This window comes from Bombina bombina, chromosome 2, assembly GCF_027579735.1.
Source record: "Bombina bombina isolate aBomBom1 chromosome 2, aBomBom1.pri, whole genome shotgun sequence".
In the NCBI taxonomy this organism is placed as follows: Eukaryota; Metazoa; Chordata; class Amphibia; order Anura; family Bombinatoridae; genus Bombina; species Bombina bombina.
Genome location: NC_069500.1, coordinates 308,359,893 through 308,648,250, shown reverse-complemented (window position 1 = coordinate 308,648,250; position 288,358 = coordinate 308,359,893). Strand labels below are relative to the sequence as shown.

Sequence of the window (288,358 nt, the reverse complement as noted above, 5' to 3'; positions counted from 1 at the left end):
TGAAAGGGATACAGCATATCTGTAAAATCTTACTAAAAAATATCAAATGACATCTCTTTCTAAAAAAGATACATATTTTTCCACATTAGCCTCACCCTATTGTAAAGTAAATTTAAGCAACCAATCGGGATGCTTGTCCTTTGACTTGCAAGGGAGCGTGGAAGTGGCATGTGCAGGCCCAATCTCATTATAAATCTCCTTCATTTTCAATAAATTATTGTGATATAGTGACAAGATCACAGTAAAACAAAGTGTAAGCTCAGCACTGATGATGCCGATTGTTTATTTTTCACCATGCAGATGACAGTAGCTGAAAAGTAACTGCTCACATGCACTGTCTCTGGTGATCTCAATACATTCTGAAGTCAACATTATATGTTCTGGTTAGTACTGTCACATCACATGTGATTTAGCATAAGCATTACATGTCCCTTTAGTACCAAATTTAAAGCAATTTTGTCTGTGACGGATACCCCAACTACCCCAGCTGGGTAGCTCCGCCAAATGGGTCCTGCTTCTTCTCTGCCGACTGCTGCTATGTAGCTGGCAAGTGACCACAGCCTGTAGCCACCCTTGATGCCCAACAGCACCAGTATTCAGGGTCCCACCCTGTGGCAGACTCCAGCTACCCAGACTTAGGTAGCTCTGCCAGAGGCTCCTTCCTCTGCCTGGAACAGGCTGCTATGTAGCCCAGGAAAGTGCTTTTAGCAGGAGCCCACCCAAATAACTAGACATACAAGCATTCAGTTGAAACAGGAACTGATTTTATTGGAAAACACACACTCCTTTAATACACAAAGCTCATCTTGATAAGACACTGGACAATCCCACAATTTCCCCGCCATTCCCGCCCCTCCAGACAGGCTGGCGCCTCCATAGCAGCCAAAGTCCCACAGAATCCCAGTATCTAGGGGTGGCGGATTCGGGATGATCCCAGTGGAGCGGCATAGTTTTTGGCTTTTGTGCGAATGTTAGAAGTATAATTTGGCTCACTAATTGGTAAAAACATATAGAAAGACTAAATTATAAACAAACACACACATTTAAGAAATTGGTAATTGTAAACAAATGCCCATTTGAGAAATTATGATAAGAATGAGAAACATATCATATGTACTAATGCTGGAAATGGTGTTGATTCAAAATGGTTGCATGAGTCACCCACTACTGCACTGCTTGACAAATCCCAGTAACCAGACAGCCATGGCTACTAAAATGTTACAACTGTCTACTATTTTTTTTTCAACATTTCTAAGCATAAATTGCATTCTTGGCTTCTAATAATTTATAGTTGTATCAGTAAAATTCTGCTGGCTGCTAATTTTATTTAAATTATTCACCATCTGCAGTACCGGACTTTACAACATCCTATCCCTTGCATTATATATATATATATTTTTTTTTGTAAATATTCTTTATTAAGGTTATCAACGGGTACAATAACATGTTCATGTACATCAAAGTAGGAATGACAATGTGCCAGACATTCTAGCACAAAGACGATAACAGTACTTAACATTAAAGAATATGGAGCAGCAAAGGTATAGTAGCACAATATAAAGGTAAAACCTCTTTTTATAACAGATATGATTTCCTCCAACAGCAGGTAAGGTCACTTATGAACCCTGTAGGATTTAAAATATTGTTAAGGAGGAGTTCTATGCATGTGCATAAATGGTATGGAAGAAAATATATAAGTACATTGCGATAGGTTCAGAATCTACAGGAAAGCTGGTAACAATGTAGGAGGTAAATGTTAAACAATCACGCTAGTCAGCTAAACTAGGTAGGGGTAATAAACACAATATTCAATTATGTAGGAGAGTGTACTTATATAGAGAAAAATTTGGGTGCGGTATAGGCTAGACAAACCGCTTATTTAACTCTCCTAAAGTAGGAGGTATATTAGGCAAGGGGGGGGGGGAGGTGGTAAATCTAGTATGTTAGCCCGTGTGTAAAGACTCATGAGGACATGAATTGCCAGTTGTTATATAAGAGGGTCAGCTAATTGTAATCTGGGCTGTAGTTGCACCCACTCTAGCGGGGGCCAGGGTCCAAACTCTAATAGTTGATATGGTTACTAAGACTCACGGGAGATATCATGGGCTGAGAGATAATAGAACTCTAGCAGGTCCAGCCTGCGATAGGAACCTGTCGGACATTTTGGAGGGAAGCTGTACATCGCCTCCTAGCATCAGCATGTCTAGAATAAAACAGACTTTGGTGTCGGTTTTCAATTGAATACATATATATTTATAAATGGCCCAGTACAGCCATTATATTGTAACCCTCAAGACCAGCCTCTTATACTAAAATGTAACTGAGTATATTGTGCATGAAACACCACTTTGGCCGCTGGCAGTGTGGCCACACAGGATCAGTAATCAGGAGCTATAGGGTTGTCTTGGTTTTAAGGGTGAGTTCTGAGCATAGCTAACTGAAATCAAGTAGAAAAATAGCTGCGTGGAAGTATAGAAAAACTACACAGATAGAGCTAGTCTCTGTCTTGACCCCTGATGCTGAATATCATGTTGATCTAGGTTACACCAACACATTCCATAGCTAACTAGTGTCCACAATGTATTAATGTATCAGGCGTTTATCTCTATCATGGCCATCTACTATGTTGAGCATGTCTCAGATCAAACCTAATAGCAGCCCTAAGTCAGTGCGATTTAAAAAACAAAAACAAAAAAAACCTGACGATTCTATTACCCTCAATAAGCAACGGTATGGTTATGAAATGTAAATGGGTGACACGATACAGGGGATGAAGATAAAATTGAAAATGTATTATTCCCTAACAAGTGAACCTTAGGGTATATGCTCTCTAACCCTCAAACATAACAAGAAAGCTATACTAGAAGAGAAGAACCATTGGGGTTAGAGGAGAAGAGTGATAGAAGCTTTTACTGTAAAACACACTGTTGCATATACACAATCACATAATACAGTAGACAACAAATAGCCATCTTTATAGCACATTAGGCAACACCTGAGTAATATATTCAGCTTGTAGTGGGCTGCAACCATGTAATGAGTTAATTCAACTCTGAAGGACATAACTGGATTAGAAGCCTATAAATGGACTAGTTTAACAGTAAGCTCAACTTCTGCTATGGGTAGTTTATCTCTCTGTAGTATATGATAGCTAATAAGTAACTAGAATGGCACATAGCATGTAAGGTGCAGCTTTAGATGAAATGGCATCAATGTAAAAATAATTATCACACCTCAGTAGTAAGGTAGTCCCAGAAATAACATATGGGGGATTACAGAACATATTGTAGGGTAAGGGTTAACAAATTGCATATAGGCATAAAAACATAAACACTTAAAGTAGCGAAGAGAAGATGAGTGGTATACAGTTCCAGAGTAATGTTCTTTAAGTTTACCCCACACCAGTAGCTAGTGCTATATAACAGTCTCTCAGCCTGTGAACCATATCTCCAAACTGCAAGGGCCCTCCAGAACTTTCTGTGGGAGTAGGGATTTTTAACTGTAGAGCCCCAGGGGCAGCATAATAGCGGTCTACGGAGCAAAAAGAAATGGGCCTTGAACATTCTGAAGAGATATCTCTCGAGTCATGTCCGGTATTGAAAACATAAGGCATTTGTTCAATCACCCCAATAACTGCTTTACTAGGCAAAGGGTGAGCGCTTCAAACATGGCCGTATTCTGCAGATTCTATGCGCCCTGTAGCTGAAGGTAGGTGTAGAAGTGAGGCACGATATATTCCGGGGTCTAGTGTGACATCGGTCAGCCCTAATTCTGTTTGTATGCTAGGACAGTCACCCTCCTCCACCTCTGTAGTTGTACATGTCTCACCACCAGTCCGTTCACTGCAGCGGTGATTAGATAGATCCCCACATTGTAGGAGGCCAGATAAACAGCACAAGGTCCTGGGAGATGGTATTCCAGTGTTGGTATCCTGAATCAAGGTAGTGTCAGCCGTAATCTTGCTAAGGGCAACATGTGTAGACTTGGTTGTTGCAGCACAGCTCTCATAAAGTGTGGTCTCCAATCTGACAAAATGCTGGGGGTTGGCGCCACAGCCAACCCCCAGCTGTTCAGGGCCTCCATTCTAGCCATGGTTTTAAAAGGGATACTCAAAATCATAGGTATCTAATCGAGCGCTCCCCGTGTCTTTGGTGTTATTGTAGAGTAAAGGCTCCTCTTGCGGTATAAGAAAAAATATTACTCTAAGGATAAATAAACATGGTCTTTAAGTCTTTTGGAAGCCAGGAGCTCCACACACGCACGTCTGATATCCTTGGTAGCTGGCTCCGCCCCCCTCTTGCATTATATTCTGCTTATCAGATTGTGTTATTGGACAGCTAGAAGCCATAGGTAAAACATGATACATACAGGAGATTTAATTTGAAAGCTCAGTAAGGGACAGTAAAGCAAAATTTTAATCATCTTTCTAATTTACTTCTATTGCTTTTTTCTTGGAATCTTTTGTTGCAGTAACACACTATTGTGAGCTATCTGATTATTGGTGTCTACCCATATATACCTCTTGTCATTGGATCTGTTCTGCTAACTCCCAGCAGTGCATTGCGGCTCCGGAGTTGACTTTTCAATAAAGGATACCAAGATAACAAAATAAATTTGATAATAGAATTAAATTGTAAAGTTGAATAAAATTGCATGCTCTCTGAACAGTTTAATTTTATTTAACATGAAACAAAACCTTTTTCTTTCATCATTTAGATAGAGAATAAACATTTTAAAAAGTTTTAAATTTGCTATCTATTAAATATCCAATGTGCTTTGTTCTTTTGTTGTTCTTTGTTGAAGAGATATCTAGTGTGCACTTGTCTGGAACACTACATGACAAGAAATAGTGCTGCCGTCTTGTACTCTTGCTAATGAATAACATTGTTACGAAATTGCTGCAATATAATGCTGCAGACACGTGCACACTCCTGAGCATACCTTCCTGCTTTTAAACAAAGGATAACAAGAAAACAGAAACAATTTGATCATCAAAGTACATTAGAAAGTTGTTTAAAATTGTATATTTCTCTTGTTAAGTGTGTTCAGTCCACGGGTCATCCATTACTTATGGGATATATTCTCCTTCCCAACAGGAAGTTGCAAGAGGATCACCCAAGCATAGCTGCTATATAGCTCCTCCCCTCACATGTCATATCCAGTCATTCTCTTGCAACCCTCAACAAAGAAGGAGGTCGCGAGAGGAGCTGGAGTTTTTACTTATCTATTCTTCAATCAAAAGTTTGTTATTTTAAATGGCACCAGAGTGTGCTGTTTTTCTATCTCAGGCAGTATTTGGAAGAAGAAACTGCCTGCGTTTTTTTTCTATGATCTTAGCAGGCGTAACTAAGATCCACTGGCTGTTCTCGACATTCTGAGGAGTGGGGTAACTTCAGAAACTGGGAATGGCATGCGGGGTCCTCCGCAAATGAGGTATGTGCAGTGCTTTATTTTCTGGGAATGGAATTGACTAAGAAAATACTGCTGTTACTGTATGATGTAAGTACAGCCTTAAATGCAGTAGTGGCAACTGGTATCAGGCTGATAAATGTATGCGCAGTCGAGTTATTTTCTAGGGATTAGAATTTGACTGAGAAAATACTGTTAAAACTGAAATAATACTTAAGCCTTATCTGCAGTGGTAGCGACTGGTAGCAGGCTTAGTGATAACTTTGCATGACATTGGAAAATGTTGTTTTTTAATAAAACGTTTTCTGGCATGTTATTCGTTTTTGTGAGGTACTTTGGTTATAAATCACTTTGGGCATGATTTTTTTCCACATGGCTAACATATTTTTCTGCATGGAAACCGTTATATCAGGGCTCCCACTGTTGTGATAGGAGTGGGAGGGACCTTGTTTTAGCGCCTTGTTGCGCAGTTAAAATTCTAGCACAGTCTTCCTGCTTCTTCCTCCTTGATCCAGGACGTCTCTAGAGAGCTCAGGGGTCTGCAAAATTAATTTTTGAGGGAGGTAATCAGTCACAGCAGATCTGTGACAGTGTGTTTGACTGTGATTAAAAGCGTTAAGAAAGTCAATCTGTACCGATAAAGAAACTATCACCAGACAACGAGGGGGAAGTTATGCCGCCTAACTCTCCTCACGTGTCAGTACCTGCGTCTCCCACTCGGGAGATGCGTAGGATTGAGACGCCAAGTACATCTAGGCCCTTACAAATCACTTTACATGATATGGCTAATGTTATGAAAGAAGTATTATATAATATGCCCGAATTAAGGGGCAAGCGCGACAGCTCTGGGTTAAGGACAGAGCGCGCTGATGACACGAGAGCCATGTCTGATACTGCGTCACAATTTGCAGAACATGAGGACGGTGAGCTTCATTCTGTCGGTGACAGTTCTGATCCGGGGAGACCGGATTCAGAAATTTCAAATTTTAAATTTAAGCTTGAGAACCTCCGTGTGTTACTAGGGGAGGTATTAGCGGCTCTGAATGATTGCGACACGGTGGCAATTCCAGAGAAATTGTGTAGGTTGGATAAATACTATGCGGTACCGGTGTGTACTGACGTTTTTCCTATACCAAAAAGACTTACAGAAATTATTAGTAAGGAGTGGGATAGACCCGGTGTGCCTTTTTCCCCTCCCCCGATATTTAGAAAAATGTTCCCTATAGACGCCACCACACGAGACTTATGGCAGACGGTCCCTAAGGTGGAGGGAGCAGTTTCTACGTTAGCCAAGCGTACCACTATCCCGGTGGAGGATAGCTGTGCTTTCTCAGATCCAATGGATAAAAAATTAGAGGGTTATCTTAAGAAAATGTTTGTTCAACAGGGTTTTATCTTGCAGCCTCTTGCATGCATTGCGCCTGTCACGGCTGCAGCGGCATTCTGGTTTGAGTCTCTGGAAGAGGCGATTCGCACAGAGCCATTGGATGAGGCTTTGAGCAAGGTTAGAACCCTTAAGCAAGCTAATGCGTTTGTTTCAGATGCCGTAGTACATCTAACCAAACTTACGGCTAAAAATTCCGGATTCGCCATACAGGCGCGCAGAGCGCTCTGGCTTAAATCCTGGTCAGCGGATGTAACTTCCAAGTCTAAGCTACTTAACATTCCTTTCAATGGGCAGACCTTATTCGGGCCCGGCTTGAAGGAAATTATTGCTGACATTACGGGAGGTAAGGGCCACGCCCTTCCTCAGGACAGGGCCAAACCAAAGGCCAAACAGTCTAATTTTCGTGCCTTTCGTAACTTCAAGGCAGGAGCAGCATCGACTTCCTCCGCTCCAAAACAGGAAGGAACTACTGCTCGTTACAGACAGGGTTGGAAAGGCAACCAGTCATGGAACAAGGGCAAGCAGGCCAGAAAGCCTACTCCCGCCCCTAAGACAGCATGAAGACAGGGCCCCCTATCCGGAGATGGATTTAGTGGGGGGCAGACTTTCTCTCTTCGCCCAGGCTTGGGCAAGAGATGTGCAGGATCCCTGGACGTTAAAGATTATATCTCAGGGATACCTTCTGGATTTCAAAACCTCTCCTCCACAAGGGAGGTTCCATCTTTCGAGGTTATCGACAAACCTAGTAAAGAGAGAGGCATTTCTACAATGTGTACAAGACCTCTTAATCATGGGAGTGATTCACTCAGTTCCGCGATCGGAACAGGGACAAGGATTTTACTCAAATCTATTTGTGGTTCCCAAAAAAGAGGGAACCTTCAGACCAATCTTGGACTTAAAGATCTTAAACAAATTCCTAAGGGTACCATCGTTCAAGATGGAAACCATTCGAACCATCCTACCCATGATCCAAGAGGGTCAATATATGACCACGGTGGACTTAAAGGATGCTTACCTTCATATACCGATTCACAAAGATCATTATCGGTACCTAAGGTTTGCCTTTCTAGACAGGCATTACCAGTTTGTGGCTCTTCCCTTCGGGTTAGCCACGGCCCCGAGAATTTTTACGAAGGTTCTGGGTTCACTTCTGGCGGTACCACGAGGCATAGCGGTGGCTCCGTACCTAGACGACATTCTGATACAAGCGTCAAGTTTTCAGAATGCAAAGTCTCATACAGAGATAGTTCTAGCATTTCTGAGGTCGCATGGGTGGAAAGTGAACGTGGAAAAGAGTTCTCTGTTACCACTCACAAGGGTTCCTTTTCTAGGGACTCTTATAGATTCTGTAGAGATGAAGATTTACCTGACGGAGTCCAGGTTATCAAAGATTCTCAATGCTTGCCGTGTCCTTCATTCCGTTCCAAGCCCATCAGTAGCTCAGTGCATGGAGGTAATCGGCTTAATGGTCGCGGCAATGGACATAGTGCCATTTGCGCGCCTGCATCTCAGACCGCTGCAACTATGCATGCTCAGTCAATGGAACGGGGATTACTCAGATCTGTCCCCTTTACTAAATCTGGACCAGGAGACCAGAGATTCTCTTCTCTGGTGGTTGTCACCGGTTCATCTGTCCAAAGGAATGACCTTTCACAGACCGGATTGGACGATTGTGACAACGGATGCCAGCCTTCTAGGCTGGGGAGCAGTCTGGAATTCCCTGAAGGCTCAGGGATCGTGGACTCAGGAGGAGAAACTCCTTCCAATAAACATTCTAGAATTAAGAGCAATATTCAATGCTCTTCTAGCTTGGCCTCAGTTAGCAAAACTGAGGTTCATCAGATTTCAGTCGGACAATATCACGACTGTGGCTTACATCAATCATCAAGGGGGAACCAGGAGTTCCCTAGCGATGTTGGAAGTCTCGAAGATAATTCGCTGGGCAGAGTCTCATTCTTGCCACCTGTCAGCGATTTACATCCCGGGCGTAGAGAACTGGGAGGCGGATTTCCTAAGTCGCCAGACTTTTCATCCGGGAGAGTGGGAACTTCACCCGGAGGTATTTGCTCAACTGATTCGTCGTTGGGGCAAACCGGATCTGGATCTCATGGCATCTCGCCAGAACGCGAAGCTTCCTTGTTACGGATCCAGGTCCAGGGACCCGAGAGGGGTGCTGGTAGATGCATTAGCAGCCCCTTGGGTTTTCAACATAGCTTATGTGTTTCCACCATTTCCGTTGCTACCTCGACTGATTGCCAGGATCAAACAGGAGAGGGCATCGGTAATTCTGATAGCGCCTGCGTGGCCACGCAGGACCTGGTATGCAGACCTAGTGGACATGTCGTCTTGTCCACCTTCCTCTGAGGCAGGACCTTCTAATTCAGGGTCCTTTCAACCATCCAAACCTAATTTCTCTGAGGCTGACTGCCTGGAAATTGAACGCTTGATTCTATCAAAGCGTGGGTTTTCGGATTCGGTTATTGATACATTAATACAGGCTCGGAAACCTGTGACCAGAAAAATTTACCATAAGATATGGCGTAAATATTTATATTGGTGCGAATCCAAGAGTTACTCATGGAGTAAGGCTAGGATTCCTAGGATATTGGCTTTTCTACAAGAGGGTTTAGAAAAGGGTTTATCCGCTAGTTCGCTAAAGGGACAGATTTCAGCTCTGTCTATTCTTTTACACAAACGTCTGGCAGAGAATCCAGACGTCCAGGCCTTTTGTCAGGCTTTGGCTAGAATTAAGCCTGTGTTTAAAGCTGTTGCTCCTCCGTGGAGCTTAAACTTGGTTCTTAAAGTTCTTCAGGGTGTTCCGTTTGAACCCCTTCATTCTATTGATATTAAGCTTTTATCTTGGAAAGTTTTGTTTTTGATGGCTATTTCCTCGGCTCGAAGAGTCTCTGAGTTATCTGCCTTACATTGTGATTCTCCTTATCTGATCTTTCATTCAGACAAGGTAGTACTGCGTACTAAACCTGGGTTTTTGCCTAAGGTTGTTTCTAACAGGAATATCAATCAAGAGATTGTTGTTCCATCATTATGTCCTAATCCTTCTTCAAAGAAGGAACGTCTTTTGCATAATCTAGACGTGGTCCGTGCTCTGAAGTTCTACTTACAGGCAACTAAAGATTTTAGACAAACTTCTTCTCTGTTTGTCGTTTACTCTGGACAGAGGAGAGGTCAAAAGGCTTCGGCTACCTCTCTCTCTTTTTGGCTTCGTAGCATAATACGTTTAGCCTATGAGACTGCTGGACAGCAGCCTCCTGAAAGAATTACAGCTCATTCCACTAGAGCTGTGGCTTCCACCTGGGCCTTTAAGAATGAGGCCTCTGTTGAACAGATTTGCAAGGCTGCAACTTGGTCTTCACTTCATACTTTTTCCAAATTTTACAAATTTGACACTTTCGCTTCTTCGGAGGCTGGTTTTGGGAGAAAGGTTCTACAGGCAGTGGTTCCTTCTGTTTAATGTTCCTGCCTTGTCCCTCCCATCATCCGTGTACTTAGCTTTGGTATGGGTATCCCATAAGTAATGGATGACCCGTGGACTGAACACACTTAACAAGAGAAAACATAATTTATGCTTATCTGATAAATTTATTTCTCTTGTAGTGTGTTCAGTCCACGGCCCGCCCTGTCTTTTTAAGGCAGGTTCTAAATTTTAAAATTATAACTCCAGTCACCACTGCACCTTATAGTTTCTCCTTTCTCGTCATGTTTCGGTCGAATGACTGGATATGACATGTGAGGGGAGGAGCTATATAGCAGCTCTGCTTGGGTGATCCTCTTGCAACTTCCTGTTGGGAAGGAGAATATATCCCATAAGTAATGGATGACCCGTGGACTGAACACACTACAAGAGAAATAAATTTATCAGGTAAGCATAAATTATGTTTCTATCTGAATAATGCAAAATGTGAGTTTTATGTTTCTTTAAAGATGCGGACAGCTGGCATTTCTTGAAGCACTAGCTAATTTCTCTTCCTTTTTTCTGGTAATATTTTTCTTGCGACTATATTTACCGTCAGTATTTTAAGAAGCTGGTGTTCTTCCTTTGTTCTTGATGTTGAAACAATTTTTTAGCAGTTACAAAAGTAAAATGTGTTTTTTGAACTTACTGAATTCCTGTGTCATTAGGGGCACTCTAGCTCCTAAAATTCTATTTTATGCTCAGTTTCATTCAAATTGTTAAATTGTTTTGTAGCCTCTAAAGGCCCAGTAAAAGATTACATCCATGAAGTATGTATTTCTGAGATGTTTTTAAAGAAGCCAATCAAACGCATACTGCCCACCTCAAAGACTGTAAAGGGACGGTGCTACTGGTTGAAACGTCTTGCAGAAATCACCTGCATCTTACAGTGGCACGAGGCTTCCCTCTTTTAAATGATGGATTTCTTGCCCTTGTAAGTGGGCTGAGGGCTGAGAAATTGGCTTTTAAATCACCTCTCAGGTAAATCTAATGTAACAGGGAAGTCCCTGCTGCTGCACTCAGGCTCATGGTAACTCGGGCACATGCAAAATCATTTCACATCAGAGGACCCCAGGGGGATGACCATTATTGTTCTCTACGATCTGAGTTTAGTGCAGAGGAAGGTAACTTGCTATCCTTTGCACTTGAATAGTTAAAAGCATTATATACTGTTTACTGTACCTTCTGTTATTTATTTATTATTTTTATTGATGAGAATTAGATCTGGAAGCATAATAGAGCCAGGTAGAAACTAAGCACTGCTGAGGAACTGTAGAAATCTACTCCTATGTGACAGGGTAAACATATTTTGTTTAATATTTAATTCTTTATATTTTTCTAAAATCAGCTAAAAAATTCTATAGCTTGAAGCAAATACAAAGTATTTTTAAGGGAACAGTCTACTCCAGAATTCTTATTGTTAAAAAAGATAGATAATCCCTTTATAACCCATTCCCCAGTTTTGCATGACCAACACAGTTATATTATTATATTTTTTACCTTTGTGATTACCTTGTATCTAAGTCTCTGCAGACTGCCTTCTTATTTCAGTTCTTTTGACAGACTTGCATTTAAGCCAATCAGTGCTGACTCATAAGTAACTCCACGGGAGTTAGCACAATGCTATCTATGTGGAAGACATGAACTAGCTCTGTCTGGCTGTGAAAAACTCAAATGCACTAAGTTAAGAGGTGGCTATCAAGGGCTTAGAAATTTGCATATGAGCATACCTAGGTTTAGCTTTCAACAAAGAATACCAAATTAAAATGTGCATAAAGTAAATTGGAAAGTTAAAATTGTATGCCCTACCTGAATCATGAAAGTTTAATGTTGACTAGACTGTTCCTTTAACACAACCAGTGTAACTATCTAGGAGAAAATAACACAGATGTGTGTTATTAAATATTGTCAATATAACTAAATAAATTAATGAAATTATTGTTATTGTCATTATCATTGTTATAATTATCATGGATTTTATTAATCACACCTTCAGTATTGATGTATTTATTGGCATCATATACATTAATCCCAGAGGTTGCCAAACTTGCATTAAACTTAAAGGGACATTGTAGTCACCTTTTTGTCTTTGTTGCTTTTATCTGGGTATTTAAAACTTATTTCAGTTATTTGCTTTTGGTTTGTTTGAATAACTCCTTTTCTTGTTCTTAAAAAACAAAACAAATGTCTTCTCATACTTGCAGAGGTGCCCCCTTTCCATCAGTACAGCAGAGACAGTTGTGCTGATCAGCCAGTGAGGATTAGTAGGAAGTACAAACCAATACTGCACTAGTAGTTTCAGTTTACATTTATACACCTTTAGTTTCAATCAAAACAATATTTTAGCTTTTCCATATGCATGATTGAAAATTATTGAATACCATGTCCCTTTAAGATCCAGTCATAATATTGAGAAGCCAGACACACATTATTTTTATCTTTGCAAACGGAGTGTGATAATATGATTTTGATTTTTTAAACCAGATTGGCTCATAATGGTACTTTTTGTTTTGTTTGCTTGCTGTACTGCTGTGAAATTTTTAATAATATTTCCAGCCTGACTCGGAGTTCTAACTTGCAGGAAAAGCTGATTGTCTGATATATCCCATCTATTGCCAGTAGAAGAAGATACATTTCTTTCTAAGGTGGGGATAGTCCACGAAAATCCTTACTTTTGAGAATTTATTTCCTGGCCACCAGGAGGAGACAAAGACAACCATCAGAAAGCTTTAAATGTCCCGCTTTAAATTTCTGATTCCAGTTTAACGTTTTTAAATTACTCACTGTGAGCAACTTGTTCATAATATGATGTCTATGACACTAGGGGGCACGAAACGCATCAGACGTCTTGTCTGTCTGTCTTTTGTCCCATGTCTGTGCACCATATCTATGGACTTTTAATTTTTGTGCAATAAATTTTGAAGTTTTTTTTTTTTTTTTTTTAAATATTTTTTTATTATATAAATAGGTTATCACAACTCTTTCAAACGTTACAAGTATCGAGTAAACACAAAAATCACAAAAATGGTATCTCGTATTACATTGAAATGACATAGATATTGTATAATATAACCAGGTTTTTACCTCCATTCCTAGAGGATCCAGAGATCAAACTATACCTGAGTGGGAGGTGAAATAAGGAGTGAGTAGGAGCGTTTACAGGTTAGGAGAGTCGTTGTCAGTTGGTAGGTTTAAGGTTTTGGTGTCTTTATTTTTTTATTCCGCCTTTTGATCTGCTTTACAAAAGCGGAATTACGCTAGTAGTCGGTTGCTATGTGGATATTGCCTGTATAGGCAGCTGAGCGGATACAAGGGGCCGACAAGGGCCACCGCTCCAAGGGGGTGAAATCAAGATTCAGTCATCTTTGCGCTGTTGCGGGCTGAAGTACCCCCTTTGAGGGGGGAGAGGATATTAGATAAGGAGGGGGGGGGGCTTAGCTCATTGAGTGGAGGGGGGGGTGGGGGGGGGGGAGAAGGGTGGACAGACAGTCCTGGACCCGTATCGGGGGCCAGTAACACTAGGGGGCAGGGAGTCCTAAGATTTAGCTCTGAGGCTCTGCAGGTAAGCTTCCCAGGGTTCCCATACAAGACAAAAAGTTTCCGACTTGCGCCGGATTCTGTAGTCAAAGTCTTCCATGGACTTGACATAGTTCAGATATTCCATTACACTCTGCCATTTTGGGGGGTGCACTTTCTTCCAGTTCCTGGCAATTGCCATTTTAACTGAGGTGAGTATATATATAAGAAGGGTTCTCTGGTGCGGAGGCACTTTCTCTAAGCCCAAGTGGGCTTAGAGGGCTATTCCGGGGTCCTTTATCTCTGGAAGACCCATCAAGCAACAAATCTTACTGGTCTTACCCCAGAGCGCCTTTAGGTTGGGACAAGTCCACCAGGTGTGTAGTGGGGTGCCAATGCCACCACAGTTCCTCCAACAGGAAGGGGAGTGATTAGGATAGAGGGTCTGCAGTCTGGTTGGGACCAGATGCCACCTGGTGAGCATTTTAAAGTAGAGCTCGTACATCGTGGTGCAATGTAAGGCCGCCTTGGTCTTGGCGATGGCCAATGTCCATTTCTTAGGGGAGTATACCGTTTGTAATTCTGTCTCCCAGGAGAGCATGTGTCTCGTCTTAGGAATTGTGGGGGGAACCAGTAGGCATCGATAGTGTGCCGTGAGGGGTTTATAGGTCTGGAGACCCGTTTTCCATCGAGCTTCCCAAGCCGTAAGAGGCCGTGGGGCATCTCTCAGGAACCCCCAGGCTTTTAGTAGGGATCTTAATCTTAGAAGTTCAAATGCCAATTGCCTCGGGACCTCAAAGTTTGCCACCATCTCGTCTTGTGTTAATAGCCGATCTTCTGCATAGAAGTCGCCTACTGTCAAAATTCCGATCTGCCGCCACCAGTTCAGTCTCATATTGGGGAGGGTCTGAAGTATGGGGAGTACAGGCTGAATAGGAGAGGGATGGGGGGCGATCTGAGTGTGGTGTCGTAATTTATACCATAGCATTTGGCATCCTCTAACGATTGAGTTAGAGATGGTGTGTACGGTAGCAAGATGCGGGGGGAACCACAGCAAATCAGATAGATCTATATAGGCAGGTAATGATGCCTGTTCCAGGTCCCTCCATCTCGTGGGGGGGAGGTCTCGTCCCCAAGCTGAGACATGAGAGATCATTGCTGCCTCATAGTACATCTTCACGCTTGGCAATCCCAGCCCTCCCAGATCTAGGGGGGACTGTAAGATTGAGGCCGCGACTCTGGGTTTCTTGTTGTTCCAGACATATCTGTTAAAAAGGGTCTGAAAATTTTTCAGAAGTTTATCTGGGACTGGGAGGGGAATACATCGCATAATGTACGTTAGCTTGGGTAGTAGCATCATTTTCAGAGCTGCAATTCTTCCCATCCAGGAGAGTTCGTCATATTTCTTTGCTCTCAGGTGTTTATCAACTGCCTTCAACAAGGTGTGGTAGTTCTCATGGAGGACCGTCTCCTTGTCATGAGACAAGAAGACCCCAAAGTGCCGGATACCTCTAGTAGACCATTTGAAGGAGTATTGCTGTCGCAAAGTTCTCTGTTCTTGAAAATCTAAATGAATCGAGAACGCCTCCGTCTTGGCTACATTTATTTTGTAGTTAGAGAGTACACCGAATCTTTCAATAAGAGCCATCAGCGGTGGGAGTGATGAGGTCGGCTCGGCAATGAAAAGTGTAAGATCATCAGCGAATAATGCCACTTTTTGTACTGAATCATGCAGTAACAGACCCTGGATTTGGGTGTCCTGCCTAATGGCTTCCGCTAATGGCTCCATAACCATCGCAAAGAGGAGCGGCGACAGGGGGCATCCCTGCCTCGTTCCATTACGTATGTGTATCTTAGGGGAGCAAAAACCTAGCCCCTTAACCACCGCTGTGGGAAGGGTATATAGGGCCTCAACTGCCTTACAGAATGAGAGCGGGATCCCAAATGTTCTCAGAGTCTCAAACATATATTCCCATCTCACCCTGTCGAAGGCCTTTTCGGCATCCAATGACAGGGTGAGAAGGGGCAGGCCCATGTCGTGTGATTCAGCGAAGATGTTCAGCAGTCTACGGGTATTGTCAGAGCCCTGTCTGCCTTGGACAAATCCGACTTGGTCTAGATGGATTATGGAAGGGAGGTGTTTCCCTAGTCTTGTCGCAAGAACTTTAGAATATATCTTGATGTCCACATTTATAAGGGAGATAGGCCTGTAACTCCCGCATTCCTTGGGGTCCTTCCCTTCTTTAGGGATGGTCATAATAGTAGCCTCCAAGAATTCCCCTAACATCTTGCCTCCTTTAGCCACATCGTTAAACAGTCGGAGTAGAAGAGGAGAAAGAAGAGACACAAAGGTTCTGTAGAAGAGGGTAGAGAAGCCATCCGGACCAGGGGCCTTGTGGGGTTTAAGGGACAGGACGGCCGCCTTCACTTCCTCCAAGGTGAATGGTCTGTCAAGGTCCGCTGCAGACTCTTCACTTAGCTGTGGTAGACGCAACTTGGTTAAGAATTGCCCCAAATTCCCCACCACTCACCGGTGGATCATTAGAACCACTGTCTAGATCATAAAGGGTAGCATAGTAGTCTGAGAAGGCTTGACCAATCTCCTTAGGAGAGCAGACCATGCCACGGCCAGAGTTGATGGCCGGGATCCTACTGGCAACCGCCCTATTACGAAGTTTGCGCGCCAAAAGCCTATCGGCCTTGTTCCCTTTACTATAGTATATTTGTTTTAGTTTGAATAGGTTGGTTTGCACTTTTAAAAGCTCTCGTTTATTGATCTCAGACCTTATTGCCCCCACCTGGGTGGCAAGAGCGGGGTCCGGGGCTTTTTTGTTGGCCTTCTCTAGGAGCCTTAGTTCGGCATACAGCTTTGATAAGGGAGTCTTATGAGCCGCTTTCCATTGGGCCTTTTTCTTTATGAAATGACCTCTCAAGTACGCTTTGAGGGTGGCCCAGACTATTTCAAGACTCGTATCTCCAGTGTCATTGTGTGCTAAGAAATCTAGGATGATTTCATTTAGAAGTGGAATCTCTGTTTCCGCGAGACACTGGTCCGGAAGCTTCCAGGACGGCCTACCGTCAGGGGACTGTAAGTCTAAGAGTTGGGCACTAACCATATCGTGGTCTGACCACGGACAGGGCCTGATCCTTGATCCAGCAAATTTGTCAAGTGTCCATGAGTCGCAGAGCAGGTAATCCAACCGAGAGTATGAATTATGGGGCACCGAGTGGTGTGTGTAGTCTAGTTCGGTCGGAGCTAAACATCTCCAGACATCAAACAGTCCAAATTGATACATTAGCCTACGAAAGGCCATTGAGAGTGAAAGTAGGTTACGGTCGGTTGGGTGGTTTGTGTTTTTTTTCTTGTCTAGCACTGGGTTCCAGACCAAATTCAGATCGCCCCCCACCAAGAGATGTCCTCTCTTGATTGGATCTAGCTTGTTCAAGAATTTTCGGAGAAAGGGGATCTGTCCCGAATTCGGGGCATAGATGGATGCCAACGTGTAGGGGGCTCCATTCAGGACACAAACTAGAATGAGGAACCTACCCTCAGGGTCTCGTTCAATATGATCTATCTTACAACTGACATCACGATGGATCATTATGGCAACCCCTCTTTTTTTTTTCGTATAGGAGGCAGTTTCACAGATCGGATATAAAGGGGAACTCCTGGGCTGTTTAGAGCCCCTTTCCCAGTGGGTCTCCTGCAAAAACATTAAGTGTATTTTGTGGGCGAATAGGTAGCGATGCAGGAGACTCCTTTTAGTAGGCGAGTTAAGTCCCTGGGCATTCAGGGTGGCAGCCAAAACGGGAGCCATGTTATGAGCGGGCTCCTCCTGGGTAACAAATGAGGACCTCAATTGCGGGTAAGGGGAAAGGTTTTAGAGGGGGTGGCGCAGGTAAGTGGGGACGGGGGGATATGGGTGGGAAAAGGAGGGAGGCGGGTGTTGGAGCACTTCAGGCCACGAACAGGATGTCTTGAGGTTAAAGCGCTACTAGCGTATGTCGATGTGTATATAAACACTATCACAATGAGTGATCTCACAACTAACAGTTGGAGAGCACAACTATAGATATGTGGGGGGGGAGAGGCCAGCAGAGATAGCCGAGCCCCAGTCAGTCAATTTGAAACGTGCAAGAATAGGGAGAGAGAGAGGGAACAGAGAGAAAGAGAAAACCCTTCCCCCCCCTCTCTCCCGCCCCCAGTCACTATTGTAATTTTCTCGCTGTAAGCGAGGGTCTGACACTATATTACTGTAATGGGTGCACATAGTTATCTCTGGTATAAGGTTAAGAGAAAAATTGGGGTACGGGAAGTCTAATCTCAGGTCTGCAAGAATGAGGGTTGGGGGGGAGAATGGAAGACTCGTGTGTTAGTCTGTATTTATGGGTCTCTGTCCATAATGTCTCCTCAAGGGTGGTTATATGCATACACGGTGCTCCTGTGGGGGAAGGTATTCCAGGCCCCAAATTTCTGCTATTATGGACAGAGGTATTAGGATGAACAGCCCAAATCAATAACAGGAAAAACAACAATAAACAACATCAACATCCTTATAAACAGACAATATATATGATGGCCATCGTCAGTTCGCAGGGGGTATGCTTGGGAGGGGTGTCGATCTTGTACCTTGGAGCTAATATCTCATGTGAGTCTGACGGCCACCAAGTTGAGAACTAATCTACTTCCTGGTTGATCAAGCACAGGTGGAGGGACTGTTAGTATAAATGGTATGAGATCAACACAGTCAATGGGGCATATGTTAAGGGTGTGTGTGGATAGCTATAAGTAATGTACTTAACATTAGGGATATTGGTCGCTAGTGGGGATTAAAAAGTGTGCAACTCCTGACGATAGCCATCTGACCTTTGTGAGGTATATACATAAATATCAGTCAGAACAGCAACAACGTGAGGACCTGGTGGTCGCCAGGCTGAGGATTCTGAGCAAATATTGGTTTTTAGACATCTTATATAACTTGAGGTACATACATAAATACCAGTAAAAACATCAACAGAGTAAACAGTAACAACATGGATACAAATAACATCACATAATGATGACCATCAGCCCAAAAGAACCAATTTAAGGATTATGTAGTTCAGGGAACTCAGGCTGTTATTTAATGGGAGATGAATGCCAAATAGGTGTTCAAGGGGCCCCAACTCCTGCCTATCCCAGTAAGGAGAGAGACAGCTACTTCAGTAGTGGTAGTTTAGAGGGGCGAGGGTATTTAGACATGTGTAGTCTTTTTTATTCTAGGTGCTGTGTTACCCAAGGAGGGGGTGTAGAGCTATTTACTGTACACGTTACCTCTTAGTTATTCCTCTTAACTGAAGATTAAGGCAAGCGCAACTCTAGTTAGAGCGCACCTAAGCAATGGGGTGAAAAAAAAAAGGGGGGGGTGGGGAATCACTTCTCTTACATAGCACTCATTTATCTAGAGGGAGTAGGCAATCTAGAGTGGGAGTGTAGAGCTGTTGTTAATGTACTCTACTACCGTGGGATATCCCTTTAGTATAGTTAGGGAAGGTGACTCACTAGGCAGTGGTCATCTAAAAAAAGTGCTGGAACATAGTGAGCCACAGGTTACAGCTTCGCTTGACTGGCCTTAATGAGTTAGATAAGTACAATTTACAGATAATTACAGGCACAAGGAGGTAGAGTAAGAAAGGGAGGGGAAAAGAAGGAAGAGAAGAAGAGTAGTTAGAAAAAGAAAAAAAGAAAAGAAAACAAGAAGGAAGTGGAGGGGAGGTGAGGAGAGGAGATAGCCAAAGAACATTAATGTACAAAAGAGAAAACATCCATTATGTCTTAGCAGTCTCACCAATCTTCGTGTACCCTCGGTACACACGAGTCAGTCTCTGTAGTAATAAAGAGTCCCTCAATTGTAAGCCCCCAATTGGGGAGATAACTATATGCACATCAGAGCAATGACCAGGATGGAGTATCTCACGAGGGAGTGTCTCTAGTCTTAGAAATTGAGGTATTCCTCTGGTCACTGCTGGGTCTCTGTGGAAGGGAGCCCCACTCAGGGGCTGATGCTCTCAGGCCTCTACCAGGTACAATTGCTTGGGATGGTATCAGTGGGTCTTGTGGCAGCAGGCTCCATCTTTGAAGTAATTCCCTTGCCTGTTGAGGTGAGGATGCCGCATATTGTTAACCATCTTTATTGATGTATAGCTTGACAGGGAAGCCCCACCTGTATTTAATGCCCTTATCTCTCAAGATTTTAGTGTAGGGTTGGTAATGTCTTCTTATCTGGAGAGTGTGAGGAGAGAGATCTTGGAAAACCTGAATGTCAGCATACTGCTCCGGGAGTGACTTGTCCCCTGCCAGGGCTCTCAGAAGTTTCTCTCGAAAAGTGTAATAATGTAGCCGGGCGACAACATCTCTTGGCTTATCGCCCTCGGCCGTCCTCGGCCTCAGGGCTCTATGGGCTCTATCAAGGAGCATCTCTTTCTCAATCTCCGGACCTAGGACTGCAACAAAAAAGTCTTGGAGGAATTTTTCGAGCTCCTGCGGGGGCACAGATTCAGGGATACCTTTCACCCTAATATTGTTGCGGCGAGTCCTATCCTCAAGGTCTGCAAGTTTGAGCTCGAGGTCAGTGATCTGCTCTGCCAGACTCTGCGAGTAATCTAAGAGATTGCCGTGGTCTACTCTGAGATCTTCCTGCTTGCGTTCCAGCGCATCTGTTCTTTCTCCTATAAGGGCTATGTCCCTTTTCAGATCAGCATGTCCCTTATCAAACTTCTTGGAGAGGGAGTCGTGATGCGAGGCCAGGAGCGACCTGATAGAGTCCATTAGGTTGTTGTCCGTGTCAGCATCTTGGTGTTGTAGGCGGCCTGTGGCCTGGGAAAGTGTTGTTCTGATGCGAGCATCATTAAGGCTGCTTGTGTCTGAGGCATCCTCTTCCGAGCCAGATTGTTGCCTGGATGTGTGTTGGCTAAAGTGGTCCGCCACTGTTCTTTTCGGAGTTTTGTGGGAATTTTGTTTTCTTTTAAAGGATTGTGGCATCTTGTGCTTTTGTAGTTGTAGTGGCATGAGATATAAAAGGTAAATAGTGGGAAAAGTGAAAGACTGGTTTGCACTATAAAGAAATCAGCTTCAGGGCTGACTGGGGCTATGGCATCAATGCATAGAGCTAGCACATTGTTTGCACAGTTCCTGGCATCACATACAAATTGAGGCTGAGCTAGTTGATAGTTGTGCCGTGAGGCCTGGGAGCTGAGGTGGTTTTCACTATGGTGTGTATTCTGGTCTAGTCTCTCCCCTGGGGAATTGTCCCCTTAGGACGATGTGGGAGAAGGTATAGGGATATGACCCGCAGGCAATCAGGGCCGGCGGGAAATGGAGGGGAGAGACCTGTGAGAGAGCTGTAGTGAAAAATGAAATCTGCACCTCTGTTATCCTCCTGGGGTGTTAACACAGCGCACTCAAGCTTTAGAGTGCTGAGGCTTCAGTCTGGGATGAGAAGACAGTGGTCTATGGCAGGCCTGGAGGTCACTTGTTGAGTACTGATTAAAATATGTAGGGAAGAATGGAAGTGGAGCTTCCCTAAGTGACTGCACTCTTGACTGCTTTATGAGGATAAATCAGGAATAGTGGCACAGAAATAAAGAAAAATTAATAAGATAAAACTCAGTATATTGGAAGTTCTCTGTTAATTACTGGGGAATAAATACATTTTTTTGCAGTGCGAGAGGGTGGAGGTGATTATGAGGTGTTTTTAAATCCTTATTCCTCTCAGACTGATGGTCGCTGAAGGGGTCTGGAGCCAGCACTTAATGTGTAACCTGGTAGTGCCTCACAGACTTAGGCTGCAGAATCAGTACCCCATATATTATAAGATGGAGGCAGGGACCTCAATATATCCAGAGAGTAGGTATCATATGAGTCTATGGGGAATTGGCACTGTGCAGAGCTTGTAGATGGGCCAAGTGTGCTTGTGTGGTGAAGTTTGCGCACTTACATGTGGGACAAGATGGCGCCAGCCCGCTCCTTGCAATTCAGCTGTCCTTAAGGATAACCCCTGTTCGAACGCAATCCCCTCACTGTAGGACCTACTCTGCGATTTGCCAGGGTCTGTACAGCTGGATCGCCACTTTTAGAGGTCTTTCCGGTCAGTTTGTTGTGATCGCGGGATCCGCTGTAGGCCGAAGCCCCGGCCTTTCCTGAATATGTGCCGGTTAACCCCAAATTATAGGCAGGATTGCCAGAAAATAGTGTAAATTTCACGGAGCTCTGGTGCTTAGCTGGTGCTTAGCTTCTGCTCAGCTTGATGGCTTGCTCCGCCCCCAAATTTTGAAGTTTTTATCTTGCACCAAACGGTAGTTCCTGCGTCTTCCCTTTGCATTGAACTTGTTCATAATACTCTGCCAAAGCGATCACAATATACACTTTTAGGAGAATTGTAACCCAGTAGTGCTGACATTTTCCCAACATAAGAGGATGTTTTTAAAGATTTTATTTCCCATTTTTATTTGTTATTAATTAAAGTTATGTTTTAGTCACACCAAACATACCTCATTCCGTTTTTTTACCACATTTTGAGTTTTTGAATTAAACTCTGAACCAAGAGTGCTAAATATGTATCCTTCATGATGGATATATACACATATTAACATATATATATATATATATATATATATATATATAAAAGCATATACATATATGTTTACAGGGAACACACAGTTCCCCATAGACTGCAATGTAAAGGCACTTTTCAGTGCCGTTTTTTTTCTAACACCCGACAGCCACCAACTTTAATAACCCCATAAAACTGCTTTGTGAAGTTTTTTTTAATCAAAAAATGGAAAAAAAAAATTTGGGGGCAATTGGGTGACATTTTGAAAAACAACCAGAGGTTAATTTGTAGTGCTTTTTGTAGCACTATTCGCTACCACAAGCTCGCGGTAGCAATAACCAGCCACTTGTAATGGCTAGTTATCGCATGCCCGTAAACGAGCGAATTTGCATTTCTTTCATGTAATTAGCAAGAGTCCATGAGCTAGTGACGTATGGGATATACATTCCTACCAGGAGGGGCAAAGTTTCCCAAACCTCAAAATGCCTATAAATACACCCCTCACCACACCCACAATTCAGTTTTACAAACTTTGCCTCCGATGGAGGTGGTGAAGTAAGTTTGTGCTAGATTCTACGTTGATATGCGCTCCGCAGCAAGTTGGAGCCCGGTTTTCCTCTCAGCGTGCAGTGAATGTCAGAGGGATGTGAGGAGAGTATTGCCTATTTGAATGCAGTGATCTCCTTCTACGGGGTCTATTTCATAGGTTCTCTGTTATCGGTCGTAGAGATTCATCTCTTACCTCCCTTTTCAGATCGACGATATACTCATATATACCATTACCTCTGCTGATTCTCGTTTCAGTACTGGTTTGGCTTTCTACAAACATGTAGATGAGTGTCCTGGGGTAAGTAAATCTTATTTTCTGTGACACTCTAAGCTATGGTTGGGCACTTTGTTTATAAAGTTCTAAATATATGTATTCAAACATTTATTTGCCTTGACTCAGAATGTTCAACTTTCCTTATTTTCAGACAGTCAGTTTCATATTTGGGATAATGCATTTGATTTAATCATTTTTTCTTACCTTCAAAAATTTGACTCTTCCCTGTGGGCTGTTAGGCTCGCGGGGGCTGAAAATGCTTCATTTTATTGCGTCATTCTTGGCGCCAAAAATGTCGGCGTTCCGGATGTGGCGTCATTTTGGCGCCAAAAAGCATTTAGGCGCCAAATAATGTGGGCGTCTTATTGGCGCGAAAAATATGGGCGTCGCTTTTGTCTCCACATTATTTAAGTCTCATTTTTCATTGCTTCTGGTTGCTAGAAGCTTGTTCTTTGGCATTTTTTCCCATTCCTGAAACTGTCATTTAAGGAATTTGATCAATTTTGCTTTATATATATATGTTGTTTTTTCTCTTACATATTGCAAGATGTCTCACGTTGCATCTGAGTCAGAAGATACTACAGGAAAATCGCTGTCTAGTGCTGGATCTACCAAAGCTAAGTGTATCTGCTGTAAACTTTTGGTAGCTATTCCTCCAGCTGTTGTTTGTATTGATTGTCATGACAAACTTGTTAAAGCAGATAATATTTCCTTTAGTAAAGTACCATTGCCTGTTGCAGTTCCTTCAACATCTAAGGTGCAGAATGTTCCTGATAATATAAGAGATTTTGTTTCTGAATCCATAAAGAAGGCTATGTCTGTTATTTCTCCTAGTAAACGTAAAAAATCTTTTAAAACTTCTCTCCCTACAGATGAATTTTTAAATGAACATCATCATTCTGATTCTGATGACTCTTCTGGTTCAGAGGATTCTGTCTCAGAGGTTGATGCTGATAAATCTTCATATTTATTTAAAATGGAATTTATTCGTTCTTTACTTAAAGAAGTACTAATTGCTTTAGAAATAGAGGATTCTGGTCCTCTTGATACTAATTCTAAACGTTTGGATAAGGTATTTAAAGCTCCTGTGGTTATTCCAGAAGTTTTTCCTGTTCCTAATGCTATTTCTGCAGTAATTTCCAAAGAATGGGATAAATTGGGTAATTCATTTACTCCTTCTAAACGTTTTAAGCGATTATATCCTGTGCCGTCTGACAGATTAGAATTTTGGGACAAAATCCCTAAAGTTGATGGGGCTATTTCTACCCTTGCTAAACTTACTACTATTCCTACGTCAGATGGTACTTCGTTTAAGGATCCTTTAGATAGGAAAATTGAATCCTTTCTAAGAAAAGCTTATCTGTGTTCAGGTAATCTTCTTAGACCTGCTATATCTTTGGCTGATGTTGCTGCAGCTTCAACTTTCTGGTTGGAAACTTTAGCGCAACAAGTAACACATCATGATTCTCATGATATTATTATTCTTCTACAGCATGCTAATAATTTTATCTGTGATGCCATTTTTGATATTATCAGAGTTGATGTCAGGTTTATGTCTCTAGCTATTTTAGCTAGAAGAGCTTTATGGCTTAAAACTTGGAATGCTGATATGGCTTCTAAATCAACTTTACTTTCCATTTCTTTCCAGGGTAACAAATTATTTGGTTCTCAGTTGGATTCCATTATTTCAACTGTTACTGGTGGGAAAGGAACTTTTTTACCACAGGATAAAAAATCTAAAGGTAAAAGCAGGGCTAATAATCGTTTTCGTTCCTTTCGTTTCAACAAAGAACAAAAGCCTGATCCTTCATCCTCAGGAGCAGTTTCAGTTTGGAAACCATCTCCAGTCTGGAATAAATCCAAGCCAGCTAGAAAGGCAAAGCCTGCTTCTAAGTCCACATGAAGGTGCGGCCCTCATTCCAGCTCAGCTGGTAGGGGGCAGGTTACGTTTTTTCAAGGAAATTTGGATCGATTCTGTTCACAATCTTTGGATTCAGAGCATTGTTTCAGAAGGGTACAGAATTGGTTTCAAGATGAGACTTCCTGCAAAGAGATTTTTTCTTTCCCGTGTCCCAGTAAATCCAGTAAAAGCTCAAGCATTTCTGAAATGTGTTTCAGATCTAGAGTTGACTGGAGTAATTATGCCAGTTCCAGTTCTGGAACAGGGGATGGGGTTTTATTCAAATCTCTTCATTGTACCAAAGAAGGAGAATTCCTTCAGACCAGTTCTGGATCTAAAAATATTGAATCGTTATGTAAGAATACCAACGTTCAAGATGGTAACTGTAAGGACTATCTTGCCTTTTGTTCAGCAAGGGAATTATATGTCCACAATAGATTTACAGGATGCATATCTGCATATTCCGATTCATCCAGATCATTATCAGTTCCTGAGATTCTCTTTTCTGGACAAGCATTACCAGTTTGTGGCTCTGCCGTTTGGCCTAGCTACAGCTCCAAGAATTTTTACAAAGGTTCTCGGTGCCCTTCTGTCTGTAATCAGAGAACAGGGTATTGTGGTATTTCCTTATTTGGACGATATCTTGGTACTTGCTCAGTCTTTACATTTAGCAGAATCTCATACGAATCGACTTGTGTTGTTTCTTCAAGATCATGGTTGGAGGATCAATTTACCAAAAAGTTCTTTGATTCCTCAGACAAGGGTAACCTTTCTGGGTTTCCAGATGGATTCAGTGTCCATGACTCTGTCTTTAACAGACAAGAGACGTCTAAAATTGATTGCAGCTTGTCGAAACCTTCAGTCACAATCATTCCCTTCGGTAGCCTTATGCATGGAAATTCTAGGTCTTATGACTGCTGCATCGGACGCGATCCCCTTTGCTCGTTTTCACATGCGACCTCTTCAGCTCTGTATGCTGAAGCAATGGTGCAAGGATTACACGAAGATATCTCAATTAATATCTTTAAAACCGATTGTTCGACACTCTCTAACATGGTGGACAGATCACCATCGTTTAATTCAGGGGGCTTCTTTTGTGCTTCCGACCTGGACTGTAATTTCAACAGATGCAAGTCTCACAGGTTGGGGAGCTGTGTGGGGATCTCTGACGGCACAAGGAGTTTGGGAATCTCAGGAGGTGAGATTACCGATCAATATTTTGGAACTCCGTGCAATTTTCAGAGCTCTTCAGTTTTGGCCTCTTCTGAAGAGAGAATCGTTCATTTGTTTTCAGACAGACAATGTCACAACTGTGGCATACATCAATCATCAAGGAGGGACTCACAGTCCTCTGGCTATGAAAGAAGTATCTCGAATTTTGGTTTGGGCGGAATCCAGCTCCTGTCTAATCTCTGCGGTTCATATCCCAGGTATAGACAATTGGGAAGCGGATTATCTCAGTCGCCAAACGTTGCATCCGGGCGAATGGTCTCTTCACCCAGAGGTATTTCTTCAGATTGTTCAAATGTGGGAACTTCCAGAAATAGATCTGATGGCGTCCCATCTAAACAAGAAACTTCCCAGGTATCTGTCCAGATCCCGGGATCCTCAGGCGGAGGCAGTGGATGCATTATCACTTCCTTGGAAGTATCATCCTGCCTATATATTTCCGCCTCTAGTTCTTCTTCCAAGAGTAATCTCCAAGATTCTGAAGGAATGCTTGTTTGTTCTGCTGGTAGCTCCGGCATGGCCTCACAGGTTTTGGTATGCGGATCTTGTCCGGATGGCCTCTTGCCAACCGTGGACTCTTCCGTTAAGACCAGACCTTCTGTCACAAGGTCCTTTTTTCCATCAGGATCTGAAATCCTTAAATTTAAAGGTATGGAGATTGAACGCTTGATTCTTGGTCAAAGAGGTTTCTCTGACTCTGTGATTAATACTATGTTACAGGCTCGTAAATCTGTATCTCGTGAGATGTATTATAGAGTCTGGAAGACTTATATTTCTTGGTGTCTTTCTCATAATTTTTCTTGGCATTCTTTTAGAATACCGAGAATTTTACAGTTTCTTCAGGATGGTTTAGATAAGGGTTTGTCCGCAAGTTCTTTGAAAGGACAAATCTCTGCTTTTTCTGTTCTTTTTCACAGAAAGATTGCTATTCTTCCTGATATTCATTGTTTTGTACAAGCTTTGGTTCGTATAAAACCTGTTATTAAGTCAATTTCTCCTCCTTGGAGTTTGAATTTGGTTCTGGGAGCTCTTCAAGCTCCTCCGTTTGAACCTATGCATTCATTGGACATTAAATTACTTTCTTGGAAAGTTTTGTTCCTTTTGGCCATCTCTTCTGCCAGAAGAGTTTCTGAATTATCTGCTCTTTCTTGTGAGTCTCCTTTTCTGATTTTTCATCAGGATAAGGCGGTGTTGCGAACTTCTTTTGAATTTTTACCTAAAATTGTGAATTCCAACAACATTAGTAGAGAAATTGTGGTTCCTTCATTATGTCCTAATCCTAAGAATTCTAAGGAGAAATCGTTGCATTCTTTGGATGTTGTTAGAGCTTTGAAATATTATGTTGAAGCTACGAAATCTTTCCGTAAGACTTCTAGTTTATTTGTTATCTTTTCCGGTTCTAGAAAAGGCCAGAAAGCTTCTGCCATTTCTTTGGCATCTTGGTTGAAATCTTTAATTCATCTTGCCTATGTTGAGTCGGGTAAAACTCCGCCTCAAAGAATTACAGCTCATTCTACTAGGTCAGTTTCTACTTCCTGGGCGTTTAGGAATGAAGCTTCGGTTGACCAGATTTGCAAAGCAGCAACTTGGTCCTCTTTTGCATACTTTTACTAAATTCTACCATTTTGATGTATTTTCTTCTTCTGAAGCAGTTTTTGGTAGAAAAGTACTTCAGGCAGCGGTTTCAGTTTGAATCTTCTGCTTATGTTTTTCATTAAACTTTATTTTTGGGTGTGGATTATTTTCAGCAGGAATTGGCTGTCTTTATTTTATCCCTCCCTCTCTAGTGACTCTTGTGTGGAAAGATCCACATCTTGGGTAGTCATTATCCCATACGTCACTAGCTCATGGACTCTTGCTAATTACATGAAAGAAAACATAATTTATGTAAGAACTTACCTGATAAATTCATTTCTTTCATATTAGCAAGAGTCCATGAGGCCCGCCCTTTTTTTGTGGTGGTTATGATTTTTGTATAAAGCACAATTATTCCAATTCCTTATTTTGTATGCTTTCACAATTTTTTATCACCCCACTTCTTGGCTATTCGTTAAACTGAATTGTGGGTGTGGTGAGGGGTGTATTTATAGGCATTTTGAGGTTTGGGAAACTTTGCCCCTCCTGGTAGGAATGTATATCCCATGTATATGTCACTAGCTCATGGACTCTTGCTAATATGAAAGAAATGAATTTATCAGGTAAGTTCTTACATATATTATGTTATTTATGGGCGCGTGATAATCTAGCCCAATCTGTTTTGATTTGTCTTTTTATTATGCATTTACTGATTATGCAAGTCTACTGTGTTTAGTGGTCCTTTAATATAAGTAACTTGGAAAGTTATTTCAAATGCTTTGCTCTATCTAATCAAGTTTAATTTATACTTTACTGCAAAGATCACTGCAAACAGGAAACTGCCATTTCTTTTATATGCCTTTCATTTTGTTTTATCAGTTAGCTTGTGCCTTGCAGTAGGCATACAAAGCACCCATATATTAAATAGGATTCTATCCCCCAACTGTCCCGATTTTCACGGTCTGTCCTGGGAAGATTGACATCTGTCCCGAATTGCCCCATGCATTCTTTTTTTTAATTTTTATTCTATTGGGCCCATCACGTGACTACATGCTACCAATGCACAGTCAGTGGTTTTTGGGGCATGTGACTGCATGTGCTTTGTTGACTCGTCTTTGAGCTCAGACACGAGAGGGTAGCGACTGTGCCACGGTGTTGTCTCGAGGACTAACTTGGAAGTTCTGACTAGTCACCTCAGGAGCCTCACTGTGTCTTCTTACTAGTGGAGTGTGGCAGTGTGCTGTGAGTCTTTGAAGACAGCGGTCAGGACTACTCTGGCCACAGATAAGATCTGAGAGTTCAGACTCAGAGTTGGATCATCAGCATTGCTAGAGATTTATCTCCCCTTTAATCCCAGGCTGTTTATACACAATTTATTGCTTTACAGTTGTACGATGGGTTTTACAACATACTCCTAGCCCTATCCCTGCAGTGTGAGACGTGACCGCACCCAGTCTCCATTATTATGTCACATAAAGCAGGCATTGCTTCTAATGCTGCATGTTAGAGAAGTGGTCTTACTACCCAGGCAGTAGGATGAGGAGACAAGGGGCAGGCTAATATTAAACCGTTGCCCACTACAACTAAAAGTAGATAAAAGCGGGGAGGGTTGGGGGTGCCGTAGCAGCAGCCAGGGCAATGTGTCTGCTCAGCTGAATAGTTTATTTTTTGCAGAGTGATCTGTAGTGGTCTCTGAACCGTTCGGCAGCGTAAGTAATTTATTTGAAAGTTGGATACAGGGCTAAAGTTTTTGTGGGATTTATATACTTCTCCAAATGCCTTTTTCTTAATTTAAGGAGAGTCCACGGCTTCATTCCTTACTGTTGGGAAATACTGAACCTGGCGACCAGGAGGAGGCAAAGACACCCCAGCCAAAGGCTTAAATACATTTCCCACTATTCCTATCCCCCAGTCATTCTTTGCCTTTCATCCTTTCTAAGGTTGTTTCTAATAGAAATATCAATCTGGAAATTTCTGTTCCCTCTCTGTGTCCTAATCCTTCTTCTTCCAAAGAACATTTGTTACACAATTTAGATGTTGTACGTGCTCTTAAATTCTACTTACAGGCGACTAAGGATTTTCGCCAGTCCTCTGCCCTGTTTGTCTGTTTCTCTGGGAAACATAAAGGTCAGAAAGCTACTGCTACTACTCTTTCTTTTTGGTTACGAAGTATAATTCGTTTGGCTTATGAGACCACTGGACAGCAGCCTCCTGAGAGAAATACGGCTCATTCCACAAGAGCTGTTTCCTCTTCTTGGGCTTTCAAAAATGAAGCTTCTGTGGAACAAAATTGCAAGGCTGCAACTTGGTCTTATCTACATACTTTTTCCTAATTTTCCAAATTTGATTATTTTTTCCTCGGCTGAGGCTTCTTTTGGGAGAAAGGTTCTTCAAGTGGTTGTGCCTTCTGTTTAATACTGCCTATCTTGTCCCTCCCTATTTATCCGTGTCCTCTAGCTTGGGTATTGGTTCCTAACAGTAATTACTCAAGCCGTGTAATCACCATATCTTAGGAAAGAAAAACAAAATTTATGCTTACCTTATAAATGTATTTATTTCCAGATATGGTCCACGGCCCCACCCTTTATTTTAAGACAGTTGTTCTTTTGACTATAACCTCAGGCACCTCTACACCTTGTGTTACTCCTTTTTCTCCATTTCCCTTCGGTCGAATGACTGGGGGTTGTGGGTAAGGGAGTGATACTTAGCAGTTTAACTGTGGTGCTCTTTGCCTCCTCCTGCTGGCCAAGAGTGATATTCCCAACAGTAATTACTCAAGCCGTGGACTCACCATATCCAGAAAGAAATAAATGTATCAGGTAAGCATACATTTTTTTTTCTCTTTGGCTCCACCTATCTGCAGCTGCGGGCTATATGCAATTACCAGCTGACCATATAAACCCAGCACTTCCTGTTCTTATGGCCCAATTATACTGTTAATCTGCCCTAAACTACTGTCTGTAAAGGGGTTAAACATACACTAGAAGTTCCACTTGGGACCCACAGAGCACTGCTGATTCCTAGCGTAAACCACTGCTGATCCAATCAGCAGCGATAGTTCCCAATCTGAGTTGCTCAACTAGCACTGCCGATTGGATACGTGGCGGTTTCTGCTTGTGACCTGCAGACCACTGTGTGATAACCCTTTGCGGGGTTAAACCCAAAGTAGTGCAGGGTCGATAGTCTTAAAATTACATGCTGTAACAAATTAGAGTATGTAATTTTGTGATTATTATGGCCTTTTAAAATGTCCCTTTTTTCATTAAACAAAGAAAAACATCCTTTAACAGAGATGCATGAGGTATAATGAACATTCTGAGAAAAGCTGAGAGTATTTCCTGGAAAAAGTAAATTGTAAGAAAAAAAACAGATTTGTATTTTTGAAATGTATTTCGGTATTTCTGCCATTTGCATTTTTTTTTAAAAAAGGATATGTGTTTCCTGTTAAACTTCTACAACAAAATAATTTTCTTCTGTGGTTCCTCATTTATGTTCCTAAAATGAAATAAAGGCTAAAAGTTTTCTTTAAAGTTTTTGTGAAGTAAAAGCATTATACGTTTCTGTTAAGTTATTATAGTAATTTCTCTTAGAAATCAATTCAAAATCATTAATGTATTAAAGTAGGCGCATTATTCTGAAAGGCTCCTGAAAATAAATACAGTGTTTGTAATTGAAGAAAAACTTATTACTCTGAACTTAGTATTGTAAATTTAGGTTATATCCTGTAGTGAATTTCAATGTTAGCAGGAATAGAAGATGGCCGAAGTTTCAAAGGCTGTTTACAGATCTAGAAAGATCTGCAAGAAGCTATATGATCAGATCATTTGTTATCTTGGTGATGGCAGTTTCAGTGGAATGTTGGACGCAAAAGCCAGACTGCAAAGGGTTAAAGGGACAGTCTACACCAGAATTTTTATTGTTTGAAAAGATAGATAATCCCTTTATTACCCATTCCCTAGTTTTGCACAACCAACACAGTTATATAAATACACTTTTTACCTCTGTGATTACGTTGTATCTAAGCCTCTGCAAACTGCCCCCTTAATTAAGTTCTTTTGACAGACATCCATTTTAGCCAATCAGAGCTGGCTCACCTGAACTCCATGTGCGTGAGCACAGTGTTATCTATATGACACACATGAACTAACACCCTCTAGTGGTGAAAACTGCCAAAATGCCCTGAGAGAAGAGGCTGCCTTCAAGGGCTTAGAAATTAGCATATGAAGTTCCTAGGTTTAGCTTTCAACTAAGAATACCAAGAGAACAAAGCAAAATTGGTGATAAAAGTAAATTGGAAAATTGTTTAAAATTACATTCTCTATCTAAATCATGAAAGTTTATTTTGGACTAGACTGTCCCTTTAAGAAGACAGATAGGGAACAGTTTGGAAGGGGACGCTGGATGAATTATAACAGAAAGCTTTTACTTTGTGCCGGTTTACCGCAGGTACAGTAGGGAAGACCTGTATATGTCATCAATGCACCTTAACTTCAAGGTTAGGACTTTGCCATCAGTTCAATCCATCACAGGTCTTTCAACTCCATGTGACAATCTGCCTTTTTCATCACCATATGAATCAGTTCCTTCATCTTTAATAACCATTATGCTTTTGTAGTCTAACATTCTAGCTTTTCCTAGTTTGTTCTAACAAAGCAGCGGTTTTTAAGTCTTTTAAAGATTTTTCTTTAAACAAACACAAAAAAATAAAACTTTCAATTTGGAATTATTTTAATACTGTTAGAAGTAAAAAAGCCTGTGCTGTAGCTGCTGAGATGTGTTTGCTTTCCATTGTCACTTTCTGTAATAAGGCTAAATGAGCGAGTATGAGGTTGGAATATACATGCAGAATAAATGCAAAACAATTGTAGTTCAGTGGTTTGAAGTCATCATAACATTTCCCTGTGTACATTGTACTATTATTTCATTTTTAATCAATACACAAATATACATTTGATGCATCATGTCATCAGTTGTTAAAGAATTCAGTAGCTTGGCCTATATTCCAAGCACTTTTATTCTAAACAAAGATACATTGTGCAGGAGCTTGGGCGATTTTATCATTTTTAAGCCAATCCAATAAATAAGAAAAGTTGACATTTGAACCTAAAAGAAACTCTAGTTAAAGGGATTATTGTAGTGCAAATTTTAATTTCTTATAACGTGTTATTTTTGCACTACTTACTAGGTTTAACCCCCCATAAGGGACTAAATATGTAGTTAAAGTCCCTTCTCGGGAGCGATAAGCACTGCAGCTCCTGAACTGCATATCACCAGTGATTGGTGGGGGTTGTGCAACTTCCACTGTAGATTTGCTCACTGGCTGTTTCCTGGTCCAGATCTGCTGCACCTGAGCAGAACGTTATATGTTCTGCGGTGAGTAGTGCAAAACTGATGCTCTAACGCAATGCTCTATCCTCAGACCTCCCTTACAGGCCAGATTTTCAGGATATCTGAATTAGTGCACAGACTAAACAATCAGCTGATTAGTAAACATGGTTGCTAACCTGCTCTCACCCAAGGTAATCCTGAAAATTTGGCCTGTTAGGGAGGCCCGAGGATATGTTTGAAAACCAGTCCTCTAACGCATTAGAGCAAAAAATGTATGCAGTCCAATGTCACTTTAAACATGCAACTATAAGAAACAGTGCAAGGATTTTCACAGAAGCAGAAACTATGCAAATAAAGTGAAAATACAATTAATACAGTTTTGATGCTAACTGCCTTGTAGATTTGTATGGAGAGGGAGGTTTAAGTGGTTTCATATTATTTAAAGTAATTTTATAATTAGCGATTGATAAAAAGTTAAATGAGCACTATTATTTCATGAAGCAGATGTGTGTAGATTATGTGAACTATGCACAGATAAAGACATTATCTACAGTGATACAGTGATCTACAGTGATAGTAGTATTTATATTCACTGGCGTAAATTCCAATCTTTTTGTTACACACATTAAATAATGCAGAACTCATTTATTTTTCTTTCAATGTTAAAGCCAATCTTCAGAATCAGTTTGAAAAATACCCAAGGTTAGTTGCAATCATCTGGTATCTGGCTTCGGAGTATTGAAATACAAACCTGTAAAATCTTATGATTTTAAAATTCTTGAAAAGATCTTCAGGGAAGTAAACCTTACAGTTACGTTTTATTATTATTAGTACTTTGTATTTTGATATGTTTTGTGCAACTTTTTAGTTTTGCAAAACAGTTAACCAGAGCTTTAAAGTTGCGGTAATCATTCTAGCGTAAATTGCGATTGCATTTACTTTCAACTCATAATACCAGCGGTAAGCCTCACGAGCACAAACACTCACGATAAACCCCTTATCGTTTGCTCTACACTTGTAATCTGGCTCAATATGAATTGAGGGTAATAAATAATATAATAACATTTTGATTATTTTTTATATATTTTTTATTAGCATGTTTAACCCCTTAGGGACCAGACCATTTTTCAATTTTCTTACCATTTGTGTGTTTGTGTTTAGCTGTAATTTTCCTTGTACTCATTTTCTGTACCCATACTAATTACTAATTATATACCGTTTTTCTCACCATTAAATGGACTTTCTAAAGATACCATTATTTTAATTATATCTTATAATTTACTATAAAAAAAATGATGAAATCTGATGAAAAAGTTGAAATAACACACTTTTTCTAACTTTGACCCCCAACATTTGTTACACATCTACAACCACCAAAAGACACCCATGCTAAATAGTTTCTAAAATTTGTACTGAGTTTAGAAATACCCAATGTTTACATGTTCTTTGCTTTTTTTGCAAGTTATAGGGCAATAAGTACAAGTAGCACTTTGCTGTTTCCAAACCTTTTTTTTTTTTTCTCAAAATTAGTGAAAGTTACATTGTGTCACTGATATCTGTCAGGAATCCCTGAATAACCCTACATGTATATATATTTTTTTTAGTAAACTACCCAAAGTATTGATCTAGGCCCATTTTGGTATATTTCATGCCACCATTTCACCGCCAAATGCGATCAAATAAAAAAAAATCTTTATAATTTTTTCATAAACTTTAGGTTTCTCACTGAAATTATTCACAAACAGCTTGTGCAATTGTAGCACAAATTGTTCTAAATGCTTCTCTGGGATCCCCTTTGTTCAGAAAAAGCAGACATCTATGGCTTTGGCATTGCTTTTTGGTAATTAGAAGGTCTCTAAATGCCGCTGTGCACCACACTTGTATTATGCCCAGCAGTGAAGAGGTTAATTAGGTAGTTTGTAGGGTTAATTTTAACTTTAGTGTAGAGATTAGCCTCCCACCTGACACATCCCACCCCCTGATCCCTCCCTGACCCCTCTCAAACAGCTCTCTTCCCTCCCCACCTCACAATAGTCACCGCCATCTTAAGTACTGACAGAAAGTCTGCCAGTACTAAAATAAAAGGATTCTTTTTTATATATAGTTTTTTTTATATCTATTTTGCAGTGTTGGATCCCCCCTTAGCCCCCAAGCTCCCTGATTCCCCCCCCCCCCAAACAGCTCTCTAACCCTCCCCCCTCTACCTATTTGCTGCCATATTTAAAAAACAAAACAAAAACATTTTTCTGTAGTGTAGCTGCCCCCCACTCAATACCCTACTCCCTCCTCTTTCCAGATCCCTTTCCCAACACTTATTCTCCCTCTCCCTCCTTCCCTTACACTTATAATTTGCTCCAGCAATCGCACAATTGAAACCCCTAAAGACGTGCCAGGCACGTCCTTGGTCGTTAACAACCGGTTTTTGTAGAATGTGCCTGGCACGTCCTTGGTCATTAACAACCGTTTTTTGTAGGATGTGCCTGGCACGTCCTTGGTCATTAAGGGATTAAACCGCCAAATACTTAACTGCAATCATAAATGCACATTTAGATGATCTATTTGATTAGTGTACAATTTTAATAGATTAAAAGTCTGATTTCAACAATGTTTTTTAATCTTTGTTAAATTAAGGAACTATCGGCTAGATTACGAGTTTTGCGTTATTAGCTATGCGGTGCTACCGTGCAGTTTTTTCTCACCGCTCACTTACCTGCAGTGCTGGTATTACGGGTTTTTACAAACCCGGCGTTAAAAGGCAAGAAGTGAGCGTAGAGCAAAATTTTGCTCCATACCGCACTCCAATACCAGCGCTGCTTAAGTCAGTTAACACCTGCCAAAAAGCAGCGTAAATCTCAGTAACGCAGCCCCATTGATTCCTATGGGGAAACACATTTTATGTTTACACCTCACACCCTAACATGAACCCAGAGTCTAAACACCCCTAATCTTACACTTATTAACACCTAATCTGCCGCCTCTGACATCGCTGACACCTACATTATTCTTATTAACCCCTAATCTGCTGCTCCGGACACCACCGCCACCTACATTATACTTATTAACCCCTAATCTGCTGCCCCCAACATCGCAGACACCTACATTATATTTATTAACCCCTAATCTCCCGCGCCCAATGTCGCCGCAACCTACCTACACTTATTAACCCCTAATCTGCCGCCCCCAACGTCGCTGCCACTATATTAAATGTGTTAACCCCAAATCTAAGTCTAACCCTAACACCCCCTAACTTAAATATAATTTAAATAAATCTAAATAAAATTACTATAATTAACCAAATTATTCCTATTTAAAACTAAATACTTACCTATAAAATAGACCCTAAGCTAGCTACAATATAACTAATAATTACATTGTAGCTAGCTTAGGGTTTATTTTTATTTTACAGCCAGCCAAGTTTGTATTTATTTTAACTAGGTAGAATAGTTACTAATAGTTATTAACTATTTAATAACTACCTGGCTAAAATAAATACAAATTGACCTGTAAAATAAAATCTAACCTAACCCTACAATTAAATAAATTACCTACATTAAATACAATTAAATAAATTAAATTAGCTAAATCACACACAAAAATTCCACAAAATTACTGAAAATAAAAAACAAATTACAGATCTTTAAACTAATTACACCTAATCTAATAGCCCTGTCAAAATAAAAAAGCCCCCCCATTTGGATGGGCATTGCCCTTTAAAAGGGCATTTAGCTCTATTGCAGGCCCAAAGTCCTAACCTAAAAAATAAACCCACACAATGCACCCTTAAAAAAATCCTAACACTAACCACCGAAGATTCACTTACCGGGAGAAGTCTTCATCCAAGCGGCAAGATGTCCTCAAGGAAGCCGGCAGAAGTGGTCCTCCAGACGGGCAGAAGTTTTCATCCAGACGGCATCTTCTATCTTCATCCTTCCGACGCGGAGCGGCTCCATCTTCAAGACATCCGGCGCAGAGCATCCTCTTCAAACGACATCTTCTTCGGAATGAATATCACTTTAAGTGACGTCATCCAAGATGGCGTCCCTTAGATTCCGATTGGCTGATAGAATTCTATCAGCCAATCGGAATTGGCTGATAGATTGGAACAGCCAATAGAATGTCAATAGAATGCCAGCTCAATCAGCCAATAGGATTTTTTCTACCTTAATTCCAATTGGCTGATAGAATTCTATCAGCCAATCGGAATCTAAGGGACACCATCTTGGATGACTTCACTTAAAGTGATATTCATTCCGAAGAAGACGTCATTTGAAGAGGATGCTCTGCGCCAGATGTCCCGCTAAGTGAATCTTCGGGGGTTAGTGTTAGGATTTTTTTAAGGGTGTATTGGGTGGGTTTATTTTTTAGGTTAGGGCTTTTGGCCTGCAATAGAGCTAAATGCCCTTTTAAGGGCAATGCCCATCCAAATGCCCTTTTCAGGGCAATGGGGAGCTTAGTTTTTTTTTTTAGCTAGGCTTTTATTTGGGGGGGTTGGTTGTGTGGGTGGTGGGTTTTACTGTTGGGGGTTGTTTGTATTTTTTTTACAGGTAAAAGAGCTGATTTCTTTGGGGCAATGCCCCGCAAAAGGCCCTTTTAAGGGCCATTGATAGTTTAGTTTAGGCTAGGTTTTTATTTTTTATTTTTGGGGGCTTTTTTTATTTTGATAGGTCTGTTAGATTAGGTGTTATTAGTTTAAAGATCTTGTAATTTGTTTTTTATTTTCTGTAATTTAGTGTTTTTTTTTGTGATTTAACTAATTTAATTTATTTAATTGTATTTAATCTAGGTAATTTATTTAATTGTAGTGTAGTGTTAGGTGTTATTGTAACATAGGTTAGGTTTTATTTTACAGGTCAATTTGTATTTATTTTAGCTAGGTAGGTAATAAATAGTTAATAACTATTTAATAACTATTCTACCTAGTTAAAATAAATGCAAACTTGCCTGTAAAATAAAAATAAACCCTAAGCTAGCTACAATGTAACTATTAGTTATATTGTATCTAGCTTAGGGTTTATTTTATAGATACAGTATTTAGTTTTAAATAGGAATAATTTAGTTAATGATAGGAATTTTATTTAGATTTATTTAAATTATATTTAAGTTAGGGGGTGTTAGGGTTAGGGTTATACTTAAGTTTAAAGGGTTAATAAATTTAGAATAGTGGCGGCGACGTTGGGGACAGCAGATTAGGGGTTAAAAAATGTAGGTAGGTGGCGGCAATATTGGGGGCAGCAGATTAGGGGTTAATAAATATAATGTAGGTTGCAGCGATGTCCGGAGTGGAAGATTAGGGGTTAATAAGTATAATGTAGGTGGCGGCGATGTTAGGGGCAGCAGATTAGGGGTTAATAATATTTAACTAGTGTTTGCGAGATGAGAGTGCAACAGTTTAGGGGTTAATATGTTTATTCTAGTGGCGGCGATGTCCGTAGTGGCAGATTAGGGGTTAATAATTTTAGTGTTTGCGATGCGGGAGGGCCTCGGTTTAGGGGTAAATAGGTAGTTTATGGGTGTTAGTGTACTTTTTAGCACTTTAGTTATGAGTTTTATGCTAGGCCTTGTAATGTAAAACTCATAACTACTGACTTTAGAATGCGTTAGGAATCTTGGAGGTAGAGGCTGTACCGCTCACTTTTTGGCCTCCCAGGACAGACTTGTAATACCGGCGCTATGGAAGTCCCATAGAAAAAAGGGTTTGCGTAAGTCGGTTTGCGGTAAGGCCAAAAAAGTGTGCGGTACACCTATACCTGCAAGACTCGTAATAGCAGCGGTAGTGAAAAAGCAGCGCTAGGACCTGTTAACGCTGCTTTTTCAGATTACCGCAAAACTCGTATTCTAGCCGTATGTTAAGTATTCTCCCCAAAACCTATTTAGTGCTAGATTACAAGTGGAGCACTAATTTATTACGCGCCTGTAAACGGGAACATTTTCTCATTTACGGGCACGTGATAAATAACCAGAGGTCCGAAAATTAACAAGTGATCAGATCTCTGGTTAATTTTCAAAATGTGCCCCAATTGCCCCTAAAATACAGTTTAGTGTAGTTATTAAAGGGACAGTAAAGTCATAATTAGACATTCATGATTTAGACAGAACATACAATTTTAAACAACTTTCCAATTTACTATTGTTACTTAATTTGCTTCCTTCTCTTGTTAGCCTTTGCTGAAAAGTTTATCTAGGAAAGCTCAGGAGCAGCAGAGAATCTAGGTTTTGCTGCTGATTGGTGGCTGCATATATATATATATACCGGTTTTCATTGGCTCACCCATGTGTTTAGTTAGAAACCAGTAGTGCATTGCTGCTCCTTCAACAAATGATACCAAGAGAATGAAACACATTTGATAATAGAAGTAAACTGGAAAGTTGTTTAAAATTGTATGTTTAACCTTAAAGGGATTGTAAATACCAAAAATGTTATTGGTTAAAAATATAGATCATCTCTTAATTTACCATTTCCCAGTTTTGCATAACCAACACTGTTATAGAAATATACTTTTTACCTCTATGACTACCTTGTATCTAAGCTTCTGCTGGCTGCCTCTGATCTTTTGACAGACTTGCATTTCAGGCAATTAGTGCTGACTCTTAAATAACTTCACGTACATGAGCACAATGTTATCTATATGAAACATATGAACTAACGCCCTCTACCTGTGAAAAACTGTCAAATGCATTCAGATAAGAGGCGACTTTTAATGGCTTTGAAATTAGCATATGAGCCTACCTAGGTTTAGCTTTCAACTAAGAATACCAATAGAACACAGCAAATTTGATGATAAAAGTAAATTAGAAGGATGTTTATAATCACATGCCCTATCTAAATCATGAAAGTTTAATTTGGACATTACTATCCCTTTAATCATGAAAGAAAAATTTGGGGTTTCATGTTCCTTTAATAAAAAAAGTTTGCATTTATATTTTTGTTAAAAAGTGCTGCAAGAAGCAGTTATGATGGGTTAAAGTGAGTGGGTGAAAAGTGCCTTTACATTGTGGTCTATGGCGACTGTGTTATTACTATAAATATATATGTTTATGCTTATACATATATATTTATGTGTTAATATGTGTATATACACATATAAATACATAAATATATATGTTTATATTCATATACTTATATATTTAAATTTGCTGCCCATCGACTTACCCTGCGCTAGGTTCTCATGCTTATGGAAGTGCGCTCTTGTGAGCGCAATGCAATGCGAATGTGGCCAATAGCACTTGCTCATTGGTGGCTACATTTAGCCACCAATCAGCAAGCACTACCCAGGAGCTGAACAAAAAATGGTCTGACTCCTAAACTTTACATTCCTGAATTTCAAATAAAGATAGCAAGAGAATGAAGAAAAATTGATAGTACGAGTAAAGGAGTAAAGTTGCTTAAAATGGCATGCTCTGAATGTACTATTCCTTAAAAATCACATTCTATGTCTGAATCATGAAATAAATGTTTTGGGTTTCATGTCCCTTTAATGGGCATTCCCCCCCCCCCCCCCAGCAGATTTTGCTATGTGTTTGGCTAAAATTTAAGCCAAAATCAAGCTAAAATTTATTTATATTACATTCAATTTAAATCCAATATCAATCTAAAATTAGCTAATTTTCAGCAAGATTACCAGTTTTGAGCGCTATAGGGAAATTAACGACTACCACAAAAGCGGCGTTATTTCACCTCCCTATAGTGCTGCTATTACAGGTTTACAAAAATCAGGCTTGTGCGGGCGATATGGTGGCGTTGAGCTCCATACCGCACCGAAAACAAGAGCTGCTTTGACGTGCTCGTGCACGATTTCCCCATAGACATCAATGGGGAGAGCCGGCAAAAAAAAAGCTTAACACCTGCGATCGCGGAAACAAAAGCTCCGTAACGCAGCCCCATTGATGTCTATGGGGAAATAAAAAGTTATGTTTAAACCTAACACCCTAACATAAACCCAGAGGCTGAACACCCCTAATCTGCCACCCCCGACATCGCCACCACCTACATACAGTTATTAACCCATAATCTGCCACCCCTGACATCGCCGCCACCTACATAATGTTATTAACCCCTAATCTGCCGCCCTTAACATCGCCGCCACCTACATACAGTTATTAACCCCTAATCTACTGCCCCTAACATCGCCGCCACCTAAATACACGTATTAACCCCTTATATACCGCCATTAACATCGCCCCACCTACATTTATTAACCCCTAATCTGCCGCCCCCAATGTCGCCGCCACTATACTAAAGTTATTAACCCCTAAACCTCTGGCCTCCAACATCACTAACACTAAATAAATATATTAACCCCTAAACCTAACCCTAACGTAACCCTAATCATAACCTTAACCCTAACGTAACCCTAAGTCTAACCCTAACCCTCCCTAACTTAAATAAAATTAAAATAAAGCTAAATAAACCTTACAATTATTACCTGTAAAATAAAACATAAGCTAGCTACAATATTACTAATAGTTATATTGTATCTAACTTAGGTTTTATTTTTATTTCACAGGTAAGTTTGTATTTATTTTAACTATGTAGACTAGTTAGTAAATAGCTATTAACTATTTACTAACTACCTAGTTAAAATAAATACAAACTTACCTGTGAAATAAAACCTAACCTGCCTTAGACTAAAAACTAACATTACAATAAAATAAAATAAATTCAATTATTAAAATACAATTTTCTAAATTACAAAAAACCCCCACTAAATTACAAAAATATAAAAAACAAAATTATCAAAAATAAAAACGAATTATTCCTAATCTAATAGCCCTATCAAAATAAAAAAGCCCCCCCCAAATAAAAATCCCTAGCCTACAATAAACTACCAATGACCCTTAAAAGGGCCTTTTGCAGGGCATTGCCCCAAATATAACAGCTCTTTTACATTGCAATACAAAATACAAACAACCCCCAACAGTAAAACCCACCACCCACCCAACCAAACCCCCAAATAAAAATAAAAATAAATAAACCTAATCTAACCATTGCCCTGAAAAGGGCATGTGGATGGGCATTGCCCTTAAAAGGGCATATAGCTCTTTCGCGATGCCCTGAAAAGGGCAATCAGCTCTTTTTGGAATTGCCCAAACCCTAAGCTAAAAAAACCCCACCCAAAAAACCCTTAAAAAAACCTAACACTAACCTCTGACGATCCACTTTCAGTTATCGAAGTCCAGACATCCATCCTCATCCAGCCGGCAAAGTCCTCATCCAATCGGCAAGAAGTCTTCATCTAGGAGGCCTCTTCGATCTTCATCCATCCGGCGAAGTCCTCATCCAAGCGGAAAAAAGTCTTCATCCAGATGGCATCTTCTATCTTCATCCATACGGAGCGGGTCCATCTTCAAGAAATCCGGCGCGGAGCATCCTCTTCATACGGTCGCCGCCGTAAACTGAAGGTTCCCTTTAAGTGACGTCATCAAAGATTGCGTCCCTTGAATTCCTATTGGATGAAAGATTTCTATCAGCTAATAGGAATTAAAGGTGAAAAAATCCTATTGGCTGTTGCAATCAGTCAATAGGATTGAGCTTTTATCCTATTGGCTGTGGCAATCAGCCAATAGGATTGAGCTCACATTCTATTGGCTGATAAATTATTTAGTAGAGCTTGTAAAAACAAAGAAAACAGAGCGCACAGAGGATCCAAGTGTAGTTTATTAAAATCGTACTACAGATAGTACGTGAATAAAAAGCCTCCAAACACACTGTATCTGCAGAAATCAGCCACACAAGAGAACAGCTGGTTCAGTCTCTCCCACGGGCGTTTACTCAGGGTTTCCGGATCACCACCAGAGATGCGTTCACGTGAGAGGAGGATAGTCCCACAGAGGGGATTGTCAGTCAAATTCCCCCAACGCGTTTCCCCTGGTCAGCGGCCGGGCTTTCTCAAGAGGATTTTAGAAGTCGGATACCATTGCTCTTTGCAGATGCCTCCTATATAGCGGTGTATCAAAGCTTCACCCCTGGGGGAATGTCTACCTCTTACTTCTCATGGGTTCCCCTTAGCCAATTACTGGATATCTTCAGGGGGTGTATGGGAGCCTGATCGTAATCATGGTTTTACATGTATATAAATTTTATACAAAGCTTCAAAAGTTGTAATCAGGTACTGAAGGATTAAAATACAAAATGCACATACAATGTTAAAGGGACATTAAACCCAAATTTTTTTTTTCATGATTCAGATAGAGGATACAATTTTTAAAAAGTTTCCAATTTACTTCTATTAGAATTTTTTTTCATTCTGTTATTCTTTGTTGAAGCAATACCTAGGTAGGTAGCGTGCACATGCCTGAAGCACTAGACAACAGGAAATAGTGCTGCCATCTAGTGCCCCTGCTAATGTATAACATTGTTGCAAAACTGTTGCTATATAGTGCTGCAGGCGCGTGCACACTCTTGAGCTTACATTTCTGCTTTTCCACAAAGGATAACAAGAAAACTAAGAACATTTGATAATAGAAGTAAATTAGAAAGTTTTTTTAAATGTTATGTTCTATCTAAATCATGAAAGAAAAAAATTGGGTTTTATGTCCCTTTAACAAACTTTAGGACCTTCCACTCTAACTTGTGAACCGTATCATGATGTACAATAATAAACATATTTCCAAATCTTTTGCTCCAAGGTAAGAGGAATCGATGTCCCTCTCATAGCTAGTACAATTATAAAGTATATCATGAATCAATCCCCTCTGTGGTACTATCTTCCTCTCTGTGCGAGCGGCATCGGCTGATCACGTGATCGCATCTCTGGTGGTGATCCGGAAACCCTGAGTAAACGCCCGTGGGAGAGACTGAACCAGCTGTTCTCTTGTGTGGCTGATTTCTGCAGATACAGTGTGTTTGGAGGCTTTTTATTCATGTACTATCTGTAAGCACCATTTTATTTGCGTCACTGGTTGTTAATAAACTACAGTTGAATCCTCTGTGTGCTCCGTTTTCTTTGTTTTTACAAGCTCTTCTGGAAATTCAAGTTGCGTCAAGAAAGCACAGCTTAAAGGGAGCAGCACTGGTGGATTTCAATCTACTTACAACTAAAGTGGGAAAATGAACTTTACCTATATTGTTGACAACATTCTGCATTTACTTACAGGGAAGGTACTGTCTCTTTACTTTAACCATTCAAAGAAGGTTGTTTTTTGGTGTATTTGTATGTCAATTTCCATTTTTTATATTAGTCTGTATATTTTATATTAATCTGTTGTTTGCACCTTAATATACTTCAGTTTGTGTGTTTAAAGTGAAAGTAAATTTTACTAGATCTCAATACTACTATAGTTTACTCGACCATCAACAAGTTCAGTCGCTAATTTTTTTTATTTTATGTTTTAATGTTTTCTAAATATTACTGTAAATGCTATCTTATACTTCAGTATCTTCCTCCGCCCCCTTGCTTTCTTCCGGATTCATTGTTATTACTCGTATCAGCGGTCCCACCCGCTGTATATGTAATTAAGCGTGCTAGTACTTATTTATGCGCATGCGCAATCCTACGATCTCATTGCGCTTAGAGAGACTGACAAAGAGACTGACAACATTCTGAGTTAGTGGCATGCGCATTAACAGAAGTAGGCGTATATTGATCCTTGTTAGACGCCAATGGGGGAGCCAATCGGTTAGATATGGATGGAATCGTCACCGGTAATAAAAATATTTTTTTGGTGTGGGTGGAGGATCGGCGAGTGAATTGGGCAAAAAGAATACTAAAAATAAACAATATGGAAAATGAGGCGAAAAAAATCATGAATGAAAGTAATGTTTATTTTTTATATATATTTCAAATCTAAATACCGGATAACCTGACTTTACTTTCACTTTAATAAGCACAAAATTATTTAAAAAAAAAAAAACATATGTGGTTTTAGACAAAGAGCCAAGTTGTAGCTTTTATGGTATTGTGTGGCTAGCATTTATTTAGTGTTTAATGTCCCTTTAAGGAACGGTTTTCGTTGCATAATCTCTATTATAGCTGCAGATTTGTGAGGGGAAAGAATTAGACGCTGCACCAGGGCTTCATGGGTGGTCACATGATTTGCAAGATGATCAGATCTATGCAGCTTGTGTTTAGGGCAGGTAACAAACATCACATTACACAACTCTTCAGTCATTTGCAGGGCTACACTTCTTTTGTCTCTGCTGCTGAAGCTGCTGCCACCGCCTGAGTTATCTGTTTTCAGGAGTTGCTCTGCTATTAACTATCAGATTTAATGTAATTACATTCAAATGTCAAAATCACTGATGATTTGTGATGTAGGTCAATTAACTGTATGCAACGATTTAAAATCTAATTTTAAATTCACTTTATTAATTTCATCTTTTTCTTGAAATTTACTTATATAGTTTATCTAGAAACATTGCTTTAAGCATTACTGCAGTATAGGCTCTTAATAGGGGCATAGTAGGAATTAAGCTTTTCTAGTGACAGAACTTGTTAAATATATGTTGAAAAACTCACATTCTCCTGAGTATAGCCCCCTTTTTTCTTAAGTTTTTCTGGTATGACTTTTTAGTGTGACCCTTAGACTTCATATAAAGATTTGTGGAGAAGTATGGCAACCCTCATGTATATGTTTAAAGTTGCCCCCTTTCTTCTATTAATATAGCTGATAAAAATACTTTAATGGGGGAGCGGCGTTAACTGCCGAGTTGAACAGATGCACTGAATAAGAGCTCTGAGTATCCAACTTTAAAAAGCAACAAAACTCTTGGATTATTGGAAGCATCCACTCCTAAACTATAGTGGAACACTTTCTGCACCTTGTGCACCCTAATCCCTGGGATTTTTGGTCTGTTACACCACCTAGACTCAAGTTAACTTTGGACTGCACCACTGCGACCTAAGGCATCTATCAAAGTCTGTTAAGATCCTGATAGATAGAGCTGACTCAGTTGAGGAGAATATGGGAACCAAGACGTGCAGGTAGACCTACCCACGGTAGCGAGATCAGCCTTAAACCCTGCGGCCACCACTATGCAGAGCGGCTATCGTAAGCAGCCAACCTGGATCCAAGGCATCATCTTGACTGCAGATGCCATCCAAAAAAGAGACACTGAGGTGAGTTGAGTGTCTGCGAAAGAGTTCTGGGAGCGGCCTACTGAGGAGCTGGAGAAGACGGCTACACACAAAGTGGCGTGAAAGGCCGCCATCTTACTTTCACCATCCTGAACTTAGGCTTAGAGAGTTCTGAGCTCCCAGCTGATGAGCCTTTATTGGCCAGGGGGTCTGGTGAACCGGACCTGCTTCTGCAAGATCTTTATGGAGACTTGATCCACTTCTCCATACCTGGAGCCATACAAGCTGGCCCTGAGGACGGAATATTCTAGGAGCATTGCTGTCTGCGAGGCTATTTGGTGAGATCTACACTTAAGGGGACAGTCTACACCAGAATTTTTATTGTTTTTAAAGATAGATAATCCCTTTATTACCCATTTCCCAGTTTTGCATAACCAACACAGTTATAATAATATACTTTTAACCTCTGTGATTATCTTGTATCTAAGCCTCTGCAAACTGCCCCTTTTTTCAGTTCTTTTGACAGACCTGCAGTCTAGCCAATCAGTGCCTGCTCCCAGATAACTTCTCGTGCACAAGCACAGTGTTATCTATATGAAATACGTGAACTAACACCCTCTAGTGGTGAAAAACTGTTAAAATGCAATCTGAAAGAGGTGGGCTTCAACGTCTAAGAAATTAGCATATTTTGGTCCTCTCACCTCCCCCTTTCCCGCCTAGCTTCTCTAGGTGGGTCACTTCCCCTCTCCTTTTTCCCTTCCTCCTGGGTCGTATCCCCTCTCTCCCTGAGGTGGGAGACAGGTTCTAGCTCTGTTTACGGTAATATTTTTCTGTGTCATCTTGATATATTGATGTATTAAATTATTTGCAACTATTGTACTGCTCTTGGTTTCTCCTCCCCTTCTGCTTTTCTGGGACGTGAAAAACCCAACTACACCCTTCTATTGGGTTGGAGGTATTCTTGTCCCTAGGAGGGGTGGATGAACCAACAATTTGAGTGAATACATATATGTCACATTATTGTATAGTTTTGATGTGTTCTCTGATCTCGCTTTGGGGTGTCTCCTTGGTGCCAGCTCCTTCATCAATTTTGGATTTAGCCTATAAGATCTCCCACACTGGTTGACAGTCTCTTTTCCGGCTAACACTCTAATTTATATTTAAAAGTTCTCCGGGTTGACCAAAACTAAACTTTATAATACTCTTAACTAATTCCCTCCCTATGAATCTTGGTCTGCCCGGTTTAGTCCTTGAAGTAGGACCTTAGCCTAATCCCTTAGCAAGTATGGAGGGATGGCGTTGAGGAGACATCACCTAACCCTGCTCCAACTCCCATGATACTCTAAATAGATAGGGGATTTCTCTTCTCCTCTAAGAATGTGTCCCAATTGTACTGATATGTCTATAAATTGCAAACAGCATATTTTGACATAAGGATTTGGCATTAAATGATTTTCAGACAGAAGGAAATCAGGTTTCGCCATCTAGTTCTCCCCAAGTGTCACAACCAGTTACGCCCGCACAAGGGACGCCAAGTACTTCTAGTGCGTCTAATTCTTCACCTTGCAAGATATGGCTTCAGTTATGAATACTACCATCACAGAGGTTTTATCTAAACTGCCAGGGTTGCAAGGGAAACGCAGTAGCTCTGCGTTAAGAACAAATGTTGAGCCTTCTGACGCTTTAGTAGCCTTATCCAATATTCCCTCACAATGTTCTGAGGTAGGGATGAGGGATTTGCTGTCTGAGGGAGAGATTTCTGATTCAGGAAAGATGTTCCCTCAGACAGATTCAGATATGCTCCGTTTATTGCTCAGGGAGGTTTTAGCTACTCTGGATGATTGTGACCCTATTGTCGTTCCAGAGAAATTGTGTAAAATGGACAAATATTTAGAGCTTCCTGTTTACACTGATGTTTTTCCGGTCCCTAAGAGGATTTCGGACATTGTTACTAAGGAGTGGGATAGACAAGGTATTCCATTCGCTCCCCCTCCTGTTTTTAAGAAAATGTTCCCCATTTCTGACACCATAAAGGACTCATGGCAGACGGTCCCTAAGGTGGAGGGAGCTATTTCTACTCTGGCTAAGCGTGCAACTATACCTATTGAAGACAGTTGTGCTTTCATTGATCCTATGGATAAAAAGTTAGAGGGTCTCCTAAAGAAAATTTTTGTTCATCAGGGTTTTCTTCTTCAACCTATAGCGTGCATTGTTCCTTTAACCACTGCAGCTGCTTTTTGGTTTGAGGCTCTAGAAGAGGCTCTTCAGATGGAGACCCCACTAGATGATATTTTGGACAGAATTAAGGCCCTTAAGTTGGCTAATTCTTTTATTACAGACGCCGCTTTTCATCTTGCTAAGTTAGCGGCAAAGAATTCAGGTTTTGCCATTTTAGCGCGAAGACCGTTATGGCTTAAGTCCTGGTCAGCTGATGTGTCCTCTAAATCTAAGCTTTTGACCATCCCTTTCAAAGGTAAGACCCTATTCGGGCCCGCACTGAAAGAGATCATTTCAGACATCACTGGAGGGAAGGGTCATGCCCTCCCTCAAGATAAGTAAAATAAGACAAGGACCAAACAAAATAATTTTCGTTCCTTTCGAAACTTCAAGGGTGGTCCCGCTTCCTCTTCCCCTGCTGCAAAGCAAGAGGGGAACTTTGCTCAATCCAAGCCAACCTGGAGACCTAACCAGGCTTGGAACAAGGGTAAACAGGCCAAAAAGCCTGCTGCTGCCACTAAGACAGCATGAAGGGGTATCCCCCGATCCGGGACCGGATCTAGTAGGGGGCAGACTTTCTCTCTTTGCTCAGGCCTGTGCAAGGGACGTTCAGGACTCCTGGGCCGTAGAAATTGTAACCCAGGGGTATCTCCTAGATTTCAAAGATTCTCCTCCAAGGGGGAGGTTCCTCTTTCTCAATTGTCTGTAAACCAGACAAAAAGAGAGGCGTTCTTACGCTGTGTAGAAGCCTTTTTACCATGGGAGTGATCTGCCCAGTTCCGAAAACAGAACAGGGGCAAGGTTTCTACTCCAATCTGTTTGTGGTTCCCATAAAAGAGGGAACCTTCAGACTAATTCTAGATCTCAAGATCCTAAACCAATTCCTAAGAGTTCTATCCTTCAAGATGGAGACCATTCGGACTATTTTATCAATGATCCAGGAGGGTCAATATATGACTACCGTGGATCCAAAGGATGCGTATCTACACATTCCTATCCACATAGATCATCACCAGTTCCTCAGGTTTGCCTTTCTGGACAGGCATTACCAGTTTGTGGCTCTTCCTTTTGGGGTGGCCACGGCGCCAATAATCTTCACAAAGGTGCTAGGGTCCCTTCTGGCAGTCCTAAGGTCGAGGGGCATAGCAGTGGCGCCTTATCTAGACGACATCTTAATTCAAGCGTCGACTTTCCAACTTGCCAAGTCTCAAACGGACTTAGTGTTGGCCTTTCTAAGATCTCATGGGTGGAAGGTGAATGTGAAAAAGAGTTCTCTTATTCCTCTCACAAGAGTTCCATTCCTGGGAACTCTGATAGATTTGGTAGACATGAAAATATTTCTGACGGTGGTCAGGAAATCAAAGATTTTAACCACCTGCCGAGCTCTTCATTCCATTCCTCGGCGGTCAGTGGCTCAGTGTATGGAGGTAATCGGACTTATGGTAGCGGCAATGGACATAGTTCCGTTTGCTCGCTTGCATCTCAGACCACTGCAACTATGCATGCTCAAACAGTGGAATGGGGATTATGCAGATTTATCTCCTCAGATAAATCTGGATCAAGAGACCAGAGACTCTCTTCTTTGTTGGTTGTCACAGGATCACCTGTCCAGGGGAATGTGTTTCCGCAGGCCAGCGTGGGTTATTGTGAAGACGGACGCCAGCCTACTGGGCTGGGGTGCAGTCTGGAATTCCCTGAAAGCACAGGGTTTGGGGACTCAGGAGGAGGCCCTCCTACCGATAAATATTCTGGAATTAAGAGCGATATTCAATGCTCTTCAGGCGTGGCCTCAGCTGGCTTCGGCCAAATTCATCAGGTTTCAGTCGGACAACATCACGACTGTAGCTTATATCAATCATCATGGGGGAACAAGGAGTTCTTTGGCGATGATAGAAGTTTCCAGAATAATCCGATGGGCAGAGACTCACTCTTGCCATCCATCAGCGATCTATATGCCAGGGGTGGAGAACTGGGAGGCAGATTTTCTAAGTCGTCAGACTTTTCATCCGGGGGAGTGGGAGCTCCATCCGGAGGTGTTTGCTCAACTGTTTCAGCTATCTGATAGATGCTCTAGCAGTACCCTGGTCGTTCAACCTGGCTTATGTGTTTCCACCATTCCCTCTCCTTCCGCATCTGATTGCCAGAATCAAACAGGAGAGAGCTTCTGTGATTTTGATAGCGCCTGCGTGGCCACACAGGACTTGGTATGCAGACCTGGTGGACATGTCATCTCTGCCACCATGGACTCTGCCACTGAGACGGGACCTTTTGATTCAAGGTCCATTCAAGCATCCAAATCTAATTTCTCTGCAACTGACTGATTGTATTGAACCGCTGAAGCGGGGTTTCTCTGAGTTGGTCATAGATACCTTGATTCAGGCTCGAAAGCCTGTCACCAGGAAGATCTATCATAAGATATGGCGTAAATATCTTTTTTGGTGTGAATCCAAAGGTTACTCATGGAGTAAGATCAGGATTCCTAGGATTTTGTCTTTTCTCCAAGAAGGATTGGAGAAAGGATTGTCCGCTAGTTCCTTAAAGGGACAGATATCTGCTTTGTCTATTCTGTTGCACAAGCGTCTGGCAGATGTCCCAGACGTTCGGGCTTTTTTTTCTCAGGCTTTAGTTAGAATTAAGCCTGTGTTTAAACCTGTTGCTCTGCCATGGAGTCTCAATTTAGTTCTTAAAGTTCTTCAGGGGGTTCCGTTAGAACCCATGCATTCCATAGATATTAAGCTTCTATCTTGGAAAATTCTGTTTCTAGTTGCTATCTCTTCAGCTCGAAGAGTTTCTGAACAATCTGCATTACAATGTGACTCTTGTTTTCCATGCTGATAAGGTGGTTTTGCGTGCCAAACCTGGGTTCCTCCCTAAGGTTGTTTCTAACAGGAATATCAATCAGGAAATTGTTGTTCCTTCTCTGTGTCCTAATCCTTCTTCTAACAAGGACCGTCTGTTGCACAACTTGGACGTGGTTCATGCCTTGAAGTTTTCTTTGCAGGCAACCAAAGATTTTCGCCAATCATCTTCTTTGTTTGTTGTCTATGCTGGAAAGTGTAGAGGTCAAAAGGCTACGGCTATCTCTCTTTCCTTTTGGCTGAAAAGCATCATCTGTTTGGCTTATGAGACTGCTGGACAGCAGCCTCCTGAAAGAATTACAGCTCACTCCACTAGAGCGGTGGCTTCCACATGGGCTTTTAAAAATGATGCTTCTGTTGAACAGATTTGTAAGGCTGCGACTTGGTCTTCGCTTCATTCCTTTTCCAAATTTTCCAAATTTGATACTTTTGCTTCTTCGGAGGCTATTTTTGGGACAAAGGTTTTGCAAGCAGTGGTGCCTTCCGTTTAGGTTCCTGTCTTGTCCCTCCCTTCATCCGTGTTCTAAAGCTTTGGTATTGGTATCCCACAAGTTAGGATGAATCTGTGCACTCGGTACATCTTGCAAAAGAAAATTTATGCTTACCTGATAAATTTCTTTCTTTTGCGATGTACCGAGTCCACGGCCCACCCTGTCTATTCAAGACAGATAGCATTTTTTATGTAAACTTCAGTCACCTCTGCACCTTATAGTTTCTCCTTTTCTTCCTTGGCCTTCAGTCGAATGACTGGGGGGTGGAATTAAGGGGGGAGCTATATAGACAGCTCTGCTGTGGTGCTCTCTTTGCTACTTCCTGTCAGGAAGGACAATATCCCACAAGTTAGGATGAATCCGTGGACTCGGTACATCGTAAAAGAAAGAAATTTTATCAGGTAAGCATAAATTCTGTTTTTCCAGGTTTATTTGGCAGGGCAAACCCCCTTGAATTGCCCACAAAACCTTATAATACCCCATCCAATTAGGAGGCCTAGCCCCCCCCCATTAGTTGTGAAATATTATGAAGGAGCAATGCTTACGCACATTTCCCAATGGGGTGTAATGCAATGCAATCCTCTGATAGGTGGAGGGACATTGAACAAGCCTCACTCCAATTTAAGATCCATCTCAGGGACCTAATTTTGAACCCAACCCACTGTAGAAGAACTCTTGGAATCGAATGCCTATTCGTCTGGGATAAGATTTGCCACCTTTATCTATTAGCCCTGCACCCATCACCTCTATAGCTGGCCTGCTCACAGACTTAACAGAAATGGGCCAGTTAAGGTATCAAATGAGTCTCTGGCTTTTGGTCAACTACCTCTCAGGATAACTTTGTCACACTAGACCAGTTAGAAAACCCTACTAATATTGCCCCCTTTCTCCACTTTGAATTTACCAGGATTAAGAGCTTTCTCACAAGCTGGGGATTTGTCCCTTAGTCTTCTCATCCCCTTACACCCTGGGAGTCCATCTGGCAAAGGGGCTACAGGCTACATAAACCACTGTCCACACACTATAGCCTGTTAGAAGGTACCATTCCCCCTACATTAGCACCTTATCTCTATAGATGGGACTCTCTTTTAAATATCACTATTCCATATGGCAACGAACACTTGGGCTAGCTAAGAAAACTTTACACTGTGTAACTATGTACGAGACATACTATAAAGTCATATCGCACTGGTACTATGTTCCTACAAGGCTAGCCAGAATGTTCCCGGGATCTTCCCCTCTCTGTTGGCAAAAGTGCAGCCACCCAGGCGACTTGCTCCATATATGGTGGGAATGCCCAAAAGTCAAACCCATTTGGAATTCGTGTTTTTTAGCCCTCTCTATAAATGAAGATCCTAGTATCAAGAAAACCCACTATGGCTCTCTTGCATATATGCTTAGACAACCTTCCTATGCACCACAGATTACTATGTATATTCCTTTTTTCATCTATTAAAACTAATATTGCTAGATCATGGAAAAAGGAATCTCCCTTGAAATGGCCTGACGTTTTAAACACAATACCATACCTATATACCATGGAAAAAGACATTCGACTCGCTTAATAAATCTGATTTGTTTGAACTTATATGAACAGACTGGAAAGATAAATATAACACACCAATTATAGGACCCTCCTACCTCCCAGTACCTAACATTGTTAGCCTGCTCAATGTTTATAATGCACCTTATCTGAATTTCGTGGTATACCTAGAATACGACTCCAAGCTGCACCCCCCCCCAGGCCTCCTTCCCCCCACTATGACTGTAACTTGAACGTAATGTATCAACCCTTTTCGGTTAAATCTTACTGTTTTTGATCTAACTTCCGATAAGATGGAAGGATTATGCAGAGACTGTTACTTTTCTATAAAGACCGCTTTGGACCAGCGTGTCCATTCCTTTCCTTTTTGTGCCTTTTGGAATAGGGGGCCTGCGTGCCCCAACTCATTTACTTACTTGTTTACTGAAAAATTTGAGACTTTGTTTGATTTTTGATTCTCAATAAAATGTAAAGTATTGAGTGTACAGCCTGTATAACAGTGTAAATTTGCTGTCCCCTCAAAATAACTCAACACACAGCCATTAATGTCTAAACCGTTGACAACAAAAGTGAGTACATCCCTAAATGGAAATGTCCAAATAGCCATTTTCCCTCCCCGGTGTCATGTGACTCAGTGTTACAAGGTCTCAGGTGTGAATGGGGAGCAGGTGTGTTAAATTTGGTGTTATCACTGCCGGAACTGGGGAGCTACAGTTCATTGAGGTAACCATGAATGCCAACATGTACTGTGACATACTGAAGCAGAGCATGATTCCCTCCCTTCAGAGACTGGGCCGCAGGGCAGTATTCCAACATGATAATGACCGCAAACACACCTTCAAGATGACCACTGCCTTGCTAAAGAAGCTGAGGGTAAAGGTGATGGACTGGCCAAGCATGTCTCCAGACCTAAACCCTATTGAGCATTTGTAGGGCATCCTCAAACGGAAGGTGGGGGAACGCAAGGTCTCTAACATCAACAAGCTCCGTGATGTCGTCATGGAGGAGTGGAAGAGGACTCCAGTGGCAACCTGTGAAGCTCTGGTAAACTCCATGCCCAAAAGGGTTAAGGCAGTGCTGGAAAATAATGGTGGCCCCACAAAATATTGACACTTTGGGCCCAATTTGGACATTTCCACTCAGGGGTGTACTCACTTTTGTTGCCAACGGTTTAGACATTAATGGTTGTGTGTTGAGATATTTTGAGGGACCAGCAAATTTACAGTTATACAGGCTGTGCACTCACTACTTTACATTGTAGCAAAGTGTCATTTCTTCAGTGTTGTCACATGAAAAGATATAATGAAATATTTACAAAAATGTGGGGGTTGTACAGTACTCACTTTTTTTTAGATACTGTGTGTATGTATATATATATATATATATATATATATATATATATATATATATATATATATATATATATATATACTCTTCAAAGTTATTTTGCCCCTAAAAACTTTCTTTTTATTGATAAAAATGTAAATGTTTATATACATATAAATCGTGTGTGTATGGATTTATTTGTGTTTATAAAACACTATTTATGAGGGGGTGAAAATCTTGGTGTCTTAATGAGTTCCCACACTTTATTTTGTAGGACTTGAGCCCTGCTCTGCATTAAAACTGGCTCTCTAAACCATAATTAAGAGCTAGGCTAGCCTACTGCAGCAGTGTTGACCATGACATTACTGCAGCAAAAATAAAATTAACTGTGGTATCTTCTGAATAAATTGGTAACAGAGAAAATACACAATACTACAAGATACTTAAATAGTTCCATAGATTCCTTCACAAATTTTCATGAAAAAATAACAACTTCTGAATTGTTTGTCATGTTCTTTTAAATGTACAAAACAATGTGAATTTTGCAAATATAAGTTGTTTATATTCCTGCTTTTTTAATGCGTAAAGTGCAAGTGGAAAAAGTAGACATGAAGACATACACAGTTATGCTGTTCACATCTGCAATGAAATTAATTTCCTGTTTGTGAGTTGAAATATATAAACTAAACAGATCTGTATCTAAAGTTTATCTAGTTTCAGGGCAGACGAGCAGTGTCAAGTCATGTAGTCAGTTTATAAATGTGTGCCACTGAACAGCTGTCAACCAATTGATCTGATATGAAATATCTTACTATCTACTTGTCTTTCCCTCTCACTTGTCGGCATTTGTTCCCTCTTTATTCACTTTACGATGATTGAGTGTGTTAATGAAGTACTATGGACAGGGTTAGAGAGTGGACGACATAGGGGGAAAAATGGATGTGAGTTATAGTAGAGGAGAGAAAACATTTACGTGGCAGAGAGTTGATCAAGAACTCACGTTTAGAATGGGTTAGAAATCATAGAATGTAGGGTGTGGTTTGTATTGCTTGTGTTGCTATCAAACTAGCAGCTAATAAAGCTAGCTAATACAAACTAGCTGATACATTAGTTTCCTGTGATACTGCACAAAAAGGTCATACATTTCAAGGATTCCTTAAAGGGACACTAAACCCAAAATTTTTCTTTCATAATTCATATAGAGAATACAATTTTAAGCAACATTCCAATTTACTTCTATTATATAATTTGCTTCATTCTTTAGATATACTTATTGAAGAAATAGCAATGCACATGGATGAGCCAATCACACGCGGCATCTATGTGCAGCCACCAATCAGAAGCTACTGAGCCTATCTAGATATGGTTTTCAGCAAAGGATATCAAGAAAATGAAGCAAATTAGATAATAGAAGTAAATTAGAAAGTTGTTTAAAATTGCACGCTCTTTCTAAAGCATGAAAGAAAAAAATTGGGTTTCATGTCCCTTTAATCATGGAATAGAAAACAGATTAGCCTAATTTTTTACTGGTTTGAGAGATAGACTGGCAACAAATAGTATTCTAGCCTCTGGAATACAATTTGTTCTTTTTTTTTTTCAAAAATAATTTTTATTATAGAGTAGGCTTGTTAATGACAATTATAGGTTAATCAATTTCTTTTACAAACATAGATCTTTCTGAAGTCATAGTGAGAAAGTTTCCATAAGCAATATATATTATATACATGCAGAGGTTTTCCAGTTTACAAGATCATACAGAATGGACATTATGCATTAACTCAACCTAAATGTAGTGATTGGTATAATACAATAATCCTAGATATTAACACAGCATTGTGATGATTTCGACAAGTCAGCCTAAGGAAAACATTTACCATGTTTCTTCCAGTAACCCAACGGGCCATTCGTAGTGCGCATCTCCAGGCGGGGCAGGCAACCCCAGAAAATGTAAAGTAAGAGGAGAGTAAGGGATAGGGTAGGGATATTAGGTCGCATATTATGGGAAGGGAGGGTGGGGGGAGAGGAGGAACAGAAAAGGAGGGGAAGAGGGTGTGAGCCAGTGATTGCAGGCACAAAAAAGCGGCTGAGGAATTCTCATCAGGAATCAGGTTACCACCGTATTTTAGGACTAAGTTACACTAGTGAGGGTGTCTGGGGGCTGCATCTTGTCTGCCTCTCTGCCTACAGTCTTCTTGATAGTGAAACCAGGGTTCCCAGATCTGCCAGTAGAGATCCTCTTTGTCCATACTAAAGTAGTAACCCTGTTCCATCTTGGCATATATCTGTATCATGGAAGTGATAGCTGTAGTGTCTGGGGGCTGCGTCTGTTTCCAAGCTCTCGCTATCGCCAACTTTGTGGCCGCGAGTATAAAGATTAACAGCTTAGATAAAGGAGTCGGGACACTTCGCGGGAATATGTGCAATAGAGCAATCTCAGGGGTAAGTGGTATTCTCAGCCCGAGACTAGAACAGAGGGTAGATATTTGAGTCCATGTAGGTTTTAATTTAGGGCAATCCCACCATATATGTATATTTGAACCTCTTAACTCACATTCTCTCCAACAGAGAGGGTATGTTGTAGGAAACATCTGTGATAGTCTGGAGGGGGTGTAGTACCATTTCAAGAATAATTTCATGTATGATTCTAGGGTGTTTGCACAGTGTACAGTCTTATTGGTTAGTGTCATAGCTATATGCAGATCTTTGTCAGTGATTGGTCTGGATAGGTCTCCTTCCCAGGCCCTAAGTTGCCAAGGTCTGTCCCTGTTTGAAGACAACTGTAGTAAATTATAGTGGAATGATATAAGTCTAGGGGTCTTGACATGGAGCTGCCACAATTTTTCCCAATTGGTCAGGGGTCTATTGGTGACTTTAGGGAGTCCCCAAGACATCAGGAAGGCATATAGTCTAGAGTATTCAAGAGTAGCCCACACGGGGGGGTCCTGAATGACAGATCCTATATTGCTCGGAGTGAGCAGAGTGCCCGAGGGGTATAGCTGGGAGACCAGTCTCAAATCCCAATCACCCCATCGCTGTACATGCGTATCAGGCAGGGCTGCAAACAAGGCGGGCAAAGAGTGTATAGGAGATGGGTGTGGAGCAACTTCAGGTAGATTCCTAAGATTATGCCACATTTTCAAATTATCTCTAACAATGGCATTCTTAATTCCCAGAGTATCTAATCGGTAGGCAGGAATCCAGGGCAAGTCGGCCAAGCCCATAGGAAGATCAAAAGCCTCTATGCTCTTCCATCCCTGCGGTTCTCCCTTGTCTGCCCATGCCGAAATGTGCGAGAGCCTGGCAGCCTCGTAATACCCGCGTATGCTACTCCTCCCTGCTCATATTTTTTCTGGAGTATTTTCGCTGCAATACGAGGTTTAGACTTACCCCAGATATACTTTTGTCCAAGAGATTGGAGCTTATCTATAAGGGCACTAGGAACATTGAGAGGAATACACCGAAAATAATAGAGAATTTTGGGTAGAATCGTCATTTTAAAAGATGCTATGCGGCCTAGCCATGATAACTCTTTAAGGCTCCAGGAGGTGGTGAGCTCAGCCACTTCTTTAATAATGTCTGAATAGTTTATGGCAAGCACGGATTTCGGATCAGGGCCTAGCTGTATTCCCAGGTGCCGGATGGTGGTATGTGACCACTGAAAAGAATACGATGTTCGTAGAACATCTAGTTCAAATGCAGGGATACCAACAGGCAAAGCCTCAGTCTTAGAGACATTGACCTTGTAATAGCTATGAGCACCAAATTTGGAAATAAGGTCAAGTAGTGCAGGCAAGGAGCCCAGTGGGTTTGTGAGAAATAATGTCACGTCATCCGCGAACAATGCTACCTTTGCAGTTTCTCTACCAAACTGTGCCCCACGTATCGCACATGAATTCCTAATGGCTTGGGCCAAAGGCTCGATAGCCAATGTAAAAATTAGGGGCGATAGGGGACACCCCTGTCTGGTACCATTAGTAATGCGTATTTCCGGAGAAGCAAATCCCAGACCTTTAACCACCGCAGATGGACAGGAGTATAGGGCTCGAATTGCTGTAATCACTTCGCCTGGTATGCCGAACTGAGCAAGCGTGCACCATAGGTGTTCCCATCTGACCCTGTCAAACGCTTTTTCTGCGTCTAAGGACAAGGCCAGCATGGGTAGTTTTAATCGGGATGCCTCTGTGAGGATGCCAAGCGTTTTTCGAGAGTTATCTGGCCCCTCCCTGCCAAAGGTGAACCCGACCTGGTCAGAGTGTACTACCTTCGGGAGTAGGGTATTAAGGCGGTTGGCCCAAAGTTTTGCATATAACTTTACATCTCCATTAATCAATGAGATTGGTCTATAGCTGGTACATTGTGAAGGATCCTTGTTTGGTTTGGGGATAGGTAGAATTATTGCCTGTAAATATTCCTTATTAAACAACCCCGAGTCTCGGGCTTCTGAAAAAACCTTGAGGAGGATTTTGCTCAACTCTGCCTTAAAGAGTTTGTAGAAGGACACCGGATACCCATCCGGACCCGGAGCTTTGTTGTTTTGGGTGTGCTTAATGGCTAAGTGAATTTCAGCTAGAGAAAATGGAGTCTTGAGTGCTTCTTTATCATCTTCTGACAAAGTAGGCAAGTTGAGGTTTTGTAGGAAGTCAACCACTTTTTGTACAGAGGATTCCTTACCAGCCATTGAAGGTTGAAGATGATATAGATCTGAATAGTAGGCCGCAAAGGTTTGACCGACTTCTTTAGGCGAAGTGACCGATGCAGTCCCCCGTTGGAGTGCCAATATTCTAGCTGCCGCGGTTCTACCTTTCAATTTATGTGCTAGTAGTGTTGAGGCTTTGTTGCCCTGACAATATAGTAACTTCCTAAATCGAGTATAGGATTCCTTTACTCTCTCTAGCTCTCTGTCCGCCAATTGTGCTCTGAGCTTTTGAATTTTATCCGCTAGGGGAACAGATGGGGAATTTTTGTTTTCTTGTTCTACCAATCGTAATTCAGTCATAAGAAGGCCTAAGGGGGCGCCTGTTTGACGTCTAAGCATCGCCTGCCTCCTAATACAAATCCCTCTCACATATGCCTTTAAAGTGGCCCATACTGTTTGGGATGGCATATCTGGGGTTTCGTTTATTCTCAAGAACTCAACAATAGAGTTCTGGAGGGATGCCCTAAAGGTTTTATCATGGAGTGCTTGCTTCGGGAATTTCCAACCAGGTCTAGACATTTTGGTTAGGTCAGTGGAGAGGGTGAATGTGAGAATATCATGATCCGACCATGCACAAACCTTAATATGTGACATTAGCACTCTGTCAAGTGTCCATGAGTCGGTGAATAAATGGTCTAGTCTCGAGTAAGAGTGATGGCGTCTAGAAAAATAAGTGTAGTCTCTGTCATTGTGGTGTTGTGCCCTCCAAATATCGTATAGGTTATGTTGGATTATATACTGACAAAATCTGTTGGCAGTATTTATGGTGTATGCGTCGATTTTTTTTCCCCCTCTGAACCTTCTTGTCTACTAGGGGGTCCCATACCATATTAAAGCCCCCCCTAACTAGAGTTCCAACCTTATATTTCTCAATTTTGGACAGTACCCCTTTAAGGAACTTGGGTTGTGTTTGGTTAGGGGCATATATGTTTACCAATGTGAATAAAATACCGTTGAGTTTACAGGTAAGCAGTAAATACCTCCCTTGATTGTCTTTCTCTACATAGATTTGTTCATAATGTACGGTTTTGTACGGTTTTATGTATGGCAATCGCCACACCTCTAGACTTCTCCGTGTGGGAGGCCAAAATCACTGTGGGGTAATCTGGGGTTCTGTATGGATTTTGGGATGATGCTAGCCAGTGGGTCTCTTGTATAAAAATAATTAGTATTTTTAGAGCCTTCATGGTGTTTGTAAGCATACTTCTTTTTTCTTGTGAATTGAGTCCCTTAGCATTTAATGTTGCAAAGGAGATGTTATTGGGAATGGTCGTCATTATAGGCCTAGGAAGATGGGAAGGTGGGAGGAGGAAAGGTAATGGAAAAAAGAATAAGATTTTGGTAGGAAACTCACCCCGCCTGGATCTGCGCACCTAAATGTGGCTCCTGGTAGTTTCAAATCAATATGTTCAGATCAATGCTCAGAGAAGCCCCAGGGGACCAAATTCCAAGGGATCTGTACCTATCACCTAGAAGAGTAAGATTAGTTTGAAATATCAGTGTGCAATATAGAAAAAAAAAAAAAAGGAAAACACTACATATATCATTAAGCTTGAACCAGACGTACTCAGATTTAACTACTTAGAGCGTAAGTGCCTTAACAAGTATGATGACCCGCTGGATCACCAAAAGGAGAAGCGTATCTAAAAGATAGCCTGACTTCTCCAGTCCCCTTAAAAGGGGATACCACAAATATAATTTGCGTATATGAGGGGGGGGGGGCGGTACAAGTATACAAACTTATATAAGTGGATTGACTATTTTCGGGGGAGTGTTAACTATAGGACATCAATATTAACTCAAACTAACTAACATAGTAACATAGTTGTACATTCAGTGCAATTGGTCTAATTTATATTATAACAACATATTCAAATTTTAGTTGTAACTGGATTTAACTTTGAACAAGTTTTACCATATGTTTGTTAAACAGCAGACAGCTTAAACTACTTAGGGGAGGGGAGATGCTCGCGACCCCCAACTTTTGAGAAAAAAACAAAAAACAAAAGTGTTTAAAAGGTAGAGGTAAAATGCCTCAGGACAGATTTACTGCCTCTTGCGAGAAATCCCGAGTCTCCCCACCCCTTGCATTAAATAGGCAGCTAAACATAATATAGGTAAATACAACGGAACACATTAGTACTTGTACATTATTTAAAGAAGTGCTATCATATTACTTTCAGTCCTGCAGAAGAGCAGCAGCAGGGGAGATTAGTTTTCATGTAGTGAGCCTTTGTGGCCTAGGGGTGAAGTCTGGGGCTCCAGCCCGAATTTTAGGTTGCGAGGCCAGGGTAAGCGTATCAGAGCTGATCGTAGTGGGTATAGAGTCCCTTCTTGATCGGGGTTCTGGTGCCATCAGACCCCACTCTTTTAGTAGATCGAATCCCTCCTGAAGGGCGATAATGGTATGGGTTTCCCCACCCTTGGAGACTATTAATTTTGTCGGGTAGCCCCATCTATATCTGATGTTCTCTGCTCTCAGGATTTGGGTGATGTTTCTAAAGGTTCTTCTTCTTTGCAGAGTGTAGCTTGAGATGTCTGGAAAGACAGAGATTTGTTGGAATTTAGCCGGTAATTGAGGTTTATTGGCCAATTCCCTCATTATCTTCTCTTTATGGGTGAAAAAATGTATCCTAGCGAGGACATCTCTCGGCTTATCTTGAGATACCGATCTTGGCCTTGCCACTCTGTGGACTCTGTCTAATAGGAAACTTAGCGGGTCTGTAGAAGGTAGTATGGTTTTACAGAACTCTAGGATATAAGACTCTAGATCTTGTGAGCCAATGTCCTCAGATATCCCCCGGAACCTCAGATTATTCCGTCTGGACCTGTCTTCCATATCATCCAATTTTAGCTCTAGGTCAGATATCTGGGTTGCCAAACTCTGAGAATATGCTAGCAGATGAGCTTGATCAACCGTTAGATCTTCTTGCTTGCGTTCTAGGGTTTCCGTCCGCTCCCCCAGTGATGCAATCTCTCGGCGTAGTTCCGCTGTAGAACCTTTAATTTCTTTAGTTAACGTGTCTTGGAGGAGGTTCATCCGTTTGGATTGGGAATCCATGCTGTTGTCAGATTCACTCTCATCCATCACAGGAGTAGATTCTCGGTATGCCTGAGTTTTACCAGGTGGATGGCCTTTAAAGTGGTCTGCCACTGTCTTCTTGGGTGGTTGAGATAGCTTTGGTCTTCTTTTAGTGTTTTGGAACATGCTCCGTATCTTATCTTCAGTCAGATGAGTATGGACTGGAAGAGTTCAATAAGAGATCGCACTCAGATGCAAAACAACAACAAGAGAGAGTAAATTGCAAAAAGTTGTGACATAGTCCCCCTGATGTCAATCCTGATTTAGGCAGCCATGTTCAGCATACTGCCTACAGATAGGAAGAAGTGCATCAATGTGGAATGTAGCAGCAAAGTGCCCTGCTCAAAGTCACACAAAAACAGGTGCTACAGTAGCTTTGATGTACACTCTCTACAGGGAGCTTTGCCCTCACTGGCCACGTCGGAAAAGGGAATTGGATATGACCTGCTGCAATTACATACAGCAGGAAAGGGGTGGAGAGAGTGTATAGGAGGTGAGGTTTACCCCTCAATTATAGCCACCCTGTGAGTAAAGAAGTAAACAGGTCAAATTCCCTGTGGAGAAAGAAGTATGTTATGTAATAAACACTACACTCTGTATTGAGGAATGACAGAGATACCTGAGCTGACGCAGCAGCTTAGAGCACGTATTAGGTGGCAGTTGCTTTGGACCAGTAGCTCCCTGTAAAGTAGGATTACAACGGTGACTTTCACTAGGGACTTGCTTGCAAATAATATATCAGGCCCTCTTTGTTCCCAGTGCTTATGAGGGATATGAGCAGTTGGCACCAGTACCCTTGTGAGTAAAGAGGCAAACAGGTCAAATACCCTGTGGAGAAAAAGGCATGTTATGAAATAGACACTACACTCTGTATTGAGGAATTACAGAGACACCTGAGCTGGCACAGCAGCCTAGAGTATATATCAGATAGCAGTTACATTGAACAATGATGACTTTCACTAGGAGTGAGCTTGCAAACAATTTGTCAGTCCCTCTTTGTCCCCAGTGTTCCTGTGGGACTTGAACAGTTGACACTAGTATGATAGGGGCTGAGCCCACAAGCCAAACAAGTTAAGCAGAGTTACCCTATATCTGCATTCAAGTTAGGTGTTGGAGGCCCGTTACAGGGGGATACAGTTATGCAGTAGCTTATGTCACATATAGGTCACAGTTTCCTGGGTTTTAGGTCAGGGGTCTCTGTTTTGTTTTAGCTATAATGTGAGACTGGACTCCAAGCTAGTTCCTGTTATGGGTTACTTATTACAAATGCTGGTAGAGGGAGATGGCTCTTTTTTATTTCCCAAGTGAAACTGTGGATCTCTGGTGCTCAGGTGATCTCTCTTATTAGTGACAAGTGCAGGGCTCAAGGATCAGCATTAAGGGTCAGATAAGTCAATCTTAGTGTGTAGTTCTTGTAACCCGGTGTCTGACACAAGTTAAAGTGGTAAGAGCAACGGGGGCTGATGGAGAACTGTAGTATTTAAACTCAATGGTATCCGTATCAAAATATTAGGGGGCCCAGGGGTAGTACACACCGTATATAGTTCTTACCAGGCCGAGTAAATTCTTCTGTTGCCCCAAATGCCGTCCTCAGTAGTGCTGGGTATCTCCTGTCTCTCTTCGGAAGGCCTGTTGGGGAGGCAAAGATGGCGGAATTTCGCGCTCTTTTTTACACTGAGCAAGCCGCACTTAGGCCTAGATTTAGAGTTCGGCGGTAGCCGTCAAAACCAGCGTTAGAGGCTCCTAACGCTGGTTTTGGCCGCCCGCTGGTATTTGGAGTCAGTGATTAAAGGGTCTAACGCTCACTTTTCAGCCGCGACTTTTCCATACCGCAGATCCCCCTACGCCATTTGCGTAGCCTATCTTTTCAATGGGATCTTCCTAACGCCGGTATTTAGAGTCGTTTCTGCAGTGAGCGTTAGAGCTCTAACGACAAAACTCCTGAATAGAATGCGAGCTCAATCTGATTGGCTGATGGGATCGGCCAATCGGATTGAACTTGATTCTGATTGGCTGATTCCATCAGCCAATCAGAAAATTCCTACCTTAATTCCGATTGGCTGATAGAATCCTATCAGCCAATCGGAATTCGAGGGACGCCATCTTGGATGACGTCCCTTAAAGGAACCGTCATTAGTCGGGAGACATCGGAAGAAGAGGATGGATCCGCGTCGCCTGCTTCAAGATGGACCCGCTCCGCACCGGATGGAAGAAGATCGAAGATGCCGCTTGGAGAAGATGTTTGCCGGTCCGGATGTCCTCTTCTTGCCGGATAGGAGGAAGACTTTGGAGCACCGGATTATGGATCGCCAACCCCCGCTTGGGTTGGATGAAGATCTTGGAGCCAGGACGGATCGGTGATACCTGGATGGTGAAGACAAGGTAGGAAGATCTTCAGGGGCTTAGTGTTAGGTTTATTTAAGGGGGGTTTGGGTTAGATTAGGGGTATGTGGGTGGTGGGTTGTAATGTTGGGGGGGGGGGTATTGTATTTATTCTTTTACAGGCAAAAGAGCTGAAATTCTTGGGGCATGCCCCGCAAAGGGCCCTGTTCAGGGCTGGTAAGGTAAAAGAGCTTGTAACCTTTTTAATTTAGAATAGGGTAGGGAATTTTTTATTTTGGGGGGCTTTGTTATTTTATTAGGGGGCTTAGAGTAGGTGTAATTAGTTTAAAATTGTTGTAATATTTTTCTTATGTTTGTAAATATTTTTTTATTTTCTGTAACTTAGTTCTTTTTTATTTTTTGTACTTTAGCTAGTTTATTTAATTGTATTTATTTGTAGCAATTGTGTTTAATTAATTTATTGATAGTGTAGTGTTAGGTTAATTGTAGGTAATTGTAGGTAGTTTATTTAATTATTTTATTGATAGGGTAGTGTTAGGTTTAATTATAACTTAGGTTAGGATTTATTTTACAGGTAAATTTGTTATTATTTTAACTAGGTAACTATTAAATAGTTCTTAACTATTTAATAGCTATTGTACCTGGTTAAAATAATTACAAAGTTGCCTGTAAAATAAATATTAATCCTAAAATAGCTATAATATAATTATAATTTATATTGTAGCTATATTAGGATTTATTTTACAGGTAAGTATTTAGCTTTAAATAGGAATAAGTTATTTAATAAGAGTTAATTTATTTCGTTAGATAAAAATTATATTTAACTTAGGGGGGTGTTAGTGTTAGGGTTAGACTTAGCTTTAGGGGTTAATCCATTTATTAGAATAGCGGTGAGCTCCGATCGGAAGTTTAGGGGTTAATAATTGAAGGTAGGTGTCGGCGATGTTAGGGAGGGCAGATTAGGGGTTAATACTATTTATGATAGGGTTAGTGAGGCGGATTAGGGGTTAATAACTTTATTATAGTAGCGCTCAGGTCCGCTCGGCAGATTAGGGGTTAATAAGTGTAGGTAGGTGTCGGCGACGTTGTGGGGGGCAGATTAGGGGTTAATAAATATAACATAGGGGTCGGCGATGTTAGGGCAGCAGATTAGGGGTACATAGGGATAACGTAGGTGGCGGCGTTTTACGGAGCGGCAGATTAGGGGTTAAAAGTGTAATGCAGGGGTCAGCGATAGCGTGGGCGGCAGATTAGGGGTTAATAAGTGTAAGGTTAGGGGTGTTTAGACTCGGGGTACATGTTAGAGTGTTAGGTGCAGACGTAGGAAGTGTTTCCCCATAGCAAACAATGGGGCTGCGTTAGGAGCTGAACGCTGCTTTTTTGCAGGTGTTAGGTTTTTTTTCAGCTCAAACAGCCCCATTGTTTCCTATGGGAGAATCGTGCACGAGCACGTTTTTGATGCCGGCCGCGTCCGTAAGCAGCTCTGGTATCGAGAGTTGCATTTGCGGTAAAAATGCTCTACGCTCCTTTTTTGGAGCCTAACGCAGCATTTGTTTGAACTCTCGATACCAGAGTTAAATTTATGGTGCGGCCAGAAAAAAACCCGCGGAGCGTTAACAGCCCTTTTACCGCCGAACTCTAAATCTAGGCCTTGGGATGGTTACTGCAAATATCTGCAGCGGGTCAGGCATCAGCGTCTTGGCGTACCTGCTGTTTCTTGCCTTCGCTCCCACACTCAGGCCCTTCGGTCGTAGTTCCGTTGCGGGACTCAGAATCCCTGGTTGCTGCGTGGGACCCAGAGGAGAGTGCCCCGATCTCACCACAAGAGTCTCGCTGATGGATGCGCTCGCCGCCTGAGTTGAGAAGCCGGTTAGTGCAGGGGAGCCACTTCTCGCCTATATTTAAACAGCCGGCACTTGTAGACTACCTCCGGAGCGGAGCCCCGACCCTCCGGAAGGTAGATGTTCACCTGCGTCTCAGGCAGCGTAGGGTCTCAGGCCTGGTTGGCTTTCTGCCTCTAAAAGTCTGGCGTATATAATTTCTCACTTTATCAGTGTAGGTATTACAGCTGAGGTCAGTTCACTTCTTATTATGCGCTTTATAAGCGTTTAAGGCAGCTATATAGATATAAAAACTTTTATTTTATGCTAGTTCAGCAGAGAGCTCCAGGGAAAGACGTCTGCTCTGCTAGACGGTTAGCTCCGCCCCATACAATTTGTTCTTAATGGTGGATTAAGAACCCATTCGATAAGGCACACTGGTGGCATCATATTGGCTTTTTGATGATTTTAACTTTCTTATCTAGAGTCATATAGACCAAATGAATCACTGTGGATCAATAGTCAGGAAAAAAAAACTTGAAACTTAGGATGGAAAAGAGAATTTGTATAATATTGTAAAGACAAATCTAATTTCTTATTTGTGTGAAAAACTGTCTGGCTGCACCGTTGTAAGCAAGTACTATTTTAAAAGCAAAGCAGGAATATAAGCTTAGGAGCCGGTCCATTTTAGGTTTTAGTTGGCTAAATAAACCCACCAATCACCAAGCGCTGTCCAGTGTCCTGAACCAAAAATGGGCCGGCTCCTAAGCTTTCATTCCTGCTTTTTCAAAGAAAGAGAACAAAGAAAAAATGATAATTGGAGTAAATTAGAAAGTTGCTTAAAATTGCATGCTCTATCTGAATCATAAAAGAAAAAATGTGGGTTTAGTGTCCCTTTAAGGATGTTATATCAACATGAGTTTATGTGGACGATCAAGAGCAAATTTTTTGTGTGAATTGTATTATGCTACTGTTGCATGGTCAGGGAGCTTTTTTTCTTTAAAGGCTTTCTATCATATACAAGAAAATATGTTCTGAAGTGTTAACGGTCCAGATATCAGAAGTGGCAGTGTGACTCCTTTATTTTTTTATATTCGTGGGAAATTATTTAACTGACTATAGTGAAGCAAGGTATATGGTATAAAATGATTTCCCATTCTTCACACTTATTTCAGACATACTAAATTGCCACAATCTCTTTTTACGTGTGACCAAGTAATAAATTGCATGTTTCCCAAAAGAGGAAATTACTTTTTTGTAGTATAGAATGAAGAATCACTTGTGTTTTAAAGGGACAGTAAACACCATTTCTGTTGTCTTGCTAAAGAATAACATCAGCCAAGTATAAACATTTGTAAAATATACTAATATTGATTGATTCAATTGTTTTTCAATAGCCAGGGGGGAAATAAATAATAAAATTATATTTCAAAGTTGTTTTACTATGCATAACTATATTTTTTATATAAAAAGCTCAAGGAGCGAGATTACATATACGGTGCAGGCTTCAGCGCAAGCGCTGCAACCTGCGCCGCCTGTAATTTCACCTCGCACATCGGGCTATTACATATACGGCGCCGGCAGTTCATAAAGTGCCGTAAGTCGGATAAACTAGTGATGTCCAGAAATGAGCGTAAATACAAATTTCTGGAGTCGCCAGTGACTTACGGCACTTTAGAAACTGCCAGCTCCTAAGAAAAAATTAAAAAAAAAAGTAAAATCTCCCGTAAACGTCTAACACGCCTCCCATAAATAAGCCCAACACGTAAAACCCCTAAATCCGCCATCAAACCCACATCGGAACTAATAAAAGTATTAACCCCTAAACCAACAACCCCCCTCAATGCAATAATCCTAATTAAAGTATTAACCCCTACATCCGCCATCAAACCCACACCGCAAACTACCTATTAAAGTATTAACCTCTAAACCGCCAAAGCCCTAATGCAATAAACCTATCAAAGTATTAACCCCTAAACCGTCAAAGCCCGTCAGTTTCAGGGCAGACGAGCAGTGTCAAGTCATGTTGTCAGTTTATAAATGTGTGCCACTGAACAGCTGTCAACCAATTGATCTGATATGAAATATCTTACTATCTACTTGTCTTTCCCTCTCACTTGTTGGCATTTGTTCCCTCTTTATTCACTTTACGATGATTGAGTGTGTTAATGAAGTACTATGGACAGGGTTAGAGAGTGGACGACATAGGGGGAAAAATGGATGTGAGTTATAGTAGAGGAGAGAAAACATTTACGTGGCAGAGAGTTGATCAAGAACTCACGTTTAGAATGGGTTAGAAATCATAGAATGTAGGGTGTGGTTTGTATTGCTTGTGTTGCTATCAAACTAGCAGCTAATAAAGCTAGCTAATACAAACTAGCTGATACATTAGTTTCCTGTGATACTGCACAAAAAGTTCATAAATTTCAAAGATTCCTTAAAGGGACAATAAACCCCAAAATGTTCTTTCATAATTCAGATAGAGAATACAATTTTAAGCAACATTCCAATTTACTTCTATTATATAATTTGCTTCATTCTTTAGCTATACTTATTGAAGAAATAGCAATGCACATGGGTGAGCCAATCACACGCGGCATCTATGTGCAGCCACCAATCAGAAGCTACTCAGCCTATCTAGATATGGTTTTCAGCAAAGGATTGCAAGAGAATGAAGCAAATTAGATAATAGAAGTAAATTAGAAAGTTGTTTAAAATTGCACGCTCTTTCTAAAGCATGAAAGAAAAAAAAAATGGGTTTCATGTCCCTTTAATCATGGAATAGAAAACAGATTAGCCTAAATTTGTACTGGTTTTAGAGATAGACTGGCAACAAATAGTATTCTAGCCTCTGGAATACAATTTGTTCTTATTGGTGGATTAAGAACCCATTCGATAAGGCACACTGGTGGCAGCATATTGACTTTTTGATGATTTTAGCTTTCTTATCTAGAGTCATATAGACCAAATGAATCACTGTGGATCAATAGTCAGGAAAAAAACTTGAAACTTAGGATGGAAAAGAGAATTTGTATAATATTGTAAAGACAAGTCTAATTTCTTATTTGTGTGAAAAAACTGTCTGGCAGCACCGTTGTAAGCAAGTACTATTTTAAAAGCAAAGCAGGAATATAAGCTTAGGAGCCGGTCCATTTTAGGTTTTAGTTGGCTAAATAAACCCACCAATCAGCAAGCGCTGTCCAGTGTACTGAACCAAAAATGGGCCGGCTCCTAAGCTTTCATTCCTGCTTTTTCAAATAAAGAGAACAAAGAAATATTGATAATTGGAGTAAATTAGAAAGTTGCTTAAAATTGCATGCTCTATCTGAATCATAAAAGAAAAATTGTGGGTTTAGTATCCCTTTAAGGATGTTATATCAACATGAGTTTATGTGGACGATCAAGAGCAAATTTTTTGTGTGAATTGTATTATGCTACTGTTGCATGGTCAGGGAGTTTTTTTGCTTTCTATCATATACAAGAAAATATGTTCTGAAGTGTTAACGGTCCAGATATCAGAAGTGGCAGTGTGACTTCTTTATTTTTTTATATTCGTGGGAAATTATTTAACTGACTATAGTGAAGCAAGGTATATTGTATAAAATGATTTTCCATTCTTCACACTCTTATTTCAGACATACTAAATTGCTACAATCTCTTTTTACGTGTGACCAAGTAATAAATTGCATGTTTCCCAAGAAGATAAGAGGAAATTACTTTTTTGTAGTATAGAATGAAGAATCACTTCTGTTTTAAAGGGACAGTAAACACCTTGTAATTACAAGATATTTCTGTTGTCTTGCTAAAGAATAACATCAGCCAAGTATAAACATTTGTAAAATATACTGATATTGATTGATTCAATTGTTTTTCAATAGCCAGGGGGGAAATAAATAATAAAATTATATTTCAAAGTTGTTTTACTATGCATAACTATATTTTTTATATAAAAAGCTCAAGGAGCGAGATTACATATACGGCGCAGGCATCAGCACAAGCGCTGCAACCCACGCTGCCTGTAATTTCACCTCGCACATCGAGCTATTACATATACGGCGCCGGCAGTTCATAAAGTGCCGTAAGTCAGATAAACTAGTGATGTCCAGAAATGAGCGTAAATACAAATTTCTGGAGTCGCCAGTGACTTACAGCACTTTAGAAACTGCCAGCGCCTAAGAAAAGTAAAAAAAAAAAATCAAATCTCCCGTAAACGTCTAACACGCCTCCCAAAAATAAGCCCAACACGTAAAACCCCTAAATCCGCCATCAAACCCACATCGGAACTAATAAAAGTATTAACCCCTAAACCGTCAAAGTCCACAACGCAAATAATTAAATTACTAAGCTCCCTATAAGCTTACAAAATACTAAAGTTACTAACTATTAAAATAAAAAAAATCTAACACTACTTTAAAAATAAAAAAATAAACTAAGCATAAATTAAAGATCAGTCTAGTCAAAATTAAAATTCTGGTGTAGACTGTCCCTTTAAACTGCAATTACATAAAATAAAAAAACAAAATGATCAAATTTTTAAAAATGATACCTAATTTATATGAAAATAAAAAGCCCCCCCCCCAAATAAAAACACCCCCTACTCTAAGAATAAACTACCAGTAGCCCTTAAAAGGGTTTTTTTGCAGGGCATTGCCCCAAGATAATCAGCTCTTTTACATTAAAAATACACAAAGTCCCCCCTAACAGTAAAACCCATCCACCCACCAAACCCCCCCAAATAAAAAAACCTAACACTAAAAAACCTAAACTACCCATTGCCCTGAAAAGGGGCATTTGTTGGGCATTGCCCTTAAAAGGGCATTTAGCTCTTTTACAAAATGCCCACCCTAATCTAAATATTTTTTTTTTTAAAAAAAACCTAAGTCTTACTCCCAGGTTGGTACTCACCGTTCCTGAAGTCCGGCGGAGAAGGTCCTGTCCCATGCGGTGAAGTCTTCTACCAAGTGGCAACCTCTTCTTTCTTCTTCCAGGAACAATCCGGTGCAGAGCGGAAGGCGGAGCTGAAGACCTATGACCGCGGAGCTGAAGACCGGCGACCCTGGAACTGAAGACCGGCGATCCAGGAACTGAAGACCGGTGACCCTGGAACTGAAGACCAGCAACCGCTGAGCCATGGAGCGTGGAGGATCCTCTTCGTACGATCGCCTCAGTACACTGGATAGTTAATTCAAGGGACGCGATTAAAAATGACGCCCCTTGAATTCCTATTTGCTGATTTGATTCTTCTGTTCAAATCAGCCAGTAGGACGAGAGCTACTCAAATCCTATTGGCTATTCAAATCAGCCAATAGAATTTCAGTAGCTCTCATCCTATTGGCTGATTTGAACAGCCAATAGGATTTTAGTAGCTCTCATCCTATTGGCTGATTTGAATTTGAAAAATCAAATCAGCCAATAGGAATTCAAGGGAAGCAATTTTTAATCGCGTCCCTTGAATTCACTATCCAGTGTACGGCGGCGACCGTACAAAGAGGATCCTCCACACTCCATGGTTTCGTGGTCGCCGGTCTTCAGTTCCAGGGTCGCCCGTCTTCAGTTCCAGGATCGCCGGTCTTCAGTTCCAGGTTCGCCGGTCTTCAGCTCCGCGGTCATTGGTCTTCAGCTCCGCCCTCCGCTTAGCGACGGATTGTTCCAGGAAGAAGAAAGAAGAGGTTGCCGCTTGGAAGAAGACTTCACCGCATGGGACAGGACTTTCTCCGCTGGACTTCAGGAATGGTGAGTACCAACCTGGGGGTTAGACGTAGGTTTGTTTTTTATTATTTTGTTTATTATTTATTTAGATAAGGGAGGGCATTTTGTCAAAAAAGCTAAAAGCCCCTTTAAGGACAATGCCCAACAAATGCCCTTTTCAGGACAATGGATAGTTTGGGTTCTTTAGTGTTAGGTTTTTTATTTGGGGGAGTTTGGTGGGTGGGGGAATTTTACTGTTACGGGGGACTTTGTGTATTATTTTTCTTTTACAAGATATGACGAGTCCACGGATTTCATCCTTACTTGTGGGATTACACCTCCTGGTCAACAGGAGGAGGCAAAGAGCTCCACAGCAGAGCTGTATATATAGCTCCTCCCTTCCCTCCCACCCCAGTCATTCTCAAATGGTACAGATGGTGCTGTTTTTTTCTTACAGAGCAGCTTCTGAGTAGTCTTCTATGGGAACTGGGGGAGTTTTGTATCAGCTGCGCTTCCCATATTTCTGCTGCATTATCTGTATATGGTCTTGTGAAAATGTAACCAAGACCCTACCTTTTCACAGGGCCTCAGGAGGAAGACAGGGCCTCTTGATACTGTGGAATAATTATGCTGTATCCTCAGCACAGAGGTAAGTGCAGTTTTTATTCTGGGTGTCTCAGATTAACTGTACTGTCCTGGTTTATATATGGGGTTTCCCTTTATATTTCCCTCAGACATTAGGGTATTCTCCTAAGAGCACTGGGGTATGTGTAAGTAGCCGGTTTGGGGTAACAGACCGGATCTATTGTAGAATATGGCCAGACATTCTAGCATGGAAGGAGCTAGAGGCACTGGGAAATGTGTGTGTGCAGGGAGTAACTGTACATTGGGCTGACGCTTGGGAGGTTTGTTTGTAAGGCTCCGGTGTGAGGGACTAATCTGTAACAGGAGGTTTTCACTGTTATTAGCCCTGTATGAGGTGGTTGTATTTTTACTATGGCGGTTTTGCGGTGAAACTTTTCTTGAATCACACCCACGAGGGGCGGGGCTTAACTTTGCACGCTCTGATAGCGCATCTGTCCTTCTCTGATGGCCGCATCATCTCTATTGCTAAGCGCACTTGTGGGAGTAATACAAGTGTTTTAGACTACAGCATGATGCTTTTGGTGGTCCAGGAAGGTAGGAGCCGCAGCAGAGCTGCGGCAGGGTGACTGATTTTTTCCAAAATAATAAAGACAGTTTTTAAAGTGAAGCGGTTCTATTTTTCACTGATTTAGTGCACAGGACTCACGGGACTAAGGACTCACGGGTGGAAGGTGAATCTAGAGAAGAGTTCACTAATCCCTCAGACAAGGGTTCCTTTCTTGGGAACTCTAATAGACTCTGTATCCATGAAAAACATTTTTTTTCCGGTAGTCAGAAAATTAAAGATTCTGAATACATGCCGTGCCCTTTAGTCCAATCCTTGGCCATCAGTGGATCCAAGATAATTTGGTGGGTGGAGGCTCACTCTTGTTATCTGTCAGCAATCTACATCCCAGGAGTAGACAACTGGGAGGCGGATTTTTTGAGCAGACAGACGTTTCATCCGGGGGAATGGGAACTCCATTCCGGAGGTCTTTGCCACCCTGAATCTCAGGTGGGGCAGGCCAGAATTGGATCTGATGGCGTCTTGTCAAAATGCCAAGCTTCCAAGATACGGATCCAGGGATCCTCAGGCTGAACTGATAGATGCCTTGGCAGTGCCTTGGTCGTTCAACCTAGCTTATGTGTTTCCACCGTTTGCTCTCCTTCCCCGGGTGATTGCACGGATGAAACAGGAGAGGGCTTCGGTAATTCTAATTGCTCCTGCGTGGCCTCGCAGGACTTGGTATGCCGATCTGGTGGACATGTCCTCTCTGCCGCCGTGGAAGCTTCCATTGAGGCAGGACCTTCTTATTCAGGGACCCTTCCATCATCCGAATCTACTTTCTCTGCAGCTGACTGCTTGGAGATTGAACGCTTGATTTTATCTAAGCGAGGGTTCTCTGATTCAGTCATTGATACCTTGATTCAGGCACGTAAGCCTTTTACTAGAAAGATTTACCATAAGATATGGCGTAAATATCTTTTTTGGTGCAAATCCAAGGGCTACTCATGGAGTAGGGTTAGGATTCCTAGGATTTTAGCTTTTCTCCAAGAAGGTTTAGAGAAAGGGTTATCAGCAAGTTCCTTAAAGGGGCAGATCTCTGCTTTAACTATTTTGCTACGTAAACGCCTGGCAGATGTTCCAGATGTTCAATCCTTTTGTCAGGCTCTGGCTAGAATCAAGCCTGTGTTTAGATCAGTTGCTCCTCCTTGGAGTTTGAATTTAGTTCTTAATGTTCTTCAGGGGGTTCCGTTTGAACCTATGCACTCCATAGATATTAAATTATTATCTTGGAAGGTTTTATTTTTGGTTGCTATTTCTTCTGCTCGCAGAGTTTCTGAGCTTTTGGCTTTACAATGTGATTATCCTTATCTTATTTTCCATGCTGATAAGGTGGTGTTACGTACCAAACCTGGTTTTCTGTCTAAGGTTGTTTCTAACAAAAATATATTAATCAGGAAATTGTTGTTCCTTCCTTGTGTCCTAATCCTTCTTCTAAGAAGGAGCGTCTGTTACATAACTTGGACGTGGTCCGTGCCCTGAAATGTTACTTGCAGGCGACTAAAGATTTTCGTCAATCATCTTCATTATTTGTTGTTTTTTCTGGAAAACGTAGGGGCCAGAAGGCTACGGCTACCTCTCTTTCTTTTTGGCTGAAGAGTATCATCCATTTGGCATATGAGACTGCTGGACAGCAGCTTCCTGAAAGAATTACGGCTCATTCTACTTGAGCTGTGGCTTCCTCATGGGCATTTAAAAATGATGCATCTGTTGAACAGATTTGCAAGGCTGCAACTTGGTCGTCTCTTCACACTTTTTCCAAATTTTCCAAATTTGATACTTTTGCCTCATCTAAGGCTGTTTTTGGGAGAAAGGTTCTTCAAGCAGTGGTGCCTTCCATTTAGGTTCCTGTCTTGTCCCTCCCTTTCATTCGTGTCCTATAGCTTTGGTATTGTATCCCACAAGTAAGGACGAAATCTGTGGACTCGTCATATCTTGTAAAAGAAAAGGAAATTTATGCTTACCTGATACATTTATTTCTTATACGATATGACGAGTCCACGGCCCGCCCTGTTATTTTCTAAGACAGGTCTTTGTTTTTGTTAAACATCAGTCACCTCTGCTCCTTGGCTTTTCCTTTCTCTTCCTAACTTCAGTTGAATGACTGGAGTGTGAGTGAAGGGAGGAGCTATATAAACAGCTCTGCTGTGGAGCTCTTTGCCTCCCCCTGCTGACCAGGAGGCGTAATCCCACAAGTAAGGATGAAATCTGTGGACTAGTGCAGAAATATAAGCTCATGACAATAACATATACATAGTGTTGCGTACGTATAAAATTACATATGAGAACTATCTAAAGATAACATTGCTAACTAACAATATGTGACAATGATACAGAATGTAAATGATTTTCCTGGTAAGGCCCGAAGAGCAAGCTCGAGGCTCTTCAGACTGGGCAGATACTGCGTAACTCTTAACTCTGCCAAATGTTTAATACCAGTAGGTCCTGGTATGGGCTATTCCAATGGGCACTATATAATGACTTGATTTCACAGATTGAGGGCCTATACTAACTATATTGCTTGAAGTGGGCCTATATAAAATATACTCAAATAGCGAAAAAAGGCACCTTCACGGTTATGCGATTAAAAAGTTCTTTTGTTTATTACTTGAACAGCAGACAAATTATTCTTAAATTCAGCTCAGGATGGAAAGTTTGGGTTATTCCCAGTGACCCACTGACGCGTTTCAGCTCGCTGGCCGTAATCGTAGTGTGGTCTGTATAGCCTCTTCCGGCTCTTTTTAAATCTGTAGGCTTTTGCCTATTGGTTAAAACCAAAAGCCTGGGAATTAACCCGTTACTTTCCAATTCATTTAGATACTCATATGAAAATACTATTACATAAACTTTCTTTGGACAATCAATTCATGTATATTCTTAACATCCTCATATATGACATGATTTCATAAAATTAACTACATTGGCACATTTCAGAAAATAATTATTTACACTTTTAGATTCATATCTAAATTAATACTCTTGTATTAATATAATGATAGACGGAGGAAAAAAAGACTAAGAATGATTATTTGTTTAATTTAAATATGGTGTTAACTCCTTTCTTATTTACATATATTAATGGTACCCCTATAATGTAATGTAACCTTTACCAGATAATCTTAGACTTTAGTATCAATTTATATAACCCCTTATTTTAGGTAAATTCATTCATTGATATCTATTGTCCTCAACTCCATAATTTAGCTAATGGTTTATGGTTTATGATCAGGGAACGTTTTCTATTATCCCTCAGACAGTCAGAATCAAATATTAAATATTCTTTGTTTTTGGACACACAGACTATTGCCAGAAGTTAATCAGATCATATTCTGAATTTAGTCCTTGTGGCAACTTTGTTTTTAGTCTGTGTATCCAGAATATTTCTTTTTTAGCCAAGATTGACTCCCTATCATCTCCTCTTGAGCCCATTTTTGCATCATCTATTATTGTCCATCTAAGTGTTTTACTACTTTTATTGTGATAATTTTTAAAATGAAGCACTAGGGGTGTAGTCAATTTGCCTAATTTTATGTTCGAAAGGTGCTCTCTAATCCTATACCTTACTTCTCTTGTAGTGAGTCCAGTGTACTGCACTTCGCATTCTGTATAAGTAAGAAGGTAAATGGAATAAGTTGCTCTACAATTTGTGCATCCTTTAAATTCAAAGACTTCTCCTGTTACACTACTTTTGAAATCCTGTCTAGGGTCTAACTTCTCGCAGGCTTTGCAATGTAAATTGCCGCATCTAAATACCCCTCTATGTTCTAACCATGAGCTTCTTCTTGGAATCTCAGATTTCAATTGTGTAGGAGCAATTCTATTTCCAATAGACAGTCCTTTTCTGAATGCGAACCTGCACATTCTTGGATTAATCTCCTCCAACCCATCATCAGCTTTTATCATAAACAGATTTTTTTCTGATGATTTGACAAATTTCCTCATACTGATTACTGTATTGGGTGACAAAAGTCACCACTTTCTCCTCCTTAGTATCACGCTTTTTAGATAGATCCCTGTAATTTAGGTAAATTGACCTGTCTTGACCATCAATATCCTTTCTTACTGAGTCAATATCTTTTTGTTGATATCCTCTTTCTCTCAATCTTTTATTAAGATCGTCTGCTTGTATATTATACGTGCCCATATTAGTACAGTTTCTCTTGAGTCGTATATATTGACCCCTTATAACTGATTTAAAGACCCTTTGGGGATGATTGCTACGGGCATGCAATATAGTATTGCCCGATATGGGTTTTCTGTATAGTTCCACCTCAATTTTTCTTTGATTCCCTCCTTTAAGGGTAACATCTAAGTAGTTAATACTACTCTTACCTACTTCAAAGGTGAAGTTAATCCCTACATCATTTGTGTTCAATCTTTCCACAAACCTCCTCGCCTCCTCAGGGCTACCACACCATACGAATATCAAATCATCTATATATCGTTTGTAATAAACAATGTGGTCCCTATCAGTGTTTTCACCTCCAAAGATGTGGGACAGCTCCCACCATCCCATAAATAAATTTGCATAGGATGGTGCAAATTTTGCTCCCATGGCTGTCCCACACCTTTGGAGGTAAAATTCCCCCTCGAAGGCGAAGAAGTTGTGGCTCAGTAAAAATTCTGTTACTCGTAAGATGTATTTACATAGGTCTTCATCAAAAGATTTATTCCTATGAAGAAAATAATTTAATGCCTCCAAACCTTTCTCATGTCTAATAGAGGAATATAACGAGACTACATCTATAGTCAGCCATATGTAGTTTTCTTTCCAGTCCATAGATTCCATTTCTAGTAATAACTGTTTAGTGTCTCTTAAAAAACTTGGTAACTGTTTCACCAATGGTTGGAGAATTTCATCCAACCATTCTGAAAGATGTTCAAAAATGGAATTGATGCCACTTATTATAGGCTTTCCTACCACATTTTCTAAGGATTTGTGGACTTTAGGCAAAAAGTTGAAGATCGGAATAACGGGGTGTTCTACCAACAAAAATTCTTTGGTTTTAGCATCCACAAAACCACCTTCAATTCCATCATCAACTAAATGCCCAAGTTCCTTTTGGAAACGTTGTGTAGGGTTAAAAGTCAACTTAGTGTATTGATTCGGATTATTCAACTGTCTGTGGGCTTCTTTGACAAGGAAGGTTCGGTCCATAACCACGACCGAACCCCCCTTGTCTGCTGCCCTGATCACTAAATCATTTCTGTTTCCCAATTTCTTTAGCGCTAAATGCTAAACCCTATTGGGTTTAGGTTTGAATTTTGTCCCAAGTGAGGATTTTAATCTCTTTCAGACCTTAATTGACACTAATAAACTGATTCGAAATTTAACATTGAGAAAACATTTTAAAAATGATGAAAGCGGAGAGGTTTCTAGTCACTTGCAGTCTGAAAGAGATAGATATCCTATGAGTAGGAACCTTAGCTACCAGGAGGAATGTGATCTGGAAACTCTAGAATCATTATATGATGAAAGTAACAGTGAATTTGTGACTAGACAGATAATAAAAGGACCATCTATAAAAAAAGTTTCCTCTTTTTATCCTATTCAATCTAGGGGAGAAATTTTGGAAAAATTCCAAAAACGAGTTGAAAGGGATCTAAACAAATTATCTTATCGTGTAAATAAATATAAAGGAAAAAATTTGACCAAAGAAGAGCATTTAGCGCTAAAGAAATTGGGAAACAGAAATGATTTAGTGATCAGGGCAGCAGACAAGGGGGGTTCGGTCGTGGTTATGGACCGAACCTTCTTTGTCAAAGAAGCCCACATACAGTTGAATAATCCGAATCAATACACTAAGTTGACTTTTAACCCTACACAACGTTTCCAAAAGGAACTTGGGCATTTATTTGATGATGGAATTGAAGGTGGTTTTGTGGATGCTAAAACCAAAGAATTTTTGTTGGTAGAACACCCCGTTATTCCGATCTTCAACTTTTTGCCTAAAGTCCACAAATCCTTAGAAAATGTGGTAGGAAGGCCTATAATAAGATGCATCAATTCCATTTTTGAACATCTTTCAGAATGGTTGGATGAAATTCTCCAACCATTGGTGAAACAGTTACCAAGTTTTTTAAGAGACACTAAACAGTTATTACTAGAAATGGAATCTATGGACTGGAAAGAAAACTACATATGGCTGACTATAGATGTAGTCTCGTTATATTCCTCTATTAGACATGAGAAAGGTTTGGAGGCATTAAATTATTTTCTTCATAGGAATAAATCTTTTGATGAAGACCTATGTAAATACATCTTACGAGTAACAGAATTTTTACTGAGCCACAACTTCTTCGCCTTCGAGGGGGAATTTTACCTCCAAAGGTGTGGGACAGCCATGGGAGCAAAATTTGCACCATCCTATGCGAATTTATTTATGGGATGGTGGGAGCTGTCCCACATCTTTGGAGGTGAAAACACTGATAGGGACCACATTGTTTATTACAAACGATATATAGATGATTTGATATTCGTATGGTGTGGTAGCCCTGAGGAGGCGAGGAGGTTTGTGGAAAGATTGAACACAAATGATGTGGGGATTAACTTCACCTTTGAAGTAGGTAAGAGTAGTATTAACTACTTAGATGTTACCCTTAAAGGAGGGAATCAAAGAAAAATTGAGGTGGAACTATACAGAAAACCCATATCGGGCAATACTATATTGCATGCCCGTAGCAATCATCCCCAAAGGGTCTTTAAATCAGTTATAAGGGGTCAATATATACGACTCAAGAGAAACTGTACTAATATGGGCACGTATAATATACAAGCAGACGATCTTAATAAAAGATTGAGAGAAAGAGGATATCAACAAAAAGATATTTACTCAGTAAGAAAGGATATTGATGGTCAAGACAGGTCAATTTACCTAAATTACAGGGATCTATCTAAAAAGCGTGATACTAAGGAGGAGAAAGTGGTGACTTTTGTCACCCAATACAGTAATCAGTATGAGGAAATTTGTCAAATCATCAGAAAAAAATCTGTTTATGATAAAAGCTGATGATGGGTTGGAGGAGATTAATCCAAGAATGTGCAGGTTCGCATTCAGAAAAGGACTGTCTATTGGAAATAGAATTGCTCCTACACAATTGAAATCTGAGATTCCAAGAAGAAGCTCATGGTTAGAACATAGAGGGGTATTTAGATGCGGCAATTTACATTGCAAAGCCTGCGAGAAGTTAGACCCTAGACAGGATTTCAAAAGTAGTGTAACAGGAGAAGTCTTTGAATTTAAAGGATGCACAAATTGTAGAGCAACTTATTCCATTTACCTTCTTACTTGTACAGAATGCAAAGTGCAGTACACTGGACTCACTACAAGAGAAGTAAGGTATAGGATTAGAGAGCACCTTTCGAACATAAAATTAGGCAAATTGACTACACCCCTAGTGCTTCATTTTAAAAATTATCACAATAAAAGTAGTAAAACACTTAGATGGACAATAATAGATGATGCAAAAATGGGCTCAAGAGGAGATGATAGGGAGTCAATCTTGGCTAAAAAATAAATATTCTGGATACACAGACTAAAAACAAAGTTGCCACAAGGACTAAATTCAGAATATGATCTGATTAACTTCTGGCAATAGTCTGTGTGTCCAAAAACAAAGAATATTTGATTCTGACTGTCTGAGGGATAATAGAAAACGTTCCCTGATCATAAACCATAAACCATTAGCTAAATTATGGAGTTGAGGACAATAGATATCAATGAATGAATTTACCTAAAATAAGGGGTTATATAAATTGATACTAAAGTCTAAGATTATCTGGTAAAGGTTACATTACATTATAGGGGTACCATTAATATATGTAAATAAGAAAGGAGTTAACACCATATTTACATTAAACAAATAATCATTCTTAGTCTTTTTTCCTCCGTCTATCATTATATTAATACAAGAGTATTAATTTAGATATGAATCTAAAAGTGTACATAATTATTTTCTGAAATGTGCCAATGTAGTTAATTTTATGAAATCATGTCATATATGAAGATGTTAAGAATATACATGAATTGATTGTCCAAAGAAAGTTTATGTAATAGTATTTTCATATGAGTATCTAAATGAATTGGAAAGTAACGGGTTAATTCCCAGGCTTTTGGTTTTAACCAATAGGCAAAAGCCTACAGATTTAAAAAGAGCCGAAAGAGGCTATACAGACCACACTACGATTACGGCCAGCGAGCCGAAACGCGTCAGTGGGTCACTGGGAATAACCCAAACTTTCCATCCTGAGCTGAATTTAAGAATAATTTGTCTGCTGTTCAAGTAATAAACAAAAGAACTTTTCTTCTGTTAAGTGTGATCAGTCCACGGGTCATCATTACTTCTGGGATATTAACTCCTCCCCAACAGGAAGTGCAAGAGGATTCACCCAGCAGAGCTGCATATAGCTCCTCCCCTCTACGTCACTCCCAGTCATTCTCTTGCACCCAACGACTAGATAGGAGGTGTGAGAGGGCTATGGTGATTATACTTAGTTTTATATCTTCAATCAAAAGTTTGTTATTTTAAAATAGCACCGGAGTGTGTTATTACCTCTCTGGCAGAGTTTGAAGAAGAATCTACCAGAGTTTTTGCTATGATTTTAGCCGGAGTAGTTAAGATCATATTGCTGTTTCTCGGCCATCTGAGGAGAGGTAATCTTCAGATCAGGGGACAGCGGGCAGATGAATCTGCATAGAGGTATGTAGCAGCTTTTATTTTCTGACAATGGAATTGATGAGAAAATCCTGCCATACCGATATAATGTCATGTATGTATACTTTACACTTCAGAGAATTACACTGTAAGAAGTACATAAAGCTGTTTAATAACTAGAAATTATGTTTAACGTTTTTGCTGGAATGTAAAATCGTTTTCATTTGCTGAGGTACTGAGTGAATAAATGTTTGGGCACCATTTTTCCACTTGGCAGTTGCTTAAATCTGTTTTTTTCTGTCAGTTTCTGTTCTCCCTCACTGCTGTGTGTGAGGGGGAGGGGCGGTTTTGGCGCCTTTTCTATGCATCAGTTTTTTCAGTCAGCAGCTCATTGTATTTCCTGCATGATCCGGTTCATCTCTACAGAACTCAGGGGTCTTCAAACTTATTTTGAGGGAGGTAATTTCTCTCAGCAGAGCTGTGAGAATTATAGTTGACTGTGATAAAAAAAAACGTTTATTCTGTAATTGTTTCCTGCTTTCAGAATTTGTTATCTTTGCTATTGGGATAAACCTTTGCTAAAGTTGTGTTGTTTACAAGGATTGAGGCTATAACTGTTTCAATTTATTAATTTTCAACTGTCATAGATTTTCTGTGCTTCTTAAAGGCACAGTACGTTTTTAATTGAATTGTATTCCAAGTTGCAAGTTTATTTGCTAGTGTGTTAAACATGTCTGATTCAGAGGATGATACCTGTGTCATTTGTTGCAATGCCAAAGTGGAGCCCAATAGAAATTTATGTACTAACTGTATTGATGCTACTTTAAATAAAAGTCAATCTGTACAAATTGAACAAATTTCACCAAACAACGAGGGGAGAGTTATGCCGACTAACTCGCCTCACGTGCCAGTACCTGCATCTCCCGCTCGGGAGGTGCGTGATATTATAGCGCCGAGTACATCTGGCCGGCCATTACAAATCACATTACAGGATATGGCTTCTGTTATGACTGAAGTTTTGGCTAAATTACCAGAACTAAGGGGTAAGCGTGATCACTCTGGGGTGAGAACAGAGTGCGCTGATAATATTAGGGCCATGTCAGATACTGCGTCACAGGTTGCAGAACATGAGGACGGAGAACTTCATTCTGTGGGTGACGGTTCTGATCCAAACAGACTGGATTCAGATATTTCAAATTTTAAATTTAAACTGGAAAACCTCCGTGTATTACTAGGGGAGGTGTTAGCGGCTCTGAATGATTGTAACACAGTTGCAATACCAGAGAAAATGTGTAGGTTGGATAAATATTTTGCGGTACCGACGAGTACTGAGGTTTTTCCTATACCTAAGAGAATTACTGAAATTGTTTCTAAGGAGTGGGATAGACCCGGTGTGCCGTTCTCACCCCCTCCGATATTTAGAAAAATGTTTCCAATAGACGCCACCACACGGGACTTATGGCAAACGGTCCCTAAGGTAGAGGGAGCAGTTTCTACTTTAGCTAAGCGTACCACTATCCCGGTGGAGGATAGCTGTGCCTTTTCAGATCCAATGGATAAAAAATTAGAGGGTTACCTTAAGAAGATGTTTGTTCAACAAGGTTTTATATTGCAACCCCTTGCATGCATTGCGCCGATCACGGCTGCAGCGGCGTTCTGGATTGAGTCTCTGGAAGAGAACATTAGTTCAGCTACTCTGGACGACATTACGGACAGGCTTAGAGTCCTTAAACTAGCTAATTCATTCATTTCGGAGGCCGTAGTACATCTAACTAAACTTACGGCGAAGAATTCAGGATTCGCCATTCAGGCACGCAGGGCGCTGTGGCTAAAATCCTGGTCAGCTGATGTTACTTCTAAGTCTAAATTGCTTAATATACCTTTCAAAGGGCAGACCTTATTCGGGCCCGGGTTGAAAGAGATTATCGCTGACATTACAGGAGGTAAAGGCCATGCCCTGCCTCAGGACAAAGCCAAAACTAAGACTAGACAGTCTAATTTTCGTTCCTTTCGTAATTTCAAAGCAGGAGCAGCATCAACTTCCTCTGCACCAAAACAGGAAGGAGCTGTTGCTCGCTACAGACAAGGCTGGAAACCTAACCAGTCCTGGAACAAGGGCAAGCAGACCAGGAAACCTACTGCTGCCCCTAAAACGTCATGAATTGAGGGCCCCCGATCCGGGATCGGATCTAGTGGGGGGCAGGCTTTCTCTCTTCGCCCAGGCTTGGGCAAGAGATGTCCAGGATCCCTGGGCGCTAGAAATAATATCTCAGGGATACCTTCTGGACTTCAAATCCTCTCCTCCAAGAGAGAGATTTCATCTGTCAAGGTTGTCAACAATCCAGACAAAGAAAGAGGCGTTTCTACGCTGCGTACAAGAGCTCTTGTTAATGGGAGTAATCCACCCAGTTCCACGATCGGAACAGGGACAGGGGTTTTACTCAAATCTGTTTGTGGTTCCCAAAAAAGAGGGAACTTTCAGACCAATCCTGGACTTAAAGATCCTAAACAAATTTCTAAGAGTTCCATCGTTCAAGATGGAAACTATTCGAACAATTTTGCCCATGATCCAAGAGGGTCAGTACATGACCACAGTGGATTTAAAGGATGCTTACCTTCACATACCGATTCACAGAAATCATTACCGGTATCTAAGGTTTGCCTTTCTAGACAGGCATTACCAATTTGTAGCTCTTCCATTCGGATTGGCTACGGCTCCAAGAATCTTCACAAAGGTTCTGGGCACTCTTCTGGCGGTACTAAGACCGCGAGGAATTTCAGTAGCTCCGTACCCAGACGACATACTGATACAAGCTTCAAGCTTTCAAACTGCCAAATCTCATACAGAGTTAGTACTGGCATTTCTAAGGTCACATGGATGGAAGGTGAACGAAAAGAAAAGTTCACTCGTTCCACTCACAAGAGTTCCCTTCCTGGGGACTCTTATAGATTCTGTAAAAATGAAGATTTACCTGACAGAGGACAGGTTAACAAGACTTCAAAGTGCTTGCCGCACCCTTCATTCCATTCAACACCCGTCAGTGGCTCAATGCATGGAGGTAATTGGCTTAATGGTAGCGGCAATGGACATAGTACCCTTTGCTCGCCTACACCTCAGACCACTGCAACTGTGCATGCTAAGTCAGTGGAATGGGGATTACTCAGACTTATCCCCTTCTCTGAATCTGGATCAAGAGACCAGAAATTCTCTTCTTTGGTGGCTTTCTCGGCCACATCTGTCCAGGGGGATGCCATTCAGCAGACCAGACTGGACAATTGTAACAACAGACGCCAGCCTTCTAGGTTGGGGTGCCGTCTGGAATTCTCTGAAAGCTCAGGGACAATGGAGTCAGGAGGAGAGTCTCCTGCCAATAAACATTCTGGAATTGAGAGCAGTTCTCAATGCCCTCCTGGCTTGGCCCCAGTTGACAACGCGGGGTTTCATCAGGTTTCAGTCGGACAACATCACGACTGTAGCTTACATCAACCATCAGGGAGGGACACGAAGCTCCCTAGCTATGATGGAAGTATCAAAGATAATTCGCTGGGCAGAGTCTCACTCTTGCCACCTGTCAGCAATCCACATCCCGGGAGTGGAGAACTGGGAGGCGGATTTCTTAAGTCGTCAGACTTTTCATCCAGGGGAGTGGGAACTTCATCCGGAGGTCTTTGCCCAAATACTTCGACGTTGGGGCAAACCGGAGATAGATCTCATGGCGTCTCGACAGAACGCCAAGCTTCCTCGTTACGGGTCCAGACCCAGGGATCCAGAAGCAGTCCTGATAGATGCCCTGACAGCACCTTGGGACTTCAGGATGGCTTACGTGTTTCCACCCTTCCCGATGCTTCCTCGATTGATTGCCAGAATCAAACAAGAGAGAGCATCAGTGATTCTAATAGCACCTGCGTGGCCACGCAGGACTTGGTATGCAGATCTGGTGGACATGTCATCCTGTCCACCTTGGTCTCTACCTCTGAAACAGGACCTTCTGATTCAGGGTCCCTTCAAACATCAAAGTCTAACTTCTCTGAAGCTGACTGCTTGGAAATTGAACGCTTGATTTTATCAAGACGTGGGTTTTCTGAGTCAGTTATTGATACCTTAATACAGGCTAGGAAACCTGTTACCAGAAAGATTTACCATAAGATATGGCGTAAATACCTATATTGGTGTGAATCCAAAGGTTACTCTTGGAGTAAGGTTAGGATTCCTAAGATATTGTCTTTTCTACAAGAAGGTTTAGAAAAGGGTTTATCCGCTAGTTCATTAAAGGGACAGATCTCAGCTCTGTCCATTCTGTTACACAAACGTCTGTCAGAAATTCCTGACGTCCAGGCTTTTTGTCAGGCTTTGGCCAGGATTAAGCCTGTGTTTAAAACGGTTGCTCCACCATGGAGTTTAAACCTTGTTCTTAATGTTTTACAGGGCGTTCCATTTGAACCCCTTCATTCCATTGATATAAAGTTGTTATCTTGGAAAGTTCTATTTTTAATGGCTATTTCCTCGGCTCGAAGAGTCTCTGAGTTATCAGCCTTACATTGTGATTCTCCTTATTTGATTTTTCATTCGGATAAGGTAGTTCTGCGTACTAAACCTGGGTTCTTACCTAAGGTAGTTACTAACAGGAATATCAATCAAGAGATTGTTGTTCCTTCTTTATGCCCAAATCCTTCTTCGAAGAAGGAACGTCTACTGCACAACCTGGATGTAGTCCGTGCTCTAAAATTTTACTTACAGGCAACTAAGGAATTTCGACTAACGTCTTCTCTGTTTGTCGTTTACTCTGGGCAGAGGAGAGGTCAAAAAGCTTCTGCTACCTCTCTTTCTTTTTGGCTTCGTAGCATAATTCGTTTAGCTTATGAGACTGCTGGACAGCAGCCTCCTGAAAGGATTACAGCTCATTCCACTAGAGCTGTGGCTTCTACTTGGGCCTTTAAGAATGAGGCCTCTGTTGAACAGATTTGCAAGGCTGCAACTTGGTCTTCGCTTCATACTTTTTCCAAATTTTACAAATTTGACACTTTTGCTTCATCGGAGGCTATTTTTGGGAGAAAGGTTCTTCAGGCAGTGGTTCCTTCTGTATAAAGAGCCTGCCTATCCCTCCCGTCATCCGTGTACTTTTGCTTTGGTATAGGTATCCCAGAAGTAATGATGACCCGTGGACTGATCACACTTAACAGAAGAAAACATAATTTATGCTTACCTGATAAATTCCTTTCTTCTGTAGTGTGATCAGTCCACGGCCCGCCCTGTTTTAAGGCAGGTAATATTTTTTAATTTATACTCCAGTCACCACTTCACCCTTGGCTTTTCCTTTCTCGTTGGTCCTTGGTCGAATGACTGGGAGTGACGTAGAGGGGAGGAGCTATATGCAGCTCTGCTGGGTGAATCCTCTTGCACTTCCTGTTGGGGAGGAGTTAATATCCCAGAAGTAATGATGACCCGTGGACTGATCACACTACAGAAGAAAGGAATTTATCAGGTAAGCATAAATTATGTTTTTAATCGCATAACCGTGAAGGTGCCTTTTTTCGCTATTTGAGAATTACCTGAGTAATCACTGGAGTGCACACACGGTAGCGATTTCCACCACGCCCCACTGCAGGTATTGTGACGGAAGCACGCCCTGAACGTCAACGAGCACACACACGAAGGGGTAGCAGAGAAGCACAGAACGCTGAGTAAGGACGAGCCGGGCTTCCGCGATAGTGGAGTCTCCAAGGCAGACCACAGGTGAATTCCGGGTTTGTCTATAAGAGGGGGATGAGTCCCGGACAAAGGGCGAATGTGAGTGTTTTAACCCAAAAGTGAAGTTTGAAATGTGTGAACTGAATTTCTTGAAGGGTGTAATTTTCTAATGTCACAAAGCAGTGGGGTTTATGTTTGAAGTTGGCTACATAAGGACATGTGACAGGTGCTAAGCTTTTGGTGTATGTCTATATAAAATATAAACATATGTAGTCAGATGAGCATAAAGCTCTGTTTTATGTGGAAGGTAGGGGATATCTTCTATTCACTAGGTCAAATATAAGGACTCCTATGGTACATTCCAGTTGCAGCTGGCAAAGTATTAACCATGTATAGGAAAATGCAGTAGTAGAAGTACTGAGCTATAATGTTCCTGATAAAGCTGATACCAGATAACCATAGAACACAAACAGTACCCAAGATGAAGCATGAAAACATATATACAATGGTATTTTGCTTTTAAAGTATAGTGAAAGTTCAGCGCTTATACACTGTTACATTATACTAATTATATTCTGAATAAAAGGTGGCCTCAGGCAGGGGATACAAGCAATGGTACACATTAGCAACAGGTCTCTGGAATACTGGATAAGAGTCTTATGGCAGAAAAAAGAAAAAAAAACACAATTCTAACTATTGCTAACAGAGCAAGTAGAAACTATGGCCTCGCTTCCATTGAGTCGTTAAAAATGGAGCCGTAAGCTACCAAAGCGGCCGACAGCTAAATGTAATTTACGGCTGCATTTTAGTACCAGGTTTCCATTGAAAAGATTAGCGTGTTGCGCGCAGTCGCTCTTTTCGTGTAGCTGTAAGTTAACGTTGTGTTAACGCTTCCATCTGACGTCGGATTTCTTGAAAATCAATTAGTTGCTAAGGTAACCCGACCTTACGCTATAGAATTTACGTTTAACGTCCGTGCTTCTTACCTGTGATCGCCTCTCAAGAAAAATAAAAAAACACTTATCCATATTTTTATTAATCAAATACTATTTTCTAATTTAATTATATTTAACACTTCATAAATATAAGTAATATTTCTTGCTGCCCTAGGCATAGGTCTAGTTTGCATTCTGTAGATATGTTCTTGCATATATTATTATATTTAAATATATACTGATATTTCTATTAGAATATAAGTTCAACTATTTCTATACATGAGACAACAATAAATATTACTTATAACAATTTATTTCTACATTAAAACACTTGCATTATTTGCAAGTTTTATAATTTCAATAGAAAATAGGTCTCAAAAAGCACAATTTTCCTCTTTTACACCTAGTTGAGCTGGGGGTAATATATCTCAATGTATCGACAGCCTCCGACAATGTATTAACGGTTAGCGCTTTCATTGGAAACCTGGTATAATTTATCGATTAACGGCTTCTATTACTTTCTATGGGACGCGAAGATCTTTTCGGCAGCCGAAGTCCGGCTGCCGATATCGAGGTATAACGCGCCATTGGAAACAGTCGATAAACGATATTGCTTCCGACAGCATATTTATCGGTTTGCGAGTGCACGCAAACTGAATTACGACTCAATGGAAGCGAGGCCTATATAGGAAAAAAATAAATAAAAAATAAACAGCTTATCTAGTGGTATTGTGATCATCCCACACCTATTGGGTCAAGTAAGAAAAGGCCACAAATGGACTTCCAGATCAAACGATATTCATCCAGAGGGGTCAAAACCACAATGAATTGTGGCAAACTAAGGTAATTGAAGCTTGCTGATGTGTTTAAGTTTATTAGTCCCCTGGACACAGCACGCTGCTTCTCCCTCGAGGGCAGTATTAGGTCTGTCGCCAAGTGAGCACAGGGACCCAAGTCCCACTCCTGAAGGTCAGCCGCACCTCTCCAAAAGGCTCCCGGCCAGTCACTGCAAACCAGGTGTGAGACAGCCATCTTGCGCACATCCATAGGTAGTATAGCAGCACTCCGCTCCGGGGAGTCATCTTGATGCGTCACGGCCCATCCGAACTTGTAGGTTCCAGTCCCATCTCAGTGCACTTAGTTGCAAACTTGATCCTCTCTGGCACATTTCTCCGCCAGGGTATGCACTCATGGCCCTCAATTTGGGCCTCCAATAGTTGTGTAGTTTGCTCCACCGTGTTTATATGTAGGCGAGTGTTGGACGTTGGGGGAGATGTCGGGCCTGCTGCTTCTGTCAAAGGGTCTTCCCGGGGTCTGCCCTGTATACGGAGAGTTAGTTTATCAAATCTATAGCACACCTGTTGCTCAAAAGCTCAGAAGGTGACACAAGGTGAGACCTAGGCCCCCTCTCTCTGGAATATCCATGTTGAACTAGATTACCCCCATTCACAGGGGGGGGAGGGTGCCGGAAAGCGTTGTAGGCCGCACTTTAGTATATCTGCTATCACCCACAGGTCTAGGAAGTCCCGATCGTCAGACTTTGCATATGTATCTACTCTGTCTGCAGTTAGGTATTCATAAACAAGCTTGATCCTGCAAATTTCTGTCGAAATCCAATAGTATTTAGTAGGTTCTCTATAACACTGCAGGAGCTAAGTAAGAAAGCGACTTCCCACTTTGTGTTTTTTTAATGTAAACAAGCTAATTATCTTTGGGCAATGCTCTGCAAAAAGCCCTTTTAAGGCAGTTTATTCTTAGAGTATGTGGTGTTTTTATTTTGGGGGGGCTTTTTTATTTTCATAGGGATTAGGTATAATTTTTTCGAATTTGATAATTTGGTTTTTTATTTTCTGTAATCTTAGATTTTTTTTATGTAATTGTAGTTTAAAGGGACAGTCTACACCAGAATTTTTATTTTGACTAGACTGTCCCTTTAATTTATGTTTAGTTTATTATTTTATTTTTAAAGTACTGTTAGATTTTTTTATTTTAATAGTTAGTAACTTTAGTATTTTGTAATTTGGGTTCATTTAGGTGGTGTTAGGTTAGGGGGTTTAGTAATTTAATTATTTACGTTGTTGGCTTTGGCGGTTTCGGGGTTAATACTTTAATAGGTAGTTTGCGTTGTGGGTTAATGGCAGATTAGGGGTTAATAGTTTTATTAGGTAGTTTGCAATGTTCGGGTTGGCGGTTATAGGGGTTAATACTTTATTTGTAGTTGCGGTGTGGGTTTGATGGCAGATATAGGGGTTAATATATTTTATTAGTTATTGCGGTGGGGGTTGGTGGTTGACAGGTAGCAATATATTGCGCATGCGTTAGGTGTTAGTTTATTTTTGCAGGCAGTTTCGGGAGTTACGGTGCTCCCATACTCAGCGCAAGGCCTGCTGCGGCTTCCTTAGTATGGAGAGGTGAAAATGGAGTAAGATTTCTCCATTTTCGCCATGTAAGTCCTTGCGCTGAACATTGTATACCGATTTGCGATGCGATCCCATGTTAGCTTATGGGAGTAAAAATTGCGGGCGACGGGTGAAATATACGCACGTAACTTGTATGCTACGCCATATATGTAATACCAAAATAGCGTAAAAACCGTCATTGACAGCTTTTGCGGGCGACGCCGCATATGTAATGGGGCCCAAGGTGTTTACTGTCCCCTTCAGTAAAGGCCAACTTCCTAACACAGAGGGCTGCAGAATGAACCCCAGAGTTTGTGAAAAAGTTATACCAAAATACCAATACCTGGGGTTGTCTACTTAAAAAAAATATATACTTTTGATAGGTAAGTAAAAAAAAAAAGGCTATATCTGAAGGGACACTATAAATACTTTTTATACACCTCCCTCTAATTATGGGTGCCACCATTTTGAAACCTAGGTTTCACTGCAGGCACATAAAAAAGAGTGTTCCTGGACATATGCAAACATGTCTGCACTAGAATGCAATGATAGCTAGATATTATCTCAATACTGTCCCTTTAAGTTGACTATTTTGTTGCACATTTTTAGCTGTATTAGGTAAGAGTATATTTAAAAAATGGTCCATTGTTGACAACAACACAAAAAGGTCTTTTTTTCATTCTGTATTTGTGGTTTTATGTTCCCTGATTTCTGCTTTCTCATATTCATGATAAAAAGTGAATTACATTTCCCAATTTTGTTCCCCTATGACAATGGTGTACATTGGAAATTCTGTTTAATATTCTTTGGTTAACCGTGCAGTCTTTTGTTTGAATTGTTTTTCTGAAAATATGTATTCTGTGTTATACATAGTCATTGTACAATACATATCTCTGCACTATATCAAGGAAATAATGTTGCACCTCATATTTATGGTGTCAGTGGGACACTGTTCAGTATTTGTATGTTTTATAGATTGATTCAAGCTGAGCTTTTGATTGTTGGCACAGGGCCTCAATGTATTACTTTCAGTTTGGTTCATTTTATATTCGTTTTACCACAAGGATTATACGTTCAGCTATTGAAATTATATTTATTTTTTCCATTTGAAAAATCCTAACCTGCATTTCCAGTCTAAAAGTATGACGTTACAAAATAGGATTTTATTAAACCTTTTCTTTCTGTCGATAAAAACAGAACATATTGAAAATTGTTTAAAATGCAAATGTTGTGGCTTTTAGAATAATGAAAACAAATGTTTTTTTATTTATTTATTAGATGCTGCAATCAAGGTGTTGGCAACAAGCAAAAACCTCTTCATTCTTATTGATAAAGCGATTTTTCACTTTTCAGAATGAAAAACCTGTGCTAACTCTGTTCACAAAGGTAAAGAACAACAAAGCTTTTGATTGCTTTATTAAAATTGTCTTGTGATTGCAAATTACCGCATGTCAACATAACTGCTTCACATTCAGTATTTGCAATACTACAATCCATTTCAGACTTGACTGCCCAATTCTGTAAAACTGTGAGAATAAAAAAGTACATAGTAGGGCTGCAAATATCGGTTAATTTTATAATCGATTAATCAGACTATTATTTTTTCAATTCATCGGTTTTATCAAATTCAATAAAATGTTTTCATATTTAAAATAAAATCCATAAACTGAGTGTTACTAATATAAACTTCAGACTAAAACTTAACACTGACCAATTTTTAAGCAGCAGAAGACATTTTTATAAATAAGCAAAATAAAACCACAAACTGTTTGAAAAGAGGTAGAACTAGAAAGAGATAGACTATTAACTCTTTATAACATTCTGCTATTCACTCTTCCAGGGACTTTGCATTGAAATACAAAAATGTCAACATGACCACATGCTCCTGGCTGAGGCTGGGTTTTTTTTTTTCTCTTGTTAAGTGTATCCAGTCCACGGATCATCCATTACTTATGGGATATTAACTCCTCCCCAACAGGAAGTGCAAGAGGATTCACCCAGCAGAGCTCCCCTAACTGCCATTACCAGTCATTCTCTTGCACCCAACGAATAGATAGGATGTGTGAGAGGACTGTGGTGATTATACTTAGTTTCATACCTTCAATCAAAAGTTTATTTTATAATAGCACCGGAGTGTGTTATTCCTTCTCTGGTAGAATTTGAAGAAGAATCTACCTGAGTTTTTCTATGATTTTAGCCGGAGTAGTTAAGATCATATTGCTGTTTCTCGGCCATCTGAGGAGAGGTAAACTTCAGATCAGGGGACAGCGGGCAGATTAATCTGCAAAGAGGTATGTAGCAGCTTATTATTTTCTGACAATGGAATTGATGAGAAAATTCTGCCATACCGATATAATGTAAACTCAGCCTTAAATGCAGTAGCAGCAACTGGTATCAGGCTGTCATGTATGTATATTTTACACTTCAGTATTCTGGGGAATGGCACTTCACTGGAATTATACTGTATGCATAAAACTTTAGCCTAATTTGCAGGGACTAGCAACAGGCTTTTTAATAACACTCAATTTATTAATGTTAAACGTTTTTTGCTGGCATGTAAAATCGTTTAATTTTCTGAGGTACTGGGTGAAAAAATGTTTTGGGCACTATTTTTTTCCACTTGGCAGTCGTTTTATTTAATTTATGACAGTTTACTGATCTCTCTCACTGTTATGTGTGAGGGGGAGGGACCTTTTTTGGTGCTTTTGCTACGCATCAAAAAATTCAGTCAGAAGTTTATTGTCTTCCCTGCATGATCCGGTTCATCTCTACAGAACTCAGGGGTCTTCAAAACTTGTTTTGAGGGAGGTAATCACTCACAGCAGAGCTGTGAGATTGTAGTTGACTGTGATAAAAAAAAAACGTTTATTTCTGTATTTTTTTTTTTTTTCTGCTATCAGGGTTAGTTATCCTTTTCTAATGGGAGCAATCCTTTGCTAAAATTGTGTTTTTTACAAAGATTTGATGCTATAACTTTTCAGTTTATTAATTTTCAACTGTCATAACTTTTTCTGTGCTTCTTATAGGCACAGTACGTTTTCATATTATAGTAAATTACTTGAAAAGTATTTCCAAGTTGCTAGTTTATTTGCTAGTGTGTTAAACATGTCTGATTCAGAGGAAGATATCTGTGCTATATGTGCTAAAGCCAAAGTGGAGCCCAATAGAAATTTATGTACTAACTGTATTGATGCTACTTTAAATAAAAGTCAATCTGTACAAATTGAACATATTTCACCAAACAACGAGGGGAGAGTTATGCCGACTAACTCGCCTCACGTGTCAGTACCTGCATCTCCCGCTCGGGAGGTGCGTGATATTGTAGCGCCGAGTACATCAGGGCGGCCATTACAAATCACATTACAGGATATGGCTACTGTTATGACTGAAGTTTTGGCTAAATTACCAGAACTAAAAGGTAAGCGTGATCACTCTGGGGTGAGAACAGAGTGCGCTGATAATATTAGGGCCATGTCAGACACTGCGTCACAATTTGCAGAACATGAGGACGGAGAGCTTCATTCTGCGGGTGACGGTTCTGATCCAAACAAACTGGATTCAGATATTTCAAATTTTAAATTTAAGCTGGAAAACCTCTGTGTATTACTAGGGGAGGTGTTAGCGGCTCTGAATGATTGTAACACAGTTGCAATACCAGAGAAAATGTGTAGGTTGGATAAATATTTTGCGGTACCGGCGAGTACTGACGTTTTTCCTATACCTAAGAGACTTACTGAAATTGTTACTAAGGAGTGGGATAGACCCGGTGTGCCGTTCTCACCCCCTCCGATATTTAGAAAGATGTTTCCAATAGACGCCACCACACGGGACTTATGGCAAACGGTCCCTAAGGTGGAGGGAGCAGTTTCTACTTTAGCTAAGCGTACCACTATCCCGGTGGAGGATAGCTGTGCCTTTTCAGATCCAATGGATAAAAAGTTAGAGGGTTACCTTAAGAAAATGTTTGTTCAACAAGGTTTTATATTGCAACCTCTTGCATGCATTGCGCCTGTCACGGCTGCAGCAGCATTTTGGTTTGAGTCTCTGGAAGAGACACTTGAATCAGCTCCATTAGATGAGATTACACACAAGCTTAAAGCCCTTAAGTTAGCTAACTCATTTATTTCAGATGCCGTAGTACATTTAACTAAACTTACGGCTAAGAATTCCGGATTCGCCATTCAGGCACGCAGAGCACTGTGGCTAAAATCCTGGTCAGCTGACGTTACTTCTAAATCTAAATTGCTTAATATACCTTTCAAAGGGCAGACCTTATTCGGGCCCGGGTTGAAAGAAATTATCGCTGACATTACAGGAGGTAAAGGCCATGCCCTGCCTCAAGACAGAGCCAAACCTAAGGCTAGACAGTCTAATTTTCGTTCCTTTCATAATTTCAAAGCAGGAGCAGCATCAACTTCCTCTGCACCAAAACAGGAAGGAGCTGTTGCTCGCTACAGACAAGGCTGGAGACCTAACCAGTCCTGGAACAAGGGCAAGCAGGCCAGGAAACCTGCTGCTGCCCCTAAGACAGCATGAATCGAGGGCCCCCGATCCGGGAACGGATCTAGTGGGGGGCAGACTTTCTCTCTTCACCCAGGCTTGGGCAAGAGATGTCCAGGATCCCTGGGCGTTAGAGATCATATCTCAGGGATACCTTCTAGACTTCAAATTCTCTCCCTCAAGAGGGAGATTTCATCTGTCAAGGTTGTCAACAAACCAAATAAAGAAAGAGGCGTTTCTACGCTGCGTACAAGATCTTTTATTAATGGGAGTGATCCATCTGGTTCCGCGGTTGGAACAAGGACAAGGGTTTTACTCAAATCTGTTTGTGGTTCCCAAAAAAGAGGGAACTTTCAGTTCCATCGTTCAAAATGGAAACTATTCGGACAATTTTACCCATGATCCAAAAGGGTCAGTACATGACCACAATGGATTTAAAGGATGCTTACCTTCACATACCGATTCACAAAGATCATTACCGGTATCTAAGGTTTGCCTTTCTAGACAGGCATTACCAGTTTGTAGCTCTTCCATTCGGATTGGCTACGGCTCCGAGAATCTTCACAAAGGTTCTGTGTGCTCTTCTGGCGGTACTAAGACCGCGAGGAATTGCGGTAGCTCCGTACCTAGACGACATTCTGATACAAGCTTCAAGCTTTCAAACTGCCAAATCTCATACAGAGTTAGTACTGGCATTTCTAAGGTCGCATGGATGGAAGGTGAACGAAAAGAAGAGTTCTCTCTTTCCACTCACAAGAGTTCCCTTCTTGGGGACTCTTATAGATTCTGTAGAAATGAAGATTTACCTGACAGAAGACAGGTTAACAAAGCTTCAAAATGCATGCCGTGTCCTTCATTCCATTAACACCCGTCAGTAGCTCAATGCATGGAGGTGATCGGCTTAATGGTAGCAGCAATGGACATAGTACCCTTTGCACGTCTACATCTCAGACCGCTGCAATTGTGCATGCTAAGTCAGTGGAATGGGGATTACTCAGACTTGTCCCCTACTCTGAATCTGGATCAAGAGACCAGAAATTCTCTTCTATCGTGGCTTTCTCTGCCACATCTGTCCAGGGGGATGCCATTCAGCAGGCCGGACTGGACAATTGTAACAACAGACGCCAGCCTACTAGGTTGGGGCGCTGTCTGGAATTCTCTGAAGGCTCAGGGACAATGGAATCAGGAGGAGAGTCTCCTACCAATAAACATTCTGGAATTGAGAGCAGTTCTCAATGCCCTTCAGGCTTGGCCCCAGTTAACAACTCGGGGGTTCATCAGGTTTCAGTCGGATAACATCACAACTGTAGCTTACATTAACCATCAGGGAGGGACAAGAAGCTCCCTAGCAATGATGGAAGTATCAAAGATAATTCGCTGGGCAGAGTCTCACTCTTGCCACCTGTCAGCAATCCACATCCCGGGAGTGGAGAACTGGGAGGCGGATTTCTTAAGTTGTCAGACTTTTCATCCGGGGGAGTGGGAACTTCATCCAGAGGTCTTTGCCCAAATACTTTGACGTTGGGGCAAACCAGAGATAGATCTCATGGCGTCTCGACAGAACGCCAAGCTTCCTCGTTACGGGTCCAGATCCAGGGATCCGGGAGCGGTTCTGATAGATGCTTTGACAGCACCTTGGACCTTCGTGATGGCTTATGTGTTTCCACCCTTCCCGATGCTTCCTCGATTGATTGCCAGAATCAAACAGGAGAGAGCATCAGTGATTCTAATAACGCCTGCATGGCCACGCAGGACTTGGTATGCAGATCTAGTGGACATGTCATCCTGTCCACCTTGGTCGCTACCTCTGAAACAGGACCTTCTGATCCAGGGTCCCTTCAAACATCAATTCAAAATCTAATTTCTCTGAAGCTGACTGCTTGGAAATTGAACGCTTGATTTTATCAAAACGTGGTTTTTCTGAGTCAGTTATTGATACCTTAATACAGGCTAGGAAGCCTGTTACCAGAAAGATTTACCATAAGATATGGCGCAAATACTTATATTGGTGCGAATCCAAGAGTTACTCATGGAGTAAGGTTAGGATTCCGAGGATATTGTCTTTTCTACAAGAAGGTTTAGAAAAGGGTTTATCCGCTAGTTCCTTAAAGGGACAGATTTCAGCTCTGTCCATTCTTTTACACAAACGTCTGTCAGAAGTTCCGGACGTTCAAGCTTTTTGTCAGGCTTTAGCTAGGATCAAGCCTGTGTTTAAAACTGTTGCTCCACCATGGAGTTTGAACTTAGTTCTTAATGTTTTACAGGGGGTTCCGTTTGAACCCCTTCATTCCATTGATATCAAGTTGTTATCTTGGAAAGTTCTGTTTTTAATGGCGATTTCCTCGGCTCGAAGAGTCTCTGAGTTATCTGCCTTACATTGTGATTCTCCTTATCTGATTTTTCATTCAGACAAGGTAGTTCTGCGTACTAAACCTGGGTTCCTACCTAAGGTGGTCACTAACAGGAATATCAATCAAGAGATTGTGGTTACATCTTTGTGTCCTAATCCTTCTTCGAAAAAGGAACGTCTGCTACACAATCTAGATGTAGTCCGTGCCCTGAAATTTTATCTACAGGCAACTAAGGATTTTCGACAAACGTCTTCCCTGTTTGTCGTTTATTCTGGTCAGAGGAGAGGTCAAAAAGCTTCGGCTACCTCTCTCTCCTTTTGGCTTCGTAGCATAATACGGTTAGCCTATGAGACTGCTGGACAGCAGCCTCCTGAAAGAATTACAGCACATTCTAATAGAGCTGTGGCTTCCACTTGGGCCTTTAAGAATGAGGCTTCTGTTGAACAGATTTGCAAGGCTGCAACTTGGTCTTCTCTTCATACTTTTTCCAAATTTTACAAATTTGACACTTTTGCTTCTTCGGAGGCTGTTTTTGGGAGAAAGGTTCTTCAGGCAGTGGTTCCTTCCGTATAAAGAGCCTGCCTGTCCCTCCCGTCATCCGTGTACTTTAGCTTTGGTATTGGTATCCCATAAGTAATGGATGATCCGTGGACTGGATACACTTAACAAGAGAAAACATAATTTATGCTTACCTGATAAATTTATTTCTCTTGTAGTGTATCCAGTCCACGGCCCGCCCTGTCACTTTAAGGCAGGTAATTTTTCCATCAAACTACAGTCACCACTGTACCCTATGGTTTTCCTTTCTCTGCATGTTTTCGGTCGAATGACTGGTAATGGCAGTTAGGGGAGGAGCTATATAGCAGCTCTGCTGGGTGAATCCTCTTGCACTTCCTGTTGGGGAGGAGTTAATATCCCATAAGTAATGGATGATCCGTGGACTGGATACACTACAAGAGAAATAAATTTATCAGGTAAGCATAAATTATGTTTTTTTTTTTTTAAAGCTATATTGCCTGCAGCAGAGAAGAGGCGCTCAGATGGTGTTAAGGTGCCTGAGATGCATAAGTAGGGTTTTGCCAATATTGCCAAGGTGGGATATTTATCCTTGTTAGCTCTCCACCAATTCAAAGGGTTTTCCTCCTTGGCAAGGAACCGCTCAACAAAGTAAGCCTGGACTTCATTTCTAACTTAAATATTGTAAAAATCCATACACAGTGGTAAATATCAAGCTATAAAGTTAGGGAAAAAAATATAAAGTCCGCTCTTAAAATAACAGATATATACTGTAGTTATAGAGGTTGATTCTAGTACATATCACAATTTATTAAAAATATTAAAAAGGTCCAAAGTGCTAAGGACTATATATCAAAACATGACAAAGCCTTACACAGTGCCAGATTATGAGTGGAGCGCTATCTTAACGTGCGCACGTGGTTAATGTGACCGCAAGCACTCAGTTTAACTTTTCGCTAGAAATCATTAACCAGGTTAACTGGTTAATTAAAAAAAGTTGCCCCCAAAATAAAATAAAGAGGGCAGTAGAATAACATTAAATAAAAATATGAGTATCTTTATTTTATTAATAAAAAGCTGCACACAGCAGTTATAAGGGTCTAAAGTGAGGGGAAGTGGAATGTTAGACAATAAAACAGGAACTGAAAGCTCCTTTAGATGGATGTCAATGGGGGACTGTGTTTTGGAGACATAGAAACATAGATATTGACGGCAGATAAGAGCCATAGGCCCAGCAAGTCTGCCCGATATTTCCTAAAAGTATAAACATATCTAGTCCGTGGGATAGCCTTATATTTGTCCCAGGCATTCTTAAAGGCCCCCCAAAGTGTTTGTCATTACTACCTCTTGTGGAAGTTTATTCCATCAATCAATTACCATTTCTGTAAAGAAGGGCTTCCTCAAATTACTCCTGAATCTACTACCCTTTAGCTTGATATCATGACCCCTTGTTCTTGAATTTTCCTTTTTATGTAAAATACTCACAGCCTCAGCTTTACTAAGCCCTTTAATATACTTAAAAGTTGCTATCATATCTGGTGTAAAATTAGATGGAAACTCCTCCAATATTGCCTTAACAGCGCCAGACTGCTTATAGCCCGCAAGTGGAAATCCTTAGATGTACCTACTGTGCAGGACTGGTTACACAACACATCTGAACTCCTCTCAGTTGAGGAATATTCATATTACAAAAATGGCTGCCTGCCTCTATATCACAACATTCAGTTTTATTGGCATTCACTCCTCCACTCCTCTCACAAACCACCTTAGATTATTAAGTCAAATACCACGATTGTTCTCAGCCCAGTCGGACCCCCCCCCCCCTCCCTTTCCCCTTTCCTTCCCTTACCTTTTCATTAGCTGGAATGGTTGTTAGTTAATTTTAGTTAATTTTCGAGTTTGTAGTTATAATCTTCTTTTAAACTGTAATGTTAATGGTATGATGTAAATACCTATCTAGATAGAATGTATGCCTTATAAAAGTCAGACACGCATATGGCTTATCCGCCTGTTAAACAACAGACTTTTCCTTTACTTATTTATTACCATTTCTTTTACTGGTATGTGGCATGACATTCTGTACTGTGTTTGTTTTTTCTGAATAAAGCTTTTTTTGAAACTTTAAAAAAAAAAAAAAAGTTGCTATTATATCACCTCTTTCCCTTCTCTCCTCTAAGCTATCCATATTTAGGTAATTGCGCCTCTCCTGGTACGCTTTATTTTTTTAGACCATGTACCATTTTGGTAGCGCTCCTTTGCATAGATTCAAGTTTGTTTATATCCTTCTGAAGATATGGCCTCCAGAACTGCACACAATACTCAAGATGAGGCCTAACTAATGACGTGTAAAGTGGCATAAGATCCTTACTATTTCTGCTGCAAATACATCTACCAATACATCCAAGCATTCTGCTGGCCTTACTCGCTGCAGTACTACATTGTTTACTAAATTTTAAATCATCTGAAATAATAATAATTCCGATGTCCCGTTCCTCATTTGTAACAGTCAGTAAAGTGTCATTGAGTCTGTAATTAACAATTGGATTTTTATTCTCTAAATGCCTACTTTTACACTTTGCTGTGTTAAACATTAGATCCCATTCATTTCACCAATCCTCCAATTGCTGTATATCACTTCTCATAGCCCTTTGCTGATATCTCTTATAAATATGTTAAACAAAACAGGCCCCAGAACTAACCCCTGAGGAACACCACTAGTAACAGCCCCCTCTGATGAATGTACTCCATTTACTAAGACACTTTCACCTAGATTACGAGTTTTGCGTTAGAGACTGTGCGGTGCTAACGAGCAGTTTATGCTCACCGCTCACTTACAGACAGCGCTGGTATTACGGGTTTTGACAAACCAGACAAGAAGTGAGCGTTGAGCAAGATTTTGCTCGTTACCGCACTCCAATACCAGCGCTGCTTATGTTAGCGGTGAGCTGGTGCAAAGTGCTCTTACACGATTTCCCCATAGGAATCAACGGGGAGAGCCGGCTGAAAAAAAGTCTATCACCTGCAAAAAAGCAGTGTAAAGCTCCTTAACGCAGCCCCATTGATTCCTATGGGGAAATACATTTTATGTCTACACCCTAACATGAACCCCGAGTCTAAAAACCCCTAATCTTACACTTATTAACCCCTAATCTGCCGCCCCCGACATCGCCAACACATACATTATAATTATTAACCCCTAATCTGCTGCTCCGGACACCGCCGCCACCTACATTATACTTATGAACCCCTAATCTTCTGCCCCCAACATCGCCGAACCCTACATTATATTTATTAACCCCTAATCTGCTGCCCCCAGCGTCGCCGCCACTATAATAAAGATATTAACCCCTAAACCGCCGCACTCCCGCCTTGCAAACATTAGTTAAATATTATTAACCCCTAATTTGCCGGCCCTAACATCGCCAACACCTACCTACATTTATTAACCCCTAATCTGCTGCCCCCAACGTAGCCGCCACTATACTAAAGTTATTAACCCCTAAATCTAAGTCTAACCCTAACACCCCCTAACTTAAATATAATTAAAATAAATCTAAATAAAAATTCCTATCATTAGCTAAATAATTCCTATTTAAAACTAAATACTTACCTATAAAATAAACCCTAAGTTAGCTACAATATAACTAATAGTTACATTGTAGCTAGTTTAGGATTTATTTTTATTTTACAGGCAAGTTTGTATTTATTTTCACTAGGTAGAATAGCTATTAAATAGTTATTAATAACTACCTAGCTAAAATAAATACAAAGTTACCTGTAAAATAAAACCTAACCTAAGTTACAATTACACCTAACAGTACAGTATAATTAAATGATTTCCCTAAATTAAATACAATTAAATACAATTAAATACAATTATCTAAAGTACAAAAAAACAAACACTAAATTACAGAAAATAATAAACAAATTACAAGATTTTTAAACTAATTACACCTAATCTAATCCCCCTAACAAAATAAAAAAGCCCACCCAAAATAAAAAAAAGCCCTACCCTACACTAAATTGCAAATAGCCCTTAAATGGCCTTTTGCGGGGCATTGCCCTAAAGTAATCAGCTCTTTTACCTGTAAAAAAATTGCAAATCCCCCCCCAGCATTAAAACCCACCACCCACACAACCAACCGTACTCTAAAACCCACCCAATACCCCCTTAAAAAAAACTAACACTAACCCCTTGAAGATCACCTTACCGGGAGAAGTCTTCATCCAAGCCAGGCGAAGTGGTCCTCCAGACGGCATCTTCTATCGTCATCCATCCATCACGGAGCGGGTCCATCTTCAAGACATCCGACGCGGAGCATCCTCTTCATCCAACGGCTCTTCTGGAATGAAGGTTCCTTTAAATGACGTCATCCAATATGGCGTCCCTTCAATTCCGATTGGCTGATAGAATTCTATCAGGCAATCAGGCAATAGGATTGAAGTTCAATCCTATTGGCCGATGCAATCAGCCAATAGGATTAAGCTGGCATTCTATTGGCTGTTCCAATCAGCCAATAGGATTATTTCTACCTTAATTCCGATTGGCTGATAGAATTCTATCAGCCAATCGGAATTGAAGGGACGCCATCTTGAATGACGTCATTTAAAGGAACCTTCTTTCCAGAAGAGCCGTCGGATGAAGAGGATGCTCCGGATAGTGCACATCAATTCAAATACCAACTCCCACCAATCTAGGGTTAAGTGTAAGCTATAAGCTTGGCACTATATCATGCAAAACACAGTGCCAAATCATAATAAACAATTCAAACGTTGAATATTTATGGGTTGCTTGTGTGAACTAATCCACATTAGTCAGTAGTAGTTGTAAGCTTAGAAAAAAAGTATGCTGTCCTGAATAAGTGAAAAGTAAACATCTGTAGACTTCCTTTAGGCTAAGGACATAACCAAGAAACACAAAACCATGTGCAGAAGTACATCAGAGTGAAGCAGCTGGTGCCATGTGCAGACCAACTAATTGATAATGAGATTTGTTGACAACTATTTTCATAATTGATTATTATCGATTACATTGATTAGTTGTTGCAGCTCTAGTAGATAGACTGCAGACTTAGAAAAGAAAATCCAGGTTAACATAGAAGCCACTCAATGTTTAAAATGGGGGGGGGGGATATCTCATTCACTGCAGTTTCTTAGCAGGACTAGTGGAAATTTGCATTCCTTTTTATAACGTTAAAATAACAGTCGGTTAGATTATGAGTTTTGCGGTAAGAGCGGCTCGGTGCTCGGTGCTAACTTGCAAGTTATTTGCACCGTTCAACTCCCTATAGCGCCGCTATTACAGGTTTTCATAAACCCGGCGTTAGCTGGCAATATGTGAGTGTAGAGAAAAATTGAGCTCCATACTGCACTCCAATACCAGCGCTGCTTTGAGCTGGTTTTACGTGCTCGTGCACGCTTTCACCATAGACATCAATGGGGAAAGCCGGCTAAAAAAAAAGCCTAACACTTGCAATGACAGAGCATAAAGCTCCGTAACGCAGCCCCATTGATTCCTATGGGGAAACAAAAGTTATGTTTACACCTAACACCCTAACATAAACCCCGAGTCTAAACACCCCTAATCTGCCGCCCCCGACATCGCCGACACCTACATTACACTTATTAACCCCCAATCTGCCGACACCTACATTACACTAATTATCCCCTAATCTGCCACCCCCAATGTCGCCGCCACCCACCTACACTTATTAACCCCTAATCTGCCGCCCCCAATGTCGCCGCCACCTACCTACACTTATTAACCCCTAATCTGCCACCCCCAACGTCGCCGCCACTATACTAAAGTTATTAACCCCTAAACCTAGCCCTAAATCTAACCCCAACACCCCTAACTTTAATATTATTAATAAATCTAAATAAAAATTACTATCATTAACTAAATAATTCCTATTTAAAACTAAATACTTACCTATAAAATAAACCCTAAGATAGCTACAATATAACTAATAGTTACATTGTAGCTATCTTAGGTTTTATTTTTATTTCACAGGCAAGTTTGTATTTATTTTAACTAGGTAGACTAGTTATTAAATAGTTATTAACTATTTACTAGCTACCTAGCTAAAATAAATACAAATTTACCTGTAAAATAAAACCCAACCTGAGTTACACTAACACCTTACCTTACACTACAATTAAATAAATTACATTAATTAAATGCAATTAACTAAATTACAAAAAAAAACAAAACACTAAATTACACAAATAAAAAAGAAATGATCAAATATTTAAACTAATTACACCTAATCTAATAGCCCTATCAAAATAAAAAAGCCCCCCCCCCCCAAATAAAAAAACCCCTAGCCTACAATAAACTACCAATGGCCCTTAAAAGGGCTTTTTGCGGGGCATTGCCCCAAAGAAATCAGCTCTTTTACCTGTAAAAAATATATACAAACAACCCCCCAACAGTGAAACCCACCACCCGCACAAACAACCCCCCCAAATAAAATGCTATCTAAAAAACTTAAGCTCCCCATTGCCTTGAAAAGAGCATTTGGATAGGCATTGCCCTTAAAAGGGCATTTAGCTCTTTTTCCGCCAAAACCCTAAGCTAAAAATAAAACCCACCCAATAAACCCTTAAAAAAAAACACTAACTCCCGGAAGATCCACTTACAGTTTTTGAAGACCGGACATCCATCCTCATCGAAGTCATCCAATGTGGCGTCCCTTGAATTCCGATTTGCTGATAGAATTCTATCAGCCAATCGGAATTAAAGGGTAAAAAATCCTATTAGCTGATGCAATCAGCCAATAGGATTGAGCTTGCATTCTATTGGAACAGCCAATAGAATGCGAGCTCAATCCTATTGGCTGATTGGATCAGCCAATAGGATTGAAGTTCAATCCTATTGGCTGATTGCATCAGCCAATAGGATTTTTTACCCTTTAATTCCGATTGGCTGATAGAATTCTATCAGCCAATCAGAATTCAAGGGACACCATTTTGGAGGACGTCCCTTAAAGGAACCTTCATTCTGGAAGAGTCGTCGATTGAAGAGGATGCTCCGCGCCGGATGTCTTGAAGATGGAGCCGCTCTGCGCCGGATGGATGAAGTTAAAAGATGCCGTCTGGATGAAGACTTCTGCCCAGTTGGATGAAGACTTCGGCCCAGTTGGATGAAGACTTCGGCCCGGTTGGATGAAGACTTCGGCCCGGTTGGATGAAGACTTCGGCCCGGTTGGATGAAGACTTCGGCTCGCTTGAATGAAGACTTCTGCCGGCTTCAATGAGGACTTCTGCCGGCTTCAATGAGGACTTCTGCCGCTTCATTGAGGATGGATGTCGGGTCTTCAAAAACTGTAAGTGGATCTTCGAGGTTTAGTGTTAGGTTTTTTTAAGGGTTTATTGGGTGGGTTTTATTTATAGCTTAGGGTTTTGGCGGAAAAAGAGCTAAATGCCCTTTTAAGGGCAATGCCCATCCAAATGCCCTTTTCATTTTATTTGGGGGGGTTGGTTGTGTGGGTGGTGGGTTTTACTGTTGGGGGGTTGTTTGTATTTTTTTTTACAGGTAATAGAGCTGGTTTCTTTGGGGCAATGCCCCGCAAAAGGTCTGCCTAGTTAAAATAAATACAAACTTAGCTGTAAAATAAAAATAAAACCTAAGATAGATACAATGTAACTATTAGTTATATTGTAGCTAGCTTACGGCTAGATTTAGAGTTTGGCGGCCAAAGGGGTGCGTTAGCTACGCTTGCTTTTTTTCTCCTGCACCTTTTAAATACCACTGGTATTTAGAGTTCACAGAAGGGCTGGGTTTTCAGTGCGTTAGGCTCCAAAAAGGGAGCGTAGAGCATAATTTAACGCCACTGCAACTCTAGATACCAGCGGTGCTTACGGACGCGGCCAGCTTCAAAAACGTGCTTGTGCACGATATCCCCATAGAAAACAATGGGGCAGTTTGAACTGAAAAAAAAGCCTAACACCTGCAAAAAAGCAGCGTTCAGCTCTAAACGCAGCCCCATTGTTTTCTATGGGGAAACACTTCCTACGTCTGCACCTAACACCCTAACATGTACCCCGAGTCTAAACACCCCTAACCTTACACTTATTAACCCCTAATCTGCCGCCCCCGCTATCGCTGACACCTGCATATTTTTTTTAACCCTTAATCTGCCGCTCCGTATACCGCCGCTACCTACATTATACCTATGTACCCCTAATCTGCTGCCCCTAACACCGCCGACCCCTATATTATATTTATTAACCCCTAATCTACCCCCCACAACGTCGCCGCCAGCTACCTACAATAATTAACCCCTAAACTGCCGATCGGAGCTCACCGCTACTATAATAAATGTATTAACCCCTAAAGCTAAGTCTAACCCTAACACTAACACCCCCCCTAAGTTAAATATAATTTTTATTTAACGAAATAAATTAACTCTTATTAAATAAATTATTCCTATTTAAATCTAAATACTTACCTGTAAAATAAACCCTAATATAGCTACAATATAAATTATAATTATATTGTAGATATTTTAGGATTAATATTTATTTTACAGGCAACTTTGTATTTATTTAACCAGGTACAATAGCTATTAAATAGTTAAGAACTATTTAATAGCTACCTAGTTAAAATAATTACAAAATTACCTGTAAAATAAATCCTAACCTAAGTTACAATTAAACCTAACACTACACTAACAATAAATTAAATAAACTACCTACAATTATCTACAATTAAACCTAACACTACACTATCAATAAATAAATTAAATACAATTCCTACAAATAAATACAATTAAATAAACTAACTAAAGTACAAAAAATAAAAAAGAACTAAGTTACAAAAAATAAAAACATATTTACAAACATAAGAAAAATATTACAACAATTTTAAACTAATTACACCTACTCTAAGCCCCCTAATAAAATAACAAAGACCCCCAAAATAAAAAAAAATGCCCTACCCTATTCTAAATTACAAAAGTTCAAAGCTCTTTTACCTTACCAGCTCTTAAAAGGGCCCTTTGCGGGGCATGCCCCAAAGAATTCAGCTCTTTTGCCTGTAAAAAAAAAACATACAATACCCCCCCCCCAACATTACAACCCACCACCCACATACCCCTAATCTAACCCAAACCCCCCTTAAATAAACCTAACACTAAGCCCCTGAAGATCTTCCTACCTTGTCTTCACCATGCCAGGTATCACCGATCGTTCCAGGCTCCAAAATCTTTAGGGGTTAATCCATTTATTACAGTAGCGGTGAGATTCGGTTGGCAGATTAGGGGTTAATAATTGAAGTTAGGTGTCGGCGATGTTAGGGAGGGCAGATTAGGGGTTAATACTATTTATTATAGGGTTATTGAGGCGGGAGTGAGGCGGATTAGGGGTTAATAACTTTATTATAGTAGCGGTGCAGTCCGCTCGGCAGATTAGGGGTTAATAAGTGTAGGCAGGTGGAGGCGACGTTGAGGGGGGCAGATTAGGGGTTAATAAATATAATATAGGGGTCGGCGGTGTTAGGCGCAGCAGATTAGGGGTACATAGCTATAATGTAGGTGGCAGCGGTGTACGGAGCGGCAGATTAGGGGTTAATAATAATATGCAGGGGTCAGCGATAGCAGGGGCGGCAGATTAGGGGTTAATAAATATAATATAGGGGTCGGCGGTGTTAGGGGCAGCAGATTAGGGGTTCATAGGGATAATGTAGGTGGCAGCGGTGTGCGGTCGGCAGATTAGGGGTTAAAAAATTTTAATAGAGTGGCGGCGATGTGGGGGGGCCTCGGTTTAGGGTTACATTTTTAGTTTATGGGTGTTAGTGTACTTTAGAGCACAGTAGTTAAGAGCTTTATGAACCGGCGTTAGCCCAGAAAGCTCTTAACTACTGACTTTTTTCTGCGGCTGGAGTTTTGTCGTTAAATTTCTAACGCTCACTTCAGCCACGACTCTAAATACCAGCGTTAGAAAGATCCCATTGAAAAGATAGGATACCCAAATGGCGTAGCTGGATCTGCGGTATGGAAAAGTCGCGGCTGGAAAGTGAGCGTTAGACCCTTTAATGACAAATACCAGAGGGCGGTAAAAACCAGCGTTAGGAGCCTCTAACGCTGGTTTTGACGGCTACCGCCCATCTCTAAATCTAGGCCTTAGGGTTTATTTTATAGGTAAGTATTTCGTTTTAAATAGGAATTATTTAGGTATTAATTGTAATTTTTGTAATTTTTATTTAGAATTATTTTAATTATATTAAAGTTAGGGGTGTTAGGGTTAGACTTAGGGTTAGGTTTAGGGGTTAATAACTTTAGTAAAGTGGTGGCAATTTTGGGGGCAGCAGATTAGAGGTTAATAACAGTAATGGAGATTGCGGCGATGTTAGGGACAGCAGATAAGGGGTTTATAATATTTTACTAGTGTTTACGAGTGCCGCGGTTTAGTGGTTAATATGTTTATTATAGTGGCGGCGATGTCCAGAGCGGCAGAGTAAGGGTTAATAATTTTATTCTAGTGTTTGCGATGCGGGAGGGCCTCGGTTTAGGGGTTAATAGGTAGTTTATGGGTTTTAGTGTACTTTTTAGCACTTTAGTTATGAGTTTTATGTTACGGCGTTGTAACATAAAACCCATAACTACTGACATTTAGTTTACGGTATGGATCTTGACGATATTGGCTGTACCACTCACTTTTTGGCCTCCCAGGCAAACTCGTGATACCGGCACAAAGGAAGTCCCATTGAAAAAGGACTTTTGGAAAGCTGCGGTAGTTACGTTGCGTAACGGCCAAAAAGTGTGCGGGACAGCTAAACCTGCAAGACTCGTAATACCAGCGGTACTGAAAAATAGCCTTAACGCTGCTTTTTCACTCATACCGCAAAACTCGTAATCTAGCCGATAGTTATTTTCTCACCTGTAAAGAGACTTCTTTAGATGGCAGCAAGCCGAGACAGGAATATACACATACATACAAATAAGTAGGTATAGAGACAGAGGTAGTTATGGCACGCACACACACAGAGGCAGTGATAGACACACAGAGACAGTAACAGACACATAAAGGCAAGAATACATTTTTCCTGTGGACTGGTAACTTTTCCTACCCTCTCTGACTAGTAACCAGTGTTCTTCTGAGGGCCTTTTTAGTGGGTGCACCACCCGGCTGATTTTACTGACCACCCGGCTAAAATTTGAGCCATTAATAAAGCTAATAAGTAGTTATTAAATATTTTCATTTGTGTTGCTTAAATTATCATTTAATCAATTAATGTTAAATTATGCAATTAATTTGTGCATTGGATAGCTTAAGTAACATTTATAAATGACATATGCTATAATATTTATATATATATATATATATATATATATATATATATATATATATATAGGGGTTGAGAAACACAGTTGTCCAGGATGACTTTGAATTTCCTTGGGACGAGTTAGGAAAATGGTCCACTATTTTCTATATATGTGTTTGATATAACTTTATTTTTTTAAAGCCTTCAGTTCTTGAAGATTTTCCCGTGCTCAGGCTATAACTGTTAACTGCGCACTGGATTCTGTAGAAAAAGGAGGAGGTGGTGGAGAGAGTAGAGCGGCTACACCACAGCTGCGCTTCCTTCTAGCCACCACTGCTGCCCTTGGTGGATAAATTAATCGGAAGCAGCGTGTCAACAGTCACAACTGCTTTTCTGAATTTACTCATGGAGAAAACAGGTATCGCAACAGTGAAGTAAAAATCTGGCAGAGAGATGTGCAGGTAAAATCGTAATTTATTACATATCACTTAGCGTACAAACAATATACAGGCACAGCAAACAGACCCCGCTGACGCGTTTCCCGCTTCACAAGCGGTTCATCAGAGCTGGGAAAAAAGTGTTAATGGCAGCTGTTAAATCTCAGGTAACAAATCTGAATAGCCAATCAGCAAACAGAAGTCTCACCTTTGACTCAACCTTTTACACTCAATAAACTTCCAAGTTTTAACTTTCTTACAGCAACACAAAAAATATTACAGAATCACTATAAGCACCACATAATAGTATTACATGTTGAAACTAAATAGAACACCTCTACTAAAATTAGTTAAATCAAAGTTAGGAATATCGGAACCCTGAGAGCAAAATATTAAGCAAAAGCTGTTACATTCAGACAACATGTATCACACAAAAGTAGCCAAAAAGATATAAAAGTTAAATGCAAACTTAGTTATATTATGGCAATCGTGTGTACATAGCACAATGTTACAGCTTAGCAAAATGAAAAAAGGGAGAAAAACAATTTGAACAAATCTAGATTATAAAAGATCATATCATATATAGTAATTATTTAAAGGAACTTTTCGTGAAAGGACATAAACCTAAGCATCTATAAATAATTTAATGTCACTGATTTTATTTATCCCTGATGGGGAACCTGTTTTGAGGGTATAGATCCAATAAATTTCTCTTTTACTTAAGATCTTGTATCTATCTCCTCCTCTAATGTTAGTTTTAACCTGTTCAATACCTTGAAACCGAAAATACCGGTTAAGAAAGTTAAAACTTGGAAGTTTATTGAGTGTAAAAGGTTGAGTCAAAGGTGAGACTTCTGTTTGCTGATTGGCTATTCAGATTTGTTACCTGAGATTTAACAGCTGCCATTAACACTTTTTTCCCAGCTCTAATGAACCGCTTGTGAAGCGGGAAACGCGTCAGCGGGGTCTGTTTGCTGTGCCTGTATATTGTTTGTACGCTAAGTGATATGTAATAAATTACGATTTTACCTGCACATCTCTCTGCCAGATTTTTACTTCACTGTTGCGATACCTGTTTTCTCTTTGTGACTTTGCCGAACAGGGGTGTGGAGAGCCCCAAGCAACAGTGTGAGTAATTGCAGCCCAATCTGAATCACACGGATATCCTATGAGGCCCTGGATTCAAGCCCTGTATGCATACTAATGCCCGGTGGTTACATGTTTGCTTTGGAACCTGCAACACGATAAAAGGAATATACACCGCACCGAGAGGGTTAAAACCTGGTGAGTCCTCATTTGATTAACTTGACTTGGATATTTTACAGTTTGTGAGGTGACATCCGCATTAGTGGGACTCATTGACAGAGTCGGTTTCACCTTTGAATATTCATTCTATACAAATATACAGCATTAATTCTGAGCAGTCTTTTTCTCTTTAAATGAATTTACTCATGGCCAGATTTAGAACGCAACCTGAGGGGAGTGTGAGCATTGCCGCCTGAAGTAAGGGGTGAGTGACCGCGTGTGGGGTGGAGAACTCTGTTTACTGTGTGGTTGTGTGATTTGGTTTATCAAGGTGGCAAGTTGTCCATGAATACTTCCACATACTTTTTAAAAATAATAGCGCTCTTAGCTGTCAAATATAGAGGCTAAGAACGCAGGGTGTACTTTAACTACAGGCCCATAAAGGACTGCTGGGGTGCAAGGAGCCACCATCTTTACCGGGGGACAAAAAGAGGGCTGGCTGTTACACTGTGGTGTTAGCCTCTATTGTTGACAGCTACAAGCGGCAAAATGAGGGAGCTGCACTTGTTATTGGCACCTTGCTTGGTACTGCTGATAATCATTTCATGGAAGTTACAGACTGCTTTTCTGTCCCACACATCAATGGGTGTTTCAGGGAAAACCATAGAGTTGATGTTCACTCGACTTACAGTTCATTATGTTTATTGTGACACAGAATGAATAGGAATTAACCTTATGACAAAAACATGTTTCAATCCAAACTGTTCGATTGGCCTGACCACTGACTTACAGCAGGTAGGCTCAGCGGACAACCGCCTACAGGAATCATTGAGCTCAGTCCTTCAGTATGCTGCGGATGTCCTGTCTGGAAAGGTAGCAGTTGACAATACAGTGGGAGGATTTTTAATGGATTTTGTAAATCAAGTACCTTAGATTGAACCAGAAGACTTTGAGGCTATGCTGAACAGTAACATAATGATCTGCTGATAGTCTCTTAACTGGGCAATCTGACACAAGCACAGATGGCACTGAATCAAAAGCTTCTCAATTTATGAATAAACTAGATGGTATTTATGCTGGGAATTCCAGTATAGTATTTATGCTAATGGTATTCATACGCATCCAAATAGCCTAAATTATAAAGTATGTGAAAGTATGCCTGGATAAGTTGCCACCGCATTTATTCCTTGTAAATTGATTGATGGAATTCTGTGTATATCATCCTAAAAAAGACCCTCTGTCCACTAATGATGTCACATTATGCATTAAGTTAAAGGGACTTAAAATAGTATAAACTAACATAAGTTTTTAAATATATAATTCAGCCAAAGCTTACCTGCAAAACAGTTTCTGTTTTAACCCCCATGAACCCCTTTAATTCAGGCATAGTTTTGTTTTGTTTGTTTTTCCATATATGGAAGGTGTAGGGGGCAGAATCACATGCCACCTGACTAAAGTAGTGCACAGTAATGCTGAAGGTTTCACAAAGCATGTGACATTATCCCCATGAAAACTAACAAGCCTCTTGGCAACAAACAATAGCAGTACCTGTTGTCCCTCCTCAACCACCCCTTACTTGCGGAAGTAATTATCTTGACATGCAAACTTTGAAGCAGGCTACACTTGGTAACACTAAAGTATAAGTAATTTTGCAGATTTTTGGAAAATGTATTAAAATACTTATAAGCTTTTTTTTTTACACTTTTTTTTTACACTTTTTTTTACACACCTCAGTTGATCCTTTTATAATATGCACATAACTCAAAATGTGTTATGGCACTTTAAGCAATTAAGCATTCTGCAAAATTAGGTACAAAAATAAAAAAATACTTTGGGGAGTGTGCCTTGTATATGATGGTGACTAGGGACCATATACTGCCGCAGGTAGGATCCAGGGAAGCAGGGACACATCAGGGTGTGGGGTACAGGGGTCATGCCCAGGGGAATAGTAAGAGCAGAAGCCGGGAATCATATATGCATCACCTCAGACAGGATCAAAGAAAGTAGGGACAGGGTTATAATTTAGGAGAACAGTGCCAGGAATGGCAGGGTTATGCCTGGGGTAATAGAGGGAATACCAAGATCAGAGACTGGGCACTACATGTATCCATGTGGACAGGACAAGGAGAAGCAGTGCCAGGCAGGGCAAGGTAGTTCTCAGGGGACCCAGAAAGAAAAGTCTGTTGCTCTGGCACGGAGACGGGTTTCTTTTCCAGAAAAAGGAATTAAAAATTTGCTTTGACCTTTCCAAATACAAACGATCCTTTTCAAATGCAAAGGTTTATCCTTGGGAACTCTAAGACGATGTTATGGGATTGACCTGCTAATTGTCACCTGCCAGGTAGATATATGCTGTAGATGTCAAGTGATGGTTCAGGAGGATTGTACCTAGGATTTTGCTGCATGGGTTGCACTCTCTATGAAGTTCAGTAATGTGAGAGATATTTTAATTTAGTCCTATGTGCTTGGGTAGGAATATGAGAACTCCATATTTCTCTTGTTAAGTGTATCCAGTCCACGTATCATCCATTACTTGTGGGATATTCTCCTTCCCAACAGGAAGTTGCAAGAGGATCACCCACAGCAGAGCTGCTATATAGCTCCTCCCCTCACTGCCATATCCAGTCATTCTCTTGCAACTCTCAACTAAGATGGAGGTCGTAAGAGGACTGTGGTGTTTTATACTTAGTTTATTTCTTCAATCAAAAGTTTGTTATTTTTAAATGGTACCGGAGTGTACTGTTTATCTCAGGCAGTATTTGGAAGAAGAATCTGCCTGCATTTTCTATGATCTTAGCAGAAGTAACTAAGATCCTTTGCTGTTCTCACATATTCTGAGGAGTGAGGTAACTTCAGAGGGGGAATAGCGTGCAGGTTTTCCTGCAATAAGGTATGTGCAGTTAAAATATTTTTCTAGGGATGGAATTTGCTAGAAAATGCTGCTGATACCGAAGTAATGTAAGTAAAGCCTTAAATGCAGTGATAGCGACTGGTATCAGGCTTATTAATAGAGATACATACTCTTATAAAAGTGTATTTTAAAACGTTTGCTGGCATGTTTAATCGTTTTTTACATATGTTTGGTGATAAAACTTATTGGGGCCTAGTTTTTTCTACATGACTGGCTTGAATTTTGCCTAGAAGCAGTTCCCTGAGGCTTCCCACTGTTGTAATATGAGTGGGAGGGGCCTATTTTGGTGTTTTTTTGCACAGCAAAAATTACAGACACAGATATCCAGCTTCTTCCTGCATGATCCAGGACTTCTCTGGAGGGCTCAAAAGGCTTCAAAAGTCGTATTGAGGGAGGTAAAAAGCCACAGTAGAGCTGTGGCAGTTGTTGTGACTGTTTAAAAAACGTTTTTGTCATTTGTTATTCTGTTTTTGGTATTAAGGGGTTAATCATCCATTTGCAAGTGGGTGCAATGCTCTGCTAACTTGTTACATACACTGTAAAAATTTCGTTAGTGTATGCATTTTTTTCACTGTTATTTCAAAATTTGGGAAAATTTGTGTTTCTTAAAGGCGCAGTAACGTTTTTTATATTGCTTGTAAACTTGTTTTAAAGTGTTTTCCAAGCTTGCTAGTCTCATTGCTAGTCTGTTTAAACATGTCTGACACAGAGGAAACTACTTGTTCATTATGTTTGAAAGCCATGGTGGAGCCCCATAGGAGAATGTGTACTATATGTATTGATTTCACCTTAAACAGTAAAGATCAGTCTTTATCTATAAAAGAATTATCACCAGAGGGTTCTGTCGAGGGGGAAGTTATGCCGACTAACTCTCCCCACGTGTCAGACCCTTCGCCTCCCGCTCAGGGGACGCACGCTAATATGGCGCCAATTACATCAGGGACGCCCATAGCGATTACCTTGCAGGACATGGCTGCAATCATGAATAATACCCTGTCAGAGGTATTATCTAGATTGCCTGAATTAAGAGGCAAGCGCGATAGCTCTGGGGTTAGGAGAGATACAGAGCGCGCAAATGCTGTTAGAGCCATGTCTGATACTGCGTCACAGTATGCAGAACATGAGGACGGAGTGCTTCAGTCTGTGGGTGACATCTCTGACTCGGGGAAACCTGATTCAGAGATATCTAATTTTAAATTTAAGCTTGAGAACCTCCGTGTATTGCTTGGGGAGGTATTAGCTGCTCTGAATGACTGTAACACAGTTGCAATTCCAGAGAAATTGTGTAGGCTGGATAGATACTATGCGGTGCCGGTGTGTACTGACGTTTTTCCTATACCTTAAAGGCTTACAGAAATTATTAGCAAGGAGTGGGATAGACCCTGTGTGCCCTTTTCCCCACCTCCTATATTTAGAAAAATGTTTCCAATAGACGCCTCTACACGGGACTTATGGCAGACGGTCCCTAAGGTGGAGGGAGCAGTTTCTACTTTAGCAAAGTGTACCACTATCCCGGTTAAAGACAGTTGTGCTTTTTCAGATCCAATGGATAAAAAATTGGAGGGTTACCTTAAGAAAATGTTTATTCAACAAGGTTTTATTTTACAGCCCCTTGCATGCATTGCGCCTGTCACTGCTGCGGCAGCATTCTGGTTTGAGGCCCTGGAAGAAGCCATCCAGACAGCTCCATTGAATGAAATTATTGACAAGCTTAGAACGCTTAAGCTAGCTAACTCATTTGTTTCTGATGCCATTGTTCATTTGACTAAACTAACGGCTAAGAATTCCGGAAAGGTTAAGGTGTTTGCTCAACTGGTCCATCGTTGGGGCAAACCAAAACTGGATCTCATGGCGTCTCGCCAGAACGCCAAGCTTCCTTGTTACGGATCCAGGTCCAGGGACCCGGGAGCAACGCTGATAGATGCTCTAGCAGCTCCTTGGTTCTTCAACCTGGCCTATGTGTTTCCACCGTTTCCTCTGCTCCCTCGACTGATTGCCAAAATCAAACAGGAGAGAGCATCAGTGATTCTGATAGCGCCTGCGTGGCCACGCAGGACCTGGTATGCAGACCTAGTGGACATGTCATCTCTTCCACCATGGACTCTGCCTCTGAGGCAGGTCCTTTCAATCATCCAAATCTAATTTCTCTGAGACTGACTGCATGGAGATTGAACGCTTGATTCTATCAAGGCGTGGCTTCTCCGAGTCAGGCATTGATACCTTAATACACGCTCGGAAGCCTGTCACCAGGAAAATCTACCATAAGATATGGCGTAAATATCTTTATTGGTGTGAATCCAAGAGTTACTCATGGAGTAAGGTTAGGATTCCTAGGATATTGTCCTTTCTCCAAGAGGGTTTGGACAAAGGCTTATCAGCTAGTTCTTTAAAAGGACAGATCTCTGCTCTGTCTATTCTTTTGCACAAGCGTCTGGCAGAAGTTCCAGACGTCCAGGCATTTTGTCAGGCTTTGGTTAGGATTAAGCCTGTGTTTAAAACTGTTGCTCCCCCGTGGAGCTTAAACTTGGTTCTTAAAGTTCTTCACGGAGTTCCGTTTGAACCCCTTCATTTCATTGATATTAAACTTTTATCTTGGAAAGTTCTGTTTTTGATGGCTATTTCCTCGGCTCGAAGAGTCTCTGAGTTATCTGCCTTACATTGTGATTCTCCTTATCTGATTTTTCATTCAGACAAGGTAGTTCTGCGTACCAAACCTGGGTTTTTACCTAAGGTGGTTTCTAACAGGAATATCAATCAAGAGATTGTTGATTCAAAGAAGGAATGTCTTTTGCATAATCTGGACGTAGTCCGTGCCTTGAAGTTTTACTTACAGGCTACTAAAGATTTTCGTCAAACATCTGCCCTGTTTGTCGTTTACTCTGGACAGAGGAGAGGTCAAAAAGCTTCGCCAACCTCTCTCTCCTTTTGGCTTCGGAGCATAATATGCTTAGCCTATGAGACTGCTGGACAGCAGCCCCCTGAAAGGATTACAGCTCATTCTACTAGAACTGTGGCTTCCACCTGGGCCTTTAAAAATGAGGCCTCTGTTGAACAGATTTGCAAGGCTGCGACTTGGTCTTCGCTTCACACCTTCTCAAAATTTTACAAATTTGACACTTTTGCTTCTTCGGAGGCTGTTTTTGGGAGAAAGGTTCTACAGGCAGTGGTTCCTTCCGTTTACGTTCCTGCCTTGTCCCTCCCATCATCCGTGTACTTTAGCTTTGGTATTGGTATCCCACAAGTAATGGATGATCCATGGACTGGATACACTTAACAAGAGAAAACATAATTTATGCTTACCTGATAAATTTATTTCTCTTGTAGTGTATCCAGTCCACGGCCCCCCTGTCCTTTTAAGGCAGGTCTAAATTTTAATTAAACTACAGTCACCCTATGGTTTCTCCTTTCTCGTCTTGTTTCGGTCGAATGACTGGATATGGCAGTGAGGGGAGGAGCTATATAGCAGCTCTGCTGTGGGTGATCCTCTTGCAACTTCCTGTTGGGAAGGAGAATATCCCACAAGTAATGGATGATCCGTGGACTGGATACACTACAAGAGAAATAAATTTATCAGGTAAGCATAAATTATGTTTTTTAGTTTTGAATCTCTAGGGTGGTACTAGATAGAAATACACATTAGAAATAGATAGTACATAGAGAAACAATTTATTTCTCTTGTTAAGTGTATCCAGTCCACGGATCATACATTACTTATGGAATATATTCTCCTTCCCAACAGGAAGCTGCAAGAGTCCACCCACAGCAAAGCTGCTATATAGCTCCTCCCCTAACTGCCATATTCAGTCATTCTCTTGCAAGCCTCAACATAGATAGGAGGTCGTGAGAGTCTGTGGTGCTTTCTACTTAGTTTATTCTTCAATCAAAAGTTTGTTATTTTTAAATGGCACCGGAGTGTGCTGTTTATCTCAGGCAGTATTTGGAAGAAGAATCTGCCTGCGTTTTTCTATGATCTTAGCAGACGTAACTAAGATCCATTTGCTGTTCTCACACATTCTGAGGAGTGAGGTACTTCAGAGGGGGAATGGCGTGCAGGTTTTCCTGCAGATAAGGTATGTGCAGTAAAATATTTTTCTAGGAATGGAATTGACTAAGAAAATACTGCTGATACCGAAGTAATGTAAGTAAAGCCTTAAATGCAGCGATAGCGACTGGTATCAGGCTTATTAATATAGATACATACTCTTGTAAAAATGTGTTTTAAAACGTTTGCTGGCATGTTTAATCGTTTTTTAACATATGTTTGGTGATAAAACTTATTGGGGCCTAAGTTTTTTCCACATGGCTGGCTTAAATTTTGCATAGAAACAGTTAACTGAAGCTTCCCACTGTTGGCTGTGGCAGTTTGTTGTGTCTGTTTTTAAAAACGTCTATGTCTTTTTTTTTTTTTGATCTGTTTTTTGCATTAAGGGGTTAATCATCCATTTGCAAGTGGGTGCAATGCTCTGTTACCTTATTACATGTACTGTAAAAATTTCGTTTGTTTTACTGCCTTTTTTTCACTGTTTTTAAAATTTTGACAAAATTTGTTTCTCTTAAAGGCACAGTAACGTTTTATATATTTGCTTGTTAACTTGATTTAAAGTGTTTTCCAAGCTTACTAGTCTCATTATTAGTCTGTTCTAACATGTCTGACATAGAGGAAGCTCTGTGTTCATTATGTTTTAAAGCCATGGTGGAACCCCATCTTAGAATGTGTACCAGATGTACTGATTTCATGTTAAACAATAAAGATCATTTTTTGTCTTTAAAAACATTATCACCAGAGGATTCTGTCGTGGGGGTAGTTATGCCGACTAACTCTCCCCACGTGTCAGACCTTTTGACTCCCGCTTTAGGGACTCACGCTCAAATGGCGCCAAGTACATCAAGGGCGCCCATAGCGTTTATTTTACAAGACATGGCAAAGGTGGTGAATAATATTCTGGCAGCAGTATTAGTCAGACTACCTGAAATTAAAGGAAAGCAGTTAGCTCTGGGGGTAGATACAGAGCATACAGACGCTTTAAGAACCATGTATGATACTACCTCACAATATGCTTAGTCTGTGGGTGATTTTTTTTGACTCAGGGAAGATGATTTAACCTGATTCTGATATTTCTACATTTAAAATTTATGCTTGAGAACCTCCACTTGTTGCTCAGGGAGGCTTTGGCTGCTCTGAATGAATGTGTACAATCGCAGGGCCAGAGAAATTGTGTAGACTGGATAAATAATATGCAGTGCCGGTGTGTACTGATGTTTTTCCAATACCTAAAGAGGTTTACTAAAATTTTTTTTAATAAGGAATGGGATAGACCAGGTGTGCCGTTCTCTTCCCCTCCTATTTTTTAGAAGAATGTTTTCTAATAGTTACCACCACACGGGACTTCTGGCAGACAGTTCCTAAGGTGGAGAGAAGAGTTTCTACTCTAGCTAAGCGTACCACTACCTCTGACGAGGACAGTTGTGCTTTTTAGATCCAATGGATAAAAAATGTTTATTCAACAGGGTTTTATCCTGCAGCCCCTTGCATACATTGCTTCTGTCACTGCTGCTGCGGCGTTCTGGGTTGAGTCTCTTGATGAGGCTTTACAGTTAAGCGACTCCATTGGATGAATATATTTGACAAGCTTATGCTAGCCAATTCCTTTGTTTTCTGATGCCTTGTTCATTTGACTAGACTAACGGCTAAGAATTCTGTTTTTTACTATACTGGCGCGCAGAGCGCTATGGCTTATATCATGGTCAGCTGTCGTGACTTTAATAAATAAGCTACTTAACTTCCCTTCAAGGGGCAGACCCTATTCGGGCCTGGTTTGAAGGAGATTATTGCTTATATCACTGGAGGAAAAGGTCATGCCCTTCCTCAGGATAGGTCTAAATCAAGGGCAAAAAAAAAAAAAAAAAAGTCTAATTTTCGTACCTTTTAAAAACTTCAGGGCAGGTGTGGCATCCTCTTCCTCTAAGGCAAAACAAGAGGGAATTTTTGCTCAGTCCAAGGCGGTCTGGAGACAATCGGACCTGGAACAAAGATAAGCAGGCCAAGGAGCCTGCTGCTGCCTCTAAGGCAGCATGAAGGAACGGACCCCTATCCGGTAACGGATCCTATAGGGGGCAGACTTTCATTCTTTGCCCAGGCGTGGGCAAGAGATGCCCAGGATCCCTAGGCATTGGAATTTATATCCCAGAGATATCTTCTGGATTTCAAAGATTCCCCCCCAAAAAAAGGGGAGATTTCGCCTTTCACAATTATCTGCAAACCAGATAAAGAAGGAGGCATTCTTACATTGTGTACGAGATCCATCCAGTTCCAAGAGAGGAACAGGGACAGAGTTTTTACTCAAATCTGTTTGTGGTTCCCAAGGAGAGGGAACCTTCAGACCTATTTTGGATCTAAAGATCTTAAACAAATTCCTCAGAATTCCGTCATTTAAGATGGAAACTATTCGTACCATCTTAACTATGATCCAGGAGAGTCAATAGAGGACTACAATGGATTTGAAGGATGCTTATCCTCACATTGTGATGCATAAAGATCACCATCGTTTTTCAGGTTTGACTTTCTAGACAGGCATTACCAGTTTGTAGCTCTTTCCTTTGGGATATCTACAGCCCCAAGAATCTTTATGGAGGTTCTGGGGTCGCTTTGGCGGTCCTTAGACCGCGGGGCATAGAAGTGGCCCCTTATTTAGACGACATCCTGATACAGGCGTCAAACATCCAAATTGCCCAGTCTCATACGGACGTAGTACTGGCATTTCTGAGATCACATGGGTGGAAAGTGAACAAGGAAAGAGTTCTCTATCCCCAATCTCAAGGGTTTCCCTCCTAGGGACTCTGATAGATTCTGTAGAAATGAAAATTTACCTGACGGAGTCCAGGTTGTCAAAGTTTCTAAATTTCTGCCGTGTTTTTTCATCCCATCCGCGCCCTTCGGTGGCTCAGTACATGAATGAAATCGGCTTAATGGTAGCGGCAAGGGACATAGTACTGTTTGCACGTCTACATTTCAGACCGCTGCAACTATGCATGCTCAGTCAGAGGAACGGGGATTACACAGATTTGTCCCCCTGTTAAACCTGGACCAAGAGACCAGAGATTCTCTTCTCTGGTGACTATGTCGGGTCCATCTGTCCAAGGGTATGACCTTCCGCAGGTCAGATGGGACAATTGTTACAATAGATGCCAGCCTTTTAGGTTGGGATGCAGTCTGGAACTCCCTGAAGGCTCAGGGATAGTGGACTTAGGAGGAGACCCTCCTTCTAATAAATATTCTGGAACTGGGAGTGATATTCCATGCTCTTCAGACTTGGCCTCAGTTAGCAACTCTGAGGTACATCATACTCAGTCGGACAATATACACGACTGTGGCTTACATCAGCCATCAAGGGGGAACAGAAGTTCCCTAGCGATGTTAGAAGTCTTACAATAATTCACTGGACAGAGACTCACTCTTGTCTATCAGCTATCCATATCCCAGGTGTTGAGAACTGGGAGGTGGATTTTCTAAGTCGTCAGACTCTTCTTCCGGGGGAGTGGGATTTCCTCCGGAGGTCAAGACCAAGCAGGAGAGGGCTTTGGTGTTTTTGACAGCGCCTGCGTAGCCACGCAGGACCTGGTATGCAGATCTGGTGGACATGTCATCCTTTCCATCACGGTCTCTGCTTCTGAGACAGGTCCCTCTACCTCAGGGTCCTTTCAACCATCTAAATAGAATCAATCTGAGATGGACTGCCTGGAGACTGAACGCTTGATGTTATCAAAGCATGGCTTCTCCGAGTCAGTCATTGATACCTTAATACAGACATGAAAGCCTGTCTCTAGGAAAATTGAACATAGATATGGTGTAAATATCTGATTGTTATGAATCCAAGGGTTACTCATGGAGTAAAGTCTGGATTCCCAGGATATTATCTTTTCTCCAAGATGTTTTTGAGAAAAGGGTTGTCAGCTAATTCCTTAAAAGGGGACAGATTTTTACTCTGTCTATTTTTTTGCACAAGCGTCTGGCAGGTATTCTAGACGTTCAGGCATTTGGTCAGGCTTTGGTTAGATCCAAGCCTGTGTTTAAAACTGTTGCTCCGCCATGGAGCTTAAACCTGATTCTTAAGGTTCTTCAAGAAGTTCCGTTTGAACCTTTTTTGTTCCATAGATATCAATCTTTATCTTGGAAAGTTCCTTTTGGGTAGCTAATTCCTCGACTCGTAGAGTCTCCAAGTTATCTGTGTTACAATGTGATTCTCCTTATCTGGTCCTTCGTACGGATATCTAACAAGTACATCACTCAAGAGATAGTTGTTCCATGCTTGTATCCTAATCCTTCCTCAAAGAAGGAACGTCTATTACACAATGTTGGACGTGGTTTGTGCTTTAAAGTTTTACTTACAAGCTACTACAGTTTTCATCAAACGTTCACCTTGTTTGTTGTCTATTCTGGACAGAGGAGAGGTCAAAAGACTTCAGCAGCCTCTCTGTCTTTTTGGTTAAAAAGCATAATTCATTTAGCTTATGAGACTGCTGGACAGCAGCCTCCTGAAGGGATTACAGCTCATTCTACTAGAGCTGTGGTTTTCACTTGGGCCTTTTTTAAATGTGGCTTCTGTTGAACAGATATACAAGACGGAGTCTTGGTCTGCGCTTCATACTTTTCAAATTTAACAAATTTGATACCTTGCTTCTTCGGAGGCTATTTTTGGGAGAAAGGGTTTTTTACAGGCAGTGGTAACTTCCGTTTAAGTACCTGCCTTGTCCCTCCCATCATCCGTGTACTTTAGCTTTGGTATTGGTATTCCATAAGTAATGTATGATCCGTGGACTGGATACACTTAACAAGAGAAAACATAATTTATGCTTACCTGATAAATTTATTTCTCTTGTAGTGTATCCAGTCCACGGCCCGCCCTGTCACTTTAAGGCAGGTAATTTTTTCATTTGAACTACAGTCACCACTGCACCCTATGGTTTTTCCTTTCTCTGCATGTTTTCGGTCGAATGACTGAATATGGCAGTTAGGGGAGGAGCTATATAGCAGCTTTGCTGTGGGTGGACTCTTGCAGCTTCCTGTTGGGAAGGAGAATATATTCCATAAGTAATGTATGATCCGTGGACTGGATACACTTAACAAGAGAAATAAATTGTTTCTCTATGTACTACCTATTTCTAATGTGTATTTCTATCTAGTACCACCCTAGAGATTCAAAACTAAAAAACATAATTTATGCTTACCTGATAAATTTATTTCTCTTGTAGTGTATCCAGTCCACGGATCATCCATTACTTGTGTGATATTCTCCTTCCCAACATGAAGTTGCAAGAGGATCACCCACAGCAGAGCTGCTATATAGCTCCTCCCCTCACTGCCATATCCAGTCATTCGACCGAAACAAGACGAGAAAGGAGAAACCATAGGGTGACTGTAGTTTAATTAAAATTTAGACCTGCCTTAAAAGGACAGGGGGGCCGTGGACTGGATAGACTACAAGAGAAATAAATTTATCAGGTAAGCATAAATTATGTTTTTAAGGCCCTTGATTGATGTATGTGTGTGAGAGAGAGAAGTGTGTGTATGTATGTGAGAGAGCGGAGTATGTGTTATAGAGGAGTGTGTGTTTGTGTGAGTGTGAGAGGGGTCGTTGTGTAAGAGGGGGTGTGTGTGTGAGAGAGAGAGAGAGAGAGAGAGAGAAGTGTGTGGGATCTTGCAAAAGTCAGAAATATTAATAAATATTAAAGTAATCATTGCAAACTTAATTTGGCTAAAACAAACATTGTGAAGTGAATTGTTACTTTATATCCTACAGTACCCACTTTACTAATTTACTTGCATTATAATTAATGCCTTAAAACAACCTGGTTGACAACTTCAGAACAAGCAAAAGTGAGTCACAAATGTTAAAACATGTGCTAGCCAGGAAGTTGTCTGAACTACTGTGAGACTCGGTTATACAAGGCCATTGCATTTGTGTGTCTTTCCCTGACTGTCTGTGTGCCCAGGGCCGGATTGGGCCGCCGGGATAACGGGAAAAATCCCGGTGGGCTGCCGGCCGGCAGAAGCTGCTCAGCTGCAGTGGAGACTGAGAGAAAGCAACTTAGCACAGTTGTGTAAGGGTCGTATCCCATATCAAAATAGTTATAAGTGTGCAAGTGATGTGATGGCTTAAACCATAAATACCTAAGAATATATAAAGATAGTGTCGGCAGTGGATATGTATAACCCGATCAGTGTTTACTACGTGCCAAAGGTTCATCCATACATATGTAGTGAAGTGATGTCATAGCCCCGCCTCTAAAGTGTGATGTCGATCCTCCATACTAAACCGAGTGGTGATGATGAGCAACTAACCTATCATATTTGGTGCCTCCCCTATTACAAGCTTTTGACGACTAGGCTGGCGAATCTATCACTAAACATCTGTAATAATCCTACAATGTGATGCCATGATAAAACATCGGAAGTTCATTTTTACTTAACACACACACACATAAGGATAATTGCGCCAACTTTACTTAAAAAGTATATATATGCATACATTCTTAAAATTATTACTAAAACGTTTGATGACGTTATTAACAAATACGCTCTAGTAAAGAATACACACCTTTAACCAATCAATCTAAGTCATTAATCAGCAACTATATACACATAATGCAGTTTTGTACTCTCAGCATGATCTTCTTTTATCTTATGACGTAAAAAACAATATTTCTTTCATGTAATTAGCAAGAGTCCATGAGCTAGTGACGTATGGGATATACATTCCTACCAGGAGGGGCAAAGTTTCCCAAACCTCAAAATGCCTACAAATACACCCCTCACCACACCCACAAATCAGTTTTACAAACTTTGCCTCCTATGGAGGTGGTGAAGTAAGTTTGTGCTAGATTCTACGTTGATATGCGCTCCGCAGCAGGTTGGAGCCCGGTTTTCCTCTCAACGTGCAGTGAATGTCAGAGGGATGTGAGGAGAGTATTGCCTATTTGAATGCAGTGATCTCCTTCTACGGGGTCTATTTCATAGGTTCTCTGTTATCGGTCGTAGAGATTCATCTCTTACCTCCCTTTTCAGATCGACGATATACTCTTATATATACCATTTCCTCTACTGATTCTCTTTTCAGTACTGGTTTGGCTTTCTACTACATGTAGATGAGTGTCCTGGGGTAAGTAAGTCTTATTTTCTGTGACACTCTAAGCTATGGTTGGGCACTTTATATAAAGTTCTAAATATATGTATTCAAACATTTATTTGCCTTGACTCAGGATGTTCAACATTCCTTATTTCAGACAGTCAGTTTCATATTTGGGATAATGCATAGTATTAATTCATTTTTTTTTTCTTACCTTAAAAATTTGACTTTCCCTGTGGGCTGTTAGGCTCGCGGGGGCTGAAAATGCTTCATTTTATTGCGTCATTCTTGGCACTGACTTTTTTGGTGCAAAAATTATTTTCTGTTTCCGGCGTCATACGTGTCGCCGGAAGTTGCGTAATTTCTCCAACATAGGTGTGTCCGGTCCACGGCGTCATCCTTACTTGTGGGATATTCTCTTCCCCAACAGGAAATGGCAAAGAGCCCAGCAAAGCTGGTCACATGATCCCTCCTAGGCTCCGCCTACCCCAGTCATTCTCTTTGCCGTTGTACAGGCAACATCTCCACGGAGATGGCTTAGAGTTTTTTAGTGTTTAACTGTAGTTTTTATTATTCAGGACGACATTCTGATTCAAGCGTCGTCCCTTCCTCAAGCAAAGGCTCACACGGACATTGTCCTGGCCTTTCTCAGATCTCACGGATGGAAAGTGAACGTGGAAAAGAGTTCTCTATCTCCGTCAACAAGGGTTCCCTTCTTGGGAACAATAATAGACTCCTTAGAAATGAGGATTTTTCTGACAGAGGCCAGAAAGACAAAACTTCTAGACTCTTGTCGGATACTTCATTCCGTTCCTCTTCCTTCCATAGCTCAGTGCATGGAAGTGATCGGGTTGATGGTAGCGGCAATGGACATAGTTCCTTTTGCACGCATTCATCTAAGACCATTACAACTGTGCATGCTCAGTCAGTGGAATGGGGACTATACAGACTTGTCTCCGAAGATACAAGTAAATCAGAGGACCAGAGACTCACTCCGTTGGTGGCTGTCCCTGGACAACCTGTCACGAGGGATGACATTCCGCAGACCAGAGTGGGTCATTGTCACGACCGACGCCAGTCTGATGGGCTGGGGCGCGGTCTGGGGATCCCTGAAAGCTCAGGGTCTTTGGTCTCGGGAAGAATCTCTTCTACCGATAAATATTCTGGAACTGAGAGCGATATTCAATGCTCTCAAGGCTTGGCCTCAGCTAGCGAGGGCCAAGTTCATACGGTTTCAATCAGACAACATGACAACTGTTGCGTACATCAACCATCAGGGGGGAACAAGGAGTTCCCTGGCGATGGAAGAAGTGACCAAAATCATTCTATGGGCGGAGTCTCACTCCTGCCACCTGTCTGCTATCCACATCCCAGGAGTGGAAAATTGGGAAGCGGATTTTCTGAGTCGTCAGACATTGCATCCGGGGGAGTGGGAACTCCATCCGGAAATCTTTGCCCAAGTCACTCAGCTGTGGGGCATTCCAGACATGGATCTGATGGCCTCTCGTCAGAACTTCAAAGTTCCTTGCTACGGGTCCAGATCCAGGGATCCCAAGGCGGCTCTAGTGGATGCACTAGTAGCACCTTGGACCTTCAAACTAGCTTATGTGTTCCCGCCGTTTCCTCTCATCCCCAGGCTGGTAGCCAGGATCAATCAGGAGAGGGCGTCGGTGATCTTGATAGCTCCTGCGTGGCCACGCAGGACTTGGTACGCAGATCTGGTGAATATGTCATCGGCTCCTCCTTGGAAGCTACCTTTGAGACGAGACCTTCTTGTTCAGGGTCCGTTCGAACATCCGAATCTGGTTTCACTCCAGCTGACTGCTTGGAGATTGAACGCTTGATCTTATCGAAGCGAGGATTCTCAGATTCTGTTATCGATACTCTTGTTCAGGCCAGAAAGCCTGTAACTAGAAAGATTTACCACAAAATTTGGAAAAAATATATCTGTTGGTGTGAATCTAAAGGATTCCCTTGGGACAAGGTTAAGATTCCTAGGATTCTATCCTTCCTTCAAGAAGGATTGGAAAAAGGATTATCTGCAAGTTCCCTGAAGGGACAGATTTCTGCCTTGTCTGTGTTACTTCACAAAAAGCTGGCCGCTGTGCCAGATGTTCAAGCCTTTGTTCAGGCTCTGGTTAGAATTAAGCCTGTTTACAAACCTTTGACTCCTCCTTGGAGTCTCAATTTAGTTCTTTCAGTTCTTCAGGGGGTTCCGTTTGAACCCTTGCATTCCGTTGATATTAAGTTATTATCTTGGAAAGTTTTGTTTTTAGTTGCAATTTCTTCTGCTAGAAGAGTTTCAGAATTATCTGCTCTGCAGTGTTCTCCTCCTTATCTGGTGTTCCATGCAGATAAGGTGGTTTTACGTACTAAACCTGGTTTTCTTCCAAAAGTTGTTTCTAACAAAAACATTAACCAGGAGATTATCGTACCTTCTCTGTGTCCGAAACCAGTTTCAAAGAAGGAACGTTTGTTGCACAATTTGGATGTTGTTCGCGCTCTAAAATTCTATTTAGATGCTACAAAGGATTTTAGACAAACATCTTCCTTGTTTGTTGTTTATTCCGGTAAAAGGAGAGGTCAAAAAGCAACTTCTACCTCTCTCTCTTTTTGGATTAAAAGCATCATCAGATTGGCTTACGAGACTGCCGGACGGCAGCCTCCCGAAAGAATCACAGCTCATTCCACTAGGGCTGTGGCTTCCACATGGGCCTTCAAGAACGAGGCTTCTGTTGATCAGATATGTAGGGCAGCGACTTGGTCTTCACTGCACACTTTTACCAAATTTTACAAGTTTGATACTTTTGCTTCTTCTGAGGCTATTTTTGGGAGAAAGGTTTTGCAAGCCGTGGTGCCTTCCATTTAGGAGACCTGATTTGCTCCCTCCCTTCATCCGTGTCCTAAAGCTTTGGTATTGGTTCCCACAAGTAAGGATGACGCCGTGGACCGGACACACCTATGTTGGAGAAAACAGAATTTATGTTTACCTGATAAATTACTTTCTCCAACGGTGTGTCCGGTCCACGGCCCGCCCGGGTTTTTTTAATCAGGTCTGATAATTTATTTTATTTAACTACAGTCACCACGGTACCATATGGTTTCTCCTATGCAAATATTCCTCCTTAACGTCGGTCGAATGACTGGGGTAGGCGGAGCCTAGGAGGGATCATGTGACCAGCTTTGCTGGGCTCTTTGCCATTTCCTGTTGGGGAAGAGAATATCCCACAAGTAAGGATGACGCCGTGGACCGGACACACCGTTGGAGAAAGTAATTTATCAGGTAAACATAAATTCTGTTTTTTGACGTTCTTTTGCGCCAAAAGTGTCGGCGTTCCGGATGTGGCGTCATTTTTGGCGCCAAAAGCATTTAGGCGCCAAATAATATGGGCGTCTTTTTTGGCGCTAAAAAATATGGGCGTCACTATTGTCTCCACATTATTTAAGTCTCATTATTTTTTTGCTTCTGGTTGCTAGAAGCTTATTCACTGGCATTTTTTTCCCATTCCTGAAACTGTCATTTAAGGAATTTGATCAATTTTGCTTTATATGTTGTTTTTTCTATTACATATTGCAAGATGTCCCACGTTGAAGCTGAGTCAGAAGATACTTCTGGAAAATCGCTGCCGGGTGCTGGAGCTACCAAAGCTAAGTGTATCTGCTGTAAACTTTTGGTATCTGTTCCTCCAGCTGTTGTTTGTACTGTTTGTCATGACAAACTTGTTAATGCAGATAATATTTCCTTTAGTACTGTTACATTACCTGTTGCTGTTCCATCAACATCTAATATTCAGAGTGTTCCTGATAACATAAGAGATTTTGTTTCTAAATCCATTAAGAAGGCTATGTCTGTTATTCCTCCTTCTAGTAAACGTAAAAAGTCTTTTAAAACTTCTCATTTTTCAGATGAATTTTTAAATGAACATCATCATTCTGATACTGATATTGGTTCTTCTGATTCAGAGGATTCTGTCTCAGAGTTTGATGCTGATAAATCTTCATATTTATTTAAAATGGAATTTATTCGTTCTTTACTTAAAGAAGTCCTAATTGCATTAGAAATTGAGGATTCTAGTCCTCTTGATACTAAATCTAAACGTTTAGATAAGGTTTTTAAATCTCCTGTAGTTATTCCAGAAGTATTTCCTGTCCCTGGTGCTATTTCTGAAGTAATTTCCAGGGAATGGAATAATTTGGGTAATTCTTTTACTCCTTCTAAACGTTTTAAGCAATTATATCCTGTGCCATCTGACAGATTAGAATTTTGGGACAAAATCCCTAAGGTTGATGGGCCTGTCTCTACTCTTGCTAAGCGTACTACTATTCCTACGGCAGATGGTACTTCCTTTAAGAATCCTTTAGATAGGAAAATTGAATCCTTTCTAAGAAAAGCTTACTTGTGTTCAGGTAATCTTCTTAGACCTGCTATATCTTTAGCGGATGTTGCTGCAGCTTCAACTTTTTGTTTAGAAGCTTTAGTGCAACAAGTAACAGATCATAATTCTCATAGCATTATTATTCTTCTTCAACATGCTAATAATTTTATTTGTGATGCCATCTTTGATATCATTAGAGTTGATGTCAGGTATATGTCTCTAGCTATCTTAGCTAGAAGAGCTTTATGGCTTAAAACTTGGAATGCTGATATGTCTTCTAAGTCTACTCTGCTTTCCCTTTCTTTCCAGGGTAATAAATTATTTGGTTCTCAGTTGGATTCTATTATCTCAACTGTTACTGGAGGGAAAGGAACTTTTTTACCACAGGATAAAAAATCTAAAGGTAAATTTAGGTCTAATAATCGTTTTCGTTCCTTTCGTCACAACAAGGAACAAAAGCCTGATCCTTCATCCTCAGGAGCGGTATCAGTTTGGAAACCATCTCCAGTCTGGAATAAATCCAAGCCTTTTAGAAAACCAAAACCAGCTCCCAAGTCCACATGAAGGTGCGGCCCTCATTCCAGCTCAGCTGGTAGGGGGCAGATTACGTTTTTTCAAAGAAATTTGGATCAATTCCGTTCACAATCTTTGGATTCAGAACATTGTTTCAGAAGGGTACAGAATTGGCTTCAAGATAAGGCCTCCTGCAAAGAGATTTTTTCTTTCCCGTGTCCCAGTAAACCCAGCGAAGGCTCAAGCATTTCTGAAATGTGTTTCAGATCTAGAGTTGGCTGGAGTAATTATGCCAGTTCCAGTTCTGGAACAGGGACTGGGGTTTTATTCAAATCTCTTCATTGTACCAAAGAAGGAGAATTCCTTCAGACCAGTTCTGGATCTAAAAATATTGAAACGTTATGTAAGGATACCAACATTCAAGATGGTAACTATAAGGACTATCCTGCCTTTTGTTCAGCAAGAGCATTATATGTCCACAATAGATTTACAGGATGCATATCTGCATATTCCGATTCATCCAGATCACTTTCAGTTTCTGAGATTCTCTTTCCTAGACAAGCATTACCAGTTTGTGGCTCTACTGTTTGGCCTAGCTACAGCTCCAAGAATTTTTACAAAGGTTCTCGGTGCCCTTCTGTCTGTAATCAGAGAACAGGGTATTGTGGTATTTCCTTATTTGGACGATATCTTGGTACTTGCTCAGTCTTCACATTTAGCAGAATCTCATACGAATCGACTTGTATTGTTTCTTCAAGATCATGGTTGGAGGATCAATTTACCAAAAAGTTCATTGATTCCTCAAACAAGGGTAACCTTTTTAGGTTTCCAGATAGATTCAGTGTCCATGACTCTGTCACTAACGGACAAGAGACGTCTAAAATTGATATCAGCTTGTCGAAACCTTCAGTCACGATCATTCCCTTCGGTAGCTTTATGCATGGAAATTCTAGGTCTTATGACTGCAGCATCGGACGCGATCCCCTTTGCTCGTTTTCACATGCGACCTCTTCAGCTCTGTATGCTGAACCAGTGGTGCAGGGATTACACAAAGATATCTCAATTAATATCTTTAACACCGATTGTACGACACTCTCTGATGTGGTGGACAGATCACCATCGTTTAGTTCAGGGGGCTTCTTTTGTTCTTCCGACCTGGACTGTAATTTCAACAGATGCAAGTCTGACAGGTTGGGGAGCTGTTTGCGGGTCTCTGACAGCACAAGGGGTTTGGGAATCTCAGGAGGTGAGATTACCGATCAATATATTGGAACTCCGTGCAATTTTCAGAGCTCTTCAGTCATGGCCTCTTCTAAAGAGAGAATCGTTCATTTGTTTTCAGACAGACAATGTCACAGCTGTGGCATACATCAATCATCAAGGAGGGGCTCACAGTCCTCTGTCTATGAAGGAAGTATCTCGAATTCTGGTATGGGCGGAATCCAGCTCCTGTCTAGTTTCTGCGGTTCATATCCCAGGTATAGACAATTGGGAAGCGGATTATCTCAGCCGCCAAACGTTACATCCGGGCGAATGGTTTCTTCACCCAGAGGTTTTTCTTCAGATTGTTCAAATGTGGGGACTTCCAGAAATAGATCTGATGGCCTCTCATCTAAACAAGAAACTTCCCAGGTATCTGTCCAGATCCAGGGATCCTCAAGCGGAAGCAGTGGATGCATTGTCACTTCCTTGGAAGTATCATCCTGCCTATATCTTTCCGCCTCTAGTTCTTCTTCCAAGAGTAATCTCCAAGATTCTGAAGGAATGCTCGTTTGTTCTGCTGGTAGCTCCAGCATGGCCTCACAGGTTTTGGTATGCGGATCTTGTCCGGATGGCCTCTTGCCAACCGTGGGCTCTTCCATTAAGACCAGACCTCTTGTCGCAAGGTCCTTTTTTCCATCAGGATCTCAAATCCTTAAATTTAAAGGTATGGAGATTGAACGCTTGATTCTTAGTCAAAGAGGTTTCTCTGACTCTGTGATTAATACTATGTTACAGGCTCGTAAATCTGTATCTAGGGAGATATATTATAGAGTCTGGAAGACTTATATTTCTTGGTGTCTTTCTCATCATTTTTCCTGGCATTCTTTTAGAATTCCGAGAATTTTACAGTTTCTTCAGGATGGTTTGGATAAAGGTTTGTCTGCAAGTTCCTTGAAAGGACAAAACTCTGCTCTTTCTGTTCTTTTTCACAGAAAGATTGGTAATCTTCCTGATATTCATTGTTTTGTACAAGCTTTGGTTCGTATAAAACCTGTCATTAAGTCAATTTCTCCTCCTTGGAGTTTGAATTTGGTTCTGGGGGCTCTTCAAGCTCCTCCGTTTGAACCTATGCATTCATTGGACATCAAATTTCTTTCTTGGAAAGTTTTGTTCCTTTTGGCCATCTCTTCTGCCAGACGAGTTTCTGAATTATCTGCTCTTTCTTGTGAGTCTCCTTTTCTGATTTTTCATCAGGATAAGGCGGTGTTGCGAACTTCTTTTAAATTTTTACCTAAGGTTGTGAATTCTAACAACATTAGTAGAGAAATTGTGGTTCCTTCATTATGTCCTAATCCTAAGAATTCTAAGGAGAGATCATTGCATTCTTTGAATGTAGTTAGAGCTTTGAAATATTATGTTGAAGCTACTAAGAATTTCCGAAAGACTTCTAGTCTATTTGTTATCTTTTCTGGTTCTAGGAAAGGTCAGAAGGCCTCTGCCATTTCTTTGGCATCTTGGTTGAAATCTTTCATTCATCATGCTTATGTCGAGTCGGGTAAAACTCCGCCTCAAAGGATTACAGCTCATTCTACTAGGTCAGTTTCTACTTCTACCATTTTGATGTGTTTTCTTCTTCTGAAGCTGTTTTTGGTAGAAAAGTACTTCAGGCAGCTGTTTCAGTTTGAATCTTCTGCTTATAATTTCAGTTTTTTTCATTTAATCTTTATTTTGGGTGTGGATTATTTTTCAGCGGAATTGGCTGTCTTTATTTTATCCCTCCCTCTCTAGTGACTCTTGCGTGGAAAGATCCACATCTTGGGTAGTCATTATCCCATACGTCACTAGCTCATGGACTCTTGCTAATTACATGAAAGAAAACATAATTTATGTAAGAACTTACCTGATAAATTCATTTCTTTCATATTAGCAAGAGTCCATGAGGCCCACCCTTTTTTGTGGTGGTTATGATTTTTTTGTATAAAGCACAAATCAGGCCATGGACACGAACAATCAGATTTTTATATTCTAATTGACAAAGTAAAATGATATTTGTATTCACGTGAGTTCATTGTTTACTAAATTAATGGATAAATAAAGAAATCGTGTATTGTTATTTTCTCTCTTTTATGTTGTTGACTGTGGCTTTAAGTCATTTTGTGTCTCCTTGCATTGTCATCAATCGATCAAGATTGTTCTTTTTTTTTAATCTTGCTAGTATACCTTTTTCTAATGTAGAATATTGTAAATAAGGATACTGTATTCTTCACATATATACTAATTAACGTATACATTTTAACAACAAGTCCAAAGTGATTCCACTGTTACAGCAAACACATGTTCACGTGTGTGCGCAATTCTATCTTTTGTGATCATTGCACAATGATTTAAAGCGTAATTGCGCATCCGTGTTTTGACCAACATGTCTAAAGTGATGCCACTGTTACAGCAAACACATGTTCACGTGTGTGCGCAATTTTATCTTTCATGATCATTGCGCAATGATTCAAAGCGGAATTGCGCATCTGTGATTCTGAATTGATTTGGATATAGTAGTGTGGTGAGTATAATTTCTAAAGACTTCAAATATATTTCCAATTGGGTGTATTACGAGATTCCAATCGTATATTTTTTAATATTGAATGATAACAATTAATATTTAGAACTGGGGTATGATTCGATAGTCAATGTATGAAATGGCGGATGATAGGGATTTCACGGATGCGCAATTTCATTTTCGCTCTGTGAGAGCGCAAGAAACATGATTCCTATTTCATGTGTGACGATTCTAATTTCAGATATCTAAACATCATATTTAGCGTATTGTCAAGGTATTTGAAATATTAGGTTGAACTTGATGGACTTCGGTCTTTTTTCAACCTCATCTACTATGTTACTATGTTACAATTATTCCAATTCCTTATTTTTTATGCTTTCGCACTTTTTTTCTTATCACCCCACTTCTTGGCTATTCGTTAAACTGATTTGTGGGTGTGGTGAGGGGTGTATTTGTAGGCATTTTGAGGTTTGGGAAACTTTGCCCCTCCTGGTAGGAATGTATATCCCATACGTCACTAGCTCATGGACTCTTGCTAATATGAAAGAAATGAATTTATCAGGTAAGTTCTTACATAAATTATGTTTTTTAAGCTATTTATCAGCAACTACACACACACAATGCAGTGCTGTACTCTCAGCTTGATCTACTTTTACCTCATTACATAAAACGTAATGTTTTTGCATGAACCCCGACATGGGTTATCAGTATTTATGTCCTCGATCATAACATGCTTATACGCAGTCATTACTTTCAGTTATCAGCTTTCGAGAAAGAACACAGAAAATCAACACATTTCCTTGCAAATTCCAATCAAAATAAAATCCTAAGTGACATATTTTGTCGATGTGCACAAACCTCCAACTATGTATTTTATACGGCACACACAGAGTTAAGCTGTTTTCATTTAATTAACTGATTTGTATTGACAGCTCAATGTACCAATAGCTCACATTCCTGCTCTATGCAGGGATGATAAGGAATACATTTTGTCAATGTGGGCACAAACCTCCAACTATGTATTCTATACGGCGCACACAGAGTTAAGCTGTTTTCATTCAATTAACTGATTTGTATTGACAGCTCAATATACCAATAGCATGATCAGCATACTCCATGCAACGAACCAATCTGAAGCACGGTAGGAGGGTTTAGTAACCTCATAATAGCTTGAGTCAAACAGTGCGCCGGACCCCTCTGAGGAAGCGTATATGTGAAACGCGACCGCGTCAGGGGCTTCGTGTTTATTTTAACTGCACCCTGTTCATTTTAGACTATCTACTAATTGATAATTTTATGTGTTGTTGTAACATTTGTTGTAACATTTGGGACATATTGTGGGAAGGATAGGAAAGGGATTTATAGCTTATTTAGTGTAAAAAAAACGTGGCTTATCTACCCTAATATAGGGCAATACAGGACACAGTTCCTAAATAGAGGCTCTTATATTTACCCAATATCGTTGATTTTTCCCCTCCTCCTCATATGTGATAAATTACCTAAAATCGGCAACATTGAAGTACTTTATACAAGTCACAGTTACAGAGTTGTGTTTTTAACTATTTTTCTGGCACGCTAGATACAATTTCTATTTATGCTGCCTTTTTTAACAATAACTAGTAAAAGTTAAATTTTAAGTGGAAAAATATATACTTTCTCCAACATAGGTGTGTCCGGTCCACGGCGTCATCCTTACTTGTGGGATATTCTCTTCCCCAACAGGAAATGGCAAAGAGCCCAGCAAAGCTGGTCACATGATCCCTCCTAGGCTCCGCCTACCCCAGTCATTCTCTTTGCCGTTGTACAGGCAACATCTCCACGGAGATGGCTTAGAGTTTTTTAGTGTTTAACTGTAGTTTTTATTATTCAATCAAGAGTTTGTTATTTTAAAATAGTGCTGGTATGTACTATTTACTCTGAAACAGAAAAGAGATGAAGATTTCTGTTTGTATGAGGAAAATGATTTTAGCAACCGTTACTAAAATCCATGGCTGTTCCACACAGGACTGTTGAGAGGAATTAACTTCAGTTGGGGGAACAGTGAGCAGTCTTTTGCTGCTTGAGGTATGACACATTCTAACAAGACGATGTAATGCTGGAAGCTGTCATTTTCCCTATGGGATCCGGTAAGCCATTTTTATTCACACAGTAAATAAGGGCTTCACAAGGGCTTATTAAGACTGTAGACATTTTCTGGGCTAAATCGATCATATTTACACATATTTAGCCTTGAGGAATCATTTAATCTGGGTATTTTTTGTAAAAGAATATCGGCAGGCACTGTTTTAGACACTTTATTCTATTGGGGCTTTCCCTAATCATAGTCAGAGCCTCATTTTCGCGCCGGTATGGCGCACTTGTTTTTGAGAACAGCATGACATGCAGCTGCATGTGTGTGGAGCTCTGATACATAGAAAAGTCTTTCTGAAGGCATTATTTGGTATCGTATTCCCCTTTGGGCTTGGTTGGGTCTCAGCAAAGCAGATTCCAGGGACTGTAAAGGGGTTAAATATAAAAACGGCTCCGGTTCCGTTATTTTAAGGGTTAAAGCTTCCAAATTTGGTGTGCAATACTTTTAAGGCTTTAAGACACTGTGGTGAAATTTTGGTGAATTTTGAACAATTCCTTCATACTTTTTCGCAATTGCAGTAATAAAGTGTGTTCAGTTTAAAATTTAAAGTGACAGTAACGGTTTTATTTTAAAACGTTTTTTGTGCTTTGTTATCAAGTTTATGCCTGTTTAACATGTCTGAACTACCAGATAGATTGTGTTCTGACTGTGGGGAAGCCAAGGTTCCTTCTCATTTAAATAGATGTGATTTATGTCATAATAAATTTAGTAAAAATGATGCCCAAGATGATTCCTCAAGTGAGGGGAGTAAGCATGGTACTGCATCATCCCCTCCTTCGTCTACACCAGTTTTGCCCATACAGGAGGCCCCTAGTACATCTAGCGCGCCAATACTCCTTACTATGCAACAATTAACGGCTGTAATGGATAATTCTATCAAAAACATTTTAGCCAATATGCCCACTTATCAGCGAAAGCGCGACTGCTCTGTTTTAGAAAATACTGAAGAGCATGAGGCCGCTGATGATATTGTTTCTGAAGGGCCCCTACACCAGTCTGAGGGGGCCAGGGAGGTTTTGTCTGAGGGAGAAATTTCAGATTCAGGAAAAATTTCTCAACAAGCTGAACCTGATGTGATTACTTTTAAATTTAAGTTGGAACATCTCCGCGCTCTGCTTAAGGAGGTGTTATCCAATTTGGATGATTGTGATTATCTGGTCATTCCAGAAACACTATGTAAAATGGACAAGCTCCTAGAGGCCCCGGGGCCCCCCGAAGCTTTTCCTATACTCAAGCGGGTGGCGTACATTGTTAATAAAGAATGGGACAGGCCCGGTGTACCTTTCGTACCTCCCTCCATATTTAAAAAATTGTTTCCTATAGTCGACCCCAGAAAGGACTTATGGCAGACAGTCCCCAAGGTCGAGGGGGCGGTTTCTACTCTAAACAAGCGCACCACTATACCCATAGAAGATAGTTGTGCTTTCCAAGATCCTATGGATAAAAAATTAGAAGGTTTGCTAAAAAAGATGTTTGTTCAGCAAGGTTACCTTCTACAACCAATTGCATGCATTGTCCCTGTCACTACAGCCGCGTGTTTCTGGTGCGATGAGCTAGAAAAGGCGATTATTAGTAATTCTTCTTCTTATGAGGAGATTATGGACAGAATTCGTGCTCTTAAATTGGCTAATTCTTTCACCCTAGACGCCACCTTGCAATTGGCTATGTTAGCGGCGAAAAATTCTGGGTTTGCTATTGTGGCGCGCAGAGCGCTTTGGTTAAAATCTTGGTCAGCGGATGCGTCTTCCAAGAACAAATTGTTTGACATTCCTTTCAAGGGGAAAACACTGTTTGGCCCTGACTTGAAAGAGTTTATCTCTGATATCACTGGGGGCAAGGGCCACGCCCTTCCTCAGAATAGGTCTTTCAAGGCCAAAAATAAACCTAATTTTCGTCCCTTTCGCAGAAACGGACCAGCCCCAAGTGCTACGTCCTCTAAGCAGGAGGGTAATACTTCTCAAGCCAATCCAGCCTGGAGACCAAGGCAAGGCTGGAACAAAGGAAAGCAGGCCAAGAAACCTGCCACTGCTCCCAAGACAGCATGAGATGCGGGCCCCCGATCCGGGACCGGATTTGGTGGGGGGCAGACTCTCTCTCTTCACTCAGGCTTGGGCAAGAGATGTTCTGGATCCTTGGGCGCTAGAAATAGTCTTCCAAGGTTATCTTCTGGAAGTGATTCATCCTGTTCCATTAAAAGAACGAGGGATGGGGTTCTACTCCAATCTGTTCGTAGTTCCCAAAAAAGAGGGAACGTTCAGACCAATCTTAGATCTCAAGATCCTAAACAAGTTTCTCAAGGTTCCATCGTCCAAAATGGAAACCATTCGAACAATCCTTCCATCCAGAAAGGTCAATTCTTGACCACGGTGGATTTAAAGGATGCGTATCTACATATTCCTGTCCACAAGGAACATCATCGGTTCCTAAGGTTCGCATTCCTGGACAAGCATTACCAGTTCGTGGCACTTCCTTTCGGATTAGCCACTGTTCCAAGGATTTTCACAAAGGTACTAGGGTCCCTTCTGGCGGTGCTAAGACCAAGGGGCATTGCTGTAGTACCTTACTTGGACGACATTCTGATTCAAGCGTCGTCCCTTCCTCAAGCAAAGGCTCACACGGACATAGTCCTGGCCTTTCTCAGATCTCACGGATGGTAAGTGAACGTGGAAAAGAGTTCTCTATCTCCGTCGACAAGAGTTCCCTTCTTGGGAACAATAATAGACTCCTTAGAAATGAGGATTTTTCTGACAGAGACCAGAAAAACAAAACTTCTAAACTCTTGTCGGATACTTCCTTCCGTTCCTCTTCCTTCCATAGCACAGTGCATGGAAGTGATAGGTTTGATGGTAGCGGCAATGGACATAGTTCCTTTTGCGCGCATTCATCTAAGACCATTTCAATTGTGTATGCTCAGTCAGTGGAATGGGGACTATACAGACTTGTCTCCGAAGATACAAGTAAATCAGAGGACCAGAGACTCACTCCGTTGGTGGCTGTCCCTGGACAACCTGTCGCTAGGGGTGACCTCCCGCAGACCAGAGTGGGTCATTGTCACGACCGACGCCAGTCTGATGGGCTGGGGCGCGGTCTGGGGATCCCTGAAAGCTCAGGGTCTTTGGTCTCGGGAAGAATCTCTTCTACCGATAAATATTCTGGAACTGAGAGCGATATTCAATGCTCTCAAGGCTTGGCCTCAGCTAGCGAGGGCCAAGTTCATACGGTTTCAATCAGACAACATGACGACTGTTGCGTACATCAACCATCAGGGGGGAACAAGGAGTTCCCTGGCGATGGAAGAAGTGACCAAAATCATTCAATGGGCGGAGACTCGCTCCTGCCGCCTGTCTGCAATCCACATCCCAGGAGTGGAAACTTGGGAAGCGGATTTTCTGATTCGTCAGACATTGCATCCGGGGGTGTGGGAACTCCATCCGGAAATCTTTGCCCAAATCACTCAACTGTGGGGCATTCCAGACATGGATCTGATGGCCTCTCGTCAGAACTTCAAGGTTCCTTGCTACGGGTCCAGATCCAGGGATCCCAAGGCGACTCTAGTAGATGCACTAGTAGCACCTTGGACCTTCAACCTAGCTTATGTATTCCCGCCGTTTCCTCTCATCCCCAGGCTGGTAGCCAGGATCAATCAGGAGAGGGCGTAGGTGATCTTGATAGCTCCTGCGTAACCACGCAGGACTTGGTAGGCAGATCTGGTGAATATGTCATCGGCTTCACCATGGAAGCTACCTTTGAGACGAGACCTTCTTGTTCAAGGTCCGTTCGAACATCCGAATCTGGTCCTACTCCAGCTGACTGCTTGGAGATTGAACGCTTGATCTTATCAAAGCGAGGGTTCTCAGATTCTGTTATTGATACTCTTGTTCAGGCCAGAAAGCCTGTAACTAGAAAAATTTACCACAAAATATGGAAAAAATATATCTGTTGGTGTGAATCTAAAGGATTCCCTTGGGACAAGGTAAAGATTCCTAGGATTCTATCATTTCTTCAAGAAGGATTGGAGAAAGGATTATCTGCAAGTTCCTTGAAGGGACAGATTTCTGCCTTGTCTGTGTTACTTCACAAAGAGCTGGCAGCTGTGCCAGATGTTCAAGCCTTTGTTCAGGCTCTGGTTAGAATCAAGCCTGTTTACAAACCTTTGACTCCTCCTTGGAGTCTCAACTTAGTTCTTTCAGTTCTTCAGGGGGTTCCGTTTGAACCCTTACATTCCGTTGATATTAAGTTATTATCTTGGAAAGTTTTGTTTTTGGCTGCAATTTCTTCCGCTAGAAGAGTTTCAGAATTATCTGCTCTGCAGTGTTCTCCTCCTTATCTGGTGTTCCATGCAGATAAGGTGGTTTTACGTACTAAACCTGGTTTTCTTCCAAAAGTTGTTTCTAACAAAAACATTAACCAGGAGATAGTCGTGCCTTCTTTGGGTCCGAAACCAGTTTCGAAGAAGGAACGTTTGTTGCACAATTTGGATGTTGTTCGCGCTCTAAAATTCTATTTAGATGCTACAAAGGATTTTAGACAAACATCTTCCTTGTTTGTTGTTTATTCTGGTAACAGGAGAGGTCAAAAAGCAACTTCTACCTCTCTCTCTTTTTGGATTAAAAGCATCATCAGATTGGCTTACGAGACTGCCGGATGGCAGCCTCCTGAAAGAATCACAGCTCATTCCACTAGGGCTGTGGCTTCCACATGGGCCTTCAAGAACGAGGCTTCTGTTGATCAGATATGTAGGGCAGCGACTTGGTCTTCACTGCACACTTTTACCAAATTTTACAAGTTTGATACTTTTGCTTCTTCTGAGGCTATTTTTTGGGAGAAAGGTTTTGCAAGCCGTGGTGCCTTCCATTTAGGTGACCTGATTTGCTCCCTCCCTTCATCCGTGTCCTAAAGCTTTGGTATTGGTTCCCACAAGTAAGGATGACGCCGTGGACCGGACACACCTATGTTGGAGAAAACAGAATTTATGTTTACCTGATAAATTACTTTCTCCAACGGTGTGTCCGGTCCACGGCCCGCCCTGGTTTTTTAATCAGGTCTGATGATTTATTTTCTTTAACTACAGTCACCACGGTATCATATGGTTTCTCCTATGCAAATATTCCTCCTTAACGTCGGTCGAATGACTGGGGTAGGCGGAGCCTAGGAGGGATCATGTGACCAGCTTTGCTGGGCTCTTTGCCATTTCCTGTTGGGGAAGAGAATATCCCACAAGTAAGGATGACGCCGTGGACCGGACACACCGTTGGAGAAAGTAATTTATCAGGTAAACATAAATTCTGTTTTATGTGTAAAAAGAGCATACTTTTCCCTATTCTCTTAATAGGGTTTTTTCTTTGATGTGTGAGATGTGGCTCTGGCAATGTGTGAACAGTCAGGTTCTTCCTTCATTTTGATTACTGCGTAGCCTGTTTAGTTTGGCACGCTTTTTCTCGGCTGCAGGGGCGGTTCTGCATGGCACTCCATGTGACCGGGTGTGGCCTCATTCTCTTCCTTTTCCTGACCGTCGGTTGCAGGAGACGAAATCGGTTTCTCTGTGGGTCTGTTTCATAGGAGGTGGTGAGTGCCCCGGCCATTGGGGTAAAAAAGGAGCCATTTATTTTTTCTATAGTCCATATTAAAGTCGCAAGCTATGGAGGACTCTGATGCCTTAGAGGGTACTCCCTGTTTGCCAAAATCTAATGCCTTTGTTTATTGTGAGGAGGCTACAATATATCCGCCTGCTCAACTGTGTTCCACATGCCATGATAAAATAGTGATATCTAAAAAGAACAAGATGTTAAGTACCACTGAGATGTCCCGTGAGGTGCGTTACCTACAGTCATCTCCGATTACACATGCAGCTCCCCAGTGCACTACTAATCCTTCTGCGGGGGGGTCCTGTGGCAGCCAGATTTTGCTGATCAGTTGCAAACGGCGGTGTCTGCGGCCTTCAATGCTTTACCTTGCATGGCTAATCGCAAGCGAAAGGTTAAACATTGCTATCCTTCCCAGGGGTCATCTACTCTGTTGGATGTATCTGAGACTAGATTATCTGCTGATGCAGAGGACTCTGATACTTCGGAGGACTCTTTCACTGGGTCGGAATCTGAGGCCTCTAAACCTCCGGCTGCGGAGGAACTAGACTTTAGGTTTAGGATGGAGTACTTATGCTTTTTACTAAAGGAGGTGTTAGCTACTCTAGAGGTTCTGGAACCGAAGTTGCCGGAGGAACCTTCTATTCCTAATCTTGATCTGGGGTGGTGCCCCAGACTTTCCCGGTTCCTGTAAAGATGGTGAATATTATAAAGGATGAATGGGAGAGACTTGGTTCATCTTTCTCCCCTTTTTCTTCGTTTAAGAAATTGTTCCCGGTTCCTGTTTCTCAGCTAGAATTGTGGGGATCTGTCCTTAAGGTGGATGGAGCTATCTCCACGCTCGCTAAGCACAACACTATCCCACTCGAGGATAGTTTTTCGTTTAAGAAACCCATGGATAAGAAATTAGAGACCCTGTTAAGAAAGATGTTTCAGCACACGGGTTCGTATTTCAGCCGGCAGCGGCGGTCGCTGCAGTGGCAGGAGCCGCTACCTATAGGTGTGACTCTCTGTTAGAGATGATTGAGGTGGAGACTCCCCTCGATGAGATACAGGAAAGAATTAAGGCCCTGAGGGTAGATAATTCGTTTATCTGTGATGCAAATATGCAGATTATGTGCTTGAATGCCAAGACATCAGGTTTTTCTGTTCTGGCCCTGTGGTTGAAGTCATGGTCTGCTAACATGACGTCCAAATCTAGATTACTTTCCCTTCCATTTAAGGGAAAGGTTCTTTTCGGTCCAGGCCTGGACTCTATCATATCCACGGTCACGGGGGTGCAAGGGGGCCTTTCTACCACAGGATAAGAAGAATAAACCTAAGGGTCCTAATTTTCGTCCCTTTCGTTCGGACAAGTCCCAATGACAGCAGTCTGCCGCAAAGCCCGAGCAGTCCAAGGGATCTTGGAAACCATCTCAGTCTTGGAATAAAGCCAAGTAGAGCAAGAAGCCAGCTGAGACAAAATCGGCATGAAGGGGCGGCCCCCCGATCCGTCTCTGGATCTCGTAGTGGGCAGACTATCTCTTTTCGCTGAGGCTTGGATGAGAGACGTGCAGGATCCTTGGGTTCTGGAGGTTATTGCCCAGAATTACAGAATAGGTTTCAAACCTCACCCTCCCAGGGGCAGATTCCTCTTGTCAAATTGTACTGGTACCTCTAGTAGAAAGAGGTCTAGGGTACTATTCAAACCGTTTCGTGGTCCCAAAGAAGGAGGGCACGTTTTGCCTGATTCTAGACCTAAAGTGCTTAAACAAGTCTCTGTCGGTCCCATCGTTCAAGATGGAGACCATAAGGTTTATTCTGCTCTTAGTTCAAGAGGGTCATTTCATGACTACGATAGACTTGAAGGACGCTTACCTTCATGTGCCAATACACAAGGATTACTTCAAGTTAATTCAAGTTCCTAAGATTTGCTTTTCTGTGTCAGCACTTACAGTTTGTAGCTCTCCCCTTCGGTCTGGCTACTGCTCCAAGAGTCTTTATGGAGGTTCTGGGAGCTTTGCTTGTGGTGGCGAGATCCAGAGGTATTGCAGTAGCACCTTATCTGGACGACATCCTGGTCCAGGCTCCGTCCTGCCGGCTGGCAGAGGACCATTCGAGAGCTCTTCTTCTTCTTTGGTCTCATGGATGGAAGATAAACTCAGGAAAGAGTTCTCTGGTTCCCATTACCAGAGTGGAATTCCTGGGCACGATAATAGACTCCATATCCATGAAGATATTCCTGACAGACCAGAGACATTGCAAAATTGCCTCCAGCTGTCTTGTCCTTCAGACCTCCTGAAGGCCATCTGTGGCCTGGTGTATGGAGGTGATTGGGCTCATGGTATCCAGTATAGATATCATTCTATTTGCCAGGTTCCATCTACGACCTCTTTAGTTGTGCATGTTGATGCAATGGAACAGCGATCACTCGGATCTATCCCAACAGATCTCTCTGGACATCCGGTCGAGGAAATCCCTCTCTTGGTGGCTCCGTCCAGATCAGCTGTCCCAGGGGACATCCTTCCTGAGACCATCCTGGAAGATTGTGACTACGGACTCGAGCCTCTCAGGATGAGGAGCTGTTTGGGGTGTCAGGAAGGCACAGGGCAGCAATATTTAACACTCTGTGGCTTGGCCCCTCCTGGGTTCATCCCAGTTCATTAGATTTCAGTCAGACAACATTACCTTGGTGGCTTACATCAACCCTCAGGGGGAAACGAGAAGCTCCCTAGCCATGAGGGAAGTATCTCGGATTCTGGAGTGGGCGGAGACCCACAACTGCTCGCTGTCCGGGGATGTGGACAACTGGGAAACAGATTTTCTCAGCAGACAATTGTTTGATCTGGGGAAATGGTCTCTTCACCCCAAAGTGTTTGCAGAGATTTGCAACAGATGGTGGACTCTGGAGATAGATCTCACAGCGTCCAAACTCAACTTCAAACTATCCAGATATGGGTCGCGGTCCAGGGATCCCTAGACAGAACTGATAGATGCCTTAGCAGTGCCTTGGGGATTCAAACTAGTCTACATATTTCCACCTTTACTACTTCCACCTCGAGTAGTGGCCCGCATCAAGCAAGAGCAAGCATCAACTATTCTGAATGTTCCGTTGTGGCCACGGAGGATGTGGTTTGCGGATCTGGTGGGGATGTCATTGTCTCCTCCATGGAGGTTGCCCTGTCGCAGGGATCTGCTGGTACAGGGCCCCTTTGTGCATCAAAATCTAGATTTCTCTAAGGCTGACTGGGTGTAGATTAAATGCTTAGTCTTAGCCAGGAGAGGGTTTTCTGAGAGTGTGATCGATACTCTCATTCAATCCAGGAAGCCGGTCACCCGACGCATCTATCATAAGGTGTGGAGGACCTACTTTCTCTGGTGTGAGTCTCGTGGCTATTCCTGGCATAAGGTCAGGGTATCCAGGATACTTTCCTTCCTCCAGGACGGTTTGGAGAAGGGACTTGCTGCCAGTTCCTTAAGGGGACAGATTTCGACTCTATCTGTGTTGTTACACAAGAAGCTTGCTGAGCTTCCTGATATACAGTCTTTTGTTCAGGCTCTATCCAGTATTTAGACATTCTGCTCCTCCTTGGTTCTTAGGGATTTGCAGGGGGCTCAGTTTAAGCCTATGCATTCTCTTGACATTAAGATACTGTCTTGGAAGGTTCTTTTTCTACTGGCTATTGCTTCGGCACGCAGAGTCTCTGAGTTGGCTGCCTTGCAATGTGAGCCTCCTTACCTGGTTTTTCATGCTGATAAGGCTGTCCTTCACACTGGGTTGGGATTTCTCCCTAAGGTTGTGTCTGATCGCAACATTAATCAGGAGATTGTAGTTCTTTCCTTGTGTCCTAACCCTTCTTCTTCAAAAGATCGGTTACTTCATAACTTGGATGTGGTTCGAGCTTTGAAATTTATCTTCAGGCTATGAAGGATTTCAGACAGACTTCAGAATTGTTTGTTGTCTATTCGGGGAAGCGCAAGAAGCAGAAGGCTTCTTCCACTTCCCTATCTTTTTGGCTGAGCAGCATGATTCTCTTGGCTTATGAGATAGCTGGACATAAGCCTCCTCAGAGGATTATTGCTCACTCAACTAGATCTGTGGCTTCTTCTTGGGCCTTCAAAAATAAGGCCTCTATGGAGCAGATTTGTAAGGCGGCTACCTGGTCCTCCTTACATACTTTTTCAAAGTTTTACAAATTTTACGTTTTTGCTTCGGCTAAATCAGGATTTGTGAGAAAGGTTTTTCAGGCTGTGGTACCTTCAGACTAGGGTCCGCTTCTTTTTTACCCTCCTGTTTTCATTCAGTGTCCTCTAGAGCTTGAGTATTTGTTTCCTTCAAGTAATGAATGAAGCCGTGGACTCTCCTCATATAAGGATGGAAAACATAAATTATGCTTACCTGATCATTTAATTTCCATCTGTACAAGGAGAGTCCACGGCTCCCGCTCAGTTCTCCGTTGGGCGGACCTAAATTTCTTTTGTTTTTCTTCTGGCACCGTTTATACCCTGATATTTCTCCTACTGTTCCTTGTTCCCTTGGCAGAATGACTGGGGGATGAGGGGAGTGGGGGAGGTATTTAAAGCTTTGGCTGGGTTGTCTTTGCCTCCTCCTGGTGGCCAGGTTCTGTATTTCCACAAGTAATGAATGAAGCCGTGGACTCTCCTTGTACAGATGGAAATGAAATTATCAGGTAAGCATAATTTATGTTTTTACATATGACACCATGAAAATTTGCAGGTGAAAAAGTTGGAATTTTTTTGGGACCACTAGCTCTTGGGCATCCCCTATATATATCACTAAGTCTAATGAAGGGGTGATTGATCCCTGAAACGTCACTGTTTCTCTTGTGTGCCAATAAAGCACCTATTTTGCACAAATCCAGAGAGTGCATGCCTTTTTGGAATATATATATATTTCTTCTGTTATGTGTGATCAGTCCACGGGTCATCATTACTTCTGGGATATAACTCCTCCCCAACAGGAAATGCAAGAGGATTCACCCAGCAGAGCTGCATATAGCTCCTCCCCTCTACGTCAGTCCCAGTCATTCTCTTGCACCCAACGACTAGATAGGATGTGTGAGAGGACTATGGTGATTATACTTAGTTTTTATGACTTCAATCAAAAGTTTGTTATTTTAAAATAGCACCGGAGCGTGTTATTACTTCTCTGGCAGAGTTTGAGGAAGAATCTGACAGAGATTTTTACTATGATTTTAACCGGAGTCGTTAAGATCATATTGCTGTTCTCGACCATCTGAGGGAGGTAAAGGCTTCAGATCAGGGGACAGCGGGCAGAGGAATCTGCATTGAGGTATGTGGCAGTTTTTATTTTCTGAATGGAATTGATGAGAAAATCCTGCCATACCGTTAAAATGACATGTATGTATACACTTCAGTATTCTGGGGATGGTATTTCACCGGAACTACTCTGTTAAGGGTCACTAATCCTTTTAATAACTATTCTCATGTTAAACGTTTTTGCTGGAATGTAGAATCGTTTACATTGCTGAGGTACTGTGTGAATAAATATTTGGGCATTATTTTCCACTTGGCAGTTTTTTGCTTTAATTGTGACAGTTTCGTTTTCTCTTCACTGCTGTGTGGGAGAGGGAGGGGCCGTTTTTGGCGCTCTTTGCTACGCATCAAAAAATTCCAGTCAGTTACTTTTATATTTCCTACATGATCCGGTTCATCTCTGACAGATCTCAGGGGTCCTCAAGCTTCTTTGAAGGGAGGTAAATTCTCTCAGCAGAGCTGTGAGAATTCTTATAGTGACTGTGAATAAAAACGTTGTTTTGTATTCTTATGTACAAATTTAATTAGTGTTGTTTTACTAATGGGAACAAACCTTTGCTAAAAGTTGTGTTGTTTTAAAGTTTGATGCTATAACTGTTTTTCAGTTCATTATTTCAACTGTCATTTAATCGTTAGTACCTCTTTGAGGCACAGTACGTTTTTCTGCTAAAAAAGATTATAACCAAGTTGTAAGTTTTTTTGCTAGTGTGTTAAACATGTCTGACTCAGAGGAAGATATCTGTGTCATTTGTTCCAATGCCAAGGTGGAGCCCAATAGAAATTTATGTACTAACTGTATTGATGCTACTTTAAATAAAAGTCAATCTGTACAATGTGAACAAATTTCACCAAACAGCGAGGGGAGAGTTATGCCGACTAACTCGCCTCACGCGGCAGTACCTGCATCTCCCGCCCGGGAGGTGCGTGATATTTTGGCGCCTAGTACATCTGGGCGGCCATTACAGATAACATTACAAGATATGGCTACTGTTATGACTGAAGTTTTGTCTAAATTACCAGAACTAAGAGGCAAGCGTGATCACTCTGGGGTGAGAACAGAGTGCGCTGACAATGCTAGGGCCATGTCTGATACTGCGTCACAGCTCGCAGAGCATGAGGACGGAGAGCTTCATTCTGTGGGTGACGGTTCTGATCCAAACAGATTGGACTCAGATATTTCAAATTTTAAATTTAAATTGGAGAACCTCCGTGTACTACTAGGGGAGGTCTTAGCAGCTCTCAACGATTGTAACACCGTTGCAATACCAGAGAAACTGTGTAGGTTGGATAAATACTTTGCGGTACCGGCGAGTACTGACGTTTTTCCTATACCTAAGAGACTAACTGAAATTGTTACTAAGGAGTGGGATAGACCCGGTGTGCCGTTCTCACCCCCTCCAATATTTAGAAAGATGTTTCCAATAGACGCCACCACTCGGGACTTATGGCAAACGGTCCCCAAGGTGGAGGGAGCAGTTTCTACTTTAGCTAAGCGTACCACTATCCCGGTGGAGGATAGCTGTGCTTTCTCAGATCCAATGGATAAAAAATTAGAGGGTTACCTTAAGAAAATGTTTGTTCAACAAGGTTTTATATTACAACCCCTTGCATGTATCGCGCCGATTACGGCTGCGGCAGCATTTTGGATTGAGTCGCTTGAAGAGAACCTTAGTTCCTCTACGCTAGACGACATTACGGACAGGCTTAGAGTCCTTAAACTAGCTAATTCTTTCATTTCGGAGGCCGTAGTACATTTAACCAAACTTACGGCTAAGAACTCAGGATTCGCCATACAGGCACGCAGGGCGCTGTGGCTAAAATCCTGGTCAGCTGATGTTACTTCTAAGTCCAAATTACTTAATATACCTTTCAAGGGGCAGTCCTTATTCGGGCCCGGTTTGAAAGAAATTATCGCTGACATTACAGGAGGTAAGGGCCACGCCCTACCTCAAGACAAGGCCAAAGCTAAGGCTAGACAGTCTAATTTTCGTCCCTTTCGGAATTTCAAAACAGGAGCAGCATCAACCTCCACTGCACCAAAACAGGAAGGAGCTGTTGCCCGTTACAGGCAAGGCTGGAAGCCTAACCAGTCCTGGAACAAGAGCAAGCAGGCCAGGAAACCTGCTGCTGCCCCAAAGACAGCATGAACCGAGAGCCCCCGATCCGGGACCGGATCTAGTGGGGGGCAGACTCTCTCTCTTCGCCCAGGCCTGGGCAAGAGATGTTCAGGATCCCTGGGCACTAGAGATCATATCTCAGGGATACCCTCTAGACTTCAAATTATCTCCCCCAAGAGGGAGATTTCATCTGTCAAGGTTGTCAACAAACCAGATAAAGAAAGAAGCGTTTCTACGCTGCGTACAAGATCTGTTAACAATGGGAGTGATCCATCCGGTTCCGCGGTCGGAACAAGGACAAGGGTTATACTCAAACCTGTTCGTGGTTCCCAAAAAAGAGGGAACTTTCAGGCCAATCTTAGATTTAAAGATTCTAAACAAATTCCTAAGAGTTCCATCGTTCAAAATGGAAACTATTCGGACAATTCTACCCATGATCCAAGAGGGTCAGTACATGACCACAGTGGATTTAAAGGATGCTTACCTTCACATACCGATCCACAAGGATCATCACCGGTATCTAAGGTTTGCCTTCTTAGACAGGCACTACCAGTTTGTAGCTCTTCCATTCGGATTGGCTACGGCTCCAAGAATCTTCACAAAGGTTCTGGGTGCCCTTCTGGCGGTACTAAGGCCGCGAGGGATTTCGGTAGCTCCATACCTAGACGACATTCTAATACAAGCTTCAAGCTTTCAAACTGCCAAGTCTCATACAGAGTTAGTTCTGGCATTTCTAAGGTCGCATGGATGGAAAGTGAACGAAAAGAAGAGTTCTCTTTTTCCTCTCACAAGAGTTCCATTCTTGGGGACTCTTATAGATTCTGTAGAAATGAAGATTTACCTGACAGAGGACAGGTTAACAAAGCTTCAAAATGCATGCCGTGCCCTTCATTCCATTCAACACCCGTCAGTAGCTCAATGTATGGAGGTGATCGGCTTAATGGTAGCGGCAATGGACATAGTACCTTTTGCACGCCTACACCTCAGACCTCTGCAATTATGCATGCTAAGTCAGTGGAATGGGGATTACTCAGATTTGTCCCCTACTCTGAATCTGAATCAAGAGACCAGAAATTCTCTTCTATGGTGGCTTCATCGGCCACACCTGTCCAGGGGGATGCCATTCAGCAGGCCAGACTGGACAATTGTAACAACAGACGCCAGCCTACTAGGTTGGGGCGCTGTCTGGAATTCTCTGAAGGCTCAGGGACTATGGAATCAGGAGGAGAGTCTCCTTCCAATAAACATTCTGGAATTGAGAGCAGTTCTCAATGCCCTTCTGGCTTGGCCCCAATTAACAACTCGGGGGTTCATCAGGTTTCAGTCGGACAACATCACGACTGTGGCTTACATCAACCATCAGGGAGGGACAAGAAGCTCCCTAGCAATGGTGGAAGTATCAAAGATAATTCGCTGGGCAGAGTCACACTCTTGCCACCTGTCAGCAATCCACATCCCGGGAGTGGAGAACTGGGAGGCGGATTTCTTGAGTCGCCAGACTTTTCATCCGGGGGAGTGGGAACTTCATCCGGAGGTCTTTGCCCAAATACTTCGACGTTGGGGCAAACCAGAGATAGATCTCATGGCGTCTCGCCAGAACGCCAAACTTCCTCGCTACGGGTCCAGATCCAGGGATCCGGGAGCGGTTCTGATAGATGCTTTGACAGCACCTTGGAAATTCGGGATGGCTTATGTGTTTCCACCCTTCCCGCTGCTTCCTCGATTGATTGCCAAAATCAAACAGGAAAGAGCATCAGTGATTCTAATAGCGCCTGCATGGCCACGCAGGACTTGGTATGCAGATCTAGTGGACATGTCATCCTGTCCGCCTTGGTCTCTACCTCTAAGACAGGACCTTCTGATACAGGGTCCATTCAAACATCAAAATCTAACTTCTCTGAAGCTGACTGCTTGGAAATTGAACGCTTGATTTTATCAAAACGTGGTTTTTCTGAGTCGGTTATTGATACCCTGATACAGGCTAGGAAGCCTGTTACCAGAAAGATTTACCATAAAATATGGCGTAAATACCTATACTGGTGCGAATCCAAACGTTACTCCTGGAGTAAGGTTAGGATCCCTAGGATATTGTCTTTTCTACAAGAAGGGTTAGAAAAGGGTTTATCAGCTAGTTCATTAAAGGGACAGATTTCAGCTCTGTCCATCTTGTTACACAGGCGTCTGTCAGAAAATCCAGACGTCCAGGCCTTTTGTCAGGCTTTAGCTAGGATCAAGCCTGTGTTTAAAGCTGTTGCTCCGCCATGGAGTTTAAACTTAGTTCTTAACGTTTTACAGGGTGTTCCGTTTGAACCCCTTCATTCCATTGATATAAAATTGTTATCTTGGAAAGTTCTGTTTTTAATGGCTATTTCCTCGGCTCGAAGAGTCTCTGAGTTATCAGCCTTACATTGTGATTCTCCTTATCTGATTTTTCACTCAGACAAGGTAGTTCTGCGTACTAAACCTGGGTTCTTACCTAAGGTAGTCACTAACAGGAATATCAATCAAGAGATTGTTGTTCCATCCTTGTGTCCAAATCCTTCTTCAAAGAAGGAACGTCTTCTACACAATCTGGATGTAGTTCGTGCCCTCAAGTTCTACTTGCAGGCAACTAAAGATTTTCGCCAAACTTCTTCCCTGTTTGTCGTTTATTCTGGACAGAGGAGAGGTCAAAAAGCTTCTGCTACCTCTCTCTCTTTTTGGCTTCGTAGCATAATACGTTTAGCCTATGAGACTGCTGGACAGCAGCCTCCTGAAAGAATTACAGCTCACTCCACTAGAGCTGTGGCTTCCACTTGGGCCTTTAAGAATGAGGCCTCTGTTGAACAGATTTGCAAGGCTGCAACTTGGTCTTCGCTTCATACTTTTTCCAAATTTTACAAATTTGACACTTTTGCTTCTTCGGAGGCTATTTTTGGGAGAAAGGTTCTTCAGGCAGTGGTTCCTTCTGTATAATGAGCCTGCCTATCCCTCCCGTCATCCGTGTACTTTTGCTTTGGTATTGGTATCCCAGAAGTAATGATGACCCGTGGACTGATCACACATAACAGAAGAAAACATAATTTATGCTTACCTGATAAATTCCTTTCTTCTGTTGTGTGATCAGTCCACGGCCCGCCCTGTTTTTAAGGCAGGTAAATATCTTTTAAATTATACTCCAGTCACCACTTCACCCTTGGTTACTCCTTTCTCGTTGATTCTTGGTCGAATGACTGGGACTGACGTAGAGGGGAGGAGCTATATGCAGCTCTGCTGGGTGAATCCTCTTGCATTTCCTGTTGGGGAGGAGTTATATCCCAGAAGTAATGATGACCCGTGGACTGATCACACAACAGAAGAAAGGAATTTATCAGGTAAGCATAAATTATGTTATATATATATATATATATATATATATATAAGCAAGAAATAAGCACTCTCTGGTTTTGTAAAACAAATAGTATATTTAACTAGCTTGATGTTTCGAGGTATTCACCCCATATATATATGTTTGTGTGTGTGTGTATATAGAAAGAGTGAGAGAAAAAAAATACATTGTTTGGTTTATTATTAGCTAATACACCATCTTTAATTTGTAGTTTTCTTGATCAGTCATTTCTCTCAAGCTCAATAAAGCTCAACATAACAAAATGCAGTCTATGAACAAATGCTGAGGTTAGGACTCAAATAATGGAGGTGCTGTGGTGAGGGCCTCGTCCTGGATGAGTAAAGTAGGTGTACATCCCTAGACATGACAAACCCAAGTGCCCACACCACTGCACCTCCAGCGATTTCAGTCCTTACCTCAGCATTGCTTTAATCTAGACTATATTTATGTTTATATAATACACCAAGATTAGAAATGGATTGAAGTTTAACTGTATTGAGCTTGAGAGAAATGACTGGTCAAGGAAACTACAAATGATGATGTATTGTATGTTTGTCATTATAATAGATCGTTTTATATATAGTTTCCACTGAACTGTTTGCAACAAAGTGTTAATTGCTAATAGCAAAGTATTTTAGTTAGAAGACATAGCTTTGCATGAAAAGTGCATTATCATCAGTTAATCAAATAATGTTCTTTTACTTTATTCACTCGGCCAAAGATCTATGAATAATTTCTTTTTTTCTTTTTCTTTTTTTTGTTTGCCTCATTTATACTCTTGTCATATACAAATGACAAAAAGATTGTTTCTGCATTCTAATCTTCCTTTGACATATAGCTTTAATGGCTCACAATCAGAAGGAAATAAATCCGTTTTTCTCCTAGATGAGATTGAAATTTAAATAAGCAGAACAAAATTGGGAAAGGAAGATAAAACCGTATCGGGTGAAAAATGAAGTTTGCAGTGCTGACAACTGCATCTATAAATAATTCCTTCTCTAAAACACTTTAAATCTTCAAATGATAACACATTATCACAAACAAAAATACAGTTAAGCTTGAGAATTCAGTAAAATATATATATATATATTTTCATGCAATTCTGTAGAAAGCAATACTATCGGTTAGATTACAAGTTTTGTCGGTAAAAACTTGCGTTACTAACGAGCCTTTTTTTCCCAGCGCACACTTTAAACAACGCTTGTATTACAAGTTTTCTGAATGGCTGCGTTAGCCTCAGAAAAGTGAGCGTTGATCAAATACTGTAATACCAGCGTTGCTTACGGTAGTGGTAAGCTGGCTAAAACGTGCTTGTGCACGATTTCCCCATAGGAAACAATGGGGCTGAGACGGCTGAAAAAAAAACCTAACACCTGCAAAAAAGCAGCGTTCAGCTCCTAACGCAGCCCCATTGATTCCTATGGGAAAATACTTTCTAAGTCTACACCTAACACCCTAACATGAACCCCGAGTCTAAACACCCCTAATCTTACACTTATTAACTCCTAATCTGCCGTCCCGACATCGTCGCCACCTGCATTATATTATTAACCCCTAATCTGCCGCTCCGGACACCGCCGCCACCTACATTATATTTATTAACCGCTAATCTGCTGCCCCCAACGTCGCCGCCACCTAACTACAATTATTAACCCCTAATCTACCGACCGGACATCGCCACCACTATAATATATGTATTAACCCCTAAACCACCGCACTCCCGCCTTGCAAACACTAGTTAAATTTTATTAACCCCTAATCTGCCCCCCCAACGTTGCCGACACCTACCTACAATTATTAACCCCTAATCTTCCGACCCCAACGTCACCGCTACTATAATAAAGTTATTTGGATCAGCCAATCAGATTTTTCCTACCTTAATACCGATTGGCTGATAGAATCCTATCAGCCAATCGAATTCGAGGGACGCCATCTTGGATGACGTCATTTAAAGGAACCGTCAAGGAGGATTTTCCGCGTCGGAAGTCTTCAAGATGATTAAATATAATGTAGGTGTCGGCGATGTTAGGGGCAGCAGATTAGGGGTTCATAGGTATAATGTAGGTGGCGGCGATGTCCGGTTGGCAGATTAGGGGTTAAATAATTTTATTATAGTGTTTGCGATGTGGGGGGCCTCGGTTTAGGGGTTTATAGGTATTTTATGGGTGTTAGTGTAATTTTTAGCATTTTAGTTAAGAGCTTTATGTTCCGGCGTTAGCCCATAAAACTCTTAACTACTGACTTTCATATGCGGTAGGAGTCTTGGAGGTAGAGGCTGTACCGCTCACTTCTTCCAAGACTTGTAATACCAGCTGCTTTTTATGGCTAACGCCAAACTCGTAATCTAGTTTTTTTGTTTATGTTTTTAAATATGTTAACTTGCTACACATTTTGGTTAGGAAGTGTGATATACTTTATGGGGTCAATTTATCAAAACGTCAACTGCGAATACACTGCAATTCCACGTCCAATTAAGCAAAAAAATTGATAAGCAAAAGTTAACAATGCGTCAACATAGTAAAATGTAAGCAACTTCGCTGTAATGCTCGCATTATTTGAGCGTACCACTGGTAATCTGGCTTTACATACGACTCTATTCGACCAAATTTAAATTTATTAAAGATTCAACTGGTTTGCTCACGTCTCGATTGATGCAGCAAACCTAATTTCTCCAACATTGGTGTGTCCGGTCCACGGCGTCATCCTTACTTGTGGGATATTCTCCTCCCCAACAGGAAATGGCAAAGAGTCCCAGCAAAGCTGGTCACATGATCCCTCCTAGGCTCCGCCCACCCCAGTCATTCTCTTTGCCGTTGCACAGGCAACATCTCCACGGAGATGGTTAAGAGTTTTTTGGTGTTTAAATTTAGTTTTTATTCTTCTATCAAGTGTTTGTTATTTTAAAATAGTGCTGGTATGTACTATTTACTCTGAAACAGAAAAGGATGAAGATTTCTGTTTGTAAGAGGAAGATGATTTTAGCAGACAGTAACTAAAATCGATTGCTGTTTCCACACAGGACTGTTGAGATGAAGTAACTTCAGTTGGGGGAAACAGTTAGCAGACTTTTCTGCTTAAGGTATGACTAGCCATATTTCTAACAAGACCATGTAATGCTGGAAGGCTGTCATTTCCCCTCATGGGGACCGGTAAGCCATTTTCTTAGTCAAACATAAAAGAATAAAGGGCTTAAAAAAGGGCTTAAAAACTGGTAGACATTTTTATGGGCTAAAACGATTGCTTTATTGGGGCATATTATGCAGATTCTAGCTAATAATTGGCATTATAATCTTGGGGGAACGTTTAAAAAACGGCAGGCACTGTGTTGGACACCTTTTTTAGTCTGGGGGCCTTTCTAGTCTATAGACTGAGCCTCATTTTCGCGCCATTACTGCGCAGTTGTTTATTTGGAGAGCAAGGCATGCAGATGCATGTGTGAGGATCTAAGAATCGAACTAAAAAAAGCTTCTAGAAGGCGTCATTTGGTATCGTATTCCCCTCTGGACTTGGTTGGGTCTTAGCAAAGCATATAGCTGGGACTGTATAGGGGTTAAAATTAAAAACGGCTCCGGTTCCGTTATTTTAAGGGTTAAAGCTCTGAAATTTGGTGTGCAATACTTTTAATGCTTTAAGACAATTTTTGAACAATTCCTTCATACTTTTTCACATATTCAGTAATAAAGTGTTTTCAGTTTGAAATTTAAAGAGACAGTAACGGTTTTATTTTAAAACGTTTTTTGTGCTTTGTTGACAAGTTTAAGCCTGTTTAACATGTCTGTACCATCAGATAAGCTATGTTCTATATGTATGAAAGCCAATGTGTCTCCCCATTTAAATTTATGTGATAATTGTGCCATAGTGTCCAAACAAAGTAAGGACAGTAATGCCACAGATAATGATATTGCCCAAGATGATTCCTCAAATGAGGGGAGTAAACATGATACTACATCATCCCCTACTGTGTCTACACCAGTTTTGCCCACACTGGAGGCCCCTAGTACATCTAGTGCGCCAATACTTATTACCATGCAACAATTAACGGCTGTAATGGATAACTCCATAGCAAATCTTTTATCCAAAATGCCTACTTATCAGAGAAAGCGCGATTGCTCTGTTTTAAACACTGAAGAGCAAGAGGGCGCTGATGATAACTGTTCTGACATACCCTCACACCAATCTCAAGGGGCCATGAGGGAGGTTTTGTCTGATGGAGAAATCTCAGATTCAGAAAAATTTCTCATCAAGCTGAACCTGATGTTGTGACATTTAAATTTAAATTAGAACATCTCCGTGCACTGCTTAAGGAGGTGTTATCTACTCTGGATGATTGTGACAATTTGGTCATTCCAGAGAAATTATGTAAGATGGACAAGTTCCTAGAGGTTCCGGTGCCCCCGACGCTTTTCCTATACCCAAGCGGTGGCGGACATAGTAAATAAAGAGTGGGAAAAGCCAGGCATGGTTTTCTTCCGAAAGTTGTTTCTAACAAAAATATTAACCAGGAGATAGTTGTACCTTCTTTGTGTCCGAATCCAGTTTCAAAGAAGGAACATTTGTTACACAATTTGGACGTAGTCCGTGCTCTAAAATTCTATTTAGAGGCTACTAAAGATTTCAGACAAACATCTTCCTTGTTTGTTGTTTATTCTGGTAAAAGGAGAGGTCAAAAAGCGACTTCTACCTCTCTTTCCTTTTGGCTTAAAAGCATTATCCGATTGGCTTATGAGACTGCCGGACGGCAGCCTCCCGAAAGAATCACAGCTCACTCCACTAGGGCTGTGGCTTCCACATGGGCCTTCAAGAACGAGGCTTCTGTTGACCAGATATGTAAGGCAGCAACTTGGTCTTCACTGCACACTTTTGCCAAATTTTACAAATTTGATACTTTTGCTTCTTCGGAGGCTATTTTTGGGAGAAAGGTTTTGCAAGCTGTGGTTCCTTCCGTTTAGGTGACCTGATTTGCTCCCTCCCTTCATCCGTGTCCTAAAGCTTTGGTATTGGTTCCCACAAGTAAGGATGACGCCGTGGACCGGACACACCAATGTTGGAGAAAACAGAATTTATGCTTACCTGATAAATTACTTTCTCCAACGGTGTGTCCGGTCCACGGCTCGCCCTGGTTTTTTAATCAGGTCTGATGAATTATTTTCTCTAACTACAGTCACCACGGTATCATATGGTTTCTCCTATATATATTTCCTCCTGTCCGTCGGTCGAATGACTGGGGTGGGCGGAGCCTAGGAGGGATCATGTGACCAGCTTTGCTGGGACTCTTTGCCATTTCCTGTTGGGGAGGAGAATATCCCACAAGTAAGGATGACGCCGTGGACCGGACACACCGTTGGAGAAAGTAATTTATCAGGTAAGCATAAATTCTGTTTTTCAATCTGCCACCTTTGAGCATGCGAATGTCATAGGATTCAAAGGGATGTTACTCGACTATAAAAGGGTGTGTTTACCAACACAGAAAGGATTAGTTATATGCTGTTTGTCTTCTAATACTGTCATCAATAAACACAATTGTCTTTACATTTGCAATACTCATTAAAGAAAAAAAATATAATATGTATATAAATATATATATATAAATATATATATATATATATATATATATATATATATATATATATATATATATATATATATATATATATATATATATATATATAGAAAAGCAACGTCCCAAGCACCCGGCAGCTGTATTTCAGCAAACGTTGAAAAAAGGACAAGACTCAGGCTTTCTTTGTTTGTGCTCGTATATTTCAATCAAAGATATGGCATAAGTGCAGGTAACAGACAGGCAGCAGCTTGTTGGTCACTGATGAAGTTGATATTACCTATATGAAACGCGTTTGACTGACCCACAAGCTGTTGCCTGTCTGTTACCTGCACTTATGCCATATCTTTGATTGAAATATACGAGCACAAACAAAGAAAGCCTGAGTCTTGTCCTTTTTTCAACGTTTGCTGAAATACAGCTGCCGGGTGCTTGGGACGTTGCTTTTCTATTTGTTTATTAAGCGGTGGTGGATCGCTTTACTCTTAGCACCGGCACAGCTGTTTACTTCGAGGCACGTCATTGTGACGTCAAAGAGGGGGTGTGCCGCCTACGTGAAGCACGCAACACAGTAATCGGCCACACACACTGAGAGTCTGAGCGCTCCCTTGATGCTACAATATATATATATATATATATATATATACACACACAAAAGTAAATTTATGTAAGATTTATTGTTTGTACTTGTATAAAAATAGCTATTTCAAGGACACAACAAGTTAACAACTAAGGGCTAGATTACAAGTGGAGTGCTATTTTAATGGACACCCGTAGATTTCCCCCATTTATGGGTGCACGTTAAATAACCAGCCATTACAAGTTGCTGGTCAATGCTCCCACAAGCTCACAGGAGCACTTTGTGCTTAGCGCAAATAACCAGAGGTCAGACCTCTGGTTAATTAAACAAATGTGCTTGAATTGCCCCCCAAATAAAATGGACAGTTCCTTTATGTGCATAAAAAAATAGTGGCATCTTTATTTATTTATTTATTTATTTTAAACTGCACAAAGCAGTTATAAGGGGTTAAAGTGAGTGGATGTGGGGTGTTAGAGAAAAAACAGCACTGAAATGTTCCTTTACATTGTGTTCTGTGGGGACTGTGTTTTCACTGTTAATATATATGTATATGCTTATACACATATACTGTATATTTATGTATTAATATGTGTATATACATATATAAACACATGAATATATATGTATATATTCATATACATATATATTTTGAATTTCCTGCCCAACGCTGTGCGACTTAACCCCTGCACTGCACTAGGTTCTTTGTCGCATCTCACGGCATGAGAACAAAGCTCCTATTGGAGCCTATGGAAGTGCGCTCTTATGACTTGTAATACCAGCACACATTTGTGTGTGCTGGTATTACTTAGTGGAGTGAAAATATCGTTCTTGTAAAAGCGCAACTTTGCGCTCCACTCCTAATCAAGCCTTAAATATTGCATTAAAGAACTGTTCTTATTCATGGACAAGACAGAAATGTTATAGGTAAATGGTGTACAGAGTAAAAACTGTATGAAAACACAAGTCACTTGATGGAGATGTGATAAGGATCATACACAATTCTGGGTAGATTACTTGATAAATAGTGAAATCCGCGCCATTGATTCTTCATATTTATCAACAGTACGATGCTCTTCGCGCCATACTTGACACGTGTGAGTTTGACAGTTTTTTTTTTTTTATAAATAGAGACGCTGATTCGTGTCAGCGATGTACATTGGTCAGGTTAGCGCATCAATAAATTGACCCCTATGAGTCAACTTTTGTAAAACACCAGATATCTTCTGGTGAAACTCGGCACAAACATAATAACAACTGGTACGTGGCCTGCAAGAAAATGGCGGGGTTTATCTACCATTAAGTAACTTTTTATTTTATTTATTTTTCAACTGGTTTTCTCTGCATTTAAGCACCTTCTTCACAACAGACTTATGTTAGATATTAACTAGTACAATAATATTAGAGAGAACAGGGAATGGAGGGAAAAGTGGATATTTATAAACAAGGTGAGGGGTCATTATAGTTTTGATACCTATGAAGCACAAATAAATATGTAAAGGACATGGAGAGAGCAGGAGAGCTGTCAGTCTGTTTGGACAAAGGGCTATATATATATATATGTATGGCATTTAAAACTGGGGCCATTGAACAAGGTAGAAAATCACAGTATTGGGAGTGTTTCCCCTTCATATACATATACTCACATTTTACCAATACCATTACCACACTGATCACCTGGGCTGCTGGGTTTTAAAACAAGTGGTCTTGGGGGTCTCTAGGCCTTTTTGATGGCCTATTATAGTAGCCAAGAGACACTCATATAAGGAAAAGTGTTTTGTTTTTTTTAATGGTACTTACACTGTATATCCTTAAGTTGCAGACCCACCGTATGAAAGTCAGTTTCTAAGAACACCCAACAAGTCGTGCAAAAGGGAGCTCAGTTTAAGGGTTGTTTGTACTAACCCCCCGCAATCCATCTCCTTTCCCTCCCTGGATTTCCCAGCTGATGAGGAGCTCCTTGGCTATCTCGTTACCAAGCTTAAGTGCAGGGGAGAAAAGTGATCAGCTACAAAAACGCACCCCCACCCCCCATGAAAACTACACGTTTGTCATCTACATTTACAGCTTTGGTAAAGGGTTAAACTAAAAAACATGTCCGTAAAAAACAAGTTTTGGACAGTATTAAAATGTTAATGAAAACTGAACGCCAACTGAAAAGTAAGGGGTAAATGTAAACTGGTCATAAATTGAGTTTATTGTTGTGTGTAATTAACCACACAAAGGAATCATTATTAATAATAGTATCAATCGGCAAGATTACGAGTTTTGCGTTATGAGTGAAAAAGCCTCATAACGCTGCTTTTTCACTACCGCTGGTATTACAAGTCTTGCAGGTATAGCTGTACCGCACACTTTTTTGGCCGTAATGCAACGTAACTACCGCACCTTTCAAAAAGTCCTTTTTCGAGTTTTGTATGGGAGGCCAAAAAGTAAGCGGTACACCCTATACCGTCAAGATTCGTACCGCCATCTAAAGTCAGTAGTTATGGATTTTATGTTACAAATATGTAGCATAAAACTCATAACTAAACTGTCACAAAGTAGACTAACACCCATAAACTACCTATTAACCCCTAAACCGAGGCCCTCCCGCATCTTAAACACTAAAATAAAAATATTAACCCCTAATCTGCCGCTCCGGATATCCCCGCCACTATAATAAACATATTAATCCCTAAACCACCACACTCCTGCATCGCAAACACTAGTTAAATATTATTAACCCCTAATCTGCCGCCCCTAACGTCACCGCCGCCACTATACTAAAGTTATTAACCCCTAAACCTAACCCTAAGTCTAACCCTTATTGCATCAACCAATAGGATTTTTTACCCTTTAATTCCGAAAGGGTGATAGAATTTTATCAGCCTATCGGAATTCAAGAGATGCCATCTTGGATGACGTCCCTTAAAGGAACCTTCATTCTTCAAGAGCCGTCGACAGAAGAGGATGCTCCGCTCTGAGAGCTTGATAAAGGCTGCTGAAAGCCGAAACGCGTTTCTCCTAAGTTTGACCTTTCCAGTGATCCGTAGTTACTGTTTGAATCACAGACGGAACAGTTGGAACCGCCGATTGCTGTGATCCCGAGGAGACAAGCACCTGAGCGAGGCAAGCTCACTGTCTCTTATATCTGGATAGAGTAACGACTCCAAACACCCTCCAGTGTAAGTAAATTTGGACACCTTGGTTGTTGAACTATTCTTTGCTGGTGACAAGTTTTTTCTTGTCTTTATTTCTAGAAATCCCTTCACTGTTCAATATTTCCTGGAGACTGTTTTTATTTGTTTTGGGTATATTGGTGAATTGTTCTACGGAGCGCAAGTGTTTGCTACACATTTCCCTAGTTAGCTATACCCATGAGCACTTAAGTTGTTTATGTATCGCATGAATTGGCATATGAATATGTGAATGTGTTTATGTATTGTATCAACTTTTATTGCATTGATTTGTGTTCTCTAATTATGCTGATATTTTTTATGTATTTATTATGTATCTTTTCAGATTAAACTATTTACCCTATAAGTGTTTGGTACTAGAGAGTATATTATATAATCATACCCTTCGTGAGCCATATACTAGTTGGTTTTAAGCTTTTGTTAGCTCCACAGATAACTGACGGTTTCTGCTCCTTTTTTAGGAAAAGAGCTGTCTATACTTGCATAGACTATTGTAGATTTGGGTATAGGAGAAATCCCAATTAATCTGTTGGTTTTACCAATTATATTTGTTAGCGCTTTAAATTATTGTTCTTCCTGCTATTAGGTTTAGGGGTTAATAACTTTAGTATAGTGGCGGCGACGTTGGGGGCGGCAGATTAGGGGTTAATAAGTGTAGGTAGGTAGCGGCGATGTCGGGGGCGGCAGATTAGGGGTTAATAAGTGTAATGTAGGTAGCGGCGACATTGGGGGTGGCAGATTAGGGGTTAATAAGTGTAGGTAGGTGGCGGTGATGTCGGGTCGGCAGATTAGGGGTGTTTAGACTCGGGATTTATGTTAGGGTGTTAGGTGTAAACATAAATTTTCTTTCCCCATAGGAATCAATGAGGCTGCGTTACGGAGCTTTACGCTCCTTTATTGAAGGTTATCCGGCTCTCCCCATTGATGTCTATGGGGAAATCGAGCACGTAAAACCAGCTCAAAGCAGCACTGGTATTTGTGTGCGGTATGGAGCTCAACTCTGCCATATTGCCTGCTATCACCGGATTTTTGCAAACCTGTAATAGCAGCACTATAGGGAGGTGAGCGGTGGAAATGACTTGCAAGTTATTGCCGATCCGCTCATAATGCAAAACTCTTAATCTGGCCGATTGTTTGCAAGAAATTTTGCTTTCCTATTGGTTATTTATTTATTTTTTGTCTTGGTTTGCCAAAAATAGCCGGGTAGAGGTCAGTATTTTACGCAACTAACTCTAAAGGCTGGAATTGAGCTTTCGACTATGCTGGTTCTCTCACTATAGCAGGCTTCTAAAAGGGGGTGGAGATTGGATTTTAAGTAATTAGAAATTAAAAACTACATTTCAAAAAATTCTGCATACAAAAATAAAAGGGTAATTAAAGTAATCAGGACTTAATAACTACACTGAAAAGAAAATCTGCATACAAAAATAAATGCTGTAAAAGCATTTCAAACTGTCATTTTGAAAAGCCTCTAAAAATCTTTATTTCCTCCTTTGTTGTGGCTCATTAGAGACAGATAGATACAAAGTTGAGAGAAATGACTGATCTCTATCTTTCTCTCTCTCGCCCTCTCTCTTTCTCTCTCTCTCTTTCTCTCTCTCTCTCTCTTTCTCTCTCTCTCTCTCACTCTCACCCTCTCTCTTTCTCTCTCTCTCTCTCTCTCACCCTCTCTCTTTCTCTCTCTCTCTCTCTCTCTCACCCTCTCTCTTTCTCTCTCTCTCACCCTCTCTCTTTCTCTCTCTCTCACTCTCAACCTCTCTCTCTCACTCTCAACCTCTCTCTCTCTCTCTCACTCTCAACCTCTCTCTTTCTCTCTCTCTCTCTCATCCTCTCTCTTTCTCTCTCTCTCTCTCATCCTCTCTCTTTCTCTCTCTCTCTCTCACCCTCTCTCTCTCTCTCACTCTCACCCTCTCTCTTTCTCTCTCTCTCTCTCTCTCTCTCTCTCTCTCACCCTCTCTCTTTCTTTCTCTCTCTCACCCTCTCTCTTTCTTTCTCTCTCTCTCTCTCTCTTTCTCTCTCTTCCTTAAGCCCGTGCAAAAGCTAAAATTTTCAGGTTTCAATTACAGGTGAACTAGGCTAAATAAATAATAAAAACTTTTAAACATTTTGGGCCAGATTACAAGTGGAGCGGTATTTAATGTTCCTGCACTAACGCTAACACCGCTAAAAGTAAGGTTTTTACGTGCATAGGGTAGCACTCGTATTACAAGTTGAAAGAAAAACGTTTTCGCTCACACATTAACCTGATGCATGCAAAAAGCCAAATTTCAAAAAGCCCTTTCCTGCCTTTTTTTTTTCTCCTGAGACCTCATATCTTTGAGCCATTGGGGAGTTACATATTTAGTTAGTTTTCTGATGTTTTTCTTTTTTTTTGGAAAGCTACTACTATAATTTTAATATCATTTTAATATGCTCTATAAACTAAGCGAATAAATGATTTTTACATATTGTAATTAGCTTCCTATCTTAACAGTACTGACCATTATTTTATTTTCTGTTTACTCTTATACCAATAATTTATAGGCTATTTATTTGCTGAAGCTAGATTCCATTACTGCAATTACTATTTAGAGTGCTTCCCTCTTAGATTTAGTATTTGATTTAGTATTTGATATCTTTCACATGAAAACAGTGTGGACTTTAATGAAGATGTCTTCCTTTTTTAACCTAGGATCCATGTCCACTGTGTGAAGAAGCTAAAGAAATTCTTGCACCATATATGCATAGGGTAATGTATGCAAATGTATTAGCCAATAGCCATGAAACAAATTGTTGCTGTTGTTCATGTATTACAATTAAACTTGAAGTATGTCTGTATATACCTTGATATACTTTTTTAAAAGCTTACTTCTAATCCCAATGGTAATGGAGGTTGAGATATTTGGGCTTCTGTTTTTTTTTCTACACATTTATAAACCACTGTACAAGTGTATGTTAGCCCATCACTCACTGGCGGCTTGTATTTGAGGTTATATCTGATCAGATAGGGCCTCAATGTAATTAGGCAACTATCACATTTTAAACAAAAATATTCACACCTCCACATGTTTTGTTAAAACATCCTGTTCTGTTTGAAGTGAAGGGTAGCAACCTTATACAGTTATATATTGCCTATCATTGTCTCTTTGTAATACCAAAAGAAAAAGGTAAATAAGAAAGCAGAAGACAATTGAACAGCTTGTAATATTGTATGTTCTGTCTGAATCATGAAAGTTTAATTCTGACATTTATGCCCCTTTTACTGTGAGTGTGGATTCAACAAGTGAAATGCATTTCCCCCCACTATGGGCTATATTGTGAGTGGCGCGCTAGCTGTTGTGCACAAGCGAAAAGTGTTTTATTGTGGCACTTTGCGCATCGGACGTAGTACGCGCATTACAGGTTGAAAGTAAACGCGTTCACTTGAGCACAATTGAATTTAATGAGCTTCGGGATAGCGTGACTTCAGAACTCTTGTTAACTGTTACGTGAGTCAAAAAAAGTTGCACAAAACATCAAAAATACATTTAAAAATACAGTTACAGTTATAATAACGCTATCTAATAAAAATGATTGTACAAAATATTGCAAAAAAAAAAGTTATAAGGGCTCCAAGATATAAGTTAGAAAAAAAAAGGATTGCAAAGGGCTTTAACAAAGAGATACATACATGTCTATGTATATATATATATATTTGTGTACATATGTATTTATATGTGTACAGGTATATATATATATATACAGGTGGCCCTCGGTTTACAACGGTTCAATTTACACCGTTTCAGAATAACAACCTTTTCTTCTGTTATGTGTGATCAGTCCACGGGTCATCATTACTTCTGGGATATAACTCCTCCCCAACAGGAAATGCAAGAGGATTCACCCAGCAGAGCTGCATATAGCTCCTCCCCTCTACGTCAGTCCCAGTCATTCTCTTGCACCCAACGACTAGATAGGATGTGTGAGAGGACTATGGTGATTATACTTAGTTTTTATGACTTCAATCAAAAGTTTGTTATTTTACAATAGCACCGGAGCGTGTTATTACTTCTCTGGCAGAGTTTGAGGAAGAATCTACCAGAGTTTTTTTACTATGATTTTAACCGGAGTAGTTAAGATCATATTGCTGTTCTCGGCCATCTGAGGGAGGTAAAAGCTTCAGATCAGGGGACAGCGGGCAGATGAATCTGCATTGAGGTATGTAGCAGTTTTTATTTTCTGAATGGAATTGATGAGAAAATCCTGCCATACCGTTATAATGACATGTATGTATACACTTCAGTATTCTGGGGATGGTATTTCACCGGAACTACTCTGTTAAAAGTCACTAATCCTTTTAATAAGTATTTATCATGTTAAACGTTTTTGCTGGAATGTAGAATCGTTTACATTTCTGAGGTACTGAGTGAATAAATATTTGGGCATTATTTTCCACTTGGCAGTTGTTTGGTTTTAATTGTGACAGTTTCGTTTCTCTTCACTGCTGTGTGTGAGGGGGAGGGGCCGTTTTTGGCGCTCTTTGCTACGCATCAAAAAATTCCAGTCAGTTACTCTTATATTTCCTGCATGATCCGGTTCATCTCTGACAGATCTCAGGGGTCTTCAAACTTCTTTGGAGGGAGGTAGATTCTCTCAGCAGAGCTGTGAGAATTTTATATTGACTGTGAATAAAAACGTTGCTCTGTAATTTTTATGTCAAATTTAATTATTGTTATTTTTCTAATGGGAACAAACCTTTGCTAAAAGTATAACCAAGTTGCAAGTTTATTGCTAGTGTGTTAAACATGTCTGACTCAGAGGAAGATATCTGTGTCATTTGTTCCAATGCCAAGGTGGAGCCCAATAGAAATTTATGTACTAACTGTATTGATGCTACTTTAAATAAAAGTCAATCTGTACAATTTGAACAAATTTCACCAAACAGCGAGGGGAGAGTTATGCCGACTAACTCGCCTCACGCGGCAGTACCTGCATCTCCCGCCCGGGAGGTGCGTGATATTATGGCGCCTAGTACATCTGGGCGGCCATTACAGATAACATTACAAGATATGGCTACTGTTATGACTGAAGTTTTGTCTAAATTACCAGAACTAAGAGGCAAGCGTGATCACTCTGGGGTGAGAACAGAGTGCGCTGACAATACTAGGGCCATGTCTGATACTGCGTCACAGCTTGCAGAGCATGAGGACGGAGAGCTTCATTCTGTAGGTGACGGTTCTGATCCAAACAGATTGGATTCAGATATTTCAAATTTTAAATTTAAATTGGAGAACCTCCGTGTATTACTAGGGGAGGTCTTAGCAGCTCTCAATGATTGTAACACCGTTGCAATACCAGAGAAACTGTGTAGGTTGGATAAATACTTTGCGGTACCGGCGAGTACTGACGTTTTTCCTATACCTAAGAGACTAACTGAAATTGTTACTAAGGAGTGGGATAGACCCGGTGTGCCGTTCTCACCCCCTCCAATATTTAGAAAGATGTTTCCAATAGACACCACCACTCGGGACTTATGGCAAACGGTCCCTAAGGTGGAGGGAGCAGTTTCTACTTTAGCTAAGCGTACCACTATCCCGGTGGAGGATAGCTGTGCTTTTTCAGATCCAATGGATAAAAAATTAGAGGGTTACCTTAAGAAAATGTTTGTTCAACAAGGTTTTATATTGCAACCCCTTGCATGTATCGCGCCGATTACGGCTGCGGCAGCATTTTGGATTGAGTCTCTGGAAGAGAACCTTAGTTCATCTACGCTAGACGACATTACGGACAGGCTTAGAGTCCTTAAACTAGCTAATTCATTCATTTCGGAGGCCGTAGTACATTTAACCAAACTTACGGCTAAGAACTCAGGATTCGCCATACAGGCACGTAGGGCGCTGTGGCTAAAATCCTGGTCAGCTGATGTTACTTCTAAGTCCAAATTACTTAATATACCTTTCAAGGGGCAGTCTTTATTTGGGCCCGGTTTGAAAGAAATTATCGCTGACATTACAGGAGGTAAGGGCCACGCCCTACCTCAAGACAAAGCCAAAGCTAAGGCTAGACAGTCTAATTTTCGTCCCTTTCGGAATTTCAAAACAGGAGCAGCATCAACCTCCACTGCACCAAAACAGGAGGGAGCTGTTGCTCGTTACAGGCAAGGCTGGAAGCCTAACCAGTCCTGGAACAAGAGCAAGCAGGCCAGGAAACCTGCTGCTGCCCCAAAGACAGCATGAACCGAGAGCCCCCGATCCGGGACCGGATCTAGTGGGGGGCAGACTTTCTCTCTTCGCCCAGGCCTGGGCAAGAGATGTTCAGGATCCCTGGGCGCTAGAGATCATATCTCAGGGATACCTTCTAGACTTCAAATTATCTCCCCCAAGAGGGAGATTTCATCTGTCAAGGTTGTCAACAAACCAGATAAAGAAAGAAGCGTTTCTACGCTGTGTACAAGATCTGTTATTAATGGGAGTGATCCATCCGGTTCCGCGGTCGGAACAAGGACAAGGGTTCTACTCAAACCTGTTTGTGGTTCCCAAAAAAGAGGGAACTTTCAGGCCAATCTTAGATTTAAAGATTCTAAACAAATTCCTAAGAGTTCCATCGTTCAAAATGGAAACTATTCGGACAATCTTACCCATGATCCAAAGGGTCAGTACATGACCACAGTGGATTTAAAAGATGCTTACCTTCACATACCGATTCACAAAGATCATCACCGGTATCTAAGGTTTGCCTTCTTAGACAGGCACTACCAGTTTGTAGCTCTTCCATTCGGATTGGCTACGGCTCCAAGAATCTTCACAAAGGTTCTGGGTGCCCTTCTGGCGGTACTAAGACCGCGAGGGATTTCGGTAGCTCCGTACCTAGACGACATTCTAATACAAGCTTCAAGCTTTCAAACTGCCAAGTCTCATACAGAGTTAGTTCTGGCATTTCTAAGGTCGCATGGATGGAAAGTGAACGAAAAGAAGAGTTCTCTTTTTCCTCTCACAAGAGTTCCATTCTTGGGGACTCTTATAGATTCTGTAGAAATGAAGATTTACCTGACAGAAGACAGGTTAACAAAGCTTCAAAATGCATGCCGTGTCCTTCATTCCATTCAACACCCGTCAGTAGCTCAATGCATGGAGGTGATCGGCTTAATGGTAGCGGCAATGGACATAGTACCTTTTGCACGCCTACACCTCAGACCGCTGCAATTGTGCATGCTAAGTCAGTGGAATGGGGATTACTCAGATTTGTCCCCTACTCTGAATCTGAATCAAGAGACCAGAAATTCTCTTCTATGGTGGCTTTATCGGCCACACCTGTCCAGGGGGATGCCATTCAGCAGGCCAGACTGGACAATTGTAACAACAGACGCCAGCCTACTAGGTTGGGGCGCTGTCTGGAATTCTCTGAAGGCTCAGGGACTATGGAATCAGGAGGAGAGTCTCCTTCCAATAAACATCCTGGAATTGAGAGCAGTTCTCAATGCCCTTCTGGCTTGGCCCCAATTAACAACTCGGGGGTTCATCAGGTTTCAGTCGGACAACATCACGACTGTAGCTTACATCAACCATCAGGGAGGGACAAGAAGCTCCCTAGCAATGATGGAAGTATCAAAGATAATTCGCTGGGCAGAGTCTCACTCTTGCCACCTGTCAGCAATCCACATCCCGGGAGTGGAGAACTGGGAGGCGGATTTCTTGAGTCGCCAGACTTTTCATCCGGGGGAGTGGGAACTTCATCCGGAGGTCTTTGCCCAAATACTTCGACGTTGGGGCAAACCAGAGATAGATCTCATGGCGTCTCGCCAGAACGCCAAACTTCCTCTCTACGGGTCCAGATCCAGGGATCCGGGAGCGGTTTTGATAGATGCTTTGACAGCACCTTGGAACTTCGGGATGGCTTATGTGTTTCCACCCTTCCCGCTGCTTCCTCGATTGATTGCCAAAATCAAACAGGAGAGAGCATCAGTGATTCTAATAGCGCCTGCATGGCCACGCAGGACTTGGTATGCAGATCTAGTGGACATGTCATCCTGTCCGCCTTGGTCTCTACCTCTAAGACAGGACCTTCTGATACAGGGTCCATTCAAACATCAAAATCTAACTTCTCTGAAGCTGACTGCTTGGAAATTGAACGCTTGATTTTATCAAAACGTGGTTTTTCTGAGTCGGTTATTGATACCCTGATACAGGCTAGGAAGCCTGTTACCAGAAGGATTTACCATAAAATATGGCGTAAATACCTATACTGGTGCGAATCCAAAGGTTACTCCTGGAGTAAGGTTAGGATCGCTACGATATTGTCCTTTCTACAAGAAGGTTTAGAAAAGGGTTTATCAGCTAGTTCATTAAAGGGACAGATTTCAGCTCTGTCCATCTTGTTACACAGGCGTCTGTCAGAAAATCCAGACGTCCAGGCCTTTTGTCAGGCTTTAGCTAGGATCAAGCCTGTGTTTAAAGCTGTTGCTCCGCCATGGAGTTTAAACTTAGTTCTTAACGTTTTACAGGGTGTTCCGTTTGAACCCCTTCATTCCATTGATATAAAATTGTTATCTTGGAAAGTTCTGTTTTTAATGGCTATTTCCTCGGCTCGAAGAGTCTCTGAGTTATCAGCCTTACATTGTGATTCTCCTTATCTGATTTTTCACTCAGACAAGGTAGTTCTGCGTACTAAACCTGGGTTCTTACCTAAGGTAGTCACTAACAGGAATATCAATCAAGAGATTGTTGTTCCATCCTTGTGTCCAAATCCTTCTTCAAAGAAGGAACGTCTTCTACACAATCTGGATGTAGTTCGTGCCCTCAAGTTCTACTTGCAGGCAACTAAAGATTTTCGCCAAACTTCTTCCCTGTTTGTCGTTTATTCTGGACAGAGGAGAGGTCAAAAAGCTTCTGCTACCTCTCTCTCTTTTTGGCTTCGTAGCATAATACGTTTAGCCTATGAGACTGCTGGACAGCAGCCTCCTGAAAGAATTACAGCTCACTCCACTAGAGCTGTGGCTTCCACTTGGGCCTTTAAGAATGAGGCCTCTGTTGAACAGATTTGCAAGGCTGCAACTTGGTCTTCGCTTCATACTTTTTCCAAATTTTACAAATTTGACACTTTTGCTTCTTCGGAGGCTATTTTTGGGAGAAAGGTTCTTCAGGCAGTGGTTCCTTCTGTATAATGAGCCTGCCTATCCCTCCCGTCATCCGTGTACTTTTGCTTTGGTATTGGTATCCCAGAAGTAATGATGACCCGTGGACTGATCACACATAACAGAAGAAAACATAATTTATGCTTACCTGATAAATTCCTTTCTTCTGTTGTGTGATCAGTCCACGGCCCGCCCTGTTTTAAGGCAGGTAAATATCTTTTAAATTATACTCCAGTCACCACTTCACCCTTGGTTACTCCTTTCTCGTTGATTCTTGGTCGAATGACTGGGACTGACGTAGAGGGGAGGAGCTATATGCAGCTCTGCTGGGTGAATCCTCTTGCATTTCCTGTTGGGGAGGAGTTATATCCCAGAAGTAATGATGACCCGTGGACTGATCACACAACAGAAGAAAGGAATTTATCAGGTAAGCATAAATTATGTTTTTTTCCAGTCATGTGACTGCTATTGAAAAGCATTGATAAGCAGTGCATTTATTAAAATAGCCAGTGGGTGGAGCTGTCCGCTTGTGTTGCAGCAAAGCCAAGCAAGCTGAAATTATTCAGTTTAACCTGACCTGAGCTATCGTGCAGCTTGCAAAGGAACAAGATCTTCCTGTCTATAAATCATTCCAGATTGGAATGCATAGAAATAACTGTTTGCAGAAAAATGCAAGTGAAGTCTGTGTTGTGTGATTATTTTATTAGGTTTATAATGCTGTTTAGCAAATGTTTTTGCTCATTTAACTTATTTTAATTATATATTCTGTGTTGTGTGATTGTTTTATTAGGTTTATAATGCTGTTTAGCATTTAAAGTCTTCATTTCAAAGCTTTAAAAATAATGTATTAGGTGTTACATATGACAATTTTGAGAGTGGCCTGGAACCTAACTCCCTCACTTCCCATTGACTTACATTATAAACTGGGTTTCAATTTACAACGTTTTCGATTTACAACCATTCCTTCTGGAACCTAACCCCGGCGTAAACTGAGGGCTACCTGTATATATATGTATATATATATATATATATATATATATATATATATATATATAAATATTTACAGACTTATATACGCATATAAACACATAAATATATGTGTATACACACATACACACATCTATACATAGTTCAAGTAAGTAAGTGCAATAGGTGGATAGCTGAATCTCCTATATAAATCTTCTTTCCTAATTTTACTCGCCCATTTTGGTTGTCCACTTAGTTGCTCCTACATCAATCGATATAAGGTAAGTTTTGCGTATCCTTTGCACTCCTTACTGCGTCTAGTGTCAACTTGGTATCAAGTTAGGCTCTTTCTGGTTCTTGGAACCACACTTAGAGAAACTTCCTTTCTGTGTAAATCCGTGTGAAAACCCTTCTTTTACTCATGCCACTACGAGCCGCTCATAGGGAATAAAATGCTCAAAATGGAATGAACTTTTTGGAAAAAGGGTTATGACAAAAAGAATATAGAGGCAGCATATAAGAAAGCAAAAAATAATATCTATGCATGGAAAGAACAGGAACCAAATGTAAATAAAAATGAGCATACAAACAATAGTAAGTTTGATAACTCGACCAATATTTTATTTTAACAAATAATGAGGGATCACAGGGGATAAAAGGGTAAAACACATCATTCAGAAATATTGGTACATCTTAAAGGACTCTCTCCTTAATCGGATAATAAATACAAAACCTAATTTTATTTTTAGAAAGAAAAATTTTATATCAATTCCAGCCACAAGCAAACTAAAAAAGATAAGATCAAAAGATACCTGGTTAAACGAAAAAAAGAGCTACAGGTTTCTACAAATGCAATAGATTAAATTGTTTCTCGTGTGAACATATGTACAATGGTACAAATCCTACAAAATGTATTTAATGTGAATTACAAACGTTATGTAATTGTAAGACGGACCATGTAGTATACCTATTGCAGTGCAGTTGTGATCAGCAGTATATAGGTTGTACGACTAGACCCTATAAGAAGATGTTGCATGAACATATTAATAACATCAAAATAGGTTTAACATCTCATAACGTATCTGAACATTATAGGACAGTACATAGTCAAGATCCAAAATGTTTGCGAGGTTTGGAACATGTCAAAACAGGAGAAAGAGGGAATAGGGAATTAATTATAAGACAATGAGAAACCTGTTGGATCCATGTACTAAACAGTTTAGTCCCTTTTGGTTTAAAAAAGGATATAGACATTGCAGCTTTTTTGTGACTAAATAAGGTTCCGACTTGTATTATACATTACATATAGATATTGTCATATGTAGGTGTAAGTATATAGAGTTTTTTTTTAAAGATAAGTATGCGCTCATTTGTATCTAAGGATACATCGGGACAAGGATCTCAGAAATCAATGATACTAATACTAGGATACAGGATATGAAAGATGAATGGTCTTTTGATTTTAATTTAGATTGGTATTTAGAATATAATGAAATGTCTGCTGAGGATTGAAACATTGTAATTTTGATATTTAAGGATCACAACTTGGTATGTATCAGAGTTCTATAAATTGTTAAATGGCAAGAACAATACTGTTATAAAGTGTGAAGATTTTAATCTAGTAATACTGTAAGGATGTTTATAATGATTGCATTGTTGTATTTAAACAATCCGGTGACCATCTAAACGGATTGGGATGCTCTAAAACATAGTAAGAACACGTGATCAAATCTGATCCAATTTGCGGAAGTCCACCCTTTTGTGACTTATTGGCGTTATCTTTAAATAACAGAATTTTAACGTTCTACTGAATCCTTTGATCAAGAAGGCAATTACATTTTCTAAAAGGCAAAATATTTACGCATTCTGAAGACAAACCAGTATAACGGCAATTATATTTTGACTTTATCATACATTCGAAACGCGTAAGGATTAGACCAGAAGTTTTTTTATTAAACAGGCAAAATACTCTTTTCACACACAGAGAGAAGCACACTCACAGGAACGAACAACCAGCTCAATACCATTGTTAGCCTGTTCTATGGAGATTTACCACCTGGCTGCAGCTTCTTTTAGCCCAGTAATGCTTTTCACGGAGAAGAACTTTCCTGTAGTATATCAGTCTGATCCCGCTTATAACGGTCAGTCCAGCGCAGAAATACCAGGCAATTCCTCTCTGAACAAGGAACAAAGCAACCCCAGACAATCGTTTCGATCTTCATTGGGCCTCATCAGTGAGTTGTAGCCATATTCCTCTAAGCACACTGAGCAAGGAGTCCAAGTCTGAATTCCCCTTTTTCCCATAGGGAGACTAAATTCACACAAAGAGAAGCACACTCACAGGAACGAAAAACCGTCTCAATACCATTGTTAGTCTGTTCTATGGTGATTTACCACCTGGGTGCAGCTTCTTTTAGCCCAGTAATGCATTTCACAGAGTAGAACTTTCCTGTAGTATATCAGTCTGACCCCGCATATTACGGTCAGTCCAGCACCGAAATACCAGGCAATTCCTCTCTGAACAAAGGACACAGCAACCCCAGACAATCGTTTCGGCCTTCATTGGGCCTTGTCAGTGAGGTGTAGCCTCTAAGCACACTGAGCAAGCAGTCCACGTCTGGATTCCCATTTTTCCCGTAGGGAGACTAAATACACACAGAGAGACGTACACTGACAGGAATGAACAACCGGCTCAATACCATTGTTACCCTGTTCTATGACGATTTACCACCTGGATGCAGCGTCTTTTAGCCCAGTAATGCTTTTCACAGAGTAGAACTTTCCTGTAGTATATCAGTCTGATCCCGCCTATTACGGTCAGTCCAGCGCCAAAATACTAGGCAATTCCTCTCTGTACAAGGAACACAGCAACCCCAGACGAGTGTTTCGGCCTTTATTGGGCCTCGTCAGTGAGGTGTAGCCATATTCCTCTAAGCACACTGAGCAAGGAGTCCACTTCTGGATTCCCCTTTTTCCTATAGGGAGACTAAATACACACAGAGAGAAGTACACTCACAGGAACGAACAACTGGCTCAATACCATTGTTAGCCTGTTCTATGGCAATTTACCACCTTGGTGCAGCTTCTTTTAGCCCAGTAATGCTTTTCACAGAGAAGCACACTGAGCAAAGAGTCCACGTCTGGATTCCCCTTTTCAGCCTGGACAGACTGGTATTGACTCAAAAGGAACATTTGGTTTTTATGCAAGAATTGCTCGATTTTAGATGCTGATGTTTGTGCTCCAAGTGGGAGTGATATGTGTTTTTAATACCTCATATATATTAAGGGTAATAAATGTGATTGTGTTGTAGACACATTTTATACATTAAACACTGCCAGCGGTTTCTTTGTTTTCTCTCTGCGTGGCTGGTAGTGGCATGAGTAAAAGAAGGGTTTCCTCACAAATTTACACAGAAAAGAAGTTTCTGTAAGTGTGGTTCCAAAAGGCCAGGAAGAGCCTAACTTGATACCAATTTGACACCAGACGCAGTAAGGAGTGCAAAAGATATGTGACAATTACCTTATACCGATTGAGGTAGGATCAAGTAACTGTCCATGTCTTCTAGTAGACACTAGACATTGCTGTGTCCTATTTCTCTGGGAAGACCCTTGTGCCTTTAGACTGTGTGTATGACGTACATGTTTGAGAACAAAATGTGTCTATAAACTACTGTTGTTTGGAATAAAACTGGTACTTTTTTCTGAAAGCACTTTTATCTTTAAAGCACTTAGGACCCAATTATCTCAAATTCACTGGATAGAATGTAAAAAATGTCATATTTCATGTGAATATAAACCCAAAGGTGTGTTAGTGTCTAAAAAAATACTTGTTTTATAAAGGAATAATTCCCCAGTGTCTTCTTGTTGAATGTCCTTAATCCCCCTTACTTTAAGCCGCCTTGTTTTTTAGTATCTCTCCTTATTTGTTATACTTGCCTGTCTGAGATTTACATTTATGTAGTGATATTAAACAAATCATTAATTCGGTATGATAAAAAAAAAATTCTCTTAATTAATCACCATATGTTTAAATGATGAATTAGTCTACCATATGCCAACTTGTTATACGATGGAATAAATTAACATTTCTTTGCTACTGTGTCACAGGTCACTTCGTTTTAGAAATGGTGTTTAAAGGGACAGTGTAGTGTAAAATTGTTTTCCCTAACTATCGGCTAGATTACGAGTCTTGTGTTATGAGTAAAAAAGCAGCGTTAAGCCTCATAACGCTGCTTTTTTACTATCGCTGCTATTACGAGTCTTGCAGATTTAGGAGCACCGCACACTTTTTTGGACTTACCGCAAATCAACTTACGCAAAATAGTGTATACTCTTTTTTTCAATGGGACTTCCATAGCGGCGGTATTACAAGCTTGTCCTGGGAGGCTAAAAAGTGAGCGGTACACCCTATCCCGTCAAGATTTGTACCGCATTTTAAAGTCAGTAGTTATGAGTTTTACACTACAAAGCTGTAGCATAAAACTCATAACTAAAGTGCTAAAAAGTACACCTATAAACTACCTATTAACCCTTAAACCGAGGCCCTCCCGCATTGCAAACATTAAAATAAAATTATTAACCCCTAATCTGCCGCTCCCGACATCACCGCCACTAGAATAAACATATTAACCCCTAAACCGCCGCACTCCCGCCTCGCAAACACTAGTTAAATATTATTAACCCCTAATCTGCCACCCCTAACATCGCCGCCACCTACCTACATTTATTAACCTCTAATCTGCCGCCCTCAACGTCGCCACCACTATACTAAATTTATTAACCCGTAAATCTAAGTCTAACCCTAACACCCCCTAACTTAAATATAATTAAAATAAATATAAATAAAAATTACTATCACTAACTAAATAATTCCTATTTAAAACTAAATACTTATCTGTAAAATAAACCCTAAGCTAGCTACAATATAACTAATAGTTACATTGTAGCTAGCTTAGGTTTTATTTTTATTTTACTGGCAAGTTTGTATTTATTTTAACTAGGTACAATAAATGTAGGTAGGTGGCGGCAGATTAGGGGTTAATAATCTTTACCTAGTGTTTGCGATGCAAGAGGGCGGCAGTTTAGTGGTTAATATGTTTATTAGAGTGGCAGCGATGTCCGGAGCGGCAGATTAGGGGTTAATAAGTATAATGTAGGTGTCAGCGATGTCGGGGGTGGCAGATTAGTGGTTAATAAGTGTAAGATTAGGGGTGTTTAGACTCAGGGTTCATGTTAGGGTGTTAGGTGTAAACATAAAATGTTTTTCCCCATAGGAATCAACAGGGCCTCCACTAGCAATTTTGGGGCCCCTGACTTAACCATTAATCAGGGCCCCCCTTTGACATGTGCAATTTTTGACCAAGTGAATTAAACGTATTTGCACTTTATTCTTAAAGGGACAGTATACTGTAAAATAGTTTTTCCCTTAATGTGTTTACAATTGCTTTTTTTACCAACTGCAGAGTAAAAAATGTATGAAAATTAGCTTTTTAAGGTTTATTTCTGTATATTAAAGCTCTGATTTTGTGTTTTGAAGCCACAGCCTAATAAAATAGGTTGAGCTTGTAGGTATAATCAGATCTCATTACTGTATCACATTGTGCACATATACCTGCTTCTTTATCTTATATCTGTCCTTAAAACAATCACCAATACTTTGAGAGAACAATGGAAAATCAACAGTTTACTACCTTATCTCTGCTTTATCACACTGGGAGTGTAATTTCTTCTGCTGGCTGTGTTTACAAAGCTTATCTATAGCTGGTACGCGCGGCCACAAACTTTCAGAATAGGTGGGGATACCACATGCTAAATTAACAATTTCAAATGCCAATATAAGGGTAAAGGAGCTACTTGTAAACAATTTAATACACTCCAGCAGGTAAAGTGGATCATTGGGAACAAATTAAAGGGGAGAACATTTTTGAGTAAACTGTCCCTTTAAGTGTCTATTTAAACTTTAAAATGTTGTAAAGGTAGTAACATACAAACACACAGACACACTCATACACTGAAACACACACACACTCACACATAAGGATTCACATATAGACACTCTAGCAGACACGTTAAGAAACACACAAACACACTCAGACACAGACACCCAAGCAGACACTCAGCACTTGATTACATTGACCTGACAAGTAATGAGGTAGACTACAGTTTTGTAAAAAAAAAAAAAAAGGAGATTTAAAAAACAAAATATGGAGTTCTGATTATCTTTTTGTAAAGGAAGATGCCAACTAAATTATGACAACGGCATGCAGTGGCTGAAAGGAAGGGCCCTGAACTGCCTAAACAATAATTTAAAAGTTAAATGGTGGATTGGTGACTTCCGTAAAGGTCTAATTAATCTCAAAGTCTGTAGAAAGATGTGAATAATCAGTAGTAAGGTCAAAATGTCCTAAAAAGGAACAGACAATGGACACACACACACTCAAACTTGCACATACACCCAAGGAAACACTGACAAAGACAGCCTAAGAAAACACACAAAGACATACACACACAGAGAGACAACCACATAAAACACAGAAAGACATACATACACACATCCTCACTGAGACATCCACAGAAGACACAAAAAGACATACACACACCCTCACAGAGACACCCACAGAAAACACACACACTCACAGAGACATCCACAGAAAACACACACATACATACATACACACACACCCTCACAGAGACATCCACAGAAAACACAGACATACATACCCACCCTCACAGAGGCATCCAGAGAAAATACACAAAGGCAAACATACACACACCCTCACAGAGACACCCATAGAAAAAGCTCAGACATATGCACACACCCTCACAGACATCCACAGAAAATGCACAAAGACATACTCACCCACCCTCACAGAGAGACCCACAGAAAAAAATACATACACACTCATAGAGACACAAACCAAAGCAAAAAGACATAAACACACCCACAGAAACACTCACAGGAGGAAACATGTATGCACCTTGCATCCTCTAAATCAACAGTGTGTGACATGCCTGATAAAAAAATTGCAGAAATTAAGAGATCACCTTTTAAAGAATCATATTTGTAAATGTGTAAACAAAAATAATTCTGTGAATTCAAAATTGTACATTAATGATCTAGGTAGATGGCTAGATGAAGAAAAGTACTTTTAAAAGGTTGACATATATTTGTTTGTTTTTTCCCCATTTTCCCCAACCAAGAGCACCACTTCAAATATAGTGTACAAATGTTCCCATCTGTCAGATGTACTTATGGATTTTGAAAATGCTGTACTCTATTTGTTCTTGGTGGAACCATAAGCTGTGATACTCATACCATTAGATCTGGTTAAATGCAGAATTTAGGCTTGTTGTTATGTATTTCAAAATTAAGTCAGCTGTAGTGTAAACTGAACAGTTTTAAGTTAACCTGTCTCATTTCAAACACTGAGCAATCTTAGTCTGAGAGTATAACATTTTATGCAGATGTAAAAATCTTAGCTAAAATGCCTCCTTGCATCTGGAAAGTCCTTGCATAAAGGGGAAGTAAACTGGAATGTAATATACAGTGTGTATGTGTATATATACTGTATGTATATATATATATATATATATATATATATATATATATATATATATATATATATTAAAAAAAATGCATATCTGCCAAAAGGGCACATACCATTTGTGTATTGAGGAGGAAATATTTCTGCATGGTTTTAAATGTAGAATTTCTACAGCATTGTCAAATAATCATAAAAACACTGCTGCTAAAAAAAATGTTTTTATGGACCCCTGTCCACACCAAACAACTACTACCACACTGAAGTTACAATCCGAAATTGCACAAAAAAATAAAAAACATTTGCTAAGTGAGTCCTACCTCCTCTGCAAATGAAAGTGATCTGCCGTCTGACTCAGGCACACACTGTACAAAGTGCCAAGTCTGTCTCACACTGTGCATAGTGGTTTAGTGCACACTCAGCAATCCTCTCAAATGCTAATATTTACTCCTTGTAATAACATTTCCCATGCTCAATTAGCACTCTGCTGTAAAAAAAAATTAAGTTCTTGCCTCATGGGCCCCCCCTGGCAGGAGTCACCCCCTGATGGCAGCCCTGGGAATCAATAAGGCTGCGTTACTGAGCTTTACGCTGCTTTTTTGCAGGTGTTAGACTTTTTCTCAGCCGGCTCTCCCCATTGATGTCTATGGGGAAATCGTGCACGAGCACGTACAACCAGCTTACCGCTGACTTAAGCAGCGCTAGTATTGGAGTGCGCTATGGAGCTCAATTTTGCTCTACGCTCACTTCTTGCCTTTTAACTGGGTTTCTGAAAACCTGTAATACCAGCGCTGTAGGTAAGTGTTTCTGAAAACCTGTAATACCAGCGCTGTAGGTAAGTGAGCGGGGACAATAACGTGCAGCTTAGTACCGCACCCCTCATAACGCAAAACTCGTAATCTAGCCGTATGTTTCCAATGATTTGTTATACCAGCTGCAGTTGTTATACCAGCTGCAGAGTATAAAATGTATGAGAAATTGCTTCTTTGTGTTTTTTTCTGTATGGGAAATAGCTGGCTTTGTTGTTTGAAACCACCACCAATTAAGGGCCAGATTTCAAATGGAGCAGTATTTAATACTCCTGCTCAATGACTAACTCTCTGAGAAATAATTTTTTGCCTTTGTTGTGTAGTGCTCCTATAACAAGTTTAAAGTAAAAAGTTTTTGCTTGTGCGCTAACCCGATGCGCGTAAAAAGTCGAACTTTGAATATTGCGCACGCAATAACGTATTCCCCCATAGAAGTCAATCGAGCAAAAAAAGTGGGAAAAAAGCACCCTACTCACGCGAAAACCTGATTGCATATTCTCAGTACACTAAGCAGAATATTTCACTTTCCAATGTTCTTCACATAGTAGTATATGTTATATTTATTCATAAATACATATTTATATATATTTGATGGTATTTTGGTACAATATCTATCTATCTATCTATATATATATATATATATATATATATATATACAGTCGTATGCAAACGTTTAGGCACCCCTGACAATTTCTATGATTTTCATTTATAAATAATTGGGTGTTTGGATCAGCAATTTCATTTTGATCTATCAAATAAATGAAGGACACAGTAATATTTCAGTAGTGAATTGAAGTTTATTGGATTAACAGAAGATGTGCAATTTGCATCAAAACGAAATTAGACAGGTGCATAAATTTGGGCACCCCAACAGAAATATTGCATCAATATTTAATAGAGCCTTCTTTATCAGAAATAACAGCCTCTAGAAGGTTCCTATATCCTGTAATGAGTGTCTGGTTTCTGGATGAAGGTATTTTGGACCATTCCTCCTTGCAAAACATCTCCAGTTCAGTTAGGTTTGATGGTTACCGAGCATGGACATCCCGCTTCAAATCACCCCACAGATTTTCAATGATATTCAGGTCTGGGGACTGAGATGGCCATTCCAGAACATTGTACTTGATCCTCTGCATAAATGCCAGAGTAGATTTTGAGCAGTGTTTTGGGTCTTGTTTTGTTGAAATATCCAGTTTTGGCGTAACTTCAACTTTGTGACTGATTCCTCAACATTATTCTCAAGTATCTGCTGATATTGAGTGGAATCCATGTGACCCTCAACTTTAACAAGATTCCCAGTACCGGCACTGGCCACACAGCCCCACAGCATGATGGAATATCCACCAAATTTTACTGTGGCTAGCAAGTGTTTGTCTTGGAACGATGTGTTCTTTTGCCGCCATGCATAACGCCCCTTGTTATAACCAAATAACTCAATCTTTGTATTATCAGTCCACAACACCTTCTTCCAAAATGAAGCTGGCTTGTCCAAATGTGCGTTTGCATACCTCAAGCGACTCTGTTTGTGGAGTTTGTGCAGAAAAGGCGGCTTCCGCATCACTCTCCCATATGCTGAATTGTTGAACGATGCACAGTGACACCATCTGCAGCAAGATGATGTTGTAGGACTTTGAAAGTGGTCTGTGGGCTGTTTTTGACCGTTCTCACCATCCTTTGCCTTTGACTCTCCAATATTTTACTTCTGGCCTTAACAAGAACTGTGCCTGTGGTCTTCCATTTTACTATGTTCCTCACAGTGGACACTGACAGCTTAAATCTCAGCAATAGCTTTTTGTAGCTTTCCCCTAAACCATAATGTTGAACAATCTTTGTTTTCATGTCATTTGAGAGTTGTTTTGAGGCCCCCAAGTTGCCACTCTTCAGAGGAGAGTCAAAAAGAACAACAACTTGCAATTGGCCACCTTAAATACCTTTTCTCATGATTGGATGCACCTGTCTATGAAGTTCAAGGCTTAATGGGCTCACCAAACCAATTGTGAGTTCCAATTAATCAGTGCTAGGTAGTTCCAGGTATTCAAATCAACAAAATGACATAGGTGCCCAAATTTATGCACCTGTCTAATTTTGTTTTGATGCATATTGCACATTTTCTGTTAATCCAATAAACCTCATTTCACTTCTGAAATATTACTGTGTCCTTATTTCAGTTATTTGATAGACCAAAATGAAATTGCTGATCCAAACACCCAATTATTTATAAATGAAAATCATGGAAATTGTCAGGGGTGCCTAAACTTTTGCATTCGACTGTATATATATATATATATATATATATATATATATATATATATATATATATATATATATATATAGATATATATAGGCATATCTATTTATAAATACTTAGAACATATTCCCCTATGTGAAGAACATTGGAATGTGAAATATTTACAATAAATGCACAGTATAACACTTTATTAAAAATGAATATTGCATAAATATGCTTTTTCATGTTTTTATCTACATAACTGCAAAGAGCTCCAATGCACTTTTATATATATATATATATATATATATATATATATATATATATATATATATATATATATACATATGTCTATATGTGTGTACATGTGTATTTATATGTGTATATATGTCTATAAATACAAATATACATATATATACTGTATATATGTGTGTGTGTGTATATGTGTATATATATATATATATATATATATATATAAAATCCACAAGAGAGCGCACTCCCACCTCCAAATTCAGCTACCAGGGTGCAGGCAAAGAATAGTATAGTCCCCAAAAAAGCAAGCACTCACTGGATTTATACAAAAGGTGCTTTAATGGCACACAGGAAACACAGTGACGTTTTGGGGATCAATCACCCCTTCATCAGACTAAGGGATGATTGATCCCCAAAACGTCACTGTGTTTCCTGTGTGCCATTAAAGCACCTTTCTTTTAAAAAAATATAATGTCTGTCCACGGATTTCATCCTTACTTTTGGGATATTAACCTCCTGCTAACAGGAAGTGGCAAAGAGCACCACAGCAGAGCTGTATATATAGCCCCTCCCCTTCCCCTCCACCCTCAGTCATTCTCTTTGCCTGTGTTATACTAGGAAGACATGGTAAAGTGAGGTGTTAGTTTTAGTTTCTTCAATCAAGAAGTTTTTTATTTTAAATGGTACCGGTGCATACTATTTTCCTCAGGGGGATATGGAAGAAGATTTCTGCCCTGAGGTTTGATGATCTTAGCAGTTGTAACTAAGATCCATGCTGGTTCCCACAAGACTTCTGAAGGTAACCATGAGACATCTTCAGTGTGGAGACCGGTTTCATGCTACAAGCAGCATTAAGGTATGTGCAGCCTTTTTTTCTGAGGAGACTTGGTGTATCAGAACTGGCTGGCATTATTTCCCTGTATGGGAATGGGGTAAGCAGTAAAACCTATTTTAATAAGAGGGGTGTTACTGGAGTACCTATTTTATATTTATCATTAGTTGATATTTGGGCATTATGTGACATGGGAGACAATATAAAAAACGATGTTTTATATTTTTTATTTTTGGCACTTAAAACTTATTGGTTTTATGCTTGAGGGTTATATTGTGTGTGTATTTTAACTTTAGTGCAAAACTGCATTTCAATGCGGTGTTGTTTGGGCCTACTCCAACTTTTGACCTTAAGGGGTGGAGCCTATTTTGGCGCAATTTATTCAGGCTTAGCTGCAGCAAACAGTAACTCGGTGGCTCCTGGACTGTGTAGCTGGTCTGAAGGGTTGGAAACTTGATTCAAAGTACCCTGGGGGCAGGTAGGTGCCACAGCAGAGCTGTGGCGAGGTGCAGAGTGTATTTTTATCTATCTTTTGACTACATGTTGATATAAGTACTTCTGAAGCCTTATTTCTGCCCTTGCTTCTGGGTGCAGTAATTTTTGGATTAACCAATGATATTAAGTTAAATTTGGGAATAATTTAATGTTTTTTGTGCATTTTGGAAAAATTGTTCACTTTTTCTTTTCTTAAAGGCACAGTACACATTTTTTCTAATGTTTATTTTATGCTATAAATAAGTGTTTAAACGTCTTTTGTGGTATTACTAGTCTGTTCAACATGTCTGACATTAAGGTTTTTATGTGTAGTGTGATAGGAGCGCCTAAAGGTGGATTCCTGCTGCTAAAAAAGTTCTTCCCTCAAAGAGAACTAAATGGTGGATAAGAAGAAAAGAAATTCTTGATAAAGACCAGAAGGGTGAAACGCGTTGAATGGGACCTGCTACACTCTACTAAACATCATTTACTACTGTCACAAAGCTGTGTGACCCTGCAACTTTAAACTTTTCTCCTGACCCTGCAAGTTAAAATCTACCTTTGGTAACTTCAGGGAATACGGTGCTACTGCTAAACACTGACCAAAGATTTCTTTAAACCTTAAGAAGTCTGAGGGAACCCAGATGAAAACAATATTTGGGCTATAAGAAGAAAGGAAAACAAAAAAAAAAGGATAACTACATCACCAGAACGGATCATCACCCCTGACCTCTGAATCAAAGAGAAGGTCAGGTGACTTATCAGAAGCACCAGGAACAAACAGTCTGTGAATCCCTCACAGTGAAGAATATCAGCGGTTGCAACCAGGACAGATTAAGGTACCTCTACACTAATTTGCACTACGTTTTTTAAAACACGCAAACTGAACTTTAAAGACATCAAGGTATTCATCTGTTAAATTAACCATTTCCATTAACCACGATTGTTCTGGCACCTAAATCAGAATAACGGCTGTTTTTTGCCTTTTTAACTATCCAGCACACCTGAGCCAATTATATGTCCAAGGAAAGTAACTGTGTAACTTTATAACGGTATTTGTTACTGAAGAACTGTAAATCTGTTAGGATTGATACATTTCTGCCTTTTAAATATTCAATTCACCATTTATCTTAGAAATTTGTTGTTTGCCATATGTTATCTATAGAACTAATTCCTTTATACCTGGAATTCTAGGGTTTATCAATATATATGGTTCTAGTCTGTTTTTATAAGTGTTGTATAAGGGAGACATCCCTTTATTAATTAGGAATAGCATTTGTTGTTGTTTTTATGTGTTATAAGAATTTTTAAATAAACAAGATTGTATAAAACATAAATTAGATTGGTATCATCATTTCCTAGCTTTTTTTAGCGCTGCTAAATAAACCCCATTTTGACATTAAGGTTTCTCATTGTTATATGTGTTTAGAAGTTATTGTGCAACCCCCTCTAACATTGTGTAACTTTTGTACTGAAAGGGCTTTACAATGTAAAAAGCATATTTTAAATAAAGTAAGTGTGCCTAGGGATGATTCTCAGTCTGAAGAGAATCCGGATATGCCATCCAATTCTCCACAAGTGTCACAACCTTTTATGCCCACACAAGCGACGCCTAGTACTTCTAGTGCATCAAATTCCTTTACTCTGCAGGAGATGGCTGCAGTTATGTCAACTACCCTTACAGAGGTATTGTCTAAATTACCAGTGTTGCAGGGTAAACGCAGTAGGTCAAGTATTAATGTGAATACTGAATCCTCTGATGCTTTATTAGCTATTTCCGATGTTCCCTCACAGTGCTCTGAGTTGGGGATCAGGGAATTACTGTCTGAGGGTGAAATTTCTGATTCAGGGAATGTTTTGCCTCAGACAGATTCGGATGCTATGTCATTTAAATTTAAGCTTGAACACCTCTGCCTGTTGCTTAGGGAGGTTTTATCGACTCTGGATGATTGTGATCCTATTGTGAATCCTCCAGAGAAATTGTGTAAAATGTATAAATATTTGGAAGTTCCTACTTACACTGATGTTTTTCCGGTTCCTAAGAGAATTTCGGAAATTATTAGTAAGGAATGGGATAGACCAGGTATACCGTTTTCTCCCTCTCCTATATCAGATACCATTCGGGACTCATGGCAAGCGGTCCCTAAGGTAGAGGGAGCTATATCTTCCCTAGTTAAGTGTACTACTATACCCATTGAGGATAGTTGTGCTTTTAAGGATCCTATGGATAAGAAATTAGAGGGTCTACTAAAAAGGGATTTCTTTTACAACCTACGGCTTGCATTGTTCCAGTAACTTCCAGTTCCAGTAAAAGTCTCTTAAGGTTGAGACTCCATTAGATGACATTCTAGATAGAATTAAGGCTCTTAAGCTAGCCATTCTTTTATTACTGATGCCGCTTTTCAAATTGCTAAATTAACGGCAAAAAATGCAGGATTTGCTATTTTAGCACGTAGAGCATTGTGGCTCAAATCTTGGTCTGCTGATGTGTCATCAAAACATAAGCTTTTAGCTATTCCCTTTAAAGGTAAGACCCTTTTTGGGCCCGAATTGAAGGAGATCATTTCTGATATTACAGGAGGTGAGGGCCATGCCCTACCTCAGGATAGGTCGGTTAAAAGAGGACCCCCCGGAACTTTAAAGGAGGACCCCCTGCTTCTTCTTCTTCCACAAAGCAGCATGAAGGGGTGGCCCCCGATCCGGGACCGGATCTAGTAGGGGGCAAACTTTCTTTCTTTGCTCAGGCTTGGGCAAGTGATGTTCAGGATTCCTGGGCACTAGAAATAGTGACCCACGGTTATCAATTGGAATTCAAGGATTTTCTCCCAAGAGGGAGATTTCATCTTTCAAAATTACCTGCAAACCAGATAAAGAGAGAGGCGTTCTTACGCTGTGTAAAAGACCTTTTTACTATGGGAGTAATCTGTCCTGTTTCCAAACTTGGAACAGGGACAGGGGTTTTACTCAAACCTATTTGTGGTCCCCAAAAAAGAGGGAATGTTCAGACCCATTTTGGACCTCAAGTGTCTAAACAAATTTCTAAGAGTTCCATCATTCAAGATGGAGACAATTCGAACGATTTTGCCAATGATCCAGGAGGGTCAATATATGACTACCGTGGATTTGAAGGATGCTTACCTTCATATTCCAATCCACAAAGATCATCATCGGTTTCTAAGGTTTGCCTTCTTGTACAAACATTATCAGTTCGTGGCTCTTCCTTTCGTGTTGGCCACAGCACCCAGAATCTTCACAAAGGTTCTAGGGTCTCTTTTGGCGGTTCTCAGACTGCAAGGGATAGCGGTGGCGCCTGATCTGGACGATATTCTGATTCAGGCGTCAACATATCATCTGACAAAATCTCATACAGTGTTGTCTTTTCTGAGAACTCACGGCTGGAAGGTGAACATAGAGAAGAGTTCACTTGTTCCACAGACAAGGGTTCCTTTTCTGGGAACTCTGATAGACTCGGTAGCCATGTAAGTATTTCTGACGGAGGTCAGAAAATCAAAGATTTTGAATACTTGCCGAGTACTTCTGTCCATTCCTCGGCCATCAGTGGCTCAGTTTATGTAGGTTATCGAATTAATGGTAGCAGCAATGGACATCGTTCCGTTTGCTCGCTTTCATCTCAGACCACTGCAACTGTGCATGTTCGGTCAGTGGAATGGGGATTATGCGGATTTATCTCCAAAGATAATTCTGGATCAAGAGACCAGAAACTCTCTTCTTTGGTGGTTGTCGCCAGATCATCTGTCCCAGGGGACTTGTTTCCGCAGACCCTCGTGGGTGATAGTGACAACAGATGCCAGCCTTCTGGGCTGGGGTGCAGTTTGGAACTCCCTGAAGTCTCTACTTCCAATCAATATTCTGGAACTGAGAGCAATATTCAATGTGCTTCAGGCGTGGCCTCAGTTGGCTTCGGCCAAATTCATCAGATTCCAGTCGGACAACATAAAGACTGTGGCATATGTCAATCATCAAGGGGGAAACAAGGAGTTCCTTAGCGATGATAGAAGTATCCAAGATAATCAGTTGGGCAGAGGCCCACTCTTGTCATCTGTCAGCGATCTACATCCCAGGGATATAGAACTGGGAAGCAGATTTTCTAAGTCGACAGACTTTTCATCCGGGGGGAGTGGGAACTTCACCCGGAGGTATTTGCCTCATTGATTCTCAGATGGGGCAGACCGGAATTGGATTTGATGGCATCTCGTCAGAATGCCGAGCTTCCAAGATCCCGGTCAAGGGATCCTCAGGCCAAACTGATAGATGCCTTGGCAGTACCTTGGTTGTTCAGCCTAGCTTATGTGTTTCCGCCGTTTCCTCTCCTCCCACGAGTGATTGCTCGAATCAAACAGGAGAGAGCTTCAGTGATCCTGATAGCGCCTGCGTGGCCACACAGGACTTGGTATGCGGATCTAGTGGACATGTCCTCTCCGCCACCGTGGAAACTTCCGTTGAGACAGGACCTTATCATTCAAGGTCCTTTCCAACATCCAAATCTAATTTCTCTGCTACTGACTGTGTGGAGATTGAAAGCTTGATTTTATCGAAGCAAGGATTCTCTGATTCAGTTATCAATACTTTGATACAGGCTAGAAAGCCTGTCACTAGAAAAATCTATCATAAGATATAGCGGAAATATCTTATCTTTGTAAAAGAAAACTAAATTTATGCTTACCTGATAAATTACTTTCTTTTACGATATGACGAGTCCACGGCCCACCCTGTTCTTTTTTTCTTTATATTTTTTGTAATCTTCAGTCACCCCTGCACCTTTTTAGCCTTTCCTTTTTCTCTTCCTATACCTTCGGCCGAATGACTGAGGGTGGAGGGGAAGGGGAGGGGCTATATATACAGCTCTGCTGTGGTGCTCTTTGCCACTTTCTGTTAGCAGGAGGTTAATATCCCACAAGTAAGGATGAAATCCGTGGACTCTTCATATCGTAAAAGAAAGTAATTTATCAGGTAAGCATAAATTTAGTTTTTGTATAAATCCAGTGAGTTGCTTGCTTTTTTGGGGGACTATATATATATATATATATATATATATATATATATATATATATATATTTAGACATGTATATATACAGTATCCCACAAAAGTGAGTACACCCCTCACATTTTTGTAAATATGTTATTATATCTTTTCATGTGACAACACTGAAGAAATGACACTTTGATACAATGTAAAGTAGTGAGTGTACAGCCTGTATAACAGTGTAAAATTTCTGTCCCCTCAAAATAACTCAACACACAACCATTAATGTCTAAACCGTTGGCAACAAAATTGAGTACACCCCTGGAAATGTCCAAATTGGGCCCAAAGTGTCAATATTTGTAGGACCACCATTATTTTCCAGCACTATCCTTAACCCTCTTGGGCATGGAGTTCACCAGAGCTTTACAGATTGCCACTGGAGTCCTCCATGACGACATCATGGAGCTGGAGGATGTTAGAGACCTTGCGCTCCCCCACATTCCGTTTGAGGATGCCCCACAGATGCTCAATAGGGTTTAGGTCTGGAGACATGCTTGGCCAGTCCATCACCTTTACCCTCAGCTTCTTTTAGCAAGGCAGTGGTCGTCTTGGAGGTGTGTTTAGGGCCGTTATGTTGGAAAACTGCCCTGCGGCCTAGTCTCGGAAGGGAGGGTATCATGTTCTGCTTCAGTATGTCACAGTACATGTTGGCATTCATGGTTCCCTCAATGAACTGTAGTTCCCCAATGCTGGCAGCACTCATGCAGGTCCAGGCCATGACACTCCCACCACCATACTTGACTGTAGGAAAGACACACTTGTCTTTGTACTCCTCACCTGGTTGCCGCCACACACGCTTGATACCATCTGAACCAAATAAGTTTATCTTGGTCTCATCAGCCCACAGAACATGGTTCCAGTAATCCATGTCCTTAGTCTTCAGCAAACTGTTTACAGGCTTTCTTGTGCATCATCTTTAGAAGAGGCTTCCTTCTGGGACGACAGCTATGCAGACCAATTTGATGCAGTGTGTCTGAGCACTGACAGGCTGACCCCCCACCCCTTCAACCTCTGCAGCAATGCTGGCAACACTCATACGTCTATTTTCCAAAGACAACCTCTGGATATATAATGCTGAGCACTTGCACTCAACTTCTTTGGTCGAACATGGCGAGGCCTGTTCTTAGTGGAACCTGTCCTGTGAAACAGCTGTATGGTCTTGCCCACCATGCTGCAGCTTAGTTTCAGGGTCTTGGCAATCTTCTTATAGCCTATGCCATCTTTATGTAGAGCAACAATTCTTTTATTTAGATCCTCAGAGAGTTCTTTGCCATGAGGTGCCATGTTGAACTTCCAATTACCAGTATGAGAGAGTCTGAAAGCGATAACACCAAATTTAACATACCTTCTCCTCATTCACACCTTAGACCTTGTAACACTAATGAGTCACATGACACTGGGGAGGGAAAATGGCTAATTGGGCCAATTTGGACATTTCCACTTAGGGGTGTACTCACTTTTGTTGCCAATGGTTTAGACATTAATGGCTGTGTGTTGAGTTATTTTGTGGGGACAGTGAGTTATTTTTAGTGTACACTCACTACTTTGCATTGTAGCAAAGTGTCATTTCTTCAGTGCTGTCACATGAAAAGATATAATAAAATATTTACATAAATGTGAGGGGTGTACTCACTTGTGTGGGATACCATGTGTGTGTGTGTGTGTGTGTATATATATATATATATATATATATATGTTAAAACCCTTTGTCTGCCTTTTTTTATAAATAATTTTTATTACATGGGGTTATTATGATTGTAACTGTACTTTGTAATGTATTTGTGATGTGTTTTGTGACACTTTTTTTTGTTTTGCAAAACAGTTAACTAGAGCTCCGAGGATGCAGTATTCATTGTAGCATAAATTGTAATTGCGCTCTTGCATTTTGCCTTTACTTTTAATATGAGCAGTAAACCTAATGCACATAATCAACTGCGATAAACCCCTTTTCGTTATTGTGTAACTGTAAACACGCTACTCGTAATCTGGCCCTAAAATGGGTTGTTCTTGCAGGAAAATCAGATCCCCTTATTTTAGCATTTTCTGTACACGCACATACTTCTCTGTATTATTTCTGTCTGTTTACCAAACTCAATACTCAGGACCCGATGATCTAAACCTCGCAATTTCAGACAAGGTTTTTCTTGCCCAACCCTTGCAGTGGCTGCCCTGGTGGAATTATCATAAGATGTCTCCTATTCAAAAGTAATAGAGCTTGCTGGAAATGAACACTTGCACAAATTAAATCCTGCAACCAATATAAATCACATTAAGCTGTTTTCTGCGTATTGCATCTTACAATTGCCTATATTTTTGTATGCATGTGTTTGTCTATTAGGGATATAAGTATTTTCAGTGTTTTGAGAAAAGCTTGTCACCTTTTAGTTGACAAGAAAAAACTGTGAGATCTGTAGTTCGAAAATCTTTACAGAATTACACTAGGATTAGAGAGACAACTTCATATAAGCCCATAGAAAACCCATGTTCAGTCCATTTTACGAAAAACAACAATTACGCATTGTATTTTGTACGTAAAAGTATGAATTTCAAAGTGATTTTTGCACATACAGTGTACTTAAATTACAATTGACGCTGTGCATTTTTAATATGATTTAATGTATGACGTTTGGTGCACCTGAACAATTCTATTATTTCTGCGTATTTTTGTGTATCTGTATCTCACCATACAAAAATGCGGTATACACCCCTTAGTGACACACCCTGTTTTTGGGGTAAAAAGTGCTTTTGATTATTCCACCTGGGAAATAGGAGGACTGTGAGCTTTCTTTAATAATCTTGCCAGCCCAGAGACCTTTAGATCATCAGGCCCTTAGGGAGAGCAATTGAAAGATTAACATTTTATTGCTTATCTCTCCTAACCCCCACAGCAAGTGTTATTTCTTCTGCTGGCTATGTTTACACAACATCTCTATAGCCAATATTTAAGTATACTAAAGTATAGAAAGTTTTAGTATGGGTATGGATACACTCCAGCATGTAAAATTGATCAATGGTACTTCTAGCACAAAAGTGGAGTGTGCAAATATTCATGGAATATGGTGCTTTGCTTAGAAATTATTTTTTTCTAAGCAAAGTGACATGTTCATTTATGTCTTACGCACTCCAAATTTGTGCTAGCAATACATGCAGCCCCTCATTTGATGTGCCAAGGGGTGTATTTTCCAAAACTGTGTACCTTGTATATTGTATCTCTAATTCCCAGGTGGCTGCAGCTGTTAAACTGCAGGCATGGCTACCTTGAAACACTTTAAACATGTAGGGGTTATATCTGCAATTAAACAGTTTTATCTACCTCCTTAATTGACTAACCTAATTCAAAATGATTTTGAGTGTTATTTCTTCTGCTGGTTATGTTGACACAGCATCTCTATATCCAATATTTAAGTATACTAAAGTATAGAAAGTTTTAGTATGGGTGTGGATACACTCCAGCACGTAAAATGGATCAATGGGAACAAATTAAAGGGGATAAAATATAGGCTACCACTGTCCCTTTAAGTTTTTCTAATTTTGTGTCCAACTGGAATATTACTTTAGAAATATGAATAAAAAAAAAATAATAGATCTGCTTTTGCCGCCATAAAATTTAAATAGCATATGGGAGCTTACAAACAAGGTAGATCAGCTAAATATTGCCAGCAGCTTTGTTTAAAACTATATAGAAATTAACGGTCTAGGGCAGTTTTGTGAGCAGCCCAGCAGTAAAACAGTTAATAAGGGAACCAAACCTTGCAGTCTGCATTGTGTAGTGTTTGATAATTGCTCTAATTAACTGTTTCACTGCTGGACCACTCACAAAACTGGCCTTAGAGGGAACGTCTTGAGACAAGATTGCACCAAGGAGAAGCAATGTCAATTCTAGTGAGGTTCTAGGGGTTGCTTATTACTCTCAGTCATTGTTGAACCCCTAGTTCTCAAATGTGTCAGCAGTGTCATACATTTACAGGGCCTACCGTTTTTTTTTAATATCCGTCTACTCTACCCAGTTCAAGGTAAAAGGGGATTTAAACCAGGACCTTTCATTACCATACTCCGTAAAGGGTTGTAGTAATTCCCAATAGATTACAAGAGCTGTGTGTACAGGTTAGCACAGGGCTTTCATATTCACAGTAATTTCAACTAACTATATATATATATATATATCACGGACGTGCAGTAAAAAAAATTACTGAGATTACAAGAGCTGTGTGTACAGGTTAGCACAGGGCTTTCATATTCACAGTAATTTCAACTAACTATATATATATATATTTATATATATATATATCACGGACGTGCAGTAAAAATTTTTTTAAATCCCCCCCCATGTTAAGCTATGGAGATGCAGTGTACATTTCTACTTCTCCGTTGCGCAACATGGGTGCATTTTTCAAATCCAACAGCGTAGCATTTGAGCGCCACCCACTGGCCGACACAGGCTGACCGAACGTCAGTAATGAAAAAATGGTCCAATAGGAGGCATCCCTCGTAATGCCTCTTAGCGAAGGAGCCAATCAGAGACATACATGTTCTCCTGGTGATTGACAGCACCAGGAGAACATGACCGGCGTTGATTGGCTCCCTGCGCATGCGCAAGGGAGCAGGATACTGAGCGCGGTACTGGCGGCAAAAGGGAAGGAGAGACTGCTGCCACCTGCGGACCTGTCATCCCATTTGGACGGAGCCATCAACTTGCTTTAGCCTACTTCAATCTTCAGCTGCTGCCCTACTATACCGGACCGGTAAGGCAGGTTAGTAACTGAGAGACCCCCTGGCCTGGCTTAAACTTTAAAAGAGCGACAGCGCATCTGTGCAGCAGGGATAATGAAGTTAATGAATGACATTTTACTATTATGACATCAAGGTATATTATATTAAAAATAATGTGCACAAATAATAGTTATAATCAGGGATTTATTTGCCATGCCGAAGTGACTATCAGCTGTGTTTTGCAGAGCGCTCTGCAGAACAGAGCTGATAGTCACCTCGGCATGGCAAATAAATCTATCTGAGCAGAGCATCCTGTGTAAGAAAAGTGTGACCTGTGCAGCACCTCTCTAGCAGGTTGAACTGTTTCCTGGAACTACTTCTGCCAATGAATCCTGCATTCCAGCAGGGATGGTAAAACTAGCAGCCGCCTTATCTTCTTACTGAGATTGAAGAGTTTTATGACTGGGCTGCCCTGCAGGATTAGTCCATTTGCCTTCATCATGGGGTTTACAGAGTCTGTGATTTATTGGGTCTTTCTCATAGGGCTGTATTATACATGTCAGGATTCCCTTCTCTGTTTAGCACGGTACGTGGTGCATTTGCTGAGCTCTGCAAAACAGAGCTGATAGTTACCTCTTCGTGGCAAAAAAATCAGAGCAGCCTGTTGTTAATCAGTGCCTCTCTCTAACAGAACTGTGAACCACTTCTGCTAATTAACCTCCCTAACTCCAGCAGGGAATGTAAAACTAGCAGCTGTATTACTGAGAAGAGTTTTTTAAAAGCATTTTAAAGTATTCCCTTACTTGCTGTGAGTGGGATTCTAATATTTATGGTACACAACTACACACTGACTGACATAAACTGCAGTTACCAGTGTGTATGTGTGTTTGTGCTTGTGTATGTATGTGTTTGCTTGTGTATGTGTGTTTGTGCTTGTCTATTTATGTGTGTGTGTTTGTGCTTGTGTATGTGTGCTTGTGTATTTATGTGTGTGTGTTTGTGTATTTATGTGTTTGTGCTTGTGTATTTATGTGTGTGTGTTTGTGTATTTATATGTGTGTTTGTGCTTGTGTGTTTGTGTGTGTGTTTGTGCTTGTGTGTTTGTGTGTGTGTTTGTGCTTGTGTATTTATGTGTGTGTGTGTTTGTGTATTTGTGTGTGTTTGTGCTTGTGTGTTTGTGTGTGTGTTTGTGCTTGTGTATTTTTGTGTGTGTCTGTGCTTGTGTATGTTTGTGTGTGTGTGTGTGTGTCTGTGCTTGTGTGTGTGTGTTTTTGCTTGTGTATTTATGTGTGTGTCTGTGCTTATGTATGTTTGTGTGTGTGTGTGTCTGTGCTTGTGTATGTTTGTGTGTGTGTCTGTGCTTGTGTATGTTTGTGTGTGTGTGTGTCTGTGCTTATGTATGTTTGTGTGTGTGTCTGTGCTTGTGTATGTTTGTGTGTGTGTGTTTGTGCTTGTGTGTGTGTTTTTGCTTGTGTATTTATGTGTGTCTGTGCTTGTGTATTTGTGTGTTTGTGCTTGTGTATGTATGTGTGTTTGTGCTTGGGTATGTGTATTTATGTTGTTCTGTGCTTGTGTATGTATGTGTGTTTGTGCTTGTGTATGTATGTGTGTTTGTGCTTGTGTATGTATGTGTGTTTGTGCTTGTGTATGTATGTATGTGTGTTTGTGCTTGTGTATTTATGTGTGTGTCTGTGCTTGTGTATGTATGTGTGTATTGTGAATGAGTTAGGTATTAGTGTCCTAGGTATAATGGATCATAGACTCTCACCACCTGTATGAAAGAAAACATAATTTATGCTTACCTGATAAATTAATTTATTTCATGGTGATAAGAGTCTAAGACAACTAACCCTGTTATTTTTTCTGGTGGTAGTTTTTTATTTTTTGCACCTCTTTTATTCCCTGCTCCTTCTTTGGCTCTATTTTCCTTTTTCTACCTCTTTTTGCTGAGCTATATGTCAGACTAGTTATCATAAGAGGTGGGGGGTTTTCATAGGGCTCTTGGAGTTTGAGAATCTTTGCCTCCTCCTAGCGATCAGGAAGTTTAATTCCCAGAAGTAATGGATTGTGGATTCTCACCACCATGAAAGAAATTAATTTATCAGGTAAGCATTATATTTTTCCTCTTGTGTCTGCCATTCTTATATTTTAATCTCTTCATACTTGTCACTGCCATCTTGGAGATCAGATATTCTTTTACTATGTGATAGAATTTGTACACGTTCACAGATCAGTGACATTGCCGACTTTTCAACAACTGTATCATGTGCTTCAGGTTGCAGTACATGTTACATAGTGGGAGCTTTACATTGGCCTAGATTTAGAGTTTTGTCGGTAAAGACCCGCGTAGCTAACGCCGGCTTTTTTCTGGCCGCACCATAAAAATAACTCTGGTATTGAGAGTCCACAAAAAGGCTGCGTTAGGCTCCAAAAAAGGAGCGTAGAGCATTTTTAACTCAGCTTCAACTCTCGATACCAGAGTTGCTTAAGCAAGCGGCCAGCCTCAAAAACGTGCTCGTGCACGATTCCCCCATAGGAAACAATGGGGCTGTTTGAGCTGAAAAAAAAACTAACACCTGCAAAAAAGCCGCGTTCAGCTCCTAACGCAGCCCCATTGTTTGCTATAGGGAAACACTTCCTACGTCTGCACCTAACACCCTAACATGTACCCCGGGTCTAAACACCCCTAGCCTTACACTTATTAACCCCTAATCTGCCGCCCCCGCTATCGCTGACCCCTGCATATTATTTTTAACCCCTAATCTGCCGCTCCGTAAACCGCCGCTACTTACATTATCCTTATGTACCCCTAATCTGCTGCCCCTAACACTGCCGACCCCTATATTATATTTATTAACCCCTAATCTGCCCCCCTCAACGTCGCCTCCACCTGCCTACACTTATTAACCCCTAATCTGCCGAGTGGACCTGAGCGCTACTATAATAAAGTTATTAACCCCTAATCCGCATCACTAACCCTATAATAAATAGTATTAACCCCTAATCTGCCCTCCCTAACATCGCCGACACCTAACTTCAAACATTAACCCCTAATCTGCCGACCGGAGCTCACCGCTACTATAATAAATGTATTAACCCCTAAAGCTAAGTCTAACCCTAACACCCCCCTAAATTAAATATAATTTTAATCTAACGAAATTAATTAACTCTTATTAAATAAATTATTCCTATCGAGTGGCGGCGATGTGGGGGGGCCTCAGTTTAGGGGTACATAGGTAGTTTATGGGTGTTAGTGTACTTTAGAGTACAGTAGTTAAGAGCTTTATGAACCGGCGTTAGCCCAGAAAGCTCTTAACTTCTGACTTTTTTCCTGCGGCTGGAGTTTTGTCGTTAGATTTCTAACGCTCACTTCAGACACGACTCTAAATACCGGAGTTAGAAAGATCCCATTGAAAAGATAGGATACGCAATTGACGTAAGGGGATCTGCGTTATGGAAAAGTCGCGGCTGAAAAGTGAGCGTTAGACCCTATTTTGAGTGACTCCAAATACCGGAGTTAGCCTAAAACCAGCGTTAGGAGCCTCTAACGCTGGTTTTCACGGCTAACGCCAAACTCCAAATCTAGGCCATTGTTTGCAGTTGCATTGGTTTATATTATTTCTGAGGGATTTTTGTATATATAGTATGTAACTTTTAAACTGGATAAAACACTACAAATATGTAAAGGCCCCAATCTGTAGAGTGCATGCTAACATCATAACATGAGGCACACAATTCAGCTGCAAAAAGCCAGCAATATCACTGATCTCTGAATTTGCACTGATTCTGTTATGAAGAGCAAGAATTCCAAAATTCCAAGATGGTGGCACTCATTATGAACATGTGAAGATACAACAGCTGTAAAGGTAACTATGCTACTGTAGTTAAAGTCTCCAGTTTAATACCTCTTCAAAAACCCTTACCCTATTCCTGTCCATCAGAAAACACTTCATACAGGGTTTTGCCTGATATTTGCAATGATCTTTCCAAAAGCCTTGTCCACTTAAAAACCCATTTTGCCCTTTTGTGCACTGCATTTTGTGGCATTTTGCACATTTTTATATATACATTTCCATTCCTGGTCAGTTCACATTATAACAAACACAACTGAGTCCTAATTTAATACAAAGTTTAATCAGACCACACTTTTAAACCTTGTAACATGTACATAAACAAAAAATATGATCATCTTAATGTCATTTATTATTGTAGTTAAGTGTTTGGATGTAATAAAATATTAATTAAAAAAAATGAAGCAAAATGACATAAAAATGTTAATTGCACTTATTGAAAGTTATAGCTGCACGCAAGAGTTGCTCCATTATAAGCTTCATAATTTAAATGGTTATAACCTTTTGACGGGATTAATGGGGTTTTTTATGACTCTGTCTATCAGAATCTTTATAATCCCCACATAAAAAAACAAATGAAAGAAAAAGAGACAAACAAAAAAGAAACTACTAAGTGGGTTAGGTTGAAATTTAAATCTCAAAAGGGGCAGTATACTGTAAAATTGGTTTTACCTTAAAGTGAAAGTAAAGTTTTTTCAATAACAATTGACATGTATAATCCTTTTCCAATGTACAATGCAGTCGCTATGTTTTTTTTAAAAATAAACTTATATTTGACCATATTTATCTACCTTCATTTCTCTAATCGTTGCCATCCTAATCTCCTCCCATCCAGCATTTCCGTGTTTCAGATACTTTGACGTATAGAGCGGTCCCACCCGCTCTATACGTGTCAACTACGCTCGTGCACATCGAGCCCCTAATCGCCGTGCATGCGCCCAAAAATTATGTGTCACCATTGCGCATGCGTTAATCGCGGTCATCGAACTCCTCAGCGCATGCGTCCAAAATCTGCAACATAGTATTGAATGAGTTACGAGACTCATTCAATACTATATTTGTGAAGCTAGAGAATAGCTGTGTTTGCAATCCGATGCGGTTGAAACTTTGCCAGACAACTGAGCCGCTTAATGCGCATGCGCTACACGAGGACGCGCTCGCTTTTCAAGTAAGAACTAAAAATAGTTGGGCATGCGCAGAATTAACCATCCCCTGCTGACGTCAATTGACGGCCGGCTAACGGCCAAAGAGTCAATTGGCTGTCTAAACAATGTGATCGTTGTTTAGAAGGAAAAAAAAAACGGGTTGATTTGAGGAAAGCAAAATCGGAGCACATTATAAAAGATATCTATGGTAATATTGCAAGATCAAAGAATTGATGAATGAACATGCTATTTATTTGGAATGATATATTTATTTTTTTGTAGCAGACCCATTAACTTTACCTTCACTTTAATGTGTTTCCAATGACTTGTTATAGCAGCTGCAGAGTATATAATGTATGAGAAATTGCTCTGTTGGGTTTATTTTTGTGTTTTTATATCTAGTTTTGCTCTTTGATTCCATTGGCTACCCGTGAAGGATCGTGTTACATTCAAGACCCTCTGCCTCATCCACAAATGTACACAAGGAAAAGCCCCAAAATACCTCTGCAACAAAATAAAGTACTACACCCCAAGTCGCCCTCTCCAGTCAGCCAACCAGAACCTCCTCCACATACCCAAAACCCGCTACAAATCAAAAGGCGAATGAAGATTCGCAGATCAAGGACCACGGCTATGGAATGTGCTACCTGCGGACATCCGCTCAGAAGAAAACCATCTAGCCTTCAGGAAGAAGCTCAAGACCCACAGTCTGGCTGAAAAGCGCCTTGAGACGATTTAGTTTGCGGTGTAGCGCTATACAAGTTACTTATTCATTCCTTTTGGGACCACAGCCCATCAACATGGGTTAAACTTGCAGGAAAATTAGATTTCCTTCCATAAGGCAGGGAGAGTCCACGATTTCATTCCTTACTGTTGGGAAATACAACACCTGGCCACCAGGAGGAGGCAAAGACACCCCAGCCCTAGCTTAAATATCCCTCCCTCTCCCCCAGTCATTCTTTGCCTTTCGTCACTATAGGAGGTGGCAGAGAAGTGTCAGAAGATTTGGATAGTCCTGAATGGGTATGTTCCCTTCAAGAAAAGGACTGGAGTTTTAAGTAATCATGTCAACCTCTCAGTGAGAGTATTGATGAAAGTTAGAGTCTGGAGATACAGGGAAAGTTTTTCTGCGAACCCATCCACCCTGTCGCTAACAGCTCCTGAGCAATCAGTGTTGATGATTTTCACTGCTTGTTGTTCAACACTCAAGTCCATGTCAGAAGCAGCAGCAAGACTGTCACACTTGAGAGGCTGTGCCTGTTCCACAGCATGGATCCTGGAGGGTAAGACCGTTTTTTATACATACACTTTAAAACGCTGTACATGGTCACAGTGTGGCTCCTTTATACCTCAATAGAATCAAGGGTTAATATCTCCTTCAGGGAGATTATTTAAACAGCTTGGGGATTTATATCTGCTTAAAGGGACACTGAACCCAAATTTTTTCTTTTGTGATTCAGATAGAGCATGCAATTTTAAGCAACTTTCTAATTTACTCCTACAGGTATTAGCAATGTTTCTTCGTTCTCTTGCTATCTATATTTGAAAAAGAAAGTCCAGAACCTTGGACAGCACTTGTTTATTGGTGGATGAATTTATCCACCAATCAGCAAGAACAACCCAGGTTGTTCACCAAAATGGGCAGCATTTAAACTTACATTCTTGCTTTTAAAATAAAGATACCAAGAGAATGAAGAACATTTGCTAATAGGAGTAAATTAGAAAGTTGCTTAAAATAGCATGCTCTATCTGAATCACAAAAGAAAACTTGGGTTCAGTGTCCCGAGAAATTACTACCCTTTCTACATTACCCGCTCCACATGCAGTTCCCCGCAGCTCAACTAATCCTTCATCTGGAGGGGGTCTTTTCCAGCAGACTTTACTGCGCAGTTACAATCAGCGGTGTCTGTGGCCCTGAGTGCCTTACCTCGCTCTAACAAACGCAAGAGAAAGGTTAAACATAGTTCTCCTGACCTAGAGTAATCTAAATATCTGTCGGATTTAGTTACTATATCCCAGCTATCCGAGGATGAGTTAACCTCTGTAGTTCCAGAGGGTGAACTTCCTGAGTCAGAGACTTCAGTTTCTAAACCTCCTTCAGTGGAGGAACCCTCCTTTAGATTTAAAATTGAGCATCTGTGTTTTTTATTAAAGGAGGTTCTGTCTACACTAGAGGTTCCAGAGGCTACACTCCCTGAGGAACCTAAGATCCCTAAATTAAACAAGGTTTATGAAGATAGGAAGGTCCCTCTGACTTTTCCTGTGCCAGTTAAGATGGCGAACATTATTAGTTACAAATGGGAAAGAGTATGAACTTCTTTTTCCCCCTCGTCTACTTTTAAAAATTATTCCCATCCCTGACTCTCAATTAGAATGACTGGAGGATAGGGGAAGGGATATTTAAGCTTTTGCTGGGGTGTCTTTGCCTCCTCCTGGTGGCCAGGTGTTGTATTTCCCAACAGTAAGGAATGAAGTCGTGGACTCTCCCTTCCAGGAAGGAAAGGAATTTATTTGGTGAGCATGTATTATATGCAGGCGACTGGCCATAGGGCATACTGAGCAAATGCCCGATGGGCCGCCAGTTACTTTAGACCAGCCACCATGTGCTTTCACTGTGTTTGCTGCAAACTGTATTTATTCTGAAATAATTTTGCAGCTGTTGGGCTGCAGGTTAACTTAGCCCCACTGCTGCCCACCATTGAAGGGCTTCCGGTGGGAGATGTGACGCTGAGCGAGCATAAAAGGAGCGTGTTCAAGCTCACCACTTGAGTGTATCCCTAGGCACTGCCACTGATCTTTGCCGGGATAAGAAAACCCACTCCTCTATAGGTCACGGTACCGGGTACGCTGCCTTGATGGAGCAATCTAAATGTGAGAGAGACAAAGGATCTAATGTGGGTGATATACCATGCTACATGCACTGATTGGAACCGGTAGCGGAAGGAACAGCATGGACCACGGAATCGGCGAAGTCACACCAGGCAGATGGTTCCTGTAGAGAGACAGCTGTCGGTTAGCTCCCGCGGCCATGGAATATCCAGAGCAGCCGGGCAGTCTCCAGGATAAGAGCGGTGAATTTTGCCCAATTCCGAAAGGATTCTGCTGCAAAGGGCCAAATTAGGCAGTAAGGCACCATAACCTTCACAGAAGGTAGGGAAATTGCTATGTACTTGCCATTTTTTTCTTATAATTGGAGCACTACATCATGACAGGTGCTCGCATCAGCATTATATTCATGTTCACTCTCATTGTGGAACTTTTCAAAAGCTTTGTTGCCATTTCCCATCAATAAGGCCTGGTGGATGTTATATCATATAACATATATATGTGCTAAGCGTATTGTTTTTATAATTTGTTCCTGTTTTAATGAGAGCTGAATTAAGCTGAATAAAGAACATTGTTTTACTGCTACTCCGGACCCTTTTTTCTTTTGATATTGCTTGGGCTGAAACGGAGTTTGTAGCAGTACAATATCCCTGCAAGGTGGATTCTGACATGATCAGCGTTTGTAGTCTACTGGGATTGACTTACACTGCAGAGCAGAGCTGATTCCGGTCTCCATCACTGCTTACCCCAAAGAAGCCGGTGACACCGGATGACGTCACAGCAGGAGCGTCTGTGAGTGAAGCGGAAGACAGTTGTGAGTGTGAGTGTGCAAGGCTTGTGGGAGCGGTGGACTCCAAGCCTGAGTTTACACGGACCGCAGCGAGCCTAGGAGAGGGGTCTTCCGAACGGCTAGTGGTCAGCCAGTGCTTCCAACATGAGCCGTGAAGAAGGGGAAAGTGGAGAGACACATAGCCTGCTACTGCACAACTAAAACTCATCCTTGAGACACGGAACTTGTTTCCTATTTAACAAACGTCTGGGGAACTGTACTTTTTGGGATCGTTCCTCTCAGAGGGGCAATATCATATTGGATATGTTTTCTTAAGCCTATACTTAAAGGGACAGTCAAGTCCAAAAAAAAACTTTCATGATTTGAATAGGGCATGTAATTTTAAACAACTTTCCAATTAACTTTTATCACCAATTTTGCTTTGTTCTCTTGGTGATCTTAGTTGAAAGCTAAACTTAGGAGGTTCAGGTGCTAATTTCTTAGACCTTGAAGGCCACCTCTAATCTGAAAGCATTTTGACAGTTTTTCACCACTAGAGGGCGTTAGTTTATGTGTTTTATATAGATAACATTGAGCTCACACACGTGAAGCTCCTAGGTGTGAGCACTGATTGGCTAAAATGCAAGTCTGTCAAAATAACTGAAATAAGGTGACAGTCTGCAGAGGCTTAGATACAAGGTAATTACAGAGGTAAAACATATATTATTATAACTGTGATGGTTATTCAAAACTGGGGAATGGGTAATAAAGGGATTATCTACCTTCTTAAACAACAAAAATTCTGGTGTTGTGAAACCCACATTTTTCTTTCATGATCCAGATCCAAATCCAGAATACAATTTTAAACAACATTCCAATTTACTTATATTGTCTAATTTGCTTCATTATTTACGTATCCTTTGTTGAACAAATAGCAATGCACATGGGCGAGCCAATAGCAAAAGGCATCTATGTTTAGCCAACAATCAGCAGCTATATTTAGATATGCTTTTTAACAAATAATATTAAGAGAAATACACACATTAGATAATAGAAGTACAGTGAGGCCCCGGTTTACGCACGACTCGGTATACGAAATTTCGGTTTACGAAATCGAAATTTGAAGAAAAATTGACTCGGTTTACAAATTTTTTTCGCAATACGAAACAAAATGCTGGTTTGCCCCCCTCGGTTTACGAATATTTTTCGCAATACGAAACCAGTGGCCCCTGTGGCCCCTGCATACTCAAGTATGATTGAATTAATGAAGTTTGGGTACCAGTGTGGAGGTGTTGGAGAGGTTTTGGAGCCATTTTGCAGCAAGTTGTTGAGCCTTTTGGAGTCATTTGCAGCAAGTTGTTAAGCCTTTTGGAGCCATTTGCAGCAAGTTGTGGAGCCTTTTGGAGACATTGGAGCCATTTGCAGCAAGTTGTTAAGCCTTTTGGAGCATTTTTTGGACACTTTATTTGAATTTTTTCGGACCTCCGGAACGCATTAATTGATTTTCAATGCATTCCTATGGGAAACCGTGTTTCGGTTTACGAATTTTTCGCAATACGAAACGACCCGGAGAACGAATTAAATTCGTAAACCGAGGCCTCACTGTAAATTGGAAAGTTGTTTTAAATTATATGCTCTTTCTGAATCATGAAAGAAAAACTTTGGGTTTCATGTCCCTTTAATTATAGAAACTTTCAGTATAGGTATCATTACTACAGACAAAATCAGCTATTTCTATCTTAATGGGAGGAGAGTCCACTGCTTCATTCATTACTTGTGGGAATTAAGAACCTGGCCACCAGGAGGAGGCAAAGACACCCAAGCCAAAGGCTTAAATACCTCTCCTCATCCCCCAGTCATTCTTTGCCTTTCGTCACAGGAGGTTGGCAGAGAAGTGTCGGAAGATTCGGAGTAGTCTTTTATGGAGGGTAGTACTCTTCGCAATGGGACTGGAGTTTTAAGTAGTCCTGTCAGCCTCTCAGTGAGAACATGGGTGAAAGTTAGAGTCCGGAGATGCAGGGGGAGTTCTTCTGTGAAACCATCCCGACTCATATTAACAGCTCCTTAAAGGGACAGTCTAGTCCAAAACAAACTTTCATTATTCAGATAGGGAATGTAATTTTAAATAATTTTCCAATTTACTTCTATCACCAATTTTGCTTTGTTCTCTTGGTATAGTTAGTTGAAAGCTAAACCTAGAAGGTTCATATGCTAATTTCTAAGCCCTTAAAGGCTGCCTCTTAGCTCAGGGCATTTTGACAGTTTTTCATCACTAGAGGGTGTTAGTTCATGTGTTTCATATAGATAACACTGTGCTCACGCACGTGGAGTTCCTAGGAGCCAGCACTGATTGGCTAAAATACAAGTCTGTCAAAAAAACTGAAATAAGGGGCAGTTTGCAGAGGTTTAGATACAAGATAATCACAGAGGTAAAAGTGTATTTATATAACTGTGTTGGTTATGCAAAACTAGGAAATGGGTAATAAAGGGATTAACTATCTTTTAAAACAATCCCTCCCTCTACGAGTCATTGCTCGTATCAAGCAGGAGAGAGCGTCTGTGATTCTAATAGCTCCTGCATGGCCTTCCAGGATCTGGTATGCAGACCTAGTGGAAATGTCATCTCTGCCCCTGTGGAGACTACCTCTGAGGAAGGACCTTCTACATCAGGGTCCTTTTCTTCATCCAAATCTCGTTTCTCTGAAACTGACTGCTTGGAGAATTAATGCTTGGTCTGAGACCATGTTTCAGGCTCATAAACCTGTTACTAGAAAGATTTACCATAAGATATGGTGTAAATATCTTCATTGGTGTGAATCCAAAGGATTTTCTTGGAGTAGGGTCAGGATTCCAAGAATTTTATCTTTTCTCCAGGAAGGTCTGGAGAAGGGTTTGTCTGTCAGTACTCTGAAGGGTCAGATTTCTGCTCTATCTATTTTGCTGCTCAAGCGTCTAGAGGATGTGCCAGATGTGCAATCTTTGAATCAGACCTGTGTTTAAATCTGTTGCTCGACCTTGGAGCCTTAACCTTGTTCTTAAAGTTTTGCAACAGGCTCCGTTTGAGCCATTGCATTTCATAGATATTAAGTTGTTATCTTGGAAGGTTTTGTTTCTTTCTGCTATTGTTTCTGCTTGGAGAGTTTTTGAACTCTCAGCTGTGCAGTGCGATTCGCCTTATCATATTTCATGCAGATAAGGCGGTTCTTCGTACCAATTTTGGTTTTCTTCCCAAGGTTGTTTCGGATAGAAATATTAATCAGAAAAATTGTTGTTCCTTCTCTCTGTCCTAATCCTTCTTCTCATAAGGAACGTTTGTTGCACAATCTAGATGTTGTGCGTGCTCTTAAATTCTTTTTGCAGGCGACTAAGGATTTTCGTCAGTCTTCTGCATTGTTTGTTTGTTTTTCTGGGAAACGTAAAGGTCAGAAAGCTACTGCTATTTTTTTTTCTCTCTGGTTGAGAAGTATCATTCGTTTTGCTTATGAGACTGCTGGACAGCAGCCTCCTGAGAAAATCACAGCTCATTCCACTAGGGCTGTCTCCTCTTCTTAGGCTTTCAAAAATTAATCTTCTGTGGAACAAATTTGCAAGGCTGCAACTTGGTCCTCTTTGCATACTTTTTCCAAATTTTATAAATTTGATATTTTTGCCTCGGCTGAGGCTTTTTTTGGGAGAAAGGTTCTTCAAGCAGTGGTGCCTTCTGTTTAGGTCTACTTGTCTTGTCCCTCCCTAGTCCTCCGTGTCCTTTAGCTTGGATATTGGTTCCCAAACAGTAATTGAGGACGCCGTGGACTCACCATATCTTAGGAAAGAAAACAAAATTTATGCTTACCTGATGATAAATTTCTTTCCGGATATGCTGAGTCCACGGCCCCGCCCTTTATCTAAGACAGTTTTTTTACTAAACCTCAGGCCCCTCTACACCTTGTGTTACTCCTTTTCTCCATTTTCAGATTTCTTTACTGGCATTTTCTCTTCTCTCGCCAGATGATGCTTTACGAAGAGTTCCATCATCCTGTGCAATATCTTCACAATGTTTTTTTCTTATACAGTCGGGGACTATTTTCCCTACTCCTCCTCCTATCTCAGCACTCATTTACGCTGTGCCACATGTTCAAGTGGGGTCCCACAGCAGAAAGTGACACAGACCTTATCTTGATCTAGTGTCTTCACACCACATAAAAGAGCTTGTTAACTTGTACCGCCGGACTCTCTAACCTAACCCCAAGCATTCTGGGTGCAGTCTTGTCATGGCAGAGAAAGTGAATACTTCAGCGTGTTTTAGCAAAATGTCAGCCTTTGTCAAGAAAACATTGAAAGTAAAAAAAAAAGACTATTAACTCTTTAAGTCTCAAATTGTACTTAAAAAGTTCATATTAAAAGCCCATAAGACAACAGTTATAGATGAAAAAAACATCTTAAACACTATAGCATATAACAATGATGTAGCAGGAGAGATAGATAACTACACATAATTAAACCTTTTTTATATTACACTCTAATATTAATTAAGCTCTCTAATTTTTAAGATATATAAAGTCATATATTCCAATCCATTAAACCAACTCTGTGAAAATATTGTGGGGTTAGGATATTGGTTGTCGTTGTTTTTTTTGGATTTATGTAATCTAACTCTGGCTATTAGGAAAAGCCCACTACAAGCCTGTTGTTATAGTTTTATATCTGAGTGTAAAAAAGACACAATTGTTGTTCCTGTATACTATAGTGTATATCATTTAGACAGCTTATTCAGTCACATAAATAAGGAAGCTAGAAAACATGAAAGCCAAGTATCAATATTTTCACAATATGTGAAGCTACCGAAATGTGTTATCAAGAGGTGCTAGAAAATGTCAAACCCTACAAAGAAAAATGAGTGTTCTCATGGATTGAATTGGGTATAAATTGGAAATATGTGACAAGTAAGTTGTAACAGTTATGCAAAGTAAAAAATAAATTAGAAAATCACAGAGAAACAGATTGTCTGATCAACTGAAATGGTCTCGAATATGAAATTAAGACAACTAGCACTTTGTGTTTAAATGTGTTACATCCACGTGTACTTGCATTTCTTTTTATTAAAATGTATTGTGCCCAATCATGTATTACAATTATTTTGTTGTATGTCTATTAAATAATGCCTAGATTACGAGTTTTGCGATATAGAGGGTGCGAAACAAACAAAACAAGTTATTTTACCCCCCATAGCGCTGCCATTACAAGTTTCTGAAAAGCCTCCTTGTGCGTGCAATATAGTGGCGATAAGCTCCATACCACACAAAATCCAAGGGCTGAGAATACGTGCTTGTGCACGCTTTCCCCATAGACATCAATGGGGAGAGAGTGTTATAAAAACACCTGAAGTGCGGAATGGCGATCTCCGTAACGCAACCCCATTGATGTCTATGGGGAAAAAAAGTTACGCTTAAACCTAACACCCTAACATAAACCCCAAGTCTAAACATCCCTAATATGCTGCCCCCGACATCGCCACTACTATAATAAAGTTATTAACCCCTAATCTGCCGCCCCCGACATCACCGCCACTTATAAAAGTTTTTAACCCCTATTCTGTTGCTCCCCATCATTGCTGCCACTAATAAAAGTTCTTAACCCCTATTCAGCCGCTCCCCAACATCGCCGCCACTATTAAAAGATATTAACCCCTATTCCGCCGCTCCCCGACAACGCCGCCACTATAATAAATTTATTAACCCCTAAACCTCTGGCCTCCCACATCACCGCCACTAAATAAACCTATTAATCCCTAAACCGCCAGCCCCTCACATAGCAAAAAACTACATTACTGAAAAAAAAAAAACAGAGGCGCCGACATGGCCTAGTAATGCAAAGATAAGTGGCTCCAATAAACACAAATCCAGATGTATACTCACAAGAGCAGCGCACCCTGTGGTGCTATTGATGCAGACCGGAGCCTCGCAGTGGTCCAGCTCACTGTGGGATTGAAGTGGATACCCAGAAGATGTCCCTGAGGGGATTGATAGTAGATATCCTATGTGGACACAAAGTATATGCACATAGCCCAGTATTGTTAAGACAGAGAGACAAGTAAGTAAAGAATAAACTTACAAGATCCAATGCACCTCCAGGTGCATTAACAGCAGGATGGGACCTAACAGTCGCCCAGCAGACTGGAAAACTCCCAGCAGGTCCTGGTTGGAGTCTGCTGCCTATAATCCTCCACCTGTGGAGGATCCAGTTTTTTTTATTTAGGACAGAACGTACACTTTTTACTAAAAGAGGTTTTGACTACATTAGAGGTTCCAAAGGCAGAGCTGCCAGACGAACCTCTGGGTCCTAAATTTGATGGCAATCATTATTAAGGACGAGTGGGACAGGATTAGATTCCCCTTTCCGTCGTCTGCCTTTTAAGGATCCTGGTTCCGGACTCTCTGTGAGGGTGGGGTTTCTTTTTCCCATCCCTACTTGCTTGGCGCTATTTTACGCTTGCCACACGTAATACTAGCCCGTGTGAGGATAGTTTGTCGTTCATAGAGTCGCTGGATATAAGGATGGAAACTCTGTTAAAGAGGATGTTTCAACCTATGGGATATTTGCTTTTACTGGCGGCGCTTGTTGCCGCAGTTGCTGGAGCGGCTACCTTTTGGTGCGTCTCCTTCGTGAAAATGATCGAGGTGGAGATCCCTCTACATTTTTCAAAAAAGAATTACAGCCTTCTGGGTTACTATTTTTTTTTATCTGTGCTGTTATTACGCAAATGAATTAACCTACGGCTAAGACTTCAGGTTTTCTGTTCAGGCCCGTAAGGCACTCTGACAGATATAACTTCTAAGTCTAGTCTCTTTCCCTCTCCTTTAAGGGACAGAGTTTGTTTGGCTATCTCCACGGTTTCAGGGGCCAAGGGGGCCTTCATACCGTAAGATAAGGAGAACAAATCTAAGGAATTTTTGTTCCTTTAGTTCTGATAACAACCCACCATCAGAGACCTCCGCTATGCCAGAGCAAACAAAGAGTTCTTGGAAGCCAGCTCAGTCCTGGAAAAGATGCAAGCAGAGCCAGAAGCCCCACCGAGACTAAGTCCGCAAGAAGGGGCGGCCCCCGGGCCTATTTTGGATAGTGTAGGGGCAGACTGTCGCTCTTTCCGAGGCTTGGTTCAGGGATATGCAGGATCCTTGGGTCCTGGAGGTTATAGCTGAGGGTTACAAGATAAGTTTCAAATCTCATCCACCCAGGTGCAGATTATACCTTGCAACCTGTCTCAAGACTAAGAAAGAGGGAAGCCTTTCTGAAGTGCATAAGGGATCTGTCCTCCTTTGGAGTCATTGTCCCAGTGCCTATCGCAGAGAAAGGTTTGGGATACTATTCTAACATTTTCATGGTCCCGAAGAAAGAGAGATCTTTCCGTCCAGTAAAGTGCTTAAACAAATTTCTAAATGTCCCCTCGTCAAAACGGAGACAATAAGGTCCATTCTTCCCTTAATTCAGAAAGGGCAGTTTATGACCACTATAAATCTGAAGGAGGCATTCCTTCACCTTTCAATCCACAGGGAACACTTACAGTTCCTCAGGTTTGCGTTACTGGACCAGCACTTTCAGTTCATTGCACTTCTGTTTGGTACAGCTACTGCTCCAAGAAGTTTTACGAAGGTTCTAAGGGTTCTTCTAGCAGTCGCCAGAAACCAGACCATCGTTTCATCTGGTGGAAGACCATTCAGAATCTCTCCTCTGTCTTTTACAATCCCATGGAGGGAAGATAAATAGAGAAAGGAGTGCTCTTATTCCATAGTGGAATTCCTGGGCACGATAATAGATTCCATTGTCATGGGAATATTTCTAACAGACCAGAGAAGTTGCAAGCTAGTTTCAACATGTCTTGCCCTCCAGACCTCCTTAGGGCCATCTGTGGCTCAGTGTATGGAGGTGATTGGTCTCATGGTGTCCAGCATGGACATCGTTCTCTTTGCCAGGTTCCACCTCAGGCCGTTGCAACTGTGCATACTGAGGCAGTGCAACTGCAATCATTTGGATCTGTCTCAACAGATTTCTCTGGACAACCGGTCGAGAGAATCGCTCTCTTGGTGGCTCTGTCCGGATCACCTGTCCCGAGAGACATCTTTTTTAAGACCATCCTGGGTGACTGTGACTACGGACGCAAGTCTGTCAGGATGGGGAGCTGTTTGGGGCGCCAAGAAGACGCAGAGTCTGTGGACTCAGAGGAGAGCTCCTTTCCGTTCAACATTTTAGACCTTCGGACAATAATCAATGCTCTGAAGTCTTGGTCCCTACTGGGTTCATCCCAATTTATCTGATTCCAATCAGACAATTTAACCTCAGTGGCTTACATCAACCATCAGAGGGGAACGAGAAGCTCCCTAGCAAGGAGGGAAGTATCTTGGATTCTGGAGTGAGCGAAGACCCACAACTGTTCGCTCTCAGCAATCCACATTCCAGGTGTGGACATCTGGGAAGCGGATTTTCTCGGCAGACAATACTTTTATCCAGGGGAATGTTCTCTCCATCCAAAAGTGTTTGCGGAGATATGCAACAGGTGGGGAATGCCGGAGATAGATCTCATGGTGTCCCGTCTCAATACCAAGCTACCCAGATATGGGTCAAGGTCCAGGAATCCTCAGACGTAGCTAATAGATGCATTAGCGGTGCCTTGGAGGTTCAATCCAATTTATTTTTTCCTGCCATTTCCACTCCTTTCTCAAGTGGTGGTTCGTATCATACAAAAGCAGGTGTCAGTGATACTGATTGCTCCATCGTGGCCACGAAAGATAGGGTTCATGAATCTAGTGGGGATGTCATCATCTCCTCCTTGGAGGTTACCTTGTCACTGGGATCTGCTGGAACAAGGCCCCTTTCTTCATCAAGATCTAGATTCTCTGAGGCTAACTGCATGGAGATTAAATGCTAAGTCTTAGCCAAGAGAGGGTTTTAAGAGAGTGATATTGATACTCTCATTTCAAGCTTGTAAGCCGGTTACTCATTGCATCTATCATAAGGTGTAGAGGACCTACTTATTTTGGTGTGAAGAGGGTGGTTTGTCCTGGCACAAAGTAAAGGTTGCCAGCAATCTTTCTTTTCTCCATGATGGACTGGAGAAGGGCCTCTCAAGCTTGTTTCCTTGAAGGGACAGATTTCGGCCCTGTCTGCTTTTACTGCACAAGAGGCTTGCTGAGCTTCCGGATGTACAGTCTTTGATAAGGTTCTGACTAGGATCAAACCGGTCTTTAGATCTAATGCTCCTCCTTGGAGTTTAACTCTTGGTCTTAAAGTTTTGCAACTGGCTCCATTTGAGCCTAGGCATGAGGTTGACATTAAGTTGTTTGTCTTGGAAGGTTCTTTATCTACTAGCTATTGCTTCTGCGCTCAGAGTCTCTGAGATTTCTGCCTTGCAATGTGACCCTTCTTATCTGGCGTTCCATGCTTATAAGGCTGTTCTACGGACCAGGTTAGGATTTCTTCCTAAGGTTGTATCAAATCGCAACATCAATCAAGAAATTGTGGTTCCTTTCTTATGTCCTAAATCCTTCTTCATCGAAGGATCGTGTACTGCATAATCTGGGTGTCGTTCGTGTCTTCAAGTTCTATCTTCAGGCTACGAAGGAATTTAGACAAACTTCTCTGTTTGTTATCTAGTCTGAGAAGCGTAGGGGTCAGAGGGCCTCTTCGACTTCCTTATCTTTCTGGTTGAGGAGTATCATCCGCTTAGCATATGAGTCAGTGGGTCTTAAGTCACCTCAGAGGATTACGGCTCATTCTACAAGAGCTGTGGCTTCCTCTTGGGCCTTCAAAAATGAGGCCTCTATGGATCAGATTTGTGAGGCGGAAACCTGATCCTCCTTACATACTTTTTTCCAAATTTTACAAGTTTGAGGTTTTTGCTTCTGCTTAAGCAGCCTTCGATAGAAAGGTTTTGCAGGCTGTGGTGCCCTCAGATTAGGGGCCGCCTCTCTTTTTTACCCTCCCGTTAGCATTCAGTGTCTTCTGGAGCTTGGGTATAATTTCCCACAAGTAAGGAATGCAGCTGTGGACTCTCCCTGTATTAAGAAGGAAAACATAAATTAAGCTTACCAGATAATTTCCTTTCATTCTGTACAGGAAGAGTCCACAGCTCCCGCCCGTGTTCTCTGATGGGCGGCACTAAATTTTAATTTATTCTTCTGGCACCTTTTTCACCCTGATATTTCTCCTACTGTGTTTTTTTTTTTTTTTTTTTTTTTTTTTTTTAGATTAAGGATTTCTGGGCACTCTTAAAAGAGCTGAATGCTCTTTTTAAGGCCGTAAAAGAGCTGAATGCCCTTTTAAGGGCAATGCCCATACAAATGCCCTTAGAGGGGGGACTATAGGTAGTTTAGCATTAGAATAAAGGGTGTTTTTATTTTGGAGGGGTTTTTTTTATTTTCATAGGGATTAGGTTTAATTTTGATCATTTGGTTTATTATTTTATGTTAGACTTTTTTATTTTTTTTAATCTTGTAATAATTTAAATTTAGGTTTTTTTATTTTTAAGTAATGTTCGCTTTTTTATTTTAATTGTAACTTAGTATTTTTTAATTTAGGTAATTGGGGTTAATTTATGCAGTGTTAGGTTAGGGGGCTTAGTAATTTAATTAGTTATTTGCGTTGTGGGGGTTTGGCGGATTAGGGGTTAATAGATTTATTATGATTATTGCGTTGTGTGGGTTTGGCGGATTAGGGGTTAATACTCTTATTAGGTTTGCTGCGTTGTGGGTTAATGGCGGATTAGGGGTTCATATACTTTATTAGGTTTATTGCGATGTGGGTTAATGGTGGATTAGGGGTTAATAGTTTTATTAGGTAGATCGCGATGTGGGTGAATGGCGGATTAGGGGTTAATAGTTTAATTAGACATATTGCGTTGTGGGGGTTGTCAGTTTAGGGGTTAATAGTTTTATTATTAGTTCCAATGCGGGTTTGATGGCGGATATAGGGGTTTTGGGAGGCGGGTTAGACTTTTACGGGAGATTTGACATTTATTTTTTATTTTCTTAGGCGCCGGCAGTTTGTAAATTGCAGTAAGTCACTGGCGACTCCATAAATTTGTATTTATGCTAATTTCTGGACATCACTAGTTTATCCGACTTACGGCACTTTATGAACTGCCGGCGGAGTTTATGTAATACCCCGATGTGCGAGGTGAAATTACGGGCGGCGTGAGTTTCAGCAGTTGCGCTAAAGCTTCCGTCGTATATGTAATCTCGCCCCTAATCTCTCACCCTCTGGGAGGCTGTTTTGTAGCAGGGTTTATGAAATCACATATGATATAATCAATTACATCATAAATATCAAAAGTTCTGACATCACCATGACATCATGTATACCATCATCATCAATAGCATAACAAGTCATCAACTTTATAAAAATTGGTTTATATTTTAAAAATATAGAATGGTTTCATTGTTAACATGCTCTTATTTTTAATAAAATATAATAAGCTATTGCAATGTTTTTTAAGGGGAAGGGGATAGGAAAATATTCCCTCAATTTAAATTCAAATAAACACACACAATTCAAGCACTGTTTTGACGTGCTCATGCATGCTTTCCCCATAGACATCAATGGGAAGACGGTGTCAGATAAAAACACCTGAAGCTCGGAATGAAAAGCTCTGTAACGCAACCCCATTGATGTCTATGGGGGGAAAAAAGATATGTTTAAACCTAACACCCTGTTCAAATCAACCAATAGAATTTCAGTAGCTCAATAGCATTTCATTAGCTCTCATCCTATTGGGTGATTTGAATTTCCAAAATCAAATCAGCCAATAGGAATGCAAAGGATGCCATTTTGAATCGCGTACCTTGCATTGAAGATTCAGTATACGGCGGTGTATGAAGAGGAAGCTCCACGCTGGATGTCTTCAGGATGGACCCGCTCCGCGCCACCGGGATGAACATAGAAGTTGCCGTCTGGATGAAGATGGAGCCACCTGCCGCCGGGATGAAGATGGAGCCGCCGGGATCAAGATCCTTCAAGTGGGACTTCAGCAACTGTAAGTGGATCTTCGGGGGTTAGTGTTAGGATTTTTCAAGGTTTTTTGGGTGGGTTTTTTTTTTATTTTAGGGTTTGGGCTATTCGTAAAATAACTAAATGCACTTTTCAGGGCAATGCAAAAGAGGGCAATGCCCTTTTCAGGGCAATGGGTAGCTTAGGTTTTTCATAGGTTTCTTTTTTAAGACACGATGAGTCCACGGATCATCTTAATTACTAATTGGATATTCACCTCCTGGTCAGCAGGAGGTGGCAAAGAACACCACAGCAGAGCTGTTAAATAGCTCCTCCCTTCCCTCCCACTCCAGTAATTCTCTTTGCCTACGTTAGTGATAGGATGTGGTAAAGTGAGGTGTTAGATAAGATTCTTCAATCAAGAGGTTATTATTTTTAAAGTAGTACAAGATTGTGCTGCTTTGTCCTGGGGTGTAGCCGTAGTCCATATCAATCTCTTCAGAAGAGCATTGGTGGCTTTAGAGCAATAGGAACTTGTGGGACATAATTCTCACTGCGCCTCCCATACATTTATGCTGCCCTGTTTGTGAAAGTCTGAGGGAGAAAATACTCAGTACTTTTTATTTCCACAGGCCAATGTGAGGGGGAGGACCTCGCAAGTCGGGTGAGCTGCCTTACTGCCGGGCAGATTTCTGAGGTAAGTGCTAATTTTTCTTTTCTGGGGTTGTGCACAGAAAGATTGGCACTTTATTTCATACATGGGCACAAGAGGACATTATCCCTAGGAGGGATAACTCATAGGGCAGTTTGCAGGCACTGGGGACGTGGGGAAATGTCTCTTATATTTGTGTCTGGGGCTCATAGTTTCTGAAAAGCAACTCTCATATTTATACTTGGTGGCTTTTATCTACTTACAACGGCTTATTGTATTTCAACAGCCGACCGGGAGGTTTCACTTATCATCGCTTATTTTCTAGCTTGTTTTTGGTGCATTTACTACTCCCGACGGCTTACGTAACTGGAGTTTTAACTTTTCTAAGCCGCCATGATAGGAGTTATTTTCCAACGGCACTTCTTTACTAAAGTATTTGCCGCCCGGGAAGTTTATTGAATATGCCCACATTTTCACAGCGCTTATCTGATGCGGAGAGCGATGGTGAGTCTCCTCTGCTTCGTTAGGTCACACAGCAGAGAGGCTTCACATTCTATTTTTAAGCCTTTATATAGAACCGGATGGGTATTATGTTAATTCGATGACTACTTAGTCTCCCATCCGGTGGCAAGCGGATACCTCAGCAGGACTTAGCTGAGGTCTGGGGATATTAAGATCAATTGTAAATACGTTACATGTTACATTTTAATTTTTTTGCAAAAATAAAACTGTTAATATTATTTTTAATGACACAGTAGCATCAAACTTTGCTGGTCAGACTGTGAATGCAGATGGTTCAGGAAGCCCTTCAACCTGTAAATTAACATATGCATGTTAATGAAATAGACGTTAAGCAGAGTTAGCACGTTGTTTTTAACATTTAAAGGCACAGTAACTCTAGCTAGGATATTCAATTTATTGGATTAAAATGTGAATATAAGATATTACATATTCATTATAATGTGATAATAATGACTTTTCTATTCCTCGTGCATGGAGGAGGATTTTACAGGCCAGTGATAAACATCTTTTTCAGAGCCAACATTGTCTCAGATGCTGTTAAAAGATACGATGCATTATGACAATGTTCTATACTTTCTGCAGCTTTCTCCTAAAGTGTCCTAAAAAGTTAGCATCTATCCAACCAGTGTCCTGCGCTTCCTCCACGACTTCTCCTGGAGTTACCTTGCAAGACCTTGCTTCCCTTTTTTGCTAGACGGTCACTAGTGCGTTGTCTGCTTTTCCCATGCTGCAGGGAGAGCGCAAGAGGAAAAATAAACATTCAGTGAGCGAGGTTCCTTTCACGGTTGTTACTATCTTAGAGGTTCCCTCCCAGACGTGAGGAAGAGGATACTTTGGTAGCATCTGAGGATAAAATCTCAGTTTCTGACAGTTTAATTCCTCCTGCTGATACTGAAGTTGTATCTTTCAGGTTTAAGCTAGAACTCCTCCGTCTGTTACTTAAGGAGGTTTTAACTACTCAGGACGACAACGATACCATGGTGGTTATCAATATTAGGTCATACCAAGATCATTGCTACTGAATGGGAGAGAATGTAACCCTTTTTTCTCCTTTTCCTATGTTTGGAAGAGATTTTTACCCATAGCGGACTCTTTCAAGGAGTTCCGGCAGTCGGTACCCAGGGTGGAAGGGACAATTTCCATGCTAGGCGGGAGTCCTACTATTCCCATAGAGGATAGTTGTTCCTTTAAGGGTCCTAGGGATAGGAGGTTTGAGGGGTTGCTCAATAATGGCAACCTTTGACTTGTATTGCCACCGTCTCTTATGCGGCAGCATATTGGTTCATACGTTGTCTGGTTCCATTCGAACAGACACTCCCTTCGAAGATATCCAGGATAAAATAAAGGCCTTTAAGTCGGTCATCTCCTTTCTTACAGATACTTCCCTTCAAGTATTTAGCGGGGAGCTAAGATTTTAGGCTTACCATATTGACACACATTATGGTTAAGATTACTTTTTCGTTCAAGGGAATCCTTCTACTTCTTCCTCTGAGCAGGAGGGAGGTTTTGGCTTTCAAGAATGTTTGGAGCCAGATAAGAGGCAAGGTGGCCTTACACAGGGTAGGAGACCTGTCCGACCTGGGAAAAGGTGAGTTCCTGTTCTGATTCAGGAACAGAATTTGGGATTCTATTCTAATCTGGTAGTGGTTCTCAAAAAAGAGGGAACCTTCAGTACTATTTTAGATCTCTAGAGTCTAATCAAATTCTAGATCTAATCAAATTCCTAAGTGTACCCTCCTTCAAGGTGGAAACTATTTGTCATTTTACGGAGGCGGATTTATTGGACGCGTGCTTGCATTTTCACATTCTCAGGCAAACACTCCCAATTGTGGCTTTGCCCTTTGGCCTTGCCACAACTCCCAGAATTTTCTAATAGGAGTCTGGGTTAGTTGTTGGCGGTGCTCGGTTATAGGGCATTGTTGTGGCGCCCTTTCTGGAAGACAACTTAGTTCAGATGCAATCTTTTCAAACAATATTCCACATGGAAATGTTGTTATCCCTTCTGTGATATCAAGGATGGAAGGTAAATTTGGTAAGGAGTTACTTAGTCACATGGATAAAGGTAACCTTCTTGGGAATCATAATAGATTCCCTATAAATTAAGTTTTTTTCCTGACAGAAGTCGGGAAATTAAAGTTTTGCTATTTCTTCAGTCTTCTCCGCAGCCATTAGTGGCTCAGTGCATGGAGCTATCGGGCTGATGGTAGCGACATGGGAACATCATCCCGTCTGCTTGGTTCCTTCTCTTGGCAGGTTATCATGCTTAGGCTATGGAACGGAGATTATACGGATTTGTCTCCTCGAATATTACTGGAACAGGAGACAAGGGATTTCATCATGGAGGAATAACAGAGGTATCCAAAATAATTCAGTGGGCAGAGGCCCATTCTCACTCTCTGTCGTCAATCCACATCCCAGGGGTGGATTCTGGGAGGCGGACTTCATGAACAGACAGACCTTTCAGCCGGGGGAGGCTTCAAGCAGTGGTGCCTTGCTCAATCCGGAAGTGTTTTTCAGCTTGATTCTCAAATGAGATCTGCCGGAATTGGATCTCATGGCATCTCGGCAGAATGCCAATCTTCCAAGGTATGGGTCGAGGTCCAGGGACACTCAGGTGGTACTGTTAGACGCCCTGGTGGTACTTTGGACCTTCAGTCTAGCATACCTATTTCCTCCGTTTGCTCTTCCTCCTCTGGTCATTGCTTGAGTCATGAAGGAGAAGGCGTCAGTGATCCTCATTGCACCGGCTTGGCCTCGCAGGATTTGGTATGCAGATTTGGTAGACATGTCATCTCTGCCACCGTGGAGACTTCCATTGAGGAAAGACTTTCTAATTCAAGGGCCCTTCCTTCATTCAAATCTAATTTCTCTGAAGCTGACTACTTTGAGATTGAACGCTTAATTTTATTTAAGCGGGGTTTTTGAGACTCAGTCATAGTGACCATGATTCAGGCTCGTAAGCCTGTAACTAGAAAGATTTACCATAAGATATGGCGTATATATTTCTATGGGTGTTAATCCAAGGGCTACTCATGGAGTAGAGTGGGGATTCCTAGAATTTTGTCTTTTCTCCAACCTTCTAGGATGAGTAGTAGTCTAGGGCCCCCTAAAGGCTTAGGGAATTTTAGACTCTGGTCTTCCTATAATCATTCTGGAGCTGAGAGTGATCTTCAATGATATTCAGCCCTGGCCCCAGTTAGTCTCGGTCCAGTTTATCTGGTTCCAGTTGGATACATATCTCCAGTTTCATCATGGAGGAACGAGGAGTTCCTTAGCATTAACACTTTCTTTTTGACTGAAGAGTATCATACATTTTGCATATGAGACTGCTGGAATTTCTTCTGCTCGTAGAGTTTCAGAGCTCTCTGCATTGCAGTACGAGTCTCCTTACCTTATTTCCCATTCAGATAAGGTAGTTTTACGTACTCAATTAGGATTTCTTCCTAAGGTTGTTTCTGATCGGAACATTAATCAGGGAATTGTTGTTCCTTATTTGTGTTCTAATACTTTTTCTCAGAAAGAACGACTTCTGCACAATTTTGACGTGGTTCGTGCTTTAAAGTTTTATCTGCAGGTGACTAAGGACTTTCGTCAGTCTTCTTTTCAGCAGGCTCTCAAGAGGGTTACAACTCATTCCACGAGGGCTGTTGCTTCCTCATGGGCATTCAAAAATGTAGCTTCTGTGGAACAGATTTGCAAGGCTGCAACTTGGTCTTCTCTTCACACTTTTTCAAAGTTTTTACAAAATTGACACTTTTGTCTCGACTAAGGCCATTTTTGGGAGAAAGGTTCTTCAAGCAGTGGTGCCTTCCGTTTAGGTCTCCTGTCTTGTCCCTCCCGTATCATCTGTGTACTCTAGCTTGGGTATTGGATCCCATTAGTAATTAAGATGATCCGTGGACTCATCGTGTCTTAAAAAAGAAAAGAAAATTTATGCTTACCTGATAAATGTATTTCTTTTTTGACATGATGAGTCCACGGCCCGCACTGTTATTGACAGGTTGTTGGGTATTATAAGCTTCAGACACCTCTGCACCTTGGCTTTTTCCTTTCTTTCCTTAACTTCAGTCGAATGACTGGAGTGGGAGGGAGGGGAGGAGCTATTTAACAGCTTTGCTGTGGTGCTCTTTGCCGCCTCCTGCTGACCAGGATGTGAATATCCCATTAGTAATTAAGATGATCCGTGGACTCATCATGTCAAAAAAGAAATACATTTATCAGGTAAGCATACATTTTCTTTTTTTTATTTTGGGGGGTTGGTTGGGTGGTGGGTTTTACTGTTGGGGTTTTTTTTTGTAATTTAGTGTTTGTTATTTTTTGTAATTTAGTCTTTTTTATTTGTTGTAATTAGTTTATTTATTTGGTAGTTAGTTTAATTTTAGTTTAATAGTTATATTAGTTTAATTGTTAGTTTAAACTTAGTTTTTTTAATTTGACAGGTAAGTTTTAATTTTATTTAAGATAGGGAAATTGTAATTTTAATATAAAGTTAGGGGGCGTTAGGATTAGGGGTTACTAGTTTAAATTAGTTTATTGTGATGTGGGGGGCTTTCGGTTTAGGGGTTAATAGGTTTATTTAGTATATTTTGTTGTGGGGGGCTTGCGGTTTAGGGCTTAATGGGCTTATTATAGTGGCAGCGGAATTAGGGATTAATAACTTTAGTATAGTGGGGGCGATGTGGGCGGATGGCAGATTAGGGGTTAATAATATTTCAATAGTGTTTGAGATGCGGGAGGGCGGCGGTTTAGGGGTTAATAACTTTAGTATAGTGGTGGCGATGATGGGGAGCGGCGGAATAGGGGTTAATAATTTTTAATAGTGGTGGCGATGTCGAGAGTGGCAGATTAGGGGTTAATAACTTTAATATGGTATTTGCGATGCGGGAGGGCCTCGGTTTAGGGGTTAATAGGTCATTTATGGGTGTTAGTGTACTTTGTAACACTTTAGTTATGAGTTTTATGTAACAGTTTTGTTGCGTAAAACTCATAACTACTGCTTTCAGATTGCGAACCGGATCTTGTCGGTTTAGGCTCACCGCAAAACTCGTAATGGCAGCGCTATGGAAGTCCCCTGAAAAAACATAATTTTTACGTGTGCGGGACTGATGTTGCGTTACAGGCTAAAAGGCTTGCGGTACAGCTATACCGACAAGACTTGTAATGGCTGTGGTGCTGTTTTAACGCTGAAATTACCATTTTTTCAGAGTTAAAACGCGAACGCAAAACTTGTAATCTAGGTGATTATTTTTTATTTCAGCAAATGTCCCTTTAAAATTTTATAAAAGCTGGTTGAATACTAAACAGAAATATTTCAAGGGTGAAAAGCACTGTGCTAGGTCAGGTGTATTTATTACGTGATCTCCATCCATAGATAGAATTGTGTGACCTTTTTTACTTTTATGTGATATCTTTTCTGTTCTTAGAAAGCAAAATAAAATATTTAACAATACTGTTAAATAATGAAGTGTCTCACTTTACCTGTAGGAAGGTATTAAGTAACTAAAGAAAAAGTTACATTCTCATTTTGTTAAGACCTTTCTCTTGTTTTTATTGTTTCAGAGTGTGATAAATATTTACACCAGTATTTAAATACTGGTGTAAATATTTATGAAAAGCTAAAGGATAAGGGTTTTATATTTTTCAAATTTGACTTTTTATATTGAATTAGTGAATTTTATGAATAATTAGTGAAATTGATCTGCATCAGTGCACACAAAAATACTTATTTACCAAGTTATCATAATGTCAGCCCTTGGAAAATAATCTATTATTTGGGTGGCCATTCTGATTCATAAGTGGAAGAACACAGGAAGACAAAAAAGAGGCGTTTGTGTGTACCAGTAGAATGAACAAAATAGTAGATAACCACAACAGGGTACTCACATTTATTCACAGCACTCATACAGTGCTATCAGACACGTACTGGGCATTCACAGCAACCCAGCTTGCTGTAATCCTTCGTGGAAACAGGATCACTCTTGGAGAATCTCTTAGAAAATAAGAGAAAAACTTGCCCACAGGAGCAACTCCACACACTGGATGCAGGAGACCAGAGCAAACACAGGAACTAGACAGAGGCTTAACAGCAGTGTAGTCTCAGTCCCAATGATAATAGGATAGGTGGTGTGTAAAAAATCAGTGGCTGTTCCAGAAATGGAGTTAAAAAAGATTTATTAAAACATTATTAAAAACAAGAACCAGCAGGTAGGGCAAAAAATTGTCCTCCTTGAATTAATGCGACGCGTTTCTCAGCACAAACGCTGTTTCATCAGCGTTTGTGCTGAGAAATGCGTCGCATTAATACAAGGAGGACAATTTTAACATTGAGATTCATACGTATACATGTCTAAAGATATATATATATAAATGTCTATATATGTATACATATGTGTTTATGTATTTTTATGTGTATATATGTATTTACAGACATATATACATATATATATATTCCAGTAGAGCGCCCCCTATTAGGATCTCCCCAGTGTGATCTTTGTTTGTCTGATTCATAAGTGATTGGCTCAAGCTGTTTCTCTAGCAGGTCTGTTCTTGTTAAAGGGGAATTAAACGCTTTGATTTATATAAGATGATAAAGTTTATATATAAAAAAACTCTGTAATACTGTTTTATTATTTATTTTGTCCCCTTTTCCTGTAATTCCATTCTGAAATTGTGAGCTTTTCAGTTCCTGTTAGAAAGAAGTGAAGAGCACTGTTATATTCAACACAGCCATTGGCTGCACACTTTATTTTCTTATTTATAACTGTCCCTAATTGGTCACAGCAGAGAAAGAAGCCCAAGTTAAAACATGGCAGCTCCCATTGTTTTTTAGACACTAAGACCTCTATTTAACAAAGTCTGCCAGACCTTATCCGACAGAGCGGATTAGGTCCGCCAGACCTCGCTGAATGCGGAGAGCAATACGCTCTCCGTATTCAGCATTGCACCAGCAGCTCACAAGAGCTGCTAGTGCAACACCGCCCCCTGCAGACTCGCGGCCAATGGGCTGCCAGCAGGGAGGTGTCAATCAACCCGATCGAGTACGATTTCCAGGGATGTCTGTCCACCTGCTCAGAGCAGGCGGACAGGTTATGGAGCAGCGGTCTTTGTGATCGCTGCTTCATAACTGCTGTTTCTGGCGAGTCTAAAGACTCGCCAGAAACATGAGCCCGCAAGCTCACTACGGAGCTTGTTAAATGGGCGCCTAAACATTTACACATTTTTTTAATATTTAAACAACTAATGAACCTTTAAAAAATACATCTACATTAGGTTATTCTCATACAAATCTTTTCTTTGAATGCATCATTCTATCTATCATTTATTTAGGGCAAGATTACGAGTGGAGCTCAAATGTTTGTGCGCAAGTGATATTGGACTTTCGCAATCATTTGCGCTCAGGTTAAATTGCGCTGGTGTTACAAGTTGAAAGTAAACACGATCGTTTGAGCGCAATTCAAGTTAATGCTCGTCGTGTTAGCACATCCTCAGAGCTCTGGTTAACTGTTTCGCGAAAACAAGAAAGTGTCACAAAATATATAAAAATACATTACAAAGTACACCATTTAATAAAAAAAATTAAAATAAATATTGCACACCAAAGTTATGAGCTAAAAAATATGAGGTTTTAATTGTTAGAATAAAAAAGGCAGGCAAATGGCTTTAACATTGAGATTCATACATATACATGTCTAAAGATATATATATATATATATATATATATATATATATATATATATATATATATATATATATATATGGAAAAAGCAAGATAGCGTCAGCACTTCTTCATATAAAATTTCACTTTATTGAGGTTTCAGACAAAGATAAAAACAGCGACGTTTCGAGTCAACACAGACCCTTAGTCATGCAATGGATTATGGGAAAAATCACCTTCTTTTATAGCACCTGTGTATCAATTAACTTGATTTGCCTACAAATAATCAAAATGCCATTTTGGAATTTTTGACCCCTAACAGGTCAGAATGATTAGTGAATAATCTTTGTATCTAAATCACAATTTCTCTTGTTAAGTGTATCCAGTCCACGGATCATCCATTACTTATGGGATATTAACTCCTCCCCAACAGGAAGTGCAAGAGGATTCACCCAGCAGAGCTGCTATATAGCTCCTCCCCTAACTGCCATTCCCAGTCATTCTCTTGCACCCAACGAATAGATAGGATGTGTGAGAGGACTGTGGTGATTATACTTAGTTTCATACCTTCAATCAAAAGTTTGTTATTTTATAATAGCACCGGAGTGTGTTATTCCTTCTCTGGTAGAATTTGAAGAAGAATCTACCTGAGTTTTTCTATGATTTTAGCCGGAGTAGTTAAGATCATATTGCTGTTTCTCGGCCATCTGAGGAGAGGTAAACTTCAGATCAGGGGACAGCGGGCAGATTAATCTGCAAAGAGGTATGTAGCAGCTTATTATTTTCTGACAATGGAATTGATGAGAAAATTCTGCCATACCGATATAATGTAAACTCAGCCTTAAATGCAGTAGCAGCAACTGGTATCAGGCTGTCATGTATGTATATTTTACACTTCAGTATTCTGGGGAATGGCACTTCACTGGAATTATACTGTATGCATAAAACTTTAGCCTAATTTGCAGGGACTAGCAACAGGCTTTCTTCTGTTAAGTGTGATCAGTCCACGGGTCATCATTACTTCTGGGATATTACTCCTCCCCAACAGGAAGTGCAAGAGGATTCACCCAGCAGAGCTGCATATAGCTCCTCCCCTCTACGTCACTCCCAGTCATTCTCTTGCACCCAACGACTAGATAGGATGTGTGAGAGGACTATGGTGATTATACTTAGTTTTATATCTTCAATCAAAAGTTTGTTATTTTAAAATAGCACCGGAGTGTGTTATTACCTCTCTGGCAGAGTTTGAAGAAGAATCTACCAGAGTTTTGCTATGATTTTAGCCGGAGTAGTTAAGATCATATTGCTGTTCTCGGCCATCTGAGGAGTGAGGTAAACTTCAGATCAGGGGACAGCGGGCAGATGAATCTGCATAGAGGTATGTAGCAGTTTTTATTTTCTGACAATGGAATTGATGAGAAAATCCTGCCATACCGATATAATGTCATGTATGTATACTTTACACTTCAGTATTCTGGGGAATGGTACTTCACTAGAATTACACTGTAAGAAATACATAAAGCTGTTTAATAACTAGAGATTATGTTTAACGTTTTTGCTGGAAAGTAAAATCGTTTTCATTTGCTGAGGTACTGTGTGAATAAATGTTTGGGCACTATTTTTCCACTTGGCAGTTGCTTAATCTGTTTTTCTGACAGTTTCTGTTCTCCCTCACTGCTGTGTGTGAGGGGGAGGGGCCGTTTTTTGGCGCTTTTTCTATGCATCAAATATTTCAGTCAGCAACTCATTGTATTCCCTGCATGATCCGGTTCATCTCTACAGAGCTCAGGGGTCTTCAAAACTTATTTTGAGGGAGGTAATTTCTCTCAGCAGAGCTGTGAGAATTATAGTTTGACTGAGATAAAAAATGTTTATTCTGTAATTTGTTTCCTGCTTTCAGAATTTGTTATCTTTGCTAATGGGATTAAACCTTTGCTAAAGTTGTGTTGTTTACAAGGATTGAGGCTATAACTGTTTCAATTTATTAATTTTCAACTGTCATAGATCTTCTGTGCTTCTTAAAGGCACAGTACATTTTAATATTATTCTAATTGAATTGTATTTCCAAGTTGCAAGTTTATTTGCTAGTGTGTTAAACATGTCTGATTCAGAGGATGATACCTGTGTCATTTGTTGCAATGCCAAAGTGGAGCCCAATAGAAATTTATGTACTAACTGTATTGATGCTACTTTAAATAAAAGTCAATCTGTACAAATTGAACAAATTTCACCAAACAACGAGGGGAGAGTTATGCCGACTAACTCGCCTCACGTGTCAGTACCTACATTTCCCGCTCAGAGGGAGGTGCGTGATATTGTAGCGCCGAGTACATCTGGGCGGCCATTACAAATCACATTACAGGATATGGCTACTGTTATGACTGAGGTTTTGGCTAAATTACCAGAACTAAGAGGTAAGCGTGATCACTCTGGGGGGAGAACAGAGTGCGCTGATAATATTAGGGCCATGTCAGACACTGCGTCACAGGTGGCAGAACATGAGGACGGAGAACTTCATTCTGTGGGTGACGGTTCTGATCCAAACAGACTGGATTCAGATATTTCAAATTTTAAATTTAAACTGGAAAACATCCGTGTATTACTAGGGGAGGTGTTAGCGGCTCTGAATGATTGTAACACAGTTGCAATACCAGAGAAAATGTGTAGGTTGGATAAATATTTTGCGGTACCGACGAGTACTGAGGTTTTTCCTATACCTAAGAGACTTACTGAAATTGTTACTAAGGAGTGGGATAGACCCGGTGTGCCGTTCTCACCCCCTCCGATATTTAGAAAAATGTTTCCAATAGACGCCACCACAAGGGACTTATGGCAAACGGTCCCTAAGGTGGAGGGAGCAGTTTCTACCTTAGCTAAGCGTACCACTATCCCGGTGGAGGATAGCTGTGCTTTTTCAGATCCAATGGATAAAAAGTTAGAGGGTTACCTTAAGAAAATGTTTGTTCAACAAGGTTTTATATTGCAACCCCTTGCATGCATTGCGCCGATCACGGCTGCAGCGGCATTCTGGATTGAGTCTCTGGAAGAGAACATTGGTTCAGCTACTCTGGACGACATTACGGACAGGCTTAGAGTCCTTAAACTAGCTAATTCATTCATTTCGGAGGCCGTAGTACATCTTACTAAACTTACGGCGAAGAATTCAGGATTCGCCATTCAGGCACGCAGGGCGCTGTGGCTAAAATCCTGGTCAGCTGATGTTACTTCTAGTCTAAATTGCTTAATATACCTTTCAAAGGGCAGACCTTATTCGGGCCCGGGTTGAAAGAGATTATCGCTGACATTACAGGAGGTAAAGGCCATGCCCTGCCTCAGGACAAAGCCAAAGCCAAGACTAGACAGTCTAATTTTCGTTCCTTTCGTAATTTCAAAGCAGGAGCAGCATCAACTTCCTCTGCACCAAAACAGGAAGGAGCTGTTGCTCGCTACAGACAAGGCTGGAAACCTAACCAGTCCTGGAACAAGGGCAAGCAGACTAGGAAACCTGCTGCTGCCCCTAAAACAGCATGAATTGAGGGCCCCCGATCCGGGATCGGATCTAGTGGGGGGCAGACTTTCTCTCTTCGCCCAGGCTTGGGCAAGAGATGTTCAGGATCCCTGGGCGCTAGAGATAATATCTCAGGGATACCTTCTGGACTTCAAATACTCTCCTCCAAGAGAGAGATTTCATCTGTCAAGATTGTCAACAATCCAGACAAAGAAAGAGGCGTTTCTACGCTGCGTACAAGAGGTCTTGTTAATGGGAGTAATCCATCCAGTTCCACGATCGGAACAGGGACAGGGGTTTTACTCAAATCTGTTTGTGGTTCCCAAAAAAGAGGGAACTTTCAGACCAATCCTGGACTTAAAGATCCTAAACAAATTCCTAAGAGTTCCATCGTTCAAGATGGAGACTATTCGGACAATTTTACCTATGATCCAAGAGGGTCAATACATGACCACTGTAGATTTAAAAGATGCTTACCTTCACATACCGATTCACAAAGATCATTATCGGTACCTAAGGTTTGCCTTCCTAGACAGGCATTACCAGTTTGTGGCTCTTCCATTCGGATTGGCTACAGCTCCAAGAATCTTCACAAAGGTTCTGGGTGCTCTTCTGGCGGTACTAAGACCACGGGGAATCTCGGTAGCTCCATACCTAGACGACATTCTGATACAAGCTTCAAGCTTTCAAACTGCCAAGTCTCATACAGAGTTAGTGCTGGCATTTCTAAGGTCACATGGATGGAAGGTGAACGAAAAGAAAAGTTCACTCGTTCCACTCACAAGAGTTCCCTTCCTGGGGACTCTTATAGATTCTGTAGAAATGAAGATTTACCTGACAGAGGACAGGCTAACAAGACTTCAAAGTGCTTGCCGCACCCTTCATTCCATTCAACACCCGTCAGTGGCTCAATGCATGGAGGTAATCGGCTTAATGGTAGCGGCAATGGACATAGTACCCTTTGCACGCTTACACCTCAGACCACTGCAACTGTGCATGCTAAGTCAGTGGAATGGGGATTACTCATACTTATCCCCTTCTCTGAATCTGGATCAAGAGACCAGAAATTCTCTTCTATGGTGGCTTTCTCGGCCACATCTGTCCAGGGGGATGCCATTCAGCAGACCAGACTGGACAATTGTAACAACAGACGCCAGCCTTCTAGGTTGGGGTGCCGTCTGGAATTCTCTGAAGGCTCAGGGACAATGGAGTCAGGAGGAGAGTCTCCTGCCAATAAACATTCTGGAATTGAGAGCAGTTCTCAATGCCCTCCTGGCTTGGCCCCAGTTGACAACTCGGGGGTTCATCAGGTTTCAGTCGGACAACATCACGACTGTAGCTTACATCAACCATCAGGGAGGGACAAGAAGCTCCCTAGCTATGATGGAAGTATCAAAGATAATTTGCTGGGCAGAGTCTCACTCTTGCCACCTGTCAGCAATCCACATCCCGGGAGTGGAGAACTGGGAGGCGGATTTCTTAAGTCGTCAGACTTTTCATCCGGGGGAGTGGGAACTTCATCCGGAGGTCTTTGCCCAAATACTTCGACGTTGGGGCAAACCAGAGATAGATCTCATGGCGTCTCGACAGAACGCCAAGCTTCCTCGTTACGGGTCCAGATCCAGGGATCCAGGAGCAGTCCTGATAGATGCTCTGACAGCACCTTGGGACTTCAGGATGGCTTACGTGTTTCCACCCTTCCCGTTGCTTCCTCGATTGATTGCCAGAATCAAACAAGAGAGAGCATCAGTGATTCTAATAGCACCTGCGTGGCCACGCAGGACTTGGTATGCAGACCTGGTGGACATGTCATCCTGTCCACCTTGGTCTCTACCTCTGAAACAGGACCTTCTGATACAGGGTCCCTTCAAACATCAAAATCTAACTTCTCTGAAGCTGACTGCTTGGAAATTGAACGCTTGATTTTATCAAGACGTGGATTTTCTGAGTCAGTTATTGATACCTTAATACAGGCTAGGAAACCTGTTACCAGAAAGATTTACCATAAGATATGGCGTAAATACCTATATTGGTGTGAATCCAAAGGTTACTCTTGGAGTAAGGTTAGGATTCCTAGGATATTGTCTTTTCTACAAGAAGGTTTAGAAAAGGGTTTATCTGCTAGTTCATTAAAGGGACAGATCTCAGCTCTGTCCATTCTGTTACACAAACGTCTGTCAGAAGTTCCTGACGTCCAGGCTTTTTGTCAGGCTTTGGCCAGAATTAAGCCTGTGTTTAAAACTGTTGCTCCACCATGGAGTTTAAACCTTGTTCTTAATGTTTTACAGGGTGTTCCGTTTGAACCCCTTCATTCCATTGATATAAAGTTGTTATCTTGGAAAGTTCTATTTTTAATGGCTATTTCCTCGGCTCGAAGAGTCTCTGAATTATCAGCCTTACATTGTGATTCTCCTTATTTGATTTTTCATTCGGATAAGGTAGTCCTGCGTACTAAACCTGGGTTCTTACCTAAGGTAGTTACTAACAGGAATATCAATCAAGAGATTGTTGTTCCTTCTTTATGCCCAAATCCTTCTTCAAAGAAGGAACGTCTACTGCACAACCTGGATGTAGTCCGTGCTCTAAAATTTTACTTACAGGCAACTAAGGAATTTCGACAAACGTCTTCTCTGTTTGTCATTTACTCTGGGCAGAGGAGAGGTCAAAAAGCTTCCGCTACCTCTCTTTCTTTTTGGCTTCGTAGCATAATTCGTTTAGCTTATGAGACTGCTGGACAGCAGCCTCCTGAAAGAATTACAGCTCATTCTACTAGAGCTGTGGCTTCCTCTTGGGCCTTCAAGAATGAGGCCTCTGTTGAACAGATTTGCAAGGCTGCAACTTGGTCTTCGCTTCATACTTTTTCCAAATTTTACAAATTTGACACTTTTGCTTCATCGGAGGCTATTTTTGGGAGAAAGGTTCTTCAGGCAGTGGTTCCTTCTGTATAAAGAGCCTGCCTATCCCTCCCGTCATCCGTGTACTTTTGCTTTGGTATTGGTATCCCAGAAGTAATGATGACCCGTGGACTGATCACACTTAACAGAAGAAAACATAATTTATGCTTACCTGATAAATTCCTTTCTTCTGTAGTGTGATCAGTCCACGGCCCGCCCTGTTTTTAAGGCAGGTAAATATTTTTTAATTTATACTCCAGTCACCACTTCACCCTTGGCTTTTCCTTTCTCGTTGGTCCTTGGTCGAATGACTGGGAGTGACGTAGAGGTGAGGAGCTATATGCAGCTCTGCTGGGTGAATCCTCTTGCACTTCCTGTTGGGGAGGAGTAATATCCCAGAAGTAATGATGACCCGTGGACTGATCACACTACAGAAGAAAGGAATTTATCAGGTAAGCATAAATTATGTTTTTTAATAACACTCAATTTATTAATGTTAAACGTTTTTTGCTGGCATGTAAAATCGTTTAATTTTCTGAGGTACTGGGTGAAAAAATGTTTTGGGCACTATTTTTTTCCACTTGGCAGTCGTTTTATTTAATTTATGACAGTTTACTGATCTCTCTCACTGTTATGTGTGAGGGGGAGGGGCCTTTTTTGGTGCTTTTGCTACGCATCAAAAAATTCAGTCAGAAGTTTATTGTCTTCCCTGCATGATCCGGTTCATCTCTACAGAACTCAGGGGTCTTCAAAACTTGTTTTGAGGGAGGTAATCACTCACAGCAGAGCTGTGAGATTGTAGTTGACTGTGATAAAAAAAAACGTTTATTTCTGTATTTTTTTTTTTTTTTTTTTCTGCTATCAGGGTTAGTTATCCTTTGCTAATGGGAGCAATCCTTTGCTAAAATTGTGTTTTTTACAAAGATTTGATGCTATAACTTTTCAGTTTATTAATTTTCAACTGTCATAACTTTTTCTGTGCTTCTTATAGGCACAGTACGTTTTCATATTATAGTAAATTACTTGAAAAGTATTTCCAAGTTGCTAGTTTATTTGCTAGTGTGTTAAACATGTCTGATTCAGAGGAAGATATCTGTGCTATATGTGCTAAAGCCAAAGTGGAGCCCAATAGAAATTTATGTACTAACTGTATTGATGCTACTTTAAATAAAAGTCAATCTGTACAAATTGAACATATTTCACCAAACAACGAGGGGAGAGTTATGCCGACTAACTCGCCTCACGTGTCAGTACCTGCATCTCCCGCTCGGGAGGTGCGTGATATTGTAGCGCCGAGTACATCTGGGCGGCCATTACAAATCACATTACAGGATATGGCTACTGTTATGACTGAAGTTTTGGCTAAATTACCAGAACTAAGAGGTAAGCGTGATCACTCTGGGGTGAGAACAGAGTGCGCTGATAATATTAGGGCCATGTCAGACACTGCGTCACAATTTGCAGAACATGAGGACGGAGAGCTTCATTCTGCGGGTGACGGTTCTGATCCAAACAAACTGGATTCAGATATTTCAAATTTTAAATTTAAGCTGGAAAACCTCTGTGTATTACTAGGGGAGGTGTTAGCGGCTCTGAATGATTGTAACACAGTTGCAATACCAGAGAAAATGTGTAGGTTGGATAAATATTTTGCGGTACCGGCGAGTACTGACGTTTTTCCTATACCTAAGAGACTTACTGAAATTGTTACTAAGGAGTGGGATAGACCTGGTGTGCCGTTCTCACCCCCTCCGATATTTAGAAAGATGTTTCCAATAGACGCCACCACACGGGACTTATGGCAAACGGTCCCTAAGGTGGAGGGAGCAGTTTCTACTTTAGCTAAGCGTACCACTATCCCGGTGGAGGATAGCTGTGCCTTTTCAGATCCAATGGATAAAAAGTTAGAGGGTTACCTTAAGAAAATGTTTGTTCAACAAGGTTTTATATTGCAACCTCTTGCATGCATTGCGCCTGTCACGGCTGCAGCAGCATTTTGGTTTGAGTCTCTGGAAGAGACACTTGAATCAGCTCCATTAGATGAGATTACACACAAGCTTAAAGCCCTTAAGTTAGCTAACTCATTTATTTCAGATGCCGTAGTACATTTAACTAAACTTACGGCTAAGAATTCCGGATTCGCCATTCAGGCACGCAGAGCACTGTGGCTAAAATCCTGGTCAGCTGACGTTACTTCTAAATCTAAATTGCTTAATATACCTTTCAAAGGGCAGACCTTATTCGGGCCCGGGTTGAAAGAAATTATCGCTGACATTACAGGAGGTAAAGGCCATGCCCTGCCTCAAGACAGAGCCAAACCTAAGGCTAGACAGTCTAATTTTCGTTCCTTTCGTAATTTCAAAGCAGGAGCAGCATCAACTTCCTCTGCACCAAAACAGGAAGGAGCTGTTGCTCGCTACAGACAAGGCTGGAGACCTAACCAGTCCTGGAACAAGGGCAAGCAGGCCAGGAAACCTGCTGCTGCCCCTAAGACAGCATGAATCGAGGGCCCCCGATCCGGGAACGGATCTAGTGGGGGGCAGACTTTCTCTCTTCGCCCAGGCTTGGGCAAGAGATGTCCAGGATCCCTGGGCGTTAGAGATCATATCTCAGGGATACCTTCTAGACTTCAAATTCTCTCCCCCAAGAGGGAGATTTCATCTGTCAAGGTTGTCAACAAACCAAATAAAGAAAGAGGCGTTTCTACGCTGCGTACAAGATCTTTTATTAATGGGAGTGATCCATCCGGTTCCGCGGTCGGAACAAGGACAAGGGTTTTACTCAAATCTGTTTGTGGTTCCCAAAAAAGAGGGAACTTTCAGGCCAATCTTGGATTTAAAGATCCTAAACAAATTCCTAAGAGTTCCATCGTTCAAAATGGAAACTATTCGGACAATTTTACCCATGATCCAAAAGGGTCAGTACATGACCACAGTGGATTTAAAGGATGCTTACCTTCACATACCGATTCACAAAGATCATTACCGGTATCTAAGGTTTGCCTTTCTAGACAGGCATTACCAGTTTGTAGCTCTTCCATTCGGATTGGCTACGGCTCCGAGAATCTTCACAAAGGTTCTGGGTGCTCTTCTGGCGGTACTAAGACCGCGAGGAATTGCGGTAGCTCCGTACCTAGACGACATTCTGATACAAGCTTCAAGCTTTCAAACTGCCAAGTCTCATACAGAGTTAGTACTGGCATTTCTAAGGTCGCATGGATGGAAGGTGAACGAAAAGAAGAGTTCTCTCTTTCCACTCACAAGAGTTCCCTTCTTGGGGACTCTTATAGATTCTGTAGAAATGAAGATTTACCTGACAGAAGACAGGTTAACAAAGCTTCAAAATGCATGCCGTGTCCTTCATTCCATTCAACACCCGTCAGTAGCTCAATGCATGGAGGTGATCGGCTTAATGGTAGCAGCAATGGACATAGTACCCTTTGCACGTCTACATCTCAGACCGCTGCAATTGTGCATGCTAAGTCAGTGGAATGGGGATTACTCAGACTTGTCCCCTACTCTGAATCTGGATCAAGAGACCAGAAATTCTCTTCTATGGTGGCTTTCTCGGCCACATCTGTCCAGGGGGATGCCATTCAGCAGGCCGGACTGGACAATTGTAACAACAGACGCCAGCCTACTAGGTTGGGGCGCTGTCTGGAATTCTCTGAAGGCTCAGGGACAATGGAATCAGGAGGAGAGTCTCCTACCAATAAACATTCTGGAATTGAGAGCAGTTCTCAATGCCCTTCTGGCTTGGCCCCAGTTAACAACTCGGGGGTTCATCAGGTTTCAGTCGGACAACATCACGACTGTAGCTTACATCAACCATCAGGGAGGGACAAGAAGCTCCCTAGCAATGATGGAAGTATCAAAGATAATTCGCTGGGCAGAGTCTCACTCTTGCCACCTGTCAGCAATCCACATCCCGGGAGTGGAGAACTGGGAGGCGGATTTCTTAAGTCGTCAGACTTTTCATCCGGGGGAGTGGGAACTTCATCTGGAGGTCTTTGCCCAAATACTTCGACGTTGGGGCAAACCAGAGATAGATCTCATGGCGTCTCGACAGAACGCCAAGCTTCCTCGTTACGGGTCCAGATCCAGGGATCCGGGAGCGGTTCTGATAAATGCTTTGACAGCACCTTGGACCTTCGGGATGGCTTATGTGTTTCCACCCTTCCCGATGCTTCCTCGATTGATTGCCAGAATCAAACAGGAGAGAGCATCAGTGATTCTAATAGCGCCTGCATGGCCACGCAGGACTTGGTATGCAGATCTAGTGGACATGTCATCCTGTCCACCTTGGTCGCTACCTCTGAAACAGGACCTTCTGATCCAGGGTCCCTTCAAACATCAAAATCTAATTTCTCTGAAGCTGACTGCTTGGAAATTGAACGCTTGATTTTATCAAAACGTGGTTTTTCTGAGTCAGTTATTGATACCTTTATACAGGCTAGGAAGCCTGTTACCAGAAAGATTTACCATAAGATATGGCGCAAATACTTATATTGGTGCGAATCCAAGAGTTACTCATGGAGTAAGGTTAGGATTCCGAGGATATTGTCTTTTCTACAAGAAGGTTTAGAAAAGGGTTTATCCGCTAGTTCCTTAAAGGGACAGATTTCAGCTCTGTCCATTCTTTTACACAAACGTCTGTCAGAAGTTCCGGACGTTCAAGCTTTTTGTCAGGCTTTAGCTAGGATCAAGCCTGTGTTTAAAACTGTTGCTCCGCCATGGAGTTTGAACTTAGTTCTTAATGTTTTACAGGGGGTTCCGTTTGAACCCCTTCATTCCATTGATATCAAGTTGTTATCTTGGAAAGTTCTGTTTTTAATGGCGATTTCCTCGGCTCGAAGAGTCTCTGAGTTATCTGCCTTACATTGTGATTCTCCTTATCTGATTTTTCATTCAGACAAGGTAGTTCTGCGTACTAAACCTGGGTTCCTACCTAAGGTGGTCACTAACAGGAATATCAATCAAGAGATTGTGGTTACATCTTTGTGTCCTAATCCTTCTTCGAAAAAGGAACGTCTGCTACACAATCTAGATGTAGTCCGTGCCCTGAAATTTTATCTACAGGCAACTAAGGATTTTCGACAAACGTCTTCCCTGTTTGTCGTTTATTCTGGTCAGAGGAGAGGTCAAAAAGCTTCGGCTACCTCTCTCTCCTTTTGGCTTCGTAGCATAATACGGTTAGCCTATGAGACTGCTGGACAGCAGCCTCCTGAAAGAATTACAGCACATTCTACTAGAGCTGTGGCTTCCACTTGGGCCTTTAAGAATGAGGCTTCTGTTGAACAGATTTGCAAGGCTGCAACTTGGTCTTCTCTTCATACTTTTTCCAAATTTTACAAATTTGACACTTTTGCTTCTTCGGAGGCTGTTTTTGGGAGAAAGGTTCTTCAGGCAGTGGTTCCTTCCGTATAAAGAGCCTGCCTGTCCCTCCCGTCATCCGTGTACTTTAGCTTTGGTATTGGTATCCCATAAGTAATGGATGATCCGTGGACTGGATACACTTAACAAGAGAAAACATAATTTATGCTTACCTGATAAATTTATTTCTCTTGTAGTGTATCCAGTCCACGGCCCGCCCTGTCACTTTAAGGCAGGTAATTTTTCCATTAAACTACAGTCACCACTGTACCCTATGGTTTTCCTTTCTCTGCATGTTTTCGGTCGAATGACTGGTAATGGCAGTTAGGGGAGGAGCTATATAGCAGCTCTGCTGGGTGAATCCTCTTGCACTTCCTGTTGGGGAGGAGTTAATATCCCATAAGTAATGGATGATCCGTGGACTGGATACACTACAAGAGAAATAAATTTATCAGGTAAGCATAAATTATGTTTTTTCTTATGATGCAAGGTTTATGTTTGGTGATTTTAACCCAAGACACTGTTACAACATATGTGATACAACCCACATTGTTAAAAACATATCATACAAAGTTACAAAACTATTTTACACTAATACTTATAAAAACAAATGAAGATCATAGTCTTTGTTTAGACCATTCGGACTGAGTGTTTTTAGATGCTGTATCCACCATACCTCTCTTATCTTTAACAGTAACTCTCTGTTACCCCCTCTCCTTTGTTTTGGTATGTGGTCAATTATTTGGAATCGTAGCTGGCTAACTGTATGTCCAGCATTGATAAAATGTGATGACACAGGTAGTGTCATGTCCTTACATCTGATGGAAGATTTATGGGCACTTATCCTATCCTTGATAGGGTTAATGGTCTCTCCCACATAGCCCCGCCCACATGGACATTTCAGAATATACACTACATAATCAGTATAGCATGTATATAAGCCTTTAATTTCACGTTTCTTGTTATCATTTATTTGTGCTATGTATTTCCCCTTAATCATGGAATTACATTGGGCACAGTTAAGGCAGGGGTATGATCCTTTGTTAGCTGTTGTAAGATAGTTTATGGTATCTTTCTTATTGGTACCTACATCAGATTTTACAACTAGGTCTCTAATATTTTTGACCCTCTTGAAGGAATTAATTGGTGTTTTTTTAAATTCCTCAATGTGTGGATTCGTTTTGTTCAATATATACCAATGTTTCTCTTGTTAAGTGTATCCAGTCCACGGATCATCCATTACTTATGGGATATTAACTCCTCCCCAACAGGAAGTGCAAGAGGATTCACCCAGCAGAGCTGCTATATAGCTCCTCCCCTAACTGCCATTCCCAGTCATTCTCTTGCACCCAACGAATAGATAGGATGTGTGAGAGGACTGTGGTGATTATACTTAGTTTCATACCTTCAATCAAAAGTTTGTTATTTTATAATAGCACCGGAGTGTGTTATTCCTTCTCTGGTAGAATTTGAAGAAGAATCTACCTGAGTTTTTCTATGATTTTAGCCGGAGTAGTTAAGATCATATTGCTGTTTCTCGGCCATCTGAGGAGAGGTAAACTTCAGATCAGGGGACAGCGGGCAGATTAATCTGCAAAGAGGTATGTAGCAGCTTATTATTTTCTGACAATGGAATTGATGAGAAAATTCTGCCATACCGATATAATGTAAACTCAGCCTTAAATGCAGTAGCAGCAACTGGTATCAGGCTGTCATGTATGTATATTTTACACTTCAGTATTCTGGGGAATGGCACTTCACTGGAATTATACTGTATGCATAAAACTTTAGCCTAATTTGCAGGGACTAGCAACAGGCTTTTTAATAACACTCAATTTATTAATGTTAAACGTTTTTTGCTGGCATGTAAAATCGTTTAATTTTCTGAGGTACTGGGTGAAAAAATGTTTTGGGCACTATTTTTTTCCACTTGGCAGTCGTTTTATTTAATTTATGACAGTTTACTGATCTCTCTCACTGTTATGTGTGAGGGGGAGGGACCTTTTTTGGTGCTTTTGCTACGCATCAAAAAATTCAGTCAGAAGTTTATTGTCTTCCCTGCATGATCCGGTTCATCTCTACAGAACTCAGGGGTCTTCAAAACTTGTTTTGAGGGAGGTAATCACTCACAGCAGAGCTGTGAGATTGTAGTTGACTGTGATAAAAAAACAAAACGTTTATTTCTGTATTTTTTTTATTTTTTTTTCTGCTATCAGGGTTAGTTATCCTTTGCTAATGGGAGCAATCCTTTGCTAAAATTGTGTTTTTTACAAAGATTTGATGCTATAACTTTTCAGTTTATTCATTTTCAACTGTCATAACTTTTTCTGTGCTTCTTATAGGCACAGTACGTTTTCATATTATAGTAAATTACTTGAAAAGTATTTCCAAGTTGCTAGTTTATTTGCTAGTGTGTTAAACATGTCTGATTCAGAGGAAGATATCTGTGCTATATGTGCTAAAGCCAAAGTGGAGCCCAATAGAAATTTATGTACTAACTGTATTGATGCTACTTTAAATAAAAGTCAATCTGTACAAATTGAACATATTTCACCAAACAACGAGGGGAGAGTTATGCCGACTAACTCGCCTCACGTGTCAGTACCTGCATCTCCCGCTCGGGAGGTGCGTGATATTGTAGCGCCGAGTACATCTGGGCGGCCATTACAAATCACATTACAGGATATGGCTACTGTTATGACTGAAGTTTTGGCTAAATTACCAGAACTAAGAGGTAAGCGTGATCACTCTGGGGTGAGAACAGAGTGCGCTGATAATATTAGGGCCATGTCAGACACTGCGTCACAATTTGCAGAACATGAGGACGGAGAGCTTCATTCTGCGGGTGACGGTTCTGATCCAAACAAACTGGATTCAGATATTTCAAATTTTAAATTTAAGCTGGAAAACCTCTGTGTATTACTAGGGGAGGTGTTAGCGGCTCTGAATGATTGTAACACAGTTGCAATACCAGAGAAAATGTGTAGGTTGGATAAATATTTTGCGGTACCGGCGAGTACTGACGTTTTTCCTATACCTAAGAGACTTACTGAAATTGTTACTAAGGAGTGGGATAGACCCGGTGTGCCGTTCTCACCCCCTCCGATATTTAGAAAGATGTTTCCAATAGACGCCACCACACAGGACTTATGGCAAACGGTCCCTAAGGTGGAGGGAGCAGTTTCTACTTTAGCTAAGCGTACCACTATCCCGGTGGAGGATAGCTGTGCCTTTTCAGATCCAATGGATAAAAAGTTAGAGGGTTACCTTAAGAAAATGTTTGTTCAACAAGGTTTTATATTGCAACCTCTTGCATGCATTGCGCCTGTCACGGCTGCAGCAGCATTTTGGTTTGAGTCTCTGGAAGAGACACTTGAATCAGCTCCATTAGATGAGATTACACACAAGCTTAAAGCCCTTAAGTTAGCTAACTCATTTATTTCAGATGCCGTAGTACATTTAACTAAACTTACGGCTAAGAATTCCGGATTCGCCATTCAGGCACGCAGAGCACTGTGGCTAAAATCCTGGTCAGCTGACGTTACTTCTAAATCTAAATTGCTTAATATACCTTTCAAAGGGCAGACCTTATTCGGGCCCGGGTTGAAAGAAATTATCGCTGACATTACAGGAGGTAAAGGCCATGCCCTGCCTCAAGACAGAGCCAAACCTAAGGCTAGACAGTCTAATTTTCGTTCCTTTCGTAATTTCAAAGCAGGAGCAGCATCAACTTCCTCTGCACCAAAACAGGAAGGAGCTGTTGCTCGCTACAGACAAGGCTGGAGACCTAACCAGTCCTGGAACAAGGGCAAGCAGGCCAGGAAACCTGCTGCTGCCCCTAAGACTGCATGAATCGAGGGCCCCCGATCCGGGAACGGATCTAGTGGGGGGCAGACTTTCTCTCTTCGCCCAGGCTTGGGCAAGAGATGTCCAGGATCCCTGGGCGTTAGAGATCATATCTCAGGGATACCTTCTAGACTTCAAATTCTCTCCCCCAAGAGGGAGATTTCATCTGTCAAGGTTGTCAACAAACCAAATAAAGAAAGAGGCGTTTCTACGCTGCGTACAAGATCTTTTATTAATGGGAGTGATCCATCCGGTTCCGCGGTCGGAACAAGGACAAGGGTTTTACTCAAATCTGTGGTTCCCAAAAAAGAGGGAACTTTCAGGCCAATCTTGGATTTAAAGATCCTAAACAAATTCCTAAGAGTTCCATCGTTCAAAATGGAAACTATTCGGACAATTTTACCCATGATCCAAAAGGGTCAGTACATGACCACAGTGGATTTAAAGGATGCTTACCTTCACATACCGATTCACAAAGATCATTACCGGTATCTAAGGTTTGCCTTTCTAGACAGGCATTACCAGTTTGTAGCTCTTCCATTCGGATTGGCTACGGCTCCGAGAATCTTCACAAAGGTTCTGGGTGCTCTTCTGGCGGTACTAAGACCGCGAGGAATTGCGGTAGCTCCGTACCTAGACGACATTCTGATACAAGCTTCAAGCTTTCAAACTGCCAAGTCTCATACAGAGTTAGTACTGGCATTTCTGAGGTCGCATGGATGGAAGGTGAACGAAAAGAAGAGTTCTCTCTTTCCACTCACAAGAGTTCCCTTCTTGGGGACTCTTATAGATTCTGTTGAAATGAAGATTTACCTGACAGAAGACAGGTTAACAAAGCTTCAAAATGCATGCCGTGTCCTTCATTCCATTCAACACCCGTCAGTAGCTCAATGCATGGGGGTGATCGGCTTAATGGTAGCAGCAATGGACATAGTACCCTTTGCACGTCTACATCTCAGACCGCTGCAATTGTGCATGCTAAGTCAGTGGAATGGGGATTACTCAGACTTGTCCCCTACTCTGAATCTGGATCAAGAGACCAGAAATTCTCTTCTATGGTGGCTTTCTCGGCCACATCTGTCCAGGGGGATGCCATTCAGCAGGCCGGACTGGACAATTGTAACAACAGACGCCAGCCTACTAGGTTGGGGCGCTGTCTGGAATTCTCTGAAGGCTCAGGGACAATGGAATCAGGAGGAGAGTCTCCTACCAATAAACATTCTGGAATTGAGAGCAGTTCTCAATGCCCTTCTGGCTTGGCCCCAGTTAACAACTCGGGGGTTCATCAGGTTTCAGTCGGACAACATCACGACTGTAGCTTACATCAACCATCAGGGAGGGACAAGAAGCTCCCTAGCAATGATGGAAGTATCAAAGATAATTCGCTGGGCAGAGTCTCACTCTTGCCACCTGTCAGCAATCCACATCCCGGGAGTGGAGAACTGGGAGGCGGATTTCTTAAGTCGTCAGACTTTTCATCCGGGGGAGTGGGAACTTCATCCGGAGGTCTTTGCCCAAATACTTTGACGTTGGGGCAAACCAGAGATAGATCTCTTGGCGTCTCGACAGAACGCCAAGCTTCCTCGTTACGGGTCCAGATCCAGGGATCCGGGAGCGGTTCTGATAGATGCTTTGACAGCACCTTGGACCTTCGGGATGGCTTATGTGTTTCCACCCTTCCCGATGCTTCCTCGATTGATTGCCAGAATCAAACAGGAGAGAGCATCAGTGATTCTAATAACGCCTGCATGGCCACGCAGGACTTGGTATGCAGATCTAGTGGACATGTCATCCTGTCCACCTTGGTCGCTACCTCTGAAACAGGACCTTCTGATCCAGGGTCCCTTCAAACATCAAAATCTAATTTCTCTGAAGCTGACTGCTTGGAAATTGAACGCTTGATTTTATCAAAACGTGGTTTTTCTGAGTCAGTTATTGATACCTTTATACAGGCTAGGAAGCCTGTTACCAGAAAGATTTACCATAAGATATGGCGCAAATACTTATATTGGTGCGAATCCAAGAGTTACTCATGGAGTAAGGTTAGGATTCCGAGGATATTGTCTTTTCTACAAGAAGGTTTAGAAAAGGGTTTATCCGCTAGTTCCTTAAAGGGACAGATTTCAGCTCTGTCCATTCTTTTACACAAACGTCTGTCAGAAGTTCCGGACGTTCAAGCTTTTTGTCAGGCTTTAGCTAGGATCAAGCCTGTGTTTAAAACTGTTGCTCCACCATGGAGTTTGAACTTAGTTCTTAATGTTTTACAGGGGGTTCCGTTTGAACCCCTTCATTCCATTGATATCAAGTTGTTATCTTGGAAAGTTCTGTTTTTAATGGCGATTTCCTCGGCTCGAAGAGTCTCTGAGTTATCTGCCTTACATTGTGATTCTCCTTATCTGATTTTTCTTTCAGACAAGGTAGTTCTGCGTACTAAACCTGGGTTCCTACCTAAGGTGGTCACTAACAGGAATATCAATCAAGAGATTGTGGTTACATCTTTGTGTCCTAATCCTTCTTTGAAAAAGGAACGTCTGCTACACAATCTAGATGTAGTCTGTGCCCTGAAATTTTATCTACAGGCAACTAAGGATTTTCCCTGTTTGTCGTTTATTCTGGTCAGAGGAGATGTCAAAAAGCTTCGGCTACCTCTCTCTCCTTTTGGCTTCGTAGCATAATACGGTTAGCCTATGAGACTGCTGGACAGCAGCCTCCTGAAAGAATTACAGCACATTCTACTAGAGCTGTGGCTTCCACTTGGGCCTTTAAGAATGAGGCTTCTGTTGAACAGATTTGCAAGGCTGCAACTTGGTCTTCTCTTCATACTTTTTCCAAATTTTACAAATTTGACACTTTTGCTTCTTCGGAGGCTGTTTTTGGGAGAAAGGTTCTTCAGGCAGTGGTTCCTTCCGTATAAAGAGCCTGCCTGTCCCTCCCGTCATCCGTGTACTTTAGCTTTGGTATTGGTATCCCATAAGTAATGGATGATCCGTGGACTGGATACACTTAACAAGAGAAAACATAATTTATGCTTACCTGATAAATTTATTTCTCTTGTAGTGTATCCAGTCCACGGCCCGCCCTGTCACTTTAAGGCAGGTAATTTTTCCATTAAACTACAGTCACCACTGTACCCTATGGTTTTCCTTTCTATGCATGTTTTCGGTCGAATGACTGGTAATGGCAGTTAGGGGAGGAGCTATATAGCAGTTCTGCTGGGTGAATCCTCTTGCACTTCCTGTTGGGGAGGAGTTAATATCCCATAAGTAATGGATGATCCGTGGACTGGATACACTACAAGAGAAATAAATTTATCAGGTAAGCATAAATTATGTTTTTTTAACAATTTTTGTGATATTATTACTAAATTGATTATATGTTGAAGAAAAAATAAGTTGTTTTTTATCAATCTTATTTTTGTTTTTGCTTTTATTAGATGTTACATCATTTAGTTCTCTAGTTTTTAATTTAACTGTTTGTTCATTAGTGGTTATGACAGCTTGTGGGTAACCCCTATCTAAAAATTTCTTTCCCATTTGTTTTAATCTTGCTTCTTGTAGATCTTTTTCTTTTACATTACGCATTGTTCTTATGAACTGACTCTTGGGGATGGCGTTAAATACCCTATCTGGGTGGTAGCTGTCAAAATGAAGCAATGTGTTACGATCTGTTGGTTTACAGTATAGATCCGTTACTAAACAGTCATCTTTTTTGTATACCAAAGTATCAAGATAGCTTATTTTGAACTGTGAGTGGCTGATTGTGAATTGCAGACTTGTTGTACAATTGTTTAATTCCTCCACAAAGTTCTCAAGGGACTCCAATGTGTCCCCCATATGCCAAATATATCATCTATGTAGCGTAGCCATATTTTACAGTGGCTTTGATATTCATTGTTTAAATAAACATATCTGTTTTCAAATTGGCTTACGAATATATTGGCATATGAGGGGGCCACATTGGAGCCCATGGCGGTTCCCTTTCTCTGTATATAATATGTGTCTTGGAACAAAAAATAATTAAGATGTAATATTATATTCAACATATCTTCTATGAAATCACATTGAGCATTAGTATATATCTTATCTTTTTTTATAAGATCCAATACAGATTGAACTCCTGATTCGTGTGGAATTGAAGTGTATAGACTCACTATATCTAGTGTAAATAATATATCCTTTTCACTTATTCTAACTTCATCTATTCTAGTCAGGAAGTCCCCTGTATCTTTTAAAAATGATTGCTGGCCTGCCGCTATTGGGTTCAAAATTTTATCTAGAAAAATTGCTATGTTTGCAAAAACTGATTCCGTGCTTGCCACTATGGGTCTACCCGGTGGTTCCTTAAGATTTTTGTGAATTTTCGGGGTAGTATAAAATACAGGCGTAATGGGGTCTATTTTTATGAGAAATGTGGCTAAATTCTTAGTAATAACTTTATTTTCCAAAGCCTTGTCTATTACTGCCGTTATTTCTTTTTTGATGTCTGGTAAAGGGTCATGGTCTAATATAAGATATATTCCACCATCTGATAGTTGGGACAAAATTTCCTGTATGTAATATTCCTTATCAAGGACCACTACCGCACCGCCCTTGTCTGCATTTTTAATCTCAATTAGATTGTTGTTAGATAGGTTTTTTAGGGCCTTACGTTCTGCTGTAGTGACATTGGAACTCATTCCATATTTAGGTGTTATATATAATTTATGGATATCCTCTTGAACTAGCTTAATGTATGTTTCAACTCCAGAGTTGGAAGTACTGGGTACATACTTAGATTTATTTGTCAGTCCTAATGGTCTAATGTCAAATGTCTCCCTCTCATTTACTGTGTTGCTGAATACTTTATCAGTGTCTACAATATTACCAAAGTATGCTTTCAACCTTAAATTTCTAAAAAAAACGATATAGATCTTTCTCTATGGTAAATTGATTAGCATGTACAGTTGGACAAAAGGATAGCCCTTTATTAAGGACACTTAGTTCATCTTTAGTGAGTTCATATTTTGAAATATTAATGACTAATGTCTCTGCCGGGACTGGCATCTCGCACTGGTTAGTGCCATTACATATCGTATCATTTGATGTTATGCTATATAAGTTACCACTCCCGGCAGTTTGTTGTAATATATCGGAAGTCCCATTTATTTCTTGCGACCCTTCGGGAACCGTTTGTTCCTCAACCTGTTCGATTGCTGGTGGTCGGGGTTTCCAGCTCTTATGTTTCCGTCCTCCCCTCCGGTATCGGTATCTGTGCCCATGTATAAAAAATCCTCCGATGAGGATGAATCTGTGGCTGTCGTTGTCTTTTCTATGGCGTGTCTCCTTCCTCGCCATGCTCCGCGTCCTCTTCCTGGTCGCCTCCATCCAACGTCATGAACCTCTTCCTCATTGGTCCAGCGGTACACGTGATTTGCCTTGTAATCCTCGTCGTCTCGATTGAACTTATTTCTCTTAATCTCCTTTAACTTCTTCTGGTAGTCGTCAAGGATCTTGTCAATCTCTTTCTTTGTCTTTAGCAAATCATCAGCAGAGAAGTGAGTATTTACTTTATTTTCACTTTCAGATACCACTCTTTTTTGTATCTCAATCTCTTCCTGCAGGCATTCCACTGTCCAAACAATGATATCAAATGAACACTTATTCAGTATACATTCAAATCTTTTTTTGTATTTATCATTGTTGGTCATGATTGTCGGTCTCAGCTTTATTCTTAAGCCCCTTGGAATTCGTCTTACACGGAGGGGAGGACGGAAACATAAGAGCTGGAAACCCCGACCACCAGCAATCGAACAGGTTGAGGAACAAACGGTTCCCGAAGGGTCGCAAGAAATAAATGGGACTTCCGATATATTACAACAAACTGCCGGGAGTGGTAACGTATATAGCATAACATCAAATGATACGATATGTAATGGCACTAACCAGTGCGAGATGCCAGTCCCGGCAGAGACATTAGTCATTAATATTTCAAAATATGAACTCACTAAAGATGAACTAAGTGTCCTTAATAAAGGGCTATCCTTTTGTCCAACTGTACATGCTAATCAATTTACCATAGAGAAAGATCTATATCGTTTTTTTAGAAATTTAAGGTTGAAAGCATACTTTGGTAATATTGTAGACACTGATAAAGTATTCAGCAACACAGTAAATGAGAGGGAGACATTTGACATTAGACCATTAGGACTGACAAATAAATCTAAGTATGTACCCAGTACTTCCAACTCTGGAGTTGAAACATACATTAAGCTAGTTCAAGAGGATATCCATAAATTATATATAACACCTAAATATGGAATGAGTTCCAATGTCACTACAGCAGAACGTAAGGCCCTAAAAAACCTATCTAACAACAATCTAATTGAGATTAAAAATGCAGACAAGGGCGGTGCGGTAGTGGTCCTTGATAAGGAATATTACATACAGGAAATTTTGTCCCAACTATCAGATGGTGGAATATATCTTATATTAGACCATGACCCTTTACCAGACATCAAAAAAGAAATAACGGCAGTAATAGACAAGGCTTTGGAAAATAAAGTTATTACTAAGAATTTAGCCACATTTCTCATAAAAATAGACCCCATTACGCCTGTATTTTATACTACCCCGAAAATTCACAAAAATCTTAAGGAACCACCGGGTAGACCCATAGTGGCAAGCACGGAATCAGTTTTTGCAAACATAGCAATTTTTCTAGATAAAATTTTGAACCCAATAGCGGCAGGCCAGCAATCATTTTTAAAAGATACAGGGGACTTCCTGACTAGAATAGATGAAGTTAGAATAAGTGAAAAGGATATATTATTTACACTAGATATAGTGAGTCTATACACTTCAATTCCACACGAATCAGGAGTTCAATCTGTATTGGATCTTATAAAAAAAGATAAGATATATACTAATGCTCAATGTGATTTCATAGAAGATATGTTGAATATAATATTACATCTTAATTATTTTTTGTTCCAAGACACATATTATATACAGAGGAAGGGAACCGCCATGGGCTCCAATGTGGCCCCCTCATATGCCAATATATTTGTAAGCCAATTTGAAAACAGATATGTTTATTTAAACAATGAATATCAAAGCCACTGTAAAATATGGCTACGCTACATAGATGATATATTTGGCATATGGGGGGACACATTGGAGTCCCTTGAGAACTTTGTGGAGGAATTAAACAATTGTACAACAAGTCTGCAATTCACAATCAGCCACTCACAGTTCAAAATAAGCTATCTTGATACTTTGGTATACAAAAAAGATGACTGTTTAGTAACGGATCTATACTGTAAACCAACAGATCGTAACACATTGCTTCATTTTGACAGCTACCACCCAGATAGGGTATTTAACGCCATCCCCAAGAGTCAGTTCATAAGAACAATGCGTAATGTAAAAGAAAAAGATCTACAAGAAGCAAGATTAAAACAAATGGGAAAGAAATTTTTAGATAGGGGTTACCCACAAGCTGTCATAACCACTAATGAACAAACAGTTAAATTAAAAACTAGAGAACTAAATGATGTAACATCTAATAAAAGCAAAAACAAAAATCAGATTGATAAAAAACAACTTATTTTTTCTTCAACATATAATCAATTTAGTAATAATATCACAAAAATTGTTAAAAAAACATTGGTATATATTGAACAAAACGAATCCACACATTGAGGAATTTAAAAAACCACCAATTAATTCCTTCAAGAGGGTCAAAAATATTAGAGACCTAGTTGTAAAATCTGATGTAGGTACCAATAAGAAAGATACCATAAACTATCTTACAACAGCTAACAAAGGATCATACCCCTGCCTTAACTGTGCCCAATGTAATTCCATGATTAAGGGGAAATACATAGCACAAATAAATGATAACAAGAAACGTGAAATTAAAGGCTTATATACATGCTATACTGATTATGTAGTGTATATTCTGAAATGTCCATGTGGGCGGGGCTATGTGGGAGAGACCATTAACCCTATCAAGGATAGGATAAGTGCCCATAAATCTTCCATCAGATGTAAGGACATGACACTACCTGTGTCATCACATTTTATCAATGCTGGACATACAGTTAGCCAGCTACGATTCCAAATAATTGACCACATACCAAAACAAAGGAGAGGGGGTAACAGAGAGTTACTGTTAAAGAAAAGAGAGGTATGGTGGATACAGCATCTAAAAACACTCAGTCCGAATGGTCTAAACAAAGACTATGATCTTCATTTGTTTTTATAAGTATTAGTGTAAAATAGTTTTGTAACTTTGTATGATATGTTTTTAACAATGTGGGTTGTATCACATATGTTGTAACATAGTCTTGGGTTAAAATCACCAAACATAAACCTTGCATCATAAGAAAAATTGTGATTTAGATACAAAGATTATTCACTAATCATTCTGACCTGTTAGGGGTCAAAAATTCCAAAATGGCATTTTGATTATTTGTAGGCAAATCAAGTTAATTGATACACAGGTGCTATAAAAGAAGGTGATTTTTCCCATAATCCATTGCATGACTAAGGGTCTGTGTTGACTCTAAACGTCGCTGTTTTTATCTTTGTCTGAAACCTCAATTAAGTGAAATTTTATATGAAGAAGTGCTGACGCTATCTTGCTTTTTCCATATATATAAATGTGGGCTGGCAGACCCCACTCAGTGATCGTGCACTGCTGTAATCTGAAAAAAGGTTGCTGAAAAAATGCTGAAAAAATAGCATTAAGAAAGGTGCTGGACTTACCTGTTAAAGTTGTATATATATATATATATATATATGTATACATATATATATATATATGTATACATATGTGTTTATGTATTTTTATGTGTATATATGTATTTACAAACATATATACACATATAAACACATAAATACATATGTACACATATATAGACATACTGTATATATAAGTGAATGGGAGCCCTTTGCAGTTAGATGAAAACATGTAAGAGCATATTTATGTAATATTCATATTTAATAAAGTAATACCTAAAGAATAAAAATGTCATTTGTTACACAATACTCAAAATACCCCACTAAACAAAATTAAGCAAACCGCTATCTTTGGAATTTATGACAAGCACTAAAAAGCATGAAAAGAACAATAATATAATATTCCATCTATCTGATGGTTCTCTTAAATCTTCACATTAACCATATAGTAACTGGACGTCCCATTCAACTTGATACAAACATTCTTTAAGTAAATTTGGGCTTCTCAAGAGGCAAGCGCTGTGTTATATCTGTTCCCATTTTAGGAATTTTACTTACTGATGGCTTTATTCATCTGCAACTAGATGTACATCATATTTAGACATTTTAGAAATATTTAATCTTGATTGCTTTGGGCAGTCAACCATATTATTTTTGCACTTTAATTGGAGGACATGGCGACTACACATTATTATTATTATAAGTTATTTGTAGAGAACCAACAGACATACATTGGCTGTCAAGCATTATTTGTATGTTAACCAAGGTCTATGGACAAGTGAGATGGGGACAACTGGTATACAAGTAAGGGATGACTGTTACATTTCTTGCATTTACATTTGTGTTTTCCTCTTCTCTCATCCGTTCTCCCTCCTGTATTCTTTCTCTCCTCTCCTGCACAATGTTCTTCCATTCTGCACTATTTCCCACGGCCCTACCCTATCACCCCTCTTTCCATTTCTACACTCCACAATTAAACACATGCTTAAGACCTCATCATTTCCTCTCCCTTCCTCCTTGCATTCTTTATTTCCCAAAGACAGAAACAATCTAAGATATATTCCGATCCTAGGTACTAGGGGGCGCACTATATCTAATATCTGTAATAGTGAACAGAATAAAAACAGTATAATAAATAGAAAATAATAATTGTAATAAATCTTCAGAAAAATAGGGCAATATTGTAACAACTAGTGTCCATCTTTTGTTGTGATAAAAAGTCCAAATGTTTCACCACAGCAGCTCTTCTTAAATGAAACATCCACTTCCACTCTGAAATATAAAAGCAAACAGAAGACACCTCCTAGTGCAGCACAGTTACATATAGCCCATATCTTCTCAGATAAATGTAAAGGCAGATATACTCACAACTCTGGCAGCACTCAATTGTGCTGATTTAGACAGACTGGGATCTCTGTGTCCCAGCTCACTGACACCGGGTTAGAGTAAACTACACACGGCAACTGCAGGTTTGTTGGATCAACAGGAAATCAGTCGTGCTCCAAATACATTTTTTTTTATTTAAAATCTAACAGCATATTAAAGGGACATTCCATCTAAAATTGAAATCTACATGGATGCATTTCAGTTTTGAATAGAAAGCATTTTTGTAATAAACGTATTAGCAAAAATGCTTCAAATACAATCTATAGCTGTTTATAAAATGTATTTAAGTATGCACCCTGCGCCAGCATTTTAAACACATCACTTGCTCAGAGAGCATAAGGTGCTTGTATTATCGGATAATAACTCAATTTGTTAATAGCTGATATAATACAAGCCCCCACTGGTGCTCTGAGCAGCTGCAGTATTTAAAATGCTGGTGCACTGAGAATATCTAGCTATGCTTCACGTGCACGTGCAGAGAAAAATGTTAACTCTAAAACAGTTATAACTTTTACTAGAAGCATTTTGCCAGTATATGTATATTGCAAATATGTTTCTTTTCAAAGATGTTATTCATCAATATGCATTTAAATTTTGACCGGAATGTCCCTTTAATGTAGTCGGAGGGAACAACAAGTCACCCTCTGATACTAAAGCAGAAACGCAACACCTTTCTCAGCTGCAAGAGCGGTTTCATCGGACGTATGCTGCTAATAAGTAACACATCCTTAAATTAAAACTTTGTAGCCAATTACATTTGTATCGATTCACACACCTTCAAAATGTGTTGCGTTCTGATCACTACTTGTATTAACACTTTCATGTTGCTTCTTGAACACAGTAGATTAAAACAATGCAACAGTGCATATGGTCATCAATATATAAAAATACAGATACACATTGTCCCGGATAAGAGAAAATCAGGCTTGTCCTATCCTGAGCATCCACACGTGCCGATACACAGTGTATAATACACACACACTTGTGTCACCACTGTCAAACAAACAATATGAATAGTTGATGGAAAAACTCTCTACTATATATCATGACTTATCTATGCGTATCTCTAAATATCTTACATATTATGTTGCCAATCCAACTACCTTCATACTAATTATACAGTGATATCTAATCGTCACGTGACTGACGACTGACTAAACTAATAATAATGTCCAATATCAATAATAATGTGCAATTTTGAATATAATGAAACCAAAAAATTCATAATAATAGTAATTGATATTTTCTTAACTATGTCTACATATACTCCATATTTTTTCATTTACAATATACATATAATATGTGCCACTCTATAATCTAAGGGCACCACTAAATCTACTACAACTCCTATATTGTGAGTAAATTCTCCCTTTAGCCTGTATTCTGTGCACATTAACAACCTATATTCTTTATCTGCTGGGGAAAGGGTATGTGTTGTGACCAATGTGCTAACTTACGCCTAGATTTAGAGTTTGGCGTTAACCGTCAAAACCAGCGTTAGGGGCTCCTAACGCTGGTTTTGGGCTACTGCTGGTATTTAGAGTCAGTCATGAAAGGGTCTAACGCTCACTTTCCAGCCGCGACTTTTCCATACCGCAGATCCCCCTACGCCATTTGCGTATCCTGTCTTTTCAATGGGATCTTTCTAACGCTGGTATTTAGAGTCTTGGCTGAAGTGAGCGTTAGAAATCTAACGACAAGACTCCAGCCGCAGCAAAAAGCCAGGAGTTAAGAGCTTTCTGGGCTAACGCCGGTTCATAAAGCTCTTAACTACTGTGCTCTAAAGTACACTAACACCCATAAACTACCTATGTACCCCTAAACCGAGGTTCCCCCACATCGCCGCCACTCTAATAAAATTTTTTAACCCCTAATCTGCCGACCGCACACCGCCGCCACCTACGTTATACTTATGTACCCCTAATCTGCTGCCCCTAACACCACCGACCCCTATATTATATTTATTAACCCCTAATCTGCCGACCAAAACGTTGCCGCCACCTACCTACACTTATTAACCCCTAATCTGCCGACCGGACCTCACCGCTACTATAATAAATGTATTAACCCCTAATCCGCCTCACTCCCGCCTCAATAACCCTATAATAAATACTATTAACCCCTAATCTGCCCTCCCTGACATCACCGACACCTAACTTCAAGTATTAACCCCTAATCTGCCGCTACTCTAATAAATTTATTAACCCCTAAAGCTAAGTCTAACCCTAACACTAACACCCCCCTAAGTTAAATATAATTTTTAAATAACGAAATAAAATAAATCTTATTAAATAAATTATTCCTATTTAAAGCTAAATACTTAACCAATCAGATTCAAGTTCAATCCGATTGGCTGATCTAATCAACCAATCAGATTGAGCTTGCATACTATTGGCTGATCGGAACAGCCAATAGAATGCGAACTCAATCTGATTGGCTGATTGGATCAGCCAATCGGATTGAACTTGAATCTGATTGGCTGATTCCATCAGCCAATCAGAATTTTCCTACCTTAATTCCGATTGGCTGATAGAATCCTATCAGCCAATCGGAATTCGAGGGACGCCATCTTGGATGACGTCATTTAAAGGAACCATCATTCGGCGAGTAGGCGTCGTTAGAAGAGGATGGATCGCGTCGGCTGGAAGAAGATGGCTCCGGAAGAAAGAAGATTGAAGATGCCGCTTGATAGAAGATTTCAGCCCGATGATGGACCTCTTCGGCGCCCGCTTGGATCAAGACTTCAGCCCGATGATGGACTTCTTCAGCGCCCGCTTGGTCAAGACTTCAGCCCGATGATGGATTTCCTCAGCCCCCGCTTGGGCTTGGATGGAGACTTCGGAGGCTCCTCTGGACGGATCGGTGATACCCGGCGTGGTGAAGATAAGGTAGGGAGATCTTCAGGGGCTTAGTGTTAGGTTTTTTTAAGGGGTGTTTGGGTTAGATTAGGGGTATGTGGGTGGTGGGATTAATGTTGGGGGGGGGTAGTGTATGTTTTTTTTGCAGGCAAAAGAGCTGAATTCTTTGGGGCATGCCCTGCAAAAGGCCCTTTTAAGGGCTGGTAAGGTAAAAGAGCTTTTCTATTTGTATTTTAGAATAGGGTAGGGCATTTTTTTTATTTTGGGGGGCTTTGTTATTTTATTAGGGGGCTTAGAGTAGGTGTAATTAGCTTAAAATTGTTGTAATCTTTTTCTAATGTTTGTAAATTATTTTTTTATTTTATGTAACTTAGTTCTTTTTTTATTTTCTGTACTTCAGTTAGTTTATTTATTTGTATTTATTTGTAGGTATTTTATGTAATTAATTTATTGATAGTGTAGTGTTAGGTTTAATTGTAGATAATTGTAGGTATTTGTATGTAATTAATTTATTGATAGTGTAGTGTTAGGTTTAATTGTAGATACTTGTAGGTAGTTTATTTAATTTATTTATTGATAGTGTAGTGTTAGGTTTAATTGTAACTTAGGTTAGGATTTATTTTACAGGTAATGTTGTAATTATTTTAACTAGGTAGCTATTAAATAGTTATTAACTATTTAATAGCTATTGTACCTGGTTAAAATAAATACAAAGTTACCTGTAAAATAAATATTAATCCTAAAATAGCTATAATATAATTATAATTTATATTGTAGCTATATTAGGGTTTATTTTACAGGTGATTATTTAGCTTTAAATAGGAATAATTTATTTAATAAGAGTTAATTTATTTCGTTAGATAAAAATTATATTTAACTTAGGGGGGTGTTAGTGTTAGGGTTAGATTTAGCTTTAGGGGTTAATAAATTTAATAGAGTAGCGGTGAGGTCCGGTCGGCATATTAGGGGTTAATAATTGTAGGTAGGTAGCAGCGACGTTGGGGGGGCAGATTAGGGGGTAATAAATATAATATAGGGGTCGGCGGTGTTAGGGGCAGCAGATTAGGGGTACATAGGGATAACGTAGGTGGCGGCGGTGTACGGAGCAGCAGATTAGGGGTTAATAATAATATGCAGGGGTCAGCGATAGCGGGGGTGGCAGATTAGGGGTTAATAAGTGTAAGGTTAGGGGAGTTTAGTGTCGGGGTACATGTTAGGGTGTTAGGTGCAGACTTAGGGAGTGTTTCCCCATAGGAAACAATGGGGCTGCGTTAGGAGCTGAACGCTGCTTTTTTGCAGGTGTTTTTTTCAGCTCAAACGGCCCCATTGTTTCCTATGGGGGAATCGTGCACGAGCACGTTTTTGAAGCTGGCCGCGTCCGTAAGTACCGCTGGTATTGATAGTTGCAGTGGCGGTAAATTTTGCTATACGCTCCCTTTTTGGAGCCTAACGCAGCCCTTCTGTGAACTCTAAATACCAGCGGTATTTAAAAGGTGTGGGAGGAAAAAAGCACGCGTAGCTAACGCACCCCTTTGGCCGCAGAACTCTAAATCTAGCGGATACTTAATAAGTCACTAGATTTCTCTCATCTTTGGGCTCACAAATATATACCCTCAATCGAATGCAGCCATATCAATATATTCATTTAAAGTGATCGTAAATCCTAGCGTTTGTGAAACGCTAGGATTTACCATTGGAACAAAGAAATGGGACTTTCATTCATGAAAGATAAAATACTTCATGCTAAAAACTCCTTTATTTGTTCCAAGCGATCGCCACACTGAGCTGCCAAGGCAGCCCACCAGCAGAACGCTATTTTCGCTATCTGGCTGAGAGGTGATGTTTTTTTACCTCTTAGCCAATAGCCATGCTGTAAATAAGGCTTGGCACTGCAATATGCTGGATTTCCTGCACGGCTATTGGCTAAGAGGTGGAAACGTCACCTCTCAGCCAAATAGAGAAAATAGCGTTCTGCCGATGGGCTACCTAATCAGCTCAGTACAGCGATCGCTTGGAATAAATAAAGGAGCATTCAGCATGAAGTATTTTATAATTCATGAATGATAGTCCCCTTTATGTGTTCCAATGATAAATACTAGCATTTCTTTCATGTAATTGGCAAGAGTCCATGAGCTAGTGACGTATGGATATACATTCCTACAAGGAGGGGCAAAGTTTCCCAAACCTCAAAATGCCTATAAATACACCCCCCACCATACCCACAATTCAGTTTTACAAACTTTGCCTCCTATGGAGGTGGTGAAGTAAGTTTGTGCTAGATTTCTACTTTGATATGCGCTTCGCAGCATGCTGATGCCCGGTTTTCCTCTCAGAGTGCAGTGAATGACAGAGAGATGTGAAAGGAGTATTGCCTATTGAATGCTATGGTCATCCTATCGGGGATCTATTTCATAGGTTCTCTGTTATCAGTCGTAGAGATTCTTCTCCTACCTCCCTTTTCAGATCGACGATATACTCATATATACCATTACCTCTGCTGATTCTCGTTTCAGTATTGGTTTGGCTATCTACTATATGTAAGATGTCTTTTGGTAAGTATGTCTTATTTTATTTATGACACTCTCAGCTATGGTTTGGCACTTTTTATGTAAAGTTCTAAATATATGTTTTATACTTATATTTGCCATGATTCAGGTTAATCAGTATATTTCCTTCTTACAGACTGTCAGTTTCCTTTTTTGGGAAATGCATATGAATACATTTTTTTCTTACCTGAAAATTTGTCAAATTGACTTTTTCTTTCTAAATTGCGGGCTGTTAGGCTCGCGGGTGCAAAAAATGCTAGAATTTATTGCGTCATTTTTGGCACGAGACTTTTTTTGGCGCGAGAATTACGTTTGATGACGTTAATGTCATTTCCGGCATCGTAGTTGACGCTGAGAGTTTTCACGTACTTGCGTCATCTAAGACGCTCGTGTTTGTTGCAGACGTTTTTGGCGCCAAACAATTTGTCAATGTGGGCGTCATACTTGGCGCCAGTTTTTTTTACATTATTTAAGTCTTTGTTTCTTTTTGCTTCTGGTTTCCAGAGGCTTATTCTGTTTGCATTTTTTCCCATTCCTGAAACTGTCTTTTAAGGAATTTGATAATTTTGCTTTATATGTTGTTTTTTCTATTACATATTGCAAGATGTCTCAAGCTGACCCTGTTTCAGAATCTACTACTGGAATCCTGCTGCCTGATGTCGGTTCTACCAAAGCTAAGTGCATTTGTTGTAAACTTGTGGTAACTGTTCCTCCGGCTGTAGTTTGTGTTAGTTGTCATGATAAACTTTCAAAAGCAGGCAATATTTCCATTAGTAGTAGTCCATTACCTGTTGTTGTTCCTTCAACGTCTAATGTTCAGGATATTCCTGTTAATGTAAGATAATTTGTTTCTAATTCTATTCAGAAGGCCCTGTCTGTTATACCACCTTCTAATAAACGTAAAAGTTCTTTTAAAACTTCTCATAAATTAGATGAATTTTTAAATGACCACCAGCATTCTGATTTATCTATCTCTGATGAGGATCTATCTGGTTCAGAAGATTCTGCCTCAGATATTGACATTGACAAATCTTCATAATTTTTTAAGATGGAGTTTATTCGTTCTTTACTTAAAGAGGTGTTGATTGCGTTAGATATGGAGGAGTCTAGTCCTCTTGATATTAAAACCAGTAAACGTTTAAATTCGGTTTTTAAACCTCATGTAGTTATTCCAGAGGTTTTTCCAGTTCCTGATGTTATTTCAGATGTAATTTCTAGGGAATGGAATTCTTTGGGTACTTCATTTACTCCTTTAAGGTTTAAGAGACTGTACCCTTTGCCGACTGATAGATTGGAGTTTTGGGAAAAAATCCCCAAAGTTGATGGGGCTATCTCTACTCTTGCTAAACGTACTACTATTCCTACGGCAGATAGTACTTCTTTTAAAGATCCTTTAGATAGGAAGCTTGAATCTTTTCTAAGGAAGGCTTATTTATGTTCAGGTCATCTTCTTAGGCCTGCTATTTCTTTGGCTGATGTTGCTGCGGCTTCAACTTTTTGGTTGGAAGCTTTAGCGCAACAAGTACCAGATCATAATGTGTATAGCATTGTTAAGCTTCTTCAACATGCTAATAATTTCATTTGTGATGCCATTTTTGATATCATTAGAATTGATGTCAGGTATATGTCTTTAGCTATTTTAGCTAGAAGAGCTTTATGGCTTAAATCTTGGAATGCAGATATGACTTCTAAGTCAACGTTGCTATCTCTTTCTTTCCAAGGTAATAAATTATTTGGTTCTCAGTTGGATTCTATAATTTCAACTGTCACTGGGGGGAAGGGAGCTTTTTTGCCTCAGGATAAAAAATCTAAGGGTAAATTTAGGGCTGCTAACCGTTTTCGTTCCTTTCGTCAGAATAAGGAACAGAAGCCTGACCCCTCCCCTAAAGGAACGGCTTCCAATTGGAAGCCTTCTCCAGTCTGGAATAAATCCAAGCCTTTTAGAAAATCAAAACCAGCCCCCAAGTCCGCATGAAGGTGCGGCCCTCATTCCAGCACAGCTGGTAGGGGGCAGACTACAATTTTTCAAAGATGTTTGGATCAATTCAATTCAAAATCATTGGATTCAGAACATTGTTTCTCAAGGGTACAGAATAGGTTTCAAGATAAGACCGCCTGTGAGAAGGTTCTTTCTCTCACGCATTCCAGTGAACCCAGTAAAGGCTCAGGCTTTCCTGAAATGTGTGTTCAGACCTGGAGTCATCTGGGGTAATTGTGCCAGTTCCATATCTGGAACGGGGTCTGGGGTTTTATTCAAATCTGTTCATTGTACCAAAGAAAGAGAATTCTTTCAGACCAGTTCTGGATCTAAAAATTTTGAATCGTTATGTAAGAATACCAACATTCAAAATGGTGACTATAAGGACTATTCTGCCTTTTGTTCTGCAAGGGCATTATATGTCCACAATAGACTTACAGGATGCTTATCTTCATATTCCAATTCATCCAGATCACTATCAGTTCCTGAGATTCTCTTTTCTAGACAAGCATTACCAATTTGTTGCTCTTCCTTTTAGCCTAGCAACAGCTCCAAGGATCTTCCCAAAGGTTCTCGGTGCCCTTCTCTCTGTAATCAGAGAGCGGGGTATTGCGGTGTTTCCTTATTTAGACGATATCTTGGTACTTGCTCAGTCTTTACATTCTGCAGAATCTCACACAAATCAACTTGTGTTGTTTCTTCAAAGACATGGTTGGAGGATCAATTTACCAAAAAGTTCCTTGATTCCTCAGACAAGGGTAACCTTTTTAGGATTCCAAATAGATTCAGTATCCATGACTTTGTCTCTAACAGACAAAAGACGTCTGAAATTGGTTTCAGCTTGTCGGAACCTTCAGTCGCAATCATTCCCTTCAGTAGCTATGTGCATGGAGGTTTTAGGTCTCATGACTGCAGCATCGGACGCGATCCCCTTTGCTCGTTTTCACATGAGACCTCTTCAGCTTTGTATGCTGAACCTGTGGTGCAGGGATTATACAAAGATATCACAATTGATATCCTTAAATCCCAATACTCGACTATCTCTGACTTGGTGGTTAAATCACCACCGTTTGGTTCAGGGGGCCTCTTTTCTTCGTCCTACCTGGACTGTGATTTCAACAGATGCGAGTCTTTCAGGTTGGGGAGCTGTCTGGGGATCTCTGACAGCGCAGGGGGTTTGGAAATCTCAAGAGGAGAGATTACCAATCAATATTTTGGAACTCTGTGCGATTTTCAGAGCTCTTCAGTTCTGGCCTCTTCTGAAGAGAGAACCGTTTATTTGTTTTCAGACAGACAATGTCACAACCGTGGCGTATGTCAATCATCAAGGTGGGACTCACAGTCCTCAAGCTATGAAAGAAGTATCTTGGATACTTGCACGGGCGGAATCCAGCTCCTGACTAATCTCTGCGGTCCATACCCCAGGTATAGACAATTGGGAAGCGGATTATCTCAGTCGCCAGACTTTACATCCGAGAGAATGGTCTCTTCACCCAGATGTGTTTCTTCAGATTGTTCAGGTATGGGGGCTTCCAGAAATAGATCTGATGGCTTCTCATCTAAACAGGAAACTTCCCAGGTATCTGTCCAGATCCAGGGAAGCTCAGGCGGAAGCAGTGGATGCGTTGTCACTTCCTTGGAATTATCAACCTGCTTATATCTTTCCGCCTCAAGTTCTTCTTCCAAGAGTGATTTCCAAAATCATAATGGAGCGTTCGTTTGTACTGCTGGTGGCTCCAGCATGGCCACACAGGTTTTGGTATGCGGATCTTGTTCGGATGTCCAGTTGCCAACCTTGGCCACTTCCGTTAAGGCCAGACCTTCTATCTCAAGGTCCGTTTTTCCATCAGGATCTCAAATTATTAAATTTGAAGGTATGGAGATTGAACGTTTAGTGCTTAGTCATAGAGGTTTCTCTGACTCAGTGATCAATACTATGTGTCTAGAAAGATTTATTACCGTGTTTGGAAGACTTACATTTCATGGTGTTCTTCTCATAAGTTCTCTTGGCATTCTTTTAGAATTCCTAGAATTTTACAGTTTCTTCAGGATGGTTTGGATAAGGGTTTGTCTGCAAGTTCCTTGAAAGGACAAATATCTGCTCTTTCTGATCTGTTTCACAGAAAAATTGCTAATCTTCCTGACATTCGTTGTTTTGTACAGGCTTTGGTTCGTATCAAGCCTGTCATTAAGTCAATCTCTCCTCCTTGGAGTCTTAATTTGGTTTTGAGAGCTTTACAGGCTCCTCCGTTTGAGCCTATGCATTCTCTGGACATTAAATTACTTTCTTGGAAAGTATTGTTTCTTTTGTCTATCTCTTCTGCTAGAAGAGTTTCTGAATTATCTGCTCTTTCTTGTGAGTCTCCTTTTCTGATTTTTCATCAGGATAAGGCGGTTTTGCGGACTTCATTTCAATTTTTACCTAAGGTTGTGAATTCCAACAACATTAGTAGAGAAATTGTTGTTCATTGTGTCCTAATCCTAAGAATTCTTTGGAAAGATCTTTGCATTCTTTGGATGTGGTAAGAGCTTTGAAATATTATGTTGAAGCTACTAAAGATTTCAGAAAGACTTCTAGTCTATTTGTTATCTTTTCTGGTTCTAGGAAAGGTCAGAAAGCTTCTGCCATTTCTTTGGCTTCTTGGTTAAAGCTTTTGATTCATCATGCTTATTTGGAGTCGGGTAAATCCCCGCCTCAGAGGATTACGGCTCATTCTACTAGGTCAGTTTCTACTTCCTGGGCTTTTAAGAATGAAGCTTCTTTTGATCAGATTTGCAAAGCAGCAACTTGGTCTTCTTTGCATACTTTTACTAAATTCTACCATTTTGATGTTTTCTCTTCTTCAGAAGCAGTTTTTGGTAGAAAAGTTCTTCAGGCAGCTGTTTCAGTTTGATTCTTCTGCTTATAATTTCAATTTTTTTCACTATAAGATTAAAACTTTTTGATTTGGGTTGTGGATTCTTTTTTCAGCGGAATTGGCTGTCTTTATTTTTTTTCCCTCCCTCTCTAGTGATTTGCGTGGAGTTCCACATCTTGGGTATTTGCTATCCTATACGTCACTAGCTCATGGACTCTTGCCAATTACATGAAAGAAAACATAATTTATGTAAGAACTTACCTGATAAATTCATTTCTTTCATATTGGCAAGAGTCCATGAGGCCCACCCTTTTTTGTGGTGGTTATGATTTTTTTGTATAAAGCACAATTTTTCCAATTCCTTGTTGATGCTTTCGCTCCTTTCTTATCACCCCACTTCTTGGCTATTCGTTAAACTGAATTGTGGGTGTGGTGGGGGGTGTATTTATAGGCATTTTGAGGTTTGGGAAACTTTGCCCCTCCTGGTAGGAATGTATATCCCATACGTCACTAGCTCATGGACTCTTGCCAATATGAAAGAATTGAATTTATCAGGTAAGTTCTTACATAAATTATGTTTTTCTCAAGTGAGGCGCAAATGGTTTTGCGCTAGCACAATAGTTTTTTAAAATCCATTTTCATTACGCTGATATTACAAGTGGAGCAAAAATGTGATTGCGCTAGTGCAATTGCCCTTTACTCTTCAATCCTTACCGCGATCTCAGAGCTGTGGTTGACTGTTTTCCGAAACAAAAAACCTAGCATAAAACACTTCAAAAATACATTACAAAGTTCACTTACACTCATATTAACACTGTCTAATAAAATAAAAATTAATACAAATATTGCACAAAAAAGTTCTCACAGATCCAAAAATAAGGCCAATGTTTATTACATGCTACCAATATACTACGAGTTGTCCTCCTCATCCACTGAACAAGTTGACCCTAGAAATAAGTTGTGCATTAAAAAGAACACCTGTTATTTCAATATCAATTGCTATAAATTATTCTAATATTTATCCAGTGCTTTTTCATTATGCATTACTGTATAGCTTATTATTTCTTTAATTTTAGCCTTTTGGGTTTTTTGCACAGCAGCCTAGTTAGGATTTTTTAATTTGCAATTTTTATGTTATACTTCATAAAATGGGTCTCTCAGTGTTAGCAAGTACAGAGAGGAGGATTATTGAGAATGGAGTGCAAGTGAGGACATCTATTCTGGACTGGGAACATATTGCATTGTATTATTAGTTTATTATCTCCAATGTGTGAGTTATAAAGACAACAGATGTTAAATGATGAGGGAAACAGTAACGAGAAGATGATGCAGCTGAAATGATAGCCAAATCGTCAGACATTGCATAAATGAAAAAAAGCTGTGGCCAGGCTTGCAGAGGTTTACTACTACACGTCTTACCTCTACCTCTGTGAGCTCCGTCTGCGGGGTTTGTAGGGGTGACGCTGAAGATGTGATGACGTGGTGCGGCGGCGCTGCTCCTCCATGAAATGCAGAGCAGATTGCAGTGAGCGTCCTGCGCAGGGACATATCAGGGATATCGGTGAGTTTTGGGGCGATACCGATAAAGTTAGTAATTAGGGATAACGGTCCTAAAAATCAGCGGCCCCGATTATCGGTTGACAACTAGTATTTATATGTTTATATATGTATTTACAGTCATATATACACATATAAAAACATATATATAAGTGCATTATATCCCTTTGCCATTAAGTAGATGAAAACATGATAAAACAGAGAGAGAGGGGCGCCTCATGTGTAGAATCACCAAATCAAAAAAGCCAAAGCTTATGCACTCGAGCCAAATTGGTACTCACATTTAAAATAAGCACCCCAATGTGCTAATGGAAGCAGACTGACATAATATGATGTGTCAGTACACCCACTCCAGGATATCCCCGCCAGGTGTGTCTGTAATGGAGAGTCAAGACAACAAAGGAAACCACATGTGAAGATCAACCAAATAGATGGAACAATGGAGATAATTATGCCAAATGGGTGCTCACAATATCCAATAGCACACCTATGTGCTGGTAGATGCAGACTGATAATTTTAGGTTAGGACGTATCAGCTCGCCCACTCCAGGTGTTACCAACGATATGGTCCAAAAACAGGATAAATGCACAAAGAGACCAATATTGGGAAATGAGAGGTAAGGTAGAAACCACTATACTTGTGTTATAGTAAAAAAAAAAAAACATTTTTATTAAAAGACTGAAAACAAATATTGAAATTAAAATATTAAAAGAATATAATAACAACAATTTGTGGTCAAGGGGATAATCCCCTCTAATGCAATGCGTTTCTCGGCACTGAAGGGCTGTTTCCTCAGGCATGTATACACCTTACCTCTCCTGCTATTTAAACCTTTATGCTACCAATACGCAATTGATTAAAGAACAACACCCACAATGGGCGTGTCCATAAGACACATGTTATGCATTAATCCAAACAAACCAAACATATTATTCTTATACATAAAGCATTGTGTTTAGAATATTCAAATACATCATCATCATCCTGTTAGTTAGTCAAACTTTTAGTTGCAACCATATCTCTCTCCACCATAATAAATTTCTCTGTTAACACAGCTACATTCCCCATTTTTTCTATATTGTTGTTTTTATTAAAATGTACCTATCAGTTTGTTGTCCTATATTGACTGAGTGTTCTGTATTTCAATAAAATGGTCTCATTTTAAACAGTCATCATTAATTTTAAATCCATTTTAAGCTCCCTTCCTTTTCATGTACCATAATTGTTTGTTATGATTTTAACTCCATTTTATAAACCTATTTATGAAACAAAATGGATTTGTTTTTTACCTTAATGATGTACATAATGCAGAATTCAGATCTTCCATGATATCTCTCTAAATAACCATTGATCAATTGCATGTATTCTACATACAAACAAACAAAAAAATAACTTATACTTCCTGCTATAGTTAATGACTAGTAGCCAATCCTCACAGACTACACTCTCTTCACAGGTCGTATCTACCAATCATGGATGAGTTCTAATTTTAACAATTGTTTGTGATTGGGCAGACCGTTTTAATAGGTAAGCAAAACCTTACACTTCCTGCTATACTAATATAGTTAATGACTAGTAGCCAATCCTCACAGTCTACACTCTCTGAACAGGTTATATTTACCAATCATGGGCAAGTTCTCTTTTTAACAATTGTTTGTGATTGGGCAGACCATTTTATTAGGTAACCAAAACCTTACACTTCCTGCTATACTTCTATAGTTAATGACTAGTAGCTAATCCTCACAGACTACACTCTCTGAACAGGCCATATCTACCAATCATGGACAAGTTCTCATTTTAACAATTGTTTGTGATTGGGCAGACCATTTTAATAGGTAACCAATCCCTGGGACTCTATTCTTCTGTGAAAATAGCACTAATGAACACTGCTTTGTGTACAGTATATATAACCAAAAATCTGTATATGTATCCTCTGATACTGTATATTAAAGTGTGCCATCTATACTCATCATATATACTAATCAAATCCAGTATAATTAACTCTTAGTGTAAAAATGTAAGTGTACAGAAAAAGAGAGAACCTGTATTCCAGTTCACATAAGTAATCCCTTTGTATAAATATAACCATGAATCTGTGTATGTATCCTCTGATACTGTGTAATAATGCGTGTCATCTAATTAATAATATATACTGATAAATTCCAGTATAATCAACCCTTAGTGTTAGTGTAACCGTGACTATGAAGTGTATATAAATAGAAATAAAAATAGACAATTCTGCAATCAGTTTTATAGATTGTGACTATTTTAACGTTACCCACTATGTGAGTTTATTCTAATGTGTCTCATTTATGGCAATGTAAAAGATTCTACACAATAATATTACTGTGCTCCTTTTGTTGTGCTTATTTAATAATATACTGTGTGTTGCTAAGTGTAATTGTGTGTGTCACTTTAGTGCTAAAGGCAAATTAAATGATACATTATATAATGTGTTAGATTGAAAAACATATGTTGCTAAGTGTGACGTATATCACTTTAAATGTGTCATTTACTCTATTTAACCTAGTAGCTAGCTAGACCTAGGGAAGGGGCTAATGTATGACAATATGAAATGGTCTGTATATTTGTACTAATTGAATGTAGTGTGAATATAATTGATCACATAGATCTAATAATAATACCCATTTAGGCTCATATCCAGAAGGGGTATGAGTCCATACGTATGGTATATCCAGATGGTGGAGAGGGATAGATACAGGTGCAACTAGAAAGCAAATCCTACAATAACAGTCAGAAAGCTACTAGATCTAGAACTTCGTTTAGGCCAGAGGGAAACAAAGACTTGAAACGATATATCCAATATGTCTCCCTCTGGCGCAAACAAGTGTATCTATTATAGCCCACAGCACTAGGGATGCTCTCACGAGGCGTGATCTTGAAACTATGGTAACACCCATTGTGTTGTATCGTGCTATGTCTGAAGACACTGTTTTTCATTGAACGTTGTTTGATATTTTTCCAGTGTTCACTCCATCTAGTACGGATGGTCCTGCAGGTGCGGCCCAAATATTGTAGGCCACACCTGCAGGTTAGAACATAAATGACAAAATTATTGCCACAGTTGATGTAGCTCTTTAGAGCTTTAGTCTCTCCCGTGGCATGACATACCACTGACTTACTCCCATGCGTTACATATTTGCACATGTATCATCTGCTTTAATTGCATCTATAAGATCCTATTTTGCCCTTATTGAGATGTGCAAGATTTTTCTTACATATATTCATGCTTTTTGCTAATACTACCTTGCTTGGGGCTAATATTTGCTTAAGAGTAGGTGCTCTACGAAACACCAATCTTGGATTATTTTCAAGTATATTTTTAAGATGCGGATCTTTTAAGATTATGGGCCAATATTTGTTCAAAATTTGCCTGATCTGTTTATGTTCCGAATTATATTGTGTAATAAATGCTGGATTATCCAAGTTTTTCTTTTTAATAATAGATTCTTCCTCTATAGAAGGAGGAGATTTTTATTTAGCTCTATTAATATTTCTGGCTCTGAAATAACTGTCATTGATGAGCCCTTGGGGGTATCCTTTTAATCTAGTAATCAAAATTTCAGACTGTGTCTCGTATAATTCCATTGTCCCAAAATTTCTCCTTATACGTCTGAATTGACTGTAGGGAATGTTTGTCTTCCAGCTCTTTAAATGATCACTCGAAAAATGGAGAAAGTTGTTGCTATCAACACTTTTAAAATAGGTGGGAGACAAAACATTTCCCTCTTCAGTCCATTCCAATGTTACATCCACATATTCTGTTTTAGTCAGTTGCAAATTGTAAGTGGAGGAAAGACCCATAATGTTAGTATTTAAACTCTCAATGAACTTATTAGCTGTATCCACAGAACCATTCCCAATAAAAATGTAATCATCTATATAACGGCCATAGAATACCAGGTTCGCCCTCCAGTCTGAGCTGTATATGTATCTAACTCGTCCATGATTGGTAGATACGACCTGTAAAGAGAGTGTAGTCTGTGAGGATTGGCTACTAGTCATTAACTATAGCAGGAAGTATAAGTTGTTTTTTTGTTTGTTTGTATGTAGAATACATGCAATTGATCAATGATTATTTAGAGGGATATCATGGAAGATCTGAATCTTGCATTATGTACATCATTAAGGTAAAAAACAAATCCTTTTTGTTTTATAAATAGTTTTATAACATGGAGTTAAAATCATAACAAACAATTATGGTACATGAAAAGGAAGGGAGCTTAAAATGGATTTAAAATTAAACTGATAGGTACATTCTAATAAAAACAACAATATAGAAAAAATGTGGAATGTAGCTGTGTTAACAGAGAAATTTATTATGGTGGAGAGAGATATGGTTGCAACTAAAAGTTTGACTAACTAACAGGATGATGATGATGTATTTGAATATTCTAAACATAATGCTTTATGTATAAGAATAATATGTTTGGTTTGTTTGGATTAATGCATAGCGTGTCTTATGGACATGCTCATTGTGGGTGTTGTTCTTTAATCAATTGTGTATTGGTAGCATAAAGTTTTAAATAGCATGATAGAGTTAAGGTGTATACATGCCTGAGGAAACGGCCCTTCAGTGCCGAGAAACGCGTTGCATTAGAGGGGATTATCCCCTTGACCACTAATTGTTGTTATTATATTCTTTTAAGATTTTAATTTCAATTTTTGTTTTCAGTCTTTTAATAAAAATGTTTTTTACTATAACACAAGTATAGTGGTTTCTACCCTACCTCTCATTTCCCAATATTGGGCTGTTTGTGCATTTATCCTGTTTTTGGACCATATCGTTGGTAACACCTGGAGTGGGTGAGCTGATACGCCCTAACCTAAAATTATCAGTCTACATCTACCAGCACATAGGTGTGCTATTGGACACTGTGAGTACCCATCTGTCATAATTATCTCCATTGTTCCATCTATTTGGTTGATCTGCACATGTGGTTTCCTTTGTTGTCTTGACTCTCCATTACAGACACACCTGGCGGGGATATCCTGGAGTTACTTTCACACCATATTATGTCAGTCTGTTTTCATTAGCACATTGGGGTGCTTATTTTAAATGTGAGTACCAATTTGGCTCGAGTGCATAAGCTTTGGCTTTTTTGATTTGGTTATTCTACACATGAGGCGCCCCTCTCTTTCTTCTATTTGACAGTTTTTCCAGTATCTTCTGTGAAGAGGAGTGCAGCCATCATTCACTCTGAGGACATACCTGATTTTTTGCACTATAATAGTAACTTTCAACATGGGACTTTGATATAATTGTATGTTAATAGGTACAAGTGCCATACTGTATATTGAATGAGCTGTGTATGTTGTTTTTTAAGTTGTACAGTGTATATATAGTGTATGAGCCCTCTCTTATCTTTGATATTTTTATAAACATATTTATGCAATATTTATATCTAATAAAGATATTAACTATGTATTTACTGTAAATATTTCACATTTTCTAATGTGAATATGCTATGTTTTTTGTGCGATGGGTGTTTGTTTTCAACAATTTATTTTCTCTATTGACTTTTATGGGGAATGTGAAAAAGCGATGGCATTTGTGCTATCTAAATTCTTTCTTTAATGATTCAGACAGAGCATGCAATTTTAAGCAACTTTCTAATTTACTCATATTATCAAATTTTATTTTTTCTCTTGCTATCTTTATTTAAAAAGCAGGAATGTAAAGCTTAAGAGCCGGCCCATTTTTGGTTGAGAACCTGGGTTATGCTTGTTTATTGGTTTGCTAACTCTATGCACCAATAAGCAAGCGCTATCCATGGTGCTGAACCTAAAATGGGCTGGCTCCTAAGCTTTAAATTCCTACTTAAATAAAGATAGCAAGAGAACGAATAAAAATTGATAGTAGGAGTAAATTAGAAAGTTGCTTAAAATTGCATGCTCTATCTTAAAGAAAGAATTTAGGTTTAGTATTTAGGTTTTTCACGCTATTCGAGTTAACGCTAGTGCAAAATACGTTTTTTGGAACTTGTAATATGAACGCAACCCGACAAGCGCAAAAATGAAAATCCTAGTGGAGTTTTCGCAATCACAAAAAAAAACGCGCCATTCGTAATCTAGCACTATGTTTGGTGGAATTTTTAACCACATTTTTATAGTGTTCACCCCATCTTCTCCTAATTTTCCTGCTCGTACAACCCAAGTACTGTACCCTACAATTACATGTTATTAAATATATAATGTAACAAGAGCTACAATTTAATCTAACATACTTAAGAAGTCACTAATGTATTTGTGAGCCCGTAGATGAGAGAAATCTTGTGGCTTCTTAAGTATTGGTCACAACACATCCCCTTTTTCCCTTCCCCCCCCCCCCCCCCCACACATAAAGAATACTCGGATAGATTACGAGTTGTGTGTTAGAGTAAAAGAGCAGCATTAAGAGGTCCTAACGCTGCTTTTGTACACCCGCTGCTATTACGAGTCTTGAAGGTTTAGGGACACCGCACACTTTTTTGGCCTTACCGCAAACCGACTTACATAAACCTCGTAAAGTCTATTTTCTATGGGACTTCCATAGCGCTGGTATTACGTGTCCTGGGAATCCAAAAAGTGAGCGGTACACCCTACCCCGTCAAGAGTCCTAACGCATTCAAAAGTCAGTAGTTAAGAGTTTTATGGTACAACGCTGTAACTAAAAAAAGTACACTAACACCCATAAACTACCTATTAACCCCTAAACCGAGGCCCTCCTGCATCGCAAACACTATAATACATTTTTTAACCCCTAATCTGCAACTCCGGACATCGCCGCAACTATAATAAACATATTAACTCCTAAACTGCCGAACTCCCGCCTTGCAAACCTTAGTTAAATATTATTAACCCCTAATTTGCCATCCCTAACATCGCCGCTACCTACCTACATTTATTAACCCCTAATCTGCCGCCCCAACGTTGCCGCCACTATATTAAATTTATTAACCCCTAACACCCCCTAACTTAAATATAATTTAAATAAATCTAAATAAAAATTACTATAATTAACTAAATTATTCCTATTTAAAACTAAATACTTACCTATAAAATAAACCCTAAGCTAGCTACAATATAACTAATAGTTACATTGTATCTAGCTTAGGGTTTATTTTTATTTTACAGGCAAGTTTGTATTTATTTTAACTAGGTAGAATAGTTATTAAATAGTTATTAACTATTTAATAACTAACTAGCTAAAATAAATACAAAAGTACCTGTAAAATAAAACCTAACCTAAGTTACAATAACACCTAACACTACACTATAATTAAATAAATTAACTAAATTAAATACAAATACCTAAATTAAATTAGCTAAAGTACAAAAAAAAACACTAAAACACTAAATTACAGAAAATAATAAAATAAAATTACAGATATTTAAACTAATTACACCTAATCTAACAGCCCTATCAAAATAAAAAAAGCCCCCCCAAAATAAAAAAACCCTAGCCTAAACTACCAATAGCCCTTAAAAGGGCCTTTTGCGGGGCATTGCCCCAAAGTAATGCAAACAACCCCCCAACAGTAAAACCCGCCACCCACACAACCAACCCCCCAAATAAAATACTATCTAAAAAAACTTAAGCTCCCCATTGCCCTGAAAAGGGCATTTGGATGGGCATTGCCCTTAAAAGGGCAGTTAGCTCTTTTGCGGCCCAAACCCCAATCTAAAAAATAAAACCCACCCAATACACCCTTAAAAAAAACTAACACTAACCCCCTGAAGATCGACTTATCGTTCTGAAGACCCGACATCCATCCTCAAGGAAGCGGCAGAAGTCATCATCCAACCGGGCCGAAGTCCTCAATGAAGCCAGGAGAAGTCTTCATCCAAGCCGGGCGAAGTGGTCCTCCAGACGGGCAGAAGTCTCCATCCAGACGGCATCTTCTATCTTCATCCATCCGACGCGGATTGGCTCCATCTTCAAGACATCCGACGAGGAACATCTTCTTCAAACGACGGCTTCTTACTGAATGACGGTTCCTTTAAGTGACATCAGATAGCGTCCCTTAGATTCCGATTGGCTGATAGAATTCTATCAGCCAATTGGAATTAAGGTAGAAAAAATCCTACTGGCTGATGCAATCAGCCAATAGGATTGAACTTCAATCCTATTGACTGATCCAATAAGCCAATAGGATTGAGCTGGCATTCTATTGGCTGTTCCAATCACTATTTAATAACTATTTTATTCCAATTACTATTTAATAACTATTCTACCTAGTTAAAATAAATACAAACTTGCCTGTAAAATAAAAATAAACCCTAAGCTAGATACAATGTAACTGTTAGTTATATTGTAGCTTGCTTAGGCTTTATTTTATAGGTAAGTATTTAGTTTTAAATAGGAATAATTTAGTTAATTATAGTAATTTTATTTAGATGTATTTAAATTATATTTAAGTTAGGGGGTGTTTGGTTCAGGGTTAGACTTAGGTTTAAGGGTTAATACATTTAGTATAGTGGCGGCGACGTTGGGGGCGGCAGATTAGGGGTTAATAAGTGTAGGTAGGTGGGGGCGGCAGATTAGGGGTTAATAAATATAATGTAAGTGGCGGCGATGATGGGGGCAGCAGATTAGGGGTTAATAACTATAATGTAGGTGGGGGCGATGTTGGGGCTGCAGATTAGGGGTTAATAAGTATAATGTAGGTGGCGGCGGTGTACGGAGCAGCAGATTAGAGGTTAATAAATATAATGTAGGTGTCTGCGATGTTGGGGCGGCAGATTCAGGGTTAATAAGTGTAAGATTAGGGGTGTTTAGACTCGGGGTTCATGTTAGGGTGTTAGGTGTAAAGATCAAATGTGTTTCTCCATAGGAATCAATGGGGCTGCGTTACTGAGTTTTACGCTGCTTTTTGGCAGGTGTTAGACTTTTTCTCAGCCGGCTCTCCCAGTTGATTCCTATGGGGAAATTGTGCACGAGCACGTACGACCAGCTCACCGATGACTTAAGCAGTGCTGGTATTGGAGTGCGGTAAGGAGCACAATTTTGCTCAACGCTCACTTCTTGTCTTTTAACGCCGGGCTTGTAAAAACCTGTAAAACTATCGCTGTAGGTAAGTGAGCGGTGAGAAAAAACTGCTCGTTAGCACCGCACAGCTCAAAACGAAAAACTGGTAATCTAGCCGATAGGTTGTTAATGTGCACAGAATACAGGCTAAAGGGAGAATTTACTCACAATATAGGAGTTATAGTAGATTTAGTGGTGTCCATAGATTATAGAGTGGCACATATTATATGTATAGTATGAATTATAAAGTATGGAGTATATGGTTACGTATAGTTAAGAAAATATAAATTACTATAATTTTTTTGGTTTCACTATATTCAAAATTACACATTTTTATTAAAATAGCACATTATTATTATTATTATTATTAGATTAGTCAGTCGTAAGGTCATGTGAGGATTGGATACCATTATATAATTAGTATCAAGGTAGTTGGATTGGCAACATAATATGTAAAATATTTAGAGGTACGCATAGATCAGACACGATATATAGTTGAGATTTGTTACATCTACTATTCATATTGTTTTTTAGACAGTGGTGGCACAAGTGTGTGGAGTTTATGGTTTGGAGGAGAGTTGCTGTTACATATCTGGTATAAAGCTTAACCCTTTGGTTAAGCCATGGTTACATCTGAATTTAGTTATTTATTATTTCATTTTTAGGAGGCGTCTTCTGTTTGCGTGTTTATTTCCTACTTACTTAAAGTGGCAGCATACACCTATTTCTCTTGTTAAGTGTATCCAGTCCACGGATCATCCATTACTTATGGAATATATTCTCCTTCCCAACAGGAAGCTGCAAGAGTCCACCCACAGCAAAGCTGCTATATAGCTCCTCCCCTAACTGCCATATTCAGTCATTCTCTTGCAAGCCTCAACATAGATAGGAGGTCGTGAGAGTCTGTGGTGCTTTCTACTTAGTTTATTCTTCAATCAAAAGTTTGTTATTTTTAAATGGCACCGGAGTGTGCTGTTTATCTCAGGCAGTATTTGGAAGAAGAATCTGCCTGCGTTTTTCTATGATCTTAGCAGACGTAACTAAGATCCATTTGCTGTTCTCACACATTCTGAGGAGTGAGGTACTTCAGAGGGGGAATGGCGTGCAGGTTTTCCTGCAGATAAGGTATGTGCTGTAAAATATTTTTCTAGGAATGGAATTGACTAAGAAAATACTGCTGATACCGAAGTAATGTAAGTAAAGCCTTAAATGCAGCGATAGCGACTGGTATCAGGCTTATTAATAGAGATACATACTCTTGTAAAAATGTGTTTTAAAACGTTTGCTGGCATGTTTAATAGTTTTTTAACATATGTTTGGTGATAAAACTTATTGGGGCCTAAGTTTTTTCCACATGGCTGGCTTAAATTGTGCATAGAAACAGTTAACTGAAGCTTCCCACTGTTGGCTGTGGCAGTTTGTTGTGTCTGTTTTTAAAAACGTCATTTTTTTGATCTGTTTTTTGCATTAAGGGGTTAATCATCCATTTGCAAGTGGGTGCAATGCTCTGTTACCTTATTACATGTACTGTAAAAATTTTGTTTGTTTTACTGCCTTTTTTTCACTGTTTTTCAAATTTTGACAAAATTTGTTTCTCTTAAAGGCACAGTAACGTTTTATATATTTGCTTGTTAACTTGATTTAAAGTGTTTTCCAAGCTTACTAGTCTCATTATTAGTCTGTTCTAACATGTCTGACATAGAGGAAGCTCTGTGTTCATTATGTTTTAAAGCCATGGTGGAACCCCATCTTAGAATGTGTACCAGATGTACTGATTTCATGTTAAACAATAAAGATCATTTTTTGTCTTTAAAAAGATTATCACCAGAGGATTCTGTCGTGGGGGTAGTTATGCCGACTAACTCTCCCCACGTGTCAGACCTTTTGACTCCCGCTTTAGGGACTCACGCTCAAATGGCGCCAAGTACATCAAGGGCACCCATAGCGTTTCTTTTACCAGGGGATTCTGTCGAGGGGAAAGTTATGCCGACTAACTCTCCCCACGTGTCAGACCCTTCGACTCCCGCTTCAGGGACTCACGCTCAAATGGCGCCAAGTACATCAAGGGCGCCCATAGCGTTTATTTTACAAGACATGGCAAAGGTGGTGAATAATATTCTGGCAGCAGTATTAGTCAGACTACCTGAAATTAAAGGAAAGCAGTTAGCTCTGGGGGTAGATACAGAGCATACAGACGCTTTTAGAACCATGTATGATACTACCTCACAATATGCTTAGTCTGTGGGTGATTTTTTTTTTTTTGACTCAGGGAAGATGATTTAACCTGATTCTGATATTTCTACATTTAAAATTTATGCTTGAGAACCTCCACTTGTTGCTCAGGGAGGCTTTGGCTGCTCTGAATGAATGTGTACAATCGCAGGGCCAGAGAAATTGTGTAGACTGGATAAATAATATGCAGTGCCGGTGTGTACTGATGTTTTTCCAATACCTAAAGAGGTTTACTAAAAATTTTTTAATAAGGAATGGGATAGACCAGGTGTGCCGTTCTCTTCCCCTCCTATTTTTTAGAAGAATGTTTTCTAATAGTTACCACCACACGGGACTTCTGGCAGACAGTTCCTAAGGTGGAGAGAAGAGTTTCTACTCTAGCTAAGCGTACCACTACCTCTGACGAGGACAGTTGTGCTTTTTAGATCCAATGGATAAAAAATGTTTATTCAACAGGGTTTTATCCTGCAGCCCCTTGCATACATTGCTTCTGTCACTGCTGCTGCGGCGTTCTGGGTTGAGTCTCTTGATGAGGCTTTACAGTTAAGCGACTCCATTGGATGAATATATTTGACAAGCTTATGCTAGCCAATTCCTTTGTTTTCTGATGCCTTGTTCATTTGACTAGACTAACGGGTAAGAATTCTGTTTTTTACTATGCTGGCGCGCAGAGCGCTATGGCTTATATCATGGTCAGCTGTCGTGACTTTAATAAATAAGCTACTTAACTTCCCTTCAAGGGGCAGACCCTATTCGGGCCTGGTATGAAGGAGATTATTGCTTATATCACTGGAGGAAAAGGTCATGCCCTTCCTCAGGATAGGTCCAAATCAAGGGCCAAAAAAAAAAAAAAAAAAAGAAGGTCTAATTTTCGTGCCTTTTAAAAACTTCAGGGCAGGTGTGGCATCCTCTTCCTCTAAGGCAAAACAAGAGGGAATTTTTGCTCAGTCCAAGGCGGTCTGGAGACAATCGGACCTGGAACAAAGATAAGCAGGCCAAGGAGCCTGCTGCTGCCTCTAAGGCAGCATGAAGGAACGGACCCCTATCCGGTAACGGATCCTATAGGGGGCAGACTTTCATTCTTCGCCCAGGCGTGGGCAAGAGATGCCCAGGATCCCTAGGCATTGGAATTTATATCCCAGAGATATCTTCTGGATTTCAAAGATTCCCCCCCAAAAAAAGGGGAGATTTCGCCTTTCACAATTATCTGCAAACCAGATAAAGAAGGAGGCATTCTTACATTGTGTACGAGATCCATCCAGTTCCAAGAGAGGAACAGGGACAGAGTTTTTACTCAAATCTGTTTGTGGTTCCCAAGGAGAGGGAACCTTCAGACCTATTTTGGATCTAAAGATCTTAAACAAATTCCTCAGAATTCCGTCATTTAAGATGGAAACTATTCGTACCATCTTAACTATGATCCAGGAGAGTCAATAGAGGACTACAATGGATTTGAAGGATGCTTATCCTCACATTGTGATGCATAAAGATCACCATCGTTTTTCAGGTTTGCCTTTCTAGACAGGCATTACCAGTTTGTAGCTCTTTCCTTTGGGATATCTACAGCCCCAAGAATCTTTATGGAGGTTCTGGGGTCGCTTTGGCGGTCGGGGCATAGAAGTGGCCCCTTATTTAGACGACATCCTGATACAGGCGTCAAACATCCAAATTGCCCAGTCTCATACGGACGTAGTACTGGCATTTCTGAGATCACATGGGTGGAAAGTGAACAAGGAAAGAGTTCTCTATCCCCAATCTCAAGGGTTTCCCTCCTAGGGACTCTGATAGATTCTGTAGAAATGAAAATTTACCTGACGGAGTCCAGGTTGTCAAAGTTTCTAAATTTCTGCCGTGTTTTTTTTTTTTTTTTTTTTTTTCATCCCATCCGCGCCCTTCGGTGGCTCAGTACATGAATGAAATCGGCTTAATGGTAGCGGCAAGGGACATAGTACCGTTTGCACGTCTACATTTCAGACCGCTGCAACTATGCATGCTCAGTCAGAGGAACGGGGATTACACAGATTTGTCCCCCTGTTAAACCTGGACCAAGAGACCAGAGATTCTCTTCTCTGGTGACTATGTCGGGTCCATCTGTCCAAGGGTATGACCTTCCGCAGGTCAGATGGGACAATTGTTACAATAGATGCCAGCCTTTTAGGTTGGGATGCAGTCTGGAACTCCCTGAAGGCTCAGGGATAGTGGACTTAGGAGGAGACCCTCCTTCTAATAAATATTCTGGAACTGGGAGTGATATTCCATGCTCTTCAGACTTGGCCTCAGTTAGCAACTCTGAGGTACATCATACTCAGTCGGACAATATACACGACTGTGGCTTACATCAGCCATCAAGGGGGAACAGAAGTTCCCTAGTGATGTTAGAAGTCTTACAATAATTCACTGGACAGAGACTCACTCTTGTCTATCAGCTATCCATATCCCAGGTGTTGAGAACTGGGAGGTGGATTTTCTAAGTCGTCAGACTTTTCTTCCGGGGGAGTGGGATTTCCTCCGGAGGTCAAGACCAAGCAGGAGAGGGCTTTGGTGTTTTTGACAGCGCCTGCGTAGCCACGCAGGACCTGGTATGCAGATCTGGTGGACATGTCATCCTTTCCATCACAGTCTCTGCTTCTGAGACAGGTCCCTCTACCTCAGGGTCCTTTCAACCATCTAAATAGAATCAATCTGAGATGGACTGCCTGGAGACTGAACGCTTGATGTTATCAAAGCATGGCTTCTCCGAGTCAGTCATTGATACCTTAATACAGACATGAAAGCCTGTCTCTAGGAAAATTGAACATAGATATGGTGTAAATATCTGATTGTTATGAATCCAAGGGTTACTCATGGAGTAAAGTCTGGATTCCCAGGATATTATCTTTTCTCCAAGATGTTTTTGAGAAAAGGGTTGTCAGCTAATTCCTTAAAAGGGGACAGATTTTTACTCTGTCTATTTTTTTGCACAAGCGTCTGGCAGGTATTCTAGACGTTCAGGCATTTGGTCAGGCTTTGGTTAGATCCAAGCCTGTGTTTAAAACTGTTGCTCCGCCATGGAGCTTAAACCTGATTCTTAAGGTTCTTCAAGAAGTTCCGTTTGAACCTTTTTTGTTCCATAGATATCAATCTTTATCTTGGAAAGTTCCTTTTGGGTAGCTAATTCCTCGACTCGTAGAGTCTCCAAGTTATCTGTGTTACAATGTGATTCTCCTTATCTGGTCCTTCGTACGGATAAGGTAGTCCTGCGTACCAACCTGGGTTTTTTCCTAAGGTGGTATCTAACAAGTTCATCACTCAAGAGATAGTTGTTCCATGCTTGTATCCTAATCCTTCCTCAAAGAAGGAACGTCTATTACACAATATTGGACGTGGTTTGTGCTTTAAAGTTTTACTTACAAGCTACTACAGTTTTCTTCAAACGTTCACCTTGTTTGTTGTCTATTCTGGACAGAGGAGAGGTCAAAAGACTTCAGCAGCCTCTCTGTCTTTTTGGTTAAAAAGCATAATTCATTTAGCTTATGAGACTGCTGGACAGCAGCCTCCTGAAGGGATTACAGCTCATTCTACTAGAGCTGTGGTTTTCACTTGGGCCTTTTTTAAATGTGGCTTCTGTTGAACAGATTTACAAGACGGAGTCTTGGTCTGCGCTTCATACTTTTCAAATTTAACAAATTTGATACCTTGCTTCTTCGGAGGCTATTTTTGGGAGAAAGGGTTTTTTACAGGCAGTGGTAACTTCCGTTTAAGTACCTGCCTTGTCCCTCCCATCATCCGTGTACTTTAGCTTTGGTATTGGTATTCCATAAGTAATGGATGATCCGTGGACTGGATACACTTAACAAGAGAAAACATAATTTATGCTTACCTGATAAATTTATTTCTCTTGTAGTGTATCCAGTCCACGGCCCGCCCTGTCACTTTAAGGCAGGTAATTTTTTCATTTGAACTACAGTCACCACTGCACCCTATGGTTTTTCCTTTCTCTGCATGTTTTCGGTCGAATGACTGAATATGGCAGTTAGGGGAGGAGCTATATAGCAGCTTTGCTGTGGGTGGACTCTTGCAGCTTCCTGTTGGGAAGGAGAATATATTCCATAAGTAATGGATGATCCGTGGACTGGATACACTACAAGAGAAATAAATTTATCAGGTAAGCATAAATTATGTTTTTTATTTAACTGCATGTAATAGACACTGCTATAAAGGATAATATGCACAGATACTGATATAAAAATCCATTATATAACCTTTTAAAAACTTACTTAGAAGCTCCAAATTTAGCTCTGTTAGGGGCTTAGAGCAGACCCTCCCCCCGCATATGAAAAGAACTATTATACAAACAGAAGCAATCTGAAGTCTGTATACATCTAAAACTGTAGGGCTTCTTTAGGAATCTTTTTGCCCAATTATCTAAGCTTTGCCGGATCGGACCCTCAAAGGGGCTGCCCTTGTGCAATTATTGTTAAAAAAGGGGCAGTCTCTGCAAATGGCAAGATGCCTCCTATATAAAGTAGTGGAGCTCAGTAGAAAGGGACACCGCTCTATAGTGCCAAGTTAGTAGTGGGCACACTTTATAAATGAAGTCCTGCATCCAATATAAGTCACAATATGCTGAGTTCTTGTTTATAGCATCACTTCTTTTTCCGTATGCAAGTGTTTCTCCAACATTGGTGTGTCCGGTCCACGGCGTCATCCTTACTTGTGGGAATATTCTCTTCCCCAACAGGAAATGGCAAAGAGCACAGCAAAAGCTGCCCATATAGCCCCCCTCTGGCTCCGCCCCCCAGTCATTCTCTTTGCCGCTCTGAACAAGTAGCATCTCCACGGAGATGGTGAAGAGTATGTGGTGTTAGTTGTAGTTTTTTATCCTTCTATCAAGAGTTTGTTATTTTAAAATAGTGCCGGTATGTACTATTTACTCTAAAACAGAAAAAAGATGAAGAGTTCTGTTTAAAGAGGAGGATGATTTTAGCAGCAGTAACTAAAATCAATTGCTGTTCCCACGCAGGACTGTTGAGCCCAGAGAACTTCAGTTGGGGGGAACAGTTTGCAGACTTTTCTGCTCAAGGTATGACTAGTCCATTTTCTAACAAGACTTAGTAATGCTAGAAGACTGTCATTTTCCCTCTTTGGGATCGGTAAGCCATTTTCTTAGACTCATAACAGAATGAAGGCTTATTAATGGGCTATATACTGGTTGACACTATTGTGGGCTAAATCGATTGCTTTATTCGATATTTATATGTGGTTTGAAGTGTTTTACAACTTGAGAATACTTCGGTAACGTTTTTAAGCGCCAGGCAGTCGTTTAGACACCTTCCCAGTCAGGAAGGGCCTTTCACTCTAGTAGGCAGAGCCTCATTTTCGCGCCTTAATTGCGCAGTTTCTTTTGGATGCAGTGCATGCAGCTTCATGTGAGAGGGTCTGGTGGCTATCAAAAACGTTCCTGGAAGGCTTATTTCTGTGGCGAATAACCCCCAAGGACAGGTGAAGTCGCAGCAAACGCTGCAAACTTGAAAATTGGTGTGCAATACTTTTAAGGCATTAAGACACTAGGGTGCAAATTTGGTAAGAATCGGATTTTTCCTTCATAGTTTTTCACACATTCAGAAATAAAGTGTGCTCTGTTTAACATTTAAAGAGACAGTAACGGTTTTGTTTAAAAACGGTTTGATTGCATTAATAGCCTGTATAAGCCTGTCTAACATGTCTGTACCTTCAGATAGAACATGTTCTGTATGTATGGAGGCCAAGGTGGTCACCCCTTTAAATGTATGTGATAATTGTGCCATGGCGTCCAAACAGAGTAAGGACAGTACTGTCACATTTAATAAGATTGCCCAAGATGATTCATCAAGTGAAGGTAGTGGGGATAGTTCATCCTCCTCTCCTTCTGTGTCAACACCAGTTATGCCCGCGCAGGCGACACCTAGTACATCTAGCGCGCCAATGCTTGTTACTATGCAACAATTAACGGCAGTAATGGATAATTCTATAGCTAATATTTTATCCAAAATGCCAGCATACCAAAGAAAGTGTGATTGCTCAGTTTTAAATACAGCAGATGAGCAAGAGTGCGCTGACGAGAATTTATCTGTCATACCCTCACACCAGTCAGAATTGGCAGTGAGGGAGGGTCTGTCGGAGGGAGAAATTTCTGATTCTGGAAAAATTTCTCAACAGGCAGAACCGGATGTTGTGACGTTTAAATTTAAGTTAGAACATCTCCGCGCCCTGCTTAAAGAGGTACTAACTACTCTGGACGATTGTGACTCTTTGGTCATTCCAGAAAAATTGTGCAAAATGGACAAATTCCTAGAGGTCCCTGTGCACCCTGATGCCTTTCCGATACCCAAAAGGGTGGCGGACATAGTGACCAAGGAGTGGGAGAAACCAGGCATACCTTTTGCCCCACCTCCTATATTTAAGAAAATGTTCCCCATTGTAGACCCTAGGAGGGATGCATGGCAAAAAGTCCCTAAGGTTGAGGGGGCAGTTTCTACTTTGGCCAAACGCACGACTATTCCCATTGAGGACAGTTGTGCTTTCAAAGATCCTATGGATAAAAAGTTGGAGGGTTTGCTTAAAAACATATTTGTTCAGCAAGGCTTCCTCCTCCAACCAATTTCGTGCATTATTCCTGTTACAACGGCGGCGTGTTTTTGGTTCGAAGAACTAGAAAATTCGCTCAATAAGGAGACTCCATATGAGGAGGTCATGGACAGAATTCATGCACTTAAGTTAGCTAATTCCTTTATTTTAGATGCCGCTTTGCAATTGGCGAAGTTAGCGGCGAAAAATTCAGGTTTTGCAATTGTGGCGCGCAGAGCGCTCTGGCTAAAGTCTTGGTCGGCGGATGTGTCTTCCAAGACAAAACTGCTTAATATTCCTTTCAAAGGTAAGACCCTTTTTGGGCCAGAATTGAAGGAAATTATTTCAGACATCACTGGGGGAAAGGGCCATGCCCTCCCACAGGATAGGCCCTTTAAGGCTAAGAATAAATCTAATTTTCGTTCCTTTCGCAACTTCAGGAACGGACCGTCTCCTAACTCTGCGGCCTCTAGACAAGAGGGTAACGCTTCCCAGGCCAAGCCAGCATGGAAGCCAATGCAAGGCTGGAACAAGGGTAAACAGGCCAAGAAGCCTGCTGCTGCTACCAAGACAGCATGAAGGGGTAGCCCCCGATCCGGGGCCGGATTTAGTAGGGGGCAGACTTTCTCTTTTTGCTCAGGCTTGGGCAAGAGATGTTCAGGATCCCTGGGCACTAGAAATAGTCTCTCAGGCTTATCTTGTAGAATTCAAGGAACTCCCTCCAAGGGGAAGGTTCCACATGTCTCGCTTATCTTCAGACCAGATAAAGAGACAGGCATTCTTACATTGCGTAGGAGATCTTTTAAAAATGGGAGTGATACACCCAGTTCCAACAGTGGAACAAGGTCAGGGGTTTTACTCAAACCTGTTTGTAGTTCCCAAAAAAGAGGGAACTTTCAGACCAATTCTGGATTTAAAAATTCGAAACAAATTCCTCAGAGTTCCATCGTTCAAAATGGAAACCATTCGAACGATTTTACCAACAATCCAGGAGGGTCAATATATGACTACCGTGGATTTAAAGGATGCGTACCTACATATTCCTATCCACAAAGATCATCATCAGTTCCTAAGGTTCGCCTTTCTGGACAAACATTACCAGTTCGTGGCTCTTCCATTCGGTCTAGCCACTGCTCCCAGAATTTTCACAAAGGTGCTAGGGTCCCTTCTAGCGGTTCTAAGGCCGAGGGGCATTGCACAAGCACCTTACCTAGACGACATCCTAATCCAAGCGTCGTCCCTTTCCAGATCAAGGGCTCATACAGACATTGTATTAGCTTTTCTCAGGTCTCACGGGTGGAAGGTGAACGTGGAAAAGAGTTCCCTGTCCCCGTCTACAAGAGTTCCCTTTCTGGGAACAATAATAGATTCTGTAGAAATTAAGATTTTTCTGACAGAGGTCAGAAAATTAAAGCTTCTAAAGGCTTGTCAAGCTCTTCAATCTATTCCTCAACCTTCCATAGCTCAGTGCATGGAAGTAATAGGTCTAATGGTTGCAGCAATGGACGTGGTTCCTTTTGCTCGAATTCATCTAAGACCATTGCAACTGTGCATGCTCAGACAGTGGAATGGGGATTATGCAGACTTGTCTCCCCAGATTCAAGTAGACCAGTTAACCAGAGACTCACTCCGTTGGTGGGTGACTCAGGATCACCTGTCTCAGGGAATGAGTTTTTCGCAGACCAGAGAGGGTCATTGTCACGACCGACGCCAGTCTATTAGGCTGGGGCGCGGTCTGGGACTCCCTGAAAGCTCAGGGTCTATGGTCTCGGGAAGAGTCTCTTCTCCCGATAAACATCCTGGAACTGAGAGCGATATTCAATGCGCTCAGAGCTTGGCATCAACTAGCGAAGGCCGGATTCATAAGATTTCAGTCGGACAACATGACGACGGTAGCTTACATCAACCATCAGGGAGGAACAAAGAGTTCTTTGGCGATGAGAGAGGTATCCAAGATCATCAAATGGGCGGAAGATAACTCCTGCCATCTATCTGCAATTCACATCCCAGGAGTAGACAACTGGGAGGCGGATTATTTGAGTCGTCAGACTTTCCATCCGGGGGAGTGGGAACTTCACCCGGAGGTCTTTGCCCAGTTAACTCAATCATGGGGCATTCCAGACATGGATCTGATGGCGTCTCGACAGAACTTCAAGGTTCCTTGCTACGGGTCCAGATCCAGGGATCCCAAGGCGACTCTAGTGGATGCATTAGTGGCGCCTTGGTCGTTCAACCTAGCTTATGCGTTTCCACCGTTTCCTCTCCTTCCCAGGCTCGTAGCCAGGATCAAACAGGAGAAGGCCTCAGTGATTCTGATAGCTCCTGCGTGGCCACGCAGGACTTGGTATGCAGACCTGGTGAATATGTCATCGGCTCCACCATGGAAGCTACCTTTGAGACAGGATCTTCTAGTACAAGGTCCATTCGAACATCCAAACCTAGTTTCTCTGCAGCTGACTGCTTGGAAATTGAACGCTTGATTTTATCCAAGCGTGGGTTTTCAGATTCAGTGATAGATACTCTGGTCCAAGCCAGAAAACCTGTGACTAGGAAGATTTACCATAAAATATGGAAAAAATATATCTGTTGGTGTGAATCCAAGGGATTCTCCTGGAGTAAAATTAAAATTCCTAGGATTCTTTCCTTTCTCCAAGAGGGTTTGGATAAAGGGTTGTCAGCGAGTTCGCTAAAAGGACAGATTTCTGCTTTATCTGTTTTGTTACACAGACGCCTGGCAGCTGTGCCAGATGTTCATGCTTTTGTACAGGCTTTGGTCAGAATCAAGCCTGTTTACAGACCCATGACTCCTCCTTGGAGTCTAAATTTAGTTCTTTCAGTTCTTCAAGGGATTCCGTTTGAACCTTTATATTCCATAGATATCAAGTTACTATCTTGGAAAGTTCTGTTTTTGGTTGCTATTTCTTCTGCTAGAAGAGTTTCTGAATTATCTGCTTTGCAGTGTGATCCACCCTATCTGGTGTTCCATTCAGGTTTTCTTCCAAAAGTAGTTTCCAACAAGAATATTAATCAGGAAATAGTTGTTCCTTCTCTGTGTCCGAATCCAGTTTCAAAGAAGGAACGTTTGTTACACAATCTAGATGTGGTCCGTGCTTTAAAGTTCTATTTAGATGCAACAAAGGATTTCAGACAAACCTCATCTTTGTTTGTCGTTTACTCTGGTAAGAGTAGAGGACAAAAAGCTACTGCTACCTCTCTTTCTTTCTGGCTGAAAAGCATCATCCGATTGGCTTATGAGACTGCCGGACGGCAGCCTCCTGAACGAATCACAGCTCACTCTACTAGGGCTGTGGCTTCCACATGGGCCTTCAAGAACGAGGCTTCTGTTGATCAGATATGTAAGGTAGCGACTTGGTCTTCTCTGCACACTTTTGCCAAATTTTACAAATTCGATACTTATGCTTCTTCGGAGGCTATTTTTGGGAGAAAGGTTTTGCAAGCCGTGGTGCCTTCCGTTTAGGTAACCTGATTTGCTCCCTCCCTTCATCCGTGTCCTAAAGCTTTGGTATTGGTTCCCACAAGTAAGGATGACGCCGTGGACCGGACACACCAATGTTGGAGAAAACAGAATTTATGCTTACCTGATAAATTTCTTTCTCCAACGGTGTGTCCGGTCCACGGCCCGCCCTGGTTCTTTAATCAGGTTTGAAAAATGTCTTTCTCTATACACTACAGTCACCACGGCACCCTATAGTTTCTCCTTTTTTCTCCTACCGTCGGTCGAATGACTGGGGGGCGGAGCCAGAGGGGGGGCTATATGGGCAGCTTTTGCTGTGCTCTTTGCCATTTCCTGTTGGGGAAGAGAATATTCCCACAAGTAAGGATGACGCCGTGGACCGGACACACCGTTGGAGAAAGAAATTTATCAGGTAAGCATAAATTCTGTTTTTTTATTAGGGCAATAAGTATTTGAGTATTTTGATAAATACTTTTTTAGTTTGTGAGAAAAAAACGGTGAGATCTTGTAGTGCAAAAAATGTTTAGAGAATTACGCTAGGATTTGAGAGAAAATTATATATACGGCAATGGAACTACCATTGTGCAAAAAAAAGTACAAATTTCTAGGTGTTTTTTGCACATCCAGTGTGCTCAAATTACGATTGATGCTGTGCATATTTCAAACGATTTATTCCTGTAATTTACATAGACATTTTACATTTTAGATAAAATACATTTTTGTCACAGTTTTGAGGCACCTTAAAGGGACAGTCTAGACCAAAATAAACTTTCATGATTCACATAGAGCATGTAATTTTAAACAATTTTCCAATTTACTTTTATCACTAATTTTGCTTTGTTCTTTTGGTATTCTTAGTTGAAAGCTTAACCTAGGAGGTTCATATGCTAATTTCTTAGACCTTGAAGGCCACCTCTTTTCAGAATGCATTTTAACAGTTTTTCACCACTAGAGGGTGTTAGTTCACGTATTTCATATAGATAACACTGTGCTTGTGCTCATGAAGTTATCTGGGAGCAGGCACTGATTGGCTAAACTGCAAATCTGTCAAAAGAACTGAAATAAAGGGGCAGTTTGCAGAGGCTTAGATACAAGATTATAACAGAGGTTAAAAGTATATTATTATAACTGTGTTGGTTATGCAAAACTGGGGAATGGGTAATAAAGGGATTATCTATCTTTTAAAACAATAAAAATTCTGGTGTAGACTGTCCCTTTAACAATACAATTTTTTTCCTGCGTATTTTTGTTTGAATGGTTCAGTTATTTATTTTGTATGATTTTTAAATTACAATTTTAATTGTGCATTTTTGTAATGTATGTATCTCCTTCCTATTACGAAAATGCAGTATACGCCCCTTAGCGACACACCCTGTTTTCAGGGGCTTTAAAGAATTCCACCAGGGAATAGAGGTACTGAGGTACTGGTGAGCATTCTTTAATAATCTTGCCAGCCTAGGGACCTTTAAATCATCGGACCCTTTGTCCCCTGTTTTCCGTTCTATCTTTCCTTTTGGTTCTTGTAATTCATTGTTCTCCTTTCATTTCCATCTCCCCTTCATCTGTTCTCATTTCTCTTTCTCATCACTCCCTCTTTTCAACCTTCCTATCCCTCCTTTGGTAATCTCGCTCTAGAGAGGTAAAGTGTGCAATGAAGCGCTGTCTGTTAATGCTAATAGGCTACTGCCCTAAGAGGAGAGGGAATGGCCTTTATGGGTGTTAGTTACACTATCTAAGTGGGACTATGATGAGTTTGAAATCTGTAGCTTGCAGTGCTTACATTGCCCTCTAGTGGTGTTCCATAAAGATGAAGCTGAACGTTGTCCCATGTAAACAAATAGATTATTAAATAAATGTGTTCTGGGATTGTCACATTGGGTCCCATTTATCAAACTCCGGATGGAGCTTGAGGGCCCGTGTTTCCAGAAACAACAGTTATGAAGCAGCGATCTAAAGACCGCTGCTCCATAACCCTGTCTATCTGCTCTGAGCAGACGGACAGACATCACCGGAATTCAACCCGATCGAGTATGATGGGGTTGATTGACACCCCCCTGCTGGCGGCCGATTGGCCACGAGTCTGCAGGGGGCGGCGTTGCTCCAGCAGCTCTTGTGAGCTGCTGGTGCAATGCTGAATACGGAGAGCGTATTGCTCTCCGCATTCAGCGATGTCTGTCGGACCTGATCCGCACTGTTGGATCAGGTCCGACAGACATTTGTTAAATATGCCTCTATTATAAAATAAAATCTATGGGACATGTATAATATGCGTATGTTACAAGAACTGATAAACAAATGCTAATTATTTTTTTATTATATTTTTTTTAGTTTACTTTCGAACAAGTGGACATCACTCTTCCAGAAAACTCTGCTTGGTACGAGAGATATAAATACGACATTCCTGTTTTTCACTTAAATGGACGGTTTCTAATGATGCACAGAGTAAACTTGAAAAAACTGGAGAAGTCTCTTGATAAACTGAAGCAGCAAGATGAAAAACCATGACTGTCTAGTATGGGTTAAAATATATCCCTCTGCTGACATTTATTTTTGTGTTGTTTATTAAAGAAAATAATGTATATACCCTAAAAGTCTGATCTGCCATACGCTGAAAACTCTGTATAAGTAATACATTTCATTAGGATTCCCTTGTTGGTACAATTGTAATTTATTTTTTTATGTGCACCGAGTTATTACAGTTCAAACATCTTTCGGATAAGTACAGACTTACATTTTATAAAGAGTTCTTTATTGATTTAATAATACAATGCAAATGTTTAGAAATGACTGTGTGGGTCTTTTATTGAAGCAGAAAAATATAGTGGGATGTAGTTTTCATATAAAAATGTTACAATAATCATTTTTCAACCTTTTCAACAATTTATAATAGACACATTTAACTGTTTTTATTTTCTACTCTTTTCAATTATATTTGCTGTATAATATTTAAGATGTATGATTATTAATCAATTGCAATCAGTCTAATTTGTCAGCTTCTTTAATTTGAATGATTTTTCTCACTTATCAGTAAAACAATAATTGCAGATGTGTGAGGAAATACTATTTCGCTGGAATTGCACTAAATGACCAAATGTATGTGGACACATGACCATGACACCTATATGAGCTTTTTTGCACATCTCATTCCATAACCATGGGCATTAATATGGAGTTGCCCCCCTCCCTTTTTATGGCTTTAACAGCCACTTCTCTTCTGGGAAGGCTTTCCACAAAATTTTGGAGTGTGGCTGTGGAAATTTGTTCCCATTCAACCAAAAGAATATTTGTGAGGTCAGGCACTGATGTTGGACGAGAAGGTCTGGCTCGCAATCAATGTTCCAAGTCATCCCAAGTCAGGTTGTAAATGGTGGTGAGCTCAGGGCTCTGTACAGGCCGCCAAAGTTCCTCCACACCACACTTATCAGATCATGTTTTTATGGTCCTCAATTTGTGTAAATTGTCTTTGTATCCTGTAGCATTAAGGTGACCCTTCACTGGAACTAAGGGGCCTAGTCAAAACCATGAAAACAGATCCTGACCTTTATCCCTTCTCCACCAAACTTTACAATAGGAACTATGCATTCTTGTAGGTAGCGTTTTCCTGGCATCCACCACACCCTCATGCTTCCACCAGACTGCCAGATAGTGAAGCATGATTCTTCACTCTAGAGAATATGTTTCCACTGCTCCAGAGTTAAGAGGTGGCACTTATGTTTACACCACTCCAGCCAAAGTATGGCATTATGCATGTTGATGTGAGTCTTGTGTACAGCTGTTCGGCCATGGAAACCTATTTCATTAAGTTCCAACACATAGTTCTTGTGCTGATGTTGCTTCCAGAAGCAGTTTTGGAACTCTGTAATGCAACAGATGATAGGCGATTTTTATTCGCTACATATTTCAGCTCTTGGCAACCTTGCTCTATGAGTTTGTATTGTATACTACTACTTTGCTGGACTGTTCTTGCTCCAGTTCATGATAATAGCACTTAAAGTTGACCGGGACATATATAGTAGGGCAAAAATTTCACAATGCTTCTTCACAGCGGTGCAGATCTCAAGAGGGACTCAGATTTCTGGAAGGAAGTGTAACTCTGAAAAGAGGAACCACAATAGTGCAGATCATTTTGCAACTGATAGGTACTAAATGGAATGTACTCACAGGGAGACAAGGTGCAAATATTCTGGAAACAATAAAAGTGAATAAAATCTACTCCTGTATAAAATATGTTTAATAGGTTTCAGCCAAACTGGCTGCCTGTTTTGTAAAATACCATAAATGAAAATTAAACTCATTAACATATTATAGTATAAAAAATATCCTTTCTTCAGCAAAAAACATTTATATTTAAAAAAATCAGGTACAAATCACTGCAAATTATGGAACATGAATTAACCAATCGCAACAGACAGACAATTATGTAACCGTATTTAACAGTCATATTGAATTGGTATCATAAGTTCCCAAACAAATAGGCTAACAGTGGGCGTTCAGTTCAGGTTCACTGTTGCTTAAGTCCCAACATGTGATTCTTTCAGCCAATCCTAGGAGGGGATTTTCGCTTTAGAGAAAAGATATTCTCAGTTAAGTAGTTTGAGAAATGATCTTTTTCATTTTGAATTAAGTAGCGAAGTAGGGAAAGAAGTGGCGCTAAGGACCCCTTATATGACAAGTACGAAAAGGATCCCTCATACAAAGATCCAGGGGTTAGTGAGGACAGATTCGGCAAGGTAGTACTGGCGCTTAAAAGCCTAAGGGTTAAGGAGTATTGTTTTTGTAATAATTAATAAATCATAAATATTCTCAATATAAATAAGGACCTTTAGATAGATATATCAAGGAAAAAATGATTTCATAAAGTGATTATGAGTATTGATTAGATCAATATAAAGTACATTAATATATTCTCAGAGGACCCTTTTTAGGTTCGGTAAAGGAGACAATAAATATAAGTTGTACGGAGATAATTCAATATAGCTATAAGCTCATGTGCATTAATCAGTTGTGTGGATCGGCATAACACATATCTTAAATTCTTAGATGACTAAAGCTCCCTATCACTTGAGACTAGCTCGATATAAGCAGGTTACAAAAGTGTAGGAGAATAGGGTTAATCTCAAACGTATACCAATCTATATAACAGACTGTAAGAGATTGATAAATAACATTTATTATACAAAAAATCTACACAAACACTTATACAATATACATATACAGTTGCTTATAAAATGGAAATGGGGTAAAAAATAAAATTGGACGTCCAATAGTTCAAAAAATAGAGTACTAAAATTCAGATTATAAATCACATATAAATAACCTGCTGAGATGCATTATAGGCATAGAGTACATAGATAAGAAGTTTTTAAGCGGTACCTTAAAAGTTTTTAATGCCTCTCTCTACGTCTAGAGAGAGGATATTAATGTGCCACAGTGTTGATACGAATGGATCTGGTTCTCATTAAATTGTACTTGGAATATCACGCTGTCACTGTACTGGTACTTTGCAGATTCAAAGTCTCTGAAACTTTTCCTGGGCCCAGGTAGTCTTCCGGCGTCGAGGTGTTAGTGCTTCGGTGATGCGGTCTATATTCTAAAATCACGCCTTTGTTGTATTCCGGCGTTGCAGATCTAATCCGCCTGTTGTATGTAGCAGAGGGCGGTTTTTAGTGGTGAGCCCCTGTCTTCTTCTTGTGACGTAAGTCCTAACGTCAAGCTTTTTAGTAGTTGGCCTTTCTTGCCTGGTTGCAAGTTTTTATAGGCTGTGTCCAACTTTAGGATGGGCTGGTTTCCACCGGTTATATCCCTCTTTATGATCAATCCAGGTTGAGGGTCTGTAAATCCGTAAGGTGCACTGTATTATTTCACAGCTGCTTGTCAGTTGTTGGCATTGAGTAGAAAATTTAGCAATTCAGTTCGACATGTTTCGCCCCTCACTCAGGGCTTTTTCAAGAATGAATTGCTAGGCTAGTATGCTGCTTTAAATAGGGTGGAGGTACATGTTCATTGGTTAATTGTTAAGGTGGGTGTTACCTTGTCCATTCAGGTCTTAATGTGGTATAATCCTTAGAAGTTAATTCTTTTAAGGTGGTATCCGTTTTTTGTTTTTTTTGTTAAAGGTATAATTCATAGTCCATCAATAAAACTTCATTAAAGTGTCTTCTTATATACACTCTTATGTGAATATTTCACATAGTAGTACAGCATGAAAGCATACTTATAATGTTTTAAAAAGTT

The 288,358-nt window shown here is 40.6% G+C and overlaps 1 protein-coding gene across 1 annotated transcript; it reads left to right on the top strand.

The window, feature by feature from the left end:
• The first annotated feature begins 92,453 nt into the window (after positions 1-92,453).
• C2H5orf63 (chromosome 2 C5orf63 homolog) lies at positions 92,454-284,908 on the top strand. The gene is made up of 3 exons (XM_053701630.1): positions 92,454-92,561; positions 164,629-164,685; positions 284,453-284,908. The coding sequence occupies exons 1-3, from the start codon at positions 92,454-92,456 to the stop codon at positions 284,627-284,629; spliced, it is 342 nt and encodes a 113-aa protein (XP_053557605.1). The 3' UTR covers positions 284,630-284,908.
• The last annotated feature ends 3,450 nt before the right edge of the window (positions 284,909-288,358 follow it).

Bases quoted from the DNA above. Each gene is read 5' to 3' on its own strand.
- C2H5orf63 (XM_053701630.1), top strand. From the start codon at position 92,454: ATGCTGCAATCAAGGTGTTGGCAACAAGCAAAAACCTCTTCATTCTTA. The intron at 92,562-164,628 runs GTAAAGAACAAC...TTTTTAACCTAG, and splicing joins TGCTAACTCTGTTCACAAAG to GATCCATGTCCACTGTGTGA. The intron at 164,686-284,452 runs GTAATGTATGCA...TATTTTTTTTAG, and splicing joins TTGCACCATATATGCATAGG to TTTACTTTCGAACAAGTGGA.